The sequence below is a fragment of the Sylvia atricapilla genome, chromosome 18, assembly GCF_009819655.1.
Source record: "Sylvia atricapilla isolate bSylAtr1 chromosome 18, bSylAtr1.pri, whole genome shotgun sequence".
In the NCBI taxonomy this organism is placed as follows: Eukaryota; Metazoa; Chordata; class Aves; order Passeriformes; family Sylviidae; genus Sylvia; species Sylvia atricapilla.
Genome location: NC_089157.1, coordinates 6,346,274 through 6,634,631, shown reverse-complemented (window position 1 = coordinate 6,634,631; position 288,358 = coordinate 6,346,274). Strand labels below are relative to the sequence as shown.

Below are 288,358 nucleotides of genomic sequence, written 5' to 3'. Positions count from 1 at the left end.
TCATAACCAAGCATGTCAGAGAAAGATGAACATTACAGCCTTAGAAGTATTTTTTTTCACTCCCTGTAGAGAAGTGCTTCATATGAAAGAAACCAGAGCTGGAGGAAACCAGAAGTATATTTGTGAGATAGGTAATAAAACAATACTATAAACTCATAAGTTTAGGTGAGATAAGGCAATACAAGCATTTGCCCTTACAGAGCAATGACAATAATAGAATGTTATCTGCTCAGTCATCTTCTCAGGAAGAAATGCAATGTGATTGAGGCAACTTTTGCATAAATGAAAATTAATTTCTGTAATTTTAATGATTTTAAAGAGAGGCCAAAATTAAGACATTTACTATGTACTACTCAGCCCATCAACTAAAAAAAAAAAAACCGCCTGGTTTGGTTCTCCAAGACTTAGGACTGGATGATGGTTGAATGAAAACAAACCCCAAAACATCCTGAAATGAAAGGAAGGAGAGGGGGCTGAGGCAGATATTGCCCGCTAAGTTAATTTTGAAAATCTTGTGTTTCACTTTGAAAATCTGCTTTTCAGCTGGCACCAGACACCAAAGCAATAAACACCCTGGGAAGACTGGGATCAGTCACAGAGCTCATGGGAAATTTGCCCCAAATCATGAGAGATCCAAAAGTTCAGCCCCATAAAAGGATAAATTAACTGGGAGGGAGCAAGGAGTGTAGGAGTGGGCATTTCATAGAGCTGAGAATGATTATTTAAATATTAAAGCCCAGAAATTTATATCTTTCAAGTAAAAAACCTCACACAAGTCCAATAACCTGACTGTGAGAGGGTCAGTATCAGATCAGAGCTACAGATAAAAAAGAATGCTGTGAAGACCAGAGCCAATAAGAGTAGACTGGAAAACCCACACTTATCACACACGAGTTGAAATCATGACTACTGGAATGAGCCTAAAACCACATAGAACTAAGATAAGATTTTTGTATGGGTTTCCATAGGCAAGGGATTAGGCCGACATTTTTGGAAGGCAAGGGTGTGGCAAGGAGGTAGTGTGTGAAATTTTACTTTATTTTATTAACTCCTAACTTTTCCTTTTTTTTTTTTTTTTCCATTTCTATCGTGGCTGCCCGATTTGGTTCTATATAAGTAATTATGGAAATGTGCCGAGGAGGTGACATCTGAGATTTTAGAATTAACCTAAAATATTCACAAAACCTTCCAATTCTCAGAGCAGGCAGCAGGGGAGGCTCCCCACAGAGTACCTTCAAGGCATGAGGATACCAGAAGATGAATAAAAAATACATTTGTAGCAACTATTGTAGCCCCTTTCCATGCCAGAGGAAAATTTCATCCCTGTGCAAGGACCAGCACAGGACCCAGGGTACCCTGGCAATCCACCTGGGCCTTTGAGTATGGTGCTCATGGGGCTTCTCCACAAGCAACAGCACCAAGGGCTGGCACACAGCCCACATTTACTTTATGAAAGCCAGACTAATTATCCAGTTATATTTTTTTTTTTTTTTTTTTTTTTGGAAACTACAGAATAACCAAGCAGTACAGACAGAATTACACAAGTCAGAGCCACCAGCTGTAATCGGGAGCAATGTCTCTGTAGTTAGGTGCACACAAAGTTCCCCACACCCTGTATGGCACAGAGAAACCTGAAACGTGGAACCACCAGCAGATCACAAACAGCCTTAAATATAACTTGTCAGTGTTTGTGACCATATGGGATGCATTGCTGTTCATATCTCCTTTTGCAAGGAATTTTTGCACGGGCAAGCAGTGATAAAACAAGGTGGAGTGGCTTTAAGGTGCAAGAGATTGCAGTAATATTATGCACAATAAGAAATTATTTACTGTAAGGATGGTGGGGCACTGGAACAGGTTAGCCACAGAGGTTGTGGACTCCCCATCCCTGGAAGTATCCAAGGCCAGGCTGGAGCAACCTGGGAGAGTGGAAGGTGTCCCTGGCCATGCAGGGGGTGGAACTGGATGAACTTTAAGGCTCCTCCAAACCATTCTAGGATTCTGTGATCTCCTATTTGACAGAGCTCAACTGCTTCCATAGCAAGTCCCTAACTGAAAACATTATCGTGGCATAAAGCAGCTCCTCTTCCACAGCAACTCCAATTCAGAGCCAGAAATGCTCCACAGAAGAAAACCTCAAAGTGCTTGTCTTGAAGGAAAACAGAAACCCAAATATTTTAAATGGGGCCAGGATTAGTGGACCCATAACTGTGAAGAACTATGTCATATAATTGTATGTTTTCCTAAATTAGCATCTCAGTAAGTGTGAAAAGACTCAATGTTTTTATTAGATGTCATAGTAAATAATACTGAAATATGGCAGCAATTTTTTTGTTATTCTTGAAACACTGTAATAATCCTATAGCTAGAAATACTGAAGTTTCCCCAAGAAATTAAAATCAAGTGTCACACTACTCATTAAAACAAAATCAGAATAAAGATATTTAAACTAAACCACAGTAGTTTCAGAAATAAGAAAACTGTTAGAGAATGAAATGTAAAGTAAATAGATATGTTAATGCAATAACAGACGGAAATGGTTCAAATCATTACCCATTGTGTCAGATTTGGTGTTTGAAAAGGTAAATGTTGATGAGCTAGACCCAGACTGTGCTGAGAACACAGAGGGCAGCAAGTTCTGACAATTAAATCACACTTAAGAAATGGGCTGAGCTATGCCTGACATATGGGGGATTCAGCTATATAAAATAAAATATATAATAATGAGGAATGATTTAGGATGATCTTATCAGCTGCACCAAAATCTGATGTAAGCCATTAAATAAATTTTACTGCAGCAACTTCCCAGCACTTCTCTTTTTTGGAGAGTATATCTTTGACCTGTCCTTCCCTGAGTTGAAAAACCATTACTTTTGACCTCCAGAATGCATAGTTTTTAATACATAAGGGCAGTTTTGTTCCTTTTCTGCTGCTTTCAAAAATGACAAATATTTTTCAAATAATTTTAATTTATTCAGCAAGTTTCCCATTTTAAAGGTTCTTTCTAAATATTTTTATCTCAAGTCAGTTATTTTTCACTTGTCAAGTGAAAAATAGTGCTGTAGCTATTTTGGGATTTGTGTGTGTGTGTGGAAATACCTCTTGCAGGCAAATTAAGTTGCATCACTCATTGCACCCAATACAGGAAACCAAAATAAGAAATGTCCAAAAAAGAAAGCAAATATTTTGTCAATGAAAACACACATACACACACACACACATGCACACAGTTGTCTTCTTCTAGATATTTGCAGAACTCAGATAAAGACCTTATTACCATTTTATAGGAAAAAAAAAATTTACTGGAGGTCTAAGCAGGTGTTCAGATCTCACACAAAGAGAGAAAAAGAAGCCTGAAGTGAGAAACAGGACAGAAAGGAAATTACGGTGATTAACGGGAGCACATTCCAGTAAAAAATAGATTTTAATCATAGCTATTAGGTTATGTGAGCTTATCTAAGACTGAGATAAAGCCCCTGAAAATTTAAGTCCTGTCACAAGTCTTGAAAGTTTCAATTTTTTCATTGGACTAATTGGTAGATGGTAGAACTTCTTTTGTGTGTTAATTCCAAACTGAGATGTAACAAAGTCACTTGGCTCAGTGGAAGGGTGGAAGGAGAAAATTTATGTGGAGTCTAATGAGAAAGGAAAAATGTGTCTCAGAGAAAATGCCAAAAAAGTTCCAGATTGGAATATTAAAAATATTCCAGGAAGGATACACAAAAAGACCTGCCCTTTCTACAGTACATGTGCTCAGTATTTCTAACCACAGTTACACACTGAGGTGGGAAATTATCTAAGTATTTCATTCTAATGCATTCCAAAGGTGCAGAGCACAGACACCTCTGCTTTATGGATGGGCAGTTGCAGAACAACTCTCCCAATCTGCATTGTGGGTCCAACACACCAGGGATGGACCAAAATCACCCCACCTGCAGCTGGAGACAGCCCTGCCCAGGGACACATCCAGGATTTGCCAATAATTGTGGAAAATGCACCCAAGAAAAGCAGCAAGACCCCACATTTCCTTTCCTCACGCTGCCACCCACGGAGTTTAGTGAAGGCATCCAAACTCCTTCAGTCTTAACAAAGACACCACTGGACTCAGGATCTTCTCACCACTAGAACGTGTATTTTGCTGGATTGGAATAGTGAAAATGAAGTCATCAATTCATGGAACAACTCGGCTGAATGGAACCAGAGCTCCAGAAATGGCTGAAACACAGATTCTGCACTCACGTTTGGTGACATCTAACCCCACATTCCCCCTCACTCACAACAGCTGAGGGCTGTCCAGGGCAGCTCAGGTCCCTCGGGCACTGCAGGAACATCAGGGTCACCCAGGGCTTTCCATGACTGTATTTCCCCAGGAGGGATTAAGAATATGCCACAATACAGTCTGGCTGGATTATCCACAGACACTGTTTCAGCAAGGTAGCCAAATTCGGTTTGATATCACTTGAAGAGGGATTAAACTGCTTGCTCAGAATGTTTGTCTGCTCACATCCACCAAGTGAACCCACCAGTCACGGTGTTAAAAACAACTGAGATCTTGAATCTAATGCCTAAAATATTCTGCTTAGTTCAAGAAGCATTTTGGGATACTTTGAGCCTGGAGTTTCTCCTTTGCTTACATAAACTGAATATTGTGAAAACCAGCTGTCAGTACAGAGCAACCAAATATTTCTGTAAGTTTTGGGGGTTTTCTTCCTTTTTTTGTGGATGATTTTATTGGGGGGTTTTAAATAATCAGTAATAGTTCTTATACTGTTAAACATTCAAGTCTCAAATACACTCTGGTTTGTATTTTGGTTGTGGAGGCTGTTTTGTTTTGTTTTTCCCAGGGAAAGTTTTGTTTTCACAAAGATTATTGCTACATATTTAAATTTTAGACAGGTTCTGCAGCCAGCAGGTGCTCTTCTGTCAGGTAAATTGTAATAATAAATATCTGTCTTCCCAGGTAAAGCTGGACAGGGCATTTTGTTTCCCAAGAACATGACAGAAGGAGAAATCTATCTGCTGGACCAAATGGCCTTCAGTAGAAGCACAGTACCTCCAAAAAGACAGCAGTGAGCACATCTGAGCTTATTAGATACTTGTCAATAAGGAGGAGCTGCACCTGATGCAGCTGACAGCAGGAAAAAGGATGACTTTAATATTGCTGCCATCCCAGCAGCAATCCAGTTAGGCAGGGAGGAGAGATATTGGAATGAGCAGCGCTTCTGCACACTCAGCTGGCCTTCAGCTGACCTCAGTTTCCCTACAGAGTGCAGAGTTTTTCATATTTCGGCCACATAATTATCACGTGATACAGGGGAGCCTCCCCTCCAACCCAAACAAATTTACCTTTTCTGCATAAAGTTCCCTTAGTTTAATAAGACGCCCTAAAAAGAAGCTGTAATAATTTTGTGTTGGTGTTTGTCAGCAATTAAAGCAATAATAAGCAATTAAAAATATATATGAAAGAAGATATCTTGAGGCCGTTATTATTGTGGAATCCTTTGGCAGTTACTTTTCCCAACAATTTTATCCTGTGTCTTGAATTACTAGGGTTTTTCTGTTCTTGTCACTATAAAGGCCCAAACCACACTTTTTCCAGTAATTTGGAACAGAATTTCCTCCTATATAAATGTTCATTCAGCCCCAATCTCTCCAGTATCTTTTTTCACTATTTCCAAACATTTTTGTGCTGTTCAATTAGTTTAACAGGGTTTACAAAAATCCACAAAACAACATCAGCCATTAGAGAACACTAATTTATGAGCAAAATTCATGTAGAATTGTTGAAGAGAAAAATAAAATACTCAGAAGCAGTACATTTCCTCGTTTTAAATAACTTAAAAATACAGATGCTTACAAATTTTATAGCTGTTTATAAACATTAGTGATCAGCTGGTATATTATAAAGGGCAGATTACTAATGAAAAATAATATTTTAGTCTTTAATTTCCAGAAGCCTAAAACCAGAGGTACCCAGACTAGTGTTGTTGAGTTTTTCAGCACATTTCTCTGGCATTTACTGAAGGTAAAGACAATGCAACCACCCAGAAAACAGGGTAATATTCAAAAAAACTAGAAAAAGAAATTTTATATTTAATTCCATTCATCTAATTTTGATTTTTAGAGGCATTTCCAGCTCAAACAACATGAATATTTCATCTTTCATCTCTCAACAATGCTGCTACTTACTTTTGTTACCTTTTTCCATCAACAGGAAGATTTTACTATAAAGAAACTTGAGCTTTTCTGAATGAGTTACACAGGGATGGGTGCTTAGAAAAGGAAAAATGATGACAAATATTTCATTAAACTTCATTAAATTTCTGCCTTTCATGTAAGTGAACTGCCTTTCTTTCTCATTGTCAGAAATCTACACTTGGAATTGTTCAGCCACTGCTTTCTTAATTATGATCTTGCTCAAACTCAATTGAGTTTCTCTCTGTCTCGATTTCTTCCCTTTCCTCCTGCTGCTGCTAATTAAGATAAATATATCAGAAGTGCTGTTGCTGAAGGGAAAGCTGGAGCAAGTGTCATTGGTCCCTGTGATATTTCCCATTTTGCCATGAGCTGTCACCAATGATTTAGGACCAAGTGCCAAGGATTATATTAATCTTGATAAAATTAGCAAATGCTCTGTGATGTTGACATCCTTTGGTGCTAAATGACATTCCCCTGGCTGGACTATTACCACTGAGGAAAAAAAATACTCTTTTTTCCTCTGAGGATAGCAAATGAGCTCATAAGATGAAGACTTCCCTTTTCCCCAGAAAGGCTGAAGGACGAATTCAGGTGTTAACTCTCTCTAAACAGTTAGCCACTGTTTCAGTATCATTGGTGAATATCTGTGACAGACTCTCAAAGGATATAAAAAAACCTTCTGTGGACAAGTGATGAAGCAGGAAAAGAATTCAATTATATTTGTGCTTGATAAAGAAAACTGTTGCACAAGGAAATACTGTGTGAGGAAGATTGTATTTGTACACAATGTACAAGAAATAAAAACTTTTTTTTCTTTGAAAGCACAGTGTATAACCCTTCCTGTAAACAGACATATGGAAAAGTCCACCTCTTGTACATCTTCCTGAACATTTTCCTAAGACTTTCCAAGCCTGGCTCTGTACAGAAGCCAGAGACAAAAATCACCTCCAGAACAAGTGGCTGTGTCAGGCTGAGCAGGGTTGTCCTATTCATTCCTTTCTTTGTCCACATCTGTACATATTTTTTCAGTCTGAGGGAGAAGGAGCTTCTTTTAATTCTCTGTGTACAACCTCCCCCAGCCCAGGAGACACAGCAAATAAACCAGAGCTTTGTTGTGCTAAGGTTCAAAGCTTTATTAACCAGCTATTAAAATCTGTTTTCTTTGCACCCCTGGGCAGGCAAGAGGTCAGCTTGTGAGAGTTGTTCATCTGTGTGATCATCCACACTTATTTTTATGCTCATCATGGGCATTTCCACTCTTCACAAGGGCTTTTTTTGACCTTACACATGAGCAGAACCACTTCTTACAGGACCAGAGCACCAATGCTGGCACAAGGTGCTAAATAACTTATCCCACACTTTCAAAACTGACCCCAAACCTTTCAGCGTGGCTCATATCCGACCTGACAGCTGAATTAAGCTCCAATGAGCAGCAGATCTTTATTCTCTTTGAATAATTGTGCTGATATTTTAGGAGGGGTAATGCTCAGGCTCTGTCCTCACAAGAACCTAGTCCCTGCTCCAGAGCTCCAGCCTGAGTGTGGCCACTTGCAGGATCAGGGTTGCTAATGCACCTTAAAACTGAAGTGACCCTCAGTAAATTCTAGAGTTTATGGGCTTGCTGCCACTGCAATTTAAAAGTAGAAAGTTCTCAGCAAGGTTGAATTAACACGTGTCAGCACAGATTTACACAAGTATAGCTGATAACTTCCTGGCAGGAAAGGAGGAGAAAGTTATTTTTAAATGAAAGCCTGAAAGTTGTAAGGAAAATGCAGAATGAAGCGAGAGGTGCAGATATCTTCTCAAAAGGAAAACAGCACCAAGTGCATTTTTTTATGCTTCTGATTTTCATCTGGAAGGATTCTTGTTGGGGCTTTAGACATATAAACATACATAAAATAATTACTATATTATTGCTACAGAATGTGATAATGAAAATATTAAAGGAGATCCATTATGTTTGGTAAAAAGTATCAGACATGATTCCATACTTTCACTGAAACTGTTGAATTAGACTACATGTTGAATTAGACTACATATGGTGTATTAAATCATTTGACAAGTTAAAAGCTTCATGATTTTGCCTATAAAGTTTATGTAGTCTGTTGACTGGCTGTTCCTTAGTTTAATTTTCCCTTTAAAAATAGGGAATGTGAAGTAGAATATCTCTCACCCTATTTAAGGCTGGCTGCTATGGCTGATTAAGGATACTACGTTTGCTTCCTGAGTACATTAAAGCCAGGGATGATAATTCTTGCAATACTGATTTTTCAAAGCTTTGCATTAGCATAGAAGAGAAATCTGTTAAAAAACCCAAACCAACAAGTGTTCAGGGACATTCACAAATAGATGAAAATGTGCACATCAGTATTTAAATTTTAAGTAAACTTATGGATGGCCTAATACATATTAGGAATGTTTAAAAATATAATTATCCTATTGTCACAACTCTTATTTCCAGTGGAAAAACATGTGTATACAGATTTTATAATCCCTGGCCAAATACGAATGAATAGATCATATGAGATTCAGATTTTGAGAGCAAGGTGCTGTTGGAATAAAATTTTTGCCTAAGAAGAATATTCTCTATAAAAAAAGCAAATATCACCTAAAAAGATCTTATCAGTGGGGAAGCTGATGTAGGAGGTGGCTGTTCATACAGAATCTCTCCACCAAATCCTGTAAGAGGATGATCCATCACAGGATCTCCTATGATCTCCATCCATTGGATAAGGCCACATTCTACTAAATAAGATTCAGAAGAGAAATTGTCCCCAGTATTATGGTGGCACATTTAAAGCCTGTAACCCATGGGCAGGGCTTTTAATATTGATGATTGAGAAACTCTTCTGTAGAGCCATATAGACTCTAGGAACATCCCCCTAAGTTTTCTCAGCAGAAAATTTTGGGAATTGCAGCTCCAGTCCTTAGCCACTTCAGAAAAAAACTGCTATAACTTTATCTTCTCTTCAAACCATTGATGTTACTTATTTACTTTAATCCCAGACTATTCCTGCTCCAGTGAAGAGACTATATGAGGTACTTATGGGACAAGTGACTTCTTTTTCTAAATTTTTAAGCATAATAATTTCTTTCTTGGTCTTGTGTAGGACTTAGAGGTGGCTACAAGTTTCTTACTAGGAAACTGTTTCAGTCATCCAGCAAAATCTTTGCAATAAATAGCACATTTTTATGGAAAGGACAATGGATTCTGAAGCAGGATGAGGGAACACTAAAGAAAAAATTTTCAATATAGGAAGCTGCCCTAATGTCTGCAAGTGACACTGCATGTCAGCTGTAACTCAAGGGTATTTTAAAGACATTTAAAATGTGCTCAACTGTTTCCAGCAACATAGCAAGAGCTAAATGCTTCTAAAATCTATGCTATTTTTTCTGAACTACAATTCCTGTAGTCAGTCCAGTTGTCAACAAGACATTCCATCAATCATTCTACTAGAAGGAAACTCTGAGTGAGTTTGAAAACACTACTGAAATAAGTCTCATGTTTCATTCATAACATTAATATTTATACTAAAGCTCTCCTTGTAACCATGACAAGCAATTAAAGCAACTAAAAGCTATTAGGAAATTCAGTTTATAAGAGAAAGTTTGTCAACTTCTATTATCTATTTTATTTGTGCAAGACTGCAGCTGTCATGGAGCATCTCAGCTCTCACTGCTGAGGTACAAAACTTAGAGAGCTCCCAGTCCCATCCTGAAGACTGCAAGTCCACAGGGAAGGCATGGAGAGAATGAAATAGGATGGCTCCTGCATCACCTTTTCTCACCTGTTACATGATGTAATGCAGACACTGCCATAAAAGCAACAAATAAAGAATTTTAATGATGTTGTGTCATGGGTTGAAACAGTATCTCCCTGCTAGGACCTTAGAATTCTCTGGAAAGGACAGGGACATATTGGGGGGGAAGGGGCAAGTTTTGGATTTCACATGCAGCTCCGACCATTCAGAAAACGGAAGGCGACTTTTGGTAATACCCATATAAAAGCTGAAGCTGGGCTGCAGACTTGCTCTTTCCCTTTCAAATATTGAACTATTTTGATTAATATGGTTAGACTTTGTCATAAAATCAAACCTGTGTTCCACGGGTAATCCAGTCATTTCAAAATTCAAATCTGTATGAAAAGCCTGAACTGGAATTAAGAAGTCATCTGAACAGTTTCTTAGTTTATCTTAATAACCATAACAAGAGAGAAATCTGAAGGTATTATTTTAACTTCACTCTGCAAAAAAATCGACTCAGAGTTTCTGAAAACATTTTCTATTTAATGAAATTTCTATTTGTGATCAGAAACAGTTGTTGAAATTTCGAGCCAGCTCCAACAAAGATGTTTTCAAATATGTTCTCTATATTGAGATCATTACTTCGATTTTATAAAATGTCAGACAATAAAATTTAGCACAGATAATTATTTAAATGAGAAAGCCTGTAAACCCTAAATTGACATGCTATCTTGAAGTTGGAAGAGTATTTTCAGCTTATTCTTCTACTTTTCCACTCAGTTTAATATAACTACCAAGTAATTAACAAACCAGTCAAAATATTCTGAATTTGCATTCATTCTACCAGATCTCCACTGAAATGATTAACTCATTTAGTTTACAGATTACTATTAAAAAGCCATAACATTTTCCATGGGAAGGACTAGTAGACCAAGTAATATATTGAGAACGCCATCAAAATTCAACCAAATGCCACAAATTACTCTATTTTAGCAAGAGTAACTACCATTTGCAACTAATGTGATTGGTTTCATAAAATTATTGATTTCTACTATTTTAAGAATAAGTGTACTTCATTCATAAGACATCACACATGGCCAGTGGGTCATTTAGTTCCTTCCCAGCTTTGTGCTCTCAGCAAACTTCCAGTCTGTTTTCTTCCAGTCATGCAATTATCCAGTTTATACAGCTTGAATGACTGAAAGAAACACCAGCTTCTCTCCTACAACATCTCCTTAGGTTTAGAACAAATATAAGTGCCTGAAGTATACAATTATGAGTTAATGAGAGGGATTTGTACTTTACACACAGAGACACCAAACCCCTAGTCGATACTAAAGACAGGAATTCTTGGAGGAGATAAGGAGCTAGAACACACAGATTAGCCTTACAGATGAACCAGGAGATAGCTGAAACACTCATTGATTTGACCCTCTCACTCTGCCCTATTTAAAATGTGATACAAACATGACTGCAAGAGAATGATCATGCCAGAGAGGCACTGCTGCCCTCCAACAGCTTCCAGTGCAGGATTCCTGGTGGGAATTTCAGAGGTAACAGCACTCAGAGGGTGAATGTTGCTTTCCAATCAATATTTCCTGGTGAATAGATGTGCTTTCCCTACGTATGCACAGAGGATAGAATTTCACTGCAAAAATGTAATTGTAATGCACCCATCACATCTCTGGGGAAAGTAACTTCTTCCCCTCTAAATAAGAGGTACTTAAACAAATGCAAGGTGCTTCACTGGGAAGTTGAGAGGCTTCAGGAAATGTGTGTGGATCAGATGCAGAATCAAAACATTTATTTATGTGAGGTCTGTGTGATCTGGCATTAGGACTGATTTTTTTCCTCCCCTCTTTCATTCTTGAACATTAACAAGAACCTGAAAAAAGAACTGTCTATTTCCCATTTCCTACTTTAGGCAGCTTTCTTATTCACAATTAAAACATAAGAGCAATGCATTTTTTACTCCATTTCTATTAGGATAGAAGAGAGTGAGAGAAGTCCCTGCAGGAATACTGACTGGAGAAAAAAAAAAGTCTAAGATTTTAAAATCTTGAAGGTGGTGTTAAATCAAAACCAGGTTTTAAAAATTCAAATAATTCAAATCTTCCTTTTTCCTTTTTTTTTTTGACTTGCAAATTTCTTTACAAAAACCCAAGCATATTGTTACATTCCAGCTTATGCTGCAGTGTGGTTTTACCTTTGGGACCCAGATTATCATTGCTCTAGGAAGAGAACAAAGAGCCTAATTCTTAGGAGTGAACACACAGAATTTGTGCTGGAGTAAAGCATAGCTGTAGGCATTCGAGATCTCTTGAAACAAAATGTATCATGCTCAGCCATTGTTCAGACTCTTGTGCCTGTTTATGTACAAACAAAAAAGAAAAAGGGGTTGTTCCCATAGGATGGACTAGATTTCTTTTTAATTATTTTATGCCAAGCATGGATATTTAGCCAAATTCTAAAGAAAAGTCAAAGTTCCCTTGAGCACAAGTTCTCAGATATCCTTTCAGCATCGGGTATTATTTCAGAATGTCTTTAGTAATTCCAGGTGTGTCTCAAATTAATTAGAAGAGAAGTGAGGTGTGAATGCTACATTTTTATGATCATTAATCTTCAGGAAGATGCTCCAAGGGCTGAGCTCCTCTGCTCTGGAGCCTGGCTTGGAGAGCTGGGGTGTTCACCTGGAGAGGAGAAGGCTCCAGGGAGAGCTCAGAGCCCCTTCCATGGCTAAAGGGGCTCCAGGAGAGCTGGAGAGAGACTTTCGACAAGGGATGGAGGGACAGGGTAATGAGGAATGGCTCCAGAGGACAGAGGGCAGGGATAGATGGGATATTGGGAAGGAATTGTTCACTGTGAGTGTGGGGAGGGCCTGGCACAGGGTGCCCAGAGCAGCTGTGGATGCCCCATCCCTGTGAGTGTCTGAGGCCAGGCTGGATGGGATTTGGGCAACTTGGGATGGTGGAAGGCGTCTCACAGCAGGGGCTGGAACAAGATGAACTTTAACGTCCCTTCCAAGCCAACTCAAACCATTTCACTGTATGCTCCTGCAAAGTTGAATAAAACAGATGATTTGGATTTTACATAAAAGTGGCCACACAGAATCACTAAAATCAGAAGCAAAGAATGGATCAGTGACTATGTCTTGAAAGTTAGTCCAATATAATGAAAATTATTTTTTCTGGCCATTAAAAGAAATAATAGAGAATCAGTTGGAATATTTTATAAGGTGATAAAAGAAGTCTTGATGAACATGATTAATAGTCATCTTCAGCTGCTTGGAGTATGAGGAAGATGTGTCTTACTTTTCTACAGAAATATAATATGATCTCTTGGGAACAGGGGAAATATGAACACCCTGAGCCCCTTCAATAAGACTGCTCAAGGTGGGGCAAAGGATCAAAGACTGGGCAAGATATTAGGGCACTGAATGGAGCAATAGGGATTTTCCATCTGCCTCTGCTTTCCTTGATCCCTCTCTCCCTTCACACTCAATTTAATGCACAGTGGGATGTCAAGGCCATTGTTGAAGTTGATGCTGGCATCATCCCAGGCTGGCAGCAGGAAACAGTGAGATCCTTTTAGAGATTTGTTTATTTGTTCAGTTGGCATTAAATGATGATATAAACTAAAGGTTTTGAAACAGCCAGGCATGAAGAGTGCAGGTTCTGTTGTGCTGCAAGCCTCTGACTAGGGGAGGGAATTATGTGCTCCCCTCCCAGCACCACTGTGGACATCATTCAGCATTGGAAGGACACAGGGAGACAAGCAGGGAAAGCCTGTCTCCCTCACAGCCACACCAAGGAGATCCTACTGATTATCCTATTGTAGAACTATTGCTGTTCCCTTGAAGTAACAGTTTATAAAATAATTAAAGAAGCTCTTTAAAAGCTTTTCATCATTCGCCATTTGCACATCTTACCACAACAGTTGAAAGAGAAGTTAGACCAGACTTTCATGCATGCAGGATCATCACATCACAGTAGTTTGTCATTTAAAACAGTTCACTAAGTTATGGGAAAAGCCTTCCAGGAATCAGTGCCTTCCCTGCAGTGTGGCTATTGTGTCATCATCACATCTCTGCTCCCCATTGTCATAATTGCACTTCCTTTGCTAATGGAGCTCCAAATTTAAGCCATCCTGAGAGCCAAAAGAAAAGTTGAAACACTTAAAAATAAAATAAAAAAACCTGTTCACTTAAATTCGTAGAGAACAATCACCTAGCTCAACAGATCACTACAAGCAGAAATTGCAGGGAGTTTATGATATGTTTTAAAGCCACTTGCTGAAGGATCTGGGTCAGGAAATATTACCAATTAATATGGAATGGGTGTGAAATGCAAGAGGGAAATCAAAATATTCAAAAGAGAAAAACACAAGTTAGTACTTGTCTTATATCATGGAATTCCTGGTGGATTGCTGCAGTTCATTGTATTTTTGCTTTCCATCTTTACTCAATTTTTCTTTTACCTCTGGAATCCCAAAGCCTCACTGTTAGAAACTGTTGAAACTTTTTTTTATTTGCTTTTCTCCTTTTGCCATTAAGTGTGGGTGAGGACTTTCTGCCCACAGAACTGGAAGGTGTCATCTCTGCTGATTGCTTGGCTTTGATATCCATTACAGTAACCCTCAGCAACCTGTCACATAGCTGCCATGTGAAAGAGAGTGTCATGCACTGAAAGATTAGGATCCTTTGCAAGGAGTAAGGAAGATGAGCAAAAACAGTTCTTGTGCTCAAAGGCTTGCAAAGAAAACCATTAATATTGCAGCCAGAAGTTCTCATATGATATGTAGGAATGGAAACTGCCATCTCAGTAAACATGTTCTTCCATTGCTCTGTTTTCTTTCATAATGGAACACTTTTTGCACCATGACCCTCAGATGCCTGCTCCCTGGAGTGGCATCTTTTCTCCCTGCATACTAATAAACATAGCAAGCTGAGGTTGAATTCACTCTGAAAGGTGCAAAATTAACAAGAAAGGTCGGGCCCTGACTGGGCATGTGTTTGGACAGAATGTGCCATGTTTGTACCCTCACCAAGGCTGGTGGGAGCCCAGTGCACAGAGAGTACTCTGACGGGTTTGGAGCACTTCCCCTGTGCTGCTCCTGGAAATCCTTGCCTTCCAATCTATCCACTACAATAATTATCGTGTGTTAAGTGTGTGTACAGCTCCCAACTGAAAGAGGAGCTTATTGGAACTTTGAAAACACAAACATCAAGATTTCAATCTGATCAAGTGAGCTCTGAGTTCTGATAAACTCTTGCTTGGGGCAGTTCTGATTTTCAATGATTAATAAATGATTGCAGTGATTTCTATAGTTCAGCATTTGCCAAGAAATGAGGGAGCAAATGCTTGTACTATGCATAGGGAAAGGGAGGACTTGTAACTCCAGCATCCATCTCCCTTATGCCTTGAATTATATCCTGCTCAAAAGGCACAAATGCTTTCAAGCAATGGTGCAGATAGGAGCTAATGCAAAACATTAGCAAAGATGTAATTTCATCTTGCCCATCTCTGTGAAGACTTGCAGAATTTCGTTTCCAAAGGATTGAGACAGTAATCAACTCGTGTCCATTTACACTGCCCGGTTATGAACACTTCTACTGTGCCTTATTGAGAGAGAAGATAATTTAGCAGACTGCAGGTCACTGGTTCAGATGACTCTTACTTAATGCTAGTACTCAAAAATATATTTGTGTTGAACATTGCTGTTGGATCTGAAGAGTGTGGTCCTGCTGGCAAGAACCTTTCAGGACTTAAACTGGTTTTTCAGATATATGGGCCTGCTCAGCTAATTTATACTTTTCTGCCTGGTTTGCTTAAGGGCTTTAATTCAGTGACTGTGCAGTGTAGTCCAGAAGTACTGTTTGAGGCTATACAACTTCATCATGTTGAGGAGATGATGTTCTCTCCAGCTCCTTGCTCTGCTGGGACCTGTTTTACACTGTTTGTACCAGGAGCTCTCCCCACATTGCTCCTGGGCTCTTCAGTGCATTAAGCCCACCTGCCAGGTAGAGCAGAAATTTCAAGGAGTCACAGGGATTAATTGGATAAGCCATATGAAGCTAAAGCTTCATAGACAACTGCCAGCTCCTGGCCTTGGACACATTTCCTCTCTCCTGTCTTGCTTTTCCCTGAAGCCCTAAGCATCCTGATTGTAAATTGTGATCATTACTTCAACTGTTTGCTGCTGGGGAGCTATATTAACTCTGGCTCTCTAATCTGGCTGAAAGAGCCAAGCTAATCTCACAGTCTGGTGCAGGGTGATTCCCACACATGGATGATTTGATTTTTGGAGCTCGAGGTCCTAAAACTTGGACAGCATTTTCTTTTCAAGTTCAGCTGTTAGGCCAGATTTGGAGTGTCAGCTTCAGAAAGCACAGCCCCATGTTGTACCACAGCTGTTGATCTCAATGTGTGCCATTCCAAAAAAACCACAACTGTTGTGCTATAATGGCACAAGAACTCCTGAGGTAAATGTCAGTACTTCCATTAATAACCCAGAGAAGCACTGGTGTGAAATCAGCTCATTTTGGTCATGGTGTCAGTTGGTGTTCCTCACCCTCCAGCATCAGCAATCTCAGCAGAAGCACATTGGATTCAATAGATTTAAGGATTTACCTTTAACAACCCAACCAGAGCCAGGCTCCAAGCCCAGCAGGCTCTGCTGAGCTCTGTCCAGCTTGGTGGAAGGCCTAAAGAAGCCAAGCTCACACCAAGCTATTTTACAAGCCCTGGCTTTGCACACTGAATAGTATCAATATTTGGCAACAAAGGTAATTTAATTAACAATCTCCTAATTTAGAAACAGATATACCCTTTTAAAAACGCTCTTGCTGCTTTGAAGAATTCAGAGAAAGATGAAGCTGGGACCTGATGATAATTCCAAGCTGCCTCACTGTACCTTCTTGGCAAAGTGGTTCAAAAGCTGTTTCATTCCTGCACTGATCAGTGGATTGGGTGCTCCTTTCAAGCTATAATACACATTTTGCTTTTGATGATGCAATGGAGAAGCTGATTAAAATAAATAAGAGGATGTCTTTAGAAACCAGACTTTTGGGGAAGGAAGATAAGATCAGTTTGTAGCAAGCTGGAAAGTGTCCAAACTATATCATAGCATACTTATAATAGAATCTAAGATATACATAGAGTGTCAAGAGCTTTAGATTTCAAAGAAAAGGAAAAGCTATTAGTATTGTTAAAATGTTTTAAGAGGTTATGCAACAATGTTGCAATATTTTTTGCTCTCATTTGTGGTGTCATTACGACATATAAAACTCTTCCTTACTCCATCCATCAGTATCTCCAGCATGGCAGAAGCCTTGAAAAGGATAACAAAACAGCTCTGAGGTACTGGGAAGTCTCAAACACACACAAACAAAACCAACGAACCACCAAAACCCAAATACCAAACAACAGCTACCATCACAAAAATAAAACAAGTTTGGGTTTAAGAAATGCAAATCATGAAATGCTGGTAAGCAGGGATACGCTTTCTGCTCTAACATCCAGCTTTCAATATGGGTGAAAATTTATTAATCTAATCTCTTTAGGAAACTAAATAATCACAGCTTTCACTCATATTCAATGTGGCAGATGGCTTGGTTTTCCTATATAGATGACAGCATTAGAAACATTTTGAGAGTCATATATTCGCACATGAAGCTAGCGCATGTATTCACACATGTAGCATTCTTTATCTAAAGGTTTTTACATTTCCTCTACAAGCTGCTAATAGCTTCTCATAAAATTAAAGACATTAATTATTAGCAACTGATGTCTAAAGATAAATTACCTAAAGTAATTCCACTTTGATCCACATTAAATCCTGCATCATACTATTGATTTCTCTTAGGCTCCACTTACAAAATTTACATTTTAAAAATAAGGAAGGAATGATTGGTAATGAATTGGAATTAGACTCAAATGGCTTAAATTCTCATCACTACCCACAAAGTTTTTCCATACATTTTAAATATAGTGATTCCAAGAGATTCTGAGAGTAAAACACACTGCAAACCTCCCTCCATCTCATCAGGGAATTGCAGCTCTGCCATGCAAAAGTTAGGGGAAAGGATTTGGGCTGAGATGGGGAAAAAGGGTTAACTAGCACCCTGTCAGTTCAACAAAGAGTTGGAAATAAACTGCTTTTCCCCTTATCAAGATTCTCAGAGTTAGTACAAGGGATTTGCATAGACACAATTATATGAGAGGAGAGTTTAATTTTCAGTTTTTGCTAGAAAATTTGCTAAGTCACCATAGTTTCTTCTCATAGGTATTTGCTTTATAGTTCAATAATGTCAGGGCACAGGTCAGTCACTAATGCTCTGCAGAACATTTACCACGAGACTAGTAATTAAATTAAACAATTTACATCATCTCACTTTCCAGTCCTCAACCTGAACACAAAGGCAAGACAAAGAGAAAGAAATTAACTTCAAAACAAATGCCTCATCATTAAACTTTGATTCTCATAAACATGAAGAAATGAAACTCCACCCACTATCCCAAAGTAAGAAGTCAGCCTACTCACTTTGTGCACCTGTGCACATCAACCAATAAATTTTAATGCAGCAGTAGCAGTTCTCATATGCAAGGACTCTAATCCTCCCTCCAAAATCTCTGGTTCCAAGATGATCCTGTCTACCACCATTCAGTAAGGTTTGTGCATTGTTTGCACTCAAGGAAAAGAGGAAAGTAAAAATAAAAATTTAATAAGGCTCAGTTAAATTGAGCAGAGATAAAACACACCATTATTCTCAAGTATTAATTCAAATTAAGAGCCAGTCTGCATCAACCACCGTGATTTGCATTTCTTGCTTCCTGCACACAGTTTTGTAAGTAGCAATTAGGTTACTCACAGGAAAGTTACTGAATGACAAGAACAGGAAAGCACCTCTCCAAACTGCAGTAGCACAGTGTAAAATTCAGCAGGGTCCCTCAGCCTTGGACATCAAGTCCTGCCTGTGGAAATGTCTGCTGCCAGAGCAAGATATCCTCACAGTCCAAACACGGCCCCCAAAGCACTGTACAACTCCCTACTGCAGACAAAAGTTTGGAGTATCACCTGCTTAATCAACCAGCTCATGACAGGATGAAAACAGAGTAAATACACCAGATGCAGTTTTCTAGAAGGGCAGTTCTACTAATACGCTTACCCACTGTAACTTTCCAAATCAATAAAAGCAGCCAGACAGAAAGCTTTTTGTTGCAGATAGAGACTTGCCTTGCAGGTCAGAGCCATGAGCATGGCACAGAAGTGAAATACCAAACAGCACAGGAGAAGCAGACCTTTGCAGAAACATTTATCTTGTTGAATACCAACAAGTTACACTCCAACAGTGGAACTCTGTCAAAGTTACTGGCTCTGTCAAACCCGTTTGCCCAAGCAGGAAAAGTCAGATCAATTAAGCCACAACTTTTATTGCCCTCAGTTTACAAACGTGAAAATGTGAACCAGAGCTCCCTAGAGCTTTGAAATACTCAGAGGATTTCTTTATTGACATGGAATTGGGAAAATGGAATCTAAAAACAGTTATAAAATTCCGGCTTTTTTTTTTTTTTTTTTTTTTTTTTTTTTTTTTTAATGTGTGTGGGATTAGGCGACAAACTGAGAACTCCCTTAGTTTTGTACAAGTCACAAGTTTCAGAGCTCTCTCACTGCTGACTAAAGGGACATCAGGCTGCCATGAGACTCAGCAAGGATCAAAGCAGTAGGAGAGCATTTCTAGTGGTTTGATTATTATTTTTCATTATAAAAGATTAGAAGAACTGCCTTGCTTCACTAAGGAAAAAATAATTTTAAGCCAAAGCAGCAGAACAAGTCCACCAGGAAAAGCTGTAACAAAGGTCAAAATTAAACATTTTGAGATTTTTATGCAAGAACAATAAAACAAGTAATTCCATAAAACCTGAAATAAAATGCACTTATTTCAATGAGTCAAATATTTGATTTCTTTCTTTCCAATTAATTCCATTAGCACAGTTTGAAAATATGGCTAATAATGTGTTGCACCCCTTGGGTATGCCCAGTTATGTATTAGGAAATTATGCTCTAATGTTCTCTGCTGTAGACTCCTGGTGCAACACTCAGCCTTTTTGTTGCACTTTATCTATTGCATAACTACAGCTCCCATAGAATTCTGCATGAATCCTTGCTAAAAAATAGCAGCAATAATTCTTTTCCCCAAAACGCAGGTAGGAATCCAGAGTCAGCTGTTTTAAAATTTATGAAAAGAAGCAGTAATTTAAACATGAGATGGGAGCAATTTTATTCCCATTTCAACTAATGCTAATGTTCAGATTTTAGTTATTAAAATTAATTTGCTTCAATTATATTGAAATCGGTGGAATTGTGTGCCACTGTATTGATGGATAATTGCAATAAGCACTAAGTATGATGTTTGAAACCTCTACTCAGTGTCAGCAGGAAGCATAAATGCAGCCACAAAGGCAATAGAAAATGGAAAAGAAAACTCATCCCTTTCATAAGACAAAAGCAGAAAACTATACATGAAAAATTGATATCCAAAAACTAAACTTCTGCCTGCATTTTTAGCTGAATCATACTTTGATACTGATCCCATATTCATGGACTTACTGAAGCCTGGACAGCTCTCAAAATGCTCCTGTGTTCACCTTATGCCAGAGAGTTGGTCAAATTCTCCTGTGCACTTCCTTTACATCAGGTAAAGCCAAAGACTCTGGTTTCCCCCCTTGTCATTGCCAAACCCAGAGATTTTAATTCCCAGCAAAATATATGGGTAGGGCTGCAGAGTAGTGCTTGGGAAAAAAAAAATCTTCATCATCTTGGTAATCTTTAAAGGAGCTTTGATTGATCTTATTTACAAAAGGTTCACATGGATCTAGTTTTACTTAAGATTGGAGAGCATGTAATAGGAAACCATAAGGCTAATGGAAGTAAAATTCTTCAATACTGCAATCAATTACCAGCTACCTTACATTTATCACAAGTGACTGTTTTTCTTTGAGCTGATTCTGAGCCCTTTATCGTCTAGATTTCCCTTCCCTTTTTTTTTTTTTTTTTTTTTTTTAGTAAGCTTATTGCATGTTTAAAAAACCTTCAACAGAACACAGAAAAGAAATGGGTTGGTAAAGTATTTGTGCATTCAGGCAAGTCCAACTGAAAACTAAACCCTTTCTTCATGGATGTAGACATCCTTCTCAGTTCTAACATGGAACAGAACTAAATATTTAGGAAAGACCTGCCACACACATAATATCCTTAAGAAGACACTTTATTCAGTGACAGCTGTAATTCATCAAGCACAGCCTCTTTGAGGGTGATGATATTATGGCACAAGTACTTATGTCATCTGCAGCATTCCATCTTGCTCTTGTTTGAGCAGCAGCACCCACAGAGACCCACAGTGCTGGGAGGTAGGAGCAGACGCTTCCAGATTTCACTGGGATAATGATGCCAAACCTTACTAAAATACCTGCAATTTTGCTGCTGAACAGGTTTTTCTGATTTTCTTTTACACAACTCGGAAGATCTCAGCTCTGTTGCCTCATGGTGATGGTTTTGTGTATCCCCACAGTCCATCATCCAGCCAGACCAAGCTGCAATTTCTCAGCCCTCCAATGCTCCAGCTGCAGTCACAGCAGTTCACTGAGCAGCTCCTCGTTGACTTTGCGTAAAGGAAAGAACAGGCCCCAAGGCTCCTGGATTCAAAGGCAGGAATTATTATTCTCTACAGCTTGAAAGACTCTGGAGTTGTAGAGACAGAGCCAAATGGTGACAGCTCAGTTAACCAATTACTTACATAGCTTTGAAAGAAGGTGTGGTACTTAAAAATAGAGATGGCATCACTTGGAAAATCTTGACTGGGAGACAGTAAAATAGAAATAAAGGTTGTCTGAATGATTGAGAACTTGCTCTTGTATGTTTTCATATGCTTCAAACCAAGACAGCCTTTCGACAAGACAGTAGTGCAGAAATTTAGAGTTTCAGAGCTTGGAATTAATTAACTGGATTATGGCACTTTTGTTTAAAACAGTGTTTAAATATGCAGGTTGTTCCTAAGCAACATTAGTCCCTTAGTCCCTAAAGCTGAGGAAAGATCTGCTGGATTTTAAATGTCCCCTTTGAACAGATCATTCATTGCACCAGGGTTTTCAGGCATGATAAATTATTCCAGCCCAAAAGTTTGCATTTACCTCTGTTTTTTGTTGCCCTTTACTTCTCCATGGCAGCATTAGACGAGTTCTCTTTTGGGCTTAGGAGTTATATTGCAAACTAACATGGACCTTTGCTAACATTTTGATTTATTTGTAGTGTGAGTTAGAGCCCTCTTCAATGAATTGAATGGCCAAATGATGTGAGGTCAAACAGAGTTTGCCAAAAGCTAATGCATCTCACACTAGACTGCATATGAAACTTGTCTGCTATCATTCTTCCACCATATTACTTTATTATTATTATTATCTTTATCTTTATCTTCTACCTTTGGAGAGGACAAGACAGTCAATATGGGGATTCATCACACAATAGGCAGGTCTTTTCCAAGCAAGGAGCTTGCTAATGAAAGTATTGCAGAATGGTCTGTACATTTTAATGAACCTTGAACAAAGATTTGAGCTTTTCTTTCTCTTTTTTTTTTTAAACACTACATGAATTTTTATTAGTATATTACTCCAGATTTGTTTTGAATACTTAGGGGTCACCTTTCTTGTTGTAGCCTGCATAATGGCAGAGAGGGCAAAGTGGAGTGGAATGAATAAATAAGGAAAGATTACACTATACCTTTCAAGGACAGGAACTACAAAGTCTGGGGGTTTTTTGTTTTGGTTTTTTTCTCCCTTCTCAGTTTTAGCTTTTTTTTTTTGTTTAAAAAAAACACAAACTTGTCAACACCTCATGCACTGTTAGGAGTGGCAAACATCTGTCATACTTTGGGACTGATAATTAATCTTTTTTTTAATGATATAATATTTTTCTGTCAATCAGAAGCCGTCTGGTTGAAGTTGATAATTCAACCTTCAAATTAGTTTTTGCCTAACGTTACCAAATAAGATCTAATGACAACTTTGTTACAGATGTCATTAAGCATTTAGCCTGACCACATTAAGCAAAGCCCATCCCACATTCTGCAGTCATCCAGGAGGAAAAAAAAAAACAACACTCTTTGAGGATAAAACCTGATACAGTCCCCCAAAAAATCTGGGATTTATGCAAAGAGAAGTAAAGTTTCACCACTGATAGAGTGTAGAGGTGTAAACCCTGGCTCTTTGCACTGGAAGGAGGATGCAGAAATATGAATAGACCCCAAGTGCCAAAGCCTTGGCAAGCACTGATGTGTGGATTAATATCCAGAGCATCCTACACCTGAACTCCTGGGGACAAGGGCATGTAAGGCTCAGAGCTAAGGAGTGGGGTGTGCCCAGGCCTCAAAGCTCCTCCAACAGCGAGAACATTCAAAGCCTGATGGGATGTCAGGATTAGCAAAGAGGAAGCAGGAAGCACACAAGGAAGTGGTTCAGCTTTTTAAATAATAATCCAGATCACTATCATCCTGGCTGTCTCCATGGCAACTGAGCTGGATTGCTTTGGAATGCAATTGTGGGTTACCAGTTTTGAGCCCTTGTGAATAAAGAGGCATTGCAGAAGCCCACTTAGGTGCATTTCATCAAGGATATGATTTCCTATACTTTAACATAAAAATATTAAAATTATTTTTATTCATTGTTGGAACCAATAAATATAGATTAGGCACTCCCAAAACCTTGACATAAAATATTCTGCACAACCATCGGCAGTGGAATGTGAAAGTTCCAGTAAATATGGGCTTAATTGCAACTTCCCCAAAATTTTTTTGGAAAGTCATTTTGCAGCCACCTAAAGAAGAGATAATACTTTCTGCATGACAATGGAGAACAGAACCAGGTTCCCTCACCCTGGCTGTGTTGAGATGTTCCCTCAATATAAATAAAATGCAAAGCCATGCAGGGATGCACAGCCATTAAACAACAGAAAAACATTTTTAATTGTCATACTTGTTGCACAGGGGGCTTAATCAGAAACCTGTATCTCTTTTTAAGCTACAAGCAATGGAGCCACAAAAAACAGAAGAAAAAACCCCAAGACTATAACACTGTAAACTCTTGAAGCTGATGAATACATTTTACTGTTTCTTTGTTAAAAATGATATCATAGATTTTAATATATGTGGGCCAAATTTTGAAAGGTTCTGAGCACATTCGATGATGAATTACTTATCCCTTGACATAAATAGCTGAAGAGGGCAGTAGATTCTTTATGAGATTCTCTGTGGATTTAGGTAAGATCAGAGTTATATTTGACAGAATTCCCACATGAGGGATCCCTCACCTAAAACAAGACCTACTAGCTTTGCCATCAAGTTTGTTGTCTGTTTTCTCTTACTTCAGGGACTGATCCAATGCATTCCTAAATTTCTGGTGGCAAGGCAATCGAGACCACTAGAAGAACATTTATTGTGGCAAGCAGAGCTCAGGCATATCTATACCAGAAAGCAGCCCCAAGTCAGAGTAAATCTGTCAGCAATGTGTCAGTCTTTGCTTTGCTCTGGCCACGGGTTAGCTACTGGACACCTGCTCTGCAACTGAATATTTTCTCCTTGAGGAGAGAAAAGTAGTCTATTTTTATCATTTTAACTGTCAAAAAGAACTAGGATCAAGTTTCTGATTTGCCAGATTTTAATTTTAGCAATCCCCTGAGCCTTGGTTTCATGGAAATAGAGTTGGGGTTTTTCTGACCCATGAACATAGTCAGGATTCATTGCTATCCATCTTCACTTGGTCATGACATTGATGGGAATTGCCTGATTTCACTCCACTCAAGTCAAACTTTTTTGCAGTCATTTAAAAATCGTGGAGGGACCTGTCCTCAAGTGTAGTAACAGACTCTTGTGTTGCTCCTGCAGTGTAAACCATACTCAAATAAGAGTCTCTTATTCCACAGTACAATTTATGAATTCATCAGTTTGAAAGGCCATTATCAGAAACTCCACAGAACACAACATAGGCTGTGATATATGTCAATGCTGAGGTAATTCTGCCATAATTATTTTATAAAGTGCTTATTAGCAGCAGCCAAATTTGCCTCACAGTCAATCCTTTGGGCAAAAGGGAAGAATGAAGCAAAAATGAAAACATGCTATAGGCATCTTGGCAACCTTAATGAACTGTCATTAGAAAAACTGCCTTTTCTTGCTTCAGAAGTGCTATAATTTATGCCCTATCCAGAGATAATACTTGAAAAACACTGCTGTTGGAGTCCAGGGCATTCCTCTGGATGCCCTGGAAGGTCACAGACCTCAGCAGAGAGGACTGGGACCCGAACAAGAGGGTTTGAATCCTGGCCAGGGTGGTGTGGAGCCAGTCCAGGGGGCTTGGAGTAGACCCTGGCACAGAGCCCAGGAGGACACAATCTTTGATCTCAGTCCGTGGCAAAAAGCAACTAACACTGAGAGAAGAATTATAAGTCACAAAGGTGTGAAAACAGTAGTGTAGCTTATCACGGGGTGGAAAAATTTGTAGTTTTGGGGTTCTTAGAATGGAGGTAAATGGGGAACAAGATGGAGGGTTTAGGGCAGTGCCCTGGGTTCTTCTTCTTCTCCCTTGGCCTCCATCTCCTGGTGACGGTGGCACAAAGTGGTTTCAGGGGATTGGGTCAGAGCAGAGGTGACCCTGTTAGTACAGGTGACAGGCGTTGGCACATCACTGTCAATAAGACACACGGAATTATCTGTATAAGAGGGCAGTGACCTCCCATCGAGGGGCAGTCGTCCTGTGTCCAAGCAGCAGAACAGACCTTGGCTGGGCACAGAGAACATTGTGAGATAAGAATTAATAAACAACGTGAGAAACCTTGAAAAACAAGACCTTGAAGACTCCGTTTCATTCTTGTGTCTGGCTCAGGGCTCTCAGAGGGCAAAAGACTCTCTTGAACCACCATCTGAATCTCAGGGAGCAAAGAGAACCAAACCTGAGACACGGCTACTGCCACATGGCTGCTTCTCATTTTATACCAACAAAACCTTCTTTAGCCTATGCTGAGGGATGAGCAGCTGTGAGGGTTTGTGCTGCTCTTGCACCTCTTTGCAACTTTACAGGAAGTCTATCTGTATTAAAAGACTTTAAAAATCAAGCCCACTTTATTGTCTCAAATTCACTAGCCTGAAAAAAATCATCTATTAGAAATAATTGAAGATGCTTCATACAGTTATGGAAGGTTTTATTTCTCTTCCAATCATAGTTTGATAGATTATGACATCCATGCATATGACATCTATGGTCAACCTTAATTTTCATCAAATACCACCTTAATTATGTCACACATCACATAAAACCTACCCTAGGAGTACAATCACCCCAAAACTGCACAGAGATGTTACTTAGAGCTGCCAGAAACTGTCGCACTTCTCTTAGGCTGCAACAACACTGTCTGCTCACAGCTGCTCTCGAGTTCTCCATCACTTTTCTGGCAGTCTTGCATATTAATTTCTGGTATTGATTGTGCAGAGCACTGGGGTATGTAAAGGTTTGCTTTGAAAGTGAAATCTATTCAAAATACTTAAGCAATACCCGCCACTTTTTAAGCTTCTATTTTACTGTCCAGGGCTCTTGCTTATAATATTGATCATTCTGTGAGTTTCTGCCATGATTTATCTATCAGGTCTTTGAGACCTATAAAAAAGGATTTCTTTTCAAATACTAGGGATAGTATTTCATCCACGTCCCACACAGCAGCTTTATAATGTCTGCCTTCAAGTCCTGCTCATCAGGAATTACAGACATCAGGTAAAAACTCCTGTAAAATGTCATCCCCAATTCTTTATTTGTTTTCAAGTGACTTTTAATTAAACATTGATGTGTGAAAAATGTCAAAACCACCTTTTCACAGATCCCTGAATGCAGTTGTGATTGAGTTTTAAATAAATAAATAGTTGTCACTTTAATCAACGGCACAAACTCCCTAGAGCTGAGGCAGGAAGCAGTGCAGGGGCACATTCAGAACACAACACAGGTTGTGTTACAGGTGTCCCAAGGATACTGCTGTTAGGCCCTTCTGCTCTTCAGGAGTAAATAGATGAAGCAGAATGAGAACTAGAAGTCAGCAATCTAAGAAATGGTCTAAGTTGCTGGTAGCTGGTTTTCCAGAAACTATAACTTAGTAAAAATTTAATGGAATATCTAGCATCTGCATATTCTTCTCAAATTCTAAATTGATTACAACTTGAGTCTGCCAGCAGCCTGAAACAATGGAGATTATATATATATATATATATATATATATATATATATATATATATATGATGGTTGTGGGAATTTATATAATTTTAAAGCTGTCAGGAGGACATAGAGTTGGAGAACTGCATTCTTTGGTTTTCAGCAGATAAAGAAAAAAAAATTTAAACAGGAGTCTTATGTCCTGTCACAGGTGGGTGAAGCTTGACAATGTTCATCAGGTCCTCACAGCTAATTGGTATAGAGATAATGAGCAATCCAGGGTGAAGGTGGCATGGGAGCAGACAGAGCTGCAGGAACAAATTCCTTTCCTCCTTGAGTGTGTGCCCAGAACAGTGTCAGAGACCCTTTTGTCCAGTCATTGGCCAGCTCTCATTTGCAGTCCTATGCCACAATATTGCAATAATCAGGCCCAACTCCCCCTGCCCCATCTCTCATTCCACTCACTACTCTACAAAAAGCCTTAACCCAAGGAGCATACAAGTCAGTCAGTAAGTTTCCTCTATGAAAATATTGTATTGTAGCTTGAATATAGATATGCTAAAATTTAGTCCAGTGGCATTTTGCTTTAATTCTAAAATGACTGCTGAATTAATAAGAAGTTCTTGACAACATGAACTCTGTTCCAAATAGATCTCTTAATGCCACCCATATGAATGGCAGAGGGATTACCAGTGATTACTGTTGATTGGTTTGCCTACTATGTTCATTTTGTTAACATGCAAAAACAACTGGCCTTATTAAAGCACAGGTTTGAGTCTCTAACTTCAGTTAGTAAATCAATATAAAATATTTTCCAGAACTGGGAAGTCTGCATTGTATCATGCAGTTCTCATGCAAGCATATTAACTTTAAATAAGCAGCTAAAGAAACCTATCAAATATATTAAAAATACGCTTATTAAGCCCAGTTTAATTTTTTTTTATTTGGATTGAATCCTAAAAATCAAGGTAGGTGATCAACAACTCCATTAATAACACAAGTGCCATCTTCACACTAGTACACTCTCACATCAAGAAATAAAATATGTTGTAGATTGTCCAAAGAAAAGTATTCAAAAGCACAATGTTGATAATCAGAAATGAGTAAGTTGTTTCTACAGTGCTTTAGAAAGCATTCCACAATACTCAAATCCAATTGAGCTGTGCTTCTGTGCAATAAGCAGAGCACTTTACATTTAAAATGACCACTGTGCCTTCCAACTGTAACTATTGCAATTAAAAAGGTGTTAAGAACAATCACAATCTGCTTCAGAATTAAATCCATCTTCACACTGTGGCTAAGGATTGTAAATTAATAGAAGCTAACTTCTCACTGCTGAAATCTGTAGCAGCATTTCTCATTAATATGAGCTAATTTAGTCCAAATTGAGTAGAAATGCCCTGAAATCCCCATTACAAGATACTTCCTGTAGGTAGGACATTGCTCTGTTAGCATGAGAGATGCCAGGGTTACACACAGGCTACAACAGCGCTGCAACCTAGAGCAAAATGGTCCATGAACTTACACATAACAGCAGCTGAAGAGGTAAAAAAGCTGATGCAAAGGACAGAGAGAACTGTCATTCTTCCTGGGAAAATAAGATGGGGTCAAAATAAGCATGAATTACTGAATTTACAGAAGAGCAGAGTAACTAATCTGAACATTCTCTTTGGTCCCAGGATCTATAAATTTTCTCATGCTTACATTTAGTTTCCTCTGGTCTATATTCAAGCTTGCATTCAAATGGGTTTTTCCTGTGTCAGTGATCACACTGATCAATAGATACAGGGCACAGGATAAGGTCTGAAGCATATTTATCTATAAGAATTCACAAGACTTGAGTTTATGTAGCTGGAGATACTGAACTATCTACATCAAACACACTGTCAGAGATCCCTAGGACATGTTCTCCTCCTTTAATCAAATGGAGTATAGGTGCCTGTAGATGCCTAATTTTGATTAGAATTCATTGAAAACCTAGCAAACCAACCATTCTTAGACCTGGCTGAGGATTGTTTAATGCCATCAAATTGAAAGGATAGAAGCAGCCAGAGAGAAAATGGAACAGCAGTTCTGAAGCCAGAGCAACACAAGGGCTCTGTATGGAAAAACAAAAGAGCTCAGGTACACTCAGTACAGTCAATGCCTTGTCAGAAATATTAGTTAGAGACAGGCAGAGTTTGCCTATGGATCAATGATGGATGCAAAGTAGGGGAATGAGGAGGACATTTACTGAACCATAAACAGAAAATTTTATGCAAAAATCATTATGCTTCTTTTAAGCCTGTTTTATAATATTCATAGAAGGGTCTGGATTGGAAGGGACCTTGAAGCTCATCCAGTTCCAACCCCCTGCCATGGGCAGAGAAACCTTCCACTGGAGCAGGTTGTTCAGGGAACCATCCAACCTGGCTTGAAACACTTCCACAAATGGGGAATCAAGAATTTCAGTGGTCAGCCTGTGCCACAGCCTCACCATCCTCACAGTAAAGAATTTCCTCTTAAGAGCTAATTTAAATCTACCCTCTGTGAGTTTGAAGACATTCTATCACTGCATGCCCTTGTAATCTTTTTATCTATGGGGAGTAGCCTAATCTGCAGAGCACACTCATCAGACCAATTAAGCCTCCATAAATATCACTCTGAAAAGAAGCCTCTCCCCAGTAAACATCCATTCTGATATGATCACATCTCAGTGCAGAGAGGGAGGGATGAAAAAGAATGCCCATGTTTGATACATTTATGAATTTAAATTCTAAAGAACCCTGCTTAAAAGGCTGTGGCTCCACAAAGAATTTCAGCGGTGGGGAACAAACTGACATACAAAACCTTTCATCCCTGCATAGCTGAGGGTCATTAACACAGCGGCCTCGGGCTAGGGCATTAATTTCCCCAGCTATCTAAGAGTAAGATGTACAAAATAAGCTTCTCATTGCACATTTGAACAGTACTAGATTATTAGACTGCACCAGGGCTGTAATTTGGAGTCTTGGCTCAATGGGGTGTGTATGTGTGGTGTTGGTTTATTGTTGGTTTTGATTTTGCTTTTTATAGTCTACCTATAGTCTGATTTTATCTAAGTGAATATGTCCTGTATTCTAAGACAGTCACATGTGGGTCTGAAATACAGACTGGAGTTTCAGTTCCCCATTCTTCAAGAAACTTTAAGGATGATAAAGTCTCCAAAAGCCTTTATAGTCCTTGCTCTTGTTAATTCATCAGAAATTTTTTCTATGACAAAAGATTGTCAGATGAGCCAAAAATAGATAGCAGATAGTTGTATTTTCAAGTCATTTGACTTCCTATTACCATCCATTCTGGACTTGCCCCACAAAACTCACACAAATTTGGGGCATAAACATTCCAATCGTGCAGATGTGGATGGGAGCATCTACTGCATCTGAAAGGCAAGGGAGAAACAGGAGAGCTGAGATCAAGCACTAGTATCTCTGTCTCTAAGTGCTAGACCACCCATACCCTGATAAAAATGGGTATGACAGCCTTGAGTCATTTCCTCTCAGTCTACTTGGCTGAACCAGCTCATTATCACAGTTTATTTGAGAACTAATAAAATCACAGCATTTGTAAAAGGTACCTTGTGTCTGCATTTCCCACAGAAGGACATTTTTCAGCCCAAGAAAAGGCTATTTTACAAAACCTAATGATAACACGAATATAAAGAAAGTCTTTACAATTTGAACAGGAGGGGGAAAAAAGTGTAGGTAGTTTTATCAGTTTTTTTTTTTTTTTTCTTTTTCCAAGACTGTCTCTGAGAGAAAGAAGTTGCAGTGGTATTTTAAATGTGTTGGCCAATTGAGTGGGTTTGCAAAATAAAGCCAGATGGCAATGGATTACCCAAATGTTTCACTGTGGGGAGTCAGCCATTTGCTGTGCCTCCAACAGGATTGTTTCTCAGATCCCACCCTGCTCAACACTCCCACAGCTTACACACCACCTGCTGCCCTGCTGTACGGTTTATGGCATAAAGAGCATCTAGTCAGGGGCCAGCTGCAGGTGGCCACTGCTCCATCAGCTGTGGGGACAGCAGAGAATGGAGTGGAGACTCCTCTACACACAGCTTTCAGTGCAAGGTGTGAGCACCAGTGGCCAGGTTTTACGTGCTTTGAAGTCATTAGAAGCTGGCATGACACTGAAAGCACAAATTTGAGGAAATTTGTGCCCCGGGTTATTTATAATTTTTTGCTAGTGTTTGAAGAATCAGGTCAACTCAGAACTGCCTAGGAGCCTGGACTCTTCACTCCCAAAGTGATGTCAAGTGGATCCAGACTAATGGGAAAGCACAAAACTACAGCCTGTGTCTGGCTAAGACACAGAGGAGTGCAAATCACTGCACTAACAAACTTTCCAGGATGATCATCACTCAAAAATGCACCCACTACCTGGGAAAAGAAACTCCCAAGCAATGACATTCTGGGAAACCAAATCTTTGTTGCTCCTCTAAAGCAGCATTTTCAAACAAAAGTATTTTCTAAAATAATCAGTATTGGAATATCAGTTCACATTTCTGGTTCTCTTCCACTACAACACCAAAAAGGCTCATTTGCAGGGCTGGCTGATGCAGTAATTCAGAGACAAATCCGGAGTGGACTGTTCTCCCCATCATTGTTTCCTTTAAATAGACTGACCAAAAGATAGTAAAAGTTCACAGTCTCTAAAGCCACATTTTATTACAAAATACAGAAATAATAAAGCAGAAGATAAGTCCTCAAATATAAAGAATTCCCAGGTCTGCTGAGGAAGACAAAATAAGACTCAGAAACAGCCTTCAACAACACCAGGAAGGATGACTCGAGTTTTTTGTGTACCAAATTTATGCATAGGTTGTTCTGCAAATTTCTTCTTCTAACATGGCTCTTATCATGTTCAGGAAATATTTTTATTTTTTCAATGCAGTTAATCCATCCTCTGCTTTACACAGCCATTGCAGGTGACACTCAGGCACCTTAAATTTCTCCCTCATAACAGGGAATAGCCTGTTAAAAGCATTGTGGCTACTTAAAAGTTTTCAGTCTGAGCTGTGGACAAACTACGTGGGACATTGATCCTCATGTCCCTGTCCTTTGCCATCACCAAACTACAGCAACCAACTCGTGGTGAGCCATGGGATGTTCAGGGAAGGTGGTACCTCTGCCTAGCAAGCCAGAGGTCTGTAAAGCATCCCCAGTCATCCAACTGAGCTTCCTGGGAAAATAGCATTTTAGTACCTGTTTGTACAGATTAGCTGAGGCAGCTTTTATCTTTTTCATAGTACTGATATTTCATACTGTCTGTGCAGTGTCAGCTTCAGACAAAATTCACAGACTCTACCCCAATCTCTTATTTTCTTTCTTATATTCACACATAATAATGAAGGAGGAAAGGGGCTGTCAAACGCTATAGGAAATCAGGAAAATTAGCTTCACATTTCAATTACTTTTACATATCATTAGGACTGCTTTGAAAATGTCTCCTTTGCAATTTCAGGAAACCATTTAAATCATCCCCTTCCAAGAGCACTAATTCAGATATTCCTACAGCCAGGTAGCCCTAGAGTGACTATCTTTGCATTAAACCACTGAAGCTCCGAGAGAGGAATTTAGAGTACCTAAGTTATAAATCTCTTGCTGCATTAAAGGTTTCTTATTAAAAAAAGAAGCTTGAAGCTTGGTTCTCTCTTGTGCCATGACTGAGCACTAGGATCTTTTAGTTTAGGTCATTAACACATCAGTATAAATCTATTTCTTACCATTCAGTTTCACTCATGATCCCTGTGACAAAATATGAAGATCAGAATAAAACTGTCAGTCAATTCAAACAAACTCATGAAGAATTACAGTATAATAAGAATGCATAAAATGTTGGATTATAAAATTACTTTTCCAAAGGAGCCCCGAAAGTGCAAACATTATTTAAAACAACAAATGTGCAGCTATTTTACGCAACATATAAAACATTTTGCCTTTGACAAGATTAATGCAAAGGCTGAGACTTTTACACAAGCAGGACCAAAACACCTCACTATAAAAATGTCAGCTCCACTTCAATAACAACCAAGTATCTGAAATACTCTGTTTTTTGGGGAAGAACAGAGCTAAATTGAAGATACTGAATTAACCATTGCCAGTTTTAAATGAGATGGTGGGGGGGGGGAATGAAACACCTTTCCCACAGTGATTCAAACTTCTCTGTCTTATGCCCTTGTGCTCTTTGGCCACAAATGCAAACAAGCCTCATTCAATGCCTTTGACCTTTACCAATGGTATCAGAGGCCACATTACTATATTCTTACCTATTTGCAGTTAATCAGATGAAATAAAGAGGATCATTGGGTTAATTAGGTAAACAAGGCTCACTAATGGTAATAAGCAAGAGAATGCACAGAGCAGGCTTCAATGGATAAAATATAATGGCAGCTACTGGCATGGAGCATCCACAATTATTTAAATCAGTTTCTGTTGAAAAAAAGGTAAAGACTGGTCCAGCAGAGTACAAACCCCAGAGCCAGCATCCCAGCCTCAGTACTCACATGACAAAGTCAGCCTGAAAAGAGTTTTTGAAAAAGAGCAAAAACTGCAACCTTGTTCTGCGAATCTCTTCCTAACTTGGAGACAGTTCCATTAAATTTCACAAGCAAAATTTATAGTCTGGAGTTATGTCAAGGAGAAAGTAAAAGTTGCCTAATTTGCCATGTGCAGTTCAGCTTTGACTCAGATTCTATTCTTGAGCATTACATTATGCAAACTACTTCATAAAGCTCCATAATCCCCTTAATGCAGCCCACACTGGTTTAAAAATTAAAAATCACTATTGTTTCCATTATCCTTTTAATTGGATGATGGCATGACTAATATACAATATAAAAGTCAACCATTTAATCACACATAATCATCCATTTACAATTTATTCATGCTAGGTATTTCTAAATTCAGATGCTATAATGTCAATCAACATAAAATTTATAGCCTTCAAGATTTTCAGACACGCATTACCTCCAAGTCAGTAAAATATTGAAGCATGACTGAAATGCATGGTAGGAATGCAGTGTAAAAATCAATAATTGCATAGCAGAGAGTGAACATTCTAAACATTTCATGTCAGGTTGTTGTGATTCCTCTGTGTGTGTGAGAGTGGCAGAGGGAGAACACAAGGAGCATTAGCCCTAACAAAGGGGCTTGTTACATTGGCATCAGCTGCAACACTCCTGGGAAACTCAGAAATTCCTTTCTGCTTTAGCAGAGGATGATGGAAGAAAAGAATGAGGACAGCACATAAGCTCCTGCCTTACTCAGCAATTGATGAGCTGATTCCTATGCTAAATTGAGCACCATGCAGGAAAAAAAAAAAAAAAAACAACATCAGAAACTCCTCTAGCCATGCTCACTCTTCAAGAGAAATCCTTTCTGACTGAAACAGTTCCCCCATGCAATATTACATGGATACTGTAAAGATATCATCTGGTATTTTACAGTATTTAAGTGGCTGGCTACATAAATCTTTTCGTTAGAGGAAGGACTGCACATGGATTGTAGCAGGCAATATCTAAACAGAACAAAAATGTCCAAGATTAAGGTACAGAAGCAATTCTTTTTGATTGCAAACGGAGAGGCCAGACAGTACATTCTTAGTTAATGTTCAGTGGTCTTGTCTGAGTAATTTTCTAAAACATCTCCACTAGAGCTGCTCATTATTTTAAAGTAATTCTTAATTAATATTGATTTGCTGATCATTTTTGTGGAAACAGTTATGCCATTTTTAAAATACATTTTCTTGTCATGCAGATTAACTTTCTCTTCTGGGAGAGAAAAAAAAAAAGCAAACACAAAACAATTAAATTGCTGAAAAGTCATGTTTTGACATTTTATAACCAATTTCTTCACATAGACTTCAGAATTACAGAATGTTTTGATGTTTTTAGATTTTGTTTGAAATGTAGGACAATAACTCAATGAAGTGCCTTGATTAAGTTAGTCTACTTTTTTATATTCAGTTCACAAACCGTTCTAAGGCTTGAACTTTATGCTCCTGCCTCAGATATATTTTTCTAAAAGATCAGATATTCATTAGACAGAAAAGCTTTTTATAACTTGTTCCAGTTCCAGCCTTCATTCCTTCTTTAAAGATAGGCTTGCCTGTTTTCCTCATGGTGAAATATTAATGGATCATAATTTATATAAAGAAATTAAAGAGAATGCTTATAAGTTTCTATAAAAATACGATATCCATTTCAATGGTGAAGAGATCTATAGGGGATGTGTTTTGGGGAGGTCAGTGTATGAAACATCTGAATCACTCCAGAATTTAATAACAGAAAGTTGAGATTCGTGCATTAGAATACAGTTTGGAGTAAAGGAAAGAAGGTAGTATTTTTCATAATAAGGTATGAATAAGTTACATGTAATTTGAATTGTGAAGCCATTACAGAAAGCAGGAGTTCTTAATGACTATGTAACAGTATTATTACAAAAAAAAAAAAAAAAAAAAAAAAAAAAAAAAAAAAAAAAAAAAAAAAAAGGCAAGTTGTTGTTATTAGAAATAGATAGTCACTGGCTGAGCTGTACAATTCCAAAGCCGTCAGATGAAGTCACTCTCTTCCTGAATTAAATAGCTGCCACCTACAAAGCAGATACAAAACCACTTCAGATGTGCACAATCAGTGTAATCTGAAGCAAAACAAAGAACACCAGAATCAGACTAGTGAGAAAGTAACACTGCTGAAAACTAGAAATACCAAGGTTCTGCAACATTTGCCTGTTTCTAGAGCTGTCCATGACAAAGAGGAATCAACAAAGCTTAGGTGTTAACTAAGAGAATCTACATAAATGGAGCAACAATAAGATATTTGATTGAATTTGGGAGTTTTGAGGAGCTTGGGTTGGTTTTTCTAGCAAGATTTGCACATGTAGTTTGTTTTTGAAAGTTTTTTGAGAACTGCCTTGCAAATAAGAGGTTTATCGTTCATCTGTAAGGTATTGTAGCTAAAATCTGACCGTAGATCTTACAGAAAGTTGGAAGTTACAGACTGATTCAAAAAATTCTTATGTGGATTCTATGGCCTGTGTCAGGCAGGAGGTCAGGCAAGATGATCACAGAGGTCTCCTTGGTCCATAAAACCCAGGAGCAGGCGGGAATGGGGATGACCTTGGAGTGTCAGTGGCTCAGCTTTTCCCCTGACACAGATGTGGAACAGAGCCTGTTTACAGCTCTGTCCAGCAGGACCAAGGCAGAGCAGCCCCCACTGGGACGACTGGAAACAGGGCTCACTTTAGGGGAATATATCTCCCTGTGACACCAGCACTGTTTGCAAACCAGATTCAAAAGCCAGGATTCTCCTGCCCTTTTTGATCCCAGCACAGAAGGTTTCAGGTGTATGTGGCATAAGAGATCCCAGGCCAGTCCCCCTGGTTCCAGGACCGTGTCAGTGTGACTGGTCAGAGCTTCCCACAACAGAGAGATTACAAACAAGCAGATTTCCAACCCCCTTCTGCCCTAGCCTCTGCATGAAGACAGAAAAGAAAACTTTCTGATGCTTCTATCTATACATTCATTTCCTCCTCAGCTTGGTGCACTCCCTTCTCCCCACCCATGTTCCCCGTCCACTGCTTTGATCATCTCTCTTAAGAGAGGTAGAATAATTGAACTTTTGAGCTTTTGCCCAGATCAGCTGTTCAACAGGCCCCTGGGTATGTCCTCACCAAATGCAAAGGCAAAATACCTGCCCCAAAGTATTAAAAAATCCAAATCCAAACCTGCTACAACAGGATTACCGTCCCGAAGATAAGCTATAGAAGATTGGATGAAAATTGTTACTGTGTCTGAGAAGGAATAAAAGCCTTTCCTGAGGCAGAAACAAATAAGTGTCAGAGCCACAACAGCAGAAAAAAGACATATAATTGTTTGCTCATATTTCCTCTCTTTAAAGTGAGTGGAAAGTGGCCCACAGCATCTATAAGTACCTTTGTATACCGTTGCTGTTTGCTCATCTGCTTTTATAGGCATGGTATTTTTCAGAGTGCTAATGCGTTTTGTAGATGAAATAAATCTAAGTAAGCATCCATAAAGGCTTGGGTTTCCCCAGAATTACTCCCTTTCACATGCCTGCACAAGCTCTACCTTACTTAGTGTCTTCTGTACAATGCTACTACATAATGCTGTTTGATAACTACATCTATCATAGAGTTCTCCTCCTGAAAACATAAGGAATGAAATCAGAATGTTAAATCACAGATGGCTTAAAACTGGATCTTGTTGTAAAGACAGATCTTCTCCCAACTTCTGTAAGTCATTATTATTTTTTTTTAACTTAACAATAAGAACAGCTTCAACTTCAAGCTTCAAGACACCATGTTTGGGAGGTTTTGCTTTTGTTTTATCAAGAGCAATTTAAAAATATATTTAATTTTTAAAAAAGTACCTTTTACTCCACATGAGCCTTCTTTTATTTTTGTTTCTTGCACTTTAAATCTGTCAAAATGAATAATTGAATTGTTTTCAGTGAGACTTTAAATAGGGAAAATTAATGTAGAATAACACAAACAGTTATGTAGAAGCAAACCAAAAAATACTTGGAGTTTGGTAAACAAGCACTGCCTCTGCATGGAAAAAGCATGTGAGTTTTTAAAGGAAAAAAAATCCCATATTGTAAAGTATAAATGTAATGCTAAAATAAATAATAATAAAAAAAAGGATATAATTTCAATGTGAATCAACAGCACCAGCAACTGCACTTGAGCATTGAAGGGCTCCTGTGAGCTGCTGACCTCATAAGTTTTGTATGAGAAATTTGTATTTCTCAAAGGTGAAATCCTATCAGGAATCCTGCTGGGAACAGCATCCAGAGTGTGCAGGGGATCCCAGAAAAGCCACCTACCAAGTACTTCATCACACTGAGATAAAAAGGGATTTGCGTGGCTCAGCTTTGTCTTTGCCCACAACATGCACTGTGAACTGAACAAGTTCTTTGGGTTTGGTTTTTAGGTTTTGCATAAACTCTCTATGCTTTTTTACCCTCTCTTTCTTTAACCTGAGGCAGATGCTGCTACAGCATTTGATCACTGTTGCTCTGAGACTATTCAAGGAATTTACCACACAGTAAATGTTCACAGCTCTTTAAGACATTTTATTATTATGCCCAGGACCACTAATTGCATTAATCCATCTTGCTCACTTTGCATCACCCTTGCACACTTTGTAGATGCTCTTCGACTCATGAAGATGCAGAGATATTCATAAGTCCGGTTTCAGTGCTAAGAAATCTCATTTCTTTATGCCTCCTTCTGAAAGTTTCATTTCAGTGGCAATTTTTTGGCACAGGAGAAGATGAACACAAGTGAGTGTGGCAGGGTGGTTTTAATATCTGCTTCTGTGTATAATGTAGGATATAGAGTTATAATTGTTAGAGTTATTAAAGCTTATGTTTATTAAAAGGCCCTGTAGGAAGGCACGCTTGGGGGGTGAGAGACAGCTACACATGGACAGCATGTGAGCAGGATGCTGATTGGGTGGTGAGGCGTGCGGACAGCATGTGAGCAGGAAGCTGATTGGGTGATGAGATGCATGGACATCGTGAGCTGGAAGCTGATTGGGTGGTGAGGCGTGCGGACAGCATGTGAGCAGGAAGCTGATTGGGTGGTGAGATACATGGACAGCATGTGAGCAGGAAGCTGATTGGGTGGTGAGATGCATGGATATCATGAGCAGGAAGCTGATTGGGTGGTGAGATGTATGGACAGCATGTGAGCAGGATGCTGATTGGGCGATGAGACCCGTGGGCAGCAGGCTACAGCAAGGCCAGCCAATGGGGGCTCTTCTTGTTAAGTTTTGGTTATGTCTGGTGGATGTTGAAGGTATAAAAGAAGAGTGTTTTCTACAATAAAGTGATTTTCTTCGCAAGCACAGAAGGAGTCTGTGTGTCTTTGTTCCACCATTGCTACAGTATAACTTCTGTAAAAGCCATTAAAACATTACCAATAAAGCTAAAGGTTCAAAGGCTGTGCTAAGAGAGTGCTTCTGTTTCTACTGGAGATAAAGGAAAGAAGAATCAGGGTTCATCTCTAGGACTGATATTTTCAAAAGGGCTTTTCTTCCTCTGAAAGCAGAGGAGTCCTTTGGGAAGAACAGATCTTGAAATTACGAGTTTTCAGAGCAATAAGGATTAATTTTTCTATTGATTTTTCAAGCCAAATTGACCACTCCATGCATTTGGGATGAAGTCAACAGTATAAATAAATATAGCTAATAGATCTTCTTAGAGTTACATTAGAGGCCATTGTGCTGTGCACATGGGGTAGGGAAGTATATCTGCCCTGAAAACATCTGGCAAAGAAGGAAAAATACAATATATGAACTGATTCAAACAAACATCAGGTCTTTTTCTCAGTCATGGGAGGAGTTAATAAAAGAATGGGGGGAAACAGAAAAAAAAACAAAACCACCCAAACAAAGAAAAAGAACAACCACCAAGAAATTACTAAGTGAAACAAGTGAACTGAAGAAAGAGCAGGCAATACGAAGTGAAAAATATTAAAGAAATAGTCAAGTAAACTGAGAAGAACATGCTAAAGTCTTGCCTGGTTGCTTCTGCTACTTCTCCCACCAGCTGGGGTCTGGCTGGTTTTCCTGTGAGGATAAAAAAAAAGCACTGCAAGGAGCCCACTCCAGGAAGGATATTTCCCAAATCAGCCTTAGGAAATCACAGAGCGCTTACATGATGAAAACGCCACATATGGTCCTCTTGTTTATAAACTATCTTTACTAGTAAGAGATTCTGAATAGCATGAGCAGATTTCAAATAAATCCAGCTTGGCTGGCTTCCCTACAGAACTGCAGTTGCACAAATATTCCTTCACAGTAAAGGAACAATTCAGAAAAAAATAATTAAAAATTTAAACATGTGGATCAAAATGATCCTCCTCCCTCAGTGGATCCCTAAAGCACCTGTACCCTGAGTGCAATCACCTTTCTCCTTTCCAAGGATAATGTGTTTGCAGGCAGGTGAAGTCTCAGCAACTTGCTAATGCAGCAAATTATGCAGTGGGGAAAAGTGAGAGTGACAACATTTAGTTGTAACACCAGGCACACAAAATATAGGTAAACAGTTTAGTTACCCAAACCTTGTCAGCTCTATGGAGAAACTTGCGAAAAATTAATTTTTTTTTAACCCCTTACATTTTCCTCATGTGAACATTCCCCTCTGAGAAGTACAACCCTTCTGGTCAGTTAAATAAACACAAAAACAGCCTGCCCATTCCTTCTCACGTCACTTCAAATCAACCTGTACCACCCCTAGTCCTTCTCCTTGTCTCCTGGATGAACAAATGTGTTTGTGGTAAATCAGATTTTCCTTTTTTTTGGTATACAGTCAAGTCAAGGGGAAATAATTCTCTGTGGAAGATTTTTGCTACTCATAAATAGGAATTTAAGGCTTAAATAATCACATATCCTACAAAACATCAAAGTGCCAAATGATCTATGGTGGCCACAGGCTCCAGTTTGGGGTTTGGTTATGGTGGTAACAACAAGGCTGCTAGAAACTTCAGCTGAAACGCAACTGATCCACTGCCCTTGTCCCTCCAAAGCCACTGCCACCTCCAAGAGCTCTGTCCCTTGTTCATAGCTCCCAGCAAAAAGCACCAGGTTGTGCACTGTGAGTGAGCGCAGCCGATTGTTCAGAGCAAACCAGGCTTATGGCAGTGTCTCCCAAGCTGAAGAAGCAGATTTTACTATGCAAATAGCAATTGCAGCAATCTTTCCAGAGAAGCTGTTGACAAGCTTTAGGCAAGGTAAAAACAGACAGAAGAAGGCAATTAATTTATTATTTTCCTGAGTGAAGAACAGTGTATTGGTAATGGCCCATTGTAAGCATGAATAATACTGAAGCTGGGAGCAACATGGTATAATTTTAACATTCTATAGCCTTTGTTAATCAATCTTATTGATGTTCATCACATCCATAAAGCTGAAAAGAATGGATTTACTAAACTTAAGGAAAATATAAGATCTCATTTTGCGCCTTTCAGTTTCTTCATTATGTTGCCATAATATCATCAGTGTAATATATTTCACCCTTTTGCCTCTGTTTTTGCATTCATTTTTCGATTCTGTTGTGATCACGTCTGGTTCTTTGAAGCAATGAAATGAATTATGGATATTGCTTTTACTCCACTGCCATGTCCTGGAGAGGAGCAGGATGTGCTGAAAGCAAAAAAGTGTTCCCTGCTTTAGGACTGGGAAGGCAACACTAAAAACCAGAATATCTCATCACCCTTCATACTGGGAGAGCTACACCTGGAACCAGTAGAGACACATGGCTTTGCAGGAAGACTTTAGCCAAAGATTGGCCAGTTTATGAACAAAATCACAGAATTGTCAAGGTTGGAAGAGACCTTCAAGATCATCTAATCCAGCCATTGACCCAGCAGCACCGGGACACTGTGCTGAAGTATGTAGTATTCTCTTCCAGATAATTGCATTATCCAGCTCAAAGGATCTGTTACATCTTCTAACCCCAGGCCTTGGGGCAGAGCTGTGGAACAACCAGAATGGTCACTGCTGTCAGTGTCCAGAGTCCTGTGACTTACACCTGGACAAAGACTGCAAGATAAGGTTTATTTAAGCCAGTTCTTCCACAGAAGATATGTGGTGTTCTAGTCTAACATGGTAGATGAGCAACCTGTAATGGGCAAGATAAACACTGCATATTCCTCTGAGCCAGCAACTCGGTACTTGATGGTGTAATTAGATAACCCAAGATGAAACAGCTCTACTGGAGGCACAGAGGTATTTTGGTTATGAATGCCTCATTAAAAGTCCAAATCAGGCAGAAAAGGCATTTAAACTGAGACCCTTCAGCCACTGTAGCTTAAGGCACCCTTGCCAAAGTCTTTCAGAGTTGGTTGGGAAAAAAAATTATTGTGCTAGGCCTCATTTCATATTCTCACCTCTCTTTCTTCCAAAGGCCACCATCCTCTCACAAAACTAAGAGAGATCACTGCACAAGAGCTGAGATTTAATTAAGAAAATAAACTAAGTTTGAGAACTGAAATACATTGTATTTTGTAAAAATTTTCTGCCTGAATGAAATATCAGAATAATTTTAAGTTTCCTTGCAACAGACACAATATAAAAGGTAAAGAAACAAAACAAAATGAAGATGCATACACAGGGAAATGTTATCTGAAGGATTTTGCTTTACCCAAAAAGTTTGTGTTTTACCTGCAAAGTTTTCAAAGTCATTACTTGAGCATCTTAAATGAAATTATTCAGACGTTGTTTGTAACCACATGCTTGCCCTCAATCTGCCTCATCTCAGTTTGTAATTCCTTAGGGAGAATGACACTTTTTTAAAAAATAAAAAAGCAGAAAACAGTGTATTGGAATCTTGCCACTTTCTTATTAAAAATGAGCATCTACACCCAACTAGCTGTGTGCAGACCAAAAAAAAAAAAAAAAAAAAAAAATCTGTGAATACATAATTTGAAGCACAACAGCATGCAAATATATTCAACAATTCATCTTGCTTAAGAAGCCTGAGGAAAAAGTCACACAAAACAAAAATGTGTGTGAAGCATTCCAAGCGCATCCTGCTACATTTGTAGTGATCCCTTATAAACAAAAAGGGTAAAGAATGGGATGATGACTCATTAAAATGGTGAGCCAAAGAGAAGGCCACAGTGAGATGTTCACCATCAATCTGGTTACAACAGCTAGAGCAGCAGCTGCCCTGCCCACCCACTTTTCCAAACCCCCTAAATTAATTCACACATCCCCATGAAAGGAGGAGTGAACACCTTGGGGAAGGCTTGTTTAGCCTGGCAAAAAAGTTCACATGTAACTGTAGACTAACAAACTACAGATGAAATATTAAACTCCTAAATGCACATTTGAATAATTTAAACCATCCAGACCTTTAAATTAATTTACCTCCATCTAAGTTTCAATTAATATGATTCACTGGTAGATTTTTATCATCGCTTAATGAGTTTTAAAGAAACACCCTGAAGTTCTGAAGTTTTGTTTGCAAAATCAGAGATTTAGCCTACTTTTCAACAGATAATATAGTGAAATATGTAGAATTAAAAGCTTTCCAGGTAGGGCAGTTAGCAGTTTTATAGATTAGCCTGCACTGTACCAGAAGCACAACACTCAACCAGGCACAGTCCAGTGGCTGTAGAGTAACACACACTCATCCAGGCAAAACCCCACATATTTCCACATTAGGTGGTAAAACCAGTAGGTGCCAAAACCACTGCCTATCAAAGCTCAATTAAAAATCCAAGCTTTGGGCATAGCCTTAATACAAATTTATATCCTGCTCAAGCTTTTACCTGCTCTCAGATTCCAACTGTCGTGTAACATTTATATACCTGTTTCCTTTAGTAAATAGCCAGGTAAGTCCTCAGGGACCTAGGCAACAATGGTCAAATATGCATCACATCCACAGTCTTATAAGTGGGAAGGAAATCTCGGAGTGACCAGTTGTAGCCCTGGTTCATGCCTGAGATGTTTTGGTTTTCTGAAATTCTTTCCCCAGGGAATTTTCTGTAAACAAGAGACATGTTTTTGTAACTATAACTTTGTTTTCATTCTTTTCCCTAGGAGGGACTTCTTCTTGATGTCCCTCTGGTCTGACCAATGTGATTGAAGAGATTTGTCTTTGTTTCACCAATGGAATTGGTCTGTGTAGAATAGTATAAAAGTAAGACACATCCCAGAAATAAAGTAGTAATTTTCAGCCTTCTGAAGTTGGAGTCTGTGTCACTGTGGTGTAAAACAGCATCAACCAGTCAGGGAACTCCTATCACATTCTCCTATGACTTATATGATAATGAAATGTTCCCCAAACCTTTCTTATTTTATCCAAATGCAACACTGTGCCCAAGACTTAAGCACTCAACATATGCTTGCAAGAAATCTCTCACTTAAGGCAGATGTTTGTAAGAAGGCTTTTCATTTGGATAAAGGTCACTGACTACAGCTGGACAGGTCACTCTGTGCCACATGGCAAATTGTTTCTTTGACTCAACATGAAATTTAATATCCCGTGAATCAAAGCATATCATGCTTTTTGTTTGCTTACAAAGATGTTTATTACCGGCACGCACCAGGGATCACTGGCAGAATAGAATGTAATGACAGAGACATACAAACCTGTCTGTCCTAAAAGCTCCAAGCACTCGGTAGTACCCACGAAGTGGTCACAGCACAGGGAAGAAAAGGGATGACTCTGACCATAACAGTAGAGTGGCCTTTCTCTGTTTCTCATATCACTTGTACTTTTGGCCCCCAAGGCTTCTTCCTTTTCCACAGAGAGAAAACAAGAAGCACTCAACTGCCTGGGTGTGTTTGGACCAACATCTCTCTTTCCTTCACTATTGCATGGCTCTAACCAGAGATTCATTCCTAATTTCAGTGGGATTGAGATAGCTGGTTCTGTAGGTGACAGAGGTGAGATAATCAGGCACAAGATGCTTCTGGGTTCCTTCACGACTTTGATGTATGAGTTAAGTCAGTCCTGACAGCATGAAAGCATATCAAGTTAGTCCATGAAACGTGAACAGATTTCTTGTGCACTTGGATATTTTCCAGCCTGAATTTACAGCTAAATATATATTTAATATCCATAAAATTAATATCCACAAAAAACTCTCTACTCTGGATTTTACTGTTGGGATTGCAGTAGAAGAGCTGCTGTGAACAAAGGAGAGTTTGTGATGCTTTTCTGCAGTATCTCAACACCATCACCTGTTTTCATGGATCTATCTTACATTTTTCTTATCTTTATTGAATGGTTACATGGAGGGCAAGATACTTCTCTCCCATATCCTCAATCTGGACAGCATGAAATGAATGAGTAAAACCCATGACAGTGACATTTGTGGTGTCAGAGAAAGCTCAGGACCTGGGAACTTGATGTAATAATAGTGGCTGATTAAATGCTTGATCTCTCAATTATTTTCGCTGTTTATAGAAAATGAACACAAGAACCTTGCAGAAGCAGATGACTGAACTCATCCCCAGGTATTCCAGATCTAGTAAAAGCTTCCATGATCTTTTACTACCATTTTTTTGTCCTGCCTCAGTCTTCATGCCCACTGATAACCCCCATGCTGTGAGTCCACCTTGTGAAAATTCCAGGGAAAGCACACCAATAGGACAGGCTGAGTCTGTCTGTACAGACAATCCTCAACCCTAGATATTTATTTTGAGGTGCTATCAAGCCTTTTAGTGCATTAACATTTGGTTTAGATATTAGAAAGAACTGCAACAGAAGCTTTCTAAAATCAGGCAGATAGATGCAGCAAGATCTGCCTGTCAGCAGCTGCAAATTCCAGATGTGTGGCTGCTTCTCCCACCACACTTCATTTGGGAGCCCAAAACTGTGAACACCAAGTGCTTTTTGTGAAGCTGAAGGCGCAGAGGTCTTCATGACCAGAAAGCTGAGAGACAACCCCTTCGACTACTGTCAAGTGCCCCAGGGTGGAGAACCACAGCAGCACTCAGACAAGGAGATGGTTTAGAGCAGGAGAGTCTTAGGAGATATTTTGCCATAAATCATTTAGTTACAGAAAGCACCCAGAGAGCAAAGAGACAGTTTTTTCAAAAGATAGTAATAATAATCTTAATATTCAATTAGCGGTGTTCTTTAATGACCTTGTTTTCAGTTTCAAGGTCTTACATTCACAAAGTATTTTTAATACTCAATCTTCTGACATTTCATCTCAGACATTTTACAAGCAATCACTGATCTAAATTCCACTTGATTTATTCTTTACAGCACCGCACACTTAAAAGGTATCAAAGTATTAAACATAGCACAACAAACACTGGTATTTAATTTTGTTATATAAAATATTTTCATTGCCATCCAAAAAGATAATGCAGATAGCAATTATGATAATAGTGCAGATTATAGGCTACAGCAGTCATAATTTACCTGCTACAGTGTTACTAAGGCAAGCATTCTGTAAGTCTCCATACTGCACGTCTATTTGCAAATTCACTGTTTGACCTGCTCTGGCTGATGTTCTGTGTATTCATACATACTCAAATGAAAACTGAGAAAATTAAGTATATGACTGTGAGTGCTTATTAGAATGCATGTCTCCCAGCAGATATATTAACAGGGAGGTTTGGGTTATTAGCATTGCCAGGGCAGGACTGCAAAAAGGAGCATTGTCAGCTTTGCTGTTCTGGACAGGTTCCAGGGCTGGTAATAGCTTTCCACATGCTGGAATCATCCCTGCATTTAGAGTCAAGACCTCCAGTTCCCAAATACTGTAAGCTGAAGAAGACTTTGCACCAGACTGCTGGAGGGACTATAATGTGTTAAATGACTACAATATCACAACAGAAAGCAGTGTCACAATCCACTGTAGTGTACACTGCAGAGATCAGAAGTCTCCAAGTGTAATTTAAAGGTGGTAGTCTAAAATGAAAAAAGAAAATGGAAGGGAAAAAAAAAAGTCCCTTCAGTTCTCACAAAGAGCTTCGTAAAAAATTGTACTATTAAACCAGAAGCAAACCACGGAAAAAAGGGATTGGAAGAACAAAACCTTTCTGTTCTTAGTGACTTGGTGGACACTTATCATATTGGTCTTCTTGGCTCATGTTCTCGATTAGCTTATCCTCAGTCTGGTGGAGGAAAACTAACAAATCAGAGAAAGATAAATATTTCACACTTCTCTTTCAAGATCTCATGTTAACCTCAGGGTTGAGTGTTTTGGGGTTTTTTGCCTCAGCTGAAAAGAAGCTAAGAACAAAGAAAGTGTCCTTACTCCACATCACTGTGTAGGCACCAGATTCTGTCAAAGTGATGTGCCTCTAGGATTTGTTACAGAAGCTGACACTTCAACAAGTTTTAAAATAAATTTTAAATTAAATGAGATTGAAAAGGAAGAAAGAGATAGCAGGGAATGGTCCTCAGATAGATGAATGAGAGCAGCAACACTGAAGATTCCAGAAAAACTAAGTTTCACTCAAGCTAAAGGTCTCACATTTTATTTTTGTAAGTGAATTTCACTGCTCAAACGAAAAACTTTGTAAGATGATTTACAACAGCCCATCTGAGCCATTTGCTTGTCAGTGCAAGTGGCTCAATGCAGTGCATCTATTCCAGGCTAATCCTAGAAGGGAGGACACCTCTCTTAGAAAGGAAAAGCAACACCAAAACTTAATATACCTCATGCAATTATTAAGCCTCTCTTGGATTCCTGTCTATTTTAAAATACTCCTTTTTCTCATTGGCATTTGCGATGGTATTTTTATTTTTTTTTCTGTGTTTTGCAAGGTTTTGGAATCTCTAAGTTCAGTCATGTTGATCCCCTAGGTTCACACATCAAACATCTCCTGCAGGTACCACAGCATCAGTTCATCAGAAAACCCTCCTGACCTCCCTATTTATCTTCCTGAGTCAGCCCCAGGAGGAGCAAATTAAAAACTCTGAGGGAACTCAGTTCCCTTGGCTGTGAAAGGGAACAACACTGAAGGTTGACATTTTCTGGTAGTTTTTTTTCTTTCAGAAAGATCATCTCCTGATCCTTCCCAAAGAATCTTGACTGTACCCAAGGTAAGGAAAGAACTGCAGATATAAAACCATAAATTTAAGAGAAAAAAAAAATTAAAAAAAAAACCCCAAAACAATAACCACTCCCCAAAAAAACCCACAAACAAAAATGAACAAACAAACCAAAAACCCCACAACAACAACAACAACAAAAACCCCTCAGCAGTTTCTTTTGGAATAAATGTGTAAGACATGACCCTCATTTTTAATACTATTTGGAGTAGTACCAATCTGGGGAAAAACCCCCAACAACAAAAACAAAAGAATCTCTTTTAGACCAAGTATCTAAACATCTGCAGCCAGTTAAACAAACTAAACAGAACCTGTTTTGGGAAACTCTATCACAGAGCATTTAAATTTTATATTTTCAATTTCTACGGAAAATAAAATTGTGTTTTCTAAGTACAGTTCCTGGCTACCTGAAACTACACCTCTGAGTAAGAATAGAAGAAAATTCACCTCATTTTGGTTATATATAGGATTATTTTCTTCCAAATTATTAAAAAAAAATTAAAAAAAGGAAAAATAGCTGTTATCCAACTGAGACAGCTCCTGCTCAGAGCAGCAACTGGAAAAAAAAAGCGTCTAATTTGTTACTAAGTATTCAGGATGATAACAATCCCCCAACAGCAACGGGAAAAAATGGGAAAAAATGAAGCGTGAATGTTGTGGGAGAAAATGCGCCTATTCAGTGATTGCCAAAGTGCAAGCTCTCTCTCCCTGTCCCCTCCCTGGGATTATTTGACTTTTATTTTCTACCAAAGAAGCTGTGGGAACAAGCAGGGAGCATCATAGTGAGTTCCACAATTAGCAAAGCCACCAAATGACCAACAAGGGTTTTCCCACAGAATCCACCACATGACAACAATGCAAAGAACATTCTCAGTTCTCCATTTGAATCACAGACACTCTAGTTAGTTCACCATTTGTAAAGTTGTCTTAGGTTACAATAGAAGATGGTAACTAAAAGTATGTGTTTTATTACAATCTATGCAAGCTGTTAAGATAAGTGGGACAGTGTTCTTTATCTCTTCCATGACTCATCCTGCCTAAATCTAGGGGATATCTTCTGCTAATGGGCCATCAAGTCTCCCTGCATGACTTATAGAATTATATCATCCATTGTGAGATGCTCTGCTCAGAGGGAGGAATCAAGCATTCCTATCTGGATATAATCTGAGGTTTGGAAGACCACCTACCACTGGACTCCCAGAGGACAAGAGCTTGACAACCACCACTGGATAAGGACCAGACCCTTCCACAGGATCATCTGGCTTTGACAGAACCACATCCATCACCCCAACAGAACTGTAGCCACCATTTAATCGATGCTACCACCAGTCTGACCAACAGAGTGTCAGGTTGTATCCTGTCAGTTTAATCCACTGTTTCTGTACTACTGCCTCTATTTTAATTTTCCTTTTAAATTGTACTTCTGACCTGGAATCTCCCATTGGTTTGTTTTCAAACTAGTACAAAAGTGTAAAAACCACATTTACAGAGGAAGTCACATTTAAAGGGATATTGTAGCCACTAAGACAGATATTAGCATACTCTCCTGTGCAGGAGGTTTTAAAATATCTGTAAAAATAAAGTGCTAAGAGGATCTCTCCTCTCTTTCATGAAAGCAGCTTGCATTCCTCAGCAATTAATTCACTTATTCTTTCTGGTTATCCCTTGAGCAGAGCAGTAGAAATCCATGCCAGGACAACAGGAGCCAGAAACTGAAATGAAAATATCCTATATTCACTATAGAAAGTTTTGAAAAGAGTTAAAAAAGATAATATGGACCCAAACATCTCTCAGGTTGCAGTTTCTGCTTTCTCCATGAGGTCGTGTGGTACTCAGGACCTACCTGAACACAATCACAGCCTTAAGCAGGTCTCCAATATCTTTTTCCCTGAGTGTGCCCTTATGGGGAAATACCAGTCCAGGAGTTTCCAAGCTACTTAGAAATGCCTGAGGCACCAATTTTTGTCAAAATCTTCCATTCTATTAAAAAAGTGCCATTTGCCCCAGAGCAGAAGGTTACACAGTATTGATGGGTCCACTCTCCTGGGCCAGTTTTGAAAAGAAAGTTTTACATTTCACAGGCTATGACATGAGGCTGTATTTTTAACTTAGATATTGCTGAGCAGACAAAAATTGAACCTTGAGGAATCTTATCTCTTTTCTAAATGCAAAAATAATTGACAAGCTTTTAGTTAGAATTTAAAATATCAAAAGAATCTAAATTTCCTTCCAGCACACCCAGAAGAACTACCTACCCATTTGTTGAACAGTAAGTCAAATGGTTTTATTTTCTTCTCAAATACAAAGATTGAGCTATTGTGACTCATTCTTGACATGGTTTTCACACTAGTAATGAAACAATATTGAACTGAATGGCTATTTCCTCATGCCTCATGAGATAGTAAAAAATTCCATTTTCCAGGAGAAAACATCATTTGAAGAATGCATAGTGCAAAGAATGGTTACAGAGCTTAAAGTAAGTCCAAAAAGTACCCCGAGAAAAAACTCTGGTTTTGCAGCTATGGAACTGGGCCTCTCCTGTAGGATTTTTATGCGCACTGAGCAACATTCACAGAGGCAGGAATTGTCTGAACACACATCTCAGTGGAAAACTTTTAACAGCATATTCCAGGTGAAGTCCCAGTGCAGCATCACCCAACCATTCCCTTACCATGTCAGGGCTCCTAAATTTTTTCCAGTCATACTCAGACCAGCTGCAATGAGGCAAATCCCCTCCATCAGGAAAAACAGTTTCTACAGTTGTCTGTGGGATCCAGGAGCTCTCAACTTCTCACCACTCATAGCCCTGGGAGAATCTACATCTGAGGAAGCAGTCATTGTGTTCTGCTGTAATAGAACTCAGTTTAGAAATAAAATGGGACTAATGTGCAAAAAGAAATGAGGCAACATTTTAATAAAGACTCATCCTAAAACTTTATACTGGAAAACATTTCAAAAATCTTACATGACAGTGAGGGGCATGTTGTAAAATGGCTTCACAATGGTTTTGAAAAGGTGACTCTGTGTCTTTAAGCATTGCAAATAGTGAAGTTGCAGCTTAGACTGCAAGGGAAAATTGAACTCATAAGGATGTGGGTGGGTATTCCCTAGGGACTGATGAAGCCACCCAAGCACACGAGATGCCTGACTCCACGGGGAACAGATTCCCAGAGTATTTATGCAAATTATATAAGGTGCCTGTCTGCATCTTTTCATGTTTTATAAACACCTCTGTGAATTTAGCCTTGGGTACAGTACAGGAAAAAAAATCCACACACTAAAACACAGCAACAAAGCCAATTAAAATGAGGCTTCCAAGTTGTATTTTAGTTTTTTTTGCTTTCACATAAAAGTAGAAGATAAAATGTTTTACCTTCCTCAAACAAATGTATTCTAGAAGGGCAAAGCATTGTATCCTACACTTTTATTGGACTAGATATCAGAACACCCTCCAACAATAATTAATGAACACTGCCTCACTGCTCTTCTTCAATCTAGATAAGCATCAGCAATATTTTACACAGCAGGGAATAGGGGAACACAGGTGTTAAGTGCCTTCCCCAAGGTCACAGAGCATGACTGTACCAGAGTTAGACACCCACCCATGACTTCCAAAGATGCTGCTGCGGTGATGCTGCTCCTCTTCAATTACAAAGCATTGTAAGTGCTCATGTGCAGCCTACGTACATTTTTAAAATCCTTCTGAAAAGAAGACCCTCTGTTTCTCTATTATGCTGCCTGAGGGGGGGAGCAGAGCTGAGGAGAAGTGGAAGGGCTCAACATGTGTCTAACAGTGCTGTACCTTCCCTTTTTTGCAGCTAAGTGAGCACCTGACCTGGCCCAGAACTGGGAAGAAAGGAAGGCCAAGAGAAATGAAATGTGCTGAGGTATTGCACTCAGTAATCCTTCAAAAACTAAGAACTCTGGATTGTGTCAGTCTTCCATCACCCCATCTTGCTAGTTAGACACCTTTCTTCAACGTGACAATAATGGCCACAGAGCAGTGAAGGTCACTGGATGTGATGGGGACATGGCAGATTTGGGGCTTTGTTCACGTCTATTTCTTGAAAATGGGAGAACAATCTACAGCAAAAGAGGGGGGAAAAAACCCCACAACCAAACCACCAGTATATTATATTTTTTCTTTCCTGGACAGCTTCATGATCTATATTGTTCATATAATGACATAGTTTGTTCCATTCTTCAGCTGCTTGTCACCTGAACTTGGCAGACTTCAGAAGGCCAGAAATTGAGAGAAGGCAGCCAGTAATTACCTAGGGCAACCTTCCCATCTTACTGGTGGTAGAGGCAGAAAACATTAATTATTTGATATCTATCAATAGACAGAAAGGAAGTGGCTACAGTTTCATGACAATATGCTTCTGTTATTAAGTAACATCAAAAGTTACCAAAACCATCAATTTTGGTAAGTATTTTTCAAGTAAGAATAAGAAATACGGGTATTCCTTTTGGTCTTCCAGTCACATTCTTTGTTAACTGTCCTTATAGTGCTGTATATAAATAGTGCTGTATCAATATTGGGTGTAGAGTTCAAATGGGATTAAAGCATTTTATTGCACAAAGGTAAAGCAGTGGGATTCCATCTGCTTTGCAGCTGCTAGGAGTTTTTAATAGAAAGATTTATCCTCCTTTAGTAGTTCCATAATATCTTTCCATAGCTCATTAAAAAGTAACAAGACAATTAAGCATCACTTTGAAAATTCATCATCTACTAGGGGGAGAAATGTTTCCAAATATTATGGAATTACTCAGTTTTCCATATTAGAAAAGGGACAGCGTCTGACAGAGAGATGAGTTTTCAGCTCTTTTGACTGCTATAGCTGTAACCAGACTGTGGCTGCTGGTGTTATTTACCATTGTTTACCACAAGCTAACACTTTGTTCACAAGAATAGTTCTTCATAAATACAAGCAGAGATGCCAAACATTTAGATTTAAGGCCCTATTGCCTGCAACTGAGCTCTTTATAAATAAGGATTACTTGCAAGAGCAGAAGATGCCCAAGGAGATCACTAAATCAAAACACAGACTAAACCCCTAAAAGGAATTTATTATAATGAGAACAGGAGAAAAGTAAACAGGGCAAATATCTGGTGCTGGAGGAGAGTGGTAACAGAGTAAACTGCACCTCCCACATCCTCAGTAGTGTAGAAAGAATCAACTTTGCCTGTTGCTAGTAGCAAGGTTGGGATATTGCTCCATTAGCACTGTCCCATGGCCTCATGCCTTGTCCCCTCCAGAATCCCTCCAGACATAACCCCTCTCCTCACCTTTTTAGAAGCAGAGGAAAGAGTGGCTGCAAACAGCTACTTCCAGCAGCTTTCTGATGGCAGAGATTTTTCTCTTAATCAGGAGAATTCCCCAGAACACTTCTCAGATTACTTCAAACAGACTTTGCACTGTGTGATTCCACTTGCATCACATAAATTTGCCTTGTAAATTTAAGAATTTGGTGCTGTACTGTGAAAAGATGTGAGTCATCAAAATGAAATGCAGAAAAGACTTATACGTATAGAAGACAATTAAAATTGACCTTGTTAAGTCCACAAATGCTGCATCAGTCTATGTAACATGGCAAATTTACAGAAAATAAGCTGCAGATATTGAAAATGGGATGTCTAAGAGGATATTCTTAGAAAAGCAGTAAGGGGATTAGAACAACAAATATGACGTTAGGGTAGCTGCATTTCAAGCCTTCATAGTTTTGTTGAAATGAAAAATCTACAAGCTGACTTTGTGGATGGATTGTGGGGACAGGTATCTGATATATGATGATCACAAAAATGTTTTTTACTGATTTTTACTTATTACCAAGACTCCTGGAATTCGAGCATCCACATCCATGTTGAGAAACTACAGAAGTGAAAGTGTGGGAGAGGACAATGCGGAGAAAGTGAGATGCTGCTGGATTATCAACCTGGCTGATAAGATGTCCTACCCATTCTCTAGTCAACACATCGTAATGACAAAAGAGGCACACTTCACAGTGAGAACAGTCTTCCCACAGCCAAACTGGGAAACTGGACAAAGTCCCAGCTGTTGCTCTATTTGTGTATTTTTGTTTTTCCTGAAAACAGGTTCATGGAATAGAAACCAAGTAGAAAAGTGGGGAAGTGTGACTGCACCTTTATATTATGAGTTATTCCCAGATCCTTCAGTTCAGGTGTAGCTTTTGATAATGCATCACAGGTTACCAGGACTAAAAAAAATGCATGTATGCCATATGTCTGATAAAATATTTAATATGACTGTACTAGAAACCCTAACTATGTGTGGAGAGTTTAAATAGAACCATCCAGATTGGATAGTGACAATTAACCAGCTGTGATGGGGAACAAAGGGAAAATAGCCTGGACTAAGGAGCAAACAGCAAAGGCATTCACATAATTTACATACACCCTGATCATTTGTAAATAAGGATGGGAAATAACCAAAGCTATTAGCCTCATACAAGGTTACCAGGCATTTGTATTTCCATCCAACATTTGACTCTGAAGAAATATACACAGGTCTGGGTAGGAATGAAAGCTATCCAGAACTCAAGGAACTCCAGATGTCATAAATATAAAAGAAAGTAGCCTTATACTTATGAGATTAAAAGTTACCCTTCAAACTGTAACCAGTCAGACACAGTACATAATTCATTTTGGTTATATCTGAAAGGACTGTATACTGATATTGAGCATTTCCTGAGAAGGTAAAAAAAAGTCTCTTAGCTGCTTGGTTACTTCCCATTGAGACAATTCAAAGAATCATAGTTAGTAAAAATACCTCAGCCCTAGAGGAGCTGAAGCAGGCGAGGGGAAATGTGCCTCTAGATGAGGGTGAGGAAAACCTTCTTTCCATGGGCCTTTGCCGCCACATGATAATATCTTTTAAGTTCTGTTATATTATTGGCTAGTTAGTGGACATCACCCCTGTTCAATCCCTCTTTTACCATTTATGCACCCTTTTACAGAATGCTCCCTTAACCCCCATTGGCCTAATTTTGCCACAGTGCTCTGCCCTGTTATTCTATTGGTTCTCCTGTTATTCTATTGGCTCTCCTGTTATTCTCTTGGCTCCTAGTCACTCCCCTGTTGCCTCAAGTCTGCCTGCTTTTCACTGTTTGCATTTTGTTCTCACACAGCTTCAAGAAAACGATGTATATTTTTAGAATTTATCTACTTTGTTTAAATATTTCTCCTCTGAGAGGAGAAAGATGACTGATGGTGATGTTCACCAACAAGGTCGAAGAGGTGGCAACCTGTGTAGCCAATCTTTGGCCTGCTTGTCAAAGTGTATGTATTGGAGTCAAAGAAATAAAGTAGAGAGCTTTCCTGCTGACCTTTCTGCTGCCTGCTGGTTCTTTCCTGTCCCTAACAGTGACACTCCCCTGCACCACTTTACCCTATCCCTATTAGCCCTTGGCCCTCAGATCCAACCTTTTGTTTTGTATTTAACCCTGTGCCCTCAGCCCAAGTTCTGCTCTTGTCCCTGAATCTATTTGAAGCTACTCTTGTCCTTGGACCCCTTCACTGTTCCCTGTTTGTGTTCCTGAATGAACAATCTTCAGATACCCAAATGAGAACCTGTCCCTTCTCCTTGTTGGCACGACTTCCTAACAGTGTGCTCTGGACTCAGAGACGCAGGGCATTCTCTGGGATCACGTTATGGCACACGTGTCATAACAGGAACCATTTACCCATTCTGTATAAAGAATATTTCTTACCTCTCACTGAATGTCCAACATTTGATTTAAAGCTGGATTTTTCCTCAAATTGATTTGAAATTGACAAGTTCAAGAAAGACATTTTTATTCTTTCTTATGCCTATGGAAAGTTTCTGTCTTTGTATTACCTTCAAATACAGGATCATATTCCTTTCATCAATTCATAATTCAAATAATGCACCCTTTCTTCTCTATAGGCTTACACCGCAACAATGCACATTAGTTAGAGATATCAAAGTATGCTTTATTAAAAAAGTCAAACTAGGCTTTATCCATAATTTTCTAAATCTCATTAAAGGGTCTTTCATATTGCAGATAGGATAAAGTAGCACTTTAGAGTTTATAACTGGTGCAGTGAATCTATTGCTATCGTAGTTCCAGCAGAAGACAAAGGAATGCCTTGGGGGTGAGCCTGCTCAAATGCAGATAAGGTGCCCTGCAATGAATCACTGTCCTCTGCAAGGGACTGGCTTGTTAATAAAAGGTCAGGGATCACAGCATCACTATTTTTCTAGCAGAAAGAGAAACAGGGACTGGATTTTCTTTATCCTTTTTTTTCCCCCTTTCCTCCTCACTGAAGTACTCTCAAGCATCCATTCATGTTCCCACTGTGTCTGGTTTGCAGATGAGCACTGCCTTTTGAGACAGCACAATTGTGTGATGCATTTCTAACTAGCCAGGGTTGCTACAGACTTGGACTGCACACATCCCAGACTTCTTTGCAGGATGTGATTCAGCTCCACTTTTGTAGTTAAGAACATACATTTCTCAGTAACACAAAGCCTCCATTTTTAATATTAGGCTAATACCAAAAGATATGCCTTGGAGGACATTTCTAATCAAGGATTATCCTATAGGCCTGTCATTTATGGCACTTTTATTACTCTTGACTGATTCCGCTACGTTTTCTGAATGAAAACATAATAATAAAGGTTTCTCTATTGCAGGAGAACTGGGACATCTAAATACACAACCAGTATGATTGAAGAGAAGCCACTTTATGGTTTACATTAAACTACAGTTATAGATTCCAAATTGTGTGTTCATGCATCATCTCATTGGCCAGCTCGCCTTGTCCACCAGGCAGGCACACATTCCTCAGGACATCTAATTGATCAGAGTGCATCATCACGTCGTGCCTCCTTTATCTAGGTTTAGCATTCTCGGTAGTCAGTTTCTCAGGCTCTTAGTTCTTATTTTAGTCTTGTTTTTCTCAGTAACCTTGATGAATTCCTGAGAGTTCTGGTAACAAAAACTGCAGGTGGTTTGCTGAGTTTTCTCTCACAAATGGTTTGGCTGGTAAACAGAGTGGCCTAAGTTTTGCAAATACATCGCTACATTCTATATAACTTAGCAATTTATACATGGCATTTAAGGTGAAGTTTCCATTTGAAACATTTTTAGCCTCAGGCTGTAATTTAGCAAAGAACTCAAGATCATGATCAAGTGCTTTGAAGCACCAGCATTTTGGTGGGTGTATCTTGGCTCCACAGTCACTTCACAACCTAAAATTCCATAAACACCAATCACAGCTGGTTAATTCTTCTCATTTAAGCTTGCATTTGGGCAGAAGTCTGGGAATACCCCAAATACCCCAGTATGTTGTTATCACAATAATTTACCTAGTGAAATTTGCAGTTAAGAACTTCAGGGCAGTCATTCATATATTAAGACTGAAAAGATAATACTGGTATAAGAGCTCCAGCTAGCCAGGAAATATTTCCCAACAACATCATATATCATTGGTATAATCCTGTTTAAAATTATCAAATGCACTCTAGGGAGCCTACTCCCAGAATAAAGCAACCCAAAACACATTGACAATCAGGTGCCAGAGATAATCCTTATTATTGCATTTTCCAGCAATTCTCTTTCAAAATGATCCAAAAGTAGCAGGGCTGCAGAAGTCAACAGGATAAAGAGGAAATCTTCCCTGAGAAACCTTCTTGACTGACAGATGAGAGTAATGGGGTGATGCAGCAGACCTGGGATTCCAAAGGAAGCATCTGGTCACTGCTAAATGGATTTTATCAAGAGTGGAGGATTATATTTCATTAACTTATACAGATACACTAGGTAAAATTCGCCTGAGCAGAGCAGTACATTCTACACTGTAGCAAACTTACAAGACTGTTGAAGCGTTGTGTAGGTCTTGTCCTGATAAGAAATTCTGGGAAGAAAGGGGAATAATAAAGGAGAATCTTGAAAGGCAGTTTCTATCACCTGCTTTTCAATTTTCTTGTTAGAAACTTACATTACAGCCCCAGCTCATCTGACCTCATCCTTCCCCTAGAGAAATCTCACAGTTTTAAAAAGATGTTTCTCAGCTGGCCAGCTATTTATTATGTAAGTAAAGAACACACTCCACACAGTATTTTATGCTTCTGATACCTAAGAACTGTCACGGAATGCCAGCCTTGCAGTCTAGAAAGGAATGGCAGAGGCAATCTCTCATTAAACCTCCTTTGGTCTCAGTACAATCGTTGGATTAATCACTTGGAATGGCAGCCACAAACCCTATAACAGACAAGAAGGGTTAACACTTTTTGGCAACCGTGTTTGTCCTTTCTTTGTTCAGCTCCCTCCAGCATCTTGGGACATTGCCCTGAATTGTTCTACATGGCACAGTCTGGGTCTGTCGTGCAGACATAGCTGAACAAAAGTGGTGCAAAACTTTAACAGAACAACTTTGCAGCATTTCCACACCATTCTGTGGATGGCCACACCTGTGTGAAGGGGAAAGTTATACAGTGAAGTCCTGTGAAATTCCCCTATACACAGAATGTTGACTGAAATGCATGTATTTCTCACAAAAGGAAGGGAGATATCCCTGCCACTTCCCCTACTTAAAATTTTAGAATGTATTGGAAATTCAGAGGAACATGCAATCTAAACCGCACTGAATTCAATTCTCATTTATACAATGCTCCATTTACACCAGTCTGTCAGCTCAGAGGGCAGCAGGAGTAATTACAGCTATGCACACTTCACGGCCCCATTATCCCGACAAAGAGGAGTAAAGAATCGCTGATGCAGAAGGAATCCAGGCCTACTTATTTTTTAATACAGTGACTTTAATGTGGTTGTGTTTTATCTTCAATTCTGTCTATATATCTCAGTCCTCTCCTGTGCTTTTGCATGATATTGCTTGATACTAGAGTTAGTCTTCTTGGAGTACTGCACGTTTAATAAAATATCAGGATGTTAGCGGTGAAGACTAAACTCCTAATTCAAGTCACATTTTGAGTGACAGGGGAATGAAAGCCTGTGTGTTTTGAACTTGGGCCATTTTCATTCTTTAGGATATATTTGTGGTTCTGCTCTGACTTCAGGTCTGCTCTCAGTACTTTATTCATCAACATTCACTGCATAGTGGAGATTTCTTAACTCATCTCCTGTGACATCTCAAAGTTTTGAGCTGATTTGATTCTCTTTTTTGCAATATCCCTTGCTCTTGTTCTCCCCAGCTTTATTAACTACTAAACTAAAGGAAAGAAATTATTTTCTCCCTTTTAATAATCTTTCTGCCATCCACCAATTATAGGGATCATCCTTGTACTTAACAGGAAAATTTCTGGATTTCTTTTGGCATTAATTCCACCATATTGCATTTTGGAAACTTCTCTAAAATGGTAAGATAGAATACAGGTATGCAGGGACAGGCTGTAGCACATCATACCCAGGGATTGAGATACCAAGCGACAACTTCTAGGCAGCCATCTCAGAAAAGCTTCAAGTGTCTTTGGGGTTTTAGGTAACATAGTAGGGATTCTAGGTAATCATGATAGGGATACCACATCTACCAGTTTTTGGAAAGCCTTTGGGATATCTCTGAAAAGCTTAAAAAACTTCCTAGAAAAATTCTAGATCAGTGACATCCTTAAAAAAAATCTACAGTGAGAAATTATTAGAAAGCTCGGGAGAAACTCTAGAGAGGTTTTCAAGTGGGAAGTTACTAGGAAACATAAGGGATTTCCCCAAAAGGTTATGCACTAGAGAATTAATGAAGAAAAAAAAAAAAAAAAAAAAAAAAAAAAAAAAAAAAAAAAAAAAAAAGCCCAAAAGAAACCAAACAAAAAATCATGGAGAAATTCAAAGAAAGAAGTAGGGAATTAATAACTTTTTAATTTTCTGGAGTTCCATATCTCTGGGGTCAGGCATCTTTAGGAAAAGGGAAAATGTATGCAGCAATGAGAATAAAGAATAAAAGGGGGCAGAAGGGTAACTGACTAATTAAGGACAGTTAGTTAATAATGCTAATAAAGCATTCCTCATTGTCGTGAGAGAAATCCATTAGTTGCAATCATCTGCAGACTGACTATGCAGGTTCTTTATCTCTTCTCACCACAGAATCCCTCTGTATTTGCTCTGTCTAATCCTGCTTTCCAGTCTCTTTGGGGGAAACCCACAACCTCAGTGTTGTGTTCCTAAATCTGACAGAAGTGTGGACAGGGCTTGAAAGCACTCTGACCATTGAGTTTTTCATTTACACATCACCTCTGTGCCAGGTCTAGCTCTTGATGAAGATCAGTATAAGTGCTGTGTAAACACTGTACTTCATGATTTATAAAATGCTATAATGGTCTTGGTGATGATGTAGCTAGAAAGGCACCCTTTACCAACAACTGTGCTCAGGAAAGAAACCTGACTGTAGTGAATTCAAAGGTGAGGAAGGTCCCTACTTGAAAAATCTGAGTTGGCAACATAAACTGTTTAAAAAAAAAAAAAAAAAAAAAAAGTGAGTGCAAAGCACCTTGGAGAAAGGATCAAGAGGGAGGAAAGAGGAGCAGATGCTCTGCATTATCCTTGGGTCATGGCAGCCCATGGATATATGCACACAGTGAGGTTTCAGGAGGCTGAACTGCTCCTGAGTAAGCCCCTCTGTGTGACATGACCTAAAGATTGAAGTGATGGCACAGGAGAGAGCTCCTGAACTGAAAGAGAAGTCAATATGAGGGCAAACACCTCCAGGAGGGAATAAATTTCCCCCACCTGGAGGCCAGCATACTCCACCCAGGTGATAAACAAGTAATTCACAAACTGGAGTGCACCCTAATTATCACATACCCCACTGAACCTCAGCCAGCATCACCCAGCCCTCTGGAGGGGAGGCAGCTGACACCAAGACAGCTGATCTCTGTTTCCACAGGAAAACTCCTCAGACCTAACATTGACAGAAGACAGAACATTCACCAAGTGTATGTCAGGGAAAAACAGATCAAAGCCACAGGATCTGTAATTTCAGCAGTGGAATCTGTAATTCTTACAGTGTCAAATGATTTGGGGTTCAGTTGTGCTGGACTTTTTACTGCTGACCCCATTACCCCAAGGGACTTGGATGCAGGCAGAAGAAATAAAGCAGGTGAAAAAACTGCCTCAGCCAAGCAGAGCAAAAATGCCCTGGCACCAAGTGCCAGCTTGGTTCTGCAAAGCTGGGTTATTTTATGGGAAAAAACAAAACAAAACAAAAAACCACACACACATTAAAAAAAAAAATCAAAAAACCAAAACATAACCCAGACCTCTTTTCAGTTTCATTTTCCTAACGAATAATAAGTCTTGACTTAGAAGCCCATTAGTACCATCTGTGATTAAATGTCTCTAGGAAACAGATTCAAGAATGAAGGACATGAATTCTACAAGGCATATTCATTGAAATATATTTCTGTGATGCAAATAGAATGCATGTGAAGGCTTTGCTTCCTGCAGCATCTAATGGCTCATAGCTGACAATTCTGCTAAAAAACAAGGTAGTTAATTATCATGCCAGAAAATTCTTTAGTGGAGCTGCCCCTCTGCATCTTCTCTATGCAGGCAGTTCCACACCAGTTGTACCTGTGCAATATTTGATTTTTTCAAGGCAGCCTCATTAAAATGAATACTTCAGCTTAAAATTGAAACTTGAATGGAAATGTATTGTTGAAAGGCCATTGTTTAGAAGTGATTTCAGGGTAAAAAACAATATGAAGGTTAGCCTCAAAATATATGAAGATATAAAAATCTTCTTCCTGTGTTCTGGTCCACTATGGTCCCTTTTCCAAATCTTCCTAACTGCATCCTGGGAAATAATTTCCTGCACACACACACACACACGTATATATATATGTAAATATCCTTTTATGAGTAAAAAGAAATCAATCTGTGCTCCCAGAACATCACAGAAATCAGTTTTCCATAGTAGTTCCTGATTCTGATTTGCCTTAGGCCTCATATTACATTTAAGTATGTAAATGCTCTATGACTTCATAGGTACATCTGATACTACACCATCCCTGAAAACACATCTGTGAGGCAAAGTGAGGAGCTAGCAATTAAAAAAAAATCAGATTTATCTCTGTTGAAGTAAATATAAGTTCTATACATAGTATATATATTTTACAAGTATATCTTAGGCAGGCAGTATAAAATACCCACTTCTATGCACATTGCATGTTCTCACATCTGGACTGTTTCTCAGTGCAGAAAAATCAGGAGTGATGGCCTTGACTACAGACACTTCAACAGGTGTGAGCTCCCAGTAATTCCTTCTTAAACCGATAGGAATTTGCAAGGAATTATCATATTAATTCCAGAATTTCCTGTTGTGCTTAGGAAGTCTCTCATCCTGAACTGGTGATCCTAGTCTGGTGCTCTCCTGTGCTGTACTACTGTGGACACGATCAACCAGCACAAAACAGGACTCATATCAAAAGATTCCCTACACGTTTCAACTCCTTATAACTAATTTAGCAACAAAAATATGTTACCAGTTCCCTTGCAGAAGGCTGTCTACAAGGATGACTTCACTGTTTGCTGTACCATGCATGACACATTTAATAGGTGGGACAAAAAAAGACAGGAGTGTTGAACAAGAACCGGAGGATTTGGATGCATGAATCACACTGAAAATGGTTGCTATTGTGGTTACTAAATCCTCTACTGCCTTTTTTATTTTTTTTTCCCCCAAACAGACTAAATATAGAAATGTTTCACTTACTGGAGCACTAGTAATACACATGGCTGGAATAACAACAACCTGCCTCCTTGCCCTGGTCTTCCAGTTGTCCCCTTCTTTACCAATTCCTGTCACTACAGGTCAGTTAAATTGTTACAGAACCTTCCCCACAATACTGTAAGTTCAAAGTAATTCCCGACTACATCCATAAATTATGAACCCCTCCACTTGCTCCTGGATCCCTGGGGGAAAGTAACCAATGAGTTTATGCAAGAACACCTAGCACAGGGGAAAACAACTGAAACAAATGGGTGTAACTTAAACTTGTTGGTCAATTCCTGTTAGTTTTATGTGTCTGAACTGTTCAGCTCAGACAGGACAGCAGTCGCAGGCAGAATTTTCAAGAACTCTCTGCCTAACATCTTAAAGATATCCCTGCTAATCTTGACCTTTACTTTTGCACTGACATTGATATTGATGAAGTGACTTGTCCAGTGGTGGAGGTTCTAAAATGGATGATTTCTGTGTAACATGCCAGCAATATAGAATATTTTCTCTTTGGCATTTCACACAGCAATACTGCCACAGAAATACACATTATGAAGGGCTTTCCTTCATGGTGGCAAGTGGTGTTTTAGGAGGAGAGGAAGAAATTCACACTATGGCAAGACCATAACCCCAAGGAATTCCTAATGAGGAACAAGGGAGAAACAGATGAGAAGGACTGAGAAATAAATGCAATGACAGATGCATTACAGTGCTAACAGATTGAATGAACTGTGGTGGAAAATACAACAAATTGGAAAAGAAATACTGTACTTCTCAGCTGCTCAGATAGATATGACTAATATTTTTATAAATTGGGAATATACGTAATTCCAGTCAGCTAGCAGAAGATAAAATGCTAGAAAAGACAAGGCTTTTAGCAACCTTTTCACCAGTTAGCAGGCCACTGAACCTTGAGTTCTTTTGACTTGATCTGCTAACTCACAGATTGCTGTGACTTAGGATTGTACTTCATTTTACTTTTTCCTAGTGACATTTTACATTTTTGTAGTGGAGAGGAAAAGAGAAAGAGTTTAATGTGCTTTCACTATATGAATATAGAAATTTTAATAAACTCATTCATAAGTGATTGTCTGTAATACTGTACAACGCATACAGAAATCTAATTAACCATAGTGAGTTTAGCAGCATTTACACTGTCAGTCAACAGAGCTGCACTACATGATGAAGTTATTATGTGTCCTATTTGCTTTATACACAAATTAACATTTTGGATGGTTGCTACCATGATCCTTTTACAGGCTGAACTTCACATAAAGTAAAACACATACCAAATGGAATTAAATCTAATTGAATAATGAATACTAGCCTCAGTCCATTTCTCCCTAATCAAAGACATAACAGCTTCTGTAGTACTAATTATTAATGACTTTCAAGTTGTCAAACAGGTTTTTAGTATTTGAGTTAGGATACCCACCAGCCTGTAATTTTAAAATTGTCTTTTATTTACTGGGATTACAGATTTTAATAAGTGACGATTGCCTAATGTACTTAATAAATGTTGGCAAAAGATGGTTCCTTGTATTCTGCACGTGCAGGTCAACTGAAAAATTCTTGTTATGATTCTATTTATAAGCAGGGCACTTAAATAGTACAAACAACTCTAGCCCCAAATAACAGTCAAAAAAAACCCCAGAAAAACAGAAAAACCCACACAAATTTATATGAGCAAACCACACAAGAAGAGCAGGTTGGTGGCTCTTGGTTTTGGTAAAGGTGAGTGTATAAGAGATGATTGACATGAAGAAGTGTCCTGGTTTAGAGCAAATTTGGGAGGAAACCTCCAAATGGGATCCCTCTTTAAAGCAAATTATAGCAGCCCCTCCCCTAGTTGGTCTGGGAAAAATTTCCTTAAAGAAAAGTAGAAAAAATGTTTATTCAACAAATAAAATGCCCACAACCATAAAAAATGAATAATATGAAACAACAAAACCTCTCACCGCTCTGAAGAGAGATGGCAAAATTGAGAAAGTCCTTGCAGTAGGTTGTGTCTCAGCTCGCTCATTCTCTTATCAGTCCCTCTGGTGCTGGAACGTGCCATGCCCAGTGGGCTGCAGGTGTGAGCTCCTGGTGTCCTTCTGGGCTTTCCAACCAGAAGATGTTTAAACAGTTCCAAGAAGAAGAAGAAGAAAAACCACAGTCCAGGGAGCTTCTGTGCCTCAGCTAGCCAGAAACTCAGTAAAAAGCAAAGGAGATCTCTCTCTCGCTGTCCATGCTGCAGATGACACAGTCCAGGAGCAGAATGGGGAGGAGTGATGCAGTTTCTGAAGACAAACTTTGTGCTTCCTCTTTGCCCCACTTTGCTCTCAGAACCAGTCTTAAAGGTGTAGAACTCAATATCCAGCATAAACAGAGCAGACAACTGGGGATACAAGTATCATAAAGTCACCCCAGGACAAAAAGTAACAACAGAGTTCATAGATAGTGTAGATAGATAATTTAAAAAACTCCAAAATACTGCCTCTCTCCTCTCCAGCCCATGGGATTTACCTCATGTACACAAAACCAGGCAGGACTTTGTTCCTGTCGCACAGTGAGGGGCCACGTGTGGCAGGGATTGGCAGTGCCAGAAGACAGAAACCATCAAGCATCTCAACCTCTGAGACCTCCAGCTCCCCAAAAATGGGATCATTACAGCAATCATGACTGTCCTGTCACCACAAGTGACTACAGGGGCAGGGCCTAAGGGGTCAAAACCTGTCTTGACACACCTGCTTTTCTCAATCATGTCATTTGCCTCTTTTCCTCTCAGCAAAGTGCTCTGAGTTAATCCAAGACACAATCAAATGTTTAATCTTAATCATATGCTAAAGTATTTCACTGAATGAAGACTTCTACTACAGCCAAATTAGTCCATACATCTCCGACACTTAGTTTAGTTTACCCCTTCTATTATTTTAATGAAGAGGAAGAAATTCATACTATTGCTAATAAAGTGATTTAAAATGTTATGCATGTTAGTTCCAAGCATTTTCCAAGTATTTTTTCCTTGATGCAGATTATAACTTAAATTCTACCCTGTATATTCAGTTAACTCATGTTAAAGAGGTTTTTGTTAGTGATTAAAGGCACAAAGACAGAAGGCAAATTGTGGGGCACAAAATAACTTGTTCATGAAGGAGTTAAAAGTGTTCATCAAAAGCAGCTGTTTGAAAACACAGGAAATTCTGATCCCTCACTTAGCTGTGGGCTTATGAGACATTTACAACAAGCATGTATATTTTGAGATAGTTGACAATGACATCTTTATGTTTTTGTTATCAAAGCTTCCATTTTACAATCCCTTTTGGTCCTGAGTATCGTTAAAAGTGTGCCAGGGTTATGGTTGTTCATACCTTTCCACTTCTAAGTGGTACAATGATCAGAGAAGAGCAAAGTTTTATGATCCCTTCAAGGTATTTGAAAATGACATTAAATGACGTTTATAAAGATTTCTAAAAGTCAGAAGAGTCTTCTTTTCTTTTTGTGAGCTTGTTCTCATCCTTTTGAATTGTGATAGATGCCAATTCCTCCACTCTCCTTCTAGACAAATACAAAGCATAAGGTTCACATGTCCCATAAATCCACTGGTAGCACCAGCAGATCAGTCATCATGGACTTCTTTCAAATAACAGTTTCCTTAGGATTCACATGGCATTTATCACCAGAGCTTACTGAGACCATTATCTGCTGTATTTTTACATCTTTGTGAGCAGTAGCACCATTTTACAGAGGAAAAGTGAGGGAGATGATACCAATTTAGAAGCAGGCATCAGTACAGGCAATTCATCCTAGAACCTGGAAGATTTAGAGGAAAGAGTTAGGAGAGAAATGTTTTCTTCTGCAAATGAACACAAAAGTTCAGTTCACACAGGAACCAGGGAAGTTTCATTCTAGCTGCAGTTATTCCAGTTATTGAATATAAACTGCAGTTGTGCTGTATGAGACACTGTGCTCCTCCAAGACTTAAAAAAACCCCCAAAACCTGAGTGCATGGTCTCTTTTAAGCACATGAATAATTCCATTTGCTCAATTTCTTTTGTGATGAAAGTTATCCAGCTGCATTGAGGCTTAATTTCAAAGGAAATGTGCCAAAAATCAAAGGGTGAAACTCCCATTCAATTTAATGGGGAGAAGCTCAGGCCCATAATTGCTGTTTTATGGACATTTGCAACACGTGAGTTGTTCCCTGGAACAACATTTAATGTTGAGCATATTAATCTCTGGTTTCACAGTACTCATATTAACTGATTTTACTTAAAAAATAATACTGGAGAAGTAAAGTATTTTCTTGTAGAATAAAAATCTGTTGAAAGAAAACCTTGTTTAAAAAATGTTAAAAATCTAGAGAGACAAGAAGGATACTAGCTACTAAGCATGCTTCTCTTCCCTTTTAATTGCTATTCATAGCTGCAGAAAAAACAATGTATTTGGCAGAAAAAACCAAAAATGGTTCATGTGTTAATACAGAAAAATAGCAACCAGAAACAGGCAACAATTTCAACAAGATTGTGCCTCATATTCCACACATGCACAAACCAAACCTTCCACAGAGACAGAAACCAAGGAATGTGACTTTCTTTCTAAATGTTCCTCCTTTAGGTTCAAGAACAAAGCTCAGGAGAAAACAACTTCTAATGAATTCATGCACCTCACCCTGGACAGGAGTCAAAGTGTGCTCAGAGTTCACCTTTTTCCTGACAAATGTCCTGGTGGCAAATCTTAGCACAATGGGAAAAGTGGCAAAATACCTCTGACATTCTAGTGGGAGCATGAGTATTCAACTCAACCCACCCCAAAAGCAACATGTACTTAAAATTTCCAGCATAACTACCTTGACTCACACATCCAGAATATTACTATGATATTGCAATCACCATTTCTAAGAAATTATATTAAACATGTACCAGGTGACAATTAGTCTGTAACATGGAACCAGTGAGATCTATTTCAGAAATTTTTTCAAGATGTGTGTTCTTTACTTTTGTAGTGAAATGACAAAGAATTCTCAATACTAAAAAAATGCACGTTGCTTTTGATCTTTTAATTAATTCAAGCTTGCAAGAGATAAGGATGAAGGCAGAGAAGCAGAAAGCGAAAAGTTTTCTTTCCTGCTTTGTAGCTGCTGCAGGTGGTTGTAGAAATAGTCTGCCTCACACCAAGAGAAGTTGCCTGAATGTGGCAGAAATGGTCTTGCAAAGGTCCTGGGGCAAGCTGCAATTACAAACAGTGCGAGAAACCAGCCACATGAGACTGTTAATAAAGTAAGGTTCATAGAAGAGGCACCAAGAGAGGACGAATAACCCTGTTTGCCTTAACCCTGCTGGAACACTGAGACTTTGGCACAACTTCCATCTGCCCATAATCTCTGATGTGAGTCAGCCAAAAGCTGGATTGAAAGAATGTCCCTTCTCATCATCCACCTCTCTTGAACTATACTGCAGTCAGTTAGTAGAAAACAATCCAGCCTCAAAATCCTGTTTTTTCATCTTCTAAATTATTTTTAACAGGCAACTTTCCTAATCTACTCCCCTGTTGTAGGAAATATGAAATATTATATGAAATATGAATACTACAAGGATTGTAATCACTGTACCACATGAAGTCAACCTCATCTGGTGGCTTTGACACCAGAACAAAAAAAATCAGTTTTCCCACTCTACATGCTTAGACAGAAACCCCCCAATCTGTGGGTGCTAAACTGAAGAGAATCCCAGAAACCTACTGGGGTTTGTTGAGCAACTGTAGGATCACATAACATTTTAAACACTTTTGTGACTGACTTCTCACTTGCAGAAAAACTAAATCACTGCATTTTACATATGTATTTTTGAATTAGAAGAATATTATTTCACAAATAATAATGACGTCTTAGCACTGTTTGCTGGAGTTCAGACATGAAAAAGAGGAGTTGGACTGAAAATTAATCTCTATGATGAAGAATATACTGACTCACAGGAAAAACACATTGACTGACCTCATAGTTAAGTGTCAGTCATCTACCCTCTTCCTCTGTTGGGGGTGTTTTTAACTTCAAATAAATTGCATCATTGTCTCTACCAGTTTTGATAAGGACTATCAATACAAGAAAAGAGTTACCTTAAAGCTCATTGAACAGATTGGTTCTTAGGGGGCTGTATTTTTATAATTATATGTTATGTTTTTGTCAGTTTTCCTAGTGAGATCAGCATTAATTATAAGCACTGAAGACATCAGACAATCTAAGCATGGCAGTTACAAAGTGTGCAACAGGAGCACTAGAAACGATGTGGCAACGTTATCACTGAGTATTTACAGCCACACTCTCAGCAATTCACCTGTGGCTTTCCAAGGGTGACTTTCTTAATCTCTGAACCAAGACGTTACTTAAACATCTCTGTAATTTTAGTAGGGCTACCTAAAAGCTTAAAATGAGACATGTGACCAAGAGGGCTGAGCTCAGACACAGACATATAGAAGGTTGTTACGGGCAGAAGATTGCTTACGAGGATGAATTCCCAGTGTTATAGCCCAGCCTTTGAGCCCTCTCCTCCTTGCTGACTGGGACCCCTTAGAACAGCCTATCTCACACATTCAAAAGAGCTGAGCAGAGAGGGCTGGAACTGTCTGTATTCCCTCACCTCTGGCTGGCCAGTGCTGCCATATCACCTCAGACCTGGGGCACTGATGAGCCATTGCTACTCCTGAAGTGGCCCTGAGAAAGTCAAGCCTGCCTTTCTCACTGCAAATTATCAACCTGAATTCCCTGCAGAACTGTAGCCCATTTTATAAAGGCAAAGTAATGAGACACAGGCAGAAGCCACACAATGCTTCCCAGTGACACAGGGGAAGCCACAGATCAACCTATTTTGCTCTGAAGTTCAGAGTAACTTCTACAGCTGATCTTTCCTGATCCAAGCAAATTTTGAATCAAATGAATCAAATCCTGGCTCCTCTGAGCAGGCATGAACCTGTGCTGTATTGGTATAAAAACCTTTCAGCACGTGAGTTAGTAAGTACCTTTTAAACTTTTCACGGAACTAAAAAGGTGCTTCTATAGAAATCTGGCCTGATGAAACTTGGGTGTCCAGCTTGTAATTAATATATTGAATGCTTCTAAGCTGCCAGAAATCCCAGCCAAAAACCTGCGATAGTAAAATCCTCACAACTGAACTACACAAACATGCTTCAGAGACCTGTCTGAACCCACTTTGCAGTCATTTTAACTTCCAGACATGAGTAGTCAGGCCAGTACAGCTTAAAGGTTGCCAAGATTAAGTTTAAGAAGTTTAGCCAACTATATAAACAGGAATGGAATTCAAATAAGGGCAGTAAATATCAACCCCCTTCTTTTTAGTGAGTTACAGGAGTTTTATATGGAAACCTCTACAATAGAAAAAAAAAAAAAAAAAAAAAAAAAAAAAAGGGTGCTGCAGCTAGAATTTTTATATGTTTGGAATGTCCCTGCAATGTACATAGCAGAGTGAAGTTCTGCTCCCATCTCAAATACACCCTACTATATTAAACCATTCCTCTTGGGATCAAACAGACTGTGCCAAATTCTACAGCGAAAGCCTGATCCAAACATCATCTCAGTGTGCAGAAATATTCCAACTGATTTCTGTGGGCTCTGGAACAGGCCCATATTGACATCCATTCAACTTCATTGAACTAAGTTTTCCTGGGGAGCTGCAGGAGCCAATATGGGCATAATGACTTCAAAATCAAGCATGAAGGCCACTGCCAGTCAAATCACATCACAGAGAGGAAACGACAGTAGAATTAATTCTATTTATCTAGATTTCAAAAACCTCAAGTTTACAAGTTCACTACTGTATTTTCCAGGTGAAGGAAACTTCCAAGTTGCCTTTGATCCCTCACAGATTTTTCAGTCTTGAGTCAGAAACTACTTCTTTATATCACAGGCCTCTGAAATAACTATAAGGTTTGCATGAGGATGATAAGCTTAATAAAAACATGCACAAAATTTAATATTTGGGACTTTTGACTATCTGCTAGCAGCCAACGTCAACTACCTAATTTTTTTTTTCTGCCATTAGACTCATATTAAAGTCCCACTGATCATCAGTAGGAATTAAACATCAGCTTGCCCTTGGGATTTGGCATTCTGTCATCACCAATTCAGTTCTTTGCTGACGTAGTGGTCAACAACACCCTTTTACAACAGGTCATCTCACTTGCTCGAGACATTTATTCCCACATGTAATGCCATAATTTCAATGAGGATTGTTTGGGAACAAGGATGACTGTGTAAATATAAAATACAAGGTCTCTTTGGGGGTTAATATGTTCTGGATTGGGATGTTATTGTAACAGATTATTTGGGAAAACCCAAAAGAGAATTCACAGGCAAGCCCATGGAAAACATGAATCTGTTTTAGTAAAGGAGTTTAGTAAACATCAATAGAAATCTTTATTGAGCATTTCCTAGGTAATGCCACTCTATGATCCCAGAAGAGGAGACATTAATCTGGATTTTAATAAGGCATAAAGAAGATAATTGCATAGAATACTTAAAACTAAAGTATTAAAATGATACTCAGTATTCTGCAAACCTGTCAGGGAAAGGATTCCCTCCTTCTGCACAGCCCCATTGTTTAATGGAAGTCCATCTATATATATATATATTGGAATTCTTGTCCGTAAGCTTTGGATGACAGTGCCTCATATCCAGCCTCACTGTTCTCACTGGGCAGATAATAGCAATTAATTTGATAGAATCCTGAGTCACTTTGTAAGCCGTAAGAAGAGATGGAGTAAGCATCAGCAGAGACTGCTGCAGTGCAAAGAGCACTTGCACTACCCTGGGAACCAGCAAAATGATCACAAGCATCACACTGACTATTAAGTGCCTGAAGTCCAATTCTTCCTCTCAAAAACGGTAATGATTTTGCCCCATCATTTTGTTCTGAAGCACTCAAGGATTTCTTGATCTGCCACAATTAAATACCATCAGGTATATTTGAAACCTGGGAGTTCTACACATTTCTCAGAGATGATGGAAATAACGTAGCCCTGTAGTTTCTTCTCTTCAAGATGCCTTCCTTCCCCATTCAGAGATCCAGGCATCCTCCTTTTGCTAGAATCTACACAAAGGTACATTTTACAAGTATTGTCCTTCTTTGCCCCAAGTATGCCCACGTTTGAGGACTGTTTACAAACCAATCTGTTTTCAACCTATTCTGCATGCATATCCCGCTGGAGTGTTTGTAATATGACCTCTGCACTCCTGCCAAGAGCTAGGAGATCAGTTTGATACCCAAAGCATCTCTCTCCCTCCCCTTTCCCTTGCCGCGATCATCGAAAGCATCCGCAGTCGAAGCGACCGCACCTTCTCACACCTGCCCTGAGCCGGGATTTTCGTTTCGTTCGCAGCCCTGAGCCCCAGTCCCCTCCCTTCTTCCACGACAGCCCGAGCGACAGCCCGAGCGACAGCCCGAGCCATCCCGGGGCAGCCCCCGCGCAGCATCCCATCGCGGCCAGGGAACCACCTCTCCCTGCGCCAGGTGCGCCTCCTTTTGTTATTTTTTTTTTCCTTTTTTTCTTTTTTTCTTTTTTTGTTTCTTTTCCCCTGGGGTGGCAGGAGGAAAAGCAAAATCGAATTGGCCGCGCGTTTGAACCCGAGCGAGGCAGCATCCTCTGGAATGCAGCAGCCAGCCCGGCGAGCCGGGCGCCCGTGGGACGTCTGTGGGGCGTGCCCCGTGTCGCCCCCGGCTCCGGCCGGCCCGGGCCCGGCGCACAGCGGCCCCGCCGTTCGCGCAGGCACCGCCTCCGCGGCGGAGCGCGCCCGCCGGCCCGCGCCCGTGCGCGCCGCCGCCCGTGCCCGGCTGTGCCCGCCGCTGCCGCCCGCAGCACCGGCTGCAGCCCGGGGACATGGCGGAGTAGCCGCGGTCCGGGCAGCACGGCCAGCTCCGGGCAGCTATGGTACCTCCCGACAGCTGAGGTGGAGGTAGGCGGTGGCAGCCGGCGGGCTCGCAGCTTGACCTCGATTTGTTTTTGGGACTGCAGGCTGGAGCGGCACGTCCGCTGAGCTGGGAGAGACAAAAAACCAGACGGATTTGGGGGTAAGTGAGGGATTGCCCCAAAACTGGCACTGCCTTTTTTTTTTTTTTTTTTTTTTTTTTTTTGGCGGGGGTGGAAGGGGAGGCTGTGCAAGAGCTGTTGTGCCCGGGGGATGCCATCGGATATGCACCGCAGCGCGGGCACTTCGCTAACTCTCACCCGGAGCCTCCCGGTGCCCTTCCGCCACCAACCCGACAGAAGAAGTTCGGGTCTGAATCTCTTTTCCTTCTTGTTTAAATAAGTTTTAAAATAGCGGCGTCTTCAGCCAAGCCGCCCGGCGATGCGCACAAGCCGCGCTCGGTGCGGACTCCGCACTTGTGCCGTTCGCATTGGGAGACACACACATCCCACATCCCACATCCCACATCCCCATCCCTCCTCCGCTGGCAGACAGCCCCGTTCTCTCTTGCCGGGGTTTTTGGGGCTGCCACTCGGGGTTTTTGGGGCTGCCTCCCGGGGCTGCATCCCGGGCAGGGCTCTCGGTGCGCGGGACAAGCCCGACCCCTGCAGTCGCCTGGCGGAGCCGCGCCGGGATTGCGGCGGGGCCGGGGCTGCGTGCTCCCAGCGCCGCGGGGGTGGCGGGGCTTGCAGCGGGTATTAATCTCTTTCCGCTCATTCTGTGACAGCAGCAACAGGACGGGAATCCAACCCCCCCGCCCGGCCGCCGCCTCCCGGTCCGGCATGCCGGCACTGCCCCGCTGAGACGTGTAAAGAGTTTTTTGGGGGTTAATTTGCGCCTGGCCGCCCCTGGAATAGAGACTCTCCGCATATCGGATCAGTTTGGGGTTGGATGTCTATGTCGTGTTGGGAAATCTGGTGGAATTTTTTCTCGCTTGAGGAGGAAGAGCCCGGCGCTGGCAATTGGCTTCGTGGTGTTTTTTGGAGGGCGAAGGAAGGGAAGGGATCTCGCTTGAGCCGTGCGGAGAGAGAGCTCGGACATGTGTTGTCAGCACATCTGGGGAATACAGTCTGCAAGTCCGAAAGGAAATTTGCTGGGATCGTTCAAACTGCGATATTGATCTTGGTTATTTTTTTTCGCCGAGGGATGCACTTGGCATGAGAATCGGAGGATGGAAATTGTTTGGGAGGTGCTTTTTCTTCTGCAAGCGAATTTCATCGTCTGCATTTCAGGTATGCAGCAAGCACAGAAAGGGTGAGGGAGCGGGGGAAATACCGTACAGGGTTCCCAGGCGTCCCCTTATTAAGGGGCAGGAGAAACAGTTAAACCCGGATCAGAACTATAGTTAAAAAATCCATGAATGATGTACTGTGAGTGGGTTGTGACAGAAATTGATTCTCATCACTTCCCTCTTCCGTTTAATTCCAATACATGTGTCTTAATTATCATTCATTGGTTGCAATATACAGCATGGTGTACTGATAAAGGACATGCCTATTATTCCCAGTGTACCTGACTGTGATAATTATTTGCAACATTGCTGTGATCCCAGAATTTTGTATCTCCTGAAGTTCTTAAACTTGGCTGATGTGCAGATCCTGGAGGTTTTGTGGTTTGTTGGTGGAGTTGTCATGTTCTGCTGCCACAGTTCAGGGTCTGCAAAGGGATGGGTAACATTAAAGAATGTGCCTCTGCTTTTAAAATCAGCTTTACCGTGTCTGCTCTGAAAAAAAAATTTCTTTAAAAAAACCCCAAACATTCAGAGAGCTCTGGTGGCTGGGATTTCCAGCTTTATTTTAAGCTTGCAAATATCTCTGTCCCTTCAGTATGTAGAAAGGTCATTTCAGTTGTCACCAGAGCTTGTCCAGTTAATGAATAGGCACGCCTAGGTGTCTAGCGTAAAGGATTTGAGCAATTTATTCTCAGGGAAAACACTCCCTTTGACTGCAAAAGCCTTGGCTTCCTTGTTAATTTGTCATATTGGTCATGCTGGAATAATTATGTTGTGGGAGGCAGGAGCGGTGAAGTGGCCAGTTTTCTAGCTTGGGACACTCCAGGGAGCCCCGTGGGGATGCAGGCTGCCTGCAGCTCCCCCTGCACTGCTCCCGAGGCTGCCTCTGCCCTCCTGCCATTGCATAAGTCCAGGAATGGGAACACAAGTAGCACAAGCAAGGCGCTGCTGGGAGGTGATGCAGGCTTCTGGTGGACATCTCAGTGTTCAGCCTGGATGTCTGCAGGGAGAGGCACCCCCAAAGGTCTCCTGGGACCACGCAGGGATTGGCCTGGGCTGTGTCCCTGCCACAGCCCCCAGGCAGCAGCACCTGCAGCATCCCCCTGGCAGCTGTGAGCCCCACTGCAGTTTATCCTCCCAGTTTAAACCTCCCAGTTTATCCACCCTCCCAGCCCCTGGGCTGGGCACACATGAACGTTGGGGCCTCAGCATCCCTGTTAATTTGTCCTGCCTGCACCAGCCCCAAAGCGCCTTTATTCCTGGACAAATAGCACCTCTGTCAGCCCACGGTGTGCATCAGCCTTCCTTTTCTCCCTACAGACTGGTACCATCTGCCACCAGGCAGCCGGGTGACACTGCCAACACCCCAGGCTGACTCTCCACTCAGGCCCGTTGGTACCATCAGAAAAAATTTGCTTTCTTGCTTTTTAGAACAGCAAAACCTGCTGCCTCTTGTCATTGAAATCTCACACTTATCTATTTAGCCCAGCATGATGTGCCACCTGTCCAGTGCTCCTCAAATTGGTTACTTTTTAAAGTACCACAGCGAGAATGGCAAGCTGCAGCTCATCGCTCTTTTGGCCATTGTGACAGTAATCTCGTGAGACAGAAAGAAGCTGTCCCATTCTCTGCAGACTACTTATGCCTTGGATTTAGTGTTCCCTGAGCTCCTGCTCTCCTTTCCTGCTCTTCAGACAGGAGATCCCAGGCTGCTGAACCAGTGGGCTCAGTCCTGCAGGGCTTCCCATCGCTCTCCATCTCCCTCTAGCACTGATACCTGGTACTGAACACACTCACATCATGTCTACTTGCTTTTTCTCTTTTGTCTTTTTTTGTGAGGGAATAAAGGGAGTAAGTGAATGGTGGGATGCTTCTGCTGCCTGGTTAAAGCTGTGGTTTCAGATAATTTTGACCACACAGAGGATGTATACAGGCTTCAGCATTGGTTTTTTCTCTTCTTCCTGGGGATTTTTTTTTTTTTCAGGAGTCCTCACTATCTGTCATCTTAGTAAAAAGGAGTAAGATGTGGAGATACCTGACTGGCAGTAATGCTCTCTATGTTGCCTCTGCCATCCTTTTTATGCTGGATTTTGTAGCAAATTATGTAGCTGGGATGTCTGGATAACAAGGCAAGTAGGAGATGTCCTGAAGCCTGGCAAGGGATTGCCTCAGCACAGGATTGCAGACACTCTGTATTTTAGCACTTCAGCACTGGTCATTTATTTAGCCACTTAAAAAACCCACTAGTTGAACACTAGTGATGCAAATGACAGGAATGTGAATTAAGGAGTGTGGTAGTATTTCTTTTCTTTTTTATTTTTTCTTTCTTATTCATTCATGCTGAAACAACAGTGAAGATCAAGACAGGTCTGCTGTACGTGGATCTTTCCTGAACCTCAGCAAATGTTTGAATCAGTGTCTGTTTAAACCTGTCATCTTCCTCCTGCTAATTCCAGTAGTTATTTGGATTAGAGCCTATTAGGGGGGCTGCTCTTCAAAGGCATAATGCCATACACTGAATTGAACAGACTATTAAGTTCTTTAATCATTATTAATAAACTTATTAAACACAGGTTCAGTGTTATGTCTTTTGCTGTGTAATTACATAGCATTTAAGTATAAATTCTGTTGAATGTAGCACTAGTGGTGTGTTTCTTATTTAAAATAAGTAATGATGAAGTTACACAGTTGACTTTCTGGTGTCTCACATTCATTAATTTCCTGGAGACTTAGTATATGGCAAATAGTTTAATCTATTAAGAAGAGGTGTATATAGACTTTCAAAATATTTTATACTTAACATTTTTTATCCATCAGTTACTTGTGCGTATGAGAGATTGATTGTTTTGGAAGAAATGATACTGAGAATTAGAAATTGATGATTTTTTTTTTTTTTAAATTACTGGCTCCTCTGTGTGTTTGGGAAATAATTTATCTGTGATCTTTGTGAACTGAATATTTTCATTTTCTTGGCATAGTAAACTAAGGCTTTTGGTACTTGCAATTGCTTGTTTGAAAAGAGAATCTAGTTTCCTTGTACAGATGCAAATGAGAAATACAAACTGGCCGAAGGGCCACGAAAACAATTTCTGTCATTTAGACAGAAATGAAAGTCCTTGCTTTCCTTCAAAGTTGTATTTATTCTTTTGAATTGTAGTCTCTGAGAAAAACAGTCATGATTTGTGTCACGGCTTTCGATGTTTCGTCCTTTTAATGATGCTGTTCAACACAGAAGGAGCACTGAGCAGAGGAAATGAAGATATCCTGTAGACAGAATGCTGGAACAAGCCCTCACTAGATGTTGTTTCTTTGAAGATGCAGATACTCCTGGCACAGAGGTTATACTGTTTATATACAAAGAAGATAATGGTTGTTATACCATGTCCAGAATTTCCTTCCTGAGTAACAATACTGCCAAAGATAAATTAGCATCAGTGTTCTCAGGTGGCTGTTACCTTTGCTTGCACAGTCATTTGTATGAACCATGAAGAAGGTTTTCTTGTGAATTTAGATATTAACAATCAATTTCAAGAAAAAAAGCTAGGAAGTTGTTTTCAAAATTTTGCAGAATTCTTGGTTTAAATAAGAAAATGTAGCTGTCGTGGGTATTGATTAAGAAGATTTCCATGTACATTTTCTGTTAAAACATCAACAAAATTATTTATAAAACCTGTGTGGTCAACATATTTGTGCCTTCCTGTGAATTGATATAAAAATCTCATGGTTTGGCATCTGGGAACTAATATGTATGAAAACTGTCTTGTAATTTGGAAGTATTTTCATCCTTTGCCATGTTGTCAAGGCACATGGGGCCAAATCCCTTTTATGATGCAACTTCTGTGGCCTATTTGGCAGCAAGCAAGTGCCATAAATCATGTATGATGAACAACTGAGATGGTGTCAAAAACCCCTCATCCATCCAGGAATTCCACTGTGCATTAAGCATCTGATGTGGCATCTCCTGGCAGTGAGGACTAGAGATGGATTTGGAGCACATTCCTGCTTCGTTTTCTGTCTTGCTGCTTCTTCAGTCTTTGAGCTCTTATTACCTGGCATAACAAAAGAGATGCCCTATAGGAACTTTAAATTATGCCAGGGCTGGAATTACCTGCTGAATCATGGTCTGTAAGATCTGATAACTTTCCTTCTCATACCATCACACAACCTGAGATAATTCAAGCAGAAGTACTCTTGTAGATGTGAAGAATATCAAAGTTTTAATGTCCAACATTAGAATAGTGAATGGTTCATTATGTTAGAACAAAAATGTTGAAACTGTGTTAATTATCCTCAAATAGTGTCAGAGAAATAGCTTTTTCTGTCACTTTTAAGTGAGATGTGTAATATTCTTGGGGAAGGACTTATTTAATGCATATATATATATATGTATATATATATATATACACATACACATATATATATGTGAAAGTGAGTACTAGGCATACAGGAAGGTGTAACATGTCGAGGGTTTCTGGTAACTAGGAACTTCACCCATTACAGTGTTTTGTTTCTGCTTTAATACTATCTCCAGAGCCTCATGTCTCTGGGCAGACTTTCATGCCTGCATGGAATTTGTTGATGTTACTGAAAATCCTCATGGATTCATTCTGTCTGCTCACATTCACAGAATGGAGGGACAATAGGTTGGATTCAGAGACTCTCAGTTCCTCAGCTTTGGAATGCTTTCTCACTGTAGAGATGTTTCCCACTTTCTCAAAAAGTTTAAAGATATTTCTGCTTGAAAATTCCCTGGAAATAATCTTTGTAGTCTCCTATAAATGTCTGCTTTTACTCTTTTTTTTTGGTCCATGTCTTGTATTTTTTTATATAATTTTATTTATTTTTATTGTTAGTTTTACTGCTAGTGCGTGACCAGGTAAGTGCTAAAGTGCTGGAACAACACACATATTTTTAGCTTATTTTAGGTAGTAGAAGGGAACATTTATGAATCGTTTTTGCACATATTATGCTGAGCTATTTTCCATCCAATAAACTAGTAGGAAGAAACTGGTTATTGCTGCTATTCTTTTCCAAATCTTAGTGATGTAGATAGCCAGTTTTGAAACCTTGTCACCTTGTTGTGTGGCCTCATTGTAATCGAACTGAACTAGATACCAAGCCTCCAAGACAAAATTATTTAAATCAGGAACCAAACCCAACTGAAATTATGCACTCTCAATTTAAGGATGCTCTTTAAAATGCAACTGAGGCTGCAGAGAAGTTTTGCCCTTGACATTTTTGGAAAGTGCCCAGTTTTTAATTCTACAACAATTAGATTTTAAATACAGCAGGGATTGAAATGGCTTTCCATTTGCATTTTGAATATTCCTTTCACAGGAATGAACAAGGAATTCCTGCTTTCTCGAAAAGACTTTTTTTCTCTGCTGCTGTTGGTCAAAGTATCACTTTCTTTCTTGGCTGAAAGGTGGTAATTTAGCTGAGGAGGAAGTTGCTGTTTTCATCGTCGCTGATTGTTTGTGGCTAAACTTCACATGGCAAAGAAGGAAGGGGATGATTGGCCCATCTGGGCTGTTAATAGAGAACTATATAAAACTCTTCCATCATTATCTCATTATCAGCTCAAGCAGCAGACAAAACTAGATGACAGTCAGTTATGGACAATACTGAAATACTGTGCTAAATGTTATTTTGCTCCTGTCGTGTTTTTATCTTCGCTGCACACCATAGTAGAAGGAGCAGGAAATAGGGATCAAATTATAATTGACTTGTTTAGGGGCAACACTGTACAATGGGACTGCATTTTCATTTTAATGCCATCAGAAAGTACAGAAGTGCTTGCCCATACAGAGGACAATATCAGAAAAAAAAAAAAATTGCACTGTGGTAAATGAATTGAAACATTATTGGTAAATAACCGAAAATATTTTTTTTTCAAAGGATAATAATCTGGCATTTGAGAGAGGGGAGGCTTTACAGCCAAACCTATTTACAATTGAAATCAAAGTAGTAGAGTATTTTATTGCTAGTTTAACCATTGATAGTTAATAAGCTGCCAAGGGTCTTTTAATGCAATTTCTTGGAGATAAAATAGCTAATTATAATTGTCAGGAAAATAGAGGGCTGAAACACTATAGATGTATATCCTGTGTAGTGCCTTTCTGGTGATGTAGTGCCTCATTCATGCACATGGGTGTTCATAAGTGCAAAGTTCCAATTTGCCAGTATGGCAGAATTTGTCATGTAGTGCTTAGCAGGTGACAGTTGAGGTAAAGGTAACCTAGATTTACATCCACCCTAAAAGTCCTTGCAACTGCCAAAAATGTTATAAAGGGCTTTGGTGTTACTGAGACTTGGGCCTTTGCGAAAAAATTGAACTGTCAGTAATGAGAAAAGCTTTAGATGGCAGGTGTCTGTGCTCCTGTAGATGGCCAGGTAGAGCCCTGCAGGATCACAGCCCTAAAATATTTAATTTGCTTTTACTCATCTTGGAAAATGGAAGGTGATCAGTTTCCACATACATTGCATTCTGAAATCAGTGGTCAGAACAAAAGAAAATAAATACTTTCATCGTCAGATGTATATTTCCACATGAAAACATTTGTGTTTTGAATTCATGAATCTGTAACATTTGTATTTCTGTAGTAAAAATAGCATTAAACTTAAATATGCCACAGTTTTAACTTTTTTGATATTGTTGCCAGAAAAATACCACATCAGCTATAAGCCACAAAAAACTAATTAGGATGTACTTTTTAGTAAAACACTAAAATAAGCATACAGTCTTTTCTCCTCCCTTTATCATTTGTTCTTAACTTGATCAGGCTTTAAGTATGGAAAGCAAAGAATCGTGCACTGACTTGACCAACTTCTAAGCAAATGCGTGGAGGAGGCAGCTAAGCAACGTTATCTTTTTTTTTTTTTTTTTCCCTCTAAATGTGTTGACATCTCTATGTTTTGGAAATAGCATTTGAGTAGATGAATTTAGAGGGAAACGTGGTTTCTGAAAAATCATCCTCTTGTCATTTTTGTGGGTTGTTTCCAATTTAAGTTCCTTCCTGCTGTTAACTACTATAGAGCCCTGTTCTGCTTCAGGAATAATCCTAAGAGGATTTTTTTTGCTTTGCCAGCAGGACTCCTATGGATTATTAATGCTAAAAGAAAAAGATAATGAATGCTAGTCAAGGGTGTTTTGTACATGTGACCATGTACAAGTGTTTGAAGTGATGCTGAAGTGGCTATTTCCTCCAGCAAACCCTACCATTCCCAGTAGGATGGTGTTTGGGTAGCTAAGGGAGCAGCTCAGGAAGGGTTCCTGCTGCCACAGCTGAAGTTTGGTTGGCAATGTGACATTCTTGGGCTGAAAGAAAGAGCATTGACTCGCATCATGGCAGAGAAAAGAAACTTCAGGAAAAAGGTGCTGCTGAAAATTTATACCTGCTGGAAAAAAAGGATCACAACCCTTCAGTAATGTTCCTGGGAGTGGAAATTTATGCTGAATGAGCTGTTTGTTTTTACATCAGTGGAATGCCACATGACTTGGAGTTGAGGCTTGCTATTTCCACGTGGGAAGCTGCAGTTATGGAAGGGAAGGGCTGGTGCTGCTGGGAGGGAAAAGTATTTGACCCTGTGGTGGTCCTAATGCCAAGGCTGGAAGGGAAAGGTGTTTGAGTGACCCTGTGATGGTCCTCACTGCTGGAGGAGAAAGGAGTTTAACTGACCCTGCACTGGTCCTAATCTTACTGCTAGGGAGTGTCTAAACACTGACAGGAGAGTTCTCTGAATGGGACTGCTTGTCTTGGTTTATCTAAGAATGAAAGGTATGAATGAAAGATATGAATGAGCTTTGCATTATATTTCAGTTTAAAAAAAAAAAAAACATTAAAAAGAATTTCGGTGTCAGAACTTGGAGAACTTTGCAGGGAATACAGAGTGTTGTCCAGACTTTCAGAGATGGAGAAGCTGAGGTAAAATGTCGTGTGGAAAGTCAGCCAGCAAGACTTTGAGTAGTAGCAATCCATTTTCACTCTCATTTCTGTCTTGTAGCACAAAGATTGCCCTTAGCCCCTGTTTATCATTGGGGTGTGGGGCTGGATCTCCTCAGTGAATGCAGGGTAGCAAAAGGACCTTGGTGTGTCCCTTCATGGGCTGGAGCCTCCTTTTCTCTCTGCCTTTCTACTACAAGGTGATTTTTCTCCTTATCATACATGAAGTTACTATTGTACTAGGATACAGTTATGTATTACAATTGTATTAGGATATAATTATGGTTTACATAGGAATTAAATCAGTTAGAATTTAGCTTAAATTGGTTTCCAGGAGTTAGCATGATATTAAGGAAAAGTTCCGATCCAGACAAGGTTCCTCCATAAATGTGTGTTATTTAAATTCTGTTTAAATTGTTAAGATTCACTCAGTTGGCCTTTTTCTAGTTCTATTTGGGCTGTGAGTAACGAGTGGGTTCCTCTGAGTGCAGCACTTTCCTGCCTCGTGTTTCACATCCCCTCAGTGTGAGTGTAGGCGACAGCACACAGTAAAGGGCACCAGAGATTTTGGTCCTAAATTTTGTCTTTGAAATTTACTCTCAGCAACCTAACAGGTTCTTTTCTGTACTGCTGGAATTCTTGGATATGCTGTGAACACATAAGTGAATTTATTTTGAGGGCTGAAACCTCACCCCAGGCCATTTTGCCCATCATGTCTGAAATCCTCTCATTTTTTGTTTTTGCATTACATTCACCTGGATTCAACATTTGTGGTGTTTTGGAGGTTTTTTTTTGTTCACATTAATATTTACAAACTATATCTTATTGTCATATTGGTTTTTCTACCTGCTGGAAAACAAAGTAATCTACAAGGACTCAACAGTCTCCTCTTGCTTGCCCAGAAAATCCTGAGGGTACCGTGTGGCAGTAATTCCAACTGGAATTTAAGGTTATCTGCAGATGCATAATTTTATCTTCAGTAGCTTCCCTAGCACTCTCTCCAAGTTGTTAACAATTAATCTTTGCCAGTCTGTAATTGTGCCTTTGCTCTAGAGTCACAGGTATTTAGCTCACTGTGAAACAGGATGGAAAACAGAGTAATGAATAATATAATTTATTTTATTAAGTAGCATGTTTCCATACTTGCAAGCTAAAATCTGAGTCATCCTCTTTACATTTTATTTTGATATATTAACAGCCAGATTCAGCAAAATGCAAAATTTAAAAGACATGTTTAAGTGTTCTTTATTTCCCCTATTCTGTAGCACATGAAGAGTGTGTATCATTTCTAATCTGAGTCTTAACATATGTACCATATCTGAACCTGTCTTAACATGTAATTGTATAAAACAACTTAGATTAAGGATGTGCTGAAATGTTTTGCTGAAGCAAGGAGTAGCAGTGGTATAATACATGAATTAATACAAAATCTTTGGAAAAGCCCAGCTAAGATGAGCAAAAATTTTCATAATCTTTCTTTAAATTGCACAGTTGTGTAGAAAACAGGTTTTTATCTGGGTAAAATGATCCCAGTTCTTCGTATGGTAGAGCAAAGATGCAGACTTTTCTAGGGTGATTAGTATAGCAAGAGAAACTGTACAATCAGAATTCATACAAACTGGACTGTACTTTGTTAATTCTCACTGAATGGGTGCCCTCAAAGAAGCAAACACCATCTTCCACAATAGTAAACACAACCAGAAGACTGTAAAGTGAAATTACAAGAGGTGAGTTGTAATATGCAATGCTTTTTATATGTGAGTTTCTGTTCCACTTCCCAGCACAAATTTTAATTTTTACTTGATCTCAAGTCCTCATATAAATAGGACATCCAATGGGATGAGGACTCACTTGTGGACCAGGTGGTACCTACAGGGATGTTTGGGACACCTCATGCTGGTTCTGTGCAGCAGTTGGCAGAGTTTAGATTGGATAAACCGAGTTTAGTCAGATTGAGAGAAAACTGTTGTGGGGGGGAATATAAAATACTTGAGGATCTGTCAGTCCCTCTTTCTGGGACCAAGCAAGGCAAACATGTCCTCTCCCCTACTGGTGGCATATTCAGTCTGTCAGCAGAAAAATTCCTCATATTTTACATGAGGTAAGGTTCATTTATAATATTATGAATTAATTTCTACCACAAGCAAAAAAAAAGAAAAAAAAATTGTACTGTTTATATAAACAGCTGAATATCTCTGCAATACATTTCATCATATTTGGATTGTATCTACCAAAGGGCACAGAACTTGCAGACTTTCTCCTTTCTCTCCTCCAGCCCTTGTCCTACTTTGCCATTACTTAATGCTTCACAAATAGCAGCAAGTAATTCTCAAAACTCTCTAATTTTTAGTTTCCTGTTCTGTGTAGCTGGGACCTTTTGTGTCTGCTGTGGTTTTATGTTTTTAAATATTTATTTACTATGCAGTAATAAAAGAGCAACTTACTTTTAATGCTCCTGAAAAGGACCATGGGGCTCAGATTTCAGGCCACAGGTAGCAACAGCTGAATTTAAATCCTTTTTGCAATGTGTCTCTTTCAATGGCTTCTTTACTGATATGCTGATAACTGTTGTGGAGGACTAAATGATGAAATGTATCTTTATCACTTAATATCATCACATTACTGGTCATTCAAGAATTGATTCTAGTCACTGAATACTCCAGAAGTTATTATCTTTGAAATAAAGCATTCTTATATTAAAAATCAGAGTATATGATGTAATACTAGTGCATTATTCTTAAAACTCAAGTTTTTTTGGATGTAACTTTCACTGATATTATATAAACTGTACAGAAATAAACTCCTGGCATTTGCTTAGGATGACAGTCATCAATTCCTACATGTTTATTTAAAATCTTATGTAATGTAGAAAATGAGTGTTTCTTTTAGACAACTTTGTTTTGGACATCTTTCAAGGAAAGAAAGAAAGCTTTGCTAATACAGGCTGAAATGAAGAGCAAAATAAAATCTTCAAAATCAGCTGTTAGTTCAGGGAGGTAGTGTGCAGAGCAATTACTCAGCCAAAAATGTTAGCCTAGAGTTTAGTTAAATGTTAAACAGAGGTCCCTTGGTAAATAGTCCCATTAGAAAAGTGCCATGACCTTTACAGTGGGGATTAAGGTATGGGAGAGAACCGTGCCCAGGAGCTTTACTAGTCACGTGTCAGAATGATTTTCAATCACTTTGGTTATTGCTGGATTAAAATTGAGGCTGCAGAGATTAATGGTCTGTTGTTACTAATCCACTAAACCCCTGCTCCTAGATCTTTTAAATTGACTGAACCTATAGATTGTTAAGTAACTGAGAGATATGGATTTGTAATGGTTTTAGCTGTCTTTCTTCATGTTTGGTGTTTGCAGTATCTTATTATTTATTGCTCTTTGAGACTGATCTTGGCTATTCTTGAATTGAAGTGAAGCAGTTCTTTACTAGGGATATAAAAAATACAAGTGTTGTAGTACAGAAGAATAAGCAAGCAAACATACAAACAAGAAATCCTAGAAAACCCTGACAGAGTCAGAAATACAACCTGACACCCTGTTGATCAGGGTGTTGGAAACAGTCCAAAGCCCTCCTGGAGTGGCAGATGTGGTCCTGTTGGAAGCAGAGATGGTCCTGTGGAGAAAAGGGTCCAGAGATGGGTCTGGTCTTCCTTTGGGAGTCCTGTGGGAACACTGGATATCTGATGACAATTTTTGCTACTTTTATCTAGGTGAAGATGGTTTGGCTCCTCCTCCCTGGGTGGAGCATCTTACAATATTATGATGTAGTGTGTCCTGTCATTGGTGAGCCTTGATGACCCATTAACAGGAGATATCCCCAGAGGGTAGTGGAGGAATGAACAGAGATAAGCAACACTGCACCATCTGATAAGCTACATTCCACCATCTGATAGGTGATACTGCTCCACCCGGTTTTTAACAGCTGGCTTCTTATCAGAGAAGGCAGTTAGCCCCTCCCCAACTGGGTTTCCGCCATCTCTTTAAGTATCCAACACTTGGTCTCCTTGATAACTTATGAGGAAAAAATTCTTTAGAGGGAAAAAGTGACAAACCTAACCGCCAACAGCCCTGTAAAAGTGAATGCTGAACAATAAACTGGGCTGTTTGTCTCATGATCATTGGTGAGTCTAGTGTTGAATCTGTTTCCAACCTACGACATAATAAGCAGGGGTCTGTAAATAAGGCTTTTAGTAGGTCTTCATTGGTACAGTATGGGTGAGACAAAAGTTAGGGCAGAGGGAATAGGCTGTGGAAGAAACTAGACTGTGGTTGTGGCTGGGAGAACTTGAGAGGCATTTAATCTGCAGGAATGTCTTTGCATGGGGCAAGGAGAGGTGTGGAGTGCCTTGTGTGTGTGTTTTCGGCTCTGTTTACCACCTCTGTATGAAAGACTGTGAATTGAAATTGTGTTTTAGCTTTCATGTGTTTGCGGTTTGGTGCCACACCCCATGCAAAATAAAATTAAAGAAAGAAGAATTTGATTTTGAGTTCTAGAAGAATGCAAGATACAGTCTTTCAAAAACTATTTCCTTTGATGAAAGGAGCTGCCTCGAGTGGTGTCAGCATACACAATGTCTGCATGACATACAGAAGGGGTTTTGTTTTTATTTTGATTGAATAAACAATGACAGTCTAAAAAACAAGATTTTGGTGTTTAAATAAAGTTCAGTGTGACTATCTCCTTAATAGGCAACATGGTTGAATTACCACCAAATTATATCCTGCTCTGAATGTGGTTTTGATTCCTGTCTTTTTGTGATAAAAACAAGCAGAAGTTTTTTGCATTTGTTTTCTCTGCAGAAGTTATGAAGCAGAAGAAAGTACAGTTTTGTGTTTTAACTGTAATTGGAATAATCTGCTTGAAAAAGGGAAATAATCTCTCTTTGTAATTTGCATAAATTAATAACCCATTAAACTCACTGAAAAATAATGCATCTCTGATTCAAAGGGTCAGTGTTTCATAAAATTTGATGATTATTAAGTGACTACAAATGTATTCTACATCTTTATACTAGCATACAGCAAGGTAATGGGGCTTTAACATTATAATTGACTTAAACTCTGCCAGGGAATTCCTGGGATTAAAATAAACCCTTTATCTCATGCAACCATCTCTGTTTCTGAACCCTGGTGACTTGGCTTATTCTTTTGCCTTCTGGTTATCTCAGTTAATAGTATGTCTTGATTAAGTACTGCAAGGAGCTTTTACATCTGTTCTTGTCACAAAGCTTTGTAGGATAAAGTAGGCCAAAGATACTCATCATGCAAACTATGGACCTCCAGTTAAGTCTTTCCCTCCAGATTTAATACTGTGTTCAAATAAAACTGGGACTGTAGAAGTAAACCCAAAGCACTTAAATGAATTTTTGGCAAGCTTTCTTGATGAAGAATGGATTAATAATAAAAGACTGAAATGTATATGACTGGGTGAAGAAAATTAAGTCTTTGTCCTATCAGCTATGAGAAAATACTCTTACTTACCTGTAGGCAATACTTTATGTAAATCAAAAAAGGTGTTCCAGTTTGTTGACAAAATAGTGAGCCCAGAGCTTGGATCCTGCAGGTTCAGGTCCTGGGATGTGGCATTTTGGTGAGCCTGATATGCTCTGTTAACCTGAATGTTTTTTTGCCTGATTAAATCCAGGTTCAAGACTGACCTAAATATTGTAACTCTTGCAAAATAAACATGTAGTCTGCTCATTTTGGAGGATTTGTTTTTATAGCAGTCATACACAGAAAACCCCATTATTGATGGTCCGTTTTCCTAAAGCTTCTGCTATCTCATGCACTTTTGGTATTGATGTTTTTTTCTCAGTTGCTCTTAGAGGCAATACTAACAGATGGTAGGCATTGCTCATTAAATCTGCATCTACACCTCTCCAAGGACTGCAAAGATGTAGGGAAACAGACGATGTTACTGTAGTGATTGCTTAGAAGCCTAGGACTTACTGTGCTGTTCCTAAGAAGTTTTCACTGTACAGTGGATTTTGAACTGTGGCTATAGAGTATAAATACGTTGGTGAAATGATTGTAACTTAACCAGGTATGTACATCCATCTCCCTCATTTTTCATTCTGCATCTAAAATGAACTGACATTTTCCTGGTGGCCACTATTAGTCAATCTGCTCTCAAATCAGCCCTTTCTGAAATAGCCTTTTCTAGTACTTTTATCATTGGGATATCTTCATGTTATTTTAAACACTTTGTCAAGTTGTCTTCAACAATGCAGAAATGTTGAGCACCTAAATATGACATGGTGACCATGCTGTCACTCTTAACTAAACAACTCTTTGAGAGGGATCATTAAGCTCATCACAGATATCTAAAAAAAAAAAAAAAAACAACAAAACAAAACAAAAAACAAAACAAAACCAACCAACCAAACAAAAAACAAAACAAAACAAAAAACCAACTTGTTTTGAGGCTGATAGAAGAACAAAAGCATATTTTCACAGATTGTGTAAAATGTCTGCATTTCTTCCATACTTGCTGTATTTGTGCTTTGGTAGTGTAACAGTCATCAGCTCTACCCTTTTATCTAAATAACTCCATGCTGGTCTTAAACCTATATATCTGTAACCCTTAGTGGCCACCCCCATTTCCATGTCACCTGAGCTGCTTTTCCTTTGCCTTGAGGTCACTTTCTCTATAATGCTGAGCTCTCCTTGCTGTTCTGTTCCCAGTGGTGACACTTTGAGGAGTTGAAATACAGAGATGTTCCGTTGAGGCTGTCTGACTCTGGATGTGTCCTTGCTGAAGAGATTCTGCTGTGTGAGTCAAAAGGACTTCATGCCAGTGTGGAATTCACTTTCCATATGTTTCTAAATTGGTGGGGAGAGATACCGAAAAAACCCAACTAGTAGATAAGAATTCTCATTTTGGCTTCTTGATTGCTCTGATTTGGAACTGATGGGGTCTGACTCGCAATCCCAAACACATCAATATAACCAGAAACATGGTGCTCCCTTCTTATTCCTCTAAAGCATTTCTTTTCTTTAGTAAAGTACTGGATCAGAAAGGTTAAGTTATTGTTGATTCCATGGTTCATGGAGAGTTAGGATTTAGTTCACATTCATTTCATAGTTGACCTGTGTTAGGGATAAGAAGCTCAAGTGTATTGCATTAAGTGGAAATGAAATCTACCCCTACCATTTTTACAGAAAGAAAACAACCCTCTGTGTTTGAACTAGGCACAGCAAGGAGTAAAAATTAAGTAATGTCTCCTATAATTCTGCATTTGTTGTTTATGATTTTCTGTTTTCTAATGTTCTGAAAGGAATGTCTAAATAAAGAGGAATTTTAAATTAATTCGTTTCAATAAAGGACTACAAAATACAATGTAGGCAGTCCTGGGTCGAAGTTAGCCTGGTTTGTATTATTTAGTTTGTTTATCTGGAATATGCTGAAGTGAATCCAGTTAAACCAATCTAAATCTCTCTGTATAATTTCTGAGCATAGACAAGAAGATTGTCTACCTTACATGTACATTTTTTCCTGGCAATTTACAATATACTCAGGGAGATTTGTAATATGAAGGAGCCATCTAAAGGAACAACAAGAAAATAAGAGATTTTTTAAGTCCCCAGCATCTATAAAATGAAGAGTGGGATAGTGTTCCTTCATATACAGTTAATAGAAATAGTGTCCCTAAGCAGGATTAATACAGAATTCATTCACATTAATTGCTAATTATTGACATGCCAGTGATGGTTTCTCTGTCAGTAGCACAGCAGGATTGATCCTGATGCCTAAAGGTGCAAGACAGGAAATATATCAATGCTCCATAATGTAAAGTAGTAAAAATGAGAACTGAAGGTGCTCCACCAAGTAACTGGAAGACATAAGCTGTGCTTTGTTCTTCCAGGAGTCTTGCTTCTGATCCCAATAAAACCACTGAGGTTGTCACCACTAACTATCAGTTTATCAAAATTGGGCTGTGGGGCAGCAAGTGACTTTCACTTAAGGTATTTCAAAGCCTAGGCAGTTTGAGGTCATCGACTTTCATTCCTGAGGGTCATTTTCTCCTCTTCACCATCGCCTGTCATTGCTTGAACCCAACCTTAAGTTCTGAGTTAGGAGAGAAGGACATGGGCAGATCAGTGAAGGATCCCCCTTACTGAGAAACAAAGAGTATTTGGTTGTGAAGGTTGAAGTAGAAGAGTGGAGAAACAGATAAAAGAACAAGATAGAGATTAATAGGGAGAATGCAGGAAGATAGCACTGAGATTGGGGGTTCCATATTGTATACTTCACCAGAAACAAATGAGAAAGAGCATTGATGACAGTCCTCTTTCCTAATTGCTTTTGGTTCTGGTCCTAAATAGTTAGGAATTGGGTTGGTAGCTCCCATAGGTACAAGACAATCTCTTTTCTGAAGAGTCACAGAGATAGAGATGTAGAGACCCTGTCAGTCATGAAATCCTGATTATTTTTTTAAAACCCTTAACTTAGAGCATATGAGCTGCCAGAATCCTTGAAGACAGAATTGTTAATAACTTAAATGCTGAAGTTCTCCACTGTGTTGTGGTTGACCTTTGAAGAGTCTGACTGCTTACTGAGATTATTTCATTAATATTTGCACATTGACTTCCTGCCAAAAAGTCAATCTGCTTTTCCTTTGCATGGTTTTGTTATTTTGAAGGTCTTCAGTTGTGGAATAAAATCTGCTATGCAACAAAGAGCTGACGGAGTTGGACACTTGCCAGTAAAATCCTTCCCAGGTACAACTCTGGTGACGCTGAAATATTACAAGTGCTTTATGTCACCTTCTTTCCCTTGTGCCTTACCTTAACATCCCTGTTCCTGCAGAAAGGCAACAATTAGTTTTAGTTCCCACTGTCCCCAATCGAATCTTCTCCTTGTTATCTACAGGGTAGAATTTATTTGGACTTGGGACCTTGACTTTGCTTTTGTTCTTTTATCAGCCTTTCAAAAATCAGTTTGCTTTTTTAAAAAAAGATGTCTATAATGAGCTTAATGATCCCTTGTAGAATTGTTTAGTTATAAGTGACAGCATGGACATCGTGTCATATTTAGGAGCTCAACATGTCTGCATTGTTGAAGACTCTTAGACAAGGTGTTTAAAATAACATGTTAATATCCTAATGGAAAAAGCACTAGAAAAGGCTATTTCAGAAGAGGCTGATTTCAGTTAGTTTCAGATGCAGATTGAAAAATGAGGAAGATGGATGCGCATCATCTCTTCTTTTTATTTTCTTTCCATGGTTTCCTCCCCAAAAGGAGAAGGTCAGAATGTCACCTGAAAGATCAGGATGGACCTATCAGCTTCCCAGAGGCACTTAAAGATCTCTGAACTATGAATGTCCTATTTATTGAGCCTGCAGGGCTGAGATCAAAATTTTTTATGATAGACAGGAATTGATGATCCTGTCAAATACTTGGAGCCTGGAGGATGAAGGTGTGTTTTATAACTTATCATTAGGCTCTGAGTTCCATTCTTTAGTCTGCTGGCGAGGCCTGCATTCCACAAGGAATGCACTAAAGTAATTCTCATGTTCCGGTCCAGTGAAGTAAACCAACAGCTGCAATCTGCAAGTGTTGCAGAATCAGGATGAGTTTCAAGGAGAGCCCAATTAGAAGCATATGAAGGCAGCCTGGCCTGTCTCCCTGGAATAGGGCATGCCTGACTGTGGGCATTCATCTGGTGCCTGACAGGATGGAACTCTCCTCCTAATTGGAACTTTTGGATGCTACTACAGCCTAAATGATAATCTGCACAGTAAGTCAGCACAGCTCCGCTAATCTTTCCAAATATAAACCTGAGGTGCCCTAGCTGGAGGCTGCCTCTTCCTAGAGGTGAAAGCTTTGAGGATTATTATTCACAGTTATTCCTAGGTTAATGCACTGGAACCTCTGGCTCAGGAGATTCCTAAACCTCTACCTGCAATGGCAGGAAGGTTTAAAATAAAGGATCTCTCTTTGCTGTCTATTTTTGTGTTCTTTTCTCCAACATTTTTCCGCTTAGTGCCGTTCCCAAACTTGTTTCTGCCTGCATCCAGGGCATGGGATAACTGGAGATGGAGCAGCTTTGAAGAAAAAAAGCTGAAAAAAGCAGGTGCTCAGCTGTATCCCCTGGTTCTGTCCATGCTCCTCAAGTGTCCTTTCATTGAGGTAACTGCCAGTCTAAGGACTCACTTCAGGCAAATCCCCTCTACTACTCCCAGGAGCTCTTCAGTAACCCACTCTTAAAGGAAGCACTCATGTCTCATCTCCTGGGTTTTTCCTGGGTTGCTCGATCACATCTGCTGTTGTTCTTTCATATACATCACATTCACTTTTGTTATGGTTGCAAATGTTATGCACACCACATCACACACATGCATAGATATGCACATATGAATGTGATAAAAATGGAGTTGGCATCTGAGGGAAACAGATTTCCTTGGAAAGCTCAAAATAAGTTCCAAAGCCTACGTCTTACCAAATGAAGGATTATTAGATCTTGGGACATGCTGGAATGGCAACTGGGAATGGCGGGGTGAAGACAGTTGTGCTGGGGTGGGTAGATGAGCAGACACTTGCTGTGGTGGAGATTGTGCCCAAATGAGAAGCTGTGGAATGGTGGAGGCAGAAAGAGGGGAGAAAATAAGTCTGAGAAAGTAGTGAGTTGAGGGACAAAGACTGGAAAGACCTCATTTTGTAATCACCTAGGTAGGTACTAAATTGGGCTATTTGGTAAAGGGACTTTTTTTAAGTTTTCTTAAAAAATGAGAGGAGAAGCAAGTGAGGAATTTGTACATCTTCACAACTAAAGTTGTCTTAACACTTTAGAAAGTCCATTGCAAAGGTTGTGTGGGAAAAGACACTAATTTAGGACATTCTTGTTTTAATGCAGAGGTTGTAGGATGCAGTGAATAAAGCAAGGGATTGCAGGAAGAAGAAAAGATAGTGACAAAGGAATGTAAGGCTTATCTAGAGAATAGAATTTTATCACTGTCTCTGGCAGAATTTGTGTTGCTTGGCAACACTTTAACCAAATATTTTGAGGGTGGTCGCTAATTGTGTGTTCCTAGTTTCCTCCAAGGCCTGATTTGGAGAAGTGCTGAGTGAAATAGGTCAATGGGAGAAATATTCTATATGTATCAAGTGACCTGAAAGTCTAAATCATGTAAAAATGTACATTGGGGCTATCAATTGTCTACTAAAAGGTGGAGAATCTTTCTCTGACTCTGGCATTTATTTGCACTTTTGAAGAAAAAGGACACCACCTCTTCAGAAACATTCAGGGAATGATACTGAAACATTTCCAGAGTTTGAATCGTGTTCTAAAAATCTATGATACTTTTGCCTTGAAGTGCCAGAAGTCTGGCTGACCTGGCCTTTCATGGCACTGCCTGGGTGGCTTCAATTAATGAGCCTTTGAAGGTTTTCTTTGGCACTGGGGGACTCAGCAGCAGCCCTTTCTCTCTGAGCTCAGTCCTGACTGACAGGCTGAGAAAAAAACCCCTCTAACAGGCATCTTAAAGGAAAGCATAAAACAAAGCCAGTCCTCTCCTTTTACCCAGCTCCTCTACTTCCAGCTACCAGCCTCAGCTGAAGTTCTAACAGATCATCTGACCTAGGGACCATTAGGTTCTTCCATAATTGTTGGGTGCAGATCTGCAGATCATGTTCTGTTGAAGTCACTGTGGATTTGACCAACCTGCAGTAGAGGAGAAACAAGATCAGACCATTAACAAGATAGCTTTTATGTCCTGCTCAGCCTTGTAGGCTCAGCAGTCCTCTTGTTTGCTGTGGCTTAGAATGAAGGTTGGAGACCTTTTCCTTCGTGAAGTCCAGACAGGTCTTTTTGATACCTTTATTAGAGGAAAGAGCAAACACTAAAATTCATCTCAGTTTCATCGTGTTTCTGTAGGATACTGTTAATGTGACTGTGGGCCATATGTAATTTAGGGGCTTCATCCAGTCCCTAAAGTGCTGATTAATTGTGTATTGAGGATCACTGACCATCCAGCTCTACCAATGCATGGAAGAGTATTAGCAGATTTCTATATTAGCCTTTTATCAAAGGATACCAGCATGTGTAGGAGGTAAGTAAAACACGTCCTGTTCTCATCCATTAGCAATGATTGTGGTTCTTAATTCAAAGCCTGGAGAAATGTAAGCTATTAAAGCAGTACTTTCTGCTTTTACAATATCTTTTAGTCTAATATCTCAAAATATTTTCCACTACTTATTATATAGAAATAAAGAGATGCTGCTGCTCAGGGTGTACAAACCTCTCTGGGTAGGTCAGAGGCAGCTGTCAAATCAGAATGGTCATGCTTTCCACTGCATTTCACAGAGATAATTGCCTAGGCAAACTATAAAGTAATGAAAAAGCTGCCTTGAGGGTCTGGAGGCTTACAGGTCCAAATCTTGTATTGTTCTTGATGCAGATTTATGTGAGGCAGGGCAGCTTGGAGCTAGTTGGTACTCAAAATAGGATAAATTATGCCAGTTTTATTACATTACTTAAACTCAATACAGATGTCTCTGTTAACATTTTAAGTGGATTCTGACCTCATTTATGCTGATTTATGGTTGAAATTGTGTTTGGAATTGTGACACTAGCCCTCCTAGTACTGTACTAGTTTCTATTGACTGACTTCACATGAATTGATTGAGCCCCTTTGGATGTCCACACAAGACTCTGACTTCATTGAGAAACAGTGCTAGAGAAAAGGATGATGATGAGTATATGATAAATAATGCAAAAGGCCTGTTTAAGTTGATAATTATCCGAAGGAAATCATTTTATGTCCCTCATGTCATTTCCTCCTACACTGTCAACCACATTTCCACACAGCACCAGTGCAGATGATGCCACACTAAACTCAAGAATGTTGCTCAATGGAGATGGACAGAAAGTGGTGCTGTTGTTTAAGTAGGCTTTTGGAGTCTAGGGTTAATGTGGTTTTTTAGTTAATCTGTCTTTAGCATTTCTTGTCACTTTTTTTACTGCTGGGGTGAATGAAAAGTTGTTCCAGGGAGGGCAGAAAGATTAGCACTTGAGATTGTTGGTGGCGGGATTTCAGAATTGTGCTTTTTGAGACAGTTGAAATTTGCTGAGCTTTGAGATCACTTGACATTTGCTGAAATTTCAGCAGAGTTATCTGTGGATTCCCACTGAGTTTAATAGCAACAGGCTGGGGAATGCCTAACATTTTAGTGTGTGCTTACCCTATGACAGGTCTATAACTGTGTGTTGAAAAGTCTTTAAGGATGTCTGATGCAAAGTGATTAGTGATCACTTTTAGATTATCAGCTTAATTTCCAAAATGGAGTATCTAGTTTTTGGGGATTTGTTTGTTTTAATACTCAGTAATGTAGCTTGATGGCCCAGAAAACTTTACTTTCCTTGTTGTTGTTTGTTTGTTTGTTTGCTGGTTGGTTATTTCTTTTACTCTTTAATGTAAAATAGGTAGTTAAGAAATTAAAGGGAAGGATATATTGACATCCTTCTGTGGTAAAGGTAGAGTTTGCTAAATGCCAGTCATGCCGAAGTGTCATTTTACTTATGCCAAATTCACCAAAAAGTTTGTCAATTGAATTGAATACCACCCAAAGGGGAAAAAACCTGTTCTTTTACTGTGAGCTGTTTCTGTCATAGGGGAGAGGGAAGGGTGTAGGTCTTTCCACTCAAATCCAATCCATGTCATCCCTACAAAAACTGTTGGAATAAATATTGCCTTACAACTGCTAGGATAAATATAGAGCATAACTGGATTGCCGTTGAAGAAAATCTTTTAAGAAAGCTTGAAGCCAACATTTATTATTTTTGGGTAGTCTCCGTGTTCTTTGGGACTAAAGAGATACTACTTATTTCATTACTATCAGAGGTTGTTTTGTGCACTGTCCTGACATCTCCCATTCACTCAGGCTTGTTTTCTGAGGGCAGAAAATAATGATATAAAGTAAATATCACCATTGTGTGAATGTGCTTCTGGCATAGCCCTGTATCCAACCTGCAGAGCTGGGCAGCAGCAGCACAAATCCAGTGCCACATTCTTCAGATCTTCTTCAACACAGCTGAGGGTTGAGAAAATCGCAGTTAAAGAAATCCCTTCTCAAAAAGAAAGATTCTGATGCACGTGGGTCATGAAAAACCTCGTGTTTGTTCTGTACTGGTACTTGGTGCATATTTGAAATCATCAGAAGAATTCTATCAATCTGAGTGCTTTGGAATGCCCCTGGTGTAAGCTGCTGTGAGAGCACCATTTATCAACATGTTGTGTTCTGCAGAGTGCTGCATCAGTCTTGTTAAAAATCTGATTAATCATCACTTGGACAAGAAAACTCTCAGAGTTACATGGACTGCTGGCATTACGGAGAATTATAGACTCAGGCTTCTTATGTTGTGCCAATAAGAAGACTATAAAAACACATGAATTGGAGAACCATGGAAAGAAGACATGATCTAACTTTGGGAGCTGGAGACACACACAGAAGGGATTTGGCAAAAAGTCTGACAGAATAGCTTGAAGCAGGTGCAGCCTTGGTTAAACTGTTTGTTCTCCAGTGCAATAATGGGGTCTCCCAAGTGACCTGTATTTTACACTGGTTCTGCTGTATGATCACGACAACTTTTGAAGGGGCTGGAAAAAAAAAAAAAAAGAAAGAAAAAAAAGGCAGTCTTGTCAACATATTGCTGCACGAGGTTGTGTTGGGGAAGAAACAAACAGATGCCACATACACAGTGCCATAAAGATTTAAGAAAACACATGTTACTTTTCGGTATGTGGCTGGATCAACTCCGAGCATGTGTGGAAAGGTGGGGACGAGTCTGAGTAGTGTAAAGTCAGTTGGCATCTTCTGGTGCTGAGCTGAGTTTCCTCTGTAGCTGACAGAAAACCTGCCTTTGCCTCATGCCAGTTGCAGTGAAACTAGCCTGGGATGAAGTTGAAAACTGGGGAAATGACCCTAGTGTGAGATACTTGCCAGTTCTGTCATTCAGTTTTGACCCTAAGAATCCACCTAACAGGTCTCAAAATGGAATTTTCAGAATCTGTAGTATTGTTTGTTGTATAATTGTATGGTCACCCAGCCAGAGATGGTGGACTTTGCTCTGTGTGCAGAATTCATCAGCCCTCACTGGGTTTCCTTGGTGGTCACTGCAGAGTTTCATGAACAGCTCAGAAGGAATTGATGCTGAGGGGAGAATGAAAATAAATTAGCTCAGTGTCTCCTAACAATTTTAATATCTGTGAGGCTAATGTCAAACTTCCTTATTTTGTACTGACACAAACAATATTTTGTTTATTGTACATTCATTTCAGTATTCCAAATATTTTTTTAGAAACTGATAATCTCCTGAGTAGTTTGCCCAGCATTCAGGAGGTTATTTCAAGTGGACTTCAAGATTTTGTAAGCTGGCTGAGATACTACACATAAAATTCAGTATATACTAGTTGGAACATCAAAGGGGACTGGAAGTAAGTGGAGTCAGACTTTTCCCATCAGCATCATTGCTGACTTCTGCATGCCTTTACATCCTTTCTTTGCCTTTCTCATTTGTACCTCCAACCTTTTCTTCATCTGTAAATCCAAGGCTTGTGTAGGAAAGGCTGAAAAATGGGGAAGAAGGCAAGTACAGGAGACTGTGTTTAGGAAACAGATCTGTAGATAGGCATATCTCACTACTCTTGTGGTCTCATCCACAGTGCTCAGCATAGGTGAGAAGTGCAGCAGGCATTTTTTTGTGGATAATCAGATATGGGCTGGCAGTGTCTCCAGGGTCTGTAGGGTGTTCTGCACGCAGCTGCACAGCAATGAATTTGCCAGGGTTATTATCGGGCTTTGTTCATTGGAGCATTCTCTGGTCAGAAGTGAGTACAGTAAGAATCTTAACTGAAAGAAACAAAGCTACTCTGAATTGGCCTCAATTCAAGGATGTTTCCCTATATTTCTGGTATTATGAAACCTGGTGTAGTGGGCTCTAGGATTCCTGCTGTTAGAGTATTTTACTTTGTACTGTTGCATTGTGGTTATGGTTTTTAAGGTTAAAATCTGTTTCTATTAATATATGGACAATTGGTTAGTATTTTTATAAATCAAATGAGGTAGGCAGTGAGTGTTATTGATAGGCAGGTGTCAGAAACCTGAACAAGAGGTGTAAAGCCCTCTGGTTTTCAAAGGACAACGGAAACTACTAGGTATCTCTGCTTTAGGTACACCAGGCTCATAAGAAAGGAAACACATACATTTAAAATCTGTGACTTCTATTTCCAGTTCCTTGGTTTTGCCCTCACAAAAAAAAAAAAAAAAAAAAAAAAAAAAAAAAAAAAAAAAAAAAAAAAAAAAAAAAAAGTCTTTCCCCTTGCTACTGGCAAGAATAAATGACTATCTGAAACTTCAGTGGATTTTGACTTGGAAGAAACAGGACCACACAGATGAAAAGAGGGAAAGCTTGGAAACCCCTGATGAAATCTATGCAGTGGCATATTTCTCCTTTCTCTTGAAATAGATACATTTTTAAAATTCCTACATTTGGTGGCTTCTAAATTGTTTTTTGTTTTATCTGTCTCAGGCGTGGATGTCAGCCAAGAGGAGAGGATTCTGCCTGTCTCAGGCATGGGCATCAGTTTGTGTTGACTTAAATTGTGTAATGTTTGTAAAAGACCCACAAACTGCCTAGTTCTGCTAGTTCTCCTAGTTCTGCTGCATCCTCAAGGGGTTTTGAAGGCACCCTTTCCCCTTTTTCAGTTATGTCCCTTGTCAAAACCATGGGAAATGGTCGTAATAGTATTACTTAAGCATTTTGAATTCTCTGTGTAATATGAATCTCTTTGAAATGTTTCCATATCACGTTATGGACTGCAAGTTTCCACATGCTCTAGAATTCCGTGGGATTTGAATCTATGTGTATTTTCTAGGATCAAGCACCCGATATTGATGCCATACTGTTATTCTTGAGCTTAATTGGAAGACCTTGTTTCATACCCCTTGAGTCTGCCTAATCAGTGATGAATACTTAAATTCTGGACACAGCCCTTTCATGGGAAGACTGACGAAGAAGTAATTTCTCTTTTCTGAAGAGAGAGATTTGGGAAAACAGACAAAAAAAAAAAAAAAAAAAAAGTGCCTCTGGCAGCTAACAGGACAGTCCCCAATTGTTTGTGCTACTCCTGATGAGTAACTTTGTGTTTAGAGAGTAGAGAGGGCAGCTGGGGGCAGAAACCCGATGAGACTTCAATATACCGTATGTGCTGCTCAGGAAGGAACTTAGTGGTTTCCTTTTAGAGGAAACCCTATTAATTTAGCATTAATTATGCATTGAACTTTAAAGCCTCAAGGATATTGAGGCCATTTCTTTGAAGTTGCTGAGTGTCCCCAAACCATACTGAAATTGGTAATTGATGAGAGGGGATAGTGTGCGGCGCAATGGAAAGAAAGAGCTGCTGTGAAGTTGATATCACAAGATACCTTGCTGCTTGTTATTGCGTTATTTTATAGAGCTTTTCAGACTTTATATCTAGACACAGGTAAAGAACTCAAGGGAGAGGAACTACCCCATCTAACAGAACACAAGCTGGGCTGCTGGATGTGCTGATGCTCCCACCAAGACAGCCAAATTGTACTAATGTCACTTAGGACCCCTGAAGCCCTGAGTGTGCCATCAGTGACTGAGGTGAAAGGTGCTGAGTCCCCTACTCCTTGTAATCAGTATTACATTCCAACTGCTGCTATACAGCTATATCTTTTTCCCCAGCAATAATTTAATTGCTTTTATTTCTTACAGTACTTCAGCTTTGGAGAAATTTTGACTCTTGTGCCAGAGAAGGAAGGGAGCAGTACCTCCATCAAAAGTAGTGTGAACCCCATAGATATGAAAGGGACCTGAGGAGGCTGAGAATTGCATCCCTATTTGATAGTAATTTGTAGGTGAAACCTTTGGTATTCTTCCTCTCAGAGCTGCTCAACTTCCCCAGACAGCCCCAGGCGGAGCCATACAGAAATTCCCTGTCTCTCACTTGTTTCAGAAGTGAAATTTTGCCAAAGGAAAAAAACACAAAACATGTATTATTTAAAAATTGAAGCAAATAACATTAAACTGCAGTGCTTCCTTAGTATTCCAGAAAGTTCTTGGAGAGGGAAAACACCGTATTTTACATTATGAGGTCTAACTCCTGGAAATGCATTTTAGTCACGTTAAGAGAAAAGCAGCTTTATAGGGATGTTTAATATTCTGCAAATTGAGTTAGTGGCGGAGAGTTTAATGTCTAGTTGGGTGTCCTTCATAAACATTATTGGGAATTATTCCTGCTTACACGTAAGCTTATTTCAACACATTTGATGATTTTCAGAGGTCAGAAGACAAAGAAGTTGTTAAATAATTTCATTTCTACCCTGCCCAAAGGTCAGCTACAGGGGACCTGTAGGTGCAACAGTTTGCTTTGTTACCGTGTAACACCACATTGTCACTGCTCCCTGCATCTCTATGAGCCTGCCTGTATGAAATGTAACCCCTTGGCCAAGCTTTATAATTGGAATCTTATCAGAAAAAGAAAAATCACAGTAAATAGAAAATAGCCAGAATAGTCAAGTCTCTGTGCCAGAGCAGAGTTCCCATGGTAGTGCCTTACTTTTGCCCTCAGATGTGATAAAATCAGGTCACATCCGCTTTTCTTCTGTTGAATACTGCTTGGAATTCACAGCAGCAGTGAGAGCTTTTACACATGGGGATGGAGGAAGAAGGATTTGTGGAATTGGAGAGTATTAACTTAATGAAAGAGCATTTGCATGTTTTCTGAGCAAAATATTATCCAGGAAAAAAAAAAGGAAGAAAGAAAAAAATCTGGCCTAACTGATGAAAGCATTTTATTTATTGATCCCTTTATAATCCTTTGTTTTGTTTTTCCTCCCTCAGCGTATGCTGATGCTCACAATGTAGGCTGTGGGATTCATAAGCAGGCCAACCTTTCTTATCCTGTAGATATACATCTATAAATTATACTTTATTTAGTGCCTGAAATATCTGTTGTTAGGGTTTTTAATATGAAAAGGCTGCATAAAACTATCTTAAATACAGCTGCAATTATGTACAGATTTGTTTTAAACAAACTAAATATTAATTACAGAGGGCTGAATCTTCAGCTAATTGCATCTGCCTAGTTCCCCTGCTGCCAGGTCCACTTTGTACATGTGAGTCCTCTTTGGCTTAAGAGGCATTTGTTGGTGTGAGCAAAAGCTGGTACTTGTATGACTGAAGGTGTTGAAAGCTGTATTTTAGATTGAGTAAGTCCATCTTCCCTCCAAATTTTAGGTAACCTACCCTTGGGTTTAAAAGTCCACAAAACATCCATATAAAATTCAGTAATCAGAACTGCTTAAAATATTTACAAAGCAGGTGTTGCTTAAGATTGTGGAAATGGAGTTCAGCAAAAATGATTAAAATTTTTATTACAGCTTCTATTTTTGTTTTGTTTTAAACTGTACTGTTTTCTGCAGGACTAAATTTCTGTTAGGACTCACAATATTCTGAAACACCGCATGGAAATTCCTCTAATTTTAATCTCTGCCATTAGGCACGGCTGTCTGGGATTACTTGTCAGGGAGTGACTAAGACACCTTGAGAGTGGTGAAGCTGCTCAGAGTGAACTGTGGAACTGTGATGGAAAATCGAGTAGTATTAAATAGCTAAGCAATAGGCTTATGCTGGCTGGGAGAGAACCAGAATAATGTCTCTAAGTGAAGATCACACCAGTATCTAATACCTTGTAAATAAGTCTTTGATTTGCAGTGTTTACCACTGTTAGCACAGATTTGAGGATTTATTTTTCTTGTAGCAGACCCTCTGCCATTTTCCTGTGAGTTTCCTCTCAAAGCATTAACAATGACTTCATGAGTTTCACTAAGTTTATTATGAAACTAATGTACTGTTATGCTCATAGTTGCAGCTGGTTTTCTTTTTAATGTCATAACTATGCAGAAGAGGTAACAATGATAAAAATGTTGTCACATATTTACTGCCAGAGCAATACCAGTCAGGTTAACACAAGCAAGGCTTCTAGGATGTAAGATGAGATAAACCTGCAAAATAATTGATACAACAATCAGAAGATCTCAGATCAATAAAATCCAGGTGAAGAAAGATCTTTTCCTAACTGCTCCAAGCCTGATTCTCCCCAATCTAGCATTTTTTGTGTGTGTGAAATGTCAGTAAAGTGAATGGAGAATTCTGATCTGGCAGGATTCTATTCTTGGCTCAGGCTCAGATGTGAATGACATAAACAATGCCATCAGATAAAAGCTGACAAATACTTACTTTATGTAACTATAGAGGGTAAATAAGTAATTGTAGAATGGCTTGTTTATATCCTGCAAATAGGCATATTTACTGAGGGGCGTTCTATATTTGCTGCAGCATTTTATATTATGTCAACATCAGCATTCCAGCAAGATGAAGACTTCTTAGCACTGCAAATGCTGTGCAGGTGTTCCAGCATCTGCATCGTGCTACCTGGTATCCAACACAATGCTATCTGATAATTTAAAAATACATTTACTGACCCAGTAATAGGTTTTTTTTTTTTTTTTTTTTTTTTTTTTTTTTTTTTTTTTTTTTTTTTTTTTTACTTGATAGTAGTCACTTTAGCCTCTAAGCTAGAAAGAGTTAACTGCTGACTTTATGAGGCATTGGCACCTTTGCTATTGGCATTTAGTGTGCATTTTTATGATCCTGTACAATGCTGCTCCCCTGTGCATGGAAGCCACTAGGGAACAAGAATGCACAACAACTAGCAGAATTTAGCCTGTAATTTTATCCTCCACAATGAGACATACCTGCAGTAATCTGACAAATGATAGCAACAAGTGTCATATGAGCTCCAAATAAATATCCTGTCTTTCCTGCAGCAGCTTTATTGAAAGAGATCTGACTAATGGTGTTGTGTCAGCAGAGCTACTAACCTCAGATACCAAAGATTTCAGTGCTAGGGGAGGGAACACTGCACAAATGGGCATCATTCAGTATCCTTGAGCACTTTGACAAGTGTGCCATTTTGGACTGTTTCTGCTAATGGCACAATACAATGCTACTGGTAAAAATTGTTGTTAGAGAGCTCCTGTGCAGGTAACCTGCATTGTCTGTTCAGAGGGGCTTGTTTATTTTCACAGTTTGTAAAAGAAACAGTGTTTCTAGGGAGCAAAAGCTGTACTCTGGGTTTTAGTGGTAAAAGCAGGAGCCTCAGAGGTATCACAAATGGGAGTTGTTTGGTTTTTTGCTTTTGTTTTTGTTTTTTTTAAGATATTCTCTCTTCAGGAATGCAAGATTTCTTTCTAGAACTTTCGCCTCCCCCTGCCAGCAAGGAGCTGCTGTGGAGGAGCAGTGTGCTCGTGCTGGTAGGACCACAGCAGTGTCAGAGGGCACACAAGGAGTCCACATGTCTCTTTATATGGTCCTTGGGTGAGAGAATTGCAGAAAGAGGTACAATAGTTTAACTAAAATCAGAAGGATGCTGAGAGACTTTTGCTATTTTCATGTGTCATGAGGTGGCTCATAGGAAGAATCCATTTCCTTGGCAACAGCCCTTGAGCCATAAGGTTGAATCTGTTTACTCAGGCACAGAGCCATTCTGCCAGATGGGCATTAATACACCAATTGTAGAGAGCCTGTGTTGTATGTGCATCAGGTGTGAGTGTCCCAGATAGGATTCCCAGCAAGGATTGTCCATATGGCTGTTCATTCTAATTTTATATTCCCTTGTACCATTACTAATCCAGGTATGGGTCTGATTATGTTTCAGAAATAGGGAACAGCTTTTTCCTCCTTTCGTAAGTCCTTTTGCCCACTTGCATAACACAGATTGGAGTGATTGTTTAGGAGAAGTTTTTGGAAAACAAACTTTTCTCCCTGGCCTTACCAGACCTCTTCTTTCTGCATTCAGAGAAATGAGAGCTTTATAATCTTTTCTCTTTTTAAGTAAAGTCCCTGTAGGCTTCATCCAAGTAAATCTTTGGCACCAAGCTGGATTTCACACGCACTGCAGAGTGGAAATCTGTGTTCAGTCACTCTCTGCATTACTTTGCAGGATGTTTTGCCTGGACTGCTATAAAACATTGAGGTTTCAGGGTTCAGGAAAAAGCACAGCACCAGCGATTGTCACCCTAACTGCCCCCTCACAGTCCCACCTGCTTTGCCTCTTGGTTTCCTCAGTGGACTCAGTTCTCTGTAGATCAGCAGTGCTGCTAGCATTGCTCCTCCTCTACCTTAAATATAGCTAGGGCACAACATCATAGTTTGGTGTTGTATTTTCTGTGTTTCATTTTCATGTGAATTGAAGAGATAAGGATCTGATAATCTGTGGAATGTGCAGAGTGATGCCAGGTCATGTTCTTCTCTGATAGATGAAGCAACTGCACTGGCATCCAATTACTTAGTACAGAGCTTTGATTATCTAGTTTTCTTGGTCATTTCATACAGCCTGTTCCATACTAATGCAGCAGATATGAAAAAATGCCATCAAGATTTTTTTCCTGCTATTCCTTTTGGAATTAGGTATTTTAAATATTTGGGATAACCCACTGAAGCCGAACTGCAGAGCCAGCATATTTCAATTTTGGTTTAATATAAACGCCAAATAATGGATTATACTTCTCTTCTGGACCTGGCAAGTATCATTCAGATTGCCCCACAGTGGAAAAAAGCAATATATTTTTCAATTGTATACATTTTGATGAATGGTGACATTAGGCAGCTGCATTTGAAAATACCCATCCTACCCAAAGCCTTAGCTTGTTTTATATATATATATATATATAAATAATTTTTTTCAGCCACTTCTAAAATGCATCTGCCTCTGCCTGACTGAACCAATTCTGTGTATGACTGCAAGATTCACTTTAATGCAGTGTAATTTCCTGGGAAATTTTAAGTAGAAGAATTATGGCTCTACTTTGCTTGGACTCCTTAGTATCCTCTCCTACAGCCATTTTGAAATATTTTAAGAACTTCTGCTGATGACATGAAAGCAAGTGTTGAGATACAAAAAAATTGCAGTTCAGACTGGATAGGAACAATGCTCATGTATTTTGATTGTGAGTTGGGACTTGCCATTTTCCAAATGTTTGTACAGTGCAGTCTAGCACAACCAAGCCATGCACAGTTGGAGTTCTTCAGGCAATGTTATAAAAACTAAAATATGAGGACAATTTCATCTGCAGACTGTAAAGGGTACACAGTAGAACAGTCCCTTCAGTCTAACACATCACTACTCAGTTAATGGAACAACATCAGTCTTTCAAAGAGAAGTCTGTATCCACATGTATTCCATCCCACTGGCATGGCTGGATTTTGGTAAAGGCAGCAGATTGGTACATTTAATTAACTTCAGCTTTACTTTTGTTTCTGCAATATACAGTCAGTTAAATCATAAATACTGCTCTGTAACTTGATAGAATAGTATGTAATGGTCCTTATCTTGTATCTCTTTTAGCCTGAATTTCACATCTTCATAATTTTTAATGACAGCAACAATTTTTATTATACTGCTGGAACTTTTCCCAGGGTAGTTGTATTTTTCATAAATAATATGTGGTTTAGAAGTGAAACTGCAGCAAAAAGCTGCTAAATCCAGCATCTTCTGCATATTTATGTAAAAAACAAAATCTTGGCCGAGTGAAAGAAATTGAAAGTGTCTTTAAAAGAAGACAACCCCAAAATCTAAGCGAAATGGTGCACAAGGTAACTGAGCTTTCTGCAGCTCAGGGAGTTGGTCTAAATAAGTAAAATACAAGTAAAAATACAGGAGAAGGCATAACATATTTGTATATCAGCTCTTCTTTTTTATGGAGATGAGCTGAAAGTTTCTCTTGCTGCGTGTCTATGTGCTATTTGAAAATATTTCCATTTAATAGGGACTTTACATTTTGACCACAAAATTTGCTTGAATTCCAATTTCAGGACAAAGAGAGGCAATGACAAAGAGCAGCAAACTTGACCAATCAAGATCTTTCTGCTCTTGGCTTTTCAGGCAGAGAAATCATTTAGGCAACAAGTCCCATGAAGGGCAAACCTCATCCAAAGCTTAGGCTATTTGTTGCTGCAACCTTCAAAATATTGATCAAAGAAACCTTTTCTTGTGTTCCTGTCACTGATGACGGAGACAGGAATGCGACAAGAGCACACCAAGATCATGCAGCAACAGCTGAATTTTATTGTTGGTTGCCCCTTATGTAGGAACTTCGAATTTCCTGTGCTTACACACGTGATTGGTTAAGGATCTTAACTCCGCCCAGCTCGCTGGCCAATGAGATGGGGGCATTCCTGGTTCAAAGGGATTGGCTGAGGTCCCCTGTTTGAGTTTGAACCTGACCTCTCAGTAACACACCTGGGGATTTGTTTACTTCTTTACTTCTTCTAAAGTCCCCTTTACTTCTGAGGCATTCTGTCTTCTAAGGAGCCAGGCTGGTTGAGCAGGTGTGTGTTAAGCCGAATTATCTGTGCAGCCACAGACCAGCTACAGCTCTCACGTGTTCCTGCACTGTGCTCCCAGCTCTGCTCTCACACCATGAAAGAGCTGCATGTCAGAGACACCAGTCTCTGGTTTTGCCAGGCTGCCTGGGTGGCTGAGGGGGGGAACAGGCACGGTTGCTCCATTGCAGACAGAGAAGATGGAAAAACCAAATTCCTGCCTCAGCACTGGAGCCGGAGCTGGTGCTGGGGAAGATGTGAGCTGTGCCTTTCTGGCCTGGTTTTGGAACTCAGAGCTTGTGGGATGAGGTGAAGCAGGGACAGACACAGATATGATTGCCTGTGGTTCACTCTGGCACTTCTGCCCACACAATGTGGAAAACTATTGGAAAATTCAGGAAAGGAAGGGGAGAAACTGCTTTTAAGTCAGACAGCTTGGACTTAGGTATTGACTACTGAGCACTCTTTTTTTTTCTACATTTTTATTCCATATTGACTTCATAGGTGGCACAGAAGCCACTGGTAGTCCTATAAATTCTCATTTTCTACCTGAATTTTCAATTTTAGTGTACAAGTGTTCCAAAGCAGAGTGTATTTTACTGTGTGGTGAACAGGAACAAGGCTCTCTGAGATACAAATGCATAGCATGATTCTGTAAATTGGATAAAGATCACTTGAGTGACTCTTCTGTCAGATGCAGAGGATAGTACCCTGTTTAAAGTTCCAAAAGTTTAGCTAATTAAGTCCTATGTTTTGCCCTAATTTTATAGTTTCTTTGGTTATTTCTTTCTAGCTCAACAGAATTCACCAAAAATCCATGAAGGCTGGTGGGCTTATAAAGAGGTGGTCCAGGGAAGCTTTGTTCCTGGTAAGTGTAATTTTAAAATTTTAACCTTTCTTAAATTTTTTTTTTCCTCTGGAATTAATATAGTTGCATTTGGGGAAGATGTTTTGGGTTGATTTGTTTTCATTGGAAAGATTTTAAATTGACAAATACTCAACATCACATTCTAGTGAAGCACAGAAAGGTTTCTATTAATCCATCATCCAAAGACCATGGCTATTTTTCAGGGAAGAAATCACTTTGATGACATTCCTGGTTTCTGTCAGTAGAACCAACATGATGCTTCTTTGTGAATGTGTGTGTTCTGTGTGTAGAAAAGGGAAAGGGACTGAAAAGTATTACTGTATTAATTTATCTGTTGGAACACTTCTAGATAATTGCATTTCTACAATTTTAGATTAGATTTTAGGGTAGATTAGGACAGGAACCCCCTGCATGCAATTTTCACTGATTTTTGTTTAATAAACTATGAGTAAAAAAAATTAAATAACTGGGCTTAATTGAGATTTATTAAATGATAAATAATCAAGAGGCAGCTGTAAGGATTCTGTGCAGTATCTTTCAGTGTGATTGAGAATATACATTAATTTACATATATTAGCTATATCTTATAAGGTAAAGTTTTATAATTAATGCAACAAGAAAACTGCTTTGTGATCTGTATTTCCCCATAACAGTAGAAAATATTGCTCTTGTGTGTGCTGTTCCTGAGGATTTGTACATTTGACCGACCATCAGCTACTTTCTCTGTTGTGAGAACTGTTACAACCTGACCCTCATCTGAAATTCCCAAAATGCTGATTGTTTTATTAAGAATTTTAGTGCAAATGAGTTGAAATATTTCAGCCCACACATTTCTGGCACTGAAATGGTTGTGAAAATCCACAGGCCTGGAGCTTAATTACATATTGATGTAGCATAAAGTAGCTTTTCAGATTTACTTAGATTGGTTTGGGCTGTCAGAAACACTCCAGTGTATTGTTGTGCATGCTTAGTTCCTCATAATGACAGCAGGGGAAGAAACCTGGCGAATATAATCACTGCTTTCAAAATATTTCAGCCTTCCTGAGTTGCACAACTCAGGTAGATGCCCAGCATAAAATGAATGAAAAAATATTTGCTAAACAGACCTAAATTTAAATTTACTGAGGAAAATAATATAATTGTCGGGATATAAAGAAACCTGTGATCTGTGCATGCTTGTGGTGTTCTAGTCTTAATACTGTGAGAAATTTAGGCTAAGGAACATCCTTGGAAGATGAATGAGGAAAAAGCAATGACTCAAAAACTTCTAGGAAAGAAGACCTTTTAGAATGATGTGGAGGGACACCTCCTTTCTGAGGGAAAACTGAATTACCAATATGTGTTGAATGTTTGACCTAACCCAGCACACATCTTCAAGAACTGGTCCAGAAAGTCAGTAATGAACAGGTGACTGAAGCAGATATGAAGACAGTAAGGAGAATTTGGGGGTATCTTTCTTTCAAATCCAGCTCTACAACCTGTCAGCCTCAGCAGAAGAGAGAAATCCCACGTGACTTTACAGAACAAACAACTAAATTTTTTTCCCAGCAGCACTTACATTTGGGAGCCTTTGAAAACCATATTTAAAGCATTTCAAGGCTGCATTTGTGGCTGTGCCCTCAGACTAACACATCACAAAGGATCTGTTGGTGCATATTAAGTTTATCCATGCTGGTGGCAGTCAAGTATCAGATCTCACATGAGATGCTAATTAGCACCTGAGAGGTGAGAGCTGCCAGGCAAGCTGAGGAGCTATTGCTGGAGCTGCTGACTGATGTGCACTGAAGCAAACTGCTACAGCCATCTGCCAGGATGTTTTCTTTCCACAGCTGTTGGTCCTGACCCAGGGCTGGAAGTGAACACCCCCAAAGATACCAGAAAGGAGTTTTTGTCCAAGAGCCTGTCACTGTAGTGCAGAACTGGCATCTCAGCTAATATGATTGACATGAATCCAGCTCTGTACCTGCTTGGGGGAGCAGCCACAAATGCAGAGATGATTAATTAGTGGCAATATAATTGTAAAACACTCCAGGAGTAGTTCCTGGAGTTTGCCTACCACAGCTTTAGCTGGGTGAATACTTTTCACCTACTTCAAAGCAAAGTCACTGTCTCTCTTTGAACTCTCACTTCTTCCATGGAGAGCTTTGTAAGAATGCAGTTAAGAGTGCATCACAATATGCCTGGGTTAGAATGTGCCATTCATAAGTTTTTCTGCTTAACCTGTTTCAGAAGCATTGAAGTCAATTCTTAAAAATGCACTGGATCTTGTGCAGATTTGCCACTGAGCAGTTCCTAAAATCAAGCCATACTTCTCTAAGTTCCTCAAATCCCAGGCTTGCCATATTCTGGGATAGATTTTAGAAAAAAATATTTTAAATCTCTTTCTAATGTTCATCTGGACACAGTTTTTTTCCTGCTATAAGTCACTGAGCTGCAGTCAGTGCTGTGTATCTCACAGGAGGGAAGGATTTAGGCAGAGATGAGGTACAAGACCTCTCACAGTGTCTTTCCCAAATTCGCTTCTTGCAGTGCTCCAAGAGAAGGCAGCATTGGGAGCTGGCAGATTCTTTCAGCACAGGAACTGTGGCTCAGGTCTGTCTTGGTGCCCAGCCTTGAAAGAGATGCAGAGTTCTCAAGTGCAGGAGGAAAAGTTCATTAAGGCTGGATTTGTGTATCTGCTACTGGTGCAGAAACCACTCTCCATCTTCCACCTGTTCTACAAGCAAAGAATTGCTCTTACGATTTAAATTGTGTAGGCAAAGTAGAAAGTAAGTACAGCTTTAAAATTTTAATTGAATGCAAATTAGGTTCCAAATTAAACTTCAGGGAATGTTCAAGGATGAAGAAGGAATACTTTTCCTTTATGTACGGTGATTTGCATAATAATCAAATAATTTATATTATTACAAATGCTTACTACATCGAGTTTTTCTGGTGTGAAATATCAAAGTAGTTCTTGATGGGTTAAAACTCCTTTAAATAACCTTTTTCATGTCTTTTCTTTGGCTGTGACTGTGAATATGTTGCATCACTGAAGTGGTGCAAGTAATTTCTTGATGGCCAAGGCAATCATATTCCAAATTCATTGGTGCCATTGTTGTTACTTCAAACAGATGTGTATAACCTTTGGTAATCTTTGTGATTGTATTGATTCTTTTCATACTGGTCCTGTTTTTTCATAGCATTATGAAAGTAGGCTTTGGTAAGCATAAAATATAAGGGTGGTTAAATCTAATTTGTGATCACAGAATGCACTTGCCAAACCTCCATCCTGTTGTGGGAGCTCTGGACCATGTAATAGTACAAGCACATAAGTGTTTCGTTCCCAGGGAAGACACTGTATTTGAGCCCTCATACTGAATTATACCAAATCTAAAGTTACTTTACAGGGTGCTAGTGCCAACCTCAGCTAACAGGAGGAAATCCATCAAATAATGAGTGAGCATTTCTGAGTGAGCAGGTGATGTTCTCCATCCTTGTAATAAAAGTTGTAAATGAGCTCTAATTCCAGATGAAGATCTCCATCCGCTAGGTTTCATTATTGGCCACAGATCACTAGTCAAAGGCCACCTTTTGCCCTGAGATTCAGAGATGAGAAATCCCCTGTTTGTGGTTCCTTCACAACTTGTTTTACTCTAAAAGGGAAAAGATTGTTGGAGTTCTGTGATACTTTTCCTGCCTTTTGCAAAGATCCTGTTGGTTGGGGGGATTATGCCCTAACCTTAACCAGCTGGCAATGCTGCACTACCTCAAAACATGGGCAGTGATTGTGAAGCACTGAGAAGCTGCCTCCAAGGAGGAAATGCATGAATTTCATAATGAATTACCAGGGAAAAGAAGGGTGAAACAATTGACAAGCTTGATCATGAGTGCCAAGACATCATTTTAAACTTCCTGCTATCCCCATGTGCTTTTGTTATGTCACACAGAGGCAGTTCTAGTGTCCCTAGTTTCTCCTGTCTGGGCTTCAAGATTTCTTCTATTACAGCTTTGAGCTTTTTTTATTTTTTTAAGTTAGAAATGTCTTTATGTATACGTTCAAAAATAACCTTTGATGGGCAGGTCACTGTAAGAACCATGAGCTGTTTGTCCATTGCTTGAAACTGAGAGATGCAAAACTTCAAACCCACACACTTGTTAAATTTTCAGCTCTCTGTGCTACCCTACAGTCACAGAGGGGTCTGTGCCATACACTGAGATGGTGATCACTTAGCATGACTGCCTGAGCATCAAAATCCAAACCTGCTGATTACTACTCCTGCACTGCTCACTTTTTCAACTATAACATCTCTCCTGGTCTTATTTTGGAACTTCAGGAGGCTGCAGCATCACTCACCATCTGGTGCATTTTGCTTATCAGTGAAAACAGTGGTGCAGTCTGAGCTACAGCAGTGCTTTAAACAGTTTGCACATACCCTTCAAAATCATGCAGTGTGTTGCTGCCTCTGAGGAATTAACCAGCCATATATAATTATTTATTGTAACAATAATAGCAGTTTTTCTTTCAGAGAGCAATTTTTTGGAACAGTTCATTTCTTCAGGGTGATAGAGCACAGATTCTGGAAATTATTCATTTACTGATTTGAACTTAGGTTAGTATATGTAATATTTCAGCTTTGGTTGTCAGTTAGAGACAGCTTGAAGGAAGTATATTTCATACCAGATATTTTCCTGGTTTCTCACATCCTTTGGTGATTCTGCAAAAAATTGACTCTTTACAAATCATATGACAAGAAAGGAGACTAGATTTTTTTTTTTTTAATTTGTATGTGGGATCTGTATTATATTTAATACAACATGGAGTTTTTCTCCTTTACAAAACCTGGTGGCACCATGATTTGGTTCCCACAGTCCCCTTTCTTACTTAACCAGGGAGCTCAGGACTGGATATAACTGTTTACAGGTGCTTTTACCACTTTTTGCATTTTACTACTCTGAAATGCAAAATGTTGCTGTCTTCAGGTCCTTTACACTCCTCTGAGCATCCATCTCAGCAATGCTTTTTAAAAGGGCTTTTTCAATAAAGTTACTGTTTTACATACTGCTTTGTAACTGCGGCCAGTTTGCAAACAGAACTCTAAATGCTGATTTTCCTTCTAATTCAGTCCTTCCATGAAAGAAAAAAAGTTTTAGGGGGCCAGCAATGCAAACTAACTGCAGTAGAGTGCTCTGAAGATTTAAAATTTTAAACCTTGAAAACTTGTGACTGAAACACAGTTCTTTGCTAATGTGATCCTTTTTATTTTAACAGCCTAATTATCTTTCTTAGCTGTGGCTTTTCCTCCTCAGTTACAATTGGTATCCACAAAAGAAAAATTGCATGTAGCAGATGCATCCTGGCCTTGGATTTGTTATCCTGACGTGACCGAATGATTCAAGTTGTCTTCCTGCTTGTTCCTAGTCCCACCAGGCACTGCAAAGGTCAAGCCTTCCCTTGTTATAACCACCACATGAAGTGGCAGGTTGGACCTTGCTGTGCCACCAGCTGTCCAGGGCCTGTCCTGCTACGCCTGCCGGTTCCCCTGCCAGGACAGGAGCAGTGTCCGTCTTCTGCTTCAGAAATGTGAAAATAAGGAAATCATGAAGGCAGTGACTTGCAGATCTCTGTCAATTCTTGTCCTTCACACTTCACTGCTAGATTAGATAGCATTTTTGGTGTAGGAACACTCCAAATACTTTCTGATGAAGTTGAAAATCCTCTTTCCCACTATCTTGAAGTGGATGCTGTTTATCTTGTAGTAACACTAAATATGAGTTATTAGCACAAAGAATAATTAAGTACCAGGGATTTTTGGTACAACTGTAGCTACCAAAACCTGCATAGACGATGGCTGCTAGCTGGGAAGACATTCAGGAGGTTTAATACCATTTGGGCAGTCATATACTCAGAGAGGAGTATCCAGAACATCTGCTGTCCTACACACTGTGTGTTTACAATCACTACAGAACCTTGAAGACCTGTACAACTGGGAAAGTAACTTCCCTTTCTGCAAATATAATATAATTTAAGTTTTTAATATTATCCGAGTCTACTTTAAATCAGTTAAAAGTGGAAAGCCAGCAAGCCACCTCTGTGATCTTAAAAAGGTGTTCACCATTGCATGATGAGCACATCCCCTTAAGCTTTTGCTTAAGAAAAGAAGGATCATCCCAGTGCACTGCCTTAGCTAAGTCATCAAAAAATGGGATTTGAGATAAAAAGGGTAAGATTAATATTCAGAATCTTTATTTTCTTAGGTTCTTTACTGTGACCTAAAAGCAAGGGAAGGAATTCCAAGGATAAATACTGGTGTATACAGAAAAGGGTTTAGGGGGTATAACTGGATGATCTTTAAGGTCATTTCTATCCCAAAGCGTTCTGTGATATTCTTGACAAGCTGAGTATAAAAGCAGTTGGAGCAGTGGTCTGTGACTTAGTCATTAATAAATGAAAGCTCATAACTACTTACTTGGAAGGATTATTCAGGGAAGTTCCAAGGGCTGGAAGGAAGGGTCCTGTACAATGCTGGATGTATGTATTGATATATTCAAAACATTTTATCTTACCTTATGCCTTGACAGGCTAATCTTCACAGGGTATCTAGGGAGTTCTTTACACCCTTTGGCACTGGACTTTTTCATGGTATCCACAACTTAGAGGAGTAGAATTGAAGCACAAAAAAATCTGACAGAAGAATTAGTTGCTGCTCAGAGACTCAAAGACCTTTTTAAGCTAATAATCCAAGCTGAAAATGAATACCGACATCTGCCACCATTCCTTATGTAAGGAGAGGACTTGGAACTCTGACTATTAATTACGTTGTAGTAGTAGTTTTCTTGTGGGTGCGCATGTGTTTTTATACAAAACAGTAGCAATCATCACTTCCTACATAAAAAATTCTCTTTATAGATTTTCATGATACAGTTGTCTTGGGTTTTGTAACCAAAAAAAAAAAAATGTTTATTCTATTCCATCTGTTTAATACCAGTTGGGGAGATTTTCTTTATCTGTTGTAGCTCCAGAAGGGAGGGGGTAACTGCCTTCTCTGATAACAAGCCAGCTGTTAAAACTGAGTGGGGCAGTGTTTCTTATCTCTGTTCATTCCTCCACTACCCCCATGGTGAAATCTCCTGTTAATGGGCCATCAAGGCTCACCAATGTCATGACACATTACATCATCCTATTGTAAAAATGTTCTACCCAGGGAGGAGGAGCCAAACCTAGTTAAAAAGGAGTCACAAGTGTCACCAGACATCCAGTGTTCCCACGGGACTCCTGAAGGAAAACTGGACCCATCTCTGGACCCTTTTCTCCCCAGGACCCTCTCTGCTTCCAAAAGGACCACATCTGCCACTCCAGGAGGGCTGACTTTGGACTGTTGCCAACACTCTGACCAACAGGGAGTCAGGTTGTATTTCTGACTCTGTCAGGGTTTTCTAGGATTTCTTGTTTTTTGTTTGCTTATTCTTCTGTACTACAACATTTGTATTTTTAATATCCCTAGTAAAGAACTGCTATACCTATTCCCAAAATCTTTGCCTGACAGCTTTTTAATTGCAAATTTATAATAATTTGGAAAGGAAGAGGAGAGGCTTACATTCCAAGGGAGACTCCAGTCTTCCCTGGCTGATACGTGTCTATCTAAACCAAGACAATAGTGTAAAATAAGTTAGTGTCCTTTGGAGGAAGTCACTGAGAATAATAAGGAATAGTATTTTTCTGTGCTAAGAATGTTTTTTCCAGAGTGGAATGTAATTGGACTTAATCAGAGAAGGATAACAATGCTCCAGTTTGTGTTTGCTTAGATATTTCTGCCATGAATCTGTGTGGGATGCGATAGAGCAGGGATTGCAATATAACATGGAAATAGGGATAATGAGTGGCACTGAGATGTTGCCTTACTGCCACTCCTGTTATTATCCCACTTACAAAAATTACTCTTGTAAAATGCCTAGATGAAAATAACATTTTAAGAGTCCTACAGTTACAGTTGTGATTGTCAGGTAGTCACCTCCTCTTTCACTGAGACTGTCACAACACGATACTACAGTGACTTCAGGAGGATGATTCTGATTACACTGGTGATGAACCCATCACCAATGAGGACGTTATATAAACACAATGTGCAGCTTTTAATTTGTACATGCCATTAGTGCAATTTAGTGTAGAATTAGTGCAAATAGTGTAGAATTTACCACGTTACACAGAGGAAAATGTGGTTGCTACAGCTACACCCTCATCTGTGGTTAAAATAAACTTTAATTTTTCAGCCTTCTGGTGTTTTTACATTTTCGTGTTAGAGTTTTTACACTTGTAACATTAAAAAAGTAAATTGTTTTCAGATTCCTCTCTGTAATGAACTCCTGACTTGACCAGTGTGGTCAAAGGGGTGTTAACCTTGTCTCCCAATCGCTGGTCAAAGTCCAAAACCTATTTAAACCCTGAACCCAAAAATAAAGCTCTCTTTTTCTCTCTTCACTTCTCAACTTGACAGGTGAGTGTAGTTCTTTCCTGTTATCTAGTGACATAAGATCACACCACTGCTCTGTGTGTGGTTACACAGAGTAACTCTGCCTGTTGTTGTCACTGAAAGCTTCACTGGTGCTAACAAAAAACCTCTCTGTCTAATGTCAGATCCTGTCCTCCGCTTAATTAAGAAATCAAAAAGAAAAGGAAATGAGACTGTTACCTAAAATCTTACATTATGCAAGTACTTTCCTAATAGACAGCTATGACAACTTGTAAATAGGGATTCGGGGGCTTAATTGGTCATAGCATTTCTTCAGTAACCTGCTAAGCTGAGTATTTCTTAGAGTCCGTGTGTGTATGTGTAGGATTCCTCAGATTCCTCAAATAGAGGATTGCTGGAAACTTGATAGTCAGAAACCAGTCATTTGTACTTTGTGAAAATTTCCTTCTATCGTAACACCTCTCTGAAAAGGTCACTTGTGAATTCACTGAACCATGAATACATTGAACATACTCAGGAGCAAAATCCATGCACACCATTTACATCTGCCTGCCTAGGAGGATGTGGAATTATTATTTGGATAAGTTTTACTGCTGTTACTTACACAGATCAAAATACAGATATCCTGTACCATCACTCCATCATGGCATTTCTGGGTACATGCTATTTGTGGTCAGTGAAATATTTATCCTCTCAGAACTCACCATAAAATACAGTCACCTACTTAATGTATTTCCGGGTACCTGCTGCCCCTGCGAGCTGTAAATTGCATTATTATGATAAATTACTCTGCCCAAAAAAAGAACCTTCCTGAATCTTACTGGGGTTTTTTTTCTAGCACTGAAAATATTACTTAAAATTGTCCCCTTTTACCTTTCTGAATAGAGACTGATTTTATATTAGGGCACTTTTTCATTTTATATTTGTAAAACATACAAGAAAAATGCATTAGGGTTTCCAGACCAAGCAGTCACCAACATTATAGTCAGGACATAAACCCTGCAAATAACAGCATAACATCATAATGGGAAACCTGACAGGTCATTAACTACAGCAGTGCAAATGACATTGCTGTAATTCACAAGTGCTTGTAGACAACAGCCCAGCCAGCAGCCTTTCAGAGCCTGCATGACAGAGAAGAATATTCAGGGATGGAGCACAAAATAACCAGGTCACACTGGAAGTTGTTCACTTGATACCAGAGCACATAGCTGAGAGATGTTCCACCCCAACACAGAGGTGGTTCTTTAGGACCTTTTATGACCTCCTTTAATTTATTCTTCCTGTGTCTTTAGTGATATGAGTTTGTTGTGAGGGTTTTGGTGAAGAATGAAGGGTTTTACTCAGAGAGGTAATTTTACAAATATTAAATGAAATGTAGGTATGGAAAATTGGACAAGCTGTGTTCAAGACAGCAGTTGGAGGCTGGGAGAGAATCAAGCAGCCGGTTCAGATATACCATGCTGCTCTGCCTGGTATCCCTGTGCTGTTGATTAAAGAAGAAAAAAATATTCTTGCAGATGCTTTGAATCAGCCCTTTGTGCTTTGGCTAACTGATATGAAGCAGTGCAGCTGCCCCAGCAGAGAAGCAGCAGCATGGGCACTGAGGGCTTGGCACCTCTTGCATGGGCATCACCAGGGCTGCCACTACAGAGCCTCGCATTAATAGAACTGGGGAATGTTACAAATTATTATCTGCAGTGATATTTTGGCATTATCTCATACTGTAACTTCAGAGACAAGGCTGGAAGGGAGGTGGATATGTCCAGGCCAAGGAGCAGCCCCATTCCACAGCCACTTGCAGTAAAACAATGACATTTCAATCCATAGAGGAAGAGATTGGATTTTTTCCTCCTTGCTTATAAAATTTGTCAAATTGGCTTGAGTTTCTGAAATCCAGGCATCATGTGGTTCCTACACTAGAATAATTCGGATGCAAGTCTGGTTGAAGTAGTCACTACAAAAGCAGGAGCTGCTACCAGTTTAGAAAATCCTAGGTTATTACTTTCAGTTGAAAATAGGTCACACTGGAAACAGTGAGATCTGCTTGCTGAAACAAATGCTACATCCCTTGAATAAAGGCCATCAGAAGCTGATTCTTTAAAAAAACCTAAAAATCAATATTTACAAGATTGTATTTCCCTTTTTTTTATTTAAAACCGTCTCTTTCCGAGTTCTTTAAGTGCAGCAAAATTACTTTTGTCCACAGCTGTGCAGTGTAGCCACCATCTCTTTTGTCCTTGAGTGTCCATACTGCAATTCCATCAATGTGGTTTTTGAGGAAATCACATTTTAATACTGTATCCTTGGCTTCTTGTGGAGGAGAGGGGCTGAATTAAACCTGTGTGCTGGGAGCATGCTGGTATTACAACAACACTAACATGTACAGGATGAACAGGATGCTCGGCTCTGAGAGGAGCTGCTCCTCCAAATCTCAGTCAGGTGCAGTTTAAGCCGAATCACGATGCAGCTGGGAGTGATAGCTAATTCCCAGCTTTAGTCCCAATTTAGAACTGCAGGATTTAGCTGTTCTATATGACTCAGAATACAGCATATGACATAGGAGAGAACATCTCAGATTATGGAGTCAACTCTTATGTATTTCCAAACTGGGCTATGTAGGTCATGGCTACAGAATTCCCTTTCACAAGTGCACGTCAGGACATTTCCCAGGAGGGAGTTCAGATTCCATTTTGCTTTCCCTATCCTGCAGTTGGGCATCTTCAAATGGTTTTTCTTCCTTCAGATTAGGCTTTCCTAAAATAAAGAATAAATGACTGAAGTCTAATGGGCTATGGCTGAAACACTTAAATTGCATGGCCTTGGCAGGCTCTATTATCCATACACTGACATCTTCAGAATTACTTGATATTTTAATGTGCGTTTAAAATTTGTTAACGGGAGTATAAATTAAAGCAATAGCGAAACTAGTCTCTCAAGGTTTTATTGCCCATTGTAATTTTAAGTTTATTGGCTCACTGCTTTGTGGCAGGACTTGTGTTGATTTAGTTTTAGACAGTGCAGTAGGGAGAAGGTGGTGCCTCGCCCAGAGCCTTGTGAAACCAATGGAAGTTCTTCCATTTAACTGTCTCAGGGCAATGGTCACATCATTCTCACTGCCAAAGAATTGGATTTACTTTCCCAGTTAAGAACACTGTCCAGAGAAAATTCATATTTAGATAAAATTTTAAACCTTTTTTCCCAACTCGTTTTACAGTATTCTTCATGTAACTCCTATGCCTGATTTAGTAATGAAAGAGTAACTAAGAGGGGGGAAAAAAAGACGAAAATTACATTTTTGTTGAGCTGTGACATAAGAGTTGTGTGTAGAAGCAGCTGCTGGTCTTGACCTTAACAAGCTCTTTTTTCACATGAGAAAGTGTGTACCAAATATCATCTGCAGCCATAAACACCTATGTGAGAATGCTTATATGAAGCAGACCAGAACACTGGGCCACAGAGGGGCTGTGTGGGATGTGTGAGAGTTTCTGAGATAAAAGAGCAAGAAACATCTGCTCTGCCATTTCTTTGTGTGATGGGTTAGTCTTCCAATCACTGGCTGCATAGTTTGATCCTAAACTTGTATGCTGAAAAAACCAATAAATACTCTTAAGTGCACTTAATAAAGTGATTCTGTCGACTTAGAACGGGGTCTGTGTTTTTTCCCAGTCACTACACTGTGTGTAGAGATATGACCCAATTCCCACACTTCTCAGGGAAACCACAATGGAATTCTGGAAAGGGCAGAGGAAAAGTACTAATTAAAGTGGTAAAATTTTCATTGAATTAAAAGACATGAAGTTCTTCTCCTGTTCTCAGGTTTGTCTGCCTTACAAACCTGTTTTTCCTTTGTTGCTGATTATGTAACTACTCTTTTCAAAGCCTTCTCTCAATTAATACATTAATAAATTACATTTGGGCAAGCTCAGGTACTTGCTTAAGGAATGAAACAGAGCTTCAAGTAATTGCTGTAGAAGATGACTCAGAAACTCTCCCAGCTTGTTACATCAAGTCATGAATATTTATGACTTTTGGTATCCATTTCTCATAATAAGCACTTTACATTTGCATAGTTTTTGCATTAAAACTCTGCCAAAAATATCATTAGATTGTAAACATAAAGACATGAAGGAGCTCCAGAATGTGAATATTATGAAATACAGAAGAAAAAAAAACACCAAAAAACTTCCTTGATTTCAGAGACAACACTTTTTGATTTAGAAAGTGCAGATTGAAAACACAGGATTTTTTTTTTCTAACAGTTTTCACTTCCAGAAGTGGTTTAGCAGTCCACTTCCAGTGGCTTTTTTAGATTGATGGCCACATTTGCAAACTTCATTTAAGTGCTTTAAAATGCAAATGACAGGCCAAGGAAAAGAAGGTAAGTATCTGACATACACAGCTTCACCCAAAAATTTCTGAGAGTTTGGCATCTAGCTTGCTTAGGCAAGAAGGTAAAAAGATCCCAGAAGGCACCTACTGTATCATTTAGTGCCTGAAGACCCTCATAAGTCTGTGAAGGTCTAAATTACTTAAATAATCTTTAAGTAAGAACTGTAGTGCCTGGAAGGGTATCCTCTCCTCTCCTGGACGTTAGAAGTGGGGCAAAAAACCTGAAGAATCAATCAACCCCCCCGACCTCCTAAACCCTGCCACAAATGGAAATCCAAAGAAAGTTAAATGACTTTAAAAAGTATAAGCAGCTGAAATGGGTTCAAGTGAAAGATGTTCTTGTTTCTTGCCTGCTTCTGGAAAGATTTCTGGTAAACTGTTTCTAATGTGCCCTTCAGGAAGCTGTTACTGAGATACTGGCATTTAATTTTCAATTTCCTACTTGACCTTGTTCTGCAACGTGAGTATGCATTGGTTTTCATGCATAATGTACGTTGAGACACCTTCAGCTACTCAGTAATAGTGTTGCTGGGCCATATATTTACATCAAGGATTTTGTGGAGTGTGCTGATCCTGATTGGAGGAGAGGGGATTCTGAGGTGCAGGCTCTTGGAATAATGTCAGCTGGCTTTAGTAAGAAAATGTTTTCACAAGCGTTTTAAAGATGTGGTTTTGCTTACCAATCACACACCTGGACTTTTCCTTATCTGCATTAAACTGCAGTAACATCTGCCTCTGAGAGGAGCAGGGCACTAAATCCTGTACCATGACCTGTTGGCAGACATCACCTCTGTGGGTCTGGGCAGAGGAGTGCACTGGGTTCTTCCTTGAATTCCATACACTGTCATACACTAAAGAGTGGTCAGCAACTCTGCCTTTACAGTGAACATTTCTGTCATGCTTTTCTGTTTTAAAGGCAAAAGAATTGGCACAAAAACTTCTGTCTTGTGTCAGTAAAGAAATGCTCCACTTTCCCTCCAAATGTCCCACTCTGTGGCTTGACATATCTGCTTTTATAGCCAGAGCCTTCAGTCAAAACCAGTGCACTGGGCACTCCAGCCCAGTACATGCTTTTCTGTGATTATGCCAAAGCTCTTACTGATATGACTTCTAAAACTGTCTTGAACTTCACAGGAGTCCTCCATATTGTAGTGTTAAATATGTAAGAAATTCATATTTTAGGGAAGTGCTTTCCTTTTACAGCAGTTTAACAAATTTAACCAGATTCAAGTGTCCTTATTCAGAGACTAAATTTGGTGTGTGTTTTCACTCCCTAACTTGCATCTTCACTTCATGATATATTTTAAGAGAAGCCAAGATGATACTGAGCCTCACTTTCATACAGCTGTGGGTGCTCTTGTCACAGAAGAACTTGATTTTCCATTCTCTCCATCCCATACTTTGCATGAAAGTAACTTAAATATAGAGAGAATTTCATGCTATTTTTATAAATGACATGGCCAAATTGATAATTAAAAGCAGACTTTATTGCACTACCAAATTTGGAAAAGCCACAATCAAAAGAGACAGTGTTGAGCCCAGAATCAGCACTGGGTGAACCTTAGATTTGGACTCTTATCGCTCTGAACCTCCCTCCATTCACAAATTCAGCTTCTGCAGGGTCTGTTTTATGCAGTTTTTCGAGTAAGGCAGGGTTTTTTCTCATTCTTTTTGTCGCTTTGGCTCGCTTAGCATATTCGTGTAACTTCTTTTCTTGCTGCTAGTTTTATGAAGCAGTTTTCTGGGCAGAGCTGAATGCTCAATTTGATTTACGGGAATCTTGTGTTGGGATGCATACCCATGACGACTCTGATTGTGTTAATCGAAGATGCAGATTTGGGTGCTCATCATCAAGGCTTGTCAGACCCATCCCTGGAGAAGGCCCATCTCCCATCAAACCCACCTTTTCCTTTTGCAAATCCAACTCTTCCGCACCTCCGCCTGCGTTTTACAATTGCAAATCAGTCTCTTCTCTGTAGCTATTTGTGGTTTTACAATTTTTGGAATCCTTAAATCTTGAGCACGAATTATTTTATATTACATATCACACTATGAATGGACAGAATTGCAGATACATAGAAAATTTCACATTATGGATGCATATAATCCCAACTATATTTGCATCTACTCAGTGGCTGTCTGAGCTAATGCCCAGATTTGTTCATTATCAGAGTCTGAATTCACTAGATGCTCAACAAAAGCGGTCAGACTTTAGCCTTTTCATGAGCTCAGTTGGATCCCTTAAACCCCACTGCTTCAGCAGAGACATTCAGCCAACAGCAGAGCTCCATAAAACCACTTGCTCCAAGGAACCAGCTGAAATTCCTGTATCTTTAGGCTTTTCACTAATAAATGATCAAATTCTGCATTCTATATTTGCAACTGAAACCTCCAAACAGACCCAGCCACTGTGTAGTGTAAACCAAAACATCAACGGTCAGAGAAGATCACAATATTACATTTCACTAGCCTCTAACACCTTAATGTCATTGTTCTCTTCATGCTGATATTCGAGTTTTGGGTTTTGTCAAGCATCTTTTCTAAACCATCTTTGTTCCCGTATGCCTCTCCAGCTGAGCTTCATACAGACACATATTTGTTTAAATACTTATGCCGGTAGAGATTTTTCACATTTAAGATTCAAATGTTTGATATACAAAACATTTATCTACAGCATGCCTTCTGTAATACTAGGAAAGAATGTATGTGTGGTAAAAATAATCTAGTGGTTGAAGAACAGCAAATATAAATTCTTTTACGAGAGAGAACTTAATTAGTGGAATTTTATGATGTGTGAAGATGGATAGAGTACTCCTTGAAAGCTCAGGTCTTTGCATGAAGATGCACAAATAATTTCAGGTTGTAATTTTATTTTTTTTGTAATTGTTTTTAAGAATTGAAGCAACTATTTGGATGCAGACCTTGTTTTCCCCAGCATTGTCTTTTCGGGAGCCTATTCCATTATTTTTGCATTTTTGATGGTTTTTAACATTGAACATTTTTTGTGAATATGTCACTGATAGGATTTGGGCTTTTAAAAATCAGTTTTCTAGAAAAACACCATGGGAAATGAGGATATAATATCTAATTATAAGTTAATATCAGCCAACAAAAATTGGGAAGAGATTAGAGTGTTATTTTTAAATGCAGAAGGTGGATCATCTTGGTAGTTTCCAATGCCTCTGACATTTTCACCCCGTTTATTATTCCTAAAGAACTTTTACTCTGTCATTTGCCAATAGTGTAGACTATTTTATCCAAACCAGTGTTTTCAGTGGTAGCTGAACTGGGGATTTGAGCTTATTTTAAATTTCAAATACATCAAAAACATCAATCATTGAACCCTCAAACCAGCCTGAATCTACTTTCACTTACAAAAAATACATCCCAATTTTACACATGAGAAATTTTGTGCCCATTTCTAGTACCGAATCTACTGCAGGTAATAAATTTGATTAAAGGTCACAGGAGTTAGGATATTTCATTCCCTCCTTTTTGGCCTGGTGAATGTGCAGTGTTCTGTGCAGCCACAGGAAGCTACTGGGGCCAATCAGCAAAAGACGAGGATGTTTGGGATAGAGGAACAACATTTCCGTATTGTGCAAAGGAGAGCAGCAGAAAAGAAGAGTTACCACTGATTCAGCAATGCCACTTAGCGTGTGCTCAATCCAGCATCCTTTGCAATTACAGTACCTAAAGTTAGGAATGGACTTGAAGGAGGAGCAGCAACCCACAACCAAGCATAAGAATGTCAACAGAAGACTTAGCTCTAAGCAAGGAACTCTTAGCAAGGTCCATGAGCAATGGTTTTATGCAGAATTGGGTTTTGCTTTGACCAAAATAAATGCAAAATTTTATTTTCTAAAAACAGTGAGACCAGAATTCTTTAACAAATCTGGCAGCTGAATCCAAGAACATATGTCCAATTTACTGTGTGGGCAAGGCATTTCTACAGAACTCTAAAAATAACTTGTTGTATATGTTTTCTGAAGGTGGGAGTGACCTTCTGGAGATACTTTTAGGAATCATCTTCAACAGGAAATTAATCATCTACTGAGTTCACCGTGTTCTGTAGGTATTTCTCATTTTAAATTGAAAGTCTGTAGGACTGAGCCTCTTCTCACCATTTTTACCTTAGATTTGCCCCAGTATAAAGGGTGTGGAGAATAATCTGTGTGTGGAATTGCTTCTGAATTCTACCACAACCAAAATTATATTAATAATTTACTTTATAATAATTTTAATTCTTTGTAATAATTTTAAAAAGTTAAAATTTGATCAGGAAGAATTACAATCCATGTGTTTATAGGTACACAAGCATATATTCATGTATACATTATGTCTAATTATATGACTGGTATGTAGCTCCTGTCCTAATCTCTATTTTTAAGCTGATTATAATTAACTGAATAAATGAAGTAAGATTTCCTAGTTATAAAGCATCTCAAAGCATGTCAGTCTTAAAGCAATAACCAACATCCTGCATGTTTGAGGCTTTTGGTCATGGTCATGGGAAGTGTTCATGTGGGCAAGCCAAAAAAATGGGAGAAAAGACAAAAGTCCTAAGTAAATGCATCCAGTGAGTCCGAAGACACTCTCCTGAGAATCACAGAGCCCCCACCACAACCTGTCATAAGAAGCCCTGGAAGTCTGAGCTTTGGAAAGAAAATCTGCTGCTCATCAGCTTTCATAATGAAGAAATACCAAGCAATTCTTGTTTGGAATATGTGCTCTGATTCCATGGGCAGGCTCCCCACAGATTGTTTGGTGGCACAGAGAAGGCTCATGGCAGCAGGCCAGCTGGCACCTTCAGCAGCACGCCATGATCTCTGGAACCCCTGAGAAACAAGCAGAGCTTCCTCCACAGATGGCTGTCAGCCTCCTCCTCATCCGCTCCACAGCCTGTGACTCCCAAATCAATATTTTCATAGGCAGTTAAAAATTCCAGCTGGACTTTCTGTGGTTGTGCACTCCTCCAGCCTCTGCTTGTAACCATTTCCTTCCATTTCTACATGGCTTTGGCAGTGTTTTCTGGTGCTGAGATTTTTAACCCCCAATCACCAGGGATTGCATTTTCTAAAGGAAGTTATGACATCATCCAGTTTGTCTTCAGGGAACCCTGCTCTCCTCTAAAGCTCTACCAAAGCAAAAGAAAGTAACTTTGCAATGACATCTGGATCAGATTCTAACTAAAAGAATGTTGCCTCAAGTTTGCCTGCTTTTCACTGTTCGCATTTGTTCTCATGCAGCTTCAAGTAAACTATGTATATTTTTAGAGATTATCTATTGTTTACATATTTCTCCTCTGAGAGGAGAAATACGATTGATGATGATGTTCACCAGTGAGGTCAAAGAGGTGGCTACCTGTGTAGCTAAGCTTGTAAAATTGTATATATGGAGTCAGAAAAAATGGAGAGCTTTCCTGTTTGACCTCCTGCTGTCTGCTTCATCCTTTCGTGTCCCTAACAGTGACAAAAGAACGAATAACTTTCCAGCTCTAGTTTCTCTGTTTGCCCTTAGGTTCTGAGTTACTTGAACTCATCCTTCAATATACAGAGAGAATCAGGGGTGTCAGAGAGGGACCTCCTGTTTTGTGTTAATAAGCATCCTTAGTCTTATACAGGATTTTAGTCTGGGACCATCATATTTGAGTAGAAGAAAAATCAAGACTAATTCTGTCTTGAAACATATATCATGAACCAAGGTTTTAGGTAACAGTATTTGAACACTGAAATTTTGTTCTAAAGCATCATAATTAAAAGAATACCATAATTAAAAGGGAAAAGTAACATGAAAGCAATACTAGAGGTCTTGCTATATACTCAGATCATAAGTAGAGCCATTCTTGCAGTTCAAGTTAAAAAATACCTAATTCACTTTTACTAAACATTGTTTTAAAGCATTTCCTTTACTGCTTTATGTTACTACATGAACATCATTGTAATTTTTTTTTCTCAGGGACACAGCAATGATAATTAAAACAAAAGTCCCAAAACATCTATACAAAGTTACTTGCTCTGGACTTTGTGTTGTCCAAATAATTTTAAAATGATTGTTCATCAGTTGTCTTTACGAAAGAAATAGATTACAAAGTAACATGGAATAGTGGACCTGCAGCATTTCTGTGTTTTGCTAGGTTTTTCCAACTCTTCACACATCTCCGCAAAGAATGAAAGAGCACCCACCTGGCTTTGTGGGAACATGGTCCACCAGCAACCCTCGTGTCTACAGACTGTCAAGGCTTTTGTTGTACTTGTTGCTAAACCACTGCCACTGTCCTGATAAACTTTTGTCATGTTTGTCTTCAAACAACTAAATAACTGAGGTCCCCTTCAGCTGTATTGTCTTTGAGATTAATTAAAAACATCTGCCAGCTGGTGAGGACAGTAATTCTTGTAGTAGTTCAGCAGAGTTCCTGAAAGGACATTGGTTTATTTCTTTTGTAAAGCCCTGCTTTACAATTTCTTTGTAATTTGAGATTATGTGTCTGGATTTTTCCTTTCTCTTCTTCATTAACAGAGGTTTTATGTACAATTTTTCAAAATTTTGTAAAAGCTGGAAGTAGAAATCATCATCAAAGCAAAATGAAAATTTCCCATTAATGCTGCATTTCATTCTGGAGATGGCATCAGTCAAACGTCTGTGTCTGTATAATATGTAGAATCCTATTCTATTTTCAATGAGAAAAATTAATGTAGGAGTTTCACTGAAACCTGTTCTGTAAGGAAATAAAACTTTTACACTATCACAAAACCATTTCTGAGAAGCAAAAATGCTTTTTTCAGAGGCCAGTACAAGCAGGAATAGATGTGTACATAGATAAGCAACCTGAGCAGATGGTTAGAAAAAATGAAAGTGAATGGCTGAGAAGAGGTCCCTCTGACATTCACTGTTAGAGACAACAGTGGCTGTTAATAAAGCGGATTTAATTCTATAGCAAGGAGTAAAATATTTAATCAGCAGTACTTCATACATAATTCAATTAACTGCCTTCACTCATCAGTATTAACGAGAGCTGGAGCTTGGATTAATGTGCTTGAGTTCATCACAGCACTCCCAGTCTGCTTAAATGCTGCCAAAACTTAATAAAGTGCTGCCAGTCAAATTATCTGAGCCCAGTGCATCAATGTGCTGATATTACAAATCATCCTCTACTCACAGTATTGTTTGCTAATTCCTTATTTATGCTGATCTCTGCACTAAACAGTTTAATTAGTGCACAGTGGTAAAACAAGTTAAATTTCTTATCCCTTCCTTGATGACATCTTTAGCATCATCCAAGTGTATGGTGTATCCATGTGTTTTAAACACTTCCCCTCCCAGTTTGTAATATAATTATTTTAATCAGATACATGTATTGTCACAGCAGAATTTCTACTGATCTGAAAAGGATAAATGGTAAATTAATTTCTGTCTTGGTTCTAAAGAACATCCCTATTGCAGTCTGGGTTTTTCTATGTGTAACACAGATTTTACCTTCAGTTCCCGTGAATAGCCCTGATTGTGCCACTTGCTGAGGCTCGTATTCCTTGTGCCTTCTCTCTCTCCAGGAAGAGAAAAGGGACTGTGAAGGTTTCCAAAGAATTTTCCTTTCTGCCATTGAGGGATTTGATTCTCAAAAGCTGATTGACCTTTCACAGCAAAAACTGAGATAATGATGCTTTGGCATTATATCCCATCCTGTCCTACCTGTGGCCAACCTCACCCAGGAGGCTTTGGAAGAGCTAAGCCCAATCTTAAGAACTGCTGAAGGGGAAGGAGGCAGCCTAACACTGCTTATTCCACCTTTAACTCTTCTGAGATAAATCTCTGCTGCTCTGCAAAACACTTGGCTACTTTTCAGCTGGGTGAATTTAGGCCAGACCCTGGCTGCAAAAAGGAGATTTGAAAAGTGCTTTGAAATGCAAGTTCTGGAAGCATTACAAGCTGTCATAAGAATCACAGCTAGATAAGTGACATTACAGAGACAAGGCAGAAGAGCATGCTTTTTAATTTATTTTTTTATATATATCTTACCAGAAGAAGAGAAATGAAGATACCAGCTGCAGGTTTTGGTTACAGCCAAGGGCCTGAGAGTTCAGGAGTCCACAACAAGAATTTGAGGGAAATCTTGCTGGAAAGTAATTTAGAACTGTAAGACATGCAGAAACCTGTTTTGAGGGACAGAAGGGCATGTGCAAGTCACACTTGACTGTATTCCACCTGAATAGATTGTCCTTTTACCTTGGCTTTTTGATACTATTCCTGTCACCTGGTGTATGCGAAATCCAAGGAAATCAAAGGTGTCAAAACCATCCAGCTCCTCAATCCACAAGACAAAATCAGTGGAGGCTGAATTGGAAGTGGTGTCATTCCTTTGGGACCTGTACCATTGTACTTGACACCAGTCTCTTGAGGATAAGTGAGGATTAGAGAATGCAGCACAATACACTGAAGCAAGAGACAGCAGCCAGAATTTCTCAGACAAACAGAGAAACTGGGTCAGTCAAGAACTGCATAAGGAGGAATGCTATTTATGCTTTATGTTCAGGAAGTAGTGCCATCTGAGAATTTAGCTATTCATCCAAAAAATACTAGAGGTTAAGGCTAAGTTGGATATATTTTTAAAACAGAAAACAAATGGAGAAACAAATGGCTAATGGAGAATCAAACCTCAACTCTTAATAAATATCAGCATAACTGCATTAATTTAACCAGAGCCTCACCAGTTCAGAACCTGTTCCTTGCAGTTAATATTTGTCCTTTACCATGTTTTGATAGGAGTGTTGGCAGCAGCAACTGAAATTCGAAGTTGACACCAAGTATTTCTTGACCCCACGTCCTAATCGGAATCTGTATAATGGTCAGAGGTTTTCAGGGGTTCAGCACTGTGCAAATCCCTTGCAGGTGGTCAAAGTTTCTCTCTTAAAGGTGCATAAAATGAGCTATGTCCACACTGGAGAAACAGTTTGAATCTGCTGATGAAGTTGAAATCCTATTTTATCCTTTTGAGTTCTATTTTAAATAGAAGATATAAAGATCATCTAAAGGGTAAAGCACAGTGTCTACCCAAAATCTGATTTAGACTAATAGAGAGGCACTCAAGCTTTCAGTCTTTTAACAGAAGAAAGAGAACCACTGTCTAAATCAGTTTCTAAGTTTCAGGCACTTTTGGTGACACTGGAAAAAAAATAAATTGATCCAGAGAATCATCATGATGTGAAAGTGCTGGTGCAATGAGTGTTGCAAAATGGAAACAGGAGAGATGGTTATGAATGGGCTGCACCAGGATGTTTCTGTGCAGTGGCTGCGTTTTTCAGTGAGACAAAAACCTGGCAGCAAATACAGCACTCTTGACTTCTGAATGATCTGGACTGACATATTCTTAAAACAACAGAATAAGGGGCTCATGCAATTCAGTGTAGCAAGTATAATGTGGTGCTTGCAGTGAGGGGACATTAGAAAACTGTCCTGTTCATCCATGTGTAGTCCTGCTAGTAACTATACAGAAAAAAAAAAGTCAGAAGTTTTAATAATAAAAAATGAGAAAAAAAAAATAGATCCTCCTGACAATCTTTTCTGCATGTGAGCTTTCTGCCTTGAACACAGGCAGTGACACAGGCTATGTGCTGAATGTCACTGCTGGCCAGAGCTCCAAAGCAGCTGTAAATTCACATCTCACACAGTGAGAAGATGGTGCCAGATAATGGGTATGGATTTTTTTGTGCATCATGGCAGTGTGTCATCCAGCTACCACCTGTACTGAACCTAATGATTTGTCTGAATAAAGCAGTACTCCATAAACTTTACTGCTGAGCAAACAGCATGCTGTTGGCAACATCATACTCTGCTCTCCCTTCCAGCCCATCAAAAGATGACTCAATTACCATTTAAAATTTTATACTGCCTATGAAGTCAAGGACTGGAGAATTAGTAGTCAGCCATGAATAAAAAGAGCAAATGTATCTTAATGTGAAGAAGTGACAAGTTTGCATATTAGTGTTAAAAGGACAAGCCAGTGTTGGTGTTACTTTTAAGATGCAGGATATGCACAGTGAAGAACAGGCAGATGAAAATGATGGATTCTGTCAGCATCTAAGAGGGAGTGATCACCCTTCAGAGATGCCCAGATTCAGGGATTAGAAACAGAAGAACTAGAAATGACAATTTCTTTTCCTTCTGGAAAAGTCAAGGCAAATGGTAAAATAGTTAATTGGAAATAGGCTTGTGAAGCTTGGCATGTTTTCCTTTCTTAAAATCTGTGGTAGGCTCTAAAGGTGCTTTTATCTCATAGCAGAATTTCAGAGAAGCTGCCTTAAACTTACATCTTATTTAAGGTTGAGTCTAAGTTCAAAATATAGGTAACATCTTATTTAAGAGTGGAAAGAAGCTTACTTCATTTTAAACCCATTTATTGTGCTCACTGCCACATGATCCTGTACAGTCAGTGGCCAGAACAAGCACTGGTCAGATGAGCAGCATTTTTTGTGATGCTGTGTGATTGACACTGAGCTGTGCAGACACCCACAGGTTAAGGGAGCAGCTGGATAAGGAGGACTCTGGAAAGATCACTGCTGTGCTAAACAGCTCTTCAGTCAGTTGGTGGAGTAGCTAGTTGGAAATAATAGAGGGTTCTGCTTGCAGTGCTGTTCAAGGTAACACTGAGCACACACCTGACATTCACAGCTCAGTTACTCCTGTGTCAGGGTGTTTTCATGGACTGAGGGCAACACAGCAGCACAGTTTCTTACATCCAAGAGGGAGCATTCACTCCTTTTCCGTGCATCCATTCCTGCTGCTGCACTCAGAGCAGAGTTGATCTTGTGACCCAGTTGCTGCTGTTCTGGCCCTTTGGCTCACATGTCCAGCCTCCTTGAGCTGTGTTCAAGCCACCCCCTGAGCAGTCTGTCCTGGGGGTCTGCTCTCTGCCTTGATGCTCAGCCCTGCTTTAGGGCACAGCCCCCACCATTGTCCTGCTCTGCCTCCTTTGTGTCACTCCTGGCTTGTTTCCCTCCATCCACCCCATGAGCCGTTTCCAAGGAGGCTGCAGACCCTGCACAACGCAGGTCCTGCCCATTTCAGAGCCCTGGCACAGCACACAAATCTTTCAAGAGCACATGATCTGCCCTCTCCTGGCTAATTCTTGGTGGAATAGTTAAGGCAATACCTTGGCATGGTTTAACTCAGCAATTCTTATTAAATAAGAGAAGTTGAAAAGGCCTTTTCTTAAATTCAAGCTTGAAAAATAAAAAATAATTCGTGTTCTGGTCTTACCTACTACAATTAGTTGGCTCTCAAGGTCTAGTCCTTGTAATAGGACTAAAGGTAGAGAGAGATGTACACTTTTACCTGTTTTTTGCAGAGTGAGTTTTAAAATTAGACAGAAAAAGGATGTGAGAGTACAGATCAAAGTCTGTAATCTGTTCTAAGTTCAACATGAATTTCAGCTCTACAGTCTGAATCTTGCTGCTGAAGTTTGTAGGTGATAATTTTTTCCAAAGGGTGTGTGATGGCAGTGGGTCACTCACACTGCCTGCCTGCACTGTCCCATCACATCCAGACCTCTCCTCCCTTTCTCCACTCCCAAACAATTCCTGAAGTATTTATTTGCTTCCTTCCCCACCCTCATTCTAGTTTTTGGGGGCTGAAGGAATTTTGGAAGGGTTTGGTTGGTTTGTTTTCAGACAAAACCAGCTTGAGAACCTTCCCATTTCTCCAGTCCAGTGGGAGAGCTGCAGAACATTGCTTTGTGTTCAACTGCCAAGAGAGAAACTTCAAAGTAAATGAATATACACTTGCTACTATCATCTAGTACACATGTAGGTGAATACTTAAAAATCTTCACAGCCTTGTGAAAGCAAATATATTTTCAGAATGTTTTCTCACTGACAGCAGAACTCAGCATTTGCTGTATCTCTGTCCAAAAGCAGCCTCAGCAAGATCAGCAGGTTTATTTGGAAGTTCAGATTCACAGCACAGTTCCAAACTGAATGCATTAATGGACTTAAAGGTTTGAAATGTGACCTTGTCATCAATATACTGGAGCATCATAAATGGCAATTAATCCAATGGTAGAGGATTGTCTAATGTTAGCAAGTTCATGTAATGTGAGATGTCTTCCAATCCATGGGTCACATTTTAGCTATTTGGTGAAGGTGAATAATTTCATTTGTTCTCTATGTTGCAGGGGATAACTTTGCAGCAGTGCAGTTTCTTTCTTCTTTAAGAAGTTCTCCAGTATTTATGTTGTTTATAAATGATTTTTTTGGACTAGTCACCACACTGACAGACTTTTTAGATTATGTAAGTGGCCCATTTTTTTCAAGAAAAGGTGGATACTTTTCTATCTTCTCTTATTTACACCTGATTTCAGAGAATTCAGACAGTACATTTCAGTCTCTCTGAAAAACAGGTAAATAGTGACCACCCATCATATAGCAGTGACCATCTGACCTTCAGCTGACTGATGATGCAGGAACTTCTTGGGTAAGAAACAGTTCTATGTCCTAGGCAGTGTATTAGTCCAGAATACAGAAATCAGACAATGTGGCATGAAACAAGAAATACCCATGCACTCAGCCATCCTGTTACATCCCAGAGAGTAATTCTTGTGCAAAGCGTTTGTTAGATGCTTCAGAGACCTCCAAGATACAAACCTCCAAGATACTTTGTTCTCTCTTCCTCTCTCAAGAGGAAGAGAGAACCGAAGTGAGCCTTCCCTAGAAACTCCTCAGTTACTGGGACTCCCATAAACAAGGTTCATCCTGAGTGAGAGGACCACAAAGCCTTTTGTGCTTCTGCCTGTTGCACACAGAGAAACGCAGAAAAGTATTTCAGTTTAATGTCTGGGTACAAGAGATCTGGATTCTCCATGAACAGAGGTTTTCCTAGATAAGGATTAAGGCAGCTGTTGTGCTCAGCAGCCTGTGTGCAGGGGCTGGGTGCCACATGCTGTGTGTACAACAGGTTGTCAGGGAAGCAGGGACTGGATTCTGCTCCAGAAGAAATATCAGACTTTCAGAATACTCACCACACAAAGGAAAATGGATCATTCAGTGAAAGATCAATCACTGCTCAGCAATTACCTAAATAGTTTGATGTAGCTGCTGAGGGGATGCCATGGTTTCTTTCCATTCCAAAATATTTTGCAGTAGTGGCTCTGTTTAGAGCTGTGGCTTGGCAGCACCAGGTCAGACTTCTACGAGATCAGGATTGCCCAGACAACATTTTTTCCAGCTTGTGAGTAAGTGCATCACGTCAGCTGTGCTCACTGCTGGTCTTTCCAGGAATAATCAAAGTTAGAGTTTTGATAATCTCACTGCAGAAGCAGCATCCTCAGGGAGAGCCAGAGCCCTGGTGGGATGGGGTCAGAGAAATCTGATTACTCCAGAAAACACCAGAGCAGAAAATATCACTGTTTCTGTCTTGAACCATCATTATAGATACAAACTGCAGCACTCAGCACTGAACTCTGTGCTGGCTATTCACTTGTCTTTGCAAGACAGCAGAGGCTGGACATTTCTGCCTCCCTGGCTGTCATCAACTGCAGGAGTCTTGTGGGAAGCCAAAATAGTGCAGAGCTACAATTCTTGAGGGGTTCTATCACATACAAAAACGCCTTGGAGAATGGGAGTGGTTAACCCCTCCTGTGTGCTCCTTACACCTGTCCCTCACACCTGCCTCCTCCAAACTGAATCCCTTCATGCCCTGCAGTTCAGAGTGATGTGCTCAGTAAACCCATCCTAAAGGATGCCCCAGCAGGCATGCACTGGATTTGTCAGTACTTAAATTCCAACTTAGTACCTGAGACTTGAGGTACTGGGATACCCAGAAAAAGCACTTATGTTGGAATAAATAGGCTGTCTCTTGTTATATTTTTATGTTCCTACTTTAATTTATATTTTTCAGCAGAAGGTAGTATTCCAAAGACATTAAAATAAAGCTGAATCTACAGATTAGGGTTCAAGGTATCTGCTGGAAAAGCAGTCTTTTCCCTTAAAACAGTAAGTTCCAAATTACTTTTCTCTGAACAACTTTTTCTATTCAATTTAATTTATTTGAGGCTTTCTTCACCTTTCTTCTGAATATTCTCTAAAGTCTTACATCTCACTCATCCTGTTTCAGAACGGTCACTCATTTTAAGAGCACAGCCATAGCCCCCAGTTCTACAGCATGAGCCACAAAAAAACCCAAAGATGAAGAACATCAAGAGGAAAGATTAGAGATCACAGTATAGCTCAAAATTTCCTTCATTTTAATAAAAAGTCCTATTTCAAGTCCAGAATGACCAGCACAGCTTTGCTGTTTTTTTTTTTGTTTTTTTTTTTTTTCATCTTTTTCCCTTTCAATCTAAGCTTCACCCCAGGCCAAACTCTTCCCCCTTTTCCACCTCCCAAATTACAAGGAATGCCAGGCAAATGCTCAAATTCTGATTGTGCCTGATTCAAGGGAAATCTGTTGGACCCTGTCAGTGTTTGATGGCTGAGGGGCTAACCAGACCTGGTTAGAAATTACCAGCAGTAATTGATGGCAGCTCGTTAGTCATACCCACAGCCCAGACAGGCAGAGGAAAGGAGCCAAATGTCCCACTCAAAGGCAGGCAGGCCACAGACCCAGTCCACAGGGACTGGGGGTGGAAAAGAGGGAGAGGATGCTGCCTTCCTCTCCTCCCCTTTCTCATTTTTAGTTTGTTTGCCAAGAAGGATTTCCCTTACCTGAGACTTTTTTTCACTGCTTTAATGAACAATCTGTGCCAGCTCCACTAAACATCACACTTGCTTTTTAACCTTTAAACCAGACTGTTCTTTAATCTGTTTCAGTTTCCAATTTTTTTGCCATAGTTGTGCTGAATCTTCCAGCAGCAGGACCTTTACTCACGTTACGTGGAAAAAAACATTTCCTTCAAAACTGTTGTGTCTTTTTGACTAGAATGAGAGAGAACATATTATCTTTTCAGAACTTTAGTAACCCTGACGCCAGAAGACTGTTACCTGCTTAGTTTTGAACCTGGATATACCTGTCCCCATAGGTGTTCCTCCTACTCCAGCCACATGAAAAGTCAATATGAAAAGCATCTGTAAACACTTTCATAAGCAGCTGACCTATATTTTTCAGAAGCATTAGTGTTTGATTGTGTAGCTTTAGTATGTGTGAGCTCACCACAGGGTGGCAGAGAAAAATGTAATTACATACTGTTGTATTCTTTACCTCAAGCTTAGCATAACTTATACAAGTGAATTAGTCTGGCTTAATTACTGTAATGAAAGTGTTTTTACACTTGTATCCTAAATGTGTAGATAAAAATAAGCAAAAGCTTTGCAGGGCCAGAGGTCACTAATTTTTAATAATTACTAAATACTTTTTCCCAGGTACTTTTTCTCCTAATTTAAGAAAATGTTTAATTAGGCATAAATAAGCAGTTATAAATTTAAAGGTAAATTGTAGTGAGTATTGCATGATGTCTTTATTAAAGGCATAGCAGAAAACTGACACTTTTTAAAAGACAAAAATCTTTCCAGGATATTAAATCCTCATTTTTTCCCTTCCTGTTTTCTGTTATCTCTCATTTAATGAGTACAGTGGTTGGACTTTTCTTGTCATTGAGAATCCTTCATACAGAGGGAAGATGACATTTGAACAGACCAGTATGGAATGATGAGTATGGAATTAGCAGTATTTAATATGATGCTGCTGGAGATCTTCAAAATTTTAATCTTTTATGTGTTTCAAGATTTATTGACGAAAATTTTTAATTTTTTTACTATCTCTTGAATAATGGCAATGCTTTCTTACTCTGGACGATATATTTCATCTGTCAGTGATTTGCTGCTTAAAAAGAAATCAGAATGCTTTCAGTTTCCAAATTTGAAGCCATTGTGATACTGTCTAATATTGCTGCAGTCTGGAGATTTCTGTGATCAATTACTGAGATGAATGCCATTCTATACTTTGTCATTTCTCTGGTGTCCCTGATTTATCTCTCAAAACCTTTATGACTTTACCTTTGGCTTTTATGTAGAGGCAGAGCAGGTCATGGTATGATGCAGAGAGGCATTGGTATGATAATTTTCTTCAAGCTGAGTAGGTGGAAATAATTAATGGACTGCTTTATTGATGTACATAGATTAATGATTCTCTCTGTGGTTCCAATTCCTAGCCTCAATAAAGAAGCTTGAGATTTTATCTGAGGGACCAATAATTACACAGGGCAAGAATAATCACTGCACAAATACAATCTGATGGTGTTTAATGCCATTGCCAGGACCAGTGCTAAGGCTTAAAAATATAAACAAAGATGTTCTGCATGGATAAGTTGACACCTTTCATTTAAATTCATGAACTCTGGAGAAACTAAAATTCAGAGAATCTGTGCTCTTGGAAGTTGGGCAAACTTCAGCAGGCTTGGTGCAGTGAAACAGAAATAACTTCTCTGGCCCAGACTCCACATCATGTCATTGACTGGGGTCAGAAGCAGGATACCTTGGGAAAAACAAGCTCCTATAAAAATAAACCCTAAAACTTGGATATCTCATTTGCCACTTTTTTGTCTCTCCAAGGCTGGTGCACATTTTAAGCAAGGATTTTGGCAGTTTACATCACTGTGGTTTTGATCCTAGAGTTCTGGCTGATCTGAAAAATATTGTTCATTTTATCTGTTTATACTAAAAATCACTTTTCTGATGCTTGACTCTGAGACAGTTTATCAGATTCATTCCCCATAAAGAAGCTCCTGTGTGGGAACATCCCTTGGCACCTTCTTGTGAGCAGTAAGGAAAAGAATGCATACAGCTTTACTGCCATATAATGCTGCCTGTGCTGCTCTTATGACCTGATCACCAGCTGGTCTTACACACTAAGCCAGTGTCCTTGCTTCTCATACTCTTAAAAAAGTTATTGGTGGCTTTTAAGACCTTAGAAAATTGTTTTTTGATATCTCCTTCTGATGTGTCTTTTTTTTTGTTTTATATTTAACTGGTAAGAGTTTATCACCTTTTCCATTTCTCTTATTTAGACAGCATTTTTTGAAAATATTCCCTTACTTCCAGCCACTTTATTTATATCCTGTAATTGAAGTTTTGTGGTTCTTTCCCCTGTTTAAACAGAGGCTCAGAACAACCCAGAACACCTTAGTTCTGGTGGCCATTTAAATAAGATTCCTCATTTCTACCTAGTTCTTCACTGGCTTACACAAAAATCAGCTACACAAGGCTTTTCATTCCTACAGAGATCTGAATTCAGTGTAGTGGGATACCTATAACACAGTCATTGAATCACTAAGTTTGGAAAACACCTCTGAGGTCACAGAGTCCAACCCTTAACCCAACACCCCAGGTCCACAGCTGAGCCATGGCCCCAAGAACCAAAGCTACGCATTTTTTGGATGCAAGAAGTGTTGCTTCTATAGTTGCTGCTAAAGCAGAGTCTTTGCCTTGCTCAGACACAGTCATTTTAAACTGGAGACCTGTCCACAGCCCTTCCAGGACCCAGACCTTTGAGTCCAGCATGATTTTTATTACAGTCTGGCAGTTCAGATGTCATACACAGTACACTCCTGTTCCCATCCTGAGAAAACTGTTGGCTCCTTTCAGCTCAAATGCAAACTGTTCCATGCAGGTAATACCATTCTGCTTATCTGCAAGTTTGCTGTCCCTATGGAAGGACATCCTCCTGGGACACCATTCCCTTTTTGTTTTCCTCTGGAGAAGGGAGGCTCGTATTTATTTCAGCAAATCCATGATACTCATCACCAGAATAGCTCTCAGTCCTTGCTTTATTGTTCTAGCTGCTTTTATTTCACTGCTATTATGCATAGGTTTGGTAAAAGCCATCAGAATCCCTCATCCTTTTGTGTCATGCTGATGCTCAAGCACCTTCATCTATCTCAATATAAATTGTTCCCAGTAAATTGAAAAAAGAGCAGCTGCAATAAGATACAGACTAAATAAAGATGCCAGAGATTCCTGCACAGGTATAAAATATAAGTAATCCACCTCCCCATATAACACACACACAAAAATCTGTTGTCCATAGTGTGCCAGCACACAGAAGATATAAACTCTGAATTTTCTGTCAGGAGAAGTTTGAAGACATCGATCAGACCCAAACTTGTGATCTGATGTCTGTGTAATATGTTTGTAACAACTCACCTCCTAAGGAGTGCAAGTTTAGGGGGATTTATAGAGGAAACAGATGACACAACAGCTGTATTCAGGCTTTGGGTACAATAACCAGGAGCTGGAGAACCTTGTTAAATGATATTTTGAGCTGGTATTTGGCCTGCATGCAAACTGGAGAGTCACAGTAGCTCCTGTAGAGCACAGGTACTGTCTAAAATGCTTCAGAGGTCCACACACAAAAAAGCAGCATATTCCACATGAGTAGATTTTTATGGAAGTACAACATAATTGTGAGAACTGTTTCATTAATGACTTATGCTCAAGTAGAACCTTGTCGGCTAGTTAAGCTGGAATAAAAAATAATGAATATTTTTATATGTTTACTTACATTCATATGCCTGATTTCTTCAGACTGAACAGTTCATTCAATACCTATGTTTATTTTAAGCCTTGGGCTCATACATAAACCTTCTTAGATATTTCTGTTACAGTTCTGAATACTTTTAGATCATTTTGGGCATCTAAGCAGCAGCACTAATTACTTTAATTAAATGTAAACAGACATTAATATTGCTTAATATCCCCATCCTCTAGTCAACTGAGTTGTGCAGTCCTAAGTCAGTCATCTTCATTAACCTTGGTCTGAAGCACAGGCAGAATCACTCTGGTCACTGGGGTGAGTGCAGCAGTGTGGAACTTTGTCTCTTTGTGCCCAGAAACAGCAGCAGGACTGGAGAGGTTCTGAAGCCCAAGTCTGGAGTGTTTAGAGAGGAATTAAAGATTTCAGATCAGACTCACATGTCTGATGACGGCTGTGATCTTTGCAGGGCAATGCCACAACTCTGCAGCTCCTTGTCCTCAAGTTCCAGGCTGTTGTGACAGGCAGGGCACAGAACACAGGTTTCCTGTGAGGAACAGGACTAACATTGTAAAACAACCCATCTTAGCAGCTCTTTTTTTGTGCAGCTTTTCTGGGTCAATCTCAGTTGCATCATAATATTTTTTTGCTATCAACATGAAGATAATGGGCTGACGTGTTTGGTTTACTGTTTTATTGCACTTACCATTGTCTGAGTTTTTTATTATTTTAAAAACTTGCTAAACACTTGTTTTTTACCAATTCCAGGAATATTTCTAACCAGAATGCTGGGTTTTTTTTAATTAGTAACTGGAAACCACTGAAGCAACAGATTCCCCATGTAGTATTTTCCTCCTTGATTCTACAGCTCTACAGTTTCATTAATTAATTTTTTCAAATAACACAAATAACACAACAGGGGGATTTATCAAGGGAAACCAGGCTCTCTCAATTAACCTAAACTTTTATTTTAGGCCTCTGTATAAAAGGGATTTTCTCTCTTACAAAAGCTGAATTGAGCTGCTATGGTGTTTCTCTTCAGAAAGAACATGGCTAGTTGTGAGATTGCTTGGTTTTAATTACACTACACTTACATTATTCAATTTCAGAGCATTAGCACTATTGTTTAGTATATTCTGTGAATTCTCTAGGCTTCGAAGTCCACAGTGGAAGTGGGAATTAACTGGGAGGGCAAACATAAAAAAAACTTTGTAGAACCATACTGCCAATTAACTTTTCAGATCACACAAAGCTTCAATTATTTTAAGGGCCTTCCATCTGACCTTCTTTGGGGTGGTGGCACAGTGTTTTTTACTCAAATAAAAGACTATTGACACAATTTGATATGAGCTCCTGCAATTCCACCTATTTTGGGTGCTATTCCCTGATCACTCCTTTCCACGGCTGTGAATCATTCCACTGTCATCCCTCCTCTGAGATTCTCATGCAGTATATCCTAAGAGGAGCTGCTGATTTAATTGTCTGTCTCAGGAGTTAAAAATAAGTAATTCACCCACAAATTTAAGGTATTAGTAGCACGTAGTCACATAAAATTTGTATGCAAGGCAGCTTTAAGCTCTGCTGGCTGCATCACATCAATTTTGGCTGTTAGGGTTCACCTGCACCTGTAGCATCTGTGGCTGCACAGACACACTGGCACCAAAGAATGGAAAAGTTCCAACTGAAAATTGAGTTTTCAGATATTTTGTAATAGGAGTTAACATCTGTAGATGATAACACCTGAACTGCTGGAGCAGGCAACATCTGGAAAGCACTTTCCATCACTCCTGCACAGACCTTATAGGGAGGTTTTGCTGTGCAAGCAACAAACTAAGAATTCCCCAGCAATTTTATCTAATTTTGTAGAAAAGTGACATGAAATATGGATTAACCCAACCAAAGTTTTACACCTACATACACTCAAACGTTGAAGGCACAAAGAACTGAGTTGTATAAAACACATAAGGAAATTACCAAGATCACCCTTGTCCTAGGGCTACACTAGTCAGAAGATATTTTCTACCTTTCTCTCCTCCAAGGAATATCCTCTCAATGTGTTAAGCCCAATGAGGTTCAAATCCAGCCAAAATTCTATGTAGCTTCCACTAGAATAGGCAAAAACTGCAATCAAGAGCAAACATTCACACTACAAAGTCCTGCATCCAACTGACCACAGCAACAAAAATGCTTTTTATAGCCCAGGTGGGTTGTTTTCAGCTCTGCCCAGGTCCCCAGCCTTCCCCAGTCTGGGTTTGGAGGCTTTACCACACATAGTTTGAACATCAGAAGAACGTTTTGAGGCTTAAAGGCTGTGAAATCTTTTAGCAGCATGTAAAAAGAAAAAAATAGAGCCAAAAATACCTCACAAGATTGTGAAATTTTCAGCTGCAACACAAAACTACAGAAAAATTCTGACAAGGTCGAAGTTGCAGACACAAATCTAAATGTGTCCTTTGTGTATCTTGTAATTGCACTCCACTCATCTACAGAAATGTTTTCATTAACCAAAGAGAAGTTCAGGTTGATCTTGCCTGTAAACTGCAGATGAGATGCAATGGGAGCCTCAGCTGTAGTTCCCTGATCTGCAGCAATGTCACATTTTTTTTTCCAATTAGGAAATGCAGAAAGTAACTCAGTTCATCCACAGTCACGGTTTCCTCCATTTTCCAAGTCACCAGAGTGTGACTTCTCCAACAAGATTTTTTTTTTTAAATCGAAACTTTATCTAAAGCAGGATTTGTGTGAACAGAACAGAAATAGGTAAAACCTCAAGAGAGCAGTTCTGTTCTCCACTATCACAGTGTGTGTTTCTCTTACAACATTTCTGTGGGTTTTAATGAATTTTTCTAAATATTTTAAGTATTTTTTAAAAAGTTGAGTAGAATCGAAGAGTTTCAGTCCAAGGACACGTGGAATATATGCAAATGTAGCATAATGACCAATGAGTCACATTCCTGTTGCTCAGTAAACATTCTGTAATAGCAAAGGAGCTGTTTATTATTGAGCCTGGGATTATATCTAAGAGGAAAAGAACTAACCCATCTTTCTTTCCTGATACAAAATTATATAAAACCATATGTTTTGGTCTTGTTGTATGAAGTTTTAAATTTCAAATGCAAGATGAATTTGCCTGTTTTCAGTTTCAAAGTGTGTGTGCAGACTATCTGAAAAGTTTAATTATTTTGCCATCTGCGTGGCATGTACTGCCCCAGTCTTTCCAGACTTCTCTTAAACTTGCACTTTCTTATATGTTGCAGTGCCCTCCTTTTGGGGTTTGGTGAACTCAGCTTGGAATCTTTGCTCTGTTGGTAAAAGACAGTCACCTGTCAATATTGAAACCAGCCATATGATTTTTGATCCCTTCCTAACTCCTCTTCGCCTAAACACAGGGGGAAGAAAGGTAGGTGGTCTCTCCTGTTCTGGTGTATAAAATAAATGGAGTTAGTAGACTTAAAAAAATATCTGCTGTATTTTATTTTTCTAAAGTATGTACTTTCATCTGTCAGCTCTGAGGTGTAATTACAATTTAGTGTGTTTTAAAAATACTCCTCCAATCACTGAATTAATCAATGCTGCTTGTCCAGCTGAAGGATTGATATTTTAAATTTGAAATTATTTTATACATAAAAATCTTGAACCTTTTAGCAGTCTTGGCGATAGCCATTAGTTTATAATGGTTTTGTGTTGCTTTTCTTATGTTGGGGTGCCTAAAAGGGTATTTCAAAGTATTTATTGCTCGTTCTATGCAGGCAATTGTCTCTTCCCCAGTCTGTGTTACAGACCAATGCAGGTGAAAAGGCACTGTGAATTACAGTATCAGAGCAAGCAGAGACTCCCAAGTTGTCATGACAAATGAGATGTCCACTGGAAACAGCCTGATATTCTAGGATTTTGCTCTGTACTTCCCATGGAGGTTCTGGTGGCACGTGTGCAAATACATCAGAATTGATGTGGGCTTTTTTATAGATGAGTAATACGATGGTTGTCTCTCACAGTTAAGGGATGAATATTCTGTGCGTGTTAAGAGAAATTTCATTGATGTATAGTTATGTTATTGAGATATCTTCTCCCCATATTACTCTTTCCCCTTGCCTTCCTGTTGTTGTCACAGGACAGCCTTGGTGACTTGGTAATTTGGGGGAGGGCGAGCTTGTTACTAGGGGGCGTGGCATGGCAACACCTGACCTCCAATCAAGTTGCAAGAAAGTATCTTCCACCAATGGGCGGTGAAGAAGCGTTGACTGATGGACTTTGGGAGGGGTGAAGGTTACCTGATGCAGCCCAGGTGTATAAAAAGGTGGAGCAGCCATTTTTGTGGCCGAGCACATGGCGGTTTAGTCTCCTGCCCCCAGCACTGTAGTTTTCCTCATTCAGTCATTTTGTTGTATTTTGTAAAGGTTTAACAAACCTTAGAAATTTTAAAAGTGAGCATCTTTTCTCACGGTTTCGTCACTGAAATGGTGGTGGTTTTATTACTGGAGTACAGTAATGCTTCCAACTCTGGCCTGAATTTCAGGGTAATATTTACATTTGGCTTTTTAAATGGAAATATGTGGGGGATTTTAGTTTTGATCCAAAAAACCCCCCAAAAAACCCACCAACCCTAAAAACCACAAAAAACCGCAAAAAACCCCCAAACCAAACAAAAACAAACAAACAAACAAAAAACAAAACCAAAAACAACAAAAACCAAACAAAAACCCCACCAAAACTCTGAGTTTTAATGACTCTGCTAGATACATAAAAGCTTACTCATTTCACATAATTTATAAATTACAGAATGACAAAATGTGAAATTCAAAATGTGGAAGTTGTCAGTGAGTCAAATACAAGAGGTTCAGAATATTTGATGTCTTCAGCAATTGCAAGAATTCCTCTGGGTTTTTGTACCGGTGCAGAGTGAAGAAAATGTCTGATTATTGATAAAATTTGGAGGCACTGACAAGCTGGGAGATGCTGCATCAGTGATGAGGTTCTTACCATGCTCATAAATACTGCCACTGAATAACATTCTATCATATTACAAGAACAGGATTTGTTCTTGTGATTTGTCTTAGAGAGGTTTCCAAAACAGTTATATCAAAATTCTCCTTTGAGAAAAAAGATTGCGATTTTGATGCCTTAATAAAAATTCTTCCTTCATAGTTAAGGCTTCACTGAGGATTTGATTTGGCAGGTTGTGTATTTGTGTTCACTTCCTTGGTAATTTTTTTGTATGCTAAAAATAGAGATGTGTTTCATATGGGCTGAAGCACTTCAGCTCTCAGCACACTCCACCAAGTGCTGTGGCAGCCAGGGAATTTCTTGGACAAGACTTAACTGTGATTATGCTGTACATGAAAGGATTTTATGGAACTGATCCTAAGTAAAATGACGAATAAATAAAAAAGGGATTTGATGTGGTTTCAAATCAGAGTTATAATAAGCTAGCTTACATGCCCAATGAACAAGAGTCAGCTACTTGCACACAGTCACAGTTATAAACCTCTTTTGGAAAACTGGCTGGGAGGAGACTAAGAGAGCAAGATGGAAGGAAATAGTTCAGTTGTTCCTGAAACAGTAACTTCAAATTTTTTTTTTTTGTTTTGTTATTAATTTAGAAGTTCAGTTTCTTCTGAGTTTGAACAATATTTATGTAATTTTGAAAGAACATATCTAGTTTGTGTGCTTCATTTTGGAAATTAACTTTTGAGGAACAGAGGGGGTTCACCCACAGGAGCAGAATCCAAGACCAATCTCTCATCACTGACTTAATAATTCCTCCGACCCCCTTCACTCCTTCCTGCTCATTTCCCCCGGGCTTTATTTTTAGTGGTGAGCATTGTTTAATTTCTGTAAACCAGTTACCTGTTTAATTCCCCCTTCTCACCTTGGCAGACCAAAACTGTTCCATTCCGCTAGAGAACTGATGTCTAATATTTCCATTTAAGCACATCCCTTTCTAGTTCCTTTAGATAGTTTGTTTTATTTCAATGTTAGTAATGAAAGCCTTTTAGTAAACCACGTTGAGACATTCCTACAGTTTCTTAGACTGCTTGGAAATAAAGCAGTATTTTTCTTTCTCCTTAAGAGAAGAAATGGTCTGACAGGAGGGTATGAAGGACAACATCACTGTTTTCCTACCCTGCACCCTACAAGGGGTGAAAAGCCCAGTCTGTGGCTTGTCACACAGTAGGCATAACATAAATGGTTACGTTTGGTCTGAGGCTGAGAATAAAATTCTTCTCATTCCATTCAGGAGTAAATGGGGTGGCAGTGCTATTTGCTAAATATTTATACCTCTTTGATCCAGTTTTTTGCAATAAGGTTGCAGTGAGCAGTGATATATTGGTTTTTGTGCTGCCCAACAATTTCAGGGCAGTATCAGGTCACACATTTACAATTCAAGCACTATCAGATGTTACTCTGTATTGTACTCTTATTCTGTACCTGTGATTCTCCATTCCTTGAGAAAGTGGCTTTGCAGGTCCTGAAGTCTTGAGTGTCATTGATACAGATAATTGGATTTCAAGATCCATATTGTAAGCGCAAGATATTTAATGAGTTTACATGCAGATGAAGAAATGCTGCTTTTGAGGAAACTCCCCAGGTTCCAGTTCTCTCTCAAGCCCAGCTTAGTCTCTTTGTTACCAATTTAATGAATTTAGCAAGCAACCCATTTTAGATTAACAGCCCTTTCTGACAAACAATGCCAACCCTTATTCATTTGCAAATCACACTCCTCCATGTCACAAAGAATGGCACCTTTTTACTTTCTCTGCACTTTTTGCCTTGGATTCACTTAAGCACCAAAGTAATCAGCACAACAGAATGTCTTACATTCAGGCAGGAAGCACCTTGGGTTTCAGTCTCCAAAGCAGAGATTTCCAGCCTGTCATGGATGGTTGTGGTGGATGAGCAAACCACTCCACTTCCCACTTCCCACTTCCCACTTCCCACTTCCCACTGACCTGGTCCTTTGCTGGGATTCCTTCCTCAGTTTACCTCTGCAAGAGCTCTGCCTTTGGTTCCCCAGATTTTGTCACTTGCCTTCCTGTAACCCATCTGTCTTCGGTCTCATGGTTCTTGGTGGACTCAATTTCTAGCCCCATTTCTAGAATTCTTTAAGACTAAGCTCCAGTTCTTAGCCTTTTTTTTTTTTTTTTTTAAATTTTTTCTCCTAAAAACATTTTCTCCTAAAAGCATTTGCGTTAGCACCAAGTGCATCCCTTACAAGTAATTAAACCTTGCCACATCAGTGACCTTATGTCTTATGATTCATTTTAGGTCACACTCAAGGACTGAAATTGTTGCCTAAAGCAGGTAAAGTTCTGTTTAAAAGCAGTTTATTTTTAAGGCAAGCTAGGACATTATACCTGTTGTTCACCTCTGGGGAAATAAAAGGAATTGATGTCTGCTGGCCAAGGACTGTTATTCTATAGCTCAGTGTGCATAAATGGAAGTTACTCAGCAAGATCCAGACATCTGCCCTCTCATATGGGGCATTAATGAATGTAATCATGGATCATTCAAATTAATATCCATATAAATAATTGGTTCATTCTATGCATCACAAGATAATGGCTACATTCAGCAGTTTCTAAACTAAAACAGGGTAGGGAAAGAGATTTATGGATTGAAATCAGTTTGATGGTTTCTCTGCCAGTTAGTTCTGATTCCATGCTGTTCAATTAATTCAGAGTATTACTAACATTTTTCTCAAGAGTACAATGTATGACAAGTGACAAGCTTTGCTTTGGTGATTAGTAAAAGGACAGATACTAGTATGAAACATATTTCAGCACTTCAGGAATATAAAAAATGAATGGTTAGAAATGGTCCAGTGTAACAGCTATAGCTAGACTGTATCTGCACAGATGATCTGGCATGGCAGATACCAGCTCAACCAGCCCAGCCTGAAGTAGACATGACAAGGATAAGTCCAATTCAAACCCAGTCAGAGGACCTCAGCCAACGCCTCTGAAGTTCCTATATACCCATATCATTGGTCAGTGAGGTAGGTGGAGTAAGACCCTTGACCAATCATGTCTGTAAGTGCAGGAAATTTGAAACCCTTTAAAAGGAGCTGCCAGACAATAAAGGAGGTGGTTGCCACATGATTGCAGAGTGTGTATGTCACATCCCTGTCACCCAGTCCATTGCAACAGTCCAGGAGAAATGGATAGCAGTAAGAAATCAATGTCATCTGTAAACTGACTTGTTAAATTTTTAGAGGTCTTTGATGTAGAGTAGCTCTGGAAGGTCAAAAGTCTGACACAAACATCAAAAACCTAAATGAATAAAAAATGAAACATAGTATTGCCACTTTTTACCATTGTTTGCCATTTCTAATGCTTCTGCAGTTCTGTGTGTTCTGGGATGTGTTAGTAAGTGAACTTGCAATGGAACCAGATGGTTAAAGTAACTTGTTTATTCATTCTCATCATGGAATTTAGAACAGGAAAAAAATACTGAGGTTTTATTCAGAGGTACCTGCACACTTAGTAGATCTAAGTAGATAGGAAAAACAGGTTCAGGGTCTATACCTTAGTCTATATCAGGACCTCTCTCTCTTTATTGCTTCTGTTGTCCATGAGATTGCATCAGATTGAAATATGTAAGATCTCAGATGGGCATCTTGGTATGTTCTCAGTTTCTGGTTGTCTGTGACACAGATCACCCATGAAATGAGTCCTGAACAGGCACAAGAATATACTTCTGTAGCTTCTTCATAGCATAAAGGGGTTTTTTTGCTCCAGTGTAATTACTCTTCTTGACATTTCCTCTTGTCTGGTGCCATAAAACAAGCTCACCTGTCTGCCATGGGAAGTTTCCTGGGAGATCCTAGACCTGGAGAGTGATTCACTCCACAAACAGCACTGTACCCTGGTGCTGAGCTTGAGATGTGATCTCAATTTGGCAGCAAGACCTTTCAAATCATGAATTACTGTCTCTTCAATGCAGTTCTGCAGTGATTCAAAGCAGTCCATGGTGTCCTTGCAAAGGTGGGTGTGCTGTCCCTGGAAATGCACTCAGTGGACATAATAAGAAACATGAACAGGATCTGCTTCTCTGGACATTGGGCAGCAGATCCATTAGAAGGTTAAAGATATTATTGAAGCTGGGCTAACAGATCCCAGTCAAGGGTCTTGTCCATCCTTTCTCCCTCCTCATGTTTATTTCAGTAAGTTGCTTTCCAGTTTTCAGTCCCTAATGATGAGACTTAGAAAGAAAATGATTTGAGCCGCACCTGGCCTCCAGCTATAGTTTGATATATTCAAAGGAATTTTCAAATTTGTCCACATTGTTCTTAATGCTTCTCTCTTGTTTTCTAGTAGACTCTGTGCATTACATTGATAGTATCTTATTTGGATTTATTTCATCCTGCACTTAGGTCTATTTATAAAGCTAGATATTTATTTCAAGCCTTGCAGAAGTAGAAGTAACATATATCTTGTCTGTCTACGTAATTCTCTACTTGGGGTTATAGTCACTGGTATGAAAAAGGCTAAAGATATTTTTCTCTCACACTGATCCTGCTGTTATAGTAAAAGTGGGCAAGTCTCCTCACACCATATGCTTTAAATGAAATATAATTTTGTTTTTTAGCCCTGTTAAAACACATTTCCTGGACTCAAAATGATGATTTTTTTGTTGTTTTTTTTTTTTCTTGTTACAAACATTAATTAATATATGACATATTGAAATACAGTAATATATAATAATATGTTATTTAAAGTGCATATTTTTGACACACTGTCAGTGAAATGTTGTTAACCGAGAGCCCACTGTAATGGACAGGGATGTTCCATGTCGTTTTGTACAGAAGTTGAATCATATTATCAAGGTCTGGATATCTGGGGAAGGTGTGGGCATGCTCAAGGTTGTTGTTTAACTTCCACCAGTTCACGAGGCAAAAGCCTAGTCATGCCAAATAGAATTATCAAGAATCCAAATCCCTCTCCTACTGGTAAATCCTGACCTCAGCATTTACAAGTTTGTATTTGCAGTTTAAGGGCAAAACGCTGCAATTTCTGTATATCAGAGATTTCTTTTTCTTAGAAAGCAAATGTCGATTACCTGTCATGGTCAGTCCATCCTTTAGGATGGTGACATTCAGCACTTAAAGTAGCTATGTTGCTATAGTGGCTGCCATCCCCTGAGTCTGAAATGTCTAGAATTCTGCAAGTGTGGATTAGGATATGAGTGGAGACTTGATAATGTGTGTGTCTGCTGCCCATCTGGGCAGGTGCCACACTTTGGCTGAGGCTGCTTGTGGCAGCAAGGTGGTGATCCAGCTTTCCAAAGTGCCCTGCAAACAGCAGGCACAGATACTGCTGGTGGCAGCTGTGAGGTGGGAGCTGTCAGGGCCTCAGCTCCTGACAAATTGGACGTAGCCATTAAGGAAGTGAGGGAAAATGTTCTTTTTTTTTTTCCTCACTTTCATCCAAAATGGTCAAGAAATCACCAGGTATTCAGCACAGATTTCTGCCTTGCAGCTGGAGTGGGTACTACGTGACACATGACTGTTCTGCTGTGAGATAAATGACACTGCTGCCATTCCCAATTCAGAGTAGTGTTTGATGCTGGAGAGAAGTGCAAGTTCATTGTTTGTCATCCCAGAAGCTTTAATCTGTGATGGTTGAAAACTGAAGCAGGCAGTTTGCTTATAGATGGAAGAATTAAAATATGTATTTTAGGATTAGATGCTAGAAAGGAGCTTAAGGGGAAAAACTGGAAAACTGTCATCAATGAACTGTATTTAATAACCAAAACCAAATCTGTGCATCAGCAGTTCCTCATCTTACTGGGATCTAGAGGGTGGAGGAGTTGGGAGCATTTAAGCTGCATGTCATCCAGTAGGCTGAAGGAAACCATCAGCAGATGATTCTGCAGCAGAGAAGGAAAATGTACATAAATTTTGGGGTAAGAAACTGTTCTTATTATAAGGTACAGTGTGTATTACAGGGGCTTATAGGCCTTATAAGAAAACTGGAAAGATTAAATAATCCTTTTGCATGTACCTTTTTTATTTGGGATGTGGTGTTCCTGTACAGAAAGTGACAGAGACTCAGAGTTCATAGTGGTGCTGTTGATGTGTGGTAGCCTTGTGTCACTTAGGTAAGTGTTTGAATCAGTTATGTAATTTCCTACTGAATCAATTAGAACTGAGCACTTTTACCTCCAGCTTTTCTATCAAGTCATCGCTTGTATCCCTGAACAACAAACAGACCCAAACTACCAGAGTAAATCTGACAATGGAAATTTCAGCTTTTAAGCTGAGAAAATAAGAAAAGAAAGTTTAATTTCACTCCCCCCAAAAAAATCATTGAGCAGTCCAATTGTTTTGACTGGAAAACATCAAGAAGATTATGAAAATAAACACTTTCCCTTATAATAAACATTTTCCCTTGTAAGCTTGCACAGAAGAAGAGTGTGTACTGCATTCTTATTCTTGTAACAACTCAGTGTCCCTGTGTCAGGCAGGCTGTTAAGCAGAAGATGTTTCACAAAACACAGTAGTATGTTGTGCTGCCAGAGATACATTTGGGATGTACACTGGGATGAGGAGGAAGTGGAAGCAGAAGAGTGGACAAGGGCTAATAAGAACAAATTGTGTCTCTTTGCTCTCTGAAGATGTTTAAAAAAGAATTCTTAAAAAGAAAAAATGAATGGCTTTAGTCTTTCTTCCTTCATCCTTTCTTCTGTCTTCCAGCCAGCGCTGGAGGCAGCATATCAATGTTACTACTGATGATATTAAACCTGTGCACTCACATTTCTGCAGTCCCCCTTTTCCTGCCACTCTGGAAGACTGCAGAGAAACCTATCACAAATATGACTTCAAATCCCAGCATCTTCCTGGGCTATGCCAATGGCAGCACAGCTGTGCTGAGGTGGCACTTAGAAACTCTTTTGAAGATTTTTTGCCTTCACTAAGTATTTAGACTTATCTATGTGTCATGTAGTCCTGTTTCAGATGGGGCTATTTAAGACGTCTACCCAAAACAGTGTGCAAATATACTGACCAAAGAAGCTTTTGAGGGGGAAAAAAAAAGGATTAAAATGTGAGTTGTTTTTAATCATACAAATGATTTCACGATATTGTCACAGCCCTTCCAAATAACTCTATTTGTGTGTTTACTTTGGTAAAACATATTATTTATGTGATGGACATTAATAGCTACTTTTGAGTGACTCAAATGTTGCAGATACACATTTGTGATCTCTTCTTTCAGTATAGTACTAAAAAACCACGGGGCTGTTGTTGTTTTTGTAGCATGAAGATGGATTGGGATGTAAATCCCTACTGGACAGATACGGGGCTGTTTACTGGGTATTGCTCAATTAGAAGCCCAGAAACACTGTTAAAGAGCTCTCCTGGTTTGATGTTGCCCAGGGACATTGAATGCTGGAGACAGAAACTCTGCCCTCGGAACGTCCCTGCCAGGATAGATTTGGCATGGACAGAAGGCAGCGATATTGGAGATCTGGGATTCATGAGCCACAACAGGAAATCCATGCCTCTAAATCTCAACTCCAGGCTTAAAACTTTGGCACTTTGTCTTGTCTATTAGAAACTTTCTCAGTAAAAGTAAACCACAGGCTACCCATGACCAGATGAATGTTTCATCCAGGTTTTTCACAGTGCTTACACCGCTTTTCTTCTGTAGATGTATAGAAGTATATTGTTTGGAAGCACAGGGATGTATGCCAGTTTTGGACAGAATATTCCTCTTATCATGCAAAGTTTTGTGCGATCTACTTAGCCATATGTCTCAACCTAATCTCCCAAATCTTTCAACTAGTTTCATGTAATTCATGTGATTTTTTGTATCTTGTTTGATTTTTTCAGAGGCCTTTTTGTGATGAGTCACAAAACACAGAGTGTTCCACAAGCAGAAGAAGTAATGCAACATGGTTTTCTACAGAATCTCATTTTAGCTTCTTTCATTTTAGACTCTGTCAGCCAATATCACTTCTCCACTACTCCACAGTTGCCTTCATTAAAAGACAAAGGCAGAAGATGCTGTGGCTATTTCCAAGTTCTTTGTGGCAGTGGATGCTTCTGCTAACTGCCCCATTGACTGCTGCTGATGGGAGCTCTATGCTACTCTGTATTACGGAGTTTTACCTGCCTGGTCCTCAGCACAAAGTTAGTTTGCTCTTTTCTTCCAGCCAATTTTCACAAAATACTGAGATTTCTTTGTCAAAGCTGGATAAAACTGGCCAGAGGATTGTGGAGTTAGTGTGGGAAAAATTGAAAACTCTTCCCAAAACAGTTCTTTACTATTACAGTGAATTATTTGCAGTATATTTAATCATAGGCACTTACTAAAAGCAGTGTCTGTGAAGACAGGAGCTAAGGACTTAGGTGACAAACAGGGAATTTCACAGGTAGATGGATATTAAAGGAAGAAATTGCATAACCTGTGGATTGCCACTTATCACATCACCACATTTCTGTGGTTTTCCCCAGCAGAAATGCATCTTTTTCAATATCTTTCAGGGGGCACTGAGAACTTACCACCACGAGCAAAATGAAGTTAAAAATTAATAAAAATGTAACAGTGCTTGGATAAAAATCTTAAGGAGTCTCTCACCCTAAGGAGTTTTCCTTTTTGCTTTGGAAGATCCTGGAGCATTTGCTCATTAATGATCAGCTATTCCCTTACAGTTGTGATAAATGTCAGTCAGGGAGGTAAAGCAGCACAAAGCCTTCTGAGAGCCATTGCAAACTGCAGTGCAAGGACACTGTAAGGACTGTGGAACTTACCCTGAGCAAGGGCACAGCCAAAATCCTCCCCAGCTCGATGGTCAAGGCTCACAGGCCAAAGGGGCACAGGAGATTCTGCTCAGAAGTACCAAAGCCAGCTCAGAAAACCAACAGAGGAATCAGTCAAGTTATGAAAACACGGTGTCTGAGCTGGCACTGCTCAGCTGGTGTGGAGCTCAGCCAGCCATAGTGGCCATTTCTGCATTCGTGTCCATGGCTTGGGAGAAACCTCTGCCCAAACAGCAGGATATTTGTATGGACTGGTATTTTTCCAAATGTCATGTTCTTTAAATGCTGTTTGAAGTTGAAGGTTTGCTTGGTTCCCCTTAGAATATCACTGCAAATATTGCCAAGATGTTTATATGTGCCCAGCTGCTTCATCACCTCCTTTTCCTACTCTCCCAAAACAGAGCAAAGAAAGAGGAAAAATTATTTAGCAGGGAGAAGACTGAAACCATTTTCATGATGAATGCTCACCTCTGCAATTGAAGGCATAATATCCTCATGAAAGGACCAATCCTTCATTCTCAGTGACTGTCATGGTGTGTGTATGGCTGCCTGGACTGCTGATGGTTACCCCTCACGCCCTACAAAATAAGCCAAAAATATAAAATAAGAAAAACATTTATGAATATCTTCCTCACAAGCACCAAAATATATTTGCTCATTGAAGGCTGTGCTGATGAAAACCTCTACAAGGGTGTCTTGGTTTGAAAGACAGGTGTCTGCCAAGGAAGGCAGAAACCTTCCTTGGAATAGAAAATGTGACCCCCTTCCCTCCAAATTGTTGTAACTCCAAAACTATGGAGCTTTTAAGCAAAGATACAGGAAAAGGAGTAACAGTTCTTTATTAATGTATATATATTATGTTAGGGGGCTGTTGTTTGGAGGGTCCTCAACAAACAGCAATGAATTAATATGGTTGGTCCTTTCATAGGGGTTTGACTCTCCTGGGTTTAGATGGCTGATTGGTTTGGATCTCTCTCCGTGATCTCTGGCCAGGGCTGTGTCTGGATCTAAGCTTGAACAGGGCTGGCTGAGGGTCTCTGTTTGAGTCCCATCACTGTTTAACCAGGGACTTGTTTATCAAACTAGGAGAGCTAAATTGGGTTTCCCATCACAGCCAGATTTATCTGTCCAGCTACAGGCTCGTACTGTGACAACTCACCCATTCACTTATATTAATAAGACAGCATGGGTCTAATTTGAATGAGGTTTTCTACCTAATTTGATAAACTCAGCTCTTCTAGTTAGTGATGAATCTCATGTACCACTGGGATTGCAGCACTGACTTCCAGGAGCTGTTAGGTAAGATCCCAGTCTTTTAGGCTAACATGCCACAGGTTCACTATTTATAGTTACAAGTTACAACTGAACACTACAAAACCAAGAAACCATTTAACTCTTAGATGCATTAGAAAAAACCCCAATTACCAGAAAAACAGTTTGTAAACAGAAAGAAAAACAATTTGTAAACAGATAGAATCCTTACTTAGAAGTTAAAATTTTACAACTTAATACTACGAACAATAAACAATGTAACTTGAAACCTTTTCAATTAAAAAGTTCCATATTTCTACCACTGATGTCTTTCAAATATTTGAGTCTGGAGTTTGAGTAGGGTGATGGGCAGATAGTGTTACTGTTGACAATCTTTTGCTTCTGACATGCTGTTGGCTTGCTAAGTTATGTTGTGAATATAACTGAAAAACAGGAGAAAACTATAGGAATGTCAGACAACTGAAGACTTTTGAGAGGGATGTACATAAACACTTCTTCTCCCCTTTTCTTGTTTTAGGAACTATAATAGGAACAATATATGTACTTTTGAACAAAATTAACAAGGTAAAACTTAAACTGCCTATATGCTTTACTCAGAGTCTGCCATCACTGAGGACTCTCCTTTTCACAATGAGGACTTGAAAAGCCTCTTCCAGACGAGGCCTTAAGTTTATCTTATAGGAAAAGGGATTCAGCTTTTGTAAAGCTAAATCAGCTCTTCAAAGTGACTTGCTTTCATCTTTTTAGCACAGAAACAGCTGGGTTTGATAACTTTCCCTGCCAGTTAAGCAGGGACAGCTTGACCCTAAGTTGGCCAGTACTAAGACCTAGACTGCGAGGGCTTGATGGTTCACCTTCCCCACTGGTCAATGCCACAGCTTGGCCAGAGCTGAGACCCTGACTGGGCAGGCTTCCCTATCATATCCTTAATTAAATAACTAATGATAATATATAAATAACTTGTAAATAACTACAACTATACACACACATATATATACAACTCTTTCAAAAGTACCATTTACCCTTTTATCTAAAACAAACCCATTGAAAACCATCAAAGGAAACACCTCCTTGTCTTAGCTAAATTTTTCAGATCATTTATGGTACATGATTAAAGGTGGCACATCTTTGTGCCAGCAATGTCCTTAAAATACTTGACTTTTGAGGTATTTGAGTAAATTCATAAGTGAATTATTCTGTGAAGGCTTCTCTGCTTGGGTCAGTTATATTTGTGACATTCTTTTGCAGAGTTACATACCAAAAACATGATTTAAAATCTGTATAGGAGATGACACACTGTAGGTTTTCCAGAAGTTAGGGGAATTGGCATCAATCTCACATAATTCTTGTGATCTGTTGAGGTGGTGAACACAATGGTAGCTTGATGAAATATGAACAATAATATCTGGTAGAAAGCACGCAGATGGGAAGACACCCTGTCTGGAAATGAGAAGGAGGTCGGGGTCCCGAGTTTCTCCTCTGACCCAAGCAGATGAGGAGGGTCCTTCCAGTCAAATCAGGCATCAGCAGGTGCCAGTGCAAAGGCTGTTCTCACGAGCCAAGCTTACCCACAGTAAGGAGGAAGCAGCCCAAGACTGGGCTTTGGTGGTGGCAGTGAATTCTCCCTTCAGTAAGAAACAGCTCCACCCTCCTCCTCCTCCAGTGCTGAAAGCAAGAGGAGCTGAGCCCAGCCCCTCAGCTCCTAGCCAAAATCTCACAGCATCTCTGCCCAAGAGAATGCCCCTCTGCTATGACAGTGCAGCCAGCTGTGCTCCTCCCAATTGGCTGCATTTCTGTCTCTCTTAAGTACTGGTCATTATCGTCTGTTAGCAAAAGATGGGACAAAAATTCAATGACGGAAAGAAACAAAAGAAAAAATCCTAACCCTTAACAAGGGTACTAGGTCAGAACCCAGAAATCAAGTCAGCAAGTGTTTCACTTGCATCTCCATCATTCTTTGGGTGAAAACCTGTTTCATTCCCAAATGTCTGAGAATGCTGTTAATAATGAGGTATTTTACAGTATGCTTTCTTAGCTAGTTCTGGGCTCTCCAACTATGTCATTTAAAGGATTATGTATTATTTTGACTAATGGATTTTGCTTGTATCCTCTCCTCCACTTAGACTTGCCTTTTCCTGAAAGCCCTTTAGCCTGTGAAACCACATATTGTTTCAACATCTAAAATCCTCTATCTAATAATGTTGGTCTTTTTTTTTCTTTCAATGCCCCACTGTGCCCTATATAACTAATCACAAGCAAAGGGATGTGCAGTTCACTGAAGAAATTCCTAAAAAGAGGAACTACTGGGAGGAGTGAAAAACTTGAATTTCTTCCTGCCTCTGGGAGATACCATCTGTTATCTTCAGAAGTTTTGGTGCTCCTGTGGAGGTGACTGCTGGAAACAGAGAGCTGTGCTGGTGTGGGAACATGCAGCAGCCTTTGACTGAACACTCCACACAGAAATTAGGAACAATATTACAGCATCTGGTAGATGTAATGGGAGAACAAACCAGCTGTGCTGGATGAAATATTGAGTATGTCAAATTATTACAACAAACTTTATAAATATTACTGTTAAGCTGACTGCACTAATTTTTTAATAGAATGAGAAGACAGAGAGGAGAGTTCTGCATATCAAATGCTATGAAAAAGAATGATGCTGCTGTAGAGAGCAGGAGAGCCAGCTCCCAGTTAGAGCAGATAGAAACTGGCTGCAAACAAGAAGGGAATTGGAACAGCAATTCCAGAATGAGGATTGTTCTCATCTCAAGATTTGCCATGGTAGCAAGAGTCCACAAAGCATTTAAGAGATGCATTTTGCAATTTTTTTTGCAAAATGAAAATTACATTTCTTTGGCTTTTTATGGTATTTTGAGCCCAATCAATAAGCTTTATGACCTGCATCCTCTCTTGGCTCATTGCAGCTGACTGGGCTAGCAGCTTTCTGTCCTGGTGCACTGTAGGATGGGCAGTCACATGTTATTTAATTACTCAAATGGACACCTTTGGTGATACTGGATTCTTCAATGAGATATGTAATTGTTCTCAGCTTATGTGACTTTTATTGAATTATTATTGAAAACATAATTTCATGCTTGGTTAAGTTGTAAATTTAATTCATTCTCTAGCAAGATTTAGGAACAAATATGACACTACTGGCACTCCTCCAAGGGCATATGAGGCAGTTGCAGCTACCCAGAAAGTGAACTGGCTGAGCACTCACTGGTTGCTTTTCAGCACTTCTTGCTCATGGATTTAAAAGTGCAGGAGAAACTTTCCCTTCTAAAGGAGGCTAGTTGTGACTGAAAATTGTCACTTAGTTGTAATACATAGGTTGAGTCTCGTGGGCACATTGCAGTCCCAGTTAGTTGAATAAAATTGAGTTGTCACTGGGCTTTTTGGAGGTGTCAGGACACAGATGAGCCTTTGAGTGGGCAACGGATGTGCAGCTTCCTAGGGTTTTTCATTAACCAAAAATTCAAGATCTTGATTGTGTGTGCATTTATTGGGCACTTCCACAAGAACTGCCCAGTCAGTGAGAATTGTCTGAACACAGACTGTGCAAGGGACACCCTCTTTTTCCTTTTCAGCACAAAATCCATGAGAGGCTGAGCTGGATGAAGCCATGGATTGCTTTATGCAGGACTGGGAGCAAGCTCTCTCAGCCAGCACTGCATTGAGTCTGCCTGTTGAACAGAACCTGGCTACTTTAATCCTAATTTCTCTCTGGAAACATTAACTGATATTCATCTGCTTAACACAGGCATCTACAAATAGCCTGATGAAATTCCTGCTTTTCTTGGTAAGAAAAAAATTGCTTTTAGATATCTGCAGTTTTATGAAATTATTTTCACCCTTTTTTCTTGAATATAAAGCAGTTCAGACTGTCTTTGACACCTCAGAGTAAAAGCATCATAAATTAAAGGTGTGAGAAAAAATTTCAGCGAATTTGATGAGATGAATGGGCAAAGAATTCACTAGAAATGTATTTCTCATAATAGATTGGAATTTAGGGAAACCCTTACTAACTTCATATTTAAATCAGTTATTTAGCCTCTGCAGTATTTGTTGCTTCAAAGGTAGTCTTACTAATTCAATTAATCGTCTTAGAAGCACAGTGAAATATACTTGATACAACATTTTCTTTCATGATCAAGATTATTTATTTATTTTTGCGACTTCGTGCAACATAAACTTGTGTTACAAGCATTATGGCTTTGACTCCTACTGGTTCAGGTGGCAGTATTTGATTTTAAATGCCACATCATTCCATGCAGGTAAAGAACCAGAACCAGACACTGATATTTATGCTGCTTTCCTGAAAGTCAGTAGCATTGAAATTATTAGGTCTTCTATGCCACAGCGGTTTTAAAGCACCTTAGCTGAAGCTTTTTGAAGTAAAATACACATAAATGCCCTGTATGAGCCTTTCTGGCTGTGTCTGTCACAATCCCTAGTATTTTTGGAATGCATACATCTTTCTCTGGCAGTTGCAGGTGGGATTGTCAGAGTGGCTCTCAGCAAACAAGGGTGCATTTTAAATGATCAGCAGAGTGCCTGTGAAATCATTGCACTGCATTATTATAGCTTATCTTTCTGCTTTCATGGTCTGTAGTCCTCACATGGATTTATTTCATCTGTGCTTGCACACAGCTGGATGGTGCCTTGCACCCAGCCCTGCTTAGACTTGCCATAAAGCCTCATACTTAAAGGATAATGGTCATGATGAGGGAAGTATACAAGGCAATAAACAGCTTTTGCAGGTGATTAAACACACTGAAGCAAAGCTGAAGCATTTGAAAACCCCAAAAGCTGTTTATTGTAAGCAGAGCAACACATCAGCTGTGTTCAACAAGCCACGACATTAAATAAAAGCTTCTGCCTTGTCTTTGCAAGGGCTGGGAGGTTTTGTCCACTAAATAGATCTTTGCTTCTTGTTTTTAATGCCATGGGTGGCATTCTTTGTCTTGCATATGTTGTAACAGGAGGTGGCTCCTCGGTAATTGCTTGGGATAAAAGCAGCAAAGTGTGTGTCTTGAAATTACTGTGCAGGTTCCTGATGACAGTCCTTTCCTCCTCTCCAGCCCCACAAGAATCCCCCTTTATTCCCAGCTTCTTTTTCCCCTCTAGCTACTAATTCCATTGTCCACTAAATAATTTAATTTCTTGGTTTGGTTTTTGTTTTGGTTAGGTTTTTTTTCTATTCAATGGTGCCTTCTCCTCCACTTTCCCCACCACTTTGCAGAGTTTTCTTAACAAGAATGCCTGAGGCTGGAACATTCAGCCCCTTCAAGGAAGAGGTTAGAGCTGGAGTATTATGAGTCACAACATTTGTAGTGCCAGGGAATCTCTGTTCCACAAATAGCACTGCTTTGGTAATGATGAGCTATCTAAAACCAAACAGCCTTTTTTAGCAATCATAATTTACCAAACCATGTGATCTTCAAGTTTTTTCTTTAAAACAAGATGAGACTTTTTATTCCAATGGAGTGACATTTGATGAATTTGTTCAGATTTCTCTGGGTCTTCCTATCAAATGCAGCAAATAAAACTGCATTTACTATTTTCCAGCTGAAGTTTACTGGTAATTATAAGAGATACCACCATAGCTATTTGTGCAAGTCAGACTTCAGTTAACTGCTGACACAAATGGCATGACAGATAAATGTGTCATATAACCCTCACAGAAAACTGTAATTTTCTATGGATGTCAATGGAAGGAAATTTGCAGTCTAATGAAAGAATATTTAATACTTTGCAGTGGTTCACGAAGACAGCATTTTTGCTGTTTATTGCTGAGAATTGTAGCACAGTCTTTCTCATTTATAAATTAAGCCTTGAGGCAGTATCTTCTATAGAAGCAAAATATGAAAGGAATAATTGAGGTCTGGTAACCAGCTGAGACTGAAGCTGTATGCTGTGAAACAGAATTAATAGATAAAATGATCAGAAAAAAATCTGGTTGGTGATTCCAGGTAGGAGTTGGCTGAGGTGTTTTTTTTTTTTTTTCTTTCATCTTGTGCTTTAATAATTTCTACAAGAGCAATGTTTTCGGGAAACTGATATTTACTCATTTATACATGGAAAAACACCACAGCAGCATTATTAAAAAACCCTTTTGTATGTTACATGCTTGTCTCAGATAGACACAAATCCAGCATAATTCTGGATTTGCACTAGTATTACTGAAACACAAATCTCTCCTTGAATGTCTTTATCCATTGTGCCCTGTTAAGTTTATCTAGGGCAAATCCTGAACCACTAAAATCATGGCTTAATGGGGAGATGGGGCATTCCTGACCCTCACAGAGAGACAACCAGGGCATCTCTGGCTCTGTGGAGAATTGCAAAAACTGCCTACAGATATGGACAGGGCTTATGTTGACTTCTTGGGAAGGCAAACCAGAGCAGGCACGGGTGTGATGAGCAAAAACACACCCAGGAAAAATATGCTGCATCTACAATTGCTGGGATACATCCAGGATAACTGCTCTGCTCATCGTGGATTGTGCTGTGCCTTTGCAGGGAGTGCAGAGGAGATGTCACATCCTCAATGAGGAAGAGTACGACCGACTGCTTTCTGGGTAGAAAATCCTCTGGTGTCACTTCAAAACATGCCAAGGATTTCAGCTGTCACATTCAGGATGGGAGTTAAAGCTAATGATAGAAAACATATTTTAGGAACCTTGTTTTTCTTTAAAAGCTGTTCCCATTTCAAGTTGGAAAAGACACTCTCAGAGAGTGATTTCGATTGTTTCTCACAAAGGTTAATCCTCAAACTTTGTTCTGCATTTACTTTTCTCTTGTCAGGCTCTGCAATGAATATGAAGTAAAGAACATCCTTAGGTAACTTTTAACATTTCTTTGTACCTTCAGATATAGTTAGAACAATACAAAGAGCAGATTTGAAGAAATAGAATAAGATATTTATTCTTCCAATTTTTCATTAATTTTGAGTTAAGCAAGACTGGTTTTGTAAATAGATTTTATTCTTTTCTTTTGCTAGATATGTTACTTTTTTCATTAGTGAATTGCACCTGTAGATTATATATAACTAAAAGAATGCTTTCCTTATGAGCATTCAGTAAAGCCAGATGCTTTTACTAGGAGCTCTTGGGCTGAAATAGATTTGGTGGGGCTTTTACCCCCCGTGAGGTATTTTCCATCAAAATGTTGTTCATTGCAATTAAAACCATAAATTCTGTTGTTTCCTGCACTGTAGAGATAAATGTCACAGTAAAGACTAATTGAAAAGAAACAAAGCTCTTTGGTTGGTTGGTTTGTTTTTTTAATCTGAAACACAAAGCCATTCCCATTACAGAATTTTCAGGGGAAACTTTGCAAGACTCCTGGGACTATATTTTCAACATAATTCCATACCTAATGTAGATTTACAGATTTTCTGAATCCCATTTTCATCAACAGGATCTAGTGCCAGAATATGTCTTTGCCTTTCAAAATCACTTCAAGTGTTTATTTGCAACTCAAGGACAGAATTAATTTTAAAACTCTGACTCCTAAACTTCTGTGAAGTAAACGATCACTTAGGGCAGTGTTGTTCTCCACTAGATTAAATAGACTTCTAATATTGTGTCTTCATCTGAATAGATTTTCTTTTCATCCAGAGTTAATATGAAATATATTGCATTTTGTATTTGCTGCATGAAAGGAAGGCTGATTTATTTCATGTACTTTAAGCTATTTTATTATTCACATCAAGATCTCATCTATTCCCTCTGCATTCATATTTTATAGTGCTTTAACTGATTGATTTGATTTGACCCAACACTTTGATGGCACCTTTGCCATGGAGGCTGCACACACATAACACAAATCATTTACTTGATTCTTTTCAAAACTATTTACCTTATCCTTGGGTTATTTTATGAACTTGTGGCCTTTTGGTTCTGACCAGATTAAAACCAGCAGACAAGGGCAGGTAAAATACAAGTCCCCAGTCCTCAGGGGTAAAATCCTTACTTATATCATCACATTTGCAGTGCTGTAAAATAAAATTGTTTCTATTCTAATGCAGCAAAGACTTCAGAATTTAGCCCTGAATTTGTCTGATTTCCAAGACACCTCCTGGTCCTTGTGTTTATTCTCTTATGTTTTGGACTGCCAGGTTTCATCCCCACTGAAGTCACATGGACAATACTGACTCTCACCCCTGAAATTGCTCATTTTGGGACACAGGAAGGCAAGATAAGTTTTTATTCCCAAAACTTTGGTTTTACTGCAATATCTGAGGTAACTGTGATGGTGAGGCAGAAGCAGAGCCTGAGTCTCTGCTCCCACAAACAGGCATTCTGCATTACCCTTGCTCAATTTCAAACAATTTAGAACTGTACTGTACCGATTAGTGCAAAGCCCTTAATGAACTAATTGGAAAGAGGGCCTAGATATCAATTCTTAAAAAAAAAAAAAAAAAAAAAAAAAGAAGTATTCAAAGTATATTTTAAGATTTCTTTCCTTTTATCTGGTTTTTTTTTTCTGTTCTCCATGTTCATGTCACAATGCAGTAAAAGCCAATGAAGGGAGTTTTGTTTTACCTGGGGATTATCATAGGATTTGGTCCTTCTGGCCGTAAACTTCCTACTGCTTTCACAGTTATGAATGTGTTTCTGATTGGGATTATGGCTCATTCAGAACCTCTGCTAAATTTACACTGAATTGACCTTTTGTGGTTGCTCCCATATATACGCTTTGGGATTCCAATACAAATGCAAAACTCTGTCTTAAATATATTCCTATAGTAGGTTATAGTCTTGCAGCTCCTGAAGAAAAGCTTGTTTAATTGCAGAGTTGCAGAGAAAAAAAACATCAGAAAGGCAAATCCATCATCTTTCATTAGGAAGAGAAACACCTGTTTTGCATGTGTATAAAGTCCTGCTCAGTGAATCTGATCAATTGCACTGTAATTCTAATGTCCTATAAAAGGCAGTTCTGGGAATTTTCTAATAGAAATTACTGCTATTCTCAAAGGTATCATCAGCTAATAAAGAAATCACATTATAAACCTAAATTTCAAAGTAAAATTTATATCTCTCTGTTATTATGATTTTCAAACTGTTAATTCACATACTTTATTGTAGGTTGACTTAGTATTGGCAAGGAACTCTACTCCAAACTATTCTCTTATAATTGTTTTTCTAGTTCAGGTTTCCTTTTTCTGCTTGTTTCTGTGTTGTGATTTTTTAATCCAAAAATCTAAGTGCTGGTGCACATTCTTCAGCCAAAATCTTTACATCACAAGGATGAAAAATTGGTGGTGATTGTGTGGTTTTTGAGTGTCACCTTTCTTTACAAATCCTATTTTATGTTCCATCCTCTGGCTTCACCTCAGTTTGCAAACATGGCAACAGTGTATTAAATCTCAGAGAAAGGTAAAATAAAGTGTCCAAACAACAGTTTGTAAGTGGATAACCTATTACTCTTTGGCTGGAAAGCTTTCAACATCTGGCTTTGGCAAACAAAGGCCATTTTGAAATGGTGTTTGGGCTGTGACTGAGCCCACATGGAGGTTGTATTTACAGCACAGGAGTTGTCAAATAACAGTCAAAGCAATTTGGGCATCAAAATAATAGGAGTGATTCTAGTGCTTTCTGTGAAAACCTTTAAACTCCCATTTCATTAAAAATTCCACTCTGCAGCTGGTAGCAGAGATTTACTGGGTTTCACCATCTGTGCAGATTAATGTTTCCTAAAGGAGAATGAATGCAACAGATGAGATGGTTGGCTTTTCAGATCAAACAAAACCCCAAAGTACAATCTCTTCCCTGACTCTTGCATCTTACACCTGTTTCCTTTTAATCACGACTGAATTGTTTAGGAGAAACAATTCCAGCTTTCCTTAAAGCTGATTGATTTGAAAACTGCAGATCACCAAGATTCTTGTAGGCTGGTAGCTGTGGAGAATTGGTGATTTTATTGAGTAGATTTTACAGATCGGTTTAACACCATCTTTAGATGTTATTGTGTTCATATCCAAGAAAAATATCTTCACCCAACAAGTACAGTGATGTAAAGGCATTTCAGTGTGTGTTCCAGGCTGGATTAGCAGTGACAACCAATATGGGGAAGCTCAGCTGCCTCCAACCCACACCCTGTTGTTTTCAGTTGCATTTCTTTCTTTTTGACTGGCCATAACTAATCTTTCCAGGGGATTGAGCATGTGATTCATTTCAACTGTGATTTTCAATCTATCCTGTGTCACTACATATCTTACAATGTTATAATTTTAAATTACATTAGCTTCACCACACATCAAACACCAAAATAAATTCTTGGTAGTGGTCATTGTATTATGATTCATCAGTAAAATTAATAGAGTTTCTGGGTTTGCCAGGAAATGGAATCATTAATTTGACTATTTCTTAAGGGCAAGAAAGGAAAGCACTCTATCTGCTTACCAAACCAGGTATCAATCCCTGCCTGGGTTTCCTGATAAATATTCCTGCTTATTTTCCTCAAATACAGGATGTTTTACTCTATTCGGATGGCTAAAATCAGACACTGGTACTGAGGTGTCATGGGCTGAAAGAGTATCAATCTGCTAGGACTGTTAAGCCTGCTTTTGCTTTTTTCTTCCAAAATCCTACCTCCCAGTTAGTAAACAAATTTGGCAAATGTAAAACCATCACATAAATGGTGCCATGACTCAGATAAGCAAACCTAAACCACAACATGAGGTAAGGCAGGTTGATGGCATGGTGGACTCAGCGGCCTTCTGGAGAGGAGAGGCAACAAGGCTTGGGACCAGGAGTGGGGCAGCTGCCCCATCCAGAGCAGGGACTGCCAGGGCCTCCTGTTCCTAAAAAAGACACATTTAGCCCTGCATAAAGAACAGCAACAGCACAGGGTGTCACCATCCCCATGGATTTAACACTGAAAAAGCCAAACGCCCCAGAAACCACTTGATAATACAAACATGAAAGTGGGTAATTAAACTCACTGGCAACATGGGTCCTTGCTCTCCCTTGCATTTTTCTTTTCTTGAAATCCAGCTGGTCTCTAGCTGTTGCCAGGGGTAACCAGCAGTGACATTCAAGGTCATTGATGAAAAGCAAGTCTTTGTCCCTTGGATATTTCCAACTCTCTTGAAAACTTGCATCCTAAAATAAAATCCTTTAAAACAACGAATTTGGGTCAGCAAAACACTTTGGTTTTTTTTCAAATCTCCATTCGCTGTACTTCTTTGGTCAGTCCATTACTGCTCCTTCATGTTAATTATAAGGCACAATATCCCAGAGAGCATCTGGTTCAAGGAATGTCTCAGAAATGTCACAATGTCACCAAGGCTCTGTCCTCCTTGGTCATGCACAGCACCAGAGAGCTGGGGAACCAGCAACCCTCCTCCACCTGTGTGTATTCTACCTGAGCAGCTGCAACTCTGTTCATGCTTGTATTTTGAACATGTTGAAACTGTCTTTCCCCCTTTCTTAGTGATTCATTCACAGAGTTTTCTTGGTGATTCATTCACAGAGTTTTCTGCTGAGGAAATGGTTTGTAGAATTCATTAAAGCACTTTCAGAGGTAAAAAGTCAGAGTTTTATGGGAAGATAGGGAAAAAGTCCATTCTTCTAAATGGGAATTTTGTGGTGATTCATCATGCAGTTCTACTTTAGACGATTTTCAAATGCTAGCAATGTTCTGTATGGTTTAAATTGAGTTTTATTCTTTTTGTTTTAACCTGCATTTTCCACTGTTTGGTTTACACTTTTTATGCAAAATAAGCTGGCTGATTGTGAACCAGAGAGAAATTATTAGTTTCAAATATGTGGGATATCTGTGAGCTCCCCTTGTATTTTTATTATTTTGTCAGCTTTCCAAACCAATATTTTTCTCTAGAAAGATGCTGCGTAAGAAATGAGTATCTGGGAACAGAGGAACCAAATTACAGCCTTGCTTGGATGAACATAACTGCTTTTGATGCAAGTGGGAGTTTCCCTTGTTTATCTGGTGTGTAATTTGGAAGAGTACATTTTACATCTAATTTGACCTAGATTTTGCTGCACCATATTTGCAAGATAGAGGGAACAAGCACAGCAGACATCAAAGTGTTTATTTGGTATCTACCCTGGCCTGAGAATATGAGCTTTGAGGTGTTTTTCAGTCAGAGACATGGAGGGAAGAGAGCTGTCAGCTCTACCTCAGAGGGAATTCTCTGTCCCAGGCTCAGCCCAGTTTTTCCAGAGATGCCCAGTTGGTATCTAAAGGCACTGAAGTGTTTTGGTTGGGTTATGGAAGGTGCAAATGACAGTATTTACCTATTTTACAAGCAGATTATGATGATGATGAAGTATTAATTGCTTACAGTGTAGTGGGTAGATTTTAAAAGTCACCAAGATGGCTTTGCAGCTTCTCCATGGAAGTCTCTGCAATGGATAAATATCAATTCCATCTTAGCAGAACAGTTGTCACCCTCAAAGTCTTCCAAGTGCCAGTGTGACAGCTGACAGGGGAGGCAGCTGAACTGGAGCTGGGACTGGAGCTGGGATGTAGCTGTAGGGTCATACCTGCTGGAATGAGGTGAGGAAGGATGGAACCTGCACACAGGTGGAAAAGGAGCCAAGAAGGATACACAAAACCAAGCATCTCACAGAAGAGCATGAGGTGGATGGAGTTACCATCCTTTATATGATAAAAGGATTTTATTTGTTCTGTGTGCATATTCATTCTCAGTGCTGAGGATGGGAAGGTGCCTGTGTAGCTCCCAGTCTGTCACAAACATTCATGTGAAGCACAGAGCAGCTTCATAGACCAGTACAGAAATTCAGAGTGTAGAGCTTAACTGAAACAGTATTTGTGCTTCACTGCAGGAGTCAAGGCTGCTCCTCTCTTTTGTTTCATTGCCTCTTCTTTCTTCCTTTCACAGCCCAAACACTTGCAGAGGATTTCAAGTTAATTTGCTTATCCTGCAGAGGGTAAATGGCAGAGATTGTTTCTTACAATTCTGCATTAGGACTGACTTCTGGAAGTTTTGCAAGGAAATCTTGTCACTCCTTATTCCATCAGGAGAGATGTATTCCTGTGGAATGGAGTTACTCTTTGTTACCTGGGTGCAGCATTTCTCTGATAGGCCTCATCTTCCAGTCCCACCTGGGTGAAGTGGATGTTTCTACCTGTCAAAATACACTTGGTTCATGCTGTGAAAAATAATTAGTTGGACAATGGAGCTGCTTTGAATTTACATGTGACTCATCCCACAACCCAGTTCCTGTGTTTGTGGAATCGGACCTTGGATTTGAGAAATGGCTGATAAAGATTATTCTAAACACCTATGATTTCAGGACAATGGATGTTGCTGAAATGTCAGGACTTCTGAAAATGGTAATTTGTTTACTAGGAAATTAAAAGAATGAGCAGCTTTTGATGGTCAGGGCTGCAACATCTGTGTGCTCTTGAAATTTCTAAAAATACATTCCTATTCTGTTCTACTTTGCCTGTGGCTCCCACACACATGTGGCACTACTGGTAATATCTCTTAGGAGAGCTAGTTCTCTGGGTAGATTCTGAAAGGGAGGGTCCAGCATTAATATAAACTCCATTAACTCTAGCATATTTTGATTTGCAGAAGACTAATGATGTATATAGGACCCAAACCCCTTTTTTTCCTCCCTTATACAGATTATTGCATTTATTTCAATGCATTTTTCAAATGAATAACCACGACCCAGAAATATTGTTATCTCTGAATAAAGTGCTTTGTTTAGCATTGCAGACTTTGAATAGAACTGAAATGTTCCTGAACGTACCCACACATAATCTGACACCAACTGAACATCTTTGGTGACTTGTGAAACAAGACATTTCCACAGGCTGTGCCTTTTGTGACACTAACCTCTTGTTAACAGGATTAAGAAATCAATAGTTGTGCTGTCAAGAGAATGTAAATGTTTCCAAAGATGTTGTAGGCTGTTTCTGCCCAGTACTCTATTAAGAAATGAAGAGTATGCTGACTGTATTGCATGTTTATAGTGAGTTGAAACCATTTCACATCTCTGAAATTCTGGGAAGAGCTGTTAGAATACAGGTTGTATGTGACTAATTCAGAAAAAAAAAATAAACCAACCCGTAATATGAATTAAGCCTATTTGAAATCCCTGAAGTATAAACATGTACTGATGTAAATCCATGGATATATAGCTACAGTTTTACTCTGAAACTGCAAGTTTGCATTGTTCATTGAATTAATACAAGGCTCAAAAATCCCCAGTGCAGATCCATTTAGAAGTGTTTGGGTTAAACATGTCACATTACTGAGCTGACAGACTTCAGCTTTGTTGAACATTCACAGACCAAACCTATTTTCTCACAGCTGTCTGAAATGCCAGAAATCTGTGTTTTTAAAGTATTCCCATAAGATCCCGTTCCACTTCTCTGTTCATCCTATCACTGAATGCATTGTTTTATGCTCAGCTTCTCTTTGGTAAACAACTGACTGATTTGTTGATCAGAGGCACTTGCAAACCTGTCTTCTTGGAAATACAGCCATTTCTAGAGCAGCATATTATGTGTATTTTATAATTTTTTCCAATATTCCAGTCTAAAATTGGTGAACCTGATGCACATTCCCACCACAGCCACACTGATATTGTGAGCTCAAACAGGACAGATTTTCAGTTTTCTGTATTAAATATGAACATGGTGAAAGCTCTGTCAGCAGTAAATATGTTGTTCTAGAAGATAAATGTTCCAGACTAGAGAAAGTGGGACCATGAAAGAGAGGAGATAATGTCAAAGCAGTGTTTTTATTTCACACTCCTCATGTTTATATTTCAAATGGGAAGGCTGGGAAGAAATCTGGAGAACAGACATAGTTCAGGGAAATGCAGGCAAACAAGAAAGACAGTATGGGTTTTCAGGTAACTACAGACAAAAGCTATTTTAGGTGGCCAGACACTGACAGAAGAAGTGCCCCTAAAAATGTTCTGTTGGTTGTGTGGAGAGCTATGGAAGTCAAGATGGACACTGCACTCAGAGTGCTTCTTAAAAAACTTCTGTAGGCTCCAAGCATCAGCACCTTATTATCTAGCAGTCTCTCCTATCTTTACTCTGCAGTCTCCCGTGGGCAGCTCCACACAGCTCTCAGGGTCTGTCCATTTATGCCAGCAGCTAGTCTGTAGACTCAATGCCTCAGATCTCCTTCTATTCTCTTCCTACCGCTGTTCCAGCTCACTCCTTTCTGTCCCTGGCACAGACACCTATCCCTGCCTGTCCCTCATACAGTAGCTCACTTCATCCATCCCTCTCCTGACCTGTCCCTTGCTCCTCACAGCCTGACTCACAAACTGAACCCTCTCTCAGCCAACTCACTCTTCATCACACCCACAGCAGGGAGGACAAGGCTGTGCCCACTCTTAGGTAATTAAAAACTGCAATGTAGCAGAGGGAGCATTGCCTTTAGCGTTGTCTCTACCTTCCCACTGAGCACTTGGAATAGTTTCTCAAGGCAGAAGCTTGACTAGCAGAGTGGTCCCATATCAAACTTCTGTATCAAGTGCCCTGCTGCTCCTGTGCTTGTGTGCAGCCTTGGCAGAGCCCTATCAGCTGGGACCCCAGCTCCCTCCAGTCCCTGTGCCAGGAGCACTTTAAACACCCTCTGCAGGGGTTGTTTCTGCCTGGCTTTGTCTCAGAGCAAGGTTAAAGACACAATGCAGTTCTGGAAAAGGCAAACTAGGCCTTAATCAGCAATTCAGCTTTTAGAACTCTGGCTTTGAGAGTAGAACAGTATAAAGAAGGTCTTATGGAAAACAGACAGGAAATTAAGGAAGAGCAGTAGTAGAAAGATTTGAGAAAACTGTGTCTTTGGGAAGTGTTTTCTCACTCCAAAGCCAAGGGCAGTTGAATATTCCCATTTTTGTCCATTTTAATAGTAAGTATTTTGTCCATAAAGAGCAAAATTAATTGGAATTCTGAACACAGAAATGTCAACAGTGATTCATCCAGTAGCCTCCTGTAGAAATACTCCTTTTTCAGTGGAACTGGCTGTGTGCTGCCTGTGTAGCCCTCCCAGTTTCATTTGAACTTCTTTCATCAGACTTTTTATGAAATGCTCTTCAAACAGCCAAGCAGGTATTTACAAAGGCTTCATTTCTAATAACTGGGTTGAAAAGCCACATACACTCAGTCAGGTTTTTTAGCCATTGTATCATTTATATGTATTTTCTTCATCAGTAGTTCCTCAGAAATTCAGCCTGTTTTTATCAAGGTTATTTTTCAGTACACATCTATATTGGGATGCTTTCCTGTACATTTATATAGGTATAGCTTCTTTATATACTCACAGAGTATTGGGCAAAAAAGTTAAATAAAAAGTTGAATTTAGCCATGATCTCAGTTTCTGCAGTGTTTAAAGTCACAATATTTTATTAGCAGTGTTGCTGCCCAGCATGTTCAAGGAGAGGGGAGCAAAGCAAAGCATTAGAGGCTGAAATCATGTATACACCAGTGAATGCACAATGGACATTATGATTACTCCAGATTTATACAAATAGAAGAAAAAGTAAAATCTTCAATCCTGTGACCTCTGTCCCCTGTCCACTGTTCTTTGTGCTCCTCTGCAGGCTGCTGCCAGCCTTTAAAGCTGTCTGAAGCATCAGCTTGAGAAATGCATTTTCAGAGTGAATTGAGATGGCAGATAGCTACAGGAAGGATTTTAAGATACTTAAAAATAAAAAAGAAGAAGAAGAAAAAAAAGATGATAGAAGCAATTCTCTTTGGGAAATAGCTTTACATATTTCATAGCACCTGGCTTAATAGCTGTGATGCCCAATCCATGTTAGCACTCCCCAGGCACAGGAGAAACACAAATAGTGAGCAGCTGCTTTGTGGAGGCCACAAACACATCATCAAAAATTAAAACAGGGTTCAGAGGTTGTATAATGGAGATTTACAGAGCGAACAGCAATATCTGGGCCATTTTCACAACCCTCTCTGCAGGCAGGTTCCTTAGACAGGCTGCTGCTTGGCCTCATTTGATTCCCATAGCTTCTCTTGGACAAAGCAAAACACCCAAAAAGTTTTAATTTGATTCTCTGGGGGAGTTCTCACCTGGAAACAACACAAACATACCCTGGGAAGCCTGAATAAAATCTAAGAGTGACATTATGTCCTTTGGAGTTGAGGCTAAAAGAGGGAAATATGTGAGAAAAAGCTGTCCAAAACTGGTTTTGACCAGTTTTACCCATTCCCTCTTACAAATAAGGGACACAGGGTCATTCCTTCCATCTGTTTTGAACCTGAAGCTTTATGGAAGAATCTTTTTTTTGACAAGAGGACCTTTTGAGATGCTCAAAAATTCCTAAACTGGAGCAATCTACCTTCTTAAGAGGGTTAAAATAGAAGCATCAGCTCTGCCTACTCCTTCTGTCTCCTCCTGCATCCTTGGAGCACTTTAAACAGATAATGCAAGTGAAGAGGAGCAAACACCACAACTTCCCCCAATGCAGTTCTATTGTTCCCAGGCTGCATCTGCTCCACAGAGCTATAAAATACAGGCAGCAAAGCAGTAATGCTGTTTTTATTGCTCTGAAGAGTGTGGATGCCTGCTGGCAATGTTTTTCTGTGGGGGGAATGGGAGAGGGAAGGGGATGCACAGCAGGAACGAGGCAGGGAGGGAGCCTTGCTCAGGGCTGACAGCCTCTGAGCTGGCAGGTGAGTTTTGGAGTGCAGACAAACAGCAGTGCTGGGAAGATTCACTGGGAAATAAACTGCTGATGGAGCACACAGGTTTGAAGCTTTGGAAAAGCTGAGTGAGAGTGTGTTGTCTGGATTAATCTGTAGGTTTTTCTCTTTCAGTTAGAAACTGGCCCCAAACCAAATTGTCCAGGTCAAACAGGCCAAAGCCTAAACAGGTTAAAATCAAATCTAGCTTTAGTAAGCAAAAAGTGTAGCTCATCTTCAGTAACATTTTCTTTGTTCTTTGTTTAAAAGGAGCTGGATGTTTATGGGACTGTTTTAGACTTAGTTATCTTATTTGCTTTTTAAGTATGGCTGAATACAGAATGCTTGAAATATGCACTGGAACCATATTAAACTTTAACAAATAAAGTGCTAGAGTAACAGAGGTTCAGCATTAAACTAAAAATGTTAGGTCTGGAAAAAGGAGTCCAATTTTCCATTTTTATTTACTCACATAACATTAATAATTAATCGAGGTTTCTATTAAAGAAGACTTTGTTGTTGATGGAAAGGATAAAAACAGCATGCAGAGGGTCAGGGAGACCAATGTGATGTGGTGTAGACTTGCTTAGTCATCAGCTCATGTGATAATTCAAACTTCAGAAAAACATACGAGTTCTGCATGAGAATCCTTACAGGTCTTTGGCTTTGATCTCTGATTTCTATACTTTGTCAGCAGAATGAATAATTGCTACCATTCTGCTTTTGATTTGTATTTCCTCGTGGTCCAACGTACTCTGCACCATCGAGATGGGAGTCAAACACAAGCAATAAATGAAAGCAAGCTGCCATGGCACCTTTCTTGTTTCTGTAATTTCATCAGTTGACACTGGATGAGTGGGACAAGATAAAGAAAAATCCCCGCACTGAAAGTTATGAGAGAGAATTTAAAACTTTTTAAACACCTAGTTTGTTTGAAATGCTGATTCAAATTTAAGTCAAGTGAAATACTATGTGTCTGCTCTGAGCTATCCCAATAGCTCCAGGTACTGCTGCTAAGTGTTTTTGTTCCTAAGATGTTCACCTACAGCTCAGATAAGGGGAACCAGAGTTCAATTTAGCCCAAAATGTATTTTAACCAAAAAAAAAAAAAAAAAAAAAAAATTCATCCTGCCCATAGGCAGGGTTATAGGAGGCAGGATGGCACATCCTGTGCCTGGCACTACATCCTACTCAGAGGAGTAATGTATCACAGGTTCTTTCTCCTCAGGTAACATGGAAATGCCTCTTCTTCTCCAGTTGGCCACTTGAGGTCTCCTTAGAGAGTTTTGCAGGCTGTAAATTACAGGAGGGCAGTAAAATAGTAAAAGGAAAGACTAAGACTGTGATCCTGGATTACACTGTTGAGCCAGAAGAACCATATACTTAGAATTATGGGAAGAAATAAATAGAAATTGAGGCTGAATAGCTTTCCAACAGTGAGAGCTACAGCCTACTCCCCTGGAATCTCCCACGTGAAACAGTTGATGCTCTTAGTACCTGAGAGTCTCAAAACTGAGCTGGGCAAAGTGTTCTGTGAGGAACATCCTGAAGAACTCTTGCAAGATGATTTTTTTTTCCTCATGTACACAAGGCACTGTGACCTTTAGAGGAAGCCCCCATTTCTCTACTTTCCTTTTCAGTTTGTTATTACATGAGGTTTAAAATAATCAGCTGAAATATTTGGTTGCTCTCTCACTATATGAAGTCTTCATCAACTGGTACCTGTCAGCGTCTGATATACACAACACAGGGCATTTATTTTTCAGACAGTAATTTCCCTCAGCCACACTTTATTTGTTCTTCTTAAAAACACAGGGCTTGTAACATTCATCTTACATGTTTTAACCTAAAATGTTTAAGTGGGCTCTGAATCCTTTTTTCAGAGTATTTTTTTTTATTCTTATTGATGACATTCCAGAAGCATCTTTATGCATTTATTTGCAATTTGATTTTGCAGGTTTGAGCCTCCACAGCACAGGGTGTGACAGTTTTTATCTGGTTTTATTTTTTATTACTGAGTGCAAATGTAGAGTTTGTCTGTAACATTACTGCTGCCCTGCAGTTCTGGTAGTTTTTTGTGCTCTGTCTTTTTAATGAGTATATGTAGTTTTTCTTCCAAACACCTCTTCTGCTGTTTACTGGAGTTTTGAAGTATTTACCAACTTCATGAGATGTGACCAAGGAATAGGGAGGAAAAGGGACTTGATTATTTAAATTGCATGGAAAAATATGCACACACAAAACAAGGAGTGTAGGATTGTATTTTCTCTTACACTACAAATCAGGAGTAACTGCATTGGAAGGAGTGCAGTAATATCTCTGTAAACCCAATTTAAATACAAGTAAAAGCAGATATCTCAATCTGATAAACAAGAATATTGAGTTTTAAAGATGACATTTTAATTTGAAAACTGTTTACCTTTTACTTGCTGTTAGCAAGGCTAGCAGTAATTAAAATTGGCATAAAGTTTTCCAAATCCTGGTTATTTTCTTTCCTTTCACTACGTTTCATACAATCTATTTCTCATTTATGTGGATTTTTTTTTTTTTTGCAGTAGTGATAGCATTTTTCTATTATTTCATTTATTATTCATTATTGTGGATATGATACTGCACCAATTGGCAAGGATCTTGGGGAATGCTTTCCTATCAAATCTGGTTTTAAAGTTTCCTTACTAGGCTGGGTATTTGGAGTTGATTGAAGTGTGCTGAGATTGAGATTGCCTTGAGTCAATCACCATAAACTGAGTAATGCATCTCAGAGTTCAGATATGTACCAGTGCAGCTCAGTAAATGATCTGATTCCTAAAGAGGGATTCAGCTCCTGTGGTTGGAAGTGTTGAGTTTCACTGAGGCTGCATCAATGCAGAGAGATGCATTTCCAGAAGCCATTTGATCAAAAAGGATGAGTGAACAAATGTTACACTCTAGGTACCCTTTACTCTCCCCTTAGTGTAATGGTAGAGAATACTATTAGTTAAAAGCGAGATAATTAGGTGTTAAACAGCAAAAATAAGATTACTCAGAAAAAAAAAAGTAGACAACACAAGCCATCTTCTTAAGAAAAGGATCTTTTAGCCTTCATTTGGGTGCTGTTTATGCCACTGCAGATTTGTGCTGTAGACAAGGTAACTGGTGCAGCTGGTTGTCTTGGGTGGCCTCCATTCCAGCCCAGGTGCAGGACATGGTCACTGCAGCCCTAAGGACTCCTGCACATGTGTGCTGGGAGGTGCTGCTGGGACTGAACAGCCTGGCTTTAAATCCTGACATAGAAATGTCTCTGAAATGTTATGTAACTGAGAAAAAAAAAAAGCCTTAAGTTGATTCAGTTTGTTTTTAAAAGGATCCAGTTATTGTTTATTAATATTTTTATATCGTTGCTGTTGTACTCTGCAGCTTATAAGAAGACAAAGTATTTATGCTCTCTTACAGTTATCTCAAGAAAAGAAAAGATAGTATTGAGGGTCATGAGATTATATTATACTTCTGTAGTTTAAAAGATTTTCCAATTTTATCTATTGATAAAATTACTTGGAGCTGAGGATTAAAGAGAAAGGTTTAAAGCAGAAAAGCTGATTTAAGACTGGAGATCTTTCTTAGCAGCATCCATTTAAAGTTAAGCTTTGATCATCTGTGAAACTGATTACCTAATATATAAAACCTATAAAAATTATCCTCTCTTTTATTGTGCAATATAAATATTGCATTCTTTGAAATTCAGTTGATCATAACTAACATTCAAAAAATCTGCTAAGAAAACATCAGTTAGAAATGTAAGAGAGCTCCAAACACAGCACAAGGAGGGAAGGAGGGGAAGGACAGAGGAAAGCTTTGTCATTGTCACTCTCAGCAGTGAAATGGGATCCCTGGATCACAGAGAGGGCTTGTAAAAGGCAGAGTTCCTACTCTAAAGATAGTGAAGGGTTTAATATTTAAACATATAGGATGACCCTTATATACTCTATCTGTTGATTATGCATCCTCTTCAGCCCAGATATGAAATACCCCAGATACTCCTTGATGCATCATTGTAAAAGTAAAAACAAAAACTGTGTTTAGCTTGCCAGAGTTTCTCACTGGGCCTCCTCAATATTTGCTCCTTACAATCCCCTCAGTAACTGTGTGATTTCAGCTAACTGTGTCTCAAGTCCAGTTACCCATAACAGCACCAACATGCACCTGAGGCCAAGAGCATTCCTGCAATCTCTTAATAGCAGAGCTCTGAAAATTATTCCATGAATTAAAGTCCAGAACAGTCTTGAGCAATCAAGAAAGCTGCTGGGGCATCTCGTTTTCTGTACCTTCAGAGTGTTATCTGTTATTTCCATTTACAAAACAAAACAGAGGGCATAAAACTGAGACTTGGGGCTACTTTAGCTGGAAGACAAAGTCTTGCTTGCCACAGATCAAGATTTCCCATTCTCCAGACGTGAAACCTTTCCATCTGATTTCTGTATGAAGCTGTGACAAGGTGTTTGTCATGCCTTCTGTCACACAAACCCATCACACATTTGGTTTTCATGTCCATTATGTGGCCCTTAGTTTGAATTGAGGGGGCAGGCTATATTAGTCTTACATAGGCAAGCTTTGGACAAGCATTTTGAGGGGAAAAAAAAACAAAACTCTTTGCAACACCTCATTTGGACAAAAATTATTTAAGTGTAGGATATTTCTGGGTAAAATGTGTCACTGGCAGATCAGCAGTGCCTTTTGCAAAGGGTTTTCATGTTGTCAGAAATTGCAGCTGTTGAGATGATCCCAGATTCCTCGTTAAATGTGGTTTGGCTGGCACAAATATTTGTCCTGAGAAGTGCATTTTCAGGTATGATTAAACAGGGTGCAGAGGTGCAGAGATCCAGTCAAGGGAATCTTTAGTGTTGGACATGAGGATAATTTACTGTTTACAGGGTTTAATCCCATGAAAAGGTAGAACAGGGTTCCCAGGCAGGAATTACTGTTTTATATACTGAATTTTCCCTATGAGTAGGTCACTTTTGCCTTTTTTTTTTTTTTTTTTTTTTTCATGCATAACCTTTGGGTTTTTATGACTTTAGGAGACTTGATATCAATGAGCATTAAATTCAGTTCATGGTATTTGTGAGACCTATTTTCTCAGAAAAATGCTTCTCAAGGCATAAAGTTACTGTCACATCAGAACAAAGATGAAAATGCTTATCTGTTTTGTGAATGATCTGAACTATTTAAAGATTTCCTGTTTTAAATAGCCCAAATAATTCCGTTGGCTTACTTAGAGAAATGAAATCTAATTTATAGTAATTAAAGCACTAACCTGATTAAAAATTATCTCCATCTTCCTGTATTTAATACCCAGCAGCTTTGCTGCTGAGGCAGTATTGGTTTACGCTGAGAAAGGATTGCTCTGTTGAACAGACAAGTTCAGCAGCAGATAAATATGGGAAGCTGGAGCAGCTGAAAGAGAAAAAGAAGTCAATAATTTTAAAAGTAGTTTTTTTTTTTAATTCCCTGTGAGTTTATTTGACCAGCAATAACAATTTTGTGGGAGAAAAGGGAGAATATCCTTCAGAAATAGCTCGAAGTGCTGGAGGTTTTTTTCCTAATGCATGAGATGGAACTCCAGCAAACTCCTGGAGGCTCAGAAATTTCCATCTTGTCCTGGTACAGCTCTTTTCCAGGGACATTTTGGGGGGATGCTTTTGGCTCCAACTTCTGTGTCTGTACTTACAACCAATAAAACCAAAAAAAATGTGGAGTACTGCCAAGATTTTCCAAGGGTGTTGACCCCCAAACTCTAAAAGGAAAGGAAACATGTTAAAATTTGCTGTTGCTGGTTTAGCACATCATATTCTTTTAAGTGGAACAAACAAGTGATAGTTGTAGAAGAGAGCCCTAGAATTCCACTTCTTTAGAAAGGGATGGTGTTGTGGGATCTTTTGGGAATGTAAATTTATAAAAACTTTGTCTTAACTATGAGGTATAAGTTATGACCTATTAGCACAGAAAATTTTATGTAGAGAAGGGATATTAATCTTTGTTATTTCAATAGGAGAGGGAAAGAAACATTTTAACCTTTTAGATTCACATTCTAACCTTCTCTACTCCTTTTGAGATTTAAATTTAGGCTTTTTTTCTTTTGAACACTAATAGAAGTTGTTGGAGAAGAATCACTACAACCCTGCACTGCAGTGTTGCATTCAAGTTCTTACTATTCTTTCCAGAGGATCAGATTCTGTGAATCAGATTTTATTAATTACAGCCTTGCAGTAACCTCACAAAATCAGAGGCATTTCAAATATTTGTGTGAAATCCAAGCTACCATCTCATTAAGTTGTTAAAAAACTCTTCTTGGAGAAAGGGCAGCAAATAGGCTGAAGATATTTTTACCATCTGCAGTTATCTAACTGTAACCCATGTTTAATGTTTCAAAGGAATGTAAATGATGCTTTTTTGAGTGAATTGGGAGTTCATTAGTTAGAAGCAATATCCCATGTCCCAGAGTCACAGATCCTACATAATACAGAGAATACAAGGAGATACATAACCTCAGAGGTACCTATTTTTTTTTAGATTTCAGTTTCCAGTGAGTAAAAAAGCAAGTGCAGTGTACCATATAACATTGTAAACTGGAAGTATATTAAAAATAAATCATCGTCATGCATCATATTCTGCTTTTTAAAGGAAAAATATGCATTAAAAAGATTTGTTCAATCATAGGTCTGCTTTCTAGCATCAGAGATCAATGTCTCTGATTAAGTTGTGCTTTATAGATTTCTGCAGTCAAGTTCATCAAAGAACCCATTTCTCTTCCTCTAATGATGCTTGAACCCAAAGTTCTTCTCTGAAGTACTTTAATTTTCACTTGGTCATTACAAGAAGACAGTAACTTAATGAACTGCAAATAGGAAACGAAAGTAACATAAATCATTTTTTGCATCCTTTTTTGTGATATTAGCATAACACTTCTTTCATCATTTTAATGCCTCCAGTGTTTTCTGCATATATGACGGTAAAAATTAAATTATACTGCATTTTTTTGTAATCCAGTGTACCAATAAAAACATCAAATCATTAGAATAATCAAGATAAATTAATGCCAGCAAACTGTAGTATTATTTTACATTGTGCCACAATAGCTGTTAAGAGTGAGTTTCCTGCTGAGATAAAAAAAATTTAACATTCATCATAAAAAATCAGTAAAAATTTGTAAACTATTCTTCTGTGAAGACCTGCTCCAAAACACTTACTTGAAAAATATAAGCCACTGTTGTCTTGCCTTGGTGCTTCTGACTGAAGGTAGTATTCAGTACTCTAAAATGAGATAGGAATTGAAGATTTTTTATTCTTGGCTTCCTGTTTCTGGCTTCTCACTGTGCACTGTTTTTTATAACCTCAGAAATCATGTTGCTCTTATATTTATCTAAAATAACAACTAAGTCAATCATGCCAAAAAAAGAAAAATAGCTGAAAATGTAAAAAAATATAAAAGCATGAATCACATCCAAAGGCAGTAAAAAGCAGCGTGAAAGGATAGAAATAATTGCTGGTGTCATTTTTCTGGGTTCAATGCACTGGTCTGGAATCTGTTGCGCTGAAGGTAGTGTGGAGCCAGCAGAAAATGAGGATTCTAGAGGATGAGGCTGCCAACAAACAGGCTGATGTGCTTTGGAGACAACACAGGACCATTAAAACCTGGCCACGTTTGGAACATGGTGCAGCTCCACCTGCAAAACCCCCGGGATTTCTGAGAAAGTCGCTTTGTTTCAGAGTCAATAAAACATTTCTGCAAATTTCCCACCTCAATTCTCTGCAAAAATCTGTACTAAGAGCAATAAAGAAAAGGCAATGCCATGTGGCAGGAGGGCAAATATTGCTTCAAAATAATGATATGAAAATAAAATAATGAGTGTGAAGCACTTGCTGGTTTTTTTGAAGGGAGTTCTCCCTGGTCTCCCTGGTCCTGCTGCCACTCTTCCCTCACTCACCCTCCTCATCCTCTCTGTGCTCTAAAACCAAAGGTAAAATTTTCTCTGACAGTTTTTTTTTTTTCTTTTCTTTTTGTTGTTGTTGTTTTATTAACGCTACACTAATTTTGCATCCCTATTTCTGTTCCTACAATCTGCCTATTAATGAAAAGGTATATATGTATAAATTGGGATATATTGTCAGTACCACTGTAGTGCTTTTTTTAACTCCTGGGTGTTGCTTATAGGGGATGAGGTCCTTGCACTTGCCATGTTCTGGAAAGTCTCTTACACACATGTATAAATAAAATTAATATTTATGGTCACTGGAGTCTCTTAACCTTTTCCTAAAAATACTTGAATTGAAAATGGATTTAATTGCAAATTAAATCTGTAATTTATACTTTTGCAGTGTAATGATTTGAAAACAGTCAACATTTTTTGTGGAAGTGCTCAGTGAAAACTGAAAGAGGTGGCTAAAAAGGGATTTTATGTAACTTCTGGACGATGAGAGTTTTCTGAATTTGGCACTGCTATACTTCACTCTATCTGAACAGCATCCTTACAAAACCAGAAAGGAGAGAAAATCACTGCAGTAGCTTTGCAAACGGGTCCCCCAGTGGCTTTAAGCATTTGTTATTATACACAAAATAACACTTAGGGTACTGAGCATCCTCAAAATGAAGGAATAAATCTGTAACAGGCAATCCTGGGCAATCATGTATACAGGTAATTCTCCAGCAATAATAAACTGTTTAGCTTCATACGCTTTAATGCCTTTTATGCATTTCTTTCTTCATTTCTTTTAGAATATTATCATATTTCAGTTGTAGCTCCAACAGGAGCTATTGCAACAGAATATCGCAACAGAGGATTAGACAACAGATGCCACTTAGTCCTGGTTAAACACCTTTAAACATCTTGTGATTTTGAACAAACATAATATTTTAAACAATGTAAAGCTACTTAGGATTTCACTTCATCTTCGTGAAACTCTCTACAAATGCAGGATAAAGCAGTTCTTTATTAGACTTCTCAGTTGCAAAGAGACAAATGCTGTTACTCCTGCTCCCTCCTGGGATTTGCTCTAATAACCATCAGAGGAGGAGGAGAAGATCTTTTGCCTTTTGATTACATGCAAATCACTGGCATTATCCAGCTGTATTTAGGAGTGGGATCTAATCCTAAAACATAAATTCTATCATTAAGAAGTTATCATTATTCTTTGTGTATTTCGTGCAAGTGACAACTTTCCTCCAGCATTAAAATTTAATTTTCAGAAATACATGCAGTAGCAACTGTAGTGGTCACTGTTAACCAAAAATTAAGAAACTGCAGTTCTCTGTGTCACTCTGTTGTCATTATCATAGAATTATAGAATGTCTTGGGTTGGAAGAGACCAACAGAGTTTCACCTCTGAAATGCAAGTTAAGTGATTAGGATTTAATCCAGATTTAACTGCATTTTACTGGTTCTGTAATTTAATAATGTCAATGATTCAATTTTCCTGAGCAGCCCTTGTGGAGAGCTGGCCAGGACTGTGGCTGACAAACCAATACCCCTACCCTGAGTTCTGACAACAAATAAATGCTGCTGTGGGCACCTGATTCCTCTCACACGTTACACTGAAGAGGATTACTATTTTCTGGTAGTAATTCAAAGTATACTCTGTGGAAAATACAGTTGCTCATGTGTAATTGCAGACAGAGTTTGTCTGCTGATACCTCTAGAGTTTGTACTCACAAGAAAGCAGAAGAATTCATAGAATCATAGACAGATTCAGGTATTTTCCTGGATCTCAGCCAATATTCTTGGCTTGTTCTTATTAAAATACTATTTTGCTGACAGACTGAGATGACAGCAGTGAAACGGGAGATGATGGAGTCCCAAAATATCCAATGCATTTACTGTGCTATGCTCTCTGTGTTGTAAAAAATCCTAAAACTAAAACTAATGAAGTGATGCCACTTCCCCTGTCATATTTAATGCTGCAGAACATGGCCTTGGTTTGAAACCCTCTCAGGTCATGCTGAGGAGAAATAAAAGATGTGCCTAGAAAATTTCCTGCTAGGATAGAAGGAGGGGAAAAAAACTCTCCTCATTCCCTTATATCTGTTTTGCACCCTCATGAGGCAAGTTAACAGAAGTTTTGAGCAAATACCTCTTCCTTGTTTTTTGTACATCCTCCCTGAGAAAAAAACTCAACCTCTTCTTTCTGGGGAATAGAGTTTGCATTAATTGCTGCTTCAAACAGCATATATTTAAGCATGGAAATTCAGTCTGAGACAGTAATGGAAATCTTGCCCCCAAAAAGGCAACAACTTCTCTCATAAGGATTCTAGTGCAAAAGAAAAGAGACAGAGAAAATATGCTATGGGGAACATAAAGAATCGACTCCAAACAAAATGTGTTTCAGAGATTTCCCACAAGGCATCAGCAACTTCTCAGTGCAGCTCATTCCCAAATTCCTCCAGGGACCCAGTAAATAAAGGCAGCTCATTCTGCATCTCCACAGGTCCATGGGAAGGAGAATATTAAAATGCACGTGAGGATGCAGAGAGGTGCCCAGAGCTGCCACAGCAGCCCAGGCACAGTTATCATTCATTGCCTTTTGGTCTGACAATTTAGGCTGAGCAATGGTCAGAAGTCCTTGGTGGTGCTGGGGACCATTCCCTAATTGAAAGTTGATGGTAGCCAGGCAGCTCATTGCCCTGGAGGCCCAGGACTGGAGTCAGGGATAGATAAATGAGTACAAAGAATTCTCCTGGCACAGCCTTGCTCAGTTACCTTTCACTCCCCATGTCTAAACTCATGCCAACCCTCCAAGTTCAGCAGCAGGGCAGAAATCCTAATGCATTGCAAGGACTCTGCAGCTGAAACGAGGCTGTAACAATAACTTCACATTTGGGGAAGGTACTTTTCTCACTTTTTTATGCTTATTCATTCAGTTTTAAACATCATATATTGATGATTCAAGGATATAATAAAATTGTTTTTAAAGATAAAAGAGATGCCTGTGTTTCTTATGACTTTTAAGTCAGAAAAATTCATATGTGAAGACAGATTTAGGTAGATTTTTTAAAAACTTGGGCATCAAATCCCATCAGTCTAATGCTAACCAGTTCTCTTGCTGAAAAATGAATGAAAAGTCAGTGACTGAATGAGGAATTAGTCAACAAGAAGCCTGCTACTCTCCCTTACCTGAGGACAATATTTTATGCCACAGTCATTAAACAGAGCAGTGAGCAGTTGTGTTTACCTTTACTGTTAGTTAAATACCAGAATATGATATTTCCTCGAAAATCCCACATATGGGGTGGTCCTCAGCACACTGAGCTGTGCTGGGTGTCCAGCAGCTGTAACTGTAGATTGGCAATGCACACTAACCTGAAAAATCCCTTTCCTGCCCAGGAAATGTCTCTGCACTGGCAGCCTGCAGCTGCCCATGCCTCAGAGCAGCTCTGGCTGAAGAAATGCAGCAGGCAGCTTTGGGGGATCCTGAATTCCAGCAGAATCCAACTGCCAGAACCCATTCTGTGGTGCTTCGAAACCTGGGCAACCAGCTGTGAGACAGGGATTCAAATGACCTGGAAAGAAAGTTTGGCTGCACTGAAATCCATGGCAGAAGTTTCTTTTTTTTTCAGCAAAAACAGGATTCACTCCTGGCAGTTGCCAAGCTGCTGTTTGTATTCAGTAAGAATTGTTTTCCTACTGAAGAGTGTTGATTTGGGGTGGGAAGAGGCTGTTTCTCCTGGAATTTATTCTGTAACTGAGCCAAAACCTAGAGAATTCATCTCAAGCAAACCACTTCCACCTTTAATTTCCAAAGGAAACTTGTAATCTTGCTTTGCCTAATGCCAAGGAAATGAAGTTTCTTTCTCAGCAAAAAACCCTCAATTTGGACACAATTTTCAAGCCAAACCAAGCTGTTAGAAAGGGGAGAATTGATGAAGTTGTGCACTGAGCTGTCAACAGACCCTAAGGGCAGGGTTTGTATCCAAATCTGTGAGAAGTCAGGGGTCAGCTCATGTTCCTGTTAACCCCAGTACTGCTCACTGACAGAGCCATGGATGCAACATCAGAACTGGAGAGCTCCTGGTGTGCAGATTTACGTGCTGGTCATGAAGCAGCCTGGCTGGAGCTGTGGGCTCTTGGCTCAGCTGCTGTGGATTCACAGGAGTGTCCTGGTTGCACCAGCAAAATCCTGATTGTGCCCGTCCCTCCTGCAGTCCATGTGCAACACAAAGATAAGCAGCCCTCAGACAAGAGGAGGGAAGCAGTTATATATCTGCAGTCACGGAGAAAACTGCTAAATATTAAGAATAAAATTCAGTTTTCTGTACCAGTGAGAAGGTAGAGGAGCCTGTTGTTCCCCCACAGTTGCTGTGGCCTTCCTGCACCTGTACCCTGTAGCTCCATCCAGATTACTGCAGAAATATTCCAAAGCCACAAGGAGAAATCATATTTTTAAGGACCCATTTGGCATTGAAAATCCTTCTTTTCTACTGGAAAAGCCACTTGTACATGTCAAAGTGCAGCTTTGTTTGGTGACCAAGACCTGCTTTTCTGCCACCACAGTGCACCACCACTGTCATAATCTTCTTTCCTGTCCATTGCACAACGTGTCAAGGGGTTTCCTGACATGATGGAATAGATGTTTGTGCAAGTTTGGAATCTGAGAGTTTTTTTCTAATTTCATTTTATAATTGTTTCAATTGGGGAAAACTAATCCCTATACTGTTGAGAGGGGTTAAAAGGATAATAATAAATGTTCTAATACCTGGATTTGACTTTCAGTTTTGCAGGCAATCACTTTAATGTTAATAGGCTACTTTTCCCTATTTGGGTTTTAATCCTGAAAATATTATTAAAATAGGCATGTATTTTCTTTCCTTAGGCCTTAGTTTGTCTTTCACATGCGATTTCATGTCTGTGTGTAACAGTTCTCAAGTACACTGATATGAATACTTATTATTCCAACAAATAGGCTATTTATTTCTGGATAGAGTTACCCAAACTAATAGACAATGCATCAGAGCAACTCACTGGGGTTGATTTGAATTTTATTAGAGTGTTAACCTCTGAGTTTTCCGTGCACTGTGTCATCCTTGCTGCAAAGGAAATAGCAGAAATTCAGCATCTGGCTTTATGTAGTTGCACTACTGTGGATTTTACAATAAATGTATTTGCTTCTAAATGCAATAACAAACTACAAATTTATTGAAGAACTTAAGGCAGCCACCACTTCTTTGAGGAAAGAAACTATCAATGGGAAAAGAAAGCACAAGTTTAGAACATAAGAGCAAACTGGCAGATTGCTGCTGTAATACTTCAGTTGTCATTGGAATAATAATTATAACAGAACTGATAAACCAGTTTAGGGGTATTTGAAAATGGCTTGAGCAGACTTTAAAAATTATTAAACTGGTGGAGCACACCATACCAGACTGTGTTATGGTGATACTGGTTTGGCATAACATGTGCAAGCAGAGAATGGCTACAATCACTAGGTTTGGCACTTATTTCCCTTACTCATGTAGGTGATTGCATAACAGTTTAAGGCTTTCTGCAGCGCTGCTCTTTTGGGACTGAAATTTATTGTTCTCTTAGCTCCTAAAAAAGAATCCGATTTTTCAAGCCAAGAGAAAATAGTGTGAATTATTCACTTTGCTTCATTATTATAAGATACTTTATGGTGACACCAGAGAAGTCATTATTTATAACATATGGGATTATCTTTTATCAAATGTTTTCTCCTTTATCTTCTTGTAAATGTCTTGAAGCAATGAAGTAAATCTTGAATCATCCACTCAAAAGTGTCCAGCAATGATAAATAGTTGCATTATGTGCACAGGATTGCAGCTGCAGCGTTTCTCTCAAAACTGTGTATTAGCTTTTACTTCTGAAAAGCAAGATTTTTGATAGAAATTTTTCCTTAAGTGCTCCACTTTGTCATAACACTGAATATCTACCCTCCAGTTTAGAGGCAAATGGAACAAAAATTAGGACTAGGGAGACTGTAGGCTTTTGCTTTTGAGAGAGAGTGAACCAAAATTAAAACACAGATTTAAATGTGAAGGAAAATCTATTATTTGCCAGAATAAGCTTGAGCAGTGTGTAAGGGTGATAGAGAGAAACAGACTCTGTGTGTGTGTGAGATCAGTTGTGGGAGTGAGTTTAACTGCAGCTGTCCAACTTGGGCAGATAAATGCAATGGAGAGAAAGTGACTTTTAAAACACCAAACCCAAATTTTTCTTCTGGAATAAGGGCTAGAGCACAGCCAAGGGTACTGTGACACTGAGTTGGAAAGCTCATTTTGTTCAAAGATAAAGTGCATCTGGTATGTTACTAGATGTGGCTGACCCAAAAGACAGTTAAAACCTGGTGAAATCTTACTTTTTAATTGTGGTTTATACATGATTCAGGTAAAATCAGAAGTAATTTTTGTAGTTTCTGCAAAATGTATTTTCAATTAAATACCTGCATCATTAAATGGTGTTTCAAAACCACCACATTCCTCACAACATTAGAGGTTTTGTCTGAAAACCAATCTGGCAACTGAGTCTAGTAATTTCTCACTTCTTACTAGTTCAAGGACCCATTCTGTCACTGTGTTCACAAAGACATCAAAATTACAACAGATTTCTGGTTCAAGCCTTGAAAAAGATGCACCAGGCAAAATTAAGCCATTTATCGTGTCATGCTTCACCATCTCATCTTCTTTGCATCTGTAAAATCCCAGAAGGACATCAATAGGAATTCTGTATTTGCTTGGGCGCTGGGATTCCATTCTTTGAATTTCCAGCCCTTGTGCATGTACTCAGTCGTGGAGAAAGCCAGAACACCACAGTTTAAATTAATGCTGCTGCTCTATTACTGAGAGCAGAACCAGGCACAGCAACAACAATGTGCCTGAAATGTTCTGAAAGCAAAACCAACAAGGCATAAACAGGAGCAGAATTTAGTTAATACCAGACAAAATATTACTGCTGCAGTAAATGATGAAGGAATGTCTTGCTGATTTATGTCTCTGAGGAGCTCCAGAATGGTGATGTTGTGTGCTGTATTGACAGGTTCTTGTAAAATTCAGCACAGCCTGCTAAAACTTGACAGCACAGACCAGCCCATCTTTACTGCTATTAATAATCTACTTACTGCTGAAACTTGTGAATAGAGTGTGCAACAAATCAGATTAAAATGTTGTTTAGATTCTTCTACCCAAACACTGATAAAACTTTAATTATAAACATTTTTTTTTTAAGATGGACTAAAAATAACTGTCTCTTCCATTTACATTCCAGAAATCAATGGGAAGGAAGGTAAATTACTACTCCTTCTCTGATGTCCCTGCTATTATGGTCTCAGTGGGGTCAAATTGCTTTAATTAGATTTTCAAAAAATATCTATTGGCTTCTGTATAATTCCCCTGGCTGTTTCTGCACCTCCCCAGGTTTTTAAATCCATTTCCAGGAAATCAGTCATTGATTTTGAGGAGATTTAATAACCCATTGGTAACTGTATAAACACCTGCAGCTGCCATGATTGCACTGGTTAGACTTTCTAATGCAGCAAGTCAATATTTCCAGCAAAAACATGTACGAGTTCACAACCCAGTCCTATAAAATCATCTGGAGTTGTGAAAATGTGCATCTACTTCAGGATGTCAGTTCAGCTCCCAGGTGTGCTTTCAAAGCAACTACCTCAGCCCCACTCAATGAGATTCAGTTCATCTATGGGGAACCACCCAGTGTGGGAACAGAGATGGAGAAATCTGACATCACTGTGTGTGTGTGGGCAGCAGCATGGATGGGGATGTGGAGGGGTGTGCAGAGGATTTCAAAGACATCTGAAAAACACTCTTCTCACAGCAAAATCCTCGTCCAACAACCCAAAACTGCTGGTGTTTGGAGCAGTGAGTGTCACCTCAGCCAGGGTCCTGTAGTTAGGAAAAGGGTTTTCCTCTCACTAGTGAGGAGTTTCAGAGGCAGAGGAAAACAGCAGAGAAAAACAGAATCATTTTTGAACTATTCTGATTTCTCTTTTTTGGCCATCATAATTCTATTGCTGATATTTTACCTGGGTTGGTTAAAGTTGGTGCCTTGCTTTGGATTTTAACCTCGTGCTGAGGATAAAATGTGAACTGGAAAACAACATTTAAACATTAAATAACCCTCCCATGGAGATGTTGCTGTGGCTGGACAGTTTTCAGAAGCCATCTTTTGTGATGTCTGGGCAAGGTGCTGGAGTTTGTAATACAGAGGTGTGCTCAGTTCCAATCTCATGTTATTTCATCCACATTCCTCTTGACTTTGGGAAAGCTCTTCCAGTAGACAGCAGGCAGCAGCACAGAGACCTGGCATGCAGTTTGCACCTCTTCTGGAAACATTCCCCAAGTGCTGTTATTATCCTTAGGTGTTTTGCCATTTATAACAATGAAGTGGAAAATTATGACTGGCCTGGGTGAGAGACCACCCTGGAAAGTGCCTTCAAAATGCCTGTGATCCTGGGCCAATTTAATGATGTTTGCAGCAAAATATTTGTTCTTCAGAAATGCCTTCATAGGTAGCAGGGAAAAGCCTTTAGCTTTTTAGCTGAGGAGCATCTGAAGCACCAGGAACTCCATCAGCACTGGGGAAATCATCCTAATCTTCCCTTTTGTTTGCATTGACATTTTTATAGAGACTCTTCTTTTAGCACATCATTGATTGATCTTGAAATAGCATAATCAACTCAGTGGGAATTACCAGTCATAGATTACAACCAAATTCTACTTTCAGTTATGGCTGGCTGAGTCCACATAATTTTGCTGCAGTTACTGTGTATTTACCTCAGGGTATCAGGAATCAGAATCCTTTAATCTGCATTTCCAAGGCGCCATGATATTTAGAAACACTGGGTAGTAATTACTTACTGGATAGTAATTGAACTTCCTTGTTTAACTGTAGGTTGTTCTCCTCCTGAAGAGACCTACCCATTATTATTAATTAACACTACTTAGTAATCAGGATCTTGCTTTCCTTCTGATTTCTTGGAATACTTTTTCATTGAGTGCTTCCAAAGCATAACTTTTTTTCCTTATATTTGACTTTAAATACATCTTATAGATTATAACTACTTTTTCTGTCAGTCTTTTTATTGCTTTCTTCTCATGGCTATTTAATTCAGTTGTGGTGAGCTTGGTTGGCTTTTGGAAAATAGAAAGATCTATGCTTAGGGTTGAATGGTTTTCCCTCAGTTTACCAATTATAATTTTGGAAATTGTGCTTTAAATACAAGGGGTTATTCACATACTTTCTCAGATTTTTATTTTGAAGTCGAGCCCTCTTTTATGGGGAAGTTTTCCTGGTAATATCTGGATTAAAAATAGGAATTCTGTTATTTTTGATCACTGCCTCAGTGTATAAGCCTCATTTCCAGTGTGATGATAACACAGCTTCCCAGTTCCTGTAATTGCTCCAAGTCCTGCAGTTTGGTCTAAGGAGTGAGTTTTCACAAAAGAAAGCCTTCTCTGTAGTAAAAACAAAAGTGCTTGTTCCCAATGGATATGTAAGAAAAATATGGAAATATGACACAGAAACAGTAAAAGTCAGTAAAAAAAGAAACACCATATATTTCTTGAGCCACACATTATTTCAGTGTGTTTCTTGGGAGTCTGGAATAATTTGGAGTGGCCAAGAAATGAAAAGAACCAATGATAGCTGCTGCTGGTGTATCTTGTTTTTCTTATATTAATGTGTAGGTGAGTCCTTTGAATGTTTGATATCTAATATAAATCATACCCTAACAGATAATAGATATTTGGGATGCACTTGGCTTCTTTTAGTCAGATTTTCAAAGTAGTATTAGGTGTCTTGGGAATTGTCACTCTTTTTGAAACCCCAGCAGCTTCTGCTTTTCTCAGGTTGAGTTCCTGGGTTCAAAACACTGCTGCAAACTGGACCAAGGGGAAAAAGCCCTCATTGGGTGTCTCAAGACTGATCAGAACACATGTGGCATGCCTGTACTGACATAAACACCACCCTGAACCTGCTCTGGGGCCATGAGAACAGAGTAAAGAACATTCCAGCACCTGAACTCTGTCCCATGGAACATCTTGAGTGGGACATCCCAAATCTGCTCACTTTTCTGCACTTATTGAAGAGCTCCAGGCTGCCAGTGGTTGCAATGAAAAGCAAAGTGCACATAAAATCTGCCCATAATCTGCCCACAGTCAGGTTGGTGACCAGGAGTGTATCTGAGTCTCAGATGATTCAGAAGGGAGCCCAGTGGGTGGATAAATGCAAACCTCACCTTCAATGAGCATTTGACAAAGAAAGGTCAGGAATGAAGCAGGAGAAAAGAAGTCACAAGTGAAAGGGAGTGAGTGCCTGGTGACACCAGAGAGGAGAAAACTGTCTTTTCTCCACAGATAGACTGTTTCTATATAATAATTTACCTATCAACATCTGTTCAGTTTTTAAACTACTTTAATACTGACTGACATTTCCTTTAAATTGTAACTTGTGCAATTTAATGATAACCTTTAATTTTCTTCAACCCGTGGAATGGGAAGCAGAAAGAACTAAATTGCAGACATTAGAAATACTTCCTATCAGAAGAAGGTAATAAAGTGCATTTAGGCACTGTAATGTGTGCGAAATTTAGATGGCTTTCGAGACTCTGTTTCCTTCAATAATGGCTGTTTGGCACTACTTTGTGCATTATTAATATCTTTATTATTGAATCAAGTCTAACTTACTGGAGAAATGGTGGCCAGGGCACCTCAGAGGGCATTAAATACAAGGGGTTTGTAACTAGAAATGGGAGAACTCTGGTGATTACAGTGAGGGAGATTCCACTAAGACAGATTTGGAAAAAAGGACAAAGGAAGGCACAGAAGTGTGGTAACTTTCTGATTTACTGTTACACTGACCACAAGCCAGTCCAGGCTGAAATTTTAACAATTTGAATGCAAAATTCCTAAGACCTTTTTCACAGGTTGTGACTACTGCAGAGCTGTCCTGTTCCCATTGCTGTGATGGTGACATCAGGTTTAGGTTAGCTCACCTAGCTGGTTACTCTCATGTCCCAGAGACCTCCATTCACAAGTTCTGTCCTTTTAGCAGAACTGATGAATTGAGAGAAATCTGGATGCAGAAATAGAAGAATGGTTCACCAAATCAATCAGTTAATCTAAGTTCACCTTTTATTTCCTGGGCTGTTTATGGACACATAAACACGTGGACACGAGTGACTTAGAGGGATACAAAGACAATTAATACTATTTGATCTACTTCAGAACCAAGTATTTTCTTTTATCAAGACTTTAAAGTCATCAGAAAACCTACATGGCTTTTTTACTACAGTCTGTAGGATGCAGAACATGTAAGGGTCCAAGGTATTTAGTGGATTCTACCCCCTCATGACCCAGCCCTTGTCCCACTGCTTGGGCCATCAGCTCCTCTGAGATCCTTGGCTCTCTAAAAGTGTGTGTGAGGATTGCACTTCATCAGGGTCACCAATCTTCTCTGGGTTTTCTCACTTTCAAGTTTAATTGAGAAATGGGGAAATCAGTGGCCCAGAGTGAACCAGCAGCAGAAACCTGAGCCTCTGTTCATTCATCTGAATTAAATAACTTTGACCTGCAACCAAGCAGGCAAGGCACCTGCTTCCATCCTCACACCCACACACTCTTCTGTTCACTCACCCACACCTCTCAGCATCATGCAAGCACACATATTTATAGCCTGCTGGAACGGTATTGCCTACTTTCTTGTGCACACAGGCCTAATTAACAGCTATCACTCAATTTATTCTTGATTCAAACATAATTAACAATATGCTTAAGTAATGATTTTGCTTATGTCTATTAACTGCAGCCAAACTTGTCAAACTATTGCTCCATTAATTTAATTCTTCCTCTTGATTTAGGGAAATTCAATTACTGTGATGCAGTTAGTCATATAGTAAATGTTTTCAAGTTCTCTTCTGTTGCTTAGATACTTGCTTAGTATTTTCTAGATTATTACAGTTTGTTGCCAAGGGAATGCATAAGCAAAAAAATGATATTTTTATAAACTGTCAGGTGTACCTGACTATTTTTTACATGTTCTGTACAAGCATTAGATTCATTTCAGTTGTAAATAATCCAAAAGCATTAGCTCCATTTCAGTTGTAAATAATCTACCAAATGTCTTTTCTTCCACAATATCATTTGTGGAAGTGATAAAGGAAGTGATAAAATTGTGGTGGCTGATGTCCCTGTGTGTCACTGCCAGCCCAGTGTAGGTTAGCAAGATCTTTCCCAGAGTCTGGGGATAGCAGGAAGGGAAATATTCCTCCAGAAACAAAAGAGGAGCCATCTTCCACTTCTTTTCTCTGCTAGGAGCTGGGCCTCAACAGCCCAGGCTCCCTTGGGCATGTGACCAGAAGCTGCATTTTGGAGAACATCTTAGAAGCTTGTCCTCTTCACTGTGTGAGAAACCAGTGTTTTCTTAAAACCCTTCCATTCTGCCCCCACCACGGATATTACACACGTTCCTACTTGGCTGGTTTCAGCACGTTTGTTCAAGATTTTGACCGTATGAACCTCAGCAAAGTCATGGGACTGCAACTGCTCAGACCATTAGTGAATTCTTCCCCCAGACTGGCTGGAGGGAGTTCTTTCACACACTGAGCATGTCCCCTTAAGTCATTAATGTGCTTGAGGATGCTCTGGCTGGTGTTGTGGTTCCTGACACCGTGTGAGTGTTTAGGAACAGAGGCAGTTTCCTCAAGATCTCTGAGCTTCACTGGGTGACTAATGCCATTCCCCTGCTAGTAAAATCCTGATTCTTTGACTCTCCATTTTTAGCTGTATTTGTCTATTCAGCTGCCTGGAACAAGGCAAGACAGAGATGCTGTTATGTTGACTCCCAGGACTTGAAAAGATATCCCAGCAGCACTGTCTCTATTGATGTAGGAAGAGCTGCCTTGTGCATATTGCTGGCACTTCAAAAACACACCCTGAATAAGGGAATGAGTAGGGAAGTACCATAGGGGAATCCAAGCACAAATGTTCTGCCTTGGAGAGCAGCACGTGTGAGCTGCTAGCTTTTGAAAGGTTTGTGGTCATTTGGGGGGAATATTCAGCCATCTACACAGCTCAGGGAAGGCTTGTTTTATTCAGGAGAGCTGAGAACTGAGTTCTGCATTTTCTGAGTGATTAGGCCTCTTAAAATCTCCCTTGATGCATGAAATAAATGATATGTGCCTCTGCTGTCATCATTTGAGTGAAAAAGACCTGGTTTGAAACTCCCCTAGCTCCCACCGATGCTTGCAAAGCTCCAAATCCAAGGGTCCTGTCTACACTGCAGTTTGTACCAGTTTATGTAGGAATAAATCAGCTTTGTTCCATAAAGCCCCTCCTAAACAATGCCTTGTGTTTAGTTTCCCTATCAAAGTAAATCCATGTAAACTCTTTCACAGTTTCCAGATAAAGACTGGAGGCAATTAAAGTAAATTGATCTAGAAGTAACCAGGTGTCTCACATACAGACACACACACATCTGGGTGTTATATATGAGGAATACAAAAAAAGGTGGGAGCAAAATTGAAAGAGAAAAGTGTTCCAAGAGCTCTAAATTTGGCAGGGTGCAGAAGGCAGAGTGTTGGGTAAAGGGAAATCAGACTCTAAGGTTGTTTTCCAAGTATTCTGATGAAATGATACCTGGCTGAGCTGTTTCCCATGAAGCCCCTACCTGGTTCACCCTCCCTGCTCATTGCAGATTACTCTGGAGATGAAGCTGCCTTATCTGTGCAGTGCTGCTCACATCTGGTGTTGGAAAATTACCCATCCTAAACAACAAACAAAAGCTGTGTTGCATCTTAACTTCCTTATAAATGTGTGGTTCTTTCTGAAACTCTAAATATACAAAGCTCTGGTATTTTAGCATAAGGGCTCAAGCCTGTCATCCTCCTCAGCATATTCAGAAGGGCCCAGTCAGGGCATTCCTTTGCGCATTTTGTGGTGTCCTGCACAGAGTATGTGATGAACCTTGGCTGGTTCTAAAGCTAACCCAAACAGGGTTGCACAGAAAGGGGCACTGCTGGGAGCTCTGTGTGGGCTCTTGTTCCTCAGATGATGTGGTGGCATTTCAGCCTCACTGCAGAGTCCTTCCATCAAAACTAAATCTTAAGCTTTGCTTAGACCTGAAAATTTCACAAGAAATCAGGGTAGCGTGGTGTCTCTTTCCTCAGTAGAAAGAGCCTAATTGCAGCTGATCTTTGAGTCCAAAACTTGTGTTTTTAAAATTTTTTACAGGAAACTTGCATGTTAATTAGGTCATTGTAAATGCACAGATCTGTAAAACTCTATATTTGCCAATAATCCCCAAATTTCCTGCACTGCCAAGAGATGCTTCATTAAAAAAAAAAAAGGAATTTTGATTCATAAAGATAAAAATATTTAGACATCATGAAACATTTTATTTCAAATCAAACTATAGGTACATGGACTAAATTGCCATGTGATCTCCTTTGCTTTTTAGGCAAATGCATTTGCCTAAATTCACAGCTCCTGTATGCCTGTGCTTAAAAGGGGTGAGTGGCAACTTGACTTGTAAAAGTAAATACACCCTCCATTTTCCAGCCATTTGTTTAGGGCAAGTTAAAAATTTACCCTAAATCTGATTTAATACCTCATAAGCCTGATTTGTATGTGCTCTGCTATAAATAGTCATTGACTGAGCATTCAAAGCAGGAAAGTGAGTGATCTACACATAAAGAATGACCACTAATCTTCACAAGGGGCATTTCCCTGTGCATTCTGAATGCTTCATCTGGTACAAATCTTCAGCTGTAAACTCGAGGTTTGATTCTCCTCTCATAACAGTGTAAATCAGAAGTTGTAGCCCTGCTGAAGCCAGTAAATTTATGCTGCAGTAAATCCACCATGAGAAGTGAATCAGTCAATTCCCCATTGGCATCAATGAAAAAGAGCACCAGGCTCCATACAAATAAAGGCAAGAGGCTTCACTGAGTCCATTCCACTTGACAAAAGTTATTTGATAAGCACATTTTAATGAGGTCTGTTTAGGCTGTGTTATGTTTCACCTGATGGTCATATGGTAATTCTTAGAAACTGGTTTACTCTATGAAATGTAACATACTTTGATGCAGTCATCTATATGTATATGTGAGAACAGGAGGTTGGACCTACCCCATATGGAGAAAACTTACAATTCAGGGCTCTCAAATGGCATCTTTACATAATTGTTGGGATACGTAGAGAAACTGAATAGCTGTAGTGGTCAAAAAGAGAAAGAGACTCATAAAGCTAATGATAAATATTTGTACACACATGACACACACTACTGTTAGAAGAGAGGAAAAGCTGTGAGCTGTATTTCTCATAATAAAAAAAACCCCAAACATATGAATTTAAATATGGGACAGATTTGAAACCTGTATTTTGCAGGTATTGTTAAATATTCCCTGAAGTTATACTTTTCACTATACTTTTTAGCAATAAGCAGAATTTTTTCTCTTTAGAAGTCTGTGGATTCTGTGAAGTGACAGGTTTTGCTGTAAATAGGAATTTGCTTCAGAACAATAAAGAGGCAATTCCCTAGTTATCAATGCACCATATTGCAGGGATTGCAGAGACCTCAGTCATTGGGCCTTTTAGCAAAAATAACATCTTTTGACAGCAGTTTTAAAGCAGCCCTCTTGCATGTCAGAGACGGTGTGAACTCAGAGCTGCACAAGCTTCAGCAGAATTTAAAACAACTTTCTAGATTTAACTCTCCAGCTAAACAGATTTAGCCAATTATCTGCCAGTGGGATCACGTTGTTTGTGGCTCCAGGTCTGTCTTTGCCAGCAGCAGCTCCAGGTTTTCTGGCTGGGAACATCAGGCAGAGTGGACAGGCTCACTGTTGAACTCATTTTGTTTCTCTGGAATGTGTTTTAAGGGGAAGCAGAGCTGGTTTGGTACCAACACCTCGTGAAAACACAAAGGTTTCAGCACCAAGGCTGAGCTGGAGACGTCCTGCACCTCTTGGTGACAGGGAGACAAGCAGAAGGAAGAGGGAACAGAGGCCTTTGGGATTTGAGGGATGTGTCAGAGTGTGTCACTGTTAGGGACATGAAAGAACGAGGCAGGCAGCTGGAGGTCAAGCAGGAAAGCTCTATTTGAACTTCTCTGACTCCATATATACACACTCTTTATCAAAAGGCAAAGGATTGGCTACACAGGTTGCCAGCTCTTCGACCTCGTAGGTGAACATCACCATCAATCCCAAGACTCCTCCCAGAGGAGAAAGGTGTAAACAATACACAGTTTACATGAGGCTGCGTGGGAATCTCCACTACACAAATGCAAACATCCAAACTGCAAGATAACTTAGGGCAACAAAGTGTGGATGCAAAAAAGTGTCCTCCTTTATCCCCCAAAACATTGCACCATGAGAGTTAAAATAGAAGAAAATTTCAAGTCTGCAATACGGGAATGTGGGAACCTGCAGCTGAAAATGGAAACTTAACCAACCCTTGAGATGTTTCCAAGAAAGGAGATACTCTGCCTGTGAATTTGTCCTGGAAAAGGGAATGCAGTAAATTCCACAGGGCTGAGCATCATAGCTCTGTGTAATTACTCAGGTAATAACATTTTGTACAAAGAAGTCAATGCTTCTTGTCTCAATTCATGTTGAATCACGTTACATCTCATAGTAATGACAGTAGTTTTCAGATACCATTAATTTTTTTTGAAGCAACTGTTCAATATTCAGGGCTTCTTTTTTGTCTGATTTATCAGTATCATGAATTTAGAGGGGCTTCAGGGGCAATGTTTGTTTGTGCTGGAATACACACAATCAGGAAAAATCTTTTTGCTTGACAAGTCAGCTCCTCCATGCTCACTTCTAGAGTTTTCATTTGAAACCAAACTGTCTAATCTTTCTCTAAAAATTGTTTACCTTTTACTGTCACTTGCTTTCATAAATGCTGTCAGTGCATATGATACCCTCTCTACTTCAGAACCTGCATATAGCTGTGTATTAACAAACATGATAAAATTAATTTGATCTCCACTGAAACAAGCTTGAGGGCCCTGTTTATAGAATATCTCTTACAGTCACATTGATTCCATATTGTGGAAATTTAGCTGGGAATTCCAAACAAAATAATAATCGTTCTGTCCAACTGGGGTAAAGGTTGAATCTTAAGAGTATAATCAGGTTCCAGAAAATGGAAATATGCCGTGTCATACGTAAGAAACTGCCTGCATAGTAAAGCTGTAGATAAAAACAGTTAATATTACTCTAATTAATTAATATCAATCTGAATTAATTCTTCCCTGATGCATACTCTTAACCTATACGTGAAGTACATGCAGTTTTAAACTTTCAGTGAGCCCACTGCAAAGCTTGAATTGAAACTCCTAAGATGTCACTTTTCTCGTCAGTGTCTAAATTGGTTTTGTTTTTGCATAGTGTGTCTACACCATCATCTAGTATCATGCAAAACCAGCCCACAGCCATCTCCCTCAAAAACTGAGCCCAGGATTGTTTTGCTTAACCTTGGAGAACAGAGGAGATGGATCAGAGAGGAGCTCAGACCTCCCTGTCGTTTTGTTGGCCCCTTTCCCTGGCCGGGGCTGTGTCAGGTTCTGCTGCTCCTCTGCAAGGGGTTGTATCAACTCCCTACTGTAGCCCCAAAGCGCCACCACCAAAGAGCTGCTGCTCCTGGTAGTGTGAGCCTGGAGAGTTGAGCTTCCAGCCTGCAGCTCTCCCCCTGATCCCTGCAATATATCGGCAATTGTGGAACTGGAAAATAAACCCCAAACCACCAGGCTGCAGCTCTTCCTAAAGCTTAATGATAATCCTTTGTAGTGTTTCTGATTTGAACTATCACTAACAACTGCATCAGCAGCAGAGACTCTGAAGATAGGCTGGTCACAGATCAGAAGCATATCAGGAAACATGAAGAAGCTCCTTAATTAATTTCTAATCCTTTTTCAGCCTTAATCTTCTTTTTTATAGTAAGATCTGGCATTACACATTTTCTGCACACATGCTTTCTAGATGATGTAGATTAAGTCTTAGGTCTCTGAATTGCTAGAAGCAGCATATTGGTAGGTTAGCTCTTGCTGCAGCCTCATGCTGGAATGCCCAGGATTAATCTCTGTGGGCTGATACATTCAGCTAAAATATTCATTAAAAGTATGTGAAGTCGTCGAGGACTTTGATCCGTGCTTTGTTCCGTGTTTCATGAGGGTTTGTTCAGTCTCTTTGCCACAGCTGGGGCTGTTTTATTTGTGCATTTCTTCCAGAATTAGACTTACAAACAGCAGTGCAGGTATAGGGGACAGGAGGGTGTCACAGTCTGGTCTGGTGGTGAAGGTGCCGTGACCTTCCTCGCTAGAAGCATCTTTAAAAAAGACACCTGGATCAACAGGGCACAGGTACTCTCAGGTGGAGAGTGATTTCAGCTCTCTGTGCACCCTTAAGTGCAAAGTGATCATCCTTTTAGGTGCACTAAGTGCAGCTGATTTGCTCTTTGTGAGGCTGCCTGAACAGCAGAGCCGCGTTTGCCACCCCAGGTGACGCAGGAGTAAAAGCCAGATGGGGCCTTTCCAAAGCCCAAGAAAGCTTCTTTATTTCACAAAGTCCACAAGGAAAGAGACCCGCTGGTCTCAGGGGAGAGGGATTATATAGCGTAGCTAGAGGTGGGGTTTCACAATTTAGCCAATGGGGAATTTGGAAAGAGACCGATCAGGGGAAGGATCCGAAATGGGGTAAAAAAGAACCAATTAACGCATTTCTTGACCATAACACAGACAGCTGTTTGCCAGGGTTTCTCCTTTAAGGGGTTATGTTTCTATTCTCTCTGCCCTAACTGCTCTATTTCTAAAGGGCCATGTTCATATTATTGTCTGGTTTCTCTCCAGAGTCGTGTGTTTGGATTAACATTGTCTGGCTTAACAGCCTCCACAGGATGGTACCAAGTGAATATCTTGTTTTCAGGAATAAGAATAAATTATTCTGCAGATATTTTAAGTATATATTGTATGATCAAGAGAGTGGGACTTTTTTTTTGCTTACTAGCAATTGATAAATATCTTTAATTTATTTTGTGAACACATAAACTGAGTGGAGAGGCCTCTTCTATGACCCTAACAAATAGAGATGCAAGAAAGGTAACCACCAAGCACCCTCCTCCACCGTCCCCCTGGAGCAGAATCTGAAGTCTCACAATTTGGGACATTTGAGATGTACATTAGAGAATTCTGTCCCTATCAAATTCTGTAGCAAAATAGTTTCAGGATCCTAAAGAAGGACCATAATTTTATTTTACCTTAGAGGTTGTTGGTTTGACTTTGCTTTGATTTCGTGAGACACGACATACTACAAAAGGTAGGGATTTGGGAGTATCAACCTTTATTTTAATATATATAATGAAAAAGACAAGAAGGAAAAATATGTAAACCAATCTAAAATCCTTTAAAGGTGATTTGGCCGTAAGATTTCTATTCAGGTTTCTACTCAATACCTATTACTGAGTTGTCAGTCGGCTTGTTTGTATCACATTATATTCACTAATCCCTCAGTGCTTTTGTTATGCTCTAGCCTCTATAAACTTATGTTTCAAGCTGGGTTTTTTTATGCTATGAAAGCATAAGCTGGTATGGAAAACAGAAAAAAATCAGGAAAAAACCCACAAACCAAAAACAAACAAACAAACCAACCCTCAACTTTTTGAAAAGAGCTGGAATTATACCCTGAATATGCATCTCTGACTTGACATGCAAATAGCCACCTATGTACTTGGATAATTACATAGATACTCTGAGTCCCCCAGTGGATCCAGATATATATACACAAACCCACAGTTTGAATACACAAGCTGCACTCACTCTTGATGTGGAACTTTGAAATGGAAAAGTCTTTTTGATATTCTACCTGGCACATTTTAGGATGCTTGCCCCTACATGAATTTTGTTATAGTCTGAGGTGTACAAGAATTTTTTGTTGTTTCCATTTTATTTGTTTGGTTTTTAATGGCTGTGCCATCATCACATGAACCTTCTGCCCAGAGAAACCCAGAGCCACTCAGCCACGTGAGACAGGCTGACTGAAGACACCATATACTCAGAGAAAAGTAAATTCCAACAGTGATGAAAAATATTTCTGCAATTAGAGGCAGCTTTTTAAATGTTCCAATGTCAATCCAGCCCTGGGGTTCCTACCACCTTTCTGAGCCAGAATGTCACCTGGAGGCACTGGGCACTTTGGTCCAGTGTTCTCATTGCAAATGAGTGTCAGCAATGGAGGGATAATGGATTAGAGCTCCAGCAAAAGCTTCCCTTATAAATTCAGTCCTTTTCCAAGTCTGTTTATGCCCTACTTTCAAGACTGTCATAGCAAGCAATTCTGGACACTCTCTGTTTATTAAAAACAGAGTCTAAAATTCAATACAGCAATATCTTGTTGGAGAAAATTCAATTCATCAATAGGTTTGTCATTTCCAAGACGATCAAAGGACTTATTTATTAGGCATCATCTAGGCTTTAGTAATATGAAAATAATAAGACATAAGCCATATTAGACTTACAAATCTTTAAATTACATCAGGGAGTGGACATTTTTCTCTAAGTGAAGTGCTGGGAGCATTTCCTGTCTTTACTTTAGCCTATATTAGTCACCAGAATATACCAAAACCTGATACTGCTCACAGATTCCAGTGGCTCAGGGGCAGCAGAACCTGTGCATTTAAAACCATTAAAAATTCCAAGTGTGCTGAAATTTTTACTGGGCTCTTAGCAATATTAGGGTTATAAGCAATATTAATTCTGATCTGGAAGAGTTAATTTCTGAAAGCTCCAGTTCAGCCTAAGCACTGTCTAATTAGTATGAACATAAGCACATTTAAAGTATTTTCCTCTTCTGCAGGCAAGAAGAGCAAACCTGAGTGTGAGAAGGGACTCTAAAACTCATTTTTGTTAGGGATAAAGAGAGGAAGGCTGTCTTTACACAGTAAGATGTTCAGCACCTCTCAACCCCTCAGTTTTAATTAATCCCAAATAGGACTGTGAGCACAGAAGTGCTTGTGCAAACACCCTGAGCTGAGGAAGATCCCTCTATGCAGGCGTTTGAGAGCATCCATCCCCAGCTGGCCACAAAGGAGGAAAAAAGGTATAAAAAACAGGAGGAAAAGCAATTGCTGATAAACAGGATTGTGGATCCATAGCTGAATATGGACTATGGCGTCTTCCTGGGAAGATAACAGAACCTGTCAACAAGTTTCAACAGATGAAATACTCCTGAAACTCTTAGAATATAGGTGATAAAATACTTCTTAAAAATTAACTTTTCTGTGCGGAAAGCTGAGATTCTGTCTAGTTTAAATTGCATCCCAATTGGACAAGCATTTTCCTATGCTGATTCCTTGCTAGCTTTATCCCATAACTCCTTCCTCTTTTCCCTAGGGATTCCTTTGCAGAGCCAGATAAATCTGGACTTTGTAAGCGAAGTGACCAAGAAAACAGAGCAGAATTGGTGGCAAATTGACACAGTAAAAAAACTGATTTTCTAATAACCTTTTTCAGAATAGTTTCTCACCATCTCTTTAGGGTTTAAACTAATGGAAAAGTGTCTTTCACTCTGCATGGAATAAAGCATGTGTGGGAATGATGTAAGAGGGCAAAAGTTCTTCTTGGTATCTAGATCCTTAGTGCTGGTTACTTGTAAAAAGAGTGATTTATACAACTGCAGCATACATGAAGCTTTGCAGGAGATGAGAATGTGGAACAAAGGACCGGCTCTTCCCCTGTAGCCATGGACTCCATAAACACAGCAGGGAATGGGGAAAAAACAACTAACTAAACAAAACAAAAAAAACCAACCCAAACCAACCAAACATAAAACCAAAAAATGAAATAATAAACACAAAATCTCTTGACCAAATTAAGCAAAGGAGTGCTCCTAAGTTAATCTGGAGCTCAAAATCATGCTGTAACACAAATTTTCTACTCTTCCATCCACCTTGTGTTGTGTCTTGTCAGGGGAAAAAATGAAGAGTTTTGGCAGAGAGGGAAGTGTCAGGAAAAGCAAAAATAGGTTCAAGATGGGGGTTGGTTGGTTGTTTTTCTTTTATTTCTCCCTCTTCTTCAGTTCCAGTGTTTTCTCAACATAAAAAGTACACAGATGCTTTTGAGGCAGACAAAATGAGAACAGTAAAACAATCCTCTGTTAAACTGGAACAGTAATATTTGGAGTTGGAAAGGCTAATTTATTCACCTTCTTTAAAGAAATAGAAAAAGCAAGCTAGGAAAAAACAGCTCTCTTCTCAAAAAAAAAGTCCCAATGAAATATGCTACTAGGCAGAATAACTCATGATTTCTGCAGGCCACAAAGGATTTGCCTTGACACACAATGCATTTTATTGAGGTCAAATTTCAAGTTATCTAAATACTAGTTTACCTCTAGAGATACAAGGCTTGGGAAATTATATTTCAATAATTATGCATTTTTTCCTCGGCACCGATTTGAGAAAAGTGAATATTGTGAATAACACTGCTCTCAAAAAATTTCTTAAAAAGCTGATAAAGCTCTTGTCCCTATCATGGCTAAAATGCTAAGTGTATAAACTGCATTTCCACTGACTTGTAATTCCAGTAAAGCATCACCATGATTCTCTGGCTACAGCACAGCTCAGAAACTGCAGTTTTTCTTAGGATCAGTTTGTGAAATGCCATGGCTGGAGTGGGCACAGCATCACAAAAAACAGCAGCAGCCCCTTCATTATTTTAGAGAGTTTATTAAAACTTAATAGGCCTAGAAATTCAAACATCCTGGCAGCAAAGGAACTAGATAAATAAATAACTACAAGTGGTGTTTTCTAGCTCTTGTAAAATCGAATCACTAAGCTTAATAATGGTGTGTTTTGACTTTTAATAATGGTGTAAAAGAGATGAGCTTTGAGGGCACATCCTTTACCCTGGGCAGGAAGCTCTGTGATCCTCAGGCACTCGGATCTGCTGCTCTGCATGTACAACGAGAAAGGGTTTTTATTAATCTCAGCCTATGTGAGAGGACATTTTTCTCTTCCTTTTCATTAACAAAGTTAGTAAAAAATAAAATATTTCACTTCTGTAGATGTATATGAAGAGATATATATGTGTAAAGATATATAGATGCAGATAAATAAAACAGTGAGTGCATTAATAACCTACACAATTAATAACCTACACAACACTACAGTTTTAATTACTTAACCTGAATGATGCTTCTCAAACTAATTTAGCACAGCCTTTTTTCTAACGCTATGCACAAATAGTAAAGTAGAAGATGCGCCAACAGTTTAAAAAAGAATTTAAATCAATCAACTGGCTGTATCTGATTGTCTCAGCAGAGAGGGATGAGTTAGGAGTGAAAGCACTGAAGAAAATGTAGAAGCAAAATTAAGTTCATAGAAAGCTGGAACCAATTTTTAATATGAAGTTGATCAAATGAGATTTAAGCCTGTCTGAGTCTGTCTTGCTAGAAGGTAAACATAAGGAAATTAAAACACACTAATTTCAATATACATCCTATAAATTTCTGTCTGATCTGGATTCCTTTGGAAAACCTCTAGCTTTTCAAGCCAAGACCTCTGAAAGAAGAAGAGCTCTGAAATCAGGCTGCTCCAAAGGTCACTGTAATTCACTAAAAAGGAACTGAGGCCCCTTTTTTTTTTTTTTAATATATTCAATTTTACCTTTTGAACCCACTTAAAAATGGAAAGAGGAATTTTTCATTGATCTGAATTTTTCACAAATTTGTTGGCTTCTCTGCCATTTACAACCTTTTAAATATTTATGTAAGCCTTCAGATTTTGAAAAGGCAGCTCTTTTGACATCCCTTTAGCAGAGACAAAAATTACCCTTAATACAACTTTCAGTGCAGATTCTTCAAACAAAACCGAATTAAAATATCTTTATAGACTGCAAGACCACGTTAGGGTAAGTTCTCTGAAACCCAGTTATTCCTTTAATTACTTTTTGACTTAACCTATTTCTAAACTAAGGTTAATAAGCTAAGAGGAGCATGCAAATGTAAATTTTCCCTCCTTCATATAATCCTTGTCACTGTCACAGCATAGGATGAGAGTTGTCATCAGTGGTAAATAAAGTGGCTGTGGACACACAGGATTGTGAACAGCAGAGTTCTGCAGCCACTGAAAGTTTGGCTTTGAATGCCCCAAAATATCTTTTTTTTTTTTACTCACAGTGGGATATTTTAGCTTTAGGAGAGCATGGTATCACTGCAAAGCTGCTGTCAGCATACCCAGCAATTATTAATGCAAGACACCATAAATTTTGGCTGCATCTGCTTTAGGCTCCATAGTTACTAACAAGCAGAAATCATTGCATTAATGGAGTGGTGCAAACACAATGAAGCACTTTATTATCTCTAAAAGGCACCATGTAGCACATGGGCTCTGTGGGGTGTTACCAGTGTCCTTGGAGCAATTTCACTCCTTCACATCCCATGGCATGTAATTATCTCACAACTAACCATGACCCTGCGGGTCCCCTATTAAAATTATATTTTGCTACAGAACAGTGTATACATTATTGAAGCACGTTATTTTGATCAGTGAAATTTGACATATTTTGCTCATTAGCCGGTAAGCCTGAATATTTAATTTATGAGGTTAACTCCACATTTTTTACAGACCACTCGCATGGGAAGTGAACAGGCAAAACTGCAGAGGAGTGAATGGGAAAAGTTACTACTGAAAATGGTGCTTTAAAATCAGAAAAAAAGTGTGTCATGCCAAATGCTGGTAGATGACACATTACATTAGGCAGGTAAATGGGTTAATTTGGCTCATTACCATCATTTCCTTTTTAAACTTTTCAACGAAGAAGATGAAAAGATTATGTTAATCTTTACACTTCTCTCTTACATTTTACATTTTTCACACAGGCCTTTTTTAATCAAATATTGATGATGATGCCTGTTGTTCTTCAAAGCCCAGCAATTAGATTGCAGCTCCCTCCCAGTAAGCGGTGTTTTCTTATCTTTATTTCCCTTCTCTCCACTTTTCTTTTTTTTTTTTTTTTTTTTTTTTTTTTTTTTTCCATAAACACAACATAACAGCATTGAATTCTTGCCAGAAAAGCCATTCATCAGACATTTTATCTGATGACCAAGAAACCTGCAGGGCCTGAATCCCCCAAACCCTTGAGCCGTGGAACAAATCCCACAGTTCTGTCCTACAGCTGAATCCACCACTCCTGAATTAAAGCTGCGGATTGCAGCCGTGCCATAGAAACCAGATGCGTTTTCCTCTGGCTGTGGCAGTCCCTGTGGGATGCAGGTAAAGGTTGTGTAGGATGGGTGGACGCTGCTCTCTGCTGGCAGCAAGGAAAGCATGCAGGAAACAGCGAATTTCCCCTAAAATTGCTTTCAAAAATAAAACCTTTGCACAATTTCTTTATATAAAGTTGCCTACTGTGATTAAGCATAAAGGCAGGGGAAAGGAATTAGCTAACTCTTCGAATGTACAAATATTCATTGAAAGCACCTAAATAAACTGCGTCTTCTGTAGAAAATAATTGCTTAAATGCAAATTTGAAAGTTATTTTTTGTACGTGTAGCTCGATACATGTACAAAATACCTTGATACACATAGAAAATACCTTAGGACCAGGAGAAAGATCTCAAAAGTTTGGTAAATCCATAGATCAGTTGTCTCCTATTTGAATATGGCAATCTCCTCTTTAGGAGAAGACTCAAAACACAACACCCTTTAAAGAACTGTTAAATAACTTAGAATAACCACTCTATAAAACCGTTTTATTTTCCAGCTTGGGCCCCCTCTAGCAGCAGCCAGAGGAATCAACACCATAAAAACTACTAAAACTTACTGGATGCCACAAGCACAATATTAAGAGAATGAATGTTGTCGTGTAGCCACTGCTGTGAAATAAAGGAATATAATTCTGCTGCAGAGAGCAAATGAGGCTGCTCTGGCAGGTTACCTTTGAAATTCTGGTTTGGTGCAGTGCTTCCTCACTGCCCCAAAAGTCAGATTTCTGATCACAGACCTGAAGACTATGTAAACTCTGCTTTCAAACCCTGAAGCAGACTCTGTTTTGCTCAAGGGAGGTGCTTACTACAGTCCTGTCAATTTAAATCTGGGAGGACAAAACTTTATATCGCAGGATATGGTCAAGACACTGTGAACAACCTCCAAAATAACCCCGTTAAATGAACTTGCTTGAGGGACCCCTGAAGAATGAATCAGTTTATCACTGCATATAGAAACTCAAGTTCAGATGACACATCAGAGGTGAAATTTTCCATGGGACAGTTCTTCCTAACTGTCTAGAGGAAAATGAACCAACCTGGCAAAGATGTTGACATATCCCAGTGAGCCAAAAAAAACCCTTGCACCCTTATTTTTGCATTTTTTCACCTTGAGATCCATAGATGGGAGATGCTATGACCAATTTAATACTAGTGTTAATGCATTAACCTGTCTCTCCATGGAGCTGCTCAGGGAGAGGAGTTGAGCAGAAATTCAGTGGCATGTCACAGGTTCCTTGGGATCCTCATGGCACTGCTGCCACTGCTGAAGGGCAGAACCCAAAGGTAATGGCTAAGTGCTTCAGGTGCTGCTCACAGAGGAGGAAAGCCCACAATTCCCACCCCTCCCAGAGCCTGCAGAGCTGCTTTCCTATTCTGCTGGAACACAGGACTCCAGCAGGAAAGGATGGAAAAGGCAGGCAGCAGATGATGAAAATCTCATTATTGCAGCACACAAAACCAGCGCACTATATCTCCTTCAAAACACAAGTCAAACCTTGGTGATTTGTTTTCCCTCCAAGGCACTAGGCCTTCTTAGGACTGTATCTATTTTCATCCTAAAGAAAGGAACATCTAATATTACAGATAAGATCCAAGGACACCAAAGCAGGCAGCCATACACAATTGATTTTCCTGTTCCCTTACATTCAGTGCTGGTCAAGTGGCAGGTACTGATGCAAGTTTAAAAACTTTCTTGGAACTAATATTCAGCCTACTTTTAACTTAAATAAACCCAAAATGTACTATGTCTCTATTTGTAAAGGCCCCAGAAAGCAGAGGGCCTGTGCTACCCCTTGAAGGTGACTCTGAACTGCAGATGGAGCATGGAACTGAAAGGCAAAATATCCATCCCTTTTCCTCTTGCATTCCCTGCTCTCATTTTTAGCATGGCTTCATCTTGGAACAGGCTTCTTTTTCTTTGTCTTGGGGTTTTGAAGGCTATTTTAACAGAGGCTGTATAATGTAAAGATGTAGGCCACAAAGGAAGTTCTGGAAAGTTTCTTTTTCAGGACTATTTGTGGAAGAAAAGACAAAGGGAACAAGATACACAGTTGGGACAAAACAAAAATGTTTCCACAGATGCTGGTTAAAGGGCACCATTGAGGGGAAAACAAAATTTTTCTGGACTGGTTTTTATATGGCTTGTTTGGTTTAGGGATTTTGATGGGGTTTCTTATTATTGTTAGGTTTTTCCTAATGGTCATAAAATCTGTAGCATTTCAAGATAAATGTGCATCAAAGAGATTGTGTTTGTTGGGTGTGCATTTTTACTGACTTTGCTTATGTTCCACCTTTCAAAGAGCAGAATTGGGACTTTTTTTGTGGTCACAGGGCCAAGTTATACAGAACTACCACAGGATATCCAGATCTTACTGAGAAATGAAGTATGGAATATATAAGCAGCCTGTACCCGTGTGGATGTCCTGCATCAAGATAGAGAAAAATGCTGCTGGAGAATTATGTGCACAAGGCTCTGTGAAGCAAGAATTTAATGTAATGAGATTAAATAGAAAATAACTACATCAGGAATATGTTAGTAAATTAATTAAAGCCTACCAAAGTTGAAGTGTTCCATAATTAAGACTGAAGCCCATGAGAGTGCTCTCTTCTGCTTGGGGATTTTGACATGGGTAATATTACGTGTTTGAAAATGTTTCTAAATCTGTGAGGAAAATTAGGTCAAATGAGATTGTGACCTGATTATTAACTTGGATGATTTTGGGTTTCCCTGTTTTCTCAGACCAGCTGTATGGATGATTTAAGGTTGCCTTTACTGCAGTCTCATTTCTAGAACATTAGACAAATGTGAATATTGATCTTTATCAAAAAGAGGAGGTCAAGATTTAGTGCTTATTCCTTCCCCATATTTGTTTTCTGAGTCTTCATCTTTGTGTAATTTTCAAGTCAAACACGCAGAGAAGAAAGCAGAGCAGGAAGCAGCACAAAGGCCACCACACTGAAGCACCTGGGATCCGTCTGATAAATTAAGAAATGGTTACATAGATCTTAACAGGGCTTTTATATGAGCCTTTTTAACTGCCCTATAACATTTTATCCAGTCCACATTAAAAAAAATAAAAAATACTGTGCTTTCTGGAGTAGCAGAGACTGTTGACTGTAGCAGGAAAAGGCAATATCTTTCCCATAAGGTGCCCATTCTCCATGCTATTTACTTTGTAGGGTAATGTACAAAATGCAGAAAATACTTCCTTGTTATCTTCTACACCTGTAACCTTTTGTAAGGCCGCATGCAAATTTGCTTTCCCCTAAACCAACTCAGTTTGATGTTTTGAAATAAGTCACCATCACTTTAAAGGCTCAGTACTATAAACATGGAGAATCCTTTTCTTATTAGTTGTGAGCAAGTTCAGAACCTCATTTTCCTGCAGTAGCAGTTAAAACTGCACATAGGGAAAATAAGATGCATTTGCTCTGCAAAAGGCATTTGTGGGTATTGAGCTTGCTAACAGAGGGTGAAGACATTTAAGTGTTTCTGTGTCCTAACTGTAAATGGTCATACTTGAAATGTACACCCATAAAGGTGGTAATATTTTGGCTTGTGTATAAACCAGACAATATCCTGAACTGCAAAAAAGAAATTTATATAGTGTTATTATGGTCCTTCTCATAATCAAGCACAGCCAACTATAGAGCCTGGGTAAGTCACAGAGTCTCCTAACAAAAAAAAAAAAGTTCCTCAATATTTCAGCCTTTTCATTCAGCTGTAATCTCAGTACATGGAAAATAAAAGACTCTACTTCATAAATGGGCTTGTCCTGAAGGTGCAGTTCAGTGCTGAATCTCAAGTGATCTCTGCAGCTCCTCTTTATTTTGGCACACACAACAATGAAACCAGTGCTTCCCTTAAACCTAAGAAGGCACATAAAAGGGCAAGGCCTTGTACTTTACATATTGAGTATCTTGGACTTTGTCCTGCCTGGTGCCCAATCTGTGCCCATGCAGGAGAATTTAACAGTCTCGCTTCTAGTGTTCACACCTCCCCTCAGGTCAGAAATGAGACACCTCAGATGCTCCACTGCTTTCCTCATATTCTCCATCTGCAGCTATGCAGGGAAATTCTAGTCCCAAAAAGTCAATACCATGTCATTATGAGCACTGCATTTTTATGAAGGGGGAAATAAGAAAGACAAATGTTACTCCTGTTCGTGAATTTGCCTCTTATCATTTCCCCTCTCTGCTGTGTGGAGAGTGATTTGATTCACATTAGGGGTTATTTGGGTCAGTTTTACTTCAGGAGAGAAAATAATTGTAACCTCATTTGAGATTTATGACAATTTATGTAAGAAAATGCATTCTGAATCTTTTGCATAGCAGCTGAGTTTAACTGAGGGTTCAGTGAAGCATGAGCTTCCAAATGTGCATAAGAGGCTTTACTCATTTTCCCATTTGTTCTTAAACTACATTTGTTACTTATGATTAGTGATTTCATGTCATTTTTGTGCAGTGTACTGAAACTGAGTTCAATAAACTAACCTTCTTCCACCTATTAAACTAAACTTGGTGTTTAATTATTATGCATGCAAAGTCAAGTAGAAAAAGTAAGGAGCTTTTATAAATAAAATCATTGTGGTTTATTTGCAGCAAAGAGGAATAAATGTCTTTATGGCTTTTCATAAGAAATTTATTACTGCTTATTTTAAATTGGAATAAACACCAAAAAATAGAACATCTGTAGCAAAGTGTAAAGAACTACAACAGTCAAAATCTTTTTAATCTCCTCCATTTAGTTCTAGGGCACAGTCTGTTCAGTGTAACTTTTTACAATGTACTGTGCGAGAAAGCAGGTCGTTTCCACTCAGTAATTAGTGTTATAGAAAAAATGACACTGCAGCAATGTTAATTACCATAGTACTGATGTAGTATAGGATATAATATATAATAGTCATGTCTTTAATTTTAAATTGGAGTGCAACAAAGCATAGTGTTACTACACTTCTACCTCTTAAATTAAATGAATGTTATTCAAGTGTGCATTTGTACCCATGCAGAATGTTTTTAAATAAATCACAATTCTACTTTAATTCAAACTGGTATATTTTACTTTCTAATAGCATAAATTAAAGAAGTTTTTGATCTAGAAACTTTTTCTCAGACAGTGGAAATCATGACAGAGTTATATTCCATATGAAAAGTTTCCATAATCATTTCCTTTTGCATTACAGCAGCTGTAAATCAGTTTGGAAATGAAACACAACGTTCAGCCTTTTTAAAAATAAAGATGAATCTTAAGGAGCTATTTGATGTGTAGTAGGAACTAGATATATATATTCAAATTGTAATTAATTCTGCACTTCTCTGGCTAAAAGATCTGGCAATTGTACGTATAAAATATTTATAACAAAACAAAGAGACTTGTGTAGGAAGACAGTGAAAGTTTTTACCTGCAGCTTCAGGAGGCATAGAGTTCCCTATTAATGAATCATTGCATCTCTGCTTTTTGCAGCACCTTTACTTTTGGGTAATTTTGTTATAAATATTAAAAGAAGGGGGAAAAGAATTAAATTTCAGATTTGTTCAAGTGTACTTTAATAATTTATTTCAGCTGAAATGTTCCCATTTCCAGTGCAGAAATTTTGAAGTGAAGGCATTATTCAGACCTGGCATGAAAAGTACTCCAAAAGTAGTACTCTACTTAATTGGAAGTGCAGCAGTCCTATTCAGCATGTCAGCCAAGGCTAAAATGTGTACATTGGGTTTTAACAAAATATTTGAATACATAGTGTAAGGTTCAGAGCAGAAATTGAAGTGTTACCTAAAGTTGGTCATTTCATCTCACGAGATGCGTCGCTGTATTTGAATGAAGATGTGTAAAGAGCAAAATCTCCAAAGGGTTGGTAAGATTCGCAGATTATTCTGAAAAAATCCTTTTTTTTTTCCTTCTCCTCTCCACTTGGCTTAGGTCAGTGGGACGATGTACAACACAGGAAGACACGTGTCCCTGAGGTTAGACAAGGAGCACCTGGTGAACATCTCGGGGGGCCCAATGACCTACAGCCACCGCCTGGAGGAAATCCGATTACACTTTGGCAGCGAGGACAGCCAGGGATCAGAGCACCTCCTCAATGGACAGGCCTTCTCTGGGGAGGTATGTCACCTTGGGAGGTGGTATATGTCACTCTGGGGGGTGGTACCACAAGGAATTACCCGCCTCTTATTAATGCCTGAAGGTATTTGCAAGTTAATCAGTTAAAACTGTTTTCCTGTAGCCGTTCTGAAAATCAGGGAATTGTGGTTTTTTCCCTTTTTTAACCAAGCACTGCAAATTTTGTGACTCGTATCTACAAATGACACTGCAGTGTTTATTGTATATGGAGACACCTCTATCCTATTACTTTGTTTTACTTACAAAATAATCAGGTCTCTCTGGATGGAGCCTTTATGTCTCTTGTAAAGACAAATACAAGATTAACTGCAAAGTAATGCTGGAAGTGCTTCAGATTCCCACAGAAGTGCTACTTTTGCTTCTCACTGGTGTGTAACACTACATTGAGTACCATTCTGCCTTTGATTCATGCAGAAACAAGGTGATACTTGATTCTGGAGGTGATTCCATAGAATTCTGCTCAAGAAATAAATTAACTGTACATGTAGTCCCTGGCAGAATACTTATGTTGTATGATAAATCCATGTCTATAACATGTATTTCCTGTCCCAGGAAAGATCGTAATTTCTTGATCCTGATAGCTATTCCTGAATTCTTTCTGGATAAATATTTTATTGGCTTAGATGGAGCACTTTGTCAAGATGTACAATAAAGTTTGCATACTTTCTGGGACAAACAAAGCGGGATCTTTCTATTTTCCTTACAGGGAGATTTTCACAAAAATGAGATCCATGAGGTTTGCCCATCCTCCTCCAGCTTGGGCCATGGCTGTGACCTATGCAGCGCCCAGCTCCACAACTCAAAATAATGCTTTGCAATAACTCTGTGTTACTGTAGGGATTATTTTTAAAGCCACTCTGTTACCATTCTTTCAGAACACAAAAAATACCTCAGCTTTTTCATCGTAAGGCACTTATTTTCTCAGAGATGAGTAATCAAATTAAATCTGTACTATGCACCACAGACTGGTGATGAGTCAGTTAATGTGTGGCATTTTCCTTGGCACTGAGCAAGAGCAGTTATTTAAGAGTAAAAAATTAATTGCAGCAATGTCACATGATGATGTTATAATTTATGGCAATCATTTGCTTAGTTTTTTGGCAGCTTTTTTTGCGAAATTACTTATGTCTTACACAGCTGATTTTGTTGCCTTTGTTAAATTCTATAAGTGAACTCATCATGCATTGCTCCTTTAAGCACTGAAAGTAAAGGATGCTCTAGTAAACAAGGTCTTTGCTTTGCTGTTCAGACACACAAGAGCAATGATCAAGCAAAAATAGTTGACTGAACATGAAAGCAAAAATCTGGTTGAAACATACCATGGCATTTTTGACATCACCACCATTTCATATGATTTTAAGAGTGTTTTAAAGTTTTTAATTCATCAGTCCTGGACTATAGAAATGTAAAAACATAGAGCATGGTTTGGCAATACTTACTGTTATTAGCTAGGCTCTTCTAGTTTTCAAAGTAGGAGTTCTGAAGTACTATTAATATTTGGTGTTTTCTAACAGAGACCTCAACATTTCTTAATAAGAGCAGAAAACTGAGCTAAGTGGAAGCTGCTGTCAGTCAGTCAGGCACAGCTGGATCTGCAGTGTGTGCAGGATTCATCTTCTTGTCTGAATGGTCCTGCAGTGAATAGAAAGAGCTCAGCACCTTCAGAGGATTAATCAGGCCTGATAGCCAGAGTTAGGTCTCTTAGGACAGGACAAATCCCTCTGTGGAGATGCATTTCCCTTGACAACAGAGCACAGACAAACAGCAGGCAGAAGAGTTGAGATTCAAGGACTCCCTCTCTGATACTGAGATGAATTCTGTCCTTTGAGAGTGTGTTTTTCAAGGTTTTAAAAACTGTTTTGGGCAGGTGGACACATTAGCTCCAACAAGGTCAAGCATTAATTACTAATTCAGGTCTACACCTGCACAGTTAAGTCTTACTTTTAGAACACACTGTTCTGAAGTAGAAGCCCAGGTACAAATCAGGTGCTGGATGGCTGCAGATTTCCAAGGAAGGGCAGCAGCTGCCAGAGTTCGAGTGTCCATCCACCCACGCAAGTGCTGCCTGTATAAATGAGTGATCTTCCACAAGCTCTCAGCACTGGGGGATGTGACATCTACATCTCCCAGCAATGAGAGAGAGAAAGCTGTAAACAAGCCAGCTGATTTCCCTGGGAGAGAGTCTTTGTGATGTCATGGGTGCTTTCAATGCTTGCTGCTAATTACTGTTCACTCCTGCCTTGGATAATGCTGTCAGCGGAGATGGGATAAAGAAAAATAACTGCCTACATTCATTAGTCTAATTTAGCTGGTGCAGGTAAGAATAGCAAGGAATATTTGCTGGTTTAGGCTTTAGGAACCAGGGAAAAATCATTGCAGGACTGCACTGTGTGACTGCTAATTGCAGACTGAGCTGCCAAGGCACTACCCCCTTACTGCTGGTCCCAGCTGTGTTGGGCAAACCCTCTGTGGGCTTTCCAGAAACCTCTGTTTCACTGGGGAAACAATTCTGAAGTTACCCTAGAAAGGTAATCTATTCCAGTAGAATCAGAATTATTCCTGCTGCTCCTTTCCTCCATTCCCATCCGTGTCTCTCCCCTCATTTTCACTGAGGTCTCCAAGTCATATTAGAATCAGGACACTGCAGAGAAACAGGGGAGAGGGCAGGGGACAGGGCAGTGCTCAGGCCTAAGTTAAATCCAAGTCCAGACAAAGCAGGAGCCTTAAAACTTAAAATCCACCTTGAAACAGCTGCAAAGTTCTTTGATCTGGAAATCCTACCTGATGTCCACACTAAGGAAGTCATTTATTTTAGGGACCTTTATTGCCTAGTTGTGCAAGTGGGCAGGCACTCAGAGCAAGCTGGAGAGCACTGGAGTGGTACCATGGCATGAAAAACAGCCTAGAAATAGCAAATTGCTTCAGAATGTGCTGTGGACTGAATGATACCAAGAGGCCTGAAATTTCCAGGCTTTATCTTATAACTTGGTGTTAAAGGCTGTCAAGAGAGATCTCTACAATAATCTGGTTACCTTTTAGCCCCCAGTTATCACTTTAATAGACAGAATAATTGAACTAATGTTTAAGGGCTTTAAAATCTTGTATCAGCTTATCAATATGTTTGGCACTGGTAACAGAAAGGCAGGCAGGCTTTGGAATGCCTAAATAAATAAATTGAGTATTTACTTGCCCCTATGATATGGACTCGATTCTTTGCAAGAGCATCCGACTGTATTATAATGATCAAAAGAAAATCTTGGCTCAGGCAAAGTGTTCAACTAAGACACCAATCAATTTGTGTCTCTTGCCTAATGCCTCTATGTAAAACAGGTTTTCAGGCTTCAGAGTCTGCAGCATTTAATAAAAAATACCATTTTCCATTCAAACGGCAGAACTGGCCTGAGTGCTGTAGTTCAGGCACTGTCTGCCTTCTTAAAATAAAAAGGTAACCATTTCCAAAAGGTTCATGGTGAAAATGGGACCCTTTAACTTTACCATGTGGCAAAGTCATAAAAAACCTTTATGGTCAATTTTTTTTCCTAAGCATAAAAATGAAGAATGTGCTGAAGAAGACCTCCAATCACTTTGGGGCTGGGTGTTGTAGCAGCCTTATCAGTGCCAAGGCAGAAAGTCAAAGAGCCCAATTATTTGGGGTTATGCACTTTTCAGAAACTCAGCGGCTGGAGACTTTCAAACAAGAGATCATAGTCCACAACACATGAAAAAAAAATATTTCTTCTTTGCCCACCTTTCCAAAAACCCATACACCAGTTATAAATACACAATTATTTCATTTGCTACAGAAGAATTAAAATGAAAGTGAGAACTGTATCTGAATAAATGGACACATATTTCTTTACACACAGTTTGGAACTGAGATTTACTTTTGCTGCAGCTAAAAGCTGCTGAGAAAACCAACACAAAAATACAAGAAAATGAAGATAAAAGGGAGAAGTTCTGAAACACCAGTCTCCTCTTGCTACTGCCATTTCTTTAACTGCAGGTGTGTTCTGTGCGAGTAGGGGACTCCTAGTGATGGTAAAGGATTATTTATCAGGGAGGTCAGTGTTGTAAATCCAACTTGGGATATTTTTAGAAGCAGGACTGTCAAATAGACAGCCTATGAGAACACACCAGCCAGCTGGGATAGTTTAATCCAGCCTGCACCAGAATTAGAGTACTCTGAATTGTTAAATCATGAACAGTGCCTCTGTAACCGAGACTTTCTGTACACCCCAGATTTGCCCGTGAGGTTGCAAACGACTTTCCCAAAACACCTCATGGTGGTGTCATTTTTAGAGGAAAAAGCTTGAAATCAGATTGTGACTAGCACATCATCCTTCCTCTTCCTCGGGGAGGAGGATTAAATCAGATAGTGATGCCCTTGAGGAGAGAGGACAAGGAATCATCTTCTTCCTAACCCCATTCCTCCAGATGCTCACAGAGCCAGCTGTGAGCAGCCCCTACTACACCAGGTAACCCCAACACTGCTGCCAACAGCTCAAAGAAGGAAGTTCAAAATCCATATTTTTCAGTTGCTACAGGCCAGTGGTATCACATTTTGGAGCATCTCTTGGAAGAGGAGAAGGTAATTTTTAAGTATTTCAGCCAGAAGATAAGTTTACTGTATTCCAATGCTTATTAATGTTGAAAAATCAGCCTGTGGAAAAAGTACCAGCTGAGGGAACATGTGTCTAATGGAAGGGGGGCTTAGTAAAATCTCTGTATCCTTCAGAGTGATGTTGAGCTTCAAAAGAGAAAGTCAATAGGTAGCAAATTAAATTGCTATAGGAACAGAATACAAATCAGGGAGACGTGGTAATATTGTCATCACTAAAGTGTAGGGAGACTGCTCACATGAGTAATTCAAAATCACTGGGACATGAATATAGGCTTCAGTTGTAAGGATGTGTCTCTGTCCTCACTCAAGATTACAGATGGCTTCACCCAAAATTTTATACAATATCAATAAAAAGCAGGGTTGAAGTCCAGAGACTTATTCACAGAATATTCTGCATTGAAGGAACCTACAAGGATAATCAACTCCAGCTCTTAAGTGAATGGCCCATAGGGGGTTATTGTGTTTTTCCAAGCCAAATTCAATTTTATGGTTTAAGTTAAATGGGCTTTTACTGCCTGTTAATATAACAGAATGCAGCTAGTCTTTCTTTGCAAGAAAGCCTCTCCTTCTGAACTACTCTGTTGGAGCCCACTAGAAAGATTACTTTCCAGGAACAGGGAACTGAAATTTTTGTAGTGTATTTTACATCAAAAGGCAGTAAACTTCCTGCACTGACTAAGTGCTAAAAATACATCTTAATCCTTACTGACCTTCAAAAGTAGATTCATCCCTAACTTTGTTGGAGTAGTTGACTCTTAATTTATGTTCCTGTAAGTTTTTGGCTACACAGTCATCTTCAGGCCATGGGTATTATACACTTGTTAAATAAAAAAACCCCAAACCTCAGTAGCCAGGAGAAATTCTAAAATCAATCAAATGTGTAGCAACTATAAATCATTGATCATAAATATATAAATAGAAAAAAAAATACACAGCAAGTACAACTCATTTTTATAGGAATGGCCACATTGCCAGGCAGCACCAGGGTACTCCCACAGTCACGGGTTTACATTTAGTGACACTTTAACCATGCTTCCATTTTTAAAGGAAAATTAGATTCTAGAAATAGACTGCTTTATCCCTCCCTTAGGAAAAACCCTTACTTACACAAATCAAGTTATATGATGACCAGGCTTCATAAAAGCAATAATGAATTTTACTTCATGTATAATCAGCTTCTCCTATCATAAATACTGTTTCTGCTTTTTTTTTCACTTTTCTAAAACTTGACTAGCAGTGGAAATACAAATAAGGCTTTTGACTTTTTTTTTCCAAGGGAAGAAGTTACAGTGTATATTGCAGGCCTAAGTGTGCATTTTATGATAGTTCAGGGAAAACAGGGAAAGTCAAACAGGTTTATTTGTAGTAGGTTGTAAAAGGGTGTTTCTTTTGGTGGTTAAATCCCAAAAATTCAGTTATTGCCACAACAGGAATGAGGACTGGACCTGATGCAGCTGTAGCTCTTAATGGATACAAACTAAGAAAAATATTCAGGGGCAGAATTATGTATTTATCTCTTTTAGCAGAAAGACTGACAATAACATATAATTGAAAGGAACAGTCATTTAATTTTATAATCCCAAACAATCATTAGAAACCATCTGGAGATTGAATGATGTTCAGAACAAGTGTTTAACCCCTTCTAAAATACGAGACTGAATTTCAGGTACCTGAGTATGATTTTGATCTTTGCTTTAGGCTTTAATTTTCTTGGAATACTAAGGTATTTGCATGGTCACTGGAGGTGAAAAGTTACAGCTCCCATCAAATGAAGAACCTTTACAGCAGTCTTTTATTACATCTTCATTTTGATTATTTAGTCGTGCTAAAATTGTACAAAGTCTTTTTGGAATAATTGAATACATTAATTTCAGACAACAAAATAATACAGAAGCCACCATGATTTCTGTAGATCAGTAGCTGATTGCTAGAAAGCATCTTTAAATATTTGAAAATTTTGTGTATGGTATTTAAGGGAGTTTCTCCTCAAGCACTGAATGCCAGGCTGTTGAATTTGGGGATGAGCTGCTACCACACTGACATTCTCTTTGTCATTCCCACTGATGTGCCACAGGACATTCACTCCCAAATCAGTTCTAGCAAGAACCAGAAATGTTTCTCTCTTTGCTCACTGATGCCTGAATTCACCCACATTCCCTGGATTTCTCCCTGTTTCACTAAAGCACATGATTATTCCTGGATCCTACACAGCAAATTCCAGGTGCTAGATACAACGAGCTCCATTTCTGGGGGCAAGCATTTTTTCGTTCTGTCTCCTGCTTTCTGAGGATTTTGGGATGCAAGCCCCATAGATTATGTCTGCTTTATGCTGAATTTCAAGAAACTCTACGGGCAGATTTTTAGAGGTGTTTTGTTACATTAGCTACACATATGTGTGCATTTCTTGACAGAAAACTGGCCTTTGTTGGAAACTACTTTTCTGAATCTTATTAACTCTCCATCAATTAGTAGAATTGCAGGAGCTGTCCAAACAAATTCCAGGCTTTATGACAATGTCAACTCATTAATGTAGCATGTGACAAAGCAAAATATCTGCATGGAATAATAAATATTGAATTTCTTAGCTACCAAGTGCAGCAGATTCCTTTAGTAATAAATATATTTTTGCACATGTTTACTTGTTGATTACCAACTGTTCTCTTTTTTGGGGAGAGAGAGAAGTGAGTGTTAATGTACTGAGAGCACAGTCTGTCACTGACTGTAATCGAAATCCCTCTGGTGCCTCAATTTAAAAAGCCAGCATCATAAAGCAATAAGGTGGAGCTTTTCTGCTTAGAGTAGCAGCTGTAGGATTTGGTTTTTTAAACCACTGGGACATAAAAACATTCAGCACTCTGAACCTCCAGTGTCAACTTTGCCTCATTCCAAATTACTATCATTTGCTTGGGGTGACTTCATTTGCTACAGGATGACTCTTCTTTAATTAGAGATCAATTTACCTCTGCAGGCAAAAAAAAAAAAAAAACTATGTGCATTTTGAAATGAGTTTTGTTTAATGTCACTTAGTAATCACTTTTCTATTACACTTTTTGTAAGTTTTAACCTTTTCCCCAAATATATTTAATGTGATATTCCAAAGAAAGGAGCAATCTACTAACAAGCTGTACAAAAATTCTTGCAGCTACTATGGACAACCACAAAAGAAATAAAAAACAATTATAGGCATTTTTATTATTATAATTTAGCAAAACAATAAAAAACAGTGAGCAGTTACTGTAAACCTTACCTTGGGCAAAACCCTCCTGGAGGTAACAGACTGGTCTGGGGTAAAACTATGATTTGGTATTTCTGTACTAAGTGTGGACAGCAAAAATCCTTGTTATCCCAGTCTGTCCTCAGTGATAGTACCCCTGAGCTGGAGGAGGGGTGCTGGGGATCAGATAATAAATAGGAGAGTCCAGGGTTGATGACAGATGGGCCACAACTCTGAGGATCCAGTGAAGCTCCTGAGCCCATTTGATGCTGAGCACTCACACCCCACACAAGTTTGTCTCAGTAAATGCTTAAGTGGAAGCAAACCCAAATAATTCTGAGAGCAAGCCCAGCCCTTTCACCCAGACAGTGGGGAGTCAGTTTGGAAACTCATCTTTAGTGATTTTTATTTTACTCCATAAAAATGGAAGAGCTTCAGACAATGAACATGACCCTAATTCCAAACTGTCTGAACTTGCTGGCAGAGTCCTCTCATGGGAGATGGGAATTCCTGGCTCATTCCCATAGCCAGGACAGGCACAGGAGGCTGCCACAGCAGGTTTTCCTCATCCCAAATGGATGTGCTGGTCACTGTGCCTTGGGGATGGGGAGTGAGGGCACCACATCCATCTGGGACTGAGTGAGGCCAGGAGGAGTCCCAGCTCTCACCTCTCTGTCCTCCCTGGGAATAATCCCTGTTTCCTAATACACAGCTCCCTGACCTTCAGATTATTTCTGTAGCTTCAGTGACTCTTTTGATAGGTCTTTATCTCTTACTTTATGTCTAACAGTTTCTTATGGCACATTTTAATACCTTAGCAAAAAGCCAACTGAATAATGTCATTTCTAGTGGCCTTTTTATTACATTTTCAGGGATTGCTGGGAGGTGGCAGAGTTACAGTTTTCATTTAGAATACTGACTTGACCTTCCTCCATCACTGTAGAACTTTCCTGGCATGCACTGCCTCCCAGAAAGTAAAAATACTTTAAACTTTAGGTATGTCATTTTAGCCATCTCTGTAATTTCAGTAAAGACTGAGAAGGAAATAATTTTACATTTTGTTTTCTGTAGACAAAATTGTGATAGATAATGGATTTGGATGTTTTACAAGCAATAAAGGGAAGCAAAAATCAGGTTTTTTTTATCATTCTAGAAGCATGTCTTTCTAAAATTATTAAAATTAGAACAGTTTCTCAGGCATAACTACTTTTAAAATAACATGCAAGTGGTAGCAGCCACAATGGCATCAGTGCTAACACTCTGAGCACTCAAATTTGACAAGGTTAAATCACATTTAATTTAAGTCAATTTTCTTTCTGTTTATCTTTTAATATCTCACATTTATCTGTCTGCATCCTTATCTTTGTATAAACTAACTGGATGTCACAGCATGCACCTGTCAAGACTTGGTGGTTCAAAATTCAGTAGGAATTCATTAATTATGTTCAGCTACTTTTCAATGCTTTGGTTGGGGTTTTTTTATCTACCTGCCATGAAAACATTTTGTCACTGATGATTTGTCATAGTCAAAGCATTAGAAAAGCACCATATACAAGTTATTACTCTGAAAGTTCTATCAAAGGCAAAGAGAGTTCTGGATTTTAGCTAGAAAAGGCAAGTCCATTACTGTCCATCTCTTTCCATCATCTCGAATTTTATTTACTTTTTCTTATCTAGGTATGAACATGCCAGTGCCATATAGTCCCTGGAAATTCTGCTCATAACAGAATCAGATGGCTACACAGCCTTCATCTGCTTAACCTTCAGTGTAGGACTGGCCAGAAGCAGCTGTCACATTTTCTCAAATCCCAAATTCTTATAAATAAAGAAAACTGATTTTTTAAAATATCTTTTACAAGGCATGTTCAATGTGAACAGTATATATTTGGTTTATTCTCTTACATAAATCTTTGCTCTTCTCACATTTTAGCAATTTCCTTCCCATTTTCTCTGACAATCAAAGCACAGAGTGATCAAGGCCTGAGCTATCAGTCCCATCCAGCACCTCCAGCTCAGCCTGATGCTTGGAATTCCATGTCCACAGTGAGCATGGGAGAATGGTCCCATCACTTCCCACGCTGGCACAGGGATTAATCTGACACCATCCATGTCTGCAGGACACCTCAGCCACCTCATTACCTACTGCTCTTCTGCCTCCCTGAAAACTGAAATATCCTGGTCAGGTTGTGCAGACCCAGCTTCTTCCTGCTCCAATCCACCAAATTCTCAATGCAGCACTTTCACTGCACTAAAATTCATTAAATAAAGCATTAGAGGAGCGTGGCTTTCAAATTGGGGTTCTGCTAAGATTGTCCAGAAGAAGCAAACTTTTCTTATTTTATTTTTTGAGAGAACAAAAAAGCTATTGGTAGTGTACATAAATGATAAATATAGCACACTTACCTAAAATAAGGACTTCTGATTCAGGAAAGGATAAAAGACTTCTTACTAGTACTAAGTGTCCCACTGTCAAGTGCTTTAGAAGACAAGTTAGTGTTCATTGCTTGCTCTCTTCACATTGAAAAGCAGGGAAGAGTCAATAAAATATCACAAAAATATGCTACCAATAAAAACATCATTAAAAATACATAACATACATAACACATTTGCAGAACAATCCACCATGGGCAGAATGGGAAACCCTCTTTACCACACATTTCTTTAGCAGGACGTGCCTGTACTTTAAAGACAAAAACTAATAATCCAAAGGCCAGACAGATCTCTTATCCCAGTTCTGGGTATTGTGGTTTTGAAGCTCATGGGCTGTTCTGAAGGTTATTGTGGCACTGACCTGTGGAGCCAGTTTTACTCAGAACACAAATTACTACACCAAGACTGCTTCTGTTATTTTAAATCTTTGCACGTTTTGTTCCATTTTTATTGCCAGAGCAGTGGAGGCAGTGGGATATTTCCTGTGAGGTGGTTCATGGCTGAGCCTGGGAGGGTGATGCTGCTGTGGTTTCAGTGGTACAACCCAGCCCTGCCCCTTCCTGATCTGGGCACAATTAGTGCCATCAAAGAGGCATCAGGCAGGAATATTTCCATGTGCATCCAAGGCTGCAAATCACAGCCCAACCCCAGGAATTCTAGTGCAAGGCAGAGTACTCTGGGAGCGTTTAAAGCCCCCATGCTCTTCATACTCAGGTTGTCCCTTTTAGAGTCTGTCTGTACCCACAAACATAATTTTATTCACACTCATCCCTTCCCTGGGGAGGGGCATCACAGGAAAATCAGCCAGCTCCTGAAGGCATCTGGTCTGCAGGCTCTTGGATGAATCATAAGACAAACTGGCAGGAAATCAGGGAGGTCTCTGATAGTGTCTGCTTGTCTTTCAGAAAAAAATCTCTTTGAAATCAAATGCCCTCCACAAGGTATTTTGGTTTTGACACATAAGCATTTTCTAGCAAAACCCTGTTTCAGCAAAAAAAATCCCAACTAGTTCTGCTTATGATTAGTGCAAGGCCTCATTCTTTGTGAAGCCCAAGGGTGCATTCAGTTAAGAGGATTTTCACTGTTTGATTTATAGCTTAGAGCCTCCCCATCTACTGTTCCTAAGTCACAAAAGGCACAATAGAGGAACTGTTCTTCCTCCTGACTGGTAGAGCCATTCCCTGGGGCAGTTAATTAGAAAGAAAAAAAACCCCACCCTTATTCTTCCAGATTCTAATGAATGTCAGTCTATTCTACTCTCATAGGATTTTCTTTCAAAAATCCAGGAAAATGATGAAAGGAAAAATGGCAGGGGGAAAAAAAAAAAAAAAGTTCCATAAGCCTCTTCCCCGTGGCCTATTTGAAAATACCTCACTATTTTTTAGATATAGTCATTACTGAAGATGAATACTTCAAAGAAAGTTGGAAATCTTTTGTTAGAATTTTGAGCTGTCAGGCAGCGTATTGAGGGTTTATCCCCACCAATCTTCATACATCAAAAACCTCTGGAAATCAGTGAAACCATGGGGATGACGACAGATGTAATTTGGGATGTAAGTTTGCTGTTACTCTCAGAAGCGCAAAAACTATGGGGGTCACAATACAAGAAAAAAAAAAAAAAAGATGCAATCTCTAGGATTTAAAATACTTAAATCCATTTAAATTTAAAATGCAAACTCCACTGTAAGATTCTACATGGACTTAATTTTTCTTATTTTCTGTACACAAGGTATTACCAAACAGTAAAGTATCTAGAAATTGCTAATACTGTAGAAATTATCAAAATATTAAGATGAAAAGAGCATTTTTAAGAAACAGGCGTTTTTTTCCTAGCAAAGAATATCACATCAGGTCTTTTTACGTCATCCATCTTTCAAAAGGTCTTCTAAACTCATTAATATTTTGGTTGTGATCATCAAACAATCTTTGGGCAGCTTGGTGTAGATCAATTTTATCTGTGTACTGCTAGATAGTATTCCTTATTTTGTGCTCTGAGAGTGGCAGCTTATAACTAAAAGTGAATGACTGCTATTAAATCTAAAGGTGTACACTGTTCAAAATAAAATAAAAAAAAGGAAAATTCTAGAAAATCAACAGAATTATTGAGCTATATCATCCTATATCAGCTGAAAATCTGTTCTTTCATGTTTTTGAAGAGGAAAATAAAAGTGCAGTGAGGAGCTGGAAGGGACCATCTGTCTCCTTTTAGTTCATTGTTTTGCTTCAAGCTATGCCTGTACCAAAATCCTAATTCAGAGATGTCCAGTGCTGGAACCTGTCATGTCATGGTCTCCTTGGAACTTTGGAACTGCTGATGACTGGACACAGCAGACACTAATAACAGCCCTTGGAAGGCTTTTGGCTTCACAGCCAGTAGCAGAGGATAATTATTGTGCCAGATTTACAAATGACAGAGGGTGAGTCAGTTGCAGTCAGGACAACAAGCATGGCAGGGTGAAAACCAGGACATGAGAGCTTGTGGTGTTTGCAAAGAAATTTTACCACCTAGTTTCTCAAAATTCATTCTTGAATTTTCTTATTATTCTGTTCCATTTATATCCTTGGTCGGCACCTTAAGCAGGCATAACTTGCACTGTTGCTGCTCCAGTGAAAGTTCATCTGCCCAAGACAGTGCACTCTGCAAATTGCAACATCTAGCTGCATCAAAGAACAGTCATGAACCTCCTGTTGTATATACACAATATCGTGCCACCCAAAAAGCCTTCTATCATCTATACCTGGACCTGCCTCTCACCAGCTCCTTTTTTAATTCCCAAACTTGTAAATATAGAAAAAGAGTAGATAAAAACAATGCCAGATAGACTGTAGTATAATAAATATCCCAAGCTAAGTAGATCTCAAAGCACTCTTGGACTGCAGGGCCATAAGCATTTGACAATGTTAAAAATCAAAGAAGCAGTGGAAAATAATTTACAAGATGTTCCTTCAAAGTTCAATGAATGCTGATAGGGTGAATACCTCTTAAAATGTCTCTAAATACACAGTAATTTTTCTTTGGATATATAGCCTCAGATTTATTGAACCATTTAATTATTTTAGCAGTCTTCACACTTTGATTCTATTCAGGAGACATGTAACTGAACAACTCTTTATCAAACTCCTGTTAATGAAGCGAATAAACCAATCCTTAACAAGCACATTTTACCTGTACACCTTTCTTACACCTACTGTCTGTGAGGAAATGGACTTGCACCAGTTTCTGCAGAGCAAACTGCACTGTGATAACAACAGCATTGCTTCCCTTGTAATTTAATTTCTATTGGAAATCTCATTGACAGTAGTGACACTATATGTAAAAGAGTCACATATGGCTGGGTGAACACCTCCAGCTACAGGCAGTAAAACTATGGCCAGCAACTTGGGAAAAAAAACAGCACAGCCTTTGTAATCTGAAGTCTGTGCCTTGCTGTGATGCATCAGCCTTCAAGGTTTTGGGCCAAATTTTCTCAAATGATGAGCATAGCTAGAGCTGAAAACTGTGTCTGTGTGCATACATATATAAACATGAGATAAAACCAGCAGCAGGTGAATCCTGAGCTGGTTTGAATGAATAATCCACTGTTTAATAGTTGGTTAGGTGAAAATATTTTCCTTTTTTTATTAAGAAGCTGTCTTTGGTGTTTTTGATTCATGAAAAATTCTCCTCCTCCTCCTGTTTTGAAGCAATGTGAGCTGCTCCTGCTTTAGATAGGTTTAGGCACTGATTTCTTTTCCCCTTTATTGCTGCTGGCAGTTTTACTCTTCTCCCCATTTGCCATTAGCAGCAGAGGAAGCAGAAGGAAATGGGAGTTTGGGGAGCTGGCAGAACCCCAGCTGCTGGTTCCCCTGCCTGCTGAGGAGTTTGCCATGGCAGCACCATCCCATTCCTGCTTTTCTTTGCTCTGGTGTCTTGCCTGGGCTGAGATTAGACCTTGTTTTTTCTAATACAGATAGACCTGCATGGTCATAGGCACTTTGTTGAGAGACAGTTCCTGGAAGGTACAAGCAGATCCTGCAGAAGTCACTGGCACTGGAGCAGTTTCACGGCATCACTCTGGGAACATTTTCTCATTGAACTGCAACAGCAACCTGTAATCCAACCTCAGCCCCAGGGACTGTAGGGTTTTATCTGTGTCTTTTCAAGCAGTAGCAATTACCTTGTCCAATTAGAGCTATTTTAATTATTTTAATAAGCAATTTTAAATTAAATTGCTTATTAACGAGGCCTTTGGTCGGCCAATAACAGTGTAAATAGGATGAGCATATAAAACTGCATAGATCTATGAGCAAACTGCCCCAATTACCTCAGCACCTCAGAGTAATCTGTGCCTGTCCCACCCATGAGATTCCTGAGACCAGGATTTGTGACAGCTGCCAGATGCCCAACTCCAGTGTGTTCCTCTATTACTGAATTTTCAGTACTTCACTTGTAAAGTACGGTATAAACATGAAAGATGCAAAAAAAAATTTCTGTTCTAGTGCTCCTAACTTAAAAATTAGAAAATATAAAAAGAACATCAGATCATTTATCAAGAGTATAAATATAGTACTTTCACCTCCCTGCTCAAAGTATGAGCAGATTAAGCCTGTGCCTGTTCTCCCAGCTATCTTCTGAGTTAAAAGCAGCTCTTGTGTTTTTGTATTTTTTTTCCAGAACAATGCATGTACTTCGTGGTGCTTCAAATAGCACAGAATAAACTCAGCTAAAAATTTACAGAATGCAGAAGTTTAGTGCTCCAAAGTTGGGAAGTGAGTGCAGAAAAGCTGGTTATGCATCTCTTAGTTTGCTTGCCCTGACAGTCTTTTTTTTTGTCTCCCTCTCTGCTGTCTCATCTGATCTGCCACAGAGAGAGATCAAACAGGCTGAATCAAACAAGTCAAAGAAATTCAGAAGGCTGTGGTTTTTTCTCAGCCACAACATCAATTCTGCTGAATTGCAGCATCACTGTACACTTAGGTTGTACATTAATGCTGCCCTCCTTGTATGATAAAATAATATTTTTATAACACAGGTAATGCAACATTTGGGATCTTTTGTTGTTGTTGTTGTTGTTTTGTTTTGTGGGTTTGTTTGGTTTTTTTGTGGGGTTTTGGTTTTTTTGTTTTGTTTTGTTTTGTTTTGCTTTGTTTTTTTCCTGAAATTTGTGGCTTCTAAATATGCAACAACAGAGATAAAATTCAGAATGCAAAGACACGGTTTAGCTGTACAAAGAAAAGGTGAGATATTGAAACCTGCCAGAGCACCTGAATTGATCCTTCTGTGCTGCCAGAAGCACTTGCAATAGCCACCTGTGATGTCCCCAGAGTGATGGAGGTGGCAGAGCAGCATCACTGCCCTTTCCCACTGTGACAACTACTTGGAAAAGCAGTGGCCTGGTCAATGACTTGTAGTCACCAACCCCTAAACCCCACTGAGACAGGAAACCAGGGAGTATTTAAGGACCATTTTGCCTCTCTAGGGAATTCACTGTGGGGGATGGAACAGTGGGATGGCGTTGGAGGAATGACAGATTTTAAGTGACAGGAAGAAATGGGTCAGAAAAGGAGAGGAGAGAGGTTTGGTCTTCATCCTAATGGGAATATTTGGGTCTGAACATGCACAAGGAAAATGCCATGGCTTGGGTGGCACAGGCTGGAAAGGCTGGAAAAGAGCAGGGCTCAAAGGGAATCCAACCCTGCTGGGTACAGACAGCAATGGGCATGGCTTTGATTTAATCTTTTCAGCTGCTGACACTGTCCAGAGCTGACAATGGCGATGGGAGCAAAATTTCAGTCTATTAAATGAAGGTGGGCATCCTCATTTCTGCACAGAAATATAGACTGACTTAATAAAACAGCTGAGTTTAGTTGGAATTACAGGGGGAAAGTAGACAAACTGAAATTTGGACTTGAGCACCAGAGCCAACAGCAACTTTATATAATGTGGCTGAGAGATGTAATGCCCTGAAGTACTAACAACTGCACTTTTACATCTCATCTTGAGAGTCTTACAGATTTTTTTTCAGGAAATGTCCTAAAAATCTCAACCTTGATGTTCAAACTCACAATTGTTTTCAGCAAACTTATTTCCCTGGTGAGTTGCCCTCTTTTCTTCTGCAGAAAATTTCTTCTGCTTGACACCCAGTTCTGCACAAAGTGATTTACTAGAGAGATTGCATTTTTTTCCCCTTCTGGAAAGTGTCAGTTTCTGAGCAAGATCAAATAGCCTTCCGAACTTCAGTATTGACTAATGTTAATTATTAAAACCTTTCTGCCAGGAAAAATTCTTCATGCAGTTTGCTGAGAAACCAGCAATTTTTAATAGGATTCAGGGACTTCTTGAGGAGATCAGAGAACTCTGGAGACAGAATTCTGAATTTATACTGGGCTCACAGTTCTACAATATTTTCTTAAAACTAGGAAGAACTAGATTTTTTTTCTTTGCCTTCTTTCTATGTGTCTCCCTTTAAACTTGAGATAATGGGCTTTGCAAAGGCTGGAGAAACAACACATAATTTGTTACACAGTAAAAATCAATCGAATATATTTAAATTAATTATTAAGCTAAGTATTTACATTGCATATATATTAAGCTCATTAAAATCAGAAATACATTTTTATTATGACTCTTTTTAGTGATATGCAGTCCCCCACTAACAGTTTCATATGGAATCATTTCCTCACAACAGCCTAGCAAATTGATATTGTCAAAATGTCAATGAAAGAAAATAACACCTACATTCCTATTTGAATTTCTCACATTTGAGTTCTCAGGTTTTCACATCATTGACAAATGATCAGGTGTTTTAGCAAGGTAATGTTGCTCCATAACTCAAAAGCTAATGACAGCACTACCTGCATGTCACAGCACAGCTGGTCTGCAGCTGGACAAGACAAATCCAGCCATAACACACACCCAATTGGGCTGGCGTGGCTCCTTCTAGGGAAGAACAACAAGTCCCTGGGTGAGCAATGACAGGATGGGTTTGGACTCAACCCATGGCCTCAGCCAATCATGTTCAATCCAGAATGCAGACATCTCATTCGCCAAGGGGCTGGGCGGGGCCAACACCCCGGCCAATCAGCTGTTCAGGCCTGGGAAATTCCAATCAATAGGAGAGGGATCTGAACAATAAAACACGCTGTTTGTTGATGAGCCTTTGTGAATCCTGGCCTTTCTGTCTCCAACCAATGACCCCACGTAACTCCTGCATTTATAGTAAAACAGCTTTGCCTACAGACACCACAAGCCAGTCTATCTCACCTCAACAACAATACTGCAAGATAATGAAATTAAATACATGCTTAATGATGTAAGACTGACAAAGTAATAAAGTTATAGAAAGAGTCAATATTACCTTCAGTTAGGTGTCTACTTTGGCTTAAGAATTCTTAGCCTTACAGTTTAAAGGGCTGGATTCTTTTTCTGCTGTAATTTTCAGCTCCATTTCATCTGCACACTAAGAAGAAGGGTTTTGTTGGTTTTTTTGGTGTGCAAAAGCCATACCAGAGGATATGGTAGATAGCAAAGAGATTAAATAAAGGAAGAGGTGTCAGGCACAGCACTAGGACCAACTGGAGAAAGTACAGCTGGGAGAACTGGTGAATAGCACTTGCGTGGGGGAAAGACTAAGAGAAAGCTCACAGGAGACATTGCTTGTGTAAAGCCATCATTCTTTGTACACCTGAAAAAGAACAACACATTTCCATTACCGTACACAAACAGTCAAATATTGGCATGCTTGTATGGGATTGGCATCAATTCAAAGGGAACCAGACTATTTACCACAGCCCAGCACTCCAGTCACACTGGGAGCACCCAAACTGGGGACAGCAGGAGCATCATCCACTCTTTGAACCATCCATCCTCCCCAGAGTGTCCTGGCAGGGGAGGTGGCTGCTGTTGGGATGGGAGAGGGGCAGCTATCACTACTGCTCTCTGCCTGCCCTCCTCCCTGACCACTGAGCAGTTATTTAAGGCTGGAAAAGACGCCTGAGCCTAACCTTTGACTGCTCGCCACCTTGAGGTGTCATCACCAAAGGCCACAGTTCTCCACGAGGAGATGGGAGTGGGTTGTTCCTTTCACACCCTGCTCAGACATTATCCCCTTGCTGAAGCCACAACATCCCCACTCAGTATTTCAGGAGTCTGTAGCTCTCCCAGTGGGTGGTGTTTGCGTGGCAGTCAGGAACATTCTGAACGCCAGGCCCTTTGCCAGCCAGAGTAAAGAGCTGCTTTTACAGCCACTGAGGCCAGGCTTTCTGCCAGCAGAATAGAGTTTACTACACGGACAAAACAAATTTCAGAGACTTCTATTTGAATCACTTCCCAAAGTAATCTTTTCTAATTGCAGAAAGTCCCACAAACCAAAGGTTTGTTCTTCAGGAACTCGACATTTTAGAGCATGGCACATTCCCTGATCTTCTTTCATTAAGGCAAAATATCTCTTTGGCATTTCACGTATTTGCATTCCAGTATTTCCAGCATTTCAGCTGTATAAACTAACCTGCAAATGAATACAGACTGTGTTGTCTAATAGGGAAAGATGCTTTGACTTCAGTTGTCTGATGTAGTAAGTCAGCTGATAAAAAAAATGCAAATGTACTTTAAATGGCTTTACTTCTGCCCTTTCCACCACTATCATGTCCATGTCCTGCATTTGTTCAGCAGTGTTTGCCAACACCCTGCTTCTTTCACCAAAGCCTTCAGAGGAAGCTAAAGGGCTTACTTGGGAAAGATAACTGGCTTAGTTCTGGCTCCAAAGTGTCACTTATCTTCCCTACTGGGTTTAATGCCACTCAAGTCATTCAGAAACAAGATAATTTTATATTTGTCTGCCTTAAGCTGTACTATCTCACATTCTTAGATAATCCCTGTCCTCTTGGTTTTTTTTGTGCTTGCTATTTCTCAACTTCAAATTTGCCAATTAAATTACAAGCATGAAACTGTCTCTTATGCAATTCATATGAAAAGCATAAGGCACTTGCACTTCCCTTAGCTTTAAAACAAGCTTGCAGGATATTCTTAAACAAAAATGAAAAAAAATCCACTCATCTTCTGCCTGCAGGGCAGATCTCTGCCAACCTCCTCTGAATCTTTGACTCTGCAACTCTGACAGGTGTCAAATTTCCCAGAATAATTTCTGGGATAATAATTAGAGTCAGAAAAATCTGACTCTTATTTATCATCTCATCTAATGCAGCATTAATGTCCTAAAGGGCTTCTGACAATTCAATAAAGCATCTTCCCAGAAATGCTTTTGGCTATTTTGATTCAAGCTGGACTTTCTCAAACTCTTCTGTGTTTGAGATCTCAACTTACATTCAAACAGCAACTTAACCAGCAATTATATCCATTTCAGTTTTTTTCCTCTTATATCAGGCTTTAAAAGTTTTCCTGTTACCATATTTTGAGGTGCTGGAAATGAAGTGGAAATCCCACAGTCTTCTGCCAGAACTATTTAGATTCTGCTCTTTTTGTGCCCTTTATGGGTGACGTGTCACAAATTGTCATTGTCATGGATCAATGGCACAGATTGAACTCAATAACATGGCAGTCATTATTGAGATGCTTTCCCAAATACCAATAATGTTACTCTGAGCCTCTCACAATATTGATACTGGAGGAAAATGCAACTATTCCCATGTTGGAGGTGACAAGCTGGGCAGAGATGGGAGGGAGATCTGCTCAAAGGCAGAGTAGGACTTGAACATAATTTTTGAAGTCATAGGTGAGCAACTCAGTCACTAAAGGGGAAGGAGATTTGGAGAAAAAAAAAAAAAGAATCATAGAACTGTTGGAAAAGACCTTTTAATTTTAACAAGTTCAACTGTTACCCTCTAACTTGGCAAGGCCACCACTAAACCTCATCCCCAAGTGCCACATCCGCACATCCTTGTGGGATGGTAACTCCACCACTGCCCTGGGCAGGCCCTTCCAGGGCTTGACAGCCCTTTGAGGGGAGAATTTTTTCTAAAACCAATGTAAACCTCCCCTGGCACACCTTAAGGTAATTTTCTCTCATCCTGTTGCTAGTTACCTGGGAGAAGAGACCAGCTTCCACCTGGCTACCACGTCTTCTCCGGTGGACAGTACCAACCACTTCTTAAAATACATCCTCAGTTTTATTCCGTGATTTCCTCATATACACGTATTTCTGGCATTTCAAGAATATAAAATCCCATGCTTCATTTTTGGCACAAGTAGAAAAATAACATTCTGAATTTACAATGCATTTGAATGCTCAAGAGAGCAGGTAAAACTGATGATTGCCTTATTTCTGCCTCTGGTTTGGAACCCTAATACCAACCTTTACTTCTTAGTTAACATTGGGTAGATTATTTTTCCTTACTACATGATGAAATGAGGACAAAAGGGGCAAAATCTTAATTTTCACTGGACCAAATTCTCTCAACTTTTTCTTGCTCATGCTTCTATTCATCAGTCTGGAATGTATCTCTGTCTGATTTGTCCATCATGCCCAGCCCCTGAACAGAAATGGAACTACAGATGGTTCTTTGGCAAGATGGACTGAGAGTTCTGGTGGATTTTGGAGAAGACTTGAACTGCTAATTCCTCTGTCAGTGACCTGCTCTGGCATCCTTTGTATTCAATGTCTCAGGGCAATGCAGTGAACAGAAATAGCATCAATCACCACTTCCCAACATTCTTGACATACAGGAACCATTTTCTGATGGTTTCTGGGTTCATTGCTAAATAACTGTATTGTTCTGCTAAACACTGAATTCTAGCAGAAATGCAGAGCACCATCATGTAACTGAATCTACCAAATGGAGCATTTATACTGAGTTCATCATTATGGTGTCTGAGCATCTGTTGTATTTAAAATGAGAAAACAGCTTAAATGCAGTGTTTAGTCAAAAAATCCTGCACGAATCCAGAAATGATTATAGACTCATCTAATAGTGGGGTTTTTTCCTACATTACCCCTATTCTCTCTTAAGATAAAACTTTTGTAGATGATGGATTGGGTCAGTGCCAAATTACAGCTCACAGTGAAATTCTGCATCAGCCAAGACATAATCAACATCAGGCATTTGAGCCTCAAACTTCAATTTGATCCTCACACAAAGCAAATTGCAGAGAAGTGTCATTTATTTATGTTTACACAGTTCTTGCTCATCTGCTCAACAATGAGTGACGAGAGTGGTTGAGCGGCAGGTCAGCCAAAAATACCCATGTTTGGAGCAATTGGCTCCACAATTTCTCCCCTGTCAAAAACCTTCCCCAAGTCACTTTGCAACCAGCATCCCCCACTGTACCTCTGGGGGTCAATTTGGATTTTTCTCTCCTTGCCTTTTCTCCCATGTGGAAGAGAATACAAATGGTTGTGACAGTTGCAACAGTTCCAGTAGCATTTGGATGCCAGAAATCCATTGCCTCTCACTCCTACTTTTTTTGACTATTTACTTAATTTTTTTTTTTGTTGTTGGCACAAAGGTGAAAGTCCTGAGAGCAAATTCTGAGATATGCACAGCCAATCCGGTCTCTTCAGACAGTAATTTATTCATTTTACTGTATTCCTGGGGATGCTTGAGAGAAACATCAAGTTTTAACTATTACCTAAACTAGTCTTTTCTACTTGCAAATTAATCAAAGTAAGATTTAGGAAAGAAATCCGAGTATATATAAATATTAAGGAGGAAAGCTTAATTGTCTACATTTCACTCAGGTCTTTTTTTTTTAGTATCTATTTTCTATCTGCAGTGGTTGCATATAAACAAGGAATAAGGTTATGTTAGAACCTCATCAGTGTAAGATACCAGGTCAGCAGCCCAAATGGCATCTAGAAATAACTAGAGATAACTACTTCAACCCTAAAGCAGGTTATGGCAGAGCCTTTTATATATATATATATATATATATTATGTATTCATTTTTAGGAGCCATAATATATGCTGAAGGTAAGGGCCCTTGTTGACATGTTACTGAGGAACAGTGGGTAAGGCTCACTGTTGAACACCCTTTATTGCAAGTTAGTTCTTGTTACCAACTGCTCTAACGAAATGGTTAGACACCATTTGTAGCTTCAGTGCTAATTCCAAGCATGCCATTATTTCTAATAAGGTAGATTTTGCAGCCAAGAGTAGTTAACTGCATTTCCACTTCACTGCACGATTATTGCATTTCTCTACACAGCTGTCTACTCAGAAAAAAATGAGTCCCCCTCCATGTGTTCTTAGTCTTAATCTTTTAAGTAAAAAAGAATTCTAATATTGTTTATTTATCTAGAATACAATTGCTGGCATCTAGCTATAAATGTGGATGACAAGCCTTTCTATTAAACCAGTTGTTTATATACATTTCTTTTAAATCACAAAGTAACTGTCAAAATGAGTAAAAATACAAAGCAAAGCACAAACCACATTTGTCAGCAACAGCCTAAATAACCTCAGTTTTAATAAAAAGAACATCAAAGAGTCAGAGATAAAAAATTATTTCAAGCAGCTGTTTTTTTTGCATTTCTCCTTCATTTAATATAGCAAAATTAATATTTTTAACAGATTTTAATCTTAAAACTGCAGTAGTTTGCTAAAATGAAAAATAAACTGCTGGAAGTACAGGTGATCATGTACCATTCATGTTACCAATTTATTAACAAGCAAGAGCATCACATTGCTGTGGGCTTATATATAAAGAATAACAGGTAAAACTGGATTAATTAATCAGGATGTGGGTAAAACCACCTTGTCAAACACAAACATTTAATGGTTGAGTACCCTGAAAAAGATAGATTTGTTCTTCAAAGGTAAGGGAATTCACCTGCATCACTGGCAGGGATTGGTCTAGGAAAACAAAGCAAATCAGTACCACAGGTTCTGAGGAGGTGGTCAGTGTTCTCACAGCTGGTGCTATGCCTTTCACAAAGCATGGGGTACATTTAATTTAGTTTAGGACAACTTTAAAAACAGTTTTGTCAGTCACACAAATGGCACTGGTCTCATACCTGTTCATACCCACAAAATTAATGCCATAAATAACTCTTGAGTGATGCAACATTGCTGCTCTTTCCAAAGGATTTTACAAGACCTGTTAGAGTAATTATATTTTAACAGTGGAATAACTGTTGTCATTAATAGCTTTTAACTCAGTAAAATTATTTTCCTCTCTGGGCAGCCACAGTGCAGAAATTACATTTCTTTTGCTGTTTTTATTAAATTTTGGATAAACAAAAATGCAGAATTATTTTTCTTAATGATATCTTAGACATTTCTTACAGGAACTCTGAATCAAAACAAACATTTATCTGTCTTCTTGAGCAATTTCATGTACTTTTGTTCCCTGCTGTGCTTGCTCTCAATGAGGTTGAGATAGGTTGAGACCCCAACAGTTTCTCAGGCAGAGCAGCATAATATAAATATTATGGTTACAGATGAGCTGTTCCCTGCTGCCATTTACTTCATGCTTTACCTCCCTTGTCATTTGCAAATAAAACATATTTATGGTCTCAAAAATGTTTAGAACTCTTCAAGTGAGAATAAAGGGTATTCTATTATTCCTAAAAGGTCTGTGGAAAAATGTGCGTGAAGTACTGCAAAATTCTAGATTCCCACATTTTCCTATTGCTCCCTGTTTGGCTGCAGCAGAACATGCTTGAGAGGCTAAAAAGCTCTGTTTCTGATTCTGCTTCTGGTCGAATGCACATTCTTGGGTGATGGAACAAGGCCACATTCTGGTTTTTCTTCAGCTAAAAGAGAGTAATTAATCTTAATTCTCTCTTTTTCCTGCAAAATAGAACTTCTGTAGCTGGAGGAAAACAAAGAGATATCAGTAGTTCCGTGGCAAATTAATCTTAAAGGGCGATCTACCAAAGAAAATCAATAGGTTAGAACAAGATTCTGTATTGCTTTTGAGCCCTGAAACTCAAACGAAACTCAAAGGTTGCTTTCAGCATTGTCAGTCTGCTCTTGTTGTGATGTGCTTTTAATACAGTAGCATCATTTGAAAAGTGAGATTTTCATATATGAGCAATTTTATTTATGTGGCTTCACTTTCATGGAAGACTCAAGTAATATTTTGTACAGACAAAATGCTTACGGGAATTTCAGGCAACTTAAAGAAATTACTTTCAGAGGAAATTTAATAGGGACTTATATTTTTTTATCCTGTTGTATTCTGTGTTTAAGACACTTGTTCATTTGAATCTTTCTAAATTAGCCTGTTGCATGTGAGAAACTTTGAAAACGATGTCTCCTTAGATGGTCAACCCTTTCTCTAAAGAAATATAAACCTAATAATTTAACCATGCTACCATGGAAACCAACTTAATTTTAAAATTAATTTGGGTGCAGAGAAGAAGGATACAACTCCAACACAAGAAAAAGTGACAGGTTTGAGAAGAAAATAAAAGTCTCTCTTCATTAGGTACTGAGAGCTTTGTTTGGGACAAATATGCTGCATGTGGTTTTATATACTTGAAGGGTTTTATTTCAGTAAGTGCCATCAGTCAAAACAAGAGTTTGATGTTGATTCAGGGTTCCCATAAGTGGAAAGAGAATTTGGCTCTTGCTTTTACCCATTCCTGCACTCAGCATTTTGGTTTGTTATATAAAATAAGTTTATCTAATTCATTGTTATTCTGGGACTTTGTATAGAAGGGGGTCTAGTCTAAAGCAGATTTCATCATTTATTTCCTTGATAATTCACAAGTTACTTTGGCTGCCAGGATAAAGAGTTGTACATAAAAAGACAAATATGTGACTAAGCCTAAAATTTTCAGTGAGTGCCCAGTCCCCAGAACAGTGATGTTATCAAAGTTCAGTAGTATCACAGTGATGACTAATGAGCATTATAATCTCTGTGTGCTGTAGAGTAAATGCCCTCATTAATTCTTCATGAGACTTTCACTTGTCCTGCTTTCTGGCTGTCAGAATTTGGTAGAGGATTCCAAAGGTGGCGCCTTTGACATTTTTTATATAGTTTCCAATTGAGACAGGACAAAAGTAATTGAAATTAACACATCATAGCAGTACTTTTGACCCTCACCTTATTTTTTTTGGTCTGTGAACTTCTGGCTGTAAATAGCAAAACTACGCCCCAAAAATGAACTTACCAATGCACTAAAGCAGGCTCACAAAGGGATTTGAGGAGTGCTGAGAGGATAATGCTTGAGGGACTTTTATATAAGCTTGTAAGATTTACTTAAAAAAAACCCCACATTTTGCAATCAGGGTAGAATGTGGGAAATAGAACTGTTTGAACATGTCATTTATTTCTTACCTTATCTTGGACTGAGATAATAATGGTGTAAGTTACACATAACTTGGGATACTGCTGTAATTCAGATCAGCACATGGCTTTGGTGGTCTTACGTCTTTGGGCAAAGTGAGGTTCAGTCTGTGTAACTTGATTGTGTACTGCAGATCTGTAGAAACATCTTTCCTGCAAAAAAAACTCACAATTTTGTTTCAGTACTGAATAACCAAACCTCACATTCATCCAAAAGACAATTTGACCAATACAGGCATTAAACAGTGTTTCAGTGAGGTTTAGGGGTTGTTTTTTCCCCTTGTTATGACTTGTACAGCACATTATAATGACATTTCTTTACTGACAATCTTAGTCTTGGAACATTTGTACAGTTACAAAAATTACCAGATATAAACCAAGTTAATACTGATTTTGTTCACAGTGTATAAGTCCAGAAATTTCTCTGGACAGCCTTTAGAAGTATTAGTACATGAAAGACAGACTTGATTTTCAAATGTGAACATCAGGCTGCTGCAATTCTGACAATGCCAGAACAAAACCTTTCCTTTTCTAATTGAAATCTGAAAACTAAGGAAGATCTTTAAGCTAAATAAAGCTGACTAGCTTTTCATCTGTTCAGAAGCATTTAACTGTCATGGGAATTCATTAAATTTGTTCATCGTTTTTTAAAAGAAAAAAAGAAGCTATAAATTGCAGTGTAAATGGTAACAGTGTCTGGTGATCCCAGACAAATCAAATATCAAGGTTCTGGGTAAGACATTTACATAGGCAGTAAGATAAGGGAACTGTGCCTTTGCAATTTAAAACTTCCAGCACATCATAAAACTAAAAAGCAGAAGGAAAGCTGCAGGAGCTAAGGAGAACCTGGTTAACAATAACACAGTAAGTGCTTCACTGTAGGAACCTCTGTAAGCAGGTTTTCAGAATCAGGGGCCAGTGAAGATCAGTATTTTGAGTCCTGTGAGTGATGGTTTTAACAGTTCCAAACTAATATCCCCATATGTTTCCTCAAATATTTCAACCCCTGATTCCTCTGTGCTTGGCTTGAGGCTGCAGAGCACAGAGAACTTTGTGCCCAGGGCAAGTGCTGCTGGAACAGGGAAGTCATGTCAACCGCTGCAGTGCAATCTGTAACTGGATGTGGCTGAATTCACTGGCTGGCAATTCAAGGAAATTCAAGGAAAACACGCTGTACCAGTTGGAGCCAGATGGTGACTGAAATTATTAAAGTTACACATGCTGCAGACGCTTGAAAAATTACCTTGCTCTGAAGCACCCAGAGCAGAGCTGGGATCCCAATACAAACCAAGCAGTGTGTGGGGAGTATTTGCAAACTGTATGGGGATGATTTGCCACTTGTTAACTATAATCCTTCTCTTCACCCTTTTCTAGGTTCAGCTGATCCACTATAACCATGAGCTGTATGCAAATGTCACAGAAGCTGCTAAGAGCCCTAATGGGTTGGTGGTAGTTTCCATATTTATGAAAGTAAGTATTCTATACTACAGATTCCTAATAGATAGACAGCAAACTTTTCCCTGAACTGTAAATATAAGAGTTAGATTCTTCATTGTGCTACAGCAATGCTCAGAGGCTCTGATCTGGAATCCAGAGACAACTTCATCCTGAACTGAGCACACCATCTCTGCTCCAAAGCTTTTATAATACAAGGGAATTTAGAAGGGCTAAGCGAGGTGGGGGAAAAACCCTGACATCATAAACATCACTCATAACACTTTAAGGGCTATGGCAGAAGTTACCAGCTTTGCAGATTTAGTGTTTCTTCACAAAATGTTATTCATCCAATTCTCTTCTAGTAGATTGGGGCCCTGGGAAAAAGGGCATGTCATGCTGATGTGTCAAAGCCAGCAGGATCAGTTTTTCTCAGCGTTATTTAAAACATCTTAAAGCTATCAAAACTGAAAGAACGTTAAAAGTAGAACTTCTAATATCTTCCATTTCACAGAATTACAAAGGCGTGAATATTTTGTCTCCATCCTGTTGCATTCAAGGTACATGGTTAAGTCTATAATTTATAGTGATCTAACACTGAACTAAGACTTCATGGTTTTCCCAAACCTCTTTAATTACACTGGACAAACCTTTTCTTTTATTTAATATAGAAAATGTATTTCTCCCCTCCAAATTTTGTTACTATTCTCACATTATGTATTTCTGTTTCATCAGTCTAAAGAAGTGTGTATTTCTGAGTAATGCTGAAGTTCACCTCATCACACCTTAGGTATGGGGTATCTGTTAGTTCCCCTTAAAACTCTAATCCCATTTCATAAAGGTCCTAACCAAGCATTAACCGAAGAATTAAAAGTGTACATTTCACAGATCATACTGAATAATTAGATATAAAAGAGAATTTTTTACACAGATCTAATATTTAAGAAAGATATTTGGGCTTTTTGTTTCATCCAAAATGTATTGTATTATGAGCCAGGAATCTGACCTGCATTCATGAAAACGGGGAAAATAAAAGAGAAGACAGAGGGAATGTTATCAATATTTAGAAATACCTGCAGGGAGGTGTCAGAGGATGGACCAGGCTCTGCTCACGTCTGCTGAGCAACAGAAAAGAGGCAACAGGGGGGCAGAATCTGACACATGGAAGGTTCCACCTGAACACGAGGTGTTACCTCATATGTTACCCAGACATAAACCAGAAGAAGAGAGCTTTAATTTTAATTAAAATAGCCTACTGCAAGTAAATGTATTTATCAATAAAAAAAATAATAGAATACTAATGAAAATCCTACCTAATACATCAACCGCCTCCAAATTTCATCAAAGCTGTTGGAGAAGAAACCTGTGCTCACACTTTTATTCAGGCATTAATTTCTGTTCACCCTGTTTGCCCATCCTTGTGGTTTATTTATTTACCAACTTTCTATTAAGCTTCATTAGATAAACAAGTCAATAATTATTTCCTTCCTCCACAATGAAAAAAAAAAAGGCAGAACCCAATTGGAGGAGTATCAGAGAGTGACATGTGTGTGCACAAATGGAAGAGCTGCAGTTCTGGCAAGGAAATGTTTGTGAGAAGATTCTGACGTTGTGCATTTTCTCTTCTGTAGGTATCTGAATCATCAAATGCATTTCTAAATCGTATGCTTAACAGAGACACCATAACAAGAATAACGTATAAGAGTAAGTTTCTTTTCATTTCCTCTGGTAACAGCTGTGTTCTTTCAGAATCAAATAACAAATTTAGTGATCCTGAAACAAGAGGCATTTCACTGTGGGCAGAAACTCCAGTTTTGCATTGCCAGCAACTCTGCACGGTAAACTCAGGAATGTGTAAAAGCTTGTTAGGTCATCACTTTATCAAATGAATTGTGAACTTCAGAGTCTTTTTTATGTCTGAAGGTGCAACAACAGATTAATGAAATTATATTTGGCTCATGCATATACTGTATTGACACAAAATGCTCAGGAGAAACTGCCTCCTCTTAGCAGTAAAAGGGACATGTGGAGCAGCCTGGATTGTATCAGATCTGATACATTCTACACCATTAACTGGATTTAGTATTCATCAGTGTTTTCTTTTTGTACAAAGAAGTTACAACATTATTATTCAGCTATTGCTGCATTTATCAGATACAGAAAGAGGTCATTAACATAGCTTTTATATTTGTTCACATTTTAAAAGCCTCTAACTGATGATCCTCAAAAATTCCATGTTCATATACTGACCTTGTGGAAAACTGAAGCTTAATTAAGGTATTTTAGAGAAAATAATGAAAAATATGTATAACAAATTAAACCTTTTCTCCTGAAAACCTCGTTTCCTTTGTCAAATATTCTAAGCTGCTATGAAGTTTATAAGTTCAACAATACCAGAATTTCACTTTCAGAAAGTACACACAGCAAATTGGTGACACAAATAGTTCCTTGTCCTCTCCTGCAACATACATGTTTCACTCCACTGATGTTCCTCTGACTTTACCTGACAGTTAACAAATCTTGTTACATCTTTGGTCCAAGTAAGAGGCTTCTATGATAATAAAACTCAGTTCTCTACAATACCTATGGAAAAGAAGAAAACAGAGGGTTCTCCTCAGGATGTTTTTGCCAGATTGTTCTATCAGTATCAAATGTCGCCTTCTCTGCACAGAAGAAGGGGATCAGTCCCATTCTTAAAACTGCTTGTCCTGATTCCTTGCAAAAACACAGCAAGAAATCTTGTTCTGCAAGAGCCTACCAGTGCTGCTGCAGCATCCTGGAAACAGGGAATTATTGTTAAGGTTGTATGTGCCTTTTCCAGCTCTTTCACCCACAAATTCCATATTCCCAGCTTCTCTCTGGGAACCAGCCAGATATTCTCACATGGGGCCACACCCTCCCAATACCAAATATTTCATTTGTGTGCTGCATTTACAGTGGGAACTCCTCTCTGGAGCTGTCAGCATCCCACAACCTCCCATTGCTTGTTTTGTCTCCTTACAAGGGAAACAAAATTCCAATCACACCTAATTTGTGTTTACTAAGTGAAATTTTGCATGAAGATGAACACACAAAACACAGGCTGGAAAAGTAGAGGATGACAGATTTGCTTTAATTTTTAACCACTATTTTCACTATGTTTATCCATTAAAATTAAACCCCTGGAAGACACAATGCATACAATATTCCACAGGGCATTGGTTTACTTACCGTAGTAACAAGTATTGACTGGGAATTTTGAAAGTAAATTGGGAACATGAAAGTGTTATTGAAAGTAATTTTGCAGTTGTCTTGCATGATGGATTATAGCATCATTGCTGAAAACTAATTTTACCTCTTACACTGCAAGGATTTCTAGTGTGCCTTTAGCAGCTGGAGTTTTTCAGCTTCTGCTTTAGGGCTCCTCTCCTGAAGTCAATACTCAGCACGGTGCTGACAAAATGCCCAGGCCCCCTGTGCTCCAGAGCAGCGTGGAGGGAATGATAAATGGAGCACTGGCTCAGAGTCAGGACAGTTCATCACATAAATAAAGGGGTTTTGGTTTTGCTGGTATTTAAAAAAAAAAAAAAAAAAGGGAACAAAATTAAGTTCTGTCTCTCCTGCTGCATGAAATTTCCACAGGCAAAGAGCATTAAAAGGGGAATTTGTATTATTAGATATTAATGGCTACAGTGAAGTAAAGTGGACCCCAAGGAATTTTAAAGGAGATTTTAAATGCTTATTTTATTCTGTTATTGCAGCCCAAAGAATCTACCATGAGCAAGCTGAAAGAAGGGTTTTTTCAAGCAGGCTTTAGTCAGAAACTTTGTGGATATCTCAAAAGAAAACTGCTTTATTGTTCCTCGTTAAGTGTGCCATTTGAGGGGATAAGTTAGTTTTCTTTCAAAACAGTTATACTACATGAGCTATCACCCAGTGTTTGCTTAACATTGGGGAAAAAAGTAACTTTTTAGATGCACAAAATTCCACATAAAAATTTGGTCTTGACGTTGTGTGGTAAGCAGAGAAACTGAGAATCTCTCCATTCCTTACTCTGCAAATCTAATCTGGATATTTTCTGGATTAGCATGATATGATCTTTAAAATCAAATGTACCTTCCTCCAATCAATAAACCATATATCCCCTATAATAAACATTATTATAAAGAGAGCTTATACAGATTTTGCTGTGAAAGCCAACCCCACACATCTCTTACCAACCTAGGGATAAAAGGATTTCCATCATTTCCTACGTAAATTGTCAGAGTCAAGGCCTGTATGTAAATGAACGTGAAATCTAATGAAATCTAATTTGTAGAGAGGAGAATTCTTGAGTTTGGAAATCATCCTAAGGCACCAGCAGATCAAGAGAAACAGATTGTGGGCTGTAGATAGGAATGATGCTGAGGATCCAGGAAAGGCTGGACTGGGTTTATGAAAGGAAGTTTGTTACTGGCAAGAGAGCTTAGTGATTTTGAGCACTTTGGACATATTTGCAGCAAATATAAGCAAGATTTTGAAGTGCTGCAGTCTGGTATTAACACCAACCCACCAGCTCCAGAACTTTAGCTCCAGAACAAGAAACCCTTATCAAGTTGTGGGGAAAGGACAGACCTGTCCATGGGAAAAAGTTAGCAACCAAATCTTTATTGTGTAGTCTTCTTTCATGGAATATCTGTCTTCCCATGGGAATACAGGCAGGAATAAGTACTGCTTTTTCTTATTTCATTCATCCCTATTTTCCACTTTTTCTGAAGTGATATTTTCCTCCAGTCTCATATCAATATCCCTCACTGTATTAATCTGTATTTCCCTCTCCTAGTAAACATTTCAGGGAAAATTCTACCTAGCTGAAATCATTTTAGCCCAGCTGAAGCCAATATGGCTGTGAGAAAGCAGATACAGTCCTTAGGGATCTCTTCTGCCTGACTCTGTGCCACTTAGTGCTGAACACACGACTCTCCATGGCTTATAAATACCGAACAGCATGTTCATGTGGGAAAGTGTGTGATGACTCATTGAAACAAGCACTGGCATGAAAAAGTCCATCGGTTCTCTTCTGATGCAACTCTAGCAAAATTATCAGTGCACTGCAAATAATGTTTTTAATGACTAGGCACAAGTGTATTCAGTCATCTCTATTTGTTCAAATATAACTGCATTTTGACTGTGTTTTTCATGCACAGTCTGAAGTGCATGGAAGATTTGGGTTTAAAAGAGGCTGTCACAGGCCATGGGGCAGTGAAGCCTGGGCATATTAGAAAAGGTGACAGTCACCTCCTCGACACTAATGGCACTTTCCCTTCTGCTTGAGGATCCAGCCAGGCATCCAGCAAGACAATTACCCTGGCTCAAGCTTCAGGGGCAGGGCAGAGAGCTCTACTTCTGACAAACAGGAGAGGGCCTGCCAAGGTTTTATTTTGTAAAATAACAGACACATTTAAAATATGAAATAGCAGTAATGCCCTTGTCATTGAGGCAGAAGCACTACACTCTCACCTTGGCACTTTAACTGATGCTGCCAATATTGTTGCCCCAAAACCCTGTACCACGTTGACTGTGCTGTGTTAAAATAAAAAAGCAAGGTCACATTTGCTCTGTCTGTGTTCTTTGATTTTTTGCTGCCCAAGACAATAGTCTGCAGCCTTTTTTTTTTTTTTTTTTTCCCATTAAATTGTATGAGATAAGTCTGTTGCTCATCTAAGCTATGTCCTTCAGCTACAGTATGTTAAATTCAAGTTAAATTGTGCCTTTCTTTTTTAGCTCTTATACACTTCCTTGATAATTTGGATTTTCTCTGCGAATCAAGGCCAGCTCATACTGAGTATTGAAAGAGGGAGCACACCTCAGTGTGCACTTTTCCTTGCTTACATTTTAATGTTCCCTCTGCAAACGAACCAAATTGGAGACACCACACACAAATGAAATCAAAGAGATCTCACAGTGTTACAAATCATAACCACCCCAGCTTTCTCTGAGATACACACAAGCAGCCGTGTATCAGTAATAAAATATGTTTATCCCGGAGTGGATGAGCTCCTACAGCCGAAGATTTGGCAGGAAAATCTGAGTTTTAGCATTTTGGCTTTGACAGCACTGCCAAAAGTGTTGTAGGGCAAGCTTTACCCAAAGAGAAATAATGCTGATAGTACAGAAAGCACTGAGGAACTCTGATGAATTTTGAAAGTTATAACCATATCTCATTATATTTTGGTACATATCCACAGAATAAATTCTGTTACAGAGGAATACACCTCATTAATTCCCAGGGAGCCTTACAATAAAGGCAGGGACCCTGCTACTGCTTCCCAGCAAGCTTTCCACCTAGAGTTCAGCTTTCTAAGGGAGCTGGCATGCCACTGTGCACATGAAAGGCCAGGAGGCTTCATAGACCCTTATTATCATGTGTTAACTGCAGCTTCCTCTTGTGCCAGAAGGGCAAGAAAGTTTTAACTCTCTTGGCCTTCCTGAGGCTTTGTTGAGCAAAAATCGTTGATCACCCCAAAAGATGGAAAGTCAGTGTTCTCCAAAGGCTTCTGAATCTCAATCACTGCGACTTTAAGAAGCTTTTGACTCCAGTCCCTAAATGTGACTCACAGTTTGCTGTGAGTTCCTGTGTTCACTCTCAGTGTGTGAATGGGAATCTCAGTGCATCTGCACCCAGCAGGGTCAGGGAGGTCACTTGTGTTACTTGTTCTTGTCTAAACTGCTGGAGCATCCAGAAATGTGCATCTGTTCAACTTCATTCTTTGGTGAAACTGAACATCATGTTCTGGAATTAGGAGACATGAAAAGGGTGATATTGTTGGTTTGGTTTTTGTTTTGCTTGGGTTTATTTATTTGGGGGTTTTTTTGATGCTACTCTTTTACCTGAGTTGTTTTCCTCCTTTGTTCTCCAGATGATGCATACTTACTACAGGGGCTTAATATTGAGGAACTTTATCCAGAGACATCTAGTTTCATTACATATGATGGGTCAATGACAATTCCACCCTGCTATGAAACAGCAAGCTGGATAATAATGAACAAACCTGTCTACATAACAAGGATGCAGGTAAAGCAATTTACAAATCAATCAATCTAGGAGAGGTACAAAAGATAATTTTAAACATAATATTTATAGCTATACATTCGATTTAACCCTTGTGCTGTAGGATTTCTGAATGCAATTTACACAGTTTGCAGAAGCACTGAAGAGGTTTTTTGTCAAAATAAAAATATTAACTGTTTATAGAGCTCTGTCAGTATCTACACATACAAACTTTGAGGGGGGCCCTGTTTTCTGTGAGGGTTTGAACAAAATAGTTTCCAGCAGTCTGTTCACAACTGCATCTTTCTCTGATGTTGTGAACAGTTACTTGGGGACTCTAAAACAAGTACAGCAGTGTTGTGCAAACATAACTGTTAAGGATAACAGAGGTTATTCCTGGGTCTGAATAAACACATGTCAATAGCACATTAATGTGACAGAGATACAGGGTCTGGAGCCTTCTAGGAATTAAATCAGCCAGTGCTTTCTGGTATAGAATAAAACTACAGGATACACACAACAAATACCTTTGGAAAAATCAGATTGGTATATTGAAGCCCCTATCAGAGAGAAGCAGAAATTATGCAAGAGGAAACACAACTTCACATCCAAAAGGAAGCTGTTGAGGAAACACACCGGTGGAAAAATCTCAAAAACTACATTTCTGTACAACTTGCAACGCCTGGCATCAGAAAACAGCAAATTTAACACCAATTGCCCTCTTCTCCAGGGTTTCCATCAGTGAGTTGTCTACAGAGCTGTAAGCTGAACTAAAACTTCCTCTCTTGCATACTGGAACCCCAAGGAATACTTGAAGCACCATCTGCCTGCCCCAAGCAGGCAGCAGAAGAAATATGGTCTGAGAAATGAAATGAGGAACAAGAAAACAACCCTAAATATCACTTTGAGATTTGAAATCATATTAACATCGTAAATAAAATGACTTTTAAAGGCCTGAGCTGTTTTATTTTTGTTATATTCCTTCTGTCCAGTTTAGTCTGGAGGCAGAGAAAGCACTTTGTTTCTTTTCTAAATGGGTGATTCGGGAGAATGACACAGCTGACCACGGGCAAAAATGCTTAATATTGTGAACTTTTCAAACACAGGACCTGAATATTTTCCTACAAGCAACATTTTTCAGTCCAATATTAATGTGCAAAATAAGGATTAGAATATTTCTAGTGTGTGCTGCTATATCACAATACTTGCTCCTTGTCATGTTTTAATGGTTAATCACATCATCCATTAATACTTAGTTATATCCTCCATTATTAATGCTGCAAATAGATTTTGTGGAATACTTACTAATTATGTTGTGGACTCAGACTGAAAAAGCAATGCCCAGCTCAAGTTTTCCCTGGAAGCTGTTACAGCCTTCCAGTACATAAAACCCAGCCACCAGATTTCTCCATTAAACACCACAAACAAACCTCTTAAATTGTTCACTGACCTGGAAGATATTTTGTTCTTATATCTTTAAACCAAAATATTGAGGATTTCTGTTTTGTAACTCGAAACCTTTTTTTTTTCCTCTCTGATTTTGGTTGACTTGAATCAATTAAGAGTTGCATAGTCACCGTAAGAGCCATTTCTGCCAACCAGTGCTGGATGCACAGGATGATTCAGTATTTCCCTCTGTGCTGTGGAACCATCTCAGAAAAAGGCTGGAGTCTGCTGTAGGAACACTCACAGTCACAGCACAGACAGTATCATGACAGACCTGTCAGCAAAGAGAAGCTATCACTTTTTAACATCATTAATTTCATGACTTCAGCAGCATCACTGTCAGTTTTCTATCCCATCCAGCCTGCCCCTACCTGGTTCTTGAATAACACCAACCAAAGCTGTGGCTTCTCAACTGAAAGCTACACTGATAGCTACAAAATTCAGGAAATTAGCTCTTGTCATTCATCAAGTTAATTTGCTCTGTACCAGCTGCTGCCATCCAGCACTGTGGATTCCATTACTTTCTGGCTCACCCAAGGACACCTCAGTAGTATTTTCATTTGCTCCCCACAGAACTGGTTACTCTCATTTAAAATGGGGCTTAGAAACAGAGGAGCACACAAGGAATGGTTATAAGCTAACTCTGACTACAAACTGCCAAAGCTAAATTGTTTTCCTGAAATTCTGTTTCAGCGAAATTCTTTTACTTCCATTTATTAACTGATGTATTTAATAGTGTTGTATGTTGCTTACTTACAGCAAAAACCAGTACTAAACCCCCCTTGTTTTGTCTTTATAGATGCATTCTTTACGACTGCTAAGCCAGAACCAGCCATCACAGATATTTCTGAGCATGAGTGACAATTTCAGACCAGTCCAGCCTCTCAACAATCGATGTATCCGAACCAATATCAACTTTAGTTTACAGGGAAAAGATTGTCCAAACAATAGAGCACAGAAACTACAGTATAGAGGTATGTTCCACCTCCAGAATAACCCTTTCTATGCTTTCACTGAGCTCCTTTCTTTGAGACATCCAAGGGCATAACAAGGCACACAAATAAAAACTCATAAAACTCTAGATATGGAGAAATAACTGTGTCAGTCAAATGCCACACATTTGAAATAGATGAATAATTGTGCAGGAAAAGCATGACAAAAAACGAGCCTGGGACACCTAAATATGTTTTTTAGAAGTAAAGTATATTTTGCTCTGGTTTACTCACCCACAAGGGGGGGGATGAGCTAGTCTGGATGAAAACTGATCTCAAACAAAAATAATAATTGATAAGACTTAATTTCATTTTTGAGGTGCACTGCCATAACAAAGACCTAAATTGCCAAGTGTTGTATCAAGCTGTGGATATCAACAATGAAGCAGCTCAGTCACCTGCAGCTTGAGCCTTATACTGCCACAGCTGTGGCTTACAACTGAGCTTTAATGTGCCTCACGCATCTTTGAGCCCATGCACACAACTGTGCTGCCTGAAATAATGGTGTTGAAGTGCCCTCACAGCAGTAATAGCATGATTATGAAGGAGTAGCACTAAGAGAAAAAAAAAGAAGCACATTTTCAGCAGCAAGGCAGATGACTGTGGTTTAGTACTTCAAAGAAACCATCATTCAGACTTCATTCTTTCCTAGACAGAGAAGGAAACGGAACTGCCTGGACTTCTGAAGACTTTTTGTCTAAGTGCCTAATACAGTGTTAAATCAATTTGATTCACAGTGTTAGACAAGTCTCATATTTGGAGTTTATTAAAGCATAATTGTTTTTGTTTGTTTCTCTTCCAGTAAATGAATGGCTCCTCAAATGAGACAGAGCAGGCAGAATCCAAATCTTCAGTGGAATGCTCCTTCTGGGAATTGACATCATCTGCAATGCATCCAACCTCCCTCTCTGGGTTCACATGCACCATGTGCTGTGGGAAGAGAGCTGCCATACTGGAAAACTCCTCAAAATTCATTCATGTGACTGGTGGCCATTTAAAAACAAAACAAAAGAAAACGAAACAAAAGAAAACAAAACAAAAACAAAACAAAGAGAAAGTATTACAGTAAAAGTGATTACAATTTTCCTGAACTAATTTAGAGTCACAAAGAAAGACTTTTCAGCCTTTGTACATATGAAATTCTTCCTCTTCTCCCCCACCCCACAATTGAAAAAAAAAAAAAAAAAAAAAAAAAAAAAAAAAGAAGAAAGGTGGCTCAGTACAGCATCAAAGTGGAGTTGTGTTCTGTGTGCCAAGTAATCCTTGGAAAGCTCTCATTATTTCACTATCATTCATGGATACTGACAAGACAGAACAAGACTACTGTAAGGAAACTTATTTCTAGGTTATGATCTTTCTGTTAATTTGAGTTAAAAAAGGGACAGACTTTGAGAGATAAGTACTGTAAATATATCACTGCAGAATATAAAGGAAATTGAAATATTTCCCTCTGTCACATATATGTAGTAGGATTTGGCAAAATCAGAATATATCCATTTTCTGTTTCTTGTTTTACACCAGATCATACGTTGTGTTGGTTACTATTAACAGCTCAATAAATGTGTTTAACAAATTAATTTAGTTAAGTTGCTTTGATTTCTCTTTTCCTTTCTGAAATAACAAGCCTCTACTACTTGTGGATGTATTATTTGTGTTTTTCTCCTTTTTTTCTTCTTTTTTTTTTTTTTTTCTTTCTTTTTTACTTCATTTGTTTGTTTGCAGCCCATTGAAGTGAGTTAATGATAATCGGGAATGCACTTAGAGGTGTTATAACTTTACTTTCTGGTCCATCATTAACAGGAACTGGGCTCAGAAGCAGAAAGCAGTTGAAACATATCTTAGTTTAAAATTGTCATTTTCCTTGCTGAAGCCATTTTTGAGACAAACATTAAATCCTGTAAATTGGTGGTGAAAGGGATATTTTTCTTTACAGATAAAGCAGGAGCTGACCAAGTAAAAGCAAATGCCTTTTTTTCTTATTTATAATGGTCATTCACTGTGTTTGGTTACTGTCAAGAACTCAATAAATGTGTTTAACAAGTTCACACAGTGCATGTTTGACCTTCTTGAATAATGAGGGATTTTTCAGGTTGGTTTTTCTTTCAGTCTGGAGAGGGGTCACGGCCTCATGATCTCCCGTACCTAATGTTCACGTTCTACCACATGTAAATTCACAGAAAGCAAGATGAAGCCAGAAAATGTTCTGGCACCAAGGAATAATTTGCACCAAATGGAAGAACAAGCACCACAAGAAGTGTGAGGGAACAGGCAGGGAGCTTTAATGCAACAAAAATCCTATTTCATCTGTGCCTGAAGGGAACAGTGCAAGGAGCACCTGACAGGAAAGTCAAGAGTTTGGAAAGATTGCAGCTTGGGAAGTTAGAAGAGGCCAGGACTGAGTCTGAAAACACTTCTGGAACTATTTGGCTTAGCTTGAGTCTGAGAACAGACCATCGCCGGATCCCGGCTCCGATCTCGGGAGAAGCTGAGCAGAACTCTAAAATCCAACAACTTTCTCTGCAGCCAGAAGGTTTTAATATCTAACATTATTCATTTTATTTTTCCACCTGTGGCTGTGTGCACTCTGTGTGTTAAATAAACAGGGTTTTTTCCCTTTCCTCCAGGAAATTCCTTTGGTAGCACTTGGTGGGGGAGGGAGTGCCAAATCCTGCCCTCTTTAGAGGAGATGCTCCTTTCAGGACGTTTCCTCCAAACTTGTCTCAAACTGAGACACAAAGCTGAAAATTTTACAGTGTTCAGGAGGTGAACCTTCCCCAAAAGTCAGGAACTAAAAAGAAACCTGTAAATAGCCAATGTATTTTACTACAGATACCAGATTTGTAGCAAAAGGCAGACATTTTGCACATTTTATATTGCATCTCAAAGCTCTAGTACTGAACACTGCACCCCCAAAAATCCAGATATTTAGTTTTTAAACTCAAAACACTGTAAGTTTTTCAAGGAGATAAGCTATAACTGTCCCGTGTTTGGATTTTTTATATTAGATTTTATTCCCCAGATAGAGTGGCTGACAAAGCATGAAGAGTTTACTGTAAGAGATGCTGATTTAATGGCAAATGGCTCAACACAGTTCTGAACAACCCACTGTAAAATTATTCAAGGAGCCTATATAAATACCATTTATAATATGAAATGTAATGCAGGCAAACATTTTCTGTTTCCTACAGTGTCAAGTTCTATTCTAATAACTAAAGATGTGTCAAACACGTACTCAGAACAGAAAATGAAAAACAGGATTCTAAATCTTCTAAGGACAAAAAAATAACACTTTTTGAATAGGGGAAAAAAAATCCTCCAAAGTATTAGAAAAACAGCACAAACATTGACAGTTTATGAATTTAGGCAAGTGCTCCTACCCCTATTGGGGGAGAAAGAGCTGGAGCCAAAAGTCAGTCCAGGGGAACAGAGTAACAGTGGAGAATAGTGTAGCTGCCTCAGAAGGAAGGTCAAGGTTATGAAATTCACCCTTGGGTGGGCATTCCCAGCACAAGGAGACAGCCAACACCTCACATCCCACTTTCTGAAGAATTCAGGTATTTGCACCCATGGCACATGTCCAAATTCACCAGGACCATGTTTGGTCAGGGGAAGGTGATGCTGAGCTGGAGTCAGAATGTCCTTTTCAATTGCGCATTTTGGATGTGCCTCATCAAGGATTTTGTGAACCCACCTCAAAGATTTTGTGAACCTTCCTCAAGGGTACTGCAAAGAAATCACCAGAAATGCCTCCTGCTTCCTTCACTTGCTCTCCTGCTGCACCACCTAAGCTTTAGTAGTAAGACTCCCTGGAAGTTTATCCCTGCAAAGCTGCCCTGGAGGACTCCTGAATAAGTGCCAAAGCTAATGTGCTGTATGAGAAAACAATTGTAAACCCCACATGGTAAAGAGAAGGGAATATGTCAACATAATGAGGAAATATATTATTATTCAAATATGCAATAAAATCTTATGAAGGAGTGTTAAGACAACATAGAAAGTCATAAGCACAATTGCAGATAACAGGATTTGGGAGAAAACATCTATCTTTTCCCTCTGCCCTGAATTTTCCCCTTAATGATGCAGCAATACAGCAGCAAGCTGATTACAGCTTGCTGCCTCCCTTCAGATATAATTTAAATTTGACAGCACTAGGGGTAATAATGACATTTTCAGACATTCATGCCAAAGTTTCACAATACTGGAGGCCTCTCTCATTACACATTTATTTATATGCGTTCCTCAAACTGCAGAAAAGATACAAAAATGGAACTCCATTGACACACACTTCACCCAACTGCTGCCCATGTTCCTCCCACACAGATGGGCAGCTGAGACACTTAAACTAAGACTATCGCTAAAAATCACTGAGCCTCTGCCCTCCTTCAAGCAGTGGCCTCTCCTGGAAGCATGTGAACTATGAAAGACTTTTGAGTTCTTAAATCATGTAGTCCAAACTACAGACCAACATGACTTCAGCTTGTAAAAGTCTTGATGAATTCCTGCGTAATTCCAAATACAAAGGATGAAGAATTGTGGAATAATTCCAGGTTTCATCTTTCAGAAACTGACCCTTTCCACTCCTTATATGTTGCATGTCTTACAGAGAGAATTCTTCGCAGGGGACAAACTTTGCTGTCAGCATGGGAAATGCCAGAGGACATGGTTGTTATCCCAGGTAAGGTTTCTGTAGGGAGTCTAAATAATCTCAACTGAAATATCACAGCTCTGCCTTTTGGAAGGCTGATACAGCCAATGAAATAAAACAAAAAACAGACTAACAAAGAGACTAAAACAGGTGAAAATCACTAAATATTCTAAAAACCAACTTATTTCTACTAAAGACCTGTCATTCAATGCTGTCTTTTTTCACCACAATGCACAAGGATTTCAGTGCCATGTGCAGCTTCACTGAGGATGCACAGCCTTGGTGCTGGATTTCAGCTCAGAGCCCACCCACCACCTTTCTCCTCATGTCATTCTTATTCTGGCAGCTCAGACAGCTCCTTAGTTTAATTATTAGTGTGTCTTTCAGATTCTCCTATTCCCAGATACTTCCTATGCACAGCAAAAGAATTCCCAGCAGGGCAGTGGTGTTTTTTTGCCACCAAACATTTAAAGCCCCATTCTCTCAGCCTGTAAGCAGCAATTGGTCCTATCAAAAATAAATAAATAAATAAATAAATAAATAGATGAAGTTCTAAACTAGACAAAAGAGGTTGGCTCATAAAGCAGTTGCAGCATTGTCTGGGTTCCCATGCACATACAGACAGCAAAAGGGGGAACTGCCAGCTCAGTTCTCCAAGCAGGGATTGATAACACTTTATAGGAAGCCACTAGCCCCCTGTGCCAGTGTCTCTCTGGGTGTTGTGCTTCTGTGTGAGCTACACTTCACTAGAGGCTCGTCTGCACAGCCCAGAGCCTGGGGCTGCCAGCCTGGAGAGTCCCCAGCAGGCTGAGTGCCAGACCCCAGACACACATCCGTGGATTTACTGCTGGGATTCACCACCCACCCACCCTGCACATCGAGGGAAGCAGCAGTAACCACACTGACTGCCACTTCTGGGGCAGAGTGCCAGAACACGTGGAAAGCTTTGTGCTGCCCTGCCTCCAAGTTTGTTTTCATCACAAGAATTTCAGTAGCAGCCACAGCAGAGAGCAAAATCCACAAGATGATAATGCTTGGTGTGTCTTGCTGCCAGTCAAACAGGGATTAGGGACAAGCCAACCAGCCTGGTCTTCCCTACCTTTGTCACAGTGTCACACACACATAACTATTGCAGTTTCCAACACAGAAGTGATTCTACCCAAGTGCAGACTCCAACATTCCATTTTGACAGATCATTATCATTCCCTGCCTGTGCAAGCAACCATGGAAACAGAAGAACTTTGGGGCCAGGTTCAAGGTTTAGAGACACTGCAACCAGCAATAACTAAACTGTGCATGCTCTATTTACAATGGCTTGATGCTGCACTGTGATTTGGAAAGGAATGTGATCTTGCTACCCGCATGAAATGGATGAGAAAGGAAACATCTCAAAGCAGGAATGAGGTTGGATGGTTAAACTGTAACAGCTTGCTTCTTTATGATGTTTGCTTGCGTGGTTACTCAGAATTTTTTTATGTTTTATGACCTCTTTGATGTTAACACTTGAGAATAACAGTATCAAATTCTTTTTCCTATATTTTTTCTTTATTTGCAGTTTTATGATTTTTTTTCACAAATTAATAAGAAATTTGCTTCTTTGAGACACTTAGAAGAACAGATCCTGCACAAATTATATTAAGGTTCCTTACTTGAAGGATTCTTCAAAGTTACACTGCTGAGCAAGAGAGGAACAAATTTGAGATCACCTTCATGCTTCTCAGACAAAAACACTGAAAGAAACAAACACAAAAAAAGAAACTTCTCCAAACTTTACTGCCTTAAAGATGTATTATCTTTTAACAGAATTCACCTGTAGTTGATTTACAAAACAGAGCGCAGGAATAACATTCTGTGCAAGCAGCACCATAAATACTGTGAAATGACTAACAAGAGACACACAGCAATGCAATCTGGTTGCTTTTATAGTGTAGGATTTGTCACAGTGAATCAGGAAGTGTTTTGAAGGGGTGGTAAAGTCTAGTGAGTGATTGTGACACGCTGGAGCCTGGCAAGGTAAGCAAAGCCCTTTGTGTCTCAGGAGTGGTCATCTTATCATGATGGGTGGAAGAGAGAAAGAAAAAAAAAAAATCAAATGAGACTGACTTCAAGATGTTTCTCTTAATGAAAGTTTTCCTGTCAACAGTCATTACAATGCTAATGTCAACACTTTTTTGGAAGTAGTACCCTTATAACATTCATTAGGGATGTCATAAGCATCCCACAACATATGGTGTCTCAAATCCAATTAACTTTTCTATTCAAACCATGACCTTGAATTGGTTTTAAAACAAGGAAGAACACAGAAAAAAAAAAGCCCCTATTGCTTATTTGATGGCTCAGTGGCATAGTGCTGAAATTCAGAATTATGTCAAGTTGCCTGTTTGTTTTGCCTTCCAGTTTTGTATCTAATCTAAAAAAAAGCGATGGAAGCTTATTTAAAAAAAAAAAAAAAAAAAAAAAAAAAAAAAAAAAAAAAAAAAAAGTAGTGGCAGCATCTACTTCCTGAGACTGCTTGCACTTTAAAAGCACTGTGTACACAGAATAGGGCATTTTGAAATACTTGAAACCCAGCCAAAGGCTTCTTGAAGTATCTCTAATTCTGATTGCTAACACTGGAGTTCTCTGTATCCTGCGTGGCCTCGAGCTGAAATCCCTCTCTCTGCTGTGATAACCTTCCAACCCTGATGTACAAGAGCCTCTCACCAACCAGCATCTCCTCAGTGCAGCTGCTGCCTTGGGTCATCTCTGGACATCAGTCTTTCCAGCTCAACACATGAAAAAAAACCCCAAAAAACCCCCCCAAAAGCCCATAAATCTTAGAAGTGTTCCTAAGACAATGATTTAGGCCCTTTGCTTAGGTAATGGAAGATAAAAAGAAATTTTTCATTTAAATTTTACCTTTTGAAAGCACTAACTTTACACAAAGATTGTTTAGGAATATTTTTGTCAGATAAAGTTTTTATTCTGTGACCATCTTTCCCTATGATTTTAACAAAAGCTCCCTTTTTGCTAATGTGAAGATCTAAAAATCTAATCCATTCTATCTCAAGTATGTTATACCTCCAGAAAATAAGTTCTAAATATTTATAAATGGTATCTTACTGGAACTTCCCTTGCTACAAGAGTAGGAATAGCATTGTGCTGCTACACAAATAATACTGGTTATAGAAAACTTACAATTACTCACCATGTTTTGCAAGTTCTTCCTAAATCAGATTATATTGTTATGATATAAACACTCATGCTTTTAATGGTACAATTAAATCTAGGGCAATTACTGCAGATAGTTCCCATACTTCTTCACTGAGCTTTGCTGAAATATCCCAAATCATTCTTGCAGTTTAATGCATTTAAATATGTGATTATGTTTAGCATATGTCCATTTATTATGCACAGTCATTGGAAATCAAGTACACTTTGAATATATTTTCTAATTGCTATTTAGAAACACTGGCAGACAAAGTGTTGAAACTACATTGATGCACATATAAATACATTAACCTAAACCTTTTTAATGATAAGAACATTAATTCAAGACATTCACTCATGAAAATATTCATTTTCCTCTTAATTATAAAGTAACTTAAAAGCAAGATCAAATATGATTAATATTTTAGAAAAAGAGATATTGATAAAAGAAAAATCCAGGGGGAAAAGGAAGAACCCATGCAAAAAAAAAAAAATTAGTTGAAAGAGCTGATTTGTCTCAATAGTCATCAGGATTATTCAGGGGAATACAGCTCAGCAAGAGACACCATCTTTTAAAATATTCCACGTTTGCACTGTTATTTATAGTGTGAATTTTGCAAACTGAGAAGCTGACAAGCAGTGCAGTAGGAAATATGGTCATTCAAGGGAAGTAGTAATCAGCTTTCTGGGATTTCCCCACAGTCTGGGCGCCTGCGAGACGTTTGTTCCACCAGAGGCTGCTCTTGAAATCTCTGACAAATCTCTGCCCCCTTTCAGGTCTCTTTTCACACCTTAAAAAAAATACAAGCCTTGGCACAGTAGGGAAGGGCTGATGTAGGAACCACCCCATAAACGATTCAGATCCTGCAGCAATGGAAGCCTTTATGAAGCTGATCCCCTGAGCATTGCACTCCCATGTCCCTTCCCTTCAAAACATCCATAGACCTGGAAAAGGACACAGATGTCCTGTACTCACCTTCTGTACTAATATCAAACACAAGGGAGACAAGTCAGGCGAGATCCTCACTCAAGTTCACTCATTTAACACTTGAAACTGGAGCCAAAGCCAGCACACTGCTCATATTAATTTATAAATTATCATAGATAGGCAGATGATGAAAGAGTTTGCTGAGTTACAGAATAAAACATAAAAAACCAGGCTGGGCAGTTTGCTGGGATCAACATCTGCCTGAATCTCTTCATTTTGGATAAAAATCCCCCTGGACTAAGCCATCTCCAGTGTGTCTTTAAACAGTAAGTTAAAAAATTCCTTTAAAATTACAGCTGTTTGTCACCCTGATCTTTTTCAGCCTTCTGATGTTGGCATTTTTGTAGTAGAGTTTCTCACAGATTTTCACGTAAACAAAATGATGTTTTGGAAACTGTTCTTCTTATTCATCATTCCTTTCTTGAGGAGAGACAATTGATAAACTTCTTGTTTGACCAGTGGGGTTGGAGAGGTGTCAACCTCATCCTCCAATCCAGGCCAAAAAATCTATATAAATTGTCCAAAATCTATATAAATCAAAGTAAGAAAATAAACTTCCCTCTTTTTGCCCTGACAACTGGACTGTGTGCGTGTCATTCATTTCGTGTCCTGTAGCAACAGCTGTTGATGCCTACATCTCTCCTTCCCTGATGACATTATGCACATCTATGAAAAGAATTCCCATGTTCTCTCTGCAGAGCAAAGAACTGATGTTCCCATTAAGGCTTTTAAATCTTCTGTCTCCAGAAAAGTTCAAATCTCCACCATAATATCTTTTTCTTTACATACACTGGAAGTGTGATCAGGCTGACCTTCAATCTTCTGTGTTTTTGTACTTATCTCCTTTTTCTCCTTGTGATTCTGTGGCTATTCCCTTTCAGAAAAGTTCACGTCCTCAATTTCCACCTGTGATTTCGAGCCCATAATCTTTTTTAGTGTTAAGGTTTGAGCACCATGGAGTGCAACCTTGATTCCACAGCAAAAAATCAAAGAAGGTAATTTTTCAATTTGTTTCAAGGAAAGCACTTGTTTTTGTTTGTTTTTAGAGGGGTGGGTCATATCATTTCTCCAAGAAGCAGAGTCTATTGATTAATTTCATAACTACTGAAGTAAGAATCATTCTTCTATTACAGGTGCAAATACAAAAGTTTAAAAGGCATTTAGGGAATAAGTGGGGAGGATCACTATAGAAGATGATTTATATTAAATACACAAACATGACAAGGGAGACGGATTTCTCATGAGGAAGATTAGATCTCAGACATTAAGCAGCATCTATTGTGTGGTCTTAATTCAGCAGCTACACAATTCCTGTCACAGGCTTCTTTTAATGAATGCTAAAAATGAGCAATTTAATCTAGCTAAGCTGGGTCTTTCAGTACATAAGAAGAACATCAAACAATTCTATCCCACATTCCTACTCACCAAGCAGATCAGCTGAGTACAGACAGCACGTTTAGCCATTAAACCTGTAGGGTATTTATTTATAGAAATATTTTTTTATTGTAGGAAATGTAATGGGAAAATCATCTCCTTCCAAGTCAATTCCAATGGTGTATATATTATTAAAATTAATTATTAGGTATAAACACCTGAACAACATAGGTTATAAATAAGATATCTGGACTGGATATTAATTTTCACATTCTGAATGCAATGTCTCTTGTTACTAAAGGATCTGAAGCACACCACAACTTCAATGTATTTTTTATTAGTACAATAAGTCTATCTGACTGTATAATACAGTGCTGTTATGCTTAAGATACTAGTAAGTGTACAGGGAAATACTCAATAACACAATTAATAGTGAGGGCAGCATTTCTTGGGCACTGGAGTCAGTAAATACAGCTGAGAGTGAATCAAAAGGGGCTGCAGCAAAACTGACACCTTAAAAGCCTATTTTTAAAGTGATAAATGTTGCTACAAATGATTACTAGAGAAAATAAAAGAGTTTTCTGGATCCAGTTCTTCTCTTCAATGGGATGATGTTGAAGGAGGAGGGTGCCTTGTCACCCTTTTAGAAGAGTCGGAGTCAGCAACATATGGCATGGGATGAAGGTCTTCTTTCTTTTGTCCCTTTTTTGTTTTTTGTAGTAGTTAGTTAGCTGGTGTGTAGCTAGCAGAGGGGGAGAAGATTGGCTTTTTTTCTTCTCCTCATTTTCTTTTCTTTTTATCTTTCCATTTTTTTTTTATTTTTTTTCGCCTTCCCTTGGAACTGTTAAAATCTCACTGCACTGAGGACCTGGAGCAGCAGGTCTGAGCAGCATTTCCCAGAACCAGAGGGACTGAGACAGAGCAACCACCTCCAGGAAGGACTTCTTTTCTAGATCTGTCATCTCTCCAGACATGCACAGAGCTCTTGTCATCGGGTATTGTCCAATTTATTGTGCTGGGGAGTGCTTTGCCTGTTTAATAAACAGGCTTCTTTCCACTTCTCTCTGAGGAGGGTTTGGGTTTTTTTTTCCAAACCGATTGGGGGAGGGAAAGGAGGACCCCTTAGGAGGTTTCCTCCCAAATCTGCATTAAATCTCTACATATGCTATGAATAAAAAAACATTTTTTGGTACTTCTGTGGTTCAGACAAAGCCTTGGAATAAGATCATTCAAGTATTTGTGAGGCAAAGGACTGGGCTGCCAGGTACAGGTTGTTTTGGGGTCACTAGTCAGCTTTGTATCTAACTCAGTGTTCAAAGGGCAGGACCACTTCTTATCTGCAAATAACAGATCATGAGATACATCTTCACCACATCTGACAGCTTGATTTCAGTTTTTTTTTTTTCATTTTTTTATTCTTTTATTAAAAAACCCACATATAGGTTTGAATTAATTTGCTTTGGATTTGTGGTAGAGAAAATCGTTTATTATCCCCTTTAATTACAAAGAAAAACAGCAGGATCATGAGGGAAGAGAAAAGCTGGGGAATTTCTATAGAGCAAGAAGTTCACAAATGTTCGTGGTTCCCTCCTGTAGGAATGTGATGCTGGTGGCATTTGTAATTATACATCTATCATCAGCAGCACAAAACATTTAATTATATTTCTGACACATTTATTTCCATGCCCTCTGCTTCACTCAAGTGCTAGATACAATCAACCTGCTGGACTCCCACCTGCTATAAATCACTTGCTCAACATGGTTTATCACTTCATTTAAACAAGCCAGAAAATCCCCAGAAAAGCTGAAAGGATCAAGCAACCCTTTCAAGAAGCTTTTTTATGTCCCTCTGCACACTCCTGGATGATGATAAACCATCAGTTGTCCTGCTGGGACTGCTGAAGTACCCAGAGCTGTGTCATGTCATGTCACAACTGTGTCATGTTGACATGACTTGAAGAACAGGGCACATCCTGATTCAGGGTCAGCAGCTTTATCACAACCCAGCAATAAAGCAAGATCTCTGGCTCAACGATACCTGACAAGAAGTGATTGTACCTCAGGAGTGTGACTGTATCCAGACTCAGAGAGATTCATCAGATAGATGAACAGAAGAATGAAACTTGTGTGTCCTAAGATCCACATAAAGCTCCTTTCAGCAGTACAAAATGAGTCTGAGTGAGGTTCTAGAGCCCCTGGGGTATCTTAAATGAGCTGAAAACACCAAACAGGGCACCACAACTTCCTGTGGAGCTCCTCACACCAAGGGGAGTTATGAGCTGCGCCTCCATCTGCTGAAGCAGTGACACGTTGGACTCTCCACATGGAAGCATATGGCTGCTCTCAAACTAAACAAATGTGGCTATGCAGATCTACAGCATCTTTTCATTTTTAAATATGCAGCTTGTTCAGTTTCTAGAAAATAAATCTTGCAAACCAGTAAGTGTTATGGGATTTTTGATGACCATCTGGCCTCAAAACCATTGATTGCCAAAGCATTGTCTGTAATCATCATCTAAGAACATATGCTTATACCTTTCTAGCTCATCCTAAACAGCCAGAGGTTACATGTAGTGCATAAAGAAAAATTAAAAAAAAGAGATACAAGCAGCAAAACCCCTACAACCACAGCATGAATTTGATAGCACTGTAGCAATATATTCAAATGAACTATTTCCCTGCTTCCATCCTAACAAATCCCACAAAAACGCATCTGCATTTGTAGTTGATAAGTTATCAACAGCACTTGTAAATCAGTGTGCTTACTGTTGTTTATGAGCAAAACCAGGCACAACAAGCCAATAAACTCAAATAAATCTACATACTTTAATAAGGCAATTAATTTATAAAGTAGATTATGCAACAAGGGAAGTTAAAATATATTGATGCATGGGGAAAATTAAGTGTTTAGCTATAATTCAAAGTCTAGTTTTCTGTTGTATGCTGTAAGAATTTTCAGTGTTGTTTTACAAAAAACACACAGATTAGATTTCAAGTAGGTATATGTAAGCATCGTTTTGGTAGTGCAAAAAACTTCAGTTTTCTTTACCACAGCAAAAAAAAAAAATTGATGAAGGGGGAACTCATGTCCAGTGTAAATGATCAAGGAATCTATTTAGAGCTCTTTATAAAGCACTCTATTTAATTTTTTTTTCTCATTTAAATGTTTTTCATACTACTGCTTTATCAAGCATCACTGTAGTACCAGGACAGACCTGGCTCTTTCCAGCTCCTCTGGCCAAGGCAATGATTTTGGAAGTCAAATACCTTAAACTGCATAAACCAATCTGTAATTGGAAGAAGTCTTTAACTATAATTACTGCCTTTTTCGTGTTGCCCCCTCCCTAAACTGTTCAGCCTTGCTTCAATCCCTTGTATCTGAAGTGAAGAAGCATGTGTGACATGGGAGTTAGATCTGTGTCCTAGGGTGACTGTGATGTTTGTATCCTCAGTCATCTCTTCTGTGTGTTCTGTACCTTTCAGACTGGTTCTGAGGGCAAAGCAGGGAAAGAAGAAGCACACAGTTTGTTTTGAAAAACAGTGTTAACTTCTCTGCATTTTTTCTTTCTCCTGGGGACTGTGTGTTCATTGGATGCATGGACAGTGGCCAGAGAGAGGGTTTTTTCCTTTTAGTCTAGCTAGCTGAGGCAAAGAAGCTTCCTGGACTGGTTTTGTTTTTTGTTTTTTTTTTTTTCCTCTTCCTTTTTCTTGGGACTGTTTAAATCTGCTCTGGACTGAAAAATCCCAAAGGAGGACCAGGATCTTGCACCTGCAGCCCACCAGGGCCTGGACCTTGGCATTTTCCAGTGCTGAAGGGACTGGGACTGATGAGAGACTGAGAGAGCGGAGCTAACTCCTGGCAAGGACTCTCAGCTTTGACATCTCTCTTTGGAGCAGCGAGAGGTTTTATTGTTTCATTTAATATTAGTCATCCCTTATGCTGTGGGCATTTCATTTGTCAAATAAATAATTTTTTCCACTTTTCTCCCAGGAAGTTCTTTTCCCAGACTGGCTGGGAGGAAGGACCATTAGGGTTTTTCTCTCCAGAGGAACCTCATTCGGAAGTTTCATCCCAAATTTGCCCTAAACCAGGACAATCTGGAAACCAAACTGAAATATGTCTATCAAAATACATATTTAACCTGGCTCCCTAAGGAAATGCCTCTGCTTGTACAAAGGATGGGGCAAAAGAAGCCCAGAAGCCCAGCACTCACTGAACTAATGAAACTAGAGCTTTACAAATTTGACAGGAACAGCACGTGCACTTGTTTTTCCAATTGTGGTGGAATTAAATGGAGCAGAGTACTCTTACTGGACTCCTTCTAAGCATTTAGTTCTTCCTCAGGTATTCAGACAAATAACAGCAAAGCCTGCAATGAGATAAACAGACAAAGGTTGAGCTATGTGACCTAAATAAAATATGAGATGCTTAAGAGCTGTAAGGACTCCCCAATGATAGAAACTTAGATCAACAAATTCTAGAAAAAAGACAAAAAAAGATCTTTTAAACCCTAATCTATTATGTCCTTCAGAGTGCCATTGCATTTCCTTCACTAGATACTAAACATGCTTAAAGGGCCATTTTGGGGGCATTTTAGTGTTTCTTGGCACCCTGACATAAATAGAAGTGATGGCATATTTTAAATATTACATGATTCTTCCCTTATGCTAAAGACCACTGGCAAACTAACTACCTATAAAACACACTCAGGGGAAGGTGTAAAGTAACATTGCTACTGATGGGAATGAGACTGACAGATTTTCCTCTTAGTTCTTGTGCATGCAGATCTCTGCTCACTTCTTTCTTTTACTGTAATAACTGCCTTATCTCACCCTGCTGGTTGTTCTCCATCTTATTCCCTCCCCTGTCCCAGCAGGAAAAGGAGACACGCAGTGACTGAATGGGCACCTGGCACCCAGCCAGAGTCAACCCGCTACAAATACACAACTTACCACTCTGTCACAACCTTCCTGTGCACAGTGCAGATCACCTGGAACAGTCATGGAGGCTTGACAAAGCACAATTCTTCATTAGTTCATTACCATATGTTCATTACATTAGGGTGTTGCAGAAAAAAATTTTGTTTACAATTCCCTTTATAACAATCCATGTGGTTGTTGCAAGTGATCAAGCATTATTTTAAAAGCTTCCTCATTCTTTTAGATTTTATATGAAATTAGAATCAGATTTAAGCACCCTATAAAACCCGTGTCCTCCACAGGGAATTACCAAATCAGGGACACAAACTATAATGTGGAGGATAAAGAAATTACCCTCTTACCATACAAATTGGATTAGATAATCACAAATTTTTCATGCACAGTCAGAGATGTCTTAGAATTTTAAAAGACTGAGATTCTTCCAAGTCCACAGAAGAACAGGAGAGAATAGAAATGCACATCATTAGTTGCTTTGTGTAAGTCTCCCTTGACATCTTCACTTTGATTTTCTCCTCAGCACTGAAGCAGTATCTTAGTTTACCACGGCAGCCTCTGGCTTTAAGTCTGGTCTCATCTAAATCCACCAGTCACCTGTCATATCCATTACTTTTGCCTCAATGACTACATTTATTTTGCAATTACTCCATTCTCAATGATAAATCAGAAATGAAAATGATCCTGGATAAAATCTCATGTAAATGCAGAAATGTACAAAAAGCTGGTTGGTTTTAAATTCAGTTTCTCTCCTGACTATACAATAATATATTTCTTGGAAGTTTCCTACCTTCTTGACTAATTAAAAAAAAAAATCCTCCACACTAAAAAACACACAAAGATGCTTAGCAATTAAAATCATCTCACTGAAGAGGTTTCCTGGATATTGTCTTGGACAAAATTGTGAGTGAAAGAGCTCAGGCAGAACCCAGGTCCAACTTCCCCATAACTCCTTCAAATGCTGTCAAGCAACACACCACTCCTGCCAATGTTTTGTTTGCTTCTCAACCTGAACTGTTTCTCTTCTCATTCAAAATCCTCATCAAAACAGCAAAATTTCTCATCAAAATATCCCACTGCAGTGGATCTCCATCTGCATCCTTTGTATTCCTGAGCATAATTTGAACTGTGCATGAGGAAATGAAAGTCTGAAATGAAGCCCTCAAAACAGATGGATAAAGAATAGGGTTAAAATGCTGTTATTTGCAGAAGAACCAAGGTAAAAATGTTCATTAAACTTTACATAAATATCTTAGTTGTTTTCATCCTATTCGTAAAACATTTTTATGTATAAATACATATATATATATATATATATATATATATATATATATATATATATAAATAATTTATTATATATACTTGATGTATATTTAACTTCAATGAATATTTTTTCACTAAAACCATGGCTATCAGCTCATGACAGGACTTTCAGAGCACAGAGAGCTTTACTCCTCCATCACACTCAGCCTGTGAAACCCACCTCAGAGATTTGGGGTGTGTCATCACAGAGACAGTAAACACAAGAGAACACAAAAAAATGCATTTTTCATCAAAGATAATGACTTTTTAATTCAGTAGGAGTTAGATCGGACTGAAATTAGGAACAGAAATTAGAAAACCACTAGTTGAACTAACCAACACAACAGCCACACTGCTAGAGAATTCTCAGAAGATCTTCCTTTGCTGAACAGTTGGTGCTTTTGCATTCAAGTTATCTACAAGACTGAAAAGCATAAATTATTCCACCACACATTGGCAGTAAATTTACACTTACTCAACTGGCTTCAGATCTGATTGTTTCAGGTGGCAGGATAGGAAAAACTTTGATGTTTGACTAAATCTGAAAGTTCTGCCATCTGTTCACAAGCAATTTGCCAACAGAAAGATGCCAAAATTCTTTAATATTTGTCAGGAGCTGCTCACTCCTTTATTGACTGTGGATGACTGTAAGACAATTGTAGCTCATGACCTGCCTGGATCATAACTGACAAATAATCAGACTCACACATGTAAGTTACAGAGGAATCCAAGTGGATAAAATAAATACGGAGTCACTGCCAGCCCTCCCACATAAATAAGTAATGGTTTTATTCTTGAAGTGGATTGAACTAAGAATTTACCTCTTCTCATAATGAGGGAACACTCAGGTTCTGATTTCAGAGGAATTACTCGGTGGATGAGGAGCTGGAGCCATGAACAAAACCTGAGCAATGGGAACCACTGAGCAAAATCTACCTGTCAAGTGCCTGCACTGAGCTGAACAGGGCTACCTGGCTTGGGTTTTGTGAGCTCAAATATCCTTTCATTCACAAATTCAAGTGAGTTCCATTCACGCTGGCTCTGCTAGGTTTATCCAACAAGAAAAACCTGAATAGACAACAGCACAGCAGCCAATGCTGTGTACGACATACAGAGATATCTTCAGGAAAAAAACCAACCAAATAAGGGGAATATGGTCCAACTGCTGAAAGTTTGCCATATCTCAAATGTTCAAAATGCTAAGGTGGAAAACCAAAGATTTCCAAATTTAAAAAATGTTTCAATTAAAATGGCTTGTGCACTTTATTGTGGAAAAATCAGAATCCTAAAAATGGACCCAAATACAAGAGAGGGACTCTGCGGTTTGCGAGACCATCCAAACAGATATTCCGTTTTTACTATTTGCCAGCTGGCTTATACACTACATAATCTTCTAAACTATTGGAGCATTTCTAATGGTTCAACATTCTTAAAATCAGATGATGCTAACTATAATAAGAAGTTAAATTATAATTTAGCTGTAGAACAAAGTGTTACCAACAGCTGGATAAAAAAAGACACTTAAATTTCTAGGCTCTAATTCATTTTAACTGAAATGGTCAGCAAGTAACATGAAAAGCAGCTATGGAGTTTAAAATACTAAACTATTCATTCAAAAGACTTTGACAATATGTTTACTTACTGAAGAAATCAGAGCCCCTCAGAAAAATAAAGAAGTAATTTGTATTTTAAGAAATTGATTAAGGAAGTTTGAAAAATAACGAACACTAGCGGTAATTGCCTCCGCAGTTCCAGCCAGATGATTTAATTTAGTTGGTTGGAGCATCCTTAATTGCAACTAATGCTTTCCAAAAAATAAAGGGTGAATTAAAACAGACACTTGCTCTTTCAAATGAGGACTTCTCCTCTCTTTAAAATTCCAGTCAGCTTTACAAATGAATAAAAATGCAGACAGGGCAAAGGGTAAGTCCTGCAGCACCCAAATGAAGCTCACTTCTAGGACATTTGCCATTTTGCTTGCAAGTGGCAGCAACACCAGCATCCCTGTGCACTGCTGAAGAGTCAGGAAGCCTCTGGTTTAAGCTCCTTAGGAAGTGAAAGTTTTATTCCAACCACAGGAGATAAGGAGTGCACTGTACACAGCTTTGGAAGTCGTTCCTCAGCGGAGCCTCTCAAACCTTCCTGGCTCTGCCACGATTAACTGAGAACAGATACAAGGAAAAAAATACTTGTGGAAATCACCCCTTGGCTTCCTGCAGGCCCTGCTCTGGACATGGTAATTCACCAGACTCCTGCTCGGGCTGTGTGTGCTCACAAACAGGCAATTAATTCTCTTTACACTTGCTGCATGTACTGTATTAATCTACAGTACAGATTTCAAGGCAAAATAGGCTGCCAGCCTAATAAAAACTACATTAACAAAAAACAAAACAAAACAAAACAAAAAACACCACCTCTGCTTCAAAATGCATATTTTAAATACATGAATTCCAGGGGAAAAGTCTGTATGAAGAGGCAATGCTCCTTTTGGCATTATTCTGAAGTCTTCCTCATGGCTTTGACTACACATAGAGCTCACCACATGATTTCAAATATTTTAGGTTACATGCATTACAGAGTTTTGTTCAAATAATTTCATTAATTTTTTATAGATTTCTTTTAATTTTTGATTATTACAATGGCTGCAGAGAAAGAGAGCTATTTCCATTTCAGCTCCAGTTAACTTACAGACAGAGCATTTTCATACAGCAGTAGTATCAAGTACAGACAAAAAAGAAAGAAAAAATGAACAGTTACATCACACGCTTTTGGTTAGGATGACAACCCTTAATTTTACTGTGAAATCCAAATTTTGGCATGCAAAGATGAGGGTGAATTTAAAAGGCATAAATGACAAAGTTTAATAATGTTACATCGAGGCCAGGCACCACTGCTTCTTCTTATCAATTGCTTAAGGTCCCAGAACACATGTTTAAAACTAGTTTTAAATACCCTTCAAACCACCAAAGACAGTCTTTAAGACTAGAATCTCTTAGGCAGCTCCTCCTCCATGTATCAGATTCTCCTGTATTAGACCACTACTGAATAGCACAGAAAGTACTTCTCCAAGTCAAAATAAATATAACACACTGGGTCAACACCAAGAGAGAGCAGGGCTCACAGGAACAAGCAAACCCTTCAGCAAAAAATGATCTAATGTTTTGTGCTAAGTCCAAGAGGAAAATAAAAATGAAAACAAAACACAAACACACACACCAAAAAGATGCAATACTGAGAAATTCTGTAAAGCCTAAAACTTTATCTTGTTGCTGTTTCTCACTAAATGCTGCCACTGCCATATTTTAGCAAATTACATATGGCATGGTAAATCATATTGGAAATGTACTATAAAAACAACTTGTTTGTGCAGTTATGGAAATGGTTTACTTTGTAAATGTGTCATTCTACCTCAAGCCAAAATACAATTAGTAAAGTTAAAAGTTACATTGCAGCTCTTTATAGAGAAAAACAGCTCAACATTCAGAATACAGACAGCTTGCAGAAAGTGTATGGTGGGCACCTTTCCTCTTCTTCACCTCTACAGCTGCAATTCTGATTTAGGAATAAAAATACGAAAATTTAATTTAAAAAATTGTGAGAAAGACTCACACAACTGCCACTGCTGTTCCAAAATGCATCTATGGCAATGATCCACTTTTGCAAAAGTATTCATTGCCTCTTTTTTTTTTTTTTTTTAATCTTTTTTCTCCACAGGCAGGAATTTACATACAGCTTTCAAACTGTTGGAAAATCTTGAAACAAACATCTGCACAACCTGCAAATTGAGAACATCCTCAGTGAAATGGAACAAGAATAAGGTCTGGATGTAAAACTTGATTTTAAAGTAAATTACAAGGTCAGAGTAATTTACTAAAATGGTCTGTTTAATCGTCCTCTCAAAGCACTTAACATTTTGTTTAATTTACAGAAGGTAAAAAAAAATCCAGGCAGGAAAAAAAAAAAAAGTTGTGTTTTGGTTTAGAAGAGACTGAGTGTGAATAGGATTACTCGATACTCTCTAAATAGGAAATTTGACTTCAGTTCATTCATCTGGACACAGAAAGCAAAGAATTATAAAGAGCAAGAGAGAGAAGCTGCCTCCAACCCTGTCCTTTATCTGCCCCAAAAACTCGGGTTATCTCCCTCTCCAAGACAACCTCCCAGAGACAAAAGAAGTGTAGCCAGGTGCTACAACTCCTCTCCTTTTGCCCCTTTGTTCTGCCTAAGTACCTATAAGCACCCAGTAGTTAGTCTCCTAGCAACTTATGGAAAAAATCTATAAGGAAGAAAAAAATAAAACAAAACAAATCTAAGCCCCAACAGGATAAGACACATGAATTGGAAATTTTTAAAAAACAACTAAACACAAACAAAAATCCCCATCACTTCATTGATTACTGGTGGCCAGACTGAAGCAAACTATGCATGAAGACAAAGTAGGAAATTACTGTAAGGAACTCCACACCGCTGAGTTCCTGAGACCCAAGCAGTGAACAGGATTTGTGTGTTAAGCCTTTTTTCAGGTAATTCATAACTAGCCTGGTTATCATTTCCTTTTTGGATACAAATACTAGAGCTCTGAAGAGAAGGATCCAGTGCCAATTCAAGTCATCCTTGCCAGCTGGATTTTGCCAGAATAGCACTGAAGGACTCATTTCCTGGGAAACCAATTTATGAAAAGCATAAAACCTTTCATACTCTAAACAAATACTAAAATAAAACAGTAACTTCATGACTTGTTAATTACTGTCCTGAAGGTTTATTTTTGTTTCAAGGTTAGAAATCATAAACAAAGAACTGAAAAGAATTAAATCCAAGAGCTATTTGTGCAAACACATCCAATTGTATTAGGCAACAGAAAAGCCATTAACAACACAGCTAAGTGTCTGCTACTCTATATATATGTGGGTGTGTGTATATATACTTATAAAAAACAGATACAACACGTGGAATTGTTTCAGCAGCAATAGCTACTTGAGGGTTTGATCTTGCACTCATTGAGATAAGGCCCCATTGACTTCAGCTGTGCACCATCAGGAATTTAAAAGCTCAACTACCATAACCCATTTATTTCACATTTCTAGATGCATTATTCAGCACAGGCATAAAAGGCAGTTTAAAAGTGAGGGGGCAGAAGAAATTAAAATCCAAACACATAGTCTGTTCAGTGGGAACATACTTTCATGGAGAACCTGGAGCCCTATCTATTGTCACAGCTGGAAGCTTCTGGGGAAGCCCAGTATGTTTTTTTGTCTTTAGCATCTCAACTCAGCTGCAAAAATTATTTATTTTGGAACATGCTACTGCAAAAGCAGCGAAGAAAAACAGAGCTCTGGTTCATCATTTTGCATATGGAATAGAAAAATGCATCCAGAGCACAATAGATTTGTCTTTAAAACAGACTGAGGTACTCAGGATGCACAAAGATAAACATCTCCAATTTTGTGATGTCCAGCCTTTTACCAAAATGCAACTTGTTGTCTTTATATTAAACTTTTTCCTCCTTCTCTAAGCTTTCATCATATAACTCCTTCCCTTCTTGCATATTTTTCCCTTTCTGCACCTCCCTTTTTGGGTCAGTTATGTAAGGTTTTGTACAGTCCTGTTTGCAATATTTCATTAAAATCCAGGTGCAGTAAGGGCAATAAACCCAGGCAAAGGTTTCCCCTGCTGTGGCTGGGCATTCAGAGCAGTGTGCAGGGTTCAAAGGCAGTGCTTTCAAAAAATCCTATTAATAGCAAGCAGCTGTCAAATATTCCAGAAAAACAAATCACAGCTTCCATCATATGTTAAGCTTAAAAATGATGCAGCAGGGAAGTAAAGAAAGTTTATGTTGTGACTTTTGATTTACGTGATAATTGCAGTGATTGACAAGAGTCTGAAAAACAAGGAGGAAGCTATGGAAGTTTATAATGCACTGACATTTACAGGCAAGGATGGCTGTCACAATTGTCAGAACTTTAATAAATATGTTAACTTTTCAACTCCTGCAATAATGAGATCTCTTCCACTTTCTGATATTTTGTTATCAAAACTCCATTATCTGTCCTTCCCAGCCCAACACACAATAAAAGCATTCACAATGAGTCACCTTTTAAAATGTGATTAAAAAAATAATAAATCACTGACATTTCAAGCTTGACTCTAAGATGGGCTGAGCACCAGAAATGCTTATGGAAATAGAGGAAAATCTCAAAAATTTCAGAATTCCAATTCCACCTCACTCCTCTCATGGGCATAAATCCTGCGGCAGAGCATCAGGAGCTATGCACAGAACAAAGCAGAAGCCTTGAGTTTTAGCTAATTTTAGCCTTTTAGTTTTAACTTTCATATTTTTCAGATTCTGTGCTGCCTAGGTATGTAGCTCTGAGCTTCGTATTAAGTGTCAGAAAGTTCTCTTTACAGGGTAAGTAGACAAAATAACTCCTTTCCTATGGAGGCCCCTGAGCCTGTCACGGAAACTTTTAGGCCAATGCCATGGAAGAATCTGCCATGGGTTTCAAGAAAGCCCCAGAGCTTAGGGTGGACAAAAAGACTTCCCCCATGGTGCTCTGCAACACTATGTTCATTTGCCTCAGTTTTGCTTTCCCCATTGGTCCATGGGTTTCTCCCACCTCTATTGTTCCTGTATGTCCCTCCATCTCCTTTCCCTGTTTCCCCATTGGTGCTGGTAGACCTGGTGGTCCGCCCCTGTGTCCCCTATAAGTCACTGCCCTTTGCCCTGCCTTTGTACAGCCCCTTGCCCTCAGACCATTTGTTCCTGACCCCACACTTAACCCTGAGCACTCCTTTGATCTGGGTCTTTTGGCCCTGATCCCTTCAGCGTGGTGGAAGTAATAAATCTTCACTGGAATTCATCATACACAAAGGCCCTTTCTGCCTTTCCTTCGCTATCTGTGGCACGTGTGTGTGTGCATGGACTCGAAGTGATCGTTCCCAGGGACTACTCAAGCAGCTTCTGAAGGAGACACTTCAGAAGGGCAGCAGCTTTCCACCATCCTGCCACACTGCTGCACCTCCCAGCCTGAGACCAAGGACAACTGTTCAAAACTTCAGGTGCAAAAACTTAAACAACGGAGAACTGAAGAGAGGAAACAAGGAGGATGGAACTTAATAACCTGAAGCTGTAATTGGACAATAAACCCCAATGTGCAAATGGACCAAAACTTATAAAACTATAAGACCTCATAACTGGTTGTCCATTTTGTGGCCATTTTGGGTCCATCCTGGAGCCCTGGCCAGGCTCTTGTCCTGCCCAAAGTGTATCCTTTAAGGCCTTTTAATAAATACCAACTTTATTCTTTAACTCTGTCTAGTCTCTGTTGTAGGTCAGCCTCTCGAGGCATCAGCTCCTTCAATAGATCTAGATTTTAATTTCTCCAAAGCTTGACGTATTTTTTGCTTTGGTCATTTCTCATTTATAATGAAGATCCAGGAATTATATCAGAATTTTATAGAATCCGTAAAGTAGTTACAGTTTTTTCAGGAATAAAGCAGGCAGAAGAGCACTCCAGAGGGCATTTCACAGTTAAAATCTCCTTTACTTACAGGAAAGATTAATTTAACTGTTCCATCTTCACAGGAAACTGAGCCCTTCAAAGTTTAGTAGATATGACAGAACAGTTGTTAAAGACAAAGATTATAAATGCAGGGGGCGTAAAAGATAAACACGTCAGCCAATTTAGTGCACAACTGTAAAGCAATACCCAAAGCAAGGTCCCACAACATCCTGGCTACAGAGAAAAGAATGAATTAGGTAATCTCTAGAGCAAAAACATTTCTATCATTTAAGAGATAATGCTACAAAACAGGGAGTATTTGACATTAGCCATGGTTAAAGAGACCACAGCTCACAAATCAGATGTGAGAAATTGCATTCACACAAGCCATGACTGATAATCATAAAGCTGAACTACAGGAGCACAGTAAGAAAACAGAAAATAAAGCACTTGGATGCATTCTCTGTTAATAAAAGACTAAGACCCTTCTCACCAAATATTTCATCCCCTGTGTCAGAAATACCAGGATCTGGAACCCGGGGAGAAGGATCACAGCACTTACACCATTGGGCTCATTATCTATATTTTCACTTTGGTAGGGAAAAAAGGATAATTGGAAGGTCACTCCTACTAATATATCCAGGGAAACAACATCAGAGGAAGAGTTGTCTTCCTTCCCAAAAAGGGGAAAAGGAACCAGTCTTAAAATACGCATAAGAGAAGAGGAATGATGCAAAGCCTGGCATAAAGCCATATAGCATTTCCCCAGCCAAAATATCGTTATTCCTCCATTAATATAATAAAGATATAACATTCTAAACCAGAACTTGACAGAGTGCACAGTTCAGATTTAAAGTTTGAAAATTCAGGTAGAGGCTCCAGCTGCTGCTTTGAGAATTACTGTTGTCATACCATAGCTGTTGGTGGCTTTTTTTTTTTTTTTTAAAGTTTTTTACATGAAAAATTAAGCATCAAATCAGTTTGAAATTATTTTTGGTTCGTACTTTGGTTTAAAACAACAAAATGAAAACCAGCAGTAACACAGAGCTTGTGTTAGGGAAAGAAAAAATTGTTTTGACAAATAGAACCCACTATTTCAGGCGGGAAATGGGATTTGCATAAATTCTATTATGATTTTAATATGTGAGGTTTTATCTTGCTTAACAACCTCACAGGTACATAAATTAAATTATAGATTTGCTGCATATGTTATTAAACATAAGTCTGAAATTACACTGAGAAGATTTACAGTTTTGTCTGGTGAGATTTAGGAAAAACACTGAATAATTCCTGTAGCAGAAGGGTAAGAGGCAACTCCATGAGAAGGAGTTCTATTCCTACTTCCTTCCAGGTGGCAATTCCTTCCCATGAGTCCAAAAGTAGTTCATTTTGCCAAAGGCACTGTAGGTGCAATGTTGTGCCAAGATGTTACAAGAGCCTTTGGGAGGCTAGAATTGCTTTTGTGGTTCTGATGAGCTTTTGAGGTCAGAGTTGAAAGTAAAACACTCACCCACCCTAAACCCTTGAATTTCCTGTCTACTTTTTGCCATGCCTGAAGGATCACTGCTTATAACTTCCCTTTCCTAATAATTTAAATTTAAATGAATAATATTTAAATTATTAAAATATTGTTAAATATGATGTGTTTTACTATTTAAAATCAAGTCTCAGTAAGACAATAAGAATATTAATTAGCTAGGAGCATAAGGCATCATATGGTCATTATTCAGGTGTGTCAAAACAATACTCTATCAATATAATCATGCAGCTTATCCATGTCCGTTTTCTTTGAAATATTCATTTAACATCAAACATTCTCTGTGATGAAGAAAATAATTTATTTTTGTTCAGAAAACCAGTGCTGAACATCCCTAGCCTAACAAAAATGACAATTTATTTATTGTTGATTTGCTGGCTTTCCCCCCAGTTGTCCTTGGCCACATACACTCATTTATGAAATGCAGTTCATAAAAAAATATAAGTTCCAGCTAAATCAGATTTTTTAAATTCTCTCTTCATGAAAGACTTGCATTAAACCAGTACATCTCCCCATTATTTCCGGACAATTCTAAAGCACTAGGTTACCCTAATGTGCAATATATTAGTGCCAACTTGTAGATCTCACATAATTCTGAATTTATTTTTAAACCAATAAAATTGCAGAATATTCCACCAGCAAGGATCAGATCTTTCCTGGAAAAAGCATTTACAGAGGTACCATTTTTTCAAAGCTTTTAACAGTTGAAAGAACAGGCCAAAAAAAAAAAAAATCAGCAAACTCCTGCAATAATCTATTTCAAACATCACCCAGTGCCAAAGCTCCTTTATGCTTGGCTACAGAATATTTGAGGTCAAGATTGTTATTTTCATTTTGTCACAAAGGTCTTACAGAACTAGGACCTTTTGCAAGTTGGGATATATTAAAAGACACATGTAATCACGCTTTCTCAATTTAACCTGGAATATAAAAACATGTATTTTCTGTGCTTAAAATCTTCAACATTCTCCCTCCAGCTCCAAGTATCTCTAAAGTACAAGTCCCACTGGTCTAATTTCAGGTCACCAGCTCATTGGTTCCTGTTAACAAGACAATTCTGCCAAGCATTTTTCAAATCTACTCCTTTAATAGCATTATCATTGTCTTCCAACTCTGTTAATGGACTCCACAAAAATAGACCTTTGTAATGAACACACCTGTTCTCACCTCAGCTTTTAAACTCCTTGAAAAATTAGGTCCTTAGAGCTGAAAATGTAATTCATATGTCAAGTTCTGCTCCCACTGAAATCAAGAGTCCTGTTGGCCTCTCTCCAATGTAATCAAGAGTAAGAACCTCATTATGGCCGAAAACAGAGCTTTATCCTACATTTATCACATAATGATCATAGAACCTTCCTTCTGCTCAATGCACAATTCTGTCTTTGCATTCCACCAGCACAACAAACCCTGAGAGACCTCCACAACTTACTCATTTACACCAATTCTTCTCAAAAGTCAAGAGGGAAATATATGTTCTTTCTTGTTTGCTTGCTACTTCTAATACAATCTCTCAGATACCCAAATAAATAAATTGCTATTTCATTAAAGGACAAAAATAAAAGAGTTACTAGCCACTCTTGAGGCATCTTCAGGTAGAGCAATCCTCCTGCATGTTTCCTTCAATTATAATTCACACACTACAGTGATTTGTATCAAACAGAAGATGAGGAGTGACATTATCTTTTGAGGAAATGTCTGAATATTCAATATAAATCTATGCAGCAACAACAAAATATAATCAAATAGATTTATACTGAACAGCCAGACTAGTGGTTTAATGGAATCAATGCAATTGATCCAGAGAGGATTTAACACCAAAAACCCAATCGTGTTGTTTGTAGTCTGATTCTGAGACAATTCCTTGGAATTAAAGAGCATGGACTGTTTCCACAGCTTGTTTTATTCAGCATTACGACTGGAATGTGGATGTCCCACGTAACGAAAGCAGTAGGGTCATCACACTTAGAAATATCGTAAATGTTGTGGAATGCAAAAACCATTTCCCTCCAAATAATTTGTCTTGGGTGCATCATGTTAAAAGAGGCTGTGAGTACTCAAAACCTGAACACAGAGTTACTGTTGAGACCTCCCATTCACCAAACAGAATAACTCATTAGATGCTGAATCTCCCTGAATCCCACCACCAACAGCTAACAAAAAACTATCTAACAGCAGCTAGAAAAATTTTAGAGAGAAGCTTAGATTCTACCTATTCATCTTCCAGGTGGCTCCTGTTTAAGAAAAACAGAACCCACTGAAGTTCTTTCTACACGACACAGCAACAGGGCTTTCCAAGGTGACATTAATGCTGATTACACACTGTAGGCATGGACACAGGAGCAGAACTCTCACCAGCACAGTGGAGAGGGATAAGGAGACTGCTTGGAGACAGCAAAGGAAACCTCAGGCAGGGAAAGGTCTGACTCTGCAGCTTTTCAGGATGCAGCAATGATGCTTTCATGACTTTTTTTTTCTCTGTCTTGGGATTTTTTCCCACCACTTCAGTAAATACACCATCCCACCTAGTCAGAAGAGACTGACATACAGCTGGGTAGGACTCATTAGCTGATAGCACCCAGAGGCTTAACAGCATTTCCACAGAGCACTCAGTAATACACATTACTGAGAGAGGCTGAAATTTAACATCAGTTCAGCACTTAAAAATAAATAAAATCCTTTCACACAGTTTGACTTTTTCTTCACTGTATTCTCTCCAAGGCTATTTTTAGTAAGCCCAGCTGCAGGGGCTGGTGCTAAACATCAATATATTCTGTAAAGCCAAACACTTTCACTGGCACTGAGAGACAAGGCTGCCATCCACAGAGCCACGTTTCTGCACGAAAGAGGATATGAAAGCAGTGTTTTGTTCCTTTAGAGGATGGGAATAATGAAAACTCCCTCTCCAGGACAAAGAGGGTCAGATTGTACACAAAGGTTTTTAATCTGCAGTTTTAGGAGCCCCAGCTCTTCAAGGAGGGATTCACCTCTCCACGGAGGTGCTGCAGCAGGAGAGGGAGAGGGGCTTTAAATACCCACACACACAGAGCCCCTTCCCAGTCTCCACCTGAGCTTCACCAGTTGCCAGGCAACAGCCACACACCCACATGGGTATTTTCCTCCATATATTAAAAAAGAAACAAAAATTTAAGTGTAACTTTGTGTTTATACAACCAGGTACAGGTATAGACACAGCTCCAGGCACAGGCAAGCACGAGCTGGGTCAGACAGGAAAGCAAAACCTGGACCCCCAGAGAAAGCCCTGGGAACCTCTCCCATCAAATAAACATTATTTTTTTGTGAAGTAGGGTCACATCATCCTCACAGGCCTGCTTTCCTCCTAAACAGGATTTTTTGGAGAGGTTTGGCTCTGCCATGATGGGACAAACCCCTCCTAGGCAGCATTGGAACCACAGGCACCTTATGGTGGCGAAGAGGTTCAGCCCAGTATCTCTGTGACTTACTGGAATGCAGGTGAGTTATGTGGGAAGCAACAGAAAACATTTTTTAAAAATTAATCCAAAACAAAACATCAAACATCCTTCCCAAAACAACTTGAGGTTCAAGTTGCTGCCTTTCAAAGGCAGACAGAGGCTGGGGACTCCTGGCACACCTGCCACATCCCACCATACAGGTGATTGTGGGACTAAATGCGGTTCTCTCCCCATCACTATCAGCTCCAGAGGCTCATCGACTGCTGTCAGCTAGCCAGTCCCTCTCCTGTCACACAGAGCACAAATTATCAATGATTGATAGAGAGACAGGAAGAGTGATTCGTCATCAGAATTTGTTTTTACTGTGATTTCCAAAGCTTATATACTATTCCAGGAAGTATAGTATATACTACACTTAGCAATAGTATAGCAATTTTTTTACTACAGTGATTAGGTAAACGTCACACAGACAAACTTACACATTTTACAATATCTCTTGCTCTTTACATCATCTCTTGAAGTTTGATTCAATCTTCTTTTACTGTCAGCAATCTCGAGCCAATCTTTTTGTAATCTTCAAAGATCTGTTTGTTGTTGCCAAGGCATCTTGGTTATCAAACTGGTTATGCTTATTAAATACACATCCTATGTCCACATCCATACAAAGGAATTTAATGCAGAGAAGAGGCTTGTGCTTGGTGGCTCCAGTTTGGCCTCTCTCAGGAAGTTTTATCACCCCTTGGTCTGTGCAAAAGTTTGATTGAAATTGCACAAGTTATAAAAATGCAGCCAAAGAAACACAAACCAAAGTATTAATGGTTTTCCTTACAACGAGGTTTGTCATTCTGATGCAAGTTCACCACCGTCTGCAGTTGGAAAAAGATATTGGTTTCAGGGCTGGGAGTGCCAGCAGAGGAATGCTAAAATCCCCAGTTCTCATCCTCTTTTGCAAAGTCTTTCTGTTGCCTCAGGAAACAAGGATAAGTCACACCAAGATTTGCTCAGTATCTGTTGATAGCTCTAAGTAGTCAGTGTTTTTAAAAAAAGATCAGGTTCTGTCTACAAAGAAAGATCTACTTAAGTGTCATTAATCTGGTGGTTGTTCTAACCTCCTCTGCCAAGATTTAAGAAATATCATAAGAAAAGGAAAATACATCCTTATATAAACTCTCTCCCTCATTTTCAATGTGAAATGATATTAGAAAATACTCAGCGCCCACTCCCCCAGGATATAAACAGAATTTTAATGGATTCATGGAAGAAATTTGTGGAAGTCTATTCCCTGTAAACAGCTCTTCTTCCTATTCTATCAAAGGCTATTTCAACATCAAGCAACATCAGCCACCTCCTGTGGTGAATCCAATTTTGTATCTGCAATCACCGCTCCCAGATGGTGGATATTATCAGTCAAGAATCTGTTTTTAATAACAACTTGTTTGATCTGTACAGCCTCTTGCAAGGAGCTGATTCCTCAGGCACAAAGTACTTTTCACCAATATTTCTCAATTATCATAAAAGGGGGCTGCATAACCCCTGTCTTGAAAAAGTTCTTCAGAAGTTCAATTTTTAAAAAGTAGGCAACAAAACCAGATGCAGATTAGGGCCAGAATAATTGAATGCCTTCCAAATCTTTTTAGTTAAGGCTGGGCAAATATAATATCCATAAATACATGGACACTGTCTTAGCCACCCAAACTTTTGCCTTTACTTTTCCAACCGTAGACTGTTTCAACAACAGTCAGATAACGTGGTCCAGTTTACAGTTTCACAGTTTCTTGTTTAGAGTCAGAGCTTTAAATTCAGCTAAATCTTTAATTAGTTTTACATGAGTTTTATACTTGTGTGAGTTTTACACTTGTCACATGAGGTGTGCTATGAATGTCTCCTGTGCACTGGAAAATTTAAGCACCACAAATTCTCCTGAATCAGTGAACCTGCTCAGGAAGACACATGTAATAAGCAGAGGTGAACAGAGCTTTGTTCGTTAGGCCCTCTTGAACTTATGGGAGAAAATTTGCCTTCTTTACTTTATATTTTTTTTAAAATGCATAATTCCATTAAGGTTTTCTTTCAGTGTCACTAGTCTAGAACACACTGCTCCAAATGGAAAACAAAAAGAGGGAAACTGAAATGTATTAAGACCCAAATATAAATTTAAAAAAAAACCTGTCACCTATCTTTAACCACATCTTCACCAGATGGGAACCACAACTTTCAGAATGTGATCAGGATCTATTAAACAACTTTTTACACCAGCATAAAAGACAATATCACCAGTGTTATTTCATGTTCTCTGATTTAGTCAATCCATGGGATTTTTAAATACTTTATTTATGGTTTTTTTTCAATATACCATTTAACAGTAGATTCAGATTCAATCTCTTCCTAGAATGTGTCTGAGTAGATTTGGAAGACTTTAGTGTAGAAAAGCAACAGAAGATTTCGTTAAGAGTTTTAAGCCAGTCTTGCTCTCAGACTTATAGATAGATGGTAACATTACTTTATCAGCACCACTGGCAAAGCTTGAATTCTGAAAGTCTGTCTTTCTATTCAACATATCTTCTGAGCCTATTTTTCCCAGAAATGGGATAGCTTTTCATGCTCCATCAATTCGCGGCACATTTTGCAGCTATCAGGAGAAGGAGGGCTCCATTCACCACAATCTATTACACATACAGAAAATAGCCTGTGTATTTTTTTAACACCTCTAAAAAAACTCTAAAGAAACTAATAATTTAAAAACAGGTTGGTCCATGGTCACCAGATTTATGATTCTGTATCAATGCAAGTCTTAATCTTGTGGGTTCAGTGTAAGTGAATGGAGTTTCATAGACCAACCTGCACTGCAATACTTAGTGTTTTGTTTGTATAAAAACATACATTATATATATATATTTATATATAAATTTAAACAAAATCAGTCCCAAATTTCTCATCAGCATGCTTTGAATTTTAATCAATCCCTTCAGGGCAACTGGAGGTTATGAATAGAAAAGACAAGTTCTGTGCACTCATTTTCAGACCTATACTCTTATTTCAGCGTCCTTTCTTTCCTGCCCTTCAGTTGAGTATAAAAATCTTCCTGGTTTCATGTCAGAGCAAACTCTTGATAAGAAATCACCAGTAAACCATCACAAAAAACATTTAACCTCCTGTGAATTATCTATATTAACATGGATCACATGTCAATACACAGTAAGGTCTAGAGAAAAACAGATAGTATAATAATTGAAAGAATTTAAGTTTAAAAATAGGAAAAAAAAATCACATCAGAAGCAGATGTTCACAGAAAATCTGGGTTGTTGATACCAGCATATAAGGATAGGGGTGTGTGCATGGCAGGAAAAAAGAAATTCTAACTATATTCTTAATTGTCAACTAAAAGCTTGCAAGTAAAATTGGTTTTTTTTTTTTCATTTAAACAGAGACAAGGTTGTGATTTTGAGTCAAGAATCATTAAAAGCATTGCCCCTGAGGCACACAACCCCACAGAGCAGTACAGGGAGGCTAAAGGGGCTGATCACAGAGAAAGAAAGTCTAGTCAAGACATTATATACCTTCTCCACAGAGACAATTTTTTTTTGTTTTGTTTTTATTTTGAGACCTGTGACAACACTCAGAACTCTGTTGTGATGGGTTAGGATTTTGCATCAGTGCCTGTAAGCTGGAAGCAGAACAACAAAGGACTGGATTTTGGGATACAGAGAGGTGCATTATCAATTATCAGTTACCCACCCTGGCTCAAAGGGCCATTAATTCCTCGCCTTTGCCAAAACATGCAGTTTGTGGAACAAACAGGGAACTTGTGCAGCTCCCCATCACACAGCCCTGCTGACCCTGCCCCCAGGAGGGCAAGAGGAAAGCAAAAACTCACTTAACTGAAGGCAACCCAACAGCCGTGGCATTAGGTTACCCTAGTTTCGAATTGTGACATTATTCATCTTCTCAGGAATTTACCAATCTATACAAAACCTTGAAATATTTTAGTGTTTTTATTCCAGACTTCTAATGAAAGTCATTTCAGTGAAATGCAGCCAGCTCATTTCCCAGTATTATAAAACCTTGTGAAATGCTTAATTTTTATCATGTGATGATACCTTATATAAAAGCTTAGCAAAACAGCAGTAACCACTAAGCAGCCCCTTAAGAGAGGCTCAAATCTATGCCTGGTAAAAGGGTTTATAATTACTGCTGCATGCATCAAAACAAATCTATTAAGCAAACAAATTACGAACACAGAAGGTTCAGCTCTTATGAAGCTTTCCTTTATGATTAGCCCAGCAGAATTGGACACGTTACAACTCTTCCAAACTGTGAAGGAAGCCTCAATATAAGAGAGCGCCCAACGATAAAATTTGGCTCTTGCTGCATGATCTTGGTGTGTTCCTGTTGCATTCCTGTCTCCGTCATTATACATTACTAACTTATTGTTAGATTCAACTTTTCCACTAGGCCGAGAGGGGCTTATTTGCCATCCCACCTCCTCATTTGACCTCTTGGGTTCTGATTTTTCTCTCCAATTCTCTTCATTACACTCTTGCCTTGCCACAAAGCCACCCCTGCCTCCCTAATCCACAATGTGACCTTCCTGGCCCCTCTCCACTGACGCCTGGACCAGAACATCCAAGTGGTGGGTCAAGGAAAGAAAGCAGCACTAAATTTCTGGCCGCAGAGAGGAAGAAAACATCCACCTGGGGAATGAGAAGCCAGTAACAACATCAGTTGATTCTTTTTTCCAGCTAAAACCTGCATATATTTAGCCTACTAATATCACACAACCTTCACATATGAGCAGAAAATATAATTTTTTCTGGTTTCGGTCTGGCATGAGCTCAAACTTGCACAAACTGCATCACCCCAGAAATAACAATGCCATGACAAACACTATAAAGGAAAGGATCTAGAAAGGATCTTGTGTGGTGTTAGACCACAGGACAAACTCAAGCCAGTAGAAATATCAGAGGAAGAAGTTGGACTGCCTCCTGATGCTGTTAATTTGTATAATTAATTGTTGTCCCAACCTCAATAGGTGATGAGGATGTTTACAATCATGGTGCTTGAGAGCAGAGACCCCTCCCTACCTGCTTCAATTCTGCAGGAAAGTGCAGTTGCCTAAAACATGCCTAGTCCAGTCAACTGCACCATCTTGGTCATGTCCTCACTGTCCCCTCTCCAACAACAAACTACACACACTACTGGATGCTTTGAGGTTTAGTAGTAGCACAAGTAAGTCAGGCTATTCCCCAAGTTTAAAAAATCACCCAATGACTCCCTCTTGTCAATGTATCAGCTGGTTGTGCCACCAAACACTCGGAGCTATATCAGGACCCCAGGGAGTCCTGTACCTGGAAATTAATCTGGACACAAATTACTTTTTCATAACATTATCTTCTCTTGTCTTTTCCCTCATGACAGGGGAAAGCAACAGCCTGCTTTTCCTGTATTCCTTTGTGTTTTCTCAGACTTCTTTTGCGAAAATTTCTTCTAGCAGATGGCCCAGGGCAACCACTGAGTATCAGATACACCATTCACCCCTGGAGAAGGCACTTAGACAAGACTGAATCCCACGTCTAGTGGGACAACATCCCTGTGGGCTTCATCAGAGCCTTCCAAACAGATGGGCACAAGCACAGGCACCAAGAAACATTGCACAGGTGTGAAGCCTGATGGCTGCAGGCAGGATTTCCAGCCAAACTCTCCCAAAAGGATGCCCACTCCAGATCAGCATGCTCTGCTCCAGAGGATATCGAGCTCTGCAACCCATTCTCAACTTCCCCTCACTGCTGCAGCCACACTGGTGCCTGCCCTCTGCAGATTAAGAGAAGCAGAGTCAGGTGGGTAGAGAGAGGTGTTTTAATGCAGTGATCACACTGTGTGGGCTCTCTGCCTGAATCCCTGCAGAAGAGGCTCACACTAACTGTTTTTTCTGAAATAGTTCCATCAAAATCAGCACACAGTACTGCAGCCAACTCTGATAACACTTTCATATCCATTCATATAGCAAGAAAAATGGGGAGAAAGGAGAGGAGCTATTTTACAGGATGTGAAAATGGAGCCTGTAGCAGTGACGTACTGCAGAACTTGTTATTTTCTCTGTAGAAATATTTCATGTCATGCCTCTGACCCGTGAAAATAGTTTAACAGAGAACATTCGAAACCAATTTTTACAGTTATTTTTTTGCCTTCAGGACTGAAATATAAAAGTAACCAGACAATTCCTGCAGCTTCTGGTAAAAGAGATGAAATAAAAAGGCCGCTATTAAACAGCTTTATAGTAACTACAGTATGCTAGAATTGTCACGCACACATTAATATAATACTTCTGCCTTCCACTTGCCACAGCCCTAAAGTGATAAAGATAAACCAGAAAAAGTTATCCCAGCTATTGCCTGAAGCAGTGAACAGCGTATTTACATACTGCACTAAGCATTTGTGGGGTTTAGGGAAGAAATACCATTTAAACAAGCACATGGACATTTTATACATCCATAGTACAGCACCTTTCTCTACCTGCTGGACCGTTTATATTTTATGGGATCTTTGCAGCCCAAGGAGCCCAGTGCTAATTTAAAAGCTGCATCCTGCAGAGAGGGTGGATGTTTGCTCTGTGATTGCCACCTTGTGGCCACAGAAACCTGTCCTACTCCCTGTTTACTGCTCCCAAACAACTCTGTCTTGGAAGAGGCGACCTTTTGGCTATTCCTTGAGCTGTAAGGGATACTCTAGAGCTCTGGCTAACAAAAAGACAGCTTGTGGTGTCCTTGTGAACAGCTCAGCCTAACCCCCAGCCCTATGCACCTAAATATTGGTGGGAAAAGATGAAGGTGAGCAGCTCCCAGGTGCTCCATGGCTTCAGAACAACAGGAGCAGCAACTGATTCTGCTTTCCCAAGAGCATGGAAACTCTCTCTGGTTGCTGTCATTAATGATATCATTAAATCATCATTTGATGACTAATGAAATATGGCTGAGGTCTCACAGCAAGTCACTACAACAAAAGAACTCAGCAATTCTGGCAATAACGCCTTTTATCTTTATTTCAATCCATCTGGGAAAGTGCACATATGTTGGTTTAAGTGGAATTTATCATCTCTTGATTGAACAAACACGAAATAGCATTTTTGATGAGTATCTTAAAAAAATACATCTCTTCAAATATATACATTACAGAATGTGTTGGCTAGAATTCACACACTGCTACACAGCATAAGCACAAAAAATATAAATTATTAAAATTACCACCCACAGAATGTCTTGCCGTGAGTTTAGGGTATTTCTTATAGTGAGACTCCACAAATCTGAAGGCAAATGAGACTTTTCTAGTACGGTTGTGAAGTTTATCATGCACAACGTCACTTCATCCCTGCCACCAACTGAGTATTTTGATCCTTGCTCTCAGACTCACTGTGTAGTTTAGCACATCTCCAGCACGAAATATGAATACATTGTAATTCCAACAACCACAGAACTCAGAGGCAAGAGCTTGGAAGGATTCCCAGCAAGGACTGTGAGGGAGAGAAATCGCCCAAACTCTTTAATGCTCATTAAAGGGACAAATGTAATTCAGTGTTAAATTTCCCAAACAAGTTTCACAAGAAAAGGAGCCTTAAGGCTTCCTAAATAAGAGTTGAAACATTAAACAAACAAATAAAAAACTCCACAACTTCTCCCTTACAAACTGCCCTCTAAATTGGGCACCATACTAGAGCCCAAAGTTTGCTGATCCCTTGTGGGAAGAGGTGGGATGGAGTTGAGCTGTGGGCTGTGGGACATACCTGGAGAAGTACCTGGCAGCAAAGGAGCACATGGTGGCTCAAATGAGCACATGGTGGCACAAAGGAGCACATGGCAGCATGAAGGAGCACATGGTGGCACATGGCAGCACAGAGAGGGTTGCCTCCACGGGACTCTGTGGGTAGGAGGTGTCACACAACAGACCCCTATGGGAGAGGAGCCTATGGCAGCTGAGAGATGGGTGAATAGCCTGTGATCACCCCAGAGAAGGACATTTAGAACGTGTGTTCCTGGTGTGGCACCACGGGATAGGTCACATAGTGAGAATTACCCGTAAGGTAATACTGTGCCTTGAAAAAGTGTATCAAACTAGTTTGTTTCTTTGAATAAATGGTTCAGATTCCCTGCCAGTCTGAGTCTGTGTCATGGTTGCTCACAATCCCTTTATTGTGTTCTGGCATTTTCTGAAAGCATCTACCTTACCCACCCACACCAGATTTTCATTTTAAGAATTCCTGTTTTAACAGGTGCTAGTAGGTGCTATACAGAAAGAACAGGGGTTTTTTTAAATCATCTTAAGACCTCATTATATGAACAGGGCCAAATACAGATGACAGATACCTGTTATCTTTCTTCTCTGGATTTCCTGAGAACTGTTCTACCCCAGTTCTTGTGTCCTCTAGAACTTCCAGCTATGCCAGTTCTTGCAATAAATTACAGCACCCACACATCTTACCCCTTCTGCATCCATAGCATAATACCACAAGATACTTTTCCCTTTTTAATCCCCATTCTGAGATATTCCAGTCAGGCTCTTCCAGCCTTCCTTTTTCCAAAGAACTTACTGGAAAAAACAGAAACATCTGCTGATGGTACCAAACCAGCTAGGGAACTGCATTTGCAGTCTCCGAGCACAGATCAATATGTAAGTGCTTTCAGAACAAAACCAGCTTAATTACTCCACCCAAGGCTCACACACAAAGAACAGACTCATCAGTTTAATTATCTGGGGGGAGACCAGTTCTTTATTTAAAAAAGAAAAACAAAAGAAAACCCAACCCCACTACCTCAGCTAGACCTTTCTCTTGAGATCAGCACTAACCCACCAAGCAGAAAGCAGGAGGGCATTAATGCTTGAGGCAGTCCTGTACCTGCTCCACAGACAGGAGGGAAGAAAATCTACAGCTTAACCTGCTGCAAATTTGAAATAGAAATAATCACACATGTATAAACACACAAACACCACTTTCCTCCTCCCTTCAGGACCTGCCTTTCCCTCAGCCTCCCATCCTCGAGCCATCCTGCTCTCACTGAACTGAACAGAGGACAAAGACACCTCAGCTTCCCTCTTCCTTTTCTCAGTGCCCCTCTGGAGAGCAACAATCAATACCAAGTTCACAGAGTAGAAACACAGAGCTTCAGCCTGACAGTTTTCCCCATCCTTTTCTAAATGTCCTCTGCAAGCAGTGAGAGCATCCAGCTTGGGCTGCAATCCCAGCTGCTCTGTATTCATCTTCTTTATGGCACTTGGAGCTTCAACACCCAGCCAAACCCAACCAATTAATGCATCTCCCTCCTGCAGCACAAATACTCCATAACACTCAGATCAGACTGAATTTGCTTGCAGGGAACGGGAACAAAAAACCTTAAAAAAACTCAAAAACCAAACCAAAACAACAAACAAACAAAAAAGGGCAGTAGAATATTAGGTGTGAATTTGTTTCATTGTAACAATTTCATTGCATAATTTCATTGTAAAAAAGGAACTTCAGTTGTAAGACAAATAAAGGTTCACAGTATATTAGAGAAAAGTGAAACAAAGCCATAATAAGGGAGGCAACTAGTAACAGATGTAATCAAAAAAGGCAGTCCCAATTCCACCCCACAGCGTGCAGATGTGTCTCAGAAGTCCAGGGGCAAAGCAACAAAGGGCAGAGGGGAGCCCTTAACCATGGCAAACCCCAGCTCCCTGCACACGCAGCCCCAGTGCCAGGAGTCACGTCTGTGCTTCAGAAATTCCCTGAAAAACAACATGGGGGCTGTTTTATCCCTTAAAGCTTTATTTCAACTGACCTAAAGCAAAGAACTTCTTGCAGTAGCTAGCACTCAGATCCACTGGCCAAAAAATCATGTTAAGAGGGGGCCATAAATACCCTCCACATACACACATATCCTTGCAGAGCAGGTTCTTCCCTCCAGGCTGGAGCCTTATACCTCAAGCTGCTCTAGTTCTTCAGAAAAACAACTCTTTCAGTGCCTTGAGAGGATGAGCAGCTCCCTACCCCAACATCAGTAGTTCTAGCTCCCTCCCCAGAGAGGAGGCAGCTCCCATCATCAGGCTGCTCTCTCTCACTTGCCAGCACAACCAGGAGAAGCCAAAGAAAATCTTCCCCTCCACTGCTCAGTCTTCCCTCCCTTAAGGGAAAACAAACATGCAAACCACAAAGCAAATGAAGCTGATACCTTCCATCAAAGTCCTATTCAAAAAGGTTCCCTCAAGTTCAAGTAAACCAAGGGCTCTGAGCTGAAAGTCACAATTAAAATCTAGCCTTAGAGGCTGTGGATGGCTGGAACTGGAGCACAGACCCTCAAACCTCACACTCGTTTTCTCCCCAAGGAATGGTGACCTTGGAATTAAATCTCAGTCTTTGGGCAATCAAACATCAAGGGGGCAATGGCACAGAGACACACTTCAGTCAATCCCTAGCTCCACCAATACCAGAGACAGAAGATTTACCCCATAGGAATGATGGACACATTAATAATTCCAACAGTGAGCATTGCTTAAAAAGATAATGCAAAGGTCTCCCTCTGAGGGAACTACACAAATCATAAACTGCCTTTCTCAAGGACATTCAAAATGCAACAATAACTCCAATCAAAGAAAGATAAGCACTGAAGTGGAATTAACAATGTCCAGCCCTTTGACGTGTGATATGATCCAAAATTAACAGGAGCAGCAGGAACAGCAAAAGAAATCCTGAACACACTGATGTAGTGTTTTCTTTAGCTTCAGGAGGTCGAGAAACAAAAGAGAAACCTTTCCTCTAGATCCCCTCTCCCAGTCTGATCTTTGAGACATTAGAAGGAGAGTTAGTTCCATTTTGTGTATGATTTCCATGGAAGTTTTATTCCCCTCTTTTAGGAGCAAAACCAGCAGCTCCACACAATTCCAGTGTTTAGTGGGATGCAGGACACCTTGCAAAGCTGACCACTGAGGTGGATATTTAAGGACTGCTGCTTGCAGGAACACATTTCCACCCACCCCAGCTTCAGAGAAAACCAGAGCAAGGCTACACATGGCCAAATCTGTGACCTGGTCATGTATGTTTAATTCCAGTCAACACACTGAACCTTCTCAGGTCAAAATTTACAAACTATTTCACGGAAGATGCAATTCAACTGTGCTGTAGGTGACCTCAGTGGGGTCTTTGAAGCCAGATTTAGCATCTGGCCACAGTGAGCAGTCCTAGTGAGAGAGGAGGACAGCTCACAGCTCAGCTGGGGCCAAGGCTCATGAAGACACCTGGGCCACACATCCAGGACCTCACCCTACCACACAGGCAGGTGACATGACATCTCCGTAGATGTCACCAGCTCTGTGGAATGCAGGAATCTGAGCAGCTCTTTGGGACTGGACTTATCTGAAGTTAAGTTTGATCTTGTATAATATTTCTTATTAAAGAATCAAGGGAAAAACGTCACTTCAAAATTCAACATCTTGGCCATGTTTATGTACATCTTCAACCAACTCCTTCAGTCCCCCACGGAGGTGCACAGCAGCAGCAGTCAGCATAAAGTGCTATTTTTTCCCTGAAGATTTTTATCCAAAGAGACAACAATCCAGAAACAGTTCTGAATAGGTGCCTCTCTAGACACAAAAAAACACAAGACAATTATGTGCATAACTATAAGCAATTCTAACTTTGAACAGACTTCAAATGAGAAAATATAGCCCTGAATTTACATCAAGTTAAAAAACCCACACATTTCAAATTCATTTTCTCTTTTTTTTTTTCCTCTACTGCTCCAGATCAGGCTTTGTATTCCTACTGTACCCCCACCTGTGACAGGAAACCACAGCATAATTACTCCTTTTATCAAACCACAGGCTTTATCTTAAAACCAAATAAGATTTCTGCCTCCCACAACTCCAATGGGAAGGTTATTTCCAAACCTCATTACATCAACTATTACAAATACCTTTCTTCTTTCAAATTTGTTTATAAACAGTGACGTGGATAAAAATGTTTTCCTTTGCACCATCATTGTCCTTCTATTTGGACACTGCATTTATTTACTCTTCTGAGAGAGTTTCACCACAGGGTGCACAGGACAGCACCAGCCCATCTCAATCTTAAGATTCCAGCATTTCTCTGCAGCCCTTTATGTTCATTATCCACTCAAGTTCCATTTCCTTGCACAAATTCCCAACATTAATAATATGGATATTGACAGATAATCACTTTTCTCTCACCTTAGCCAGGAACTGGAAGCAAAGCATTGTTATGGGAACATAAAATGGGTATGATTATGAAGGAAAAGTCTTCAACAGTAAAAAATACACAGTGATTCATCAATCAGTTTTTTGAACATGTGACAATGAATTAATTTTAACTGCAACAAACAAGGAAAAGTATTAATTGAAAATACTACAATAGCATTCACCTGTTTATTTTTATGGTCTATTTTTCTATTATCCAAAAGGAAATTGATGGAATTCACTTACAGGCTCCAAATTATACACATTAATGTTATTAGTATATTTTCAGGTTTTACTTGTCTGAAATGTGAAGTTGTGTTTTGTGTCAGGATAAAAAAAAAAGGAAAAAGAAAAGAAAAAAAAAAAAAAAAAAGATGGCCTATGAAGTTGTTGTGGAATGTGTGGAATGAGGCCATGAGACAGTTATAAAAATGAGTTTTAATAAACAAACAGAAAAAGCATGGAAAGAAGCTTCTTGGACAAATATTTTGCATGCTTATAAGTGAATAATGTGAGTTTTAGTTTTCACAATATAAGTTTTAAAGTTTTTTGGGGTTTTTTTTTAAGCCTTTAGCATGTAGAATAGAAGAATGCATAAGTATTATTATTTG

The 288,358-nt window shown here is 39.2% G+C and overlaps 1 protein-coding gene across 2 annotated transcripts; it reads left to right on the top strand.

Moving 5' to 3' along the window:
• Positions 1 to 73,181: 73,181 nt before the first annotated feature.
• Positions 73,182 to 248,676, top strand: CA10 (carbonic anhydrase 10). Of its 2 annotated transcripts, XM_066332146.1 has the most exons (9): positions 73,182 to 73,656; positions 106,807 to 106,881; positions 141,434 to 141,576; positions 210,053 to 210,238; positions 237,125 to 237,220; positions 238,816 to 238,888; positions 244,063 to 244,217; positions 246,439 to 246,613; positions 247,434 to 248,676. In XM_066332146.1, exons 1-9 carry the CDS (start codon positions 73,596 to 73,598, stop codon positions 247,454 to 247,456), a joined length of 987 nt encoding a protein of 328 aa, XP_066188243.1. In that variant the 5' UTR covers positions 73,182 to 73,595; the 3' UTR covers positions 247,457 to 248,676. The 2 variants fall into 2 exon arrangements, with proteins under 2 accessions (XP_066188243.1, XP_066188244.1); XM_066332147.1 differs by lacking the exon at positions 141,434 to 141,576 and having other exon boundaries at positions 73,183 to 73,656.
• Positions 248,677 to 288,358: the final 39,682 nt, after the last annotated feature.

Excerpts from the sequence above, each read along its gene's own strand:
- CA10 (XM_066332146.1), top strand. The coding sequence starts at position 73,596 with ATGGAAATTGTTTGGGAGGTGCTTTTTCTTCTGCAAGCGAATTTCATC. Across the intron at positions 141,577-210,052 it reads TAAACACAGGGGGAAGAAAG|GTCAGTGGGACGATGTACAA; the intron begins GTAGGTGGTCTC and ends CACTTGGCTTAG. Across the intron at positions 238,889-244,062 it reads AACAAGAATAACGTATAAGA|ATGATGCATACTTACTACAG; the intron begins GTAAGTTTCTTT and ends TTTGTTCTCCAG.